The sequence below is a fragment of the Globicephala melas genome, chromosome 4, assembly GCF_963455315.2.
Source record: "Globicephala melas chromosome 4, mGloMel1.2, whole genome shotgun sequence".
Taxonomy (NCBI): domain Eukaryota; kingdom Metazoa; phylum Chordata; class Mammalia; order Artiodactyla; family Delphinidae; genus Globicephala; species Globicephala melas.
In genome coordinates, this window is record NC_083317.1 from 8,073,718 (window position 1) to 8,291,478 (window position 217,761).

Genomic DNA, 217,761 nt, shown 5'->3' on the forward strand with positions numbered 1-217,761 from the left:
ACATCAGTATATATTAAGAAAACTCAAATTCAAAACCCAGTACAGTAAAAGAGCAGACAAGTTTAAGAATTGAGTATTTACTTCCTAAAATGTTCACCACCATGTTCCTTTATATTTTACAGAAAATACATACTTTTCAATCCATGGAAAAATTGCAAAAATCAATGAAAGAAAAAAACTCAGTAAAATGTTAACATGTAGAAATTGCCCAAGCCACATACTCTATCATAATGCAATAAAATTAGAAATTGATACTAAAAGGAAAATCAAATTCAGTATAACCACTTGTAAATTTTATTACATTCTTCAAAGAGGAAACTAAAACTTCATTTATGGACCCTTTTAGATTTAATGAAAATGAGCATACTGTTTAGTAAGAGCTTTGCACTATGGCCAGTGCTGCAGTCAGAGGAAAATTCATAGCCTTAAATGTTTTTATTATACCAGAGAGAATGAAGACTAATGAGTTAGGCATTCAAATTAAAACTCTAGATAAGCAAAATAAATAGGAAATAAACATGATAAAAGCAGGAACCAATTAATATTGATATGAAATTTAAAACACTGGAAATTTATAAATAAGTCCACAAATTTATACTTTGAAAAGCCTAATTCAACCGGCTGATCTTTAATAGAACAAAATGAAGTGAAGGGAGAAAAATATGTAACACTAGGAACAATTTCATATTAAAAGGAACCTGATAAGAGTTATAATATTACAGTATGTGCATTTCCTGCTAATAAATTTGCAAATGTCGATAAAATGCAGAGTGACTCCAGAAAAGATGGGGTACCAGAATAAAATGATAGCCTATGGAAGAAATTGAAAAAACTGCCGAAGAAGTATCACTGAAAAGGTGCCAGGCCCCAGATGGTTTTATGGCAGGTTTCTATCAAAGCTTTAAAGATTAGATAGTTCCTCTGTTATTTAACCTTTTGCAGGATATAGAGAAGGATGAAAAGCCTTCTAATTTATTTTATGAAACCAGCATAGCCCTAATATAAAAATACGACATTATCAGTTAGGATTAGGTTTAGCTGTGAGTAAGGGAGACCCAAAGTGAAGAGTGGCTTAAACAGGACTCGTATAAATGTCCACAGGTAGGTAGTCCAGAGCTGGCGTAGCAGCTCAGAGCCAAGATGTTCTTAGAGATCCAGGCTACTTCCAGCGCACTGTGATGCCTTTTCTAGGGTGTGACCCTTGTCTTCATGTTCTAAGATAGTAGCAGCGAGCTCCAGCCATCACATCCGCATTCCAGGCATCAGAATGGGAGAAAGGATGAAGGTGGAAAAAGGTCAAAGGTCAAGTATCAACTCTATTGAGGATCATCTTGATGGATGCCATAAGGTATATATTATTTTAACCTTTTATTTTGGAAATTTCAAACGTATAGAAAAGCACAGAGTCATAGATTATGTCATACCCAAAAGATGTCTTTGTTAACATCTTTATTGAAATATAATTCATGGACCATAAAATTTACCCATGTAAAGTATGCAATTTGATAGTTTTAGTACACTCACAGAGATGTGGAACCATCACCAAAATCTAAGTTTAGATTATTTTCTTCACTAAAAAGAAAGCCTGAAGCCATTAGCAGTCAGTCCCTTCCTCTTCAGCCCCAAGCAACCACTAATTTACTTTCTGTCTCCATAGGTTTGTGTATTCTGGGTATTTCATGTGAATGGAATCATATATTGTGTGGTCTTTTGTGACTGGCTTCTCTCACTTAGCATAATGTATTTAAGGTTCATTTGCATTGTAACGTTTGTCACTACCTCATAACTAACTGCTTTATTGGGGGGGGGAGGGGTAGCATATTTTAAGATTTATTCAGTCCCATAGTTACTTTCCAAAGCTGTCCAAGAAAACTAAAAAGAAGCAGTTGGGAAGGGAAATGATGAGATGTTTGAAGTGTGAGTCAGTCTAATCTCAGTATATCCATCCCAGCTTAGTTCTAACTCATTTGAAGATAACTAGTTTTTCCCTGGATTAAAATGGCAATTCACAAAGTAAGAATCAATCAAACTGTTTCCCAGTGAATGACACTGAGCTTCACCAAAAAACTACCCTCAAGGAGCAAAATGGCTACAAAGTAAGGAATCATTAAACTGACATTCCTGAAATGGGGAATTCCTTTTTAGGGTGAGCCATCCATCACTCATTGCATTTGAGGCAGCTACTGACAAATCCTCAACAAACCTAGAAATGAATTACTTAGTTCCCACAACCAAGCAAAGGACAGGTGCACACTTTCTGCCTGTCTGTGCACCACCTACAAATGCACTACCACGTGACAATGTGGGGTTTTACAGTTTTTTTCCACAGCAGGACAGTAAGTCTTTCCACAAAGTCTAGAGCAGGGCTTTGGTTTTGGTTCTTTCTGGTACCTTAACATTGATACCTGTTGGGACATTCTGAATAAGAGGTTAGTATCAGTGCTTTGCCATGTCACCATGAACCCGGGTTCAGCCATAGTCGTTCTGGTTCTGAACTGCATAGAGCTGTCAGTCCAGGGGTCTCTTAGAGTCCAGTCTCTTGCCCTCTTTGGCTCTCTGTCTCTCTGAGTCTCTCTCTCCCATCTACTTCTGCCTCTTCTGACATCTTGGCATGCTGGTTGTCAAGTGCAGCGCCGCCTCTTAGTCTCCTCCTATCAGCCGCGTCGTGCTCCTTCTGTCTTGGCCTTTCCCTCCCCCTCCCTCATAAGTATTTTGGTTTTGTTTTTTTTTACATTTTTAGATGTATTTTTTAAATTAATTTATTCTAACAGTCATTAATTCCACAATTATTTATTAAATAGTTTAATATGTGGGGCATTGTACTAAGAACTAGGGCACTGGGATACTTATTTCTTGTGTAACCCTAAGCAAGATAACTGAATTCCATAAGCCACAGTTTTCTCATTTGTAAAATGGGACCAATGATACTTATTCATAAGAACATCATGAGAATTAAATGCAGTAATATATGTATATATGTATATTACTGCATTTTATTTATATAGTGTTTGAATATATACATAGGAATACATAAAGTACTTGAATTAAAAAAACTGTAGAGTCTTAAGTTGTCACTCAATAGGTTATTAGTTCACAAAAATTTTATTGAAGTATAGTTGATGTACCACATTATATAAGTTACAGGTGTATAATATAGTGATTCACAATTTTTAAAGGTTATATTCCATTTATAATTATTATAAAATATTGGCTATATTCCCTGTGTTGTACAATATATCCTTGTAGCTTATTTTATACCTAATAGTTTAGATGTATTTTTAATTAGTGGGTAACGACCACCTTTTACGAGAGGATTCCAAATGGTTAGTTCACACATGCATTTTCTTTATAGAGTAAAAAGCTGGAGATAAGGGTTTGTGATCTACAAATAGAACACTCTTAACTTAAAAAAAACTTCATGCAGTTTCTTTCAGATACCAGAGCCAGATGTTTTTGTTTGGACTATCAAATGGAAATGAACTGCCTGCATTCCTGGGCATGCAGACCTAAATCCATTCTAGAATATGGATATAAATATATTCCGTGGCAGCTTTTATTTATATTTGAATAGACTACATGGAAGTTAGAAAAATCTTCTACCACAATAAGTAAAATAACTTTATTGAGTACTTATTATGTGCCAGGTGTCTTATGCTATAAACTTTACATAGCTTATTTCATGTTCTCATTATCAGAAGCTTGTAAAGTAGATATTATTTTTTCAATAGTCATTTTATTTTTGTTTTATAAGTTGGCTGATTTTATTGATGTATAGTTGATTTACAATATTATATAGGTTTAAGGTATACAGACAACATATTGATTCACAATTTTTAAAGGTTATACTCCATTTATAGGTATTATAAAATATTGGCTATGTTCCCTGTGCCATATAATATATCAAGCTTTATATTCTAGCTTATTTATTTTATGCATAGTAGTTTGTACCTCTTAATCCCCTGCCCCTCTTTTGCCACTCTCCATTTCCCTCTCCCCACTGGTAACTACTAGTTTGTTCTCTATATCTGTGAGTCTTTTTTCTTTTTTGTTATATTCACTAGTTTTGCTTTTTAGATTGTACATATAAGTGATTAACATATAGTATTTGTGTTTCTGAACTTATTTCACTAAGCATAATACCCTCTAAGTCCATCCATGTTGTTGCAGATGGTAACAATCCATTCTTTTTTATGGCTGAATAATATTCCATTGTTCATATATATGTGTGTGTGTGTGTATATACACACACCACATCTTCTTTATCCATTCATGTATAGATGGGTACTTATTTGCTTCCATATCTTGGCTTTTGTAAATGCTGCAGTGAATATAGGGGCGTATATATCTTTTTGAATTCGTGTTTTTTTTTACTTCGGATAAACACCCAGGAGGGAAATTGCTGGATTGTATGGCAGTTCTATTTTTAAGTTTTTGAGGAACCTCCATTCTGTTTTCCACAGTGGCTGCACCAATTTACATTCCCATCAACAGTGTACGAGGGTTCCCTTTTCTCCACATCCTCTACAACTTTTGTTATTTGTAGACTTTTTGATGATAGCCATTCTGATAGATGTGAGGTGATACCTCGTTGTTTTCTCCACACCCTCACAATACTTGTTATTTATTGTCTTTTTGATAACAACCATTCTGACAGGTGTGAGGTAATATCTCATTGTAGTTTTGATTTGCATTTTCTCTGATGATTAATGACATTGAGCATCTTTTCATGTTCCTGTTGGCTGTCTGTATGTCTTATTTGGAAAAAATGTCTATTCAGGTCTTATGTCCATTTTTTAAATCAGGTTTTTTGTTTTTTTCATGTTGAGTTGTGTGAGCCGTTTATGTATGTTGGATATTATCCCTTTATTAGTCATATCATTTGCAAATATATTCTCCCATTCAGTACATTGTATTTTCATTTTATTGGTTTCCTTGGCTGTGCAAAAGCTTTTAAGTTTAATTAGGCCCCATTTGTTTATTTTTGCTGTTTTTTCTTTGCCTTAGGGGACAGATCCAAAAAAATATTGCTATGACTTATGTCAAAGAGTGTTTGCATATGTTTTCTAGGAGTTTTATGGTTTCAGATCTTACATTTAGGTCTTTAATCCATTTTGAGTTTTTTTTTTTTGTATGTAGTATTAGAAAATGTCCTCATTTTATTTTTTCACATGTAACTGTCCAGTTTTCCCAGCACCACTTATTGAAGGATTGTCTTTTCTCCATTGTATATTCTTGCCTCCTTTGTTGTAGATTAATTGACCATAAGTGGGTAGGTTTATTTCTGGGCTTTCTATTCCGTTCCATTGAGCTATGTGTCTGTTTTTGTGTCAGTACCATACTGTTTTTGAATACTGTAGCTTTGTAGTATAGTCTTAAGTCAGGAAGCATGATTCTTCTGTTCTTCTTTCTCAAGATTGTTTTGGCTATTCAGGATCTTGTGTTTCCATAAAATTTTTAAATTTATTTGTTCTAGTTCTGTGAAACATGCCATTGGTATTTTGATAGAGATTACATTGAATCTGTAGATTGCCTGTAGATTGTATTATCTGTAGATTGTATTATCATTATCTGTAGATTGTATTATCATGATGTATTATCATTTTAACAATATTAATTCTTTGAATCCATGAGCATGGTGTATCTTTTTATCTGTGTCATCGTCAGTTTCTTTCATCAATGTCTTATAGTTTTCTAAGTACAGGTCTTTTACTTCCTTAGGTAGCCTCATTCCTAGGTATTTTATTCTTTTTAATGTGATTGCAAATGGGATTGTTTCTTTAATTTCTCTTTCAGATAGTTTGTTGTTAGTGTATAGAAATGCAACAGATTTCTTTATGTTAATTTTATATCCTGCAACTTTACTGAATTCATTGTGAGCTCTAGTAGTTTTTTGGAGGCATCTTTAGGATTTTCTAGGTATAATATCATGTTACCAGCAAACAGTGACAGTTTTACTTCTTCCTTTCCAGTTTGGATTCCTTTTATTTCTTTTTCTTTTCTGACCACTGCTGTGGCCTGTGTTGGGTGTGTGTGTGTGTTTGTGTGTATTTATTAACAATTGTTAATAAACAATTGTTATATCTTCTTCTTGGATTGATCCCTTGATCATTATGTAATGTCCGTCTTTGTCTCTATCCGTCTGTTTTGACTGATATAATTATTGGGACTTCCCTGGTGGCACAGTGGTTAAGAATCCACCTGCCAATGCAGGGGACGTGGGTTTGATCCCTGGTCCAGGAAGATCCCACATGCCATGGAGCAACTAAGTCCATGCACCACAACTACTGAGCCTGTGTTCTAGAGCCCACGAGGCACAACTACTGAGCCCGTGTGCCTAGAGCCCGTGCTCCACAACAAGAGAAGCCAAAAATTAAATAAATAAATAAATGTATTTTTTAAAAAGAAGTATTGCTACCCCATCTTTCTTTTGATTTCCATTTGCATGGAATACCTTTTTCTATCCCCTTACTTTCAGTCTGTGTGTGTCTTTAGATCTGAAATGAGTCTCTTGTAGGCAGCATATATCTGGGTGTTACTTTTGTATCCATTCAGCCACTATATGTCTTTTGATTGGAGAATTTAGTCCGTTTACATTTAATTATTGATATGTACGTTCTTACTGCAGTTTTTTAAAATTGTCTTGGAGTTGTTTTGTAGGCCTTTTTCCTTCTTTTGTTTTCTTCTCTTGTGATTTGATGACTCTCTCTAGTGTTATGTTTGGATTCTTTTCTCTTTTTTGGGTGCATATCTATTATTTTTGGTTTGTGGTTACCATGATGTTTATATATAGCAATCTATATATGTATGTGATTGTTTTAAGTTGATCTCTGAATTGCAATGCATTTTAACAACCCTGCATTTGTACTCTCCTCCCCTCACAATTACTGTTTTTGACATCATATTTTACATACAATTATTTTGTGTATCCCTTAACTGCCTATTGTGGATATAGATGATTTTATTACATTTGTCTTTAACCTTCTCTACTAGCTTTGTGCATGGATGATTTACTACCTTTACTGCATATTTGCCTTTACCAATGAGATTTTTCCTGTTGTAATGTTCACATTTCTAGTTGTGACCTTTTCTTTTTTGCTTAGAGAAGTCGCTCTAACATTTTTGTAAAGCTGGTTTGGTGGTGGTGAACTCTTTTAGCTTTTGCTTGTCTGTAAAATTTTGACATCTCCATCAAATCTGAATGAAAGCCTTGCTGGGTAGAGTATTCTTGGTTGTAGGTTTTTTCCTTTTATCATTTTAAATATATCATGCCACTCCACTCTGGTCTGCAGAGTTTCCTTTGAAAAGTCTGCTGATTGATAGCCTTATGGGAGTTCCCTTCTATGTAACTTGTTGCTTTTCCCTTGCTGCTTTTAATATTCTCTCTTTATCTTTAATTTTTGCCATTTTAATTACAGTATGTTACAGTGTGTTCCTCTTTGGATTAATCTTTTTGGGGCTGCTCTGCACTTCCTTGATTGGATGACTATTTCCTTTTCCAGATTAGGGAAGTTTTCAGCTATTGTGTCTTTAAATATGTACTCAGTCCCTGTCTCTGTCTCTTCTTCTGGGAACCCTATAATGCAAGTAGTAGTATGTTGATGTTGTCCCAACGGTCTCTTAAACTGTCCTCATTTCTTTTCATTCTTTTATTGTTTTTCTGTTCAGCAGCATTGATTTGCACTACTTTGTGTTCCAGTTCACTGATCTGTTCCTTTATAATTTAGTCTACTGTTGATGCCTTCTACTATATTATTGATTTCCGTTATTGTATTCATCTCTGTTTTTTATATTTTCCAACTCTGTTAAAAACTTCTAACTTCTCACCTTGTGTATCCATTCTTCTCCAAAGTTCTTTAATCATCTTTCTGACCATTACCCTGACCTCTTTCTTGGGTAGATTACCTGTCTCCGCTTCACTTAGTTCTTCTGGGATTTTATCTTGCTTCTTTGCTTGGAATATGTTCCTCTGTCTCCTAATTTTGCCTAACTTGCTGTCTTTATTTTTATGTATCTGGTGAGTTGGTTATGTTTCCCAACCTTATAGAAGTGGCCTTTTGTAGGTGACATCCTGTGTGTCCCAGCAGGGCACTCCCCTCTGGTCACCCGAGCTGTATGCTCTAGGGGTGCCCCCTCTGTGGGCTGTGTGGGGCCTGTTGTGGCAGATTGATGACTGTGGGTCATCTGGTAGGCTTGCTTGGCCCTCGGTCTGGTTGGCTGCAGGCCCTGTCTTGTGCAGAGGCTGCTGGCCACTGGCTGGCAGGGCAGTGTAATAAATCAGCTGGATGTGGAACCCCGGGGGGCCTTGGGGCTAGTACTGGCTCACTGGTGGGCAGCGTTGGGGTCCAGGAGACCCCAGGGCTGGTGCTTGCCCACTGGCAAGCAGAGCTGATGTCGGACTGCTGGTACGTGGGGCCAGTCCCTGATACAGCTGGCCGCAGGATCTGGAGTGTCCTGAAGCTCGTGTTAGCCTGCCAGTGGTGGGTCCAGGGCCCAGCCAGCCCCAGGGCTGGTGCCAGCCTGCTGGTGGGCGGGCTGGGTCTGCAGTCTGTGCTTGTCCTGGGCTGTTGTCTGCCTGCTGGTGGGTAAGGCTAGAGCAGCATCGCTGGCAGAGAGCCCAGAGATTCCAGGGCTGGTGCCTTGGTAGGTGGAGCTGTGTCCTGGGGGGTCCCAAGTCTAGTGCCTGCACACTGGTTTATGGGGCCAGGTTCTGCACCCCCTGGTAAGCAGGGCTATATGTCCAGGGGTGGCTGTGGGGTCAGGGGGACTTAGGGCAGCCTGTCTGCTGGTGGGTGGGGCTGTGTCCCCACCCAGTTAGTTGTTTGGCCTGAGGCCTCCCAGTACTGGTGCCTTCAGGCTATTGGGTGGGGCAGGGCTGGGTCCTGAAACTAGAGGGAGGATTCCAAAATGCTGCTTCCCAGCAGCAGTATCCATGTGGCAGAAAGAGCTCCCCAAATGGCTGCTGCCTGTGTCGGTGTCCACAGGGTGAGCTCCAGTTGCCTCCCGCCTCTCTGGGAGACTCTGAGATCAGCAGGTGGGTCTGACCCAGGCTCCTTTCAAATTACTGCTTCTGCCCTGGATCCTGGAGTGTGAGCTTTTGTGTGTGCCCTTTAAGAGAGCAGTCTCCATTTCCCCCAGCCCTCTGGGACTCCTCAAAGTAAGCCCCGCTGGCCTTCAAAGCCAAACGTTCTGGGGGCTCATTTTCCCAGCATAGGCACTGCGGAGCCCACTGTGGGGCTCAGACCCCTCCCTCCCTTAGGAGGACCTCTGCAATTGTAATTATTCTCACATTTGTGGGTCACCCACCCCAGGGTATGGGACCTGACTGTATTGCAACTCTACCCCTCCCACCCATCTTGTTGTGGTTCCTTCTTAATATCTTTAGTTGCAGAAGATCTTTTCTGGTAGGTTCAGGTCTTTTTCATCAATGACTGTTCTGTAAATAGTTGTAATTTTTGTGTGCCCATGAGAGGAGGTGAGCTCAGGGTCTTTCTACTGTACCATCTTGGCTGATCTCCCTAGTACCTCATTACTGTTTATTGCAAAATAATATTCCATTGTATAGACATACCACATTGTGTTTATTCATTCATCAGTTAACAGACATTTGAACTGTTTTCACTTTTTCGCTATTAAGAAAAAATTCTGCTATGAACATTCATGTACAAGGTTTTGTATGGACATATGTTTTTATTTCTCTTAGATATACATCTAGGAATAGAATTGCAGGATCATATGATGGCTCTGTGTTTAACCTTTAGGGGAACTGCAAAATGTTTTCTAAAGCATCTGCACCATTTTACATTCCCACCAGTAATGCACAAGGTTCCAGCTTCTCCACATCCTTGTCACCACCTGTAATTGTCCACCTTTTTTATTATAGTCATCCTAGTGGGTGTGAAGTGGTATCTTGTGATTTTGATTCTAATTTTCCTAATAACTGATGGTATTGAGCATCTTTTTATGTTTATTGGCCATTTGTATTGATATATCATCTTTGGAGAAATATCTATGCTGATCTTTTGCCAATTATTTAATTTGATTATTTGTCTTTTTACTATTGAGCTGTGAGAGTTCTTTGTATATTTGGCATATAAGTCTCTTTTCAGATATATGATTTGCAAGTATTTTCCCCCATTCTGTGTGGGTTGTCTTTTCACCATCTTGATGGTGTAATTTGCAGTAGAAAAAGTTTTAAGTTTTGATGTAGACCAGTTTATCTATTTTTTTCTTCTGTTGCGTGAGTTTTGTTTGTTTTTGGCCACACCATGCAGCATGAGGGATCTTAGTTCCCAAATCAGGGATCGAACCCGTGCCCCCTGCATTGGGAGCATGGAGTCTTAACCACTGGACAGCCAGGGAAGTCCCTGTTGCTTGAGCTTTTGGTGTCCTATCTAAGGAACCACTGCCTAATCCAAAGGTCATGAATATTTTACTCCTATGGTTTTTTTAAAAAGAGTTTTAGCTATTAGATTTATGTCTATAATCAATTTTGAGTTAATTTTTTATATGGTGTGAAGTAGGGAATCTAACTTCATTCTGTTCTATGTAGATATCCAGTCGTCCCAGCACCATTTGTCAAAAAATCTATTTTTTTCCCCACTGAATTGTCTTGGCATCCTTGTCAAAAATTGACCATAGGGACTTCTCTGGTGGTGCAGTGGTTATGAATCCACCTGTCAGTGCAGGGGACTCGGGTTCGATCCCTGGTCCGGGAAGATCCCACATGCTGCAAAGCAGCTAAGCCCGTGCACCACAACTACTGAGCCCACATGCCACAACTACTGAAGCCTGCGCACCTACAGCCCGTGCTCCGCAATGAGAAGCCACTGCAATGAGAAGCCTGCGTGCCTCAATGCAGAGTAGCCCCCGCTCGCCGCAGCTAGAGAAAGCCCATGCACAGCAGCAAAGACCCAACGCAGCCACCTCTTTCCTTTAAAAAAAAAAAAAAATTGACCATAGATATGTGTTGGTTTCTGGACTCTCAAGTCTATTCTTATGTCAGTACCTCACTGTTTTGATTACTGTAGCTTTATAGTAAGTTTTGAAATTGTCAAGTGTGAGTCCTATAACTTTTATCTTCATTTTCAAAATTCTTTTGGCCATTCTAGGTCCTTTGCATTTCCATATGAATTTTAGGACCAGCTTGTCAACTTCTGCCAACAAAGGTAGCTTGTATTTTGATAGGGATTACAAAGAATCAATTTTGGGGGTATTATCGTCTTTATAATATTATGTCTTCCAGTTCATGAACATGAGAAGTCTTTTGATTTATTTACACCCTGTTTAACTTCTTTCAACAATGTTTATTGTTTTCAACGTACAATTCTAATACTTCTTTTGTTAAATTTATAAGTATCTTATTCTTTTTGATGTTGTTGTAAATGCAATTGTTTTCTTAACCTAATTTCAGGTTCTTCATTGCTTGTGTATAGAAATACAATTGATTTTTATGTATTGTTTTGTATCTAGCAGTCTTGCTGACATTTATTACCTCTAAAAGGTTTTGGTGGTTTGGGGGGTTTTTTGTTTTGATAGATTCCTCAGGATTTTCTATATACAAGATCATGTTATCTGCAAATATAGTTTTATGTTTCCCTTTCCAATCTGAATGTCCCATTTCTTTTTTTACCCAAATGCCCAGATTAGATCCTCTGGTTTTGAGTAGAAGTGCCAAGGTCAGACATCCTTTTCTTTTCCTGATCGTGGAGGAAACCTTTCAGTCCTTCACCGTTAAGTATGATGTTTGTAAGACATTGGTTTTTCATAAATGCTCTTATCAGGTGGAGGAAGTTCCCTGCTATCCCCAGTTTGCTGAGTGTCTTTACCAGGAAAGGGTGTTGTATTTTGTCAGTTGCTTTCTCTGTATCTACTGAGATAATCATGTGGTTGTTTTGACCTTTATTCTGTTAATATGGTATATTACATTGATTTTCAGATATTAACATGTGGTATATATATACAATGGAATATTACTCAGCCATAAAAAGGAACGAAATTGGGTCATTTGTAGAGACCTGGATGAATCTAGAGAGAGACTGTCATAGTGAAGTAAGTCAGAAAGAGAAAAACAAATATCGTATATTAACACATATATGTGGAACCTAGAAAAATGGTACAGATGAACCAGTTTGCAGGACAGAAACTGAGACACAGATGTAGAGAACAAACGTATGGACACCAAGGGGGGAAAGCAGCGGCCGGGGGGGGGGGGTAGTGTGATGAATTGGGAGATTGGGATTGACATGTATACACTAATATGTATAAAGTGGATAACTAATAAAAACCTGCTGTATAAAAAAATAAAATTCAAAAATTAAAAAAAAAAACCCTTCTAATCTGGATTTAACTGATTGATTAGATCAGGTACTTCAGCTATGATAACCCAAGAGGGTAGTTCCATCTGACATAGTGATAATCCAATCCAGGACCCCTTCCATGGGTTCATGCTAAGGGAAAAGGATACAGATCCGTTTGCACAGCATGCAGAGATCATGGGGACTGTGAGAGTAGGTGAGGAAAATAAAAATCCCTAGACTTCCCTTGCATCTTGTCTAGATGCATCCTAACAAGTTTTCCACTGAAACTAATCTGAGTTTCTGTTCCCTATATTAGGTATAAACACTGCAAAAGGAGACATAAAATTATCATTATTAGCAGATAATATGATTGAAAACCTTGAAACCCAAGAAAATCAACTGAATAAAAAAACTATTATAACTATAAAGGCACTTCAATAAAATAGCCTGTTATATATATAGATCTGTAAAAATAGCTTTCTAAACAATAGATTTAATTTTATCAATGTTTCCATTCACAATAGAAATAAAACTATAAAATACAATGAATAATTTTAATAAAACTTGTTAATAAAACATCTGCAAGACATTTAAGGAAATCTATAAAACATTTAGAAATACTTTTTAAAGTTGAGGAAAATGCCATGTTATTATATATAGACTCAAGCGTAAAGATATCAGTTCTCATTAATTTTTAAATTTTAACATTTAACTTTGTTCCATGCACAGCTTAATGTAATATTTTCTTTAGATCTAAGGTTCACATGGAAGAATAAATATGTTACGATATTCAATAACATCTTGAAAAAGTAATACAAACCAGATGTGAGATAGTATTATATGAAAATTAAAAGTGTGGTAGTAGTGCCAAAAGAGACAGGTCAATTAAATAAATATAAAATCCATAATTGGACCCATGTGTATATGTAAGAATTCAGCAAGGAAGAATCCACCTGCCAATTCAGGGGACACGGGTTCGAGCCCTGGTCCAGGAAGATCCTGCATGCTGCGGAGCAACTAAGCCCGTGCACCACAACTACTGAAGCCCATGTGCCTAGAGCCCGTGCTCTGCAAAAAGAGAAGCCACTGCAATAAGAAGCCCACGCACCGCAACGAAGAGTAGCCCCTGCTCACCACAGCTAGAGGAATCCTGCGTGCAACAACGAAGACCCAACACAGCCAAAGATAATTAATTTTAAAAAATTATATTACCAATAAGCACCTCAAAAGGAAGTAAATACCAAAGGTATAAAGATATGAAAGTAAATAATGACATCATAATACCACAAGAAGATATAGATAATATGTAACTGTTGGATGGTGAAACTTTTAAAACATGACACTGACAAAAATCATGAAGAAAATATTGATGGAAAAAGTAAAAACCTTCAATACATTACATTTTTCTATAAGTTAAAAGAGAAAAAAGACCAGTTAGGAAAAATTCACATAATGACATGAAGTGTACATATAAGAGCACTCACACAGGTCAGTAAGAAAAATAACATTTCAGAAGAAAAATAGGTCAAAATATGAATAGACAATTCAGAAAAGAAAGAAAAAATCAGGGACTTCCCTGGCCTGCCAATGCAGAGGACACGGGTTCAATCCCTGGTCCAGGAAAATCCCACATGCCGCGAAGCAACTAAGCCTGTGCACCACAACTACTGAGCCTGCGCTCTAGAGCCCACAAGCCACAGCTACTGAGCCCGTGTGCCACAATTACTGAAGCCCACATAGCTAGAGGCCGTGCTCCACAACAAGAGAAGCCACCACAATGAGAAGCCCACGCACCGCAACCAAGAGTAGCTGCCGCTCACCGCAACTAGAGAAAGCCAGCGTGCAGCAACGAAGATCCAATGCGGCCAGAGATAAATAAATGAATAAATTTATTAAAAGAAAGAAAAAATCATGTGGCCAATAAACTCATGAAAAAAAGGTCAGCCTCATTAACTTCTTCATGTATGCAAACATTTAAGCAATACTACTTATCAGCCACTGTTCTGGAATACCTAGTGATAGGGGTAAAAAGCATGATTTCTGTGGGAATAAAATTATGTAAGTTCTTTCCTTGATTCAGAAATGTATGAAATCAGAAATGTGGGAATAATTTTTAAAAAAAGAATAACTAATGCCAGTCACATGACCTATAATCCTTTTCCCATTCAAGCTCTGTGTTACACATTTCTGTTCTTTCCTCCCAGTAGAAACTAAGAATACAAAGTATTTATAACTCAGGGAAGTAAACAAAGAACCTATTGCCAATGAATCAGATTGAAACAAGCTGGAACACTAAGTAAAACTTAAAACATGGTTCTGCTCCATGAAAATCAAATTCTCTGTGGTGTTACTCTTTGCTAATAACTATTACACATCAGTCAATTAATTTATAAATTAATTAGACAAAAGATAAGTACTGTCTTCCTGCCAAACTTAATCTGAACAATCTTTAAACACCTTCCAACGTATTCTTTAACTTCTAGGTTTAAACAAATTGCTTGATAAAGTGAGATATGCTGTCTTTTTCAAATTTTAAATTAAAAAAAGTTAAATAAAATAGTGTTCATTATCTGTGCTTTTTATTTTTACCTGAATTATAAATAAAACCACATCTTTTCTCTTGCTTTCTTTCTTGTTAAAATGGCAATACTACCCAAAGCAATCTACAGATTAAATACTATCCCTGTGAAAATACTCATGATATTTTTCACAGAACCAGAAGAAATAATCCAAAAATTTATATGGAACCATCAAAGACCCAGAATTGCCAAAGCAATCCTGAGGAAAAAAAAGCAGGAGGCATAACTCTCCCAGACTTCAGACAATACTGCAAAGCTACAGTAATCAAAACAGTGTGGTATTGGTTTAAAAAATTAAAAAAGACATATGGGTCAATGGAACAGAATAGAGAGCCCAGAAATTAACCCACATGCCTATGGTCAATTAATCTTCAACAAAGGAGGCAAGAATATAAAATGGGAAAAAGTCTCTTTAGCAAGTGGTGCTGGGAAAGTTGGACAGCTGCATGTAAATCAATGAAATTAGAACACACCTTCATACCATGCACAAAAATAAACTCAAAATGGCTTAAAGACAAACAAGACATGACACCATAAAACTCCTAGAAGAGAGCATAGGCAAAACATTCTCTGGCATAAATCATGCCAATTTTTTTTTTTTTTTTTTGCAGTACGCAGGCCTCTCACTGTTGTGGCCTCTCCCGCTGTGGAGCACAGGCTCCAGACGCGCAGGCCCAGTGGCCACGGCTCACAGGCCCAGCCGCTCCACTGCACGTGGGATCTTCCTGGACCGGGGCACGAACCTGCATCCCCTGCGTCGGCAGGCAGACTCTCAACCACTGCGTCACCAGGGAAGCCTGCTGATGTTTTCTTAGGTCAATCTCCCAAAGCAATAGAAATAAAAACAAAAATAAATTTACAAGCTTTTGCACAGCAAAGGAAACCATTAAAAAAAATGAAATGACAACCTACAGAATGGGAGAAAATATTTACAAATGATTCTGCAGACAAGGGCTTAATCTCCAAAATATACAAACAGCTTATACAACTCAACAACAAAAAACCAAAGAACCTAATTGAAAAATGGACAGAAGACCTTAATAGACATTTCTCCAAAGAAGACATACAGATGGCCAGTAGGTACATGAAAAGATGCTCAACATCACTAATTATTAGAGAAATGAAAATCAAACTACAATGAGATACCAACTCACACCAGTCAGAATGGCCATTATTAAAAAGTTTACAAACAAGTGCTAGAGAGGGTGTGGAGAAAAGGGAACCCTCCTACCCTGCTGGTGGGGATGTAAGTTGGTGCAGCCACTATGGAAAACAGTGTGGATGTTCCTCAGAAAACTAAAAATAGAGCTACCATATGATCCAGCAATCCCACTCCTGGATATATACCCAGACAAAACTATAATTCAAAAAGGTACATGCACCCCTATGTTCATAGCAACAATATTCACAATAGCCAAAACATGGAAACAACCTAAATGTCCATTGACAGATAAATGGATAAAGAAGATGTGGTACATATATACAATGGAATACTACTCAGCTGTAAAAAAAAGAACAAAATAATGCCATTTGCAGGAACACGGATGCAACTAGAGATTATCATACTAAGTGAAGCAAGTCAGAAAGAAAAAGACAAATACCATATGGTATCACTTACATGGCACAAATGAACCTATCTACAAAACAGAAACAGACTCAGACATAGAGAACAGACTTGTGGTTGCCAAGGGGGAGGGGGTCAGGGAAGGAAGGACTGGGAGTTTGGGATCAGCAGATGTAAACTATTATATATAGGATGGATAAACAACAAGGTCCTACTGTATAGCACAGGGAACTATAGTCAATATCCTGTGATAAACCATAATGGAAAAGAATATTTAAAAAAAGAATATATGTGTATAACTGAGTCACTTTGCCATACAGCAGGTTGGCATAACATTTTAAATCAATTATACTTCGATTAAAAAATTAAAATAAAAAGAAATGAAAGGGGAGAAAATAACAGTCGATACCACAGAGATACAAAAATATCCTAAGAGAATACTATGAACAGTTATATGCCAACTAATTTGACAACCTAGAAGAAATGGACACATTTCCAGAAACATACAGCCTGGCAAGATTGAGTCAAGAAGAAACAGACAATTTGTACAGATCGATAACTAGAAGTGAAATGTAATTTAAAAATTCCCGGCAAACAAAAATCCAGGACTGGATGGCTTCATGGGGGAATTCTACCAAACATATAAAGAAGGTGGTATACTTCTCAAACTATTTTTAAAAATTGAAGAGGAGGGAATACTCCCATATTCATTCTACAAGCCACCATTACCTTGATACCAAAACCAAAGACACTACCAAAAAAAAAAAAATTACAGGTCAATATGTTTAATGAATATAGATGCAAAAATCAACAAAATATTAGCAAGCTGAATCCAACAATACATAAAAAGGATCATACACCATGATCAAGTTGGATGTATTCCAGGATCACAAGGATGGTTCAACATAAGTCAATCAGTGTGACACACCACATTAACAAAAGACAAAAGCCACATGATCATCTCAATAGATGTGGAAAAAACATTTGACTAAATTCAATACCCATTCATTATAAAAACTCACATCAAAGTGAGTATAGAGGGAACATGTCTCAATATAATAAAGAACATTTATGACAAACCCATTGAGCCAATGTAATACACAATGGTGAAAAGCTGTAAGACTTCCTGCTAAATTCAGGAATAAGACAAGGATGCCCACTCTCACCACTTCTATTTAAGATAGTATTGGAAGTCCTAGCCACAGCAATCAGACAAGAAAAAGAAATAAAAGGTATCCAAATTGGAAGGGAAGAGGTAAAAACTATCACTACTTGCAGATGACATGACACTTTACACAGAGAACCCTAAAGTCTCCACCCCAAAACTATTAGTACTAATAAATTAATTCAGCAAGTTTGCAGGATACAAGATTAATTAATATACAGAGATCTATTTCATTTCTTTAATACTGAAATATCAGAAAGAAAAAACTAAAAACAAAAATCCCATTTAAAATCACATTAAAAAAAAAACCTAGGAATAAACTTAACCAAGGAGGTGAAATACCTATACTCTGAAAACTATAAAATACTGATGAAGAAAACTGAAGATGATTCAAAGAAATGGAAAGATATCCCAGGCTCTTGGATTGGAAGAATTAATATTATTAAAATGGCCACACTACCCAAAGCAATCTACAGATTTCATGCAATCCCTATCAAAATACCCAGGACATTTTTCACAGAACTAGAACAAATAATCCTAAAATTTATATGGAACCACAAAAGACCCCAAATTACCAAAGCAATCCTGAGGAAAAAGAACAAAGCTGGAGGTATAACCCTCCCAGACTTCAGACGACACTACAAAGGTATACCAATGAAAACAGCATGGTATTGACACAAAAACAGACACATGGATCAACAGAACAGAATAGAGAGCCCAGAAATAAACCCATTCACCTATGGTCAATTAATCTATGATAAAGGAGGCAAGAATATATGATGGAGAAAAGACAGTCTCTTTAACAAGGGGTGCTGGGAAAACTGCAGAGTTACATGTAAAACAGTGAGGTTAGAACATTCCCTCACACCATATACAAAAATAAATTCAAAATGGTTTAAAGATCTGAATGTAAGACATGAAACCATAAAATTCCTAGAAGAGAACATAGGTAAAACACTCTTTGACATAAACTGTAGTAATATTTTCTTGGCTCAGTCTCCCAAGGCAAAAGAAATAGAAGCAAAAGTAAATGGGAACTAATTAAACTTAAAAGCTTTTGCAAAGCAAAGGAAACCATCAAGAAAACAAAAAGACAGCCTACGGAATGGGAGAAAATATTTGCAAATGGTGCTACTAACGAGGAGTTAATATCCAAAATATACAAAGAGCTCATACAATCCAATATCAAAACTAAACAATCCAATCAAAAAATGGGCAGCACCAACAAGGATCTACTGTATAGCACAGGGAGCACGGCTCAGTACTCTGTAATAACCTAAATGGGAAAAGAATTTGAAAAAGAATAGATACATGTTAAAAAAAAAGAAAAAAGAAAAGAAAAAAAGGACAAGGACTTCCCTGGTGGCACAGTGGTTAAGAATCCACCTGCCAATGCAGGAGACACGGGTTTGAGCCCTGGTCTGGAAAGATCTCACGTGCCATGGAGCAACTAAGCCTGTGTGCCACAACTACTGAGCCTGCGTGCCACAACTACGGAAGCCCGCACACCTAGAGCCTGTGCTCCGCAACAAGAAGCCACCGCAATAAGAAGCCCACGTACCACAACAAAGAGTACCCCCCCCCCCTCGGCCACAACTAGAGAAAGCCTGCATGCAGCAACGAAGACCCAATGCAGCCAAAAATTAATTAATTAATTAATATTTAAAGAATGGGCAGAAGACCTGGACTGACATTTTCCCAAAGAAGACATACAGGTGGTTAACAGGCACATAAATGGTGCTTAACATTGTGAGTTATTAGAGAAATGCAAATGAAAAGCACAATGAGGTATCACCTCACACCTATCAGAATGGCCATCATCATAAGGTCTACAAATAACAAATGCTGGAGAGGGTGTGGAGCAAAGGGGCTCCTTACGCACTGTTGCTGGGAATGTAAATGGGTACAGCCACTATGGAGAACAGTATGGAGGTTCCTTAAAAAACTAAAACTAGAGCAATGACCCAGCTCTATTTGACCATATGACCCAGCAATCCCACTCCTGGATATATACCTGGAAAAAATGAAACCATTAATTCAAAAAGATACATGCACCCCAGAGTTCATAGGAGCACTATGTACAATAGCCAGATGCCCAGCAACAGATGATTGGATTAAGAAGATGTGCAATACACACACACACACACACACACACACACACTCATACACACACAGTGGAATATTACTCAGCCATAAAAAATGAATGAAATACTGCCATTTGCAACAACATGGATGGGCCTAGAGAATATTATGCTTAGTCAAATAAGTCAGACAGAGAAAGACAAATACTATATGATATCACTTATATGTGGAATCTAAAAAATAATACAAATGAAAGTATGTACAAAACAGAAACAGACTCACAGATACAGAAAATAACCTTGTGTTTACCAAATGGGAGAGAGAAGGGGGAGGGACAAATTAGGGGTATGGGATTAACAGATATAAACTACTATATGCAAAATAGATAAGCTACAAGGATATACCATAGGGCACAGGGAGTTATACTCATTGTATTATAATAACCTATAATGGAAAATAATCTGCAAAAATACTGACTCATGGGAATTCCCTGGCAGTCCAGCAGTTAGGACTTAGTGCTTTCTCTACAGGGGCCTGGGCTTGATCCCTGGTTGGGGAACTAAGATCCCACAAGCTGTGTGGTGTAACCAAAAAAACAAAAAATACTGAATCACTCACTATGCTGTACACTTGAAACTAACACAATATTATAAATCCACTATGTTTCCAAAAAAAAAAAAATTAAAAAATTTTTTTTTTAATTTTGGAAGTTCCCTGGTGGCCTAGTGATTAGGATTCGGAGCTTTCACTGCCGTGGCCTGGGTTCAATCCCTGGTTGGGGAACTGAGATCCTGCAAGCCATGTGGTGTGGCAAAAAAAAAAAAATTATGGGTTCTAATGCATTGCTGATGGGACTGTAAGTTGGCATATATCTGGATGTATGTACACACACATATACAAATATATTTATGGTTCAGGTTAAGGGAAAAATAAAAAATATCTACAAAAATATTTTTTAAAGGTAAAGTATGCTGTGATAATTTTCATATTACATGTGACGTTAAACCTTTGTCAACGTATACAGTTCATCCTGGGATTTATATAAACCTGAAACAAGCCGACAAAATGGAGTAAAGGCTTAGAGAGTGCCTAAAAAACAGCTAGAAAAAAGGCGTGAGACCTGGGAAGAAGAGACTGTGTAACTCAGAGCAGCCTCAGGACTCAAGGATGGTCCTCACCTAGGTGTTGGCCAGCACATCTAAGTCCATGACCAAGGGTCCCACCCCCCCTGGGCAGTCATATCTGTGTACAGACAAAGCCTCCCAGGCGAGAAGAGAGGAGTGAGGAAGGCTGCTGTTTCCTTCTTTGTTTTGCTTGAGTCTCTAAAGGTAGGAGAGGCAGAGTCTCTCCTGACAGCTAACACTTATCTAGTGCTTACCATGCACCGGGCAGTGTTCTAGATGCCTTATGTGTATTAACTGCTAATTCTCACAACAAGGCCGTAAAGAGAGTATTCTTATGTCCCCATCGTACAGATGAGGAAACTGAGGCATTGAGAGGTCAGTGCAACTTGCCCAAGGTCACCTAGCGGTGAGTGCTGGAGCTGGCACTCCCAGTCACTGCTGGTCCCAAATACGCCGCTGACTATGGGGAGGGAGGTGACCAGGCCACTTCTCAAGAAAACCCTTCCAGGCCTGATATGCATGTGATTCACTTGTCCAGGTGGCCAACATCTGCAGGTACCCTGGTCCTCAACCTGGGTTGCATGTTGGAAGTATCTAGGGCAGGGCTTTTAAAAGCCTACAGGCCACAGTTGGACTGATTAAGCACTGAGGAGAGAGCCCAGGCTGGCAGCTCTTGATTCTCATTTGAAGCCAGAGGACCACAGCCTGTGCTGGGGATTCGCTCATTGAAGACAGTGATTTCTGGCAGTTCTAAAACTTCGCCCTCGGATATGGAGCAGTAATTTGGGGGGGACAAGGTTTTCCAACCCCACCCCTGGGCCCAGCTCACATCACACAGCATGAGAGGCTTCGGTAAGTCTCCCGGGCCCTGCATGGGGCAGGTGCTCAACAATAGTTTGTTGAATAAGGGCCTGGAGGAGAGCTGATGAGATCACCAACCTGTGGTTAGTACCGCTGAACTGGCCACTGTTTTGAAGAACAGATGAGCTTAAAACCTAAATTATCTCAACCATATTTAGTTAGTGACTGCATATAATCCCCAGACCTGCCTCTGGAGCACGTAGAAAGATAAATCAGATCTTTCCTCATCTATGAAATATGGACAATAGCTTCCGCCTTGAAGGATTCAAACAGCTGGCACAAGACCTGGCCCCTAAAAAGTGCTGGGTAAACGTGGCCATTATCATTCCCTCAAAGTGTGCAACGGAGAGGCAGGGACAAACAGAGCAACTTAATCAACAAATATCTATTGGCCACTCACCGCGGGGCAGGCATTATGCTGGGGACGGGCCCTGTGGTCAAGCAGATGATCTCTGTTTTCACTGGCCTCTCACTTTAGGGTAAGACAGACTAGAAAACAGTTACAGGGTCTGAGAAATCCTGAATTTATATTCGTAATATCCTAAAAATAAATTTTCATTTTCTTCTATTAGTTACTACATCTATACTAAGGAGTCATGTTTTCTTTTTATTGCCATTGAGAAACATGTAAAAGCATAAAACATATTTTCTTGGGCAGCATAACGAGACTAAGTGATTTCATAGTACGCTCCTCTGGACCTTCGGATGAACCATTAACTCTCCACCCAACTTTAAGAGGGAAAATTCTCAGAGGAGGAAACTCATAAGATGCTGGTGGATGTAATCAGATTAAGACCAGGACATTGATTCCAAGATGAGAGGATGAACGGTGGTCCTGATATTTTAAAGTAAATATTTGGCTTAGTAAGAAAAAATGGCATTTAAAAAGTTATTTTACATGGTAGGAGATATTTTCTGGGAAGGCCTTCACCTTGGAAAACAATCTGAAGGCATCACCGAGTTTTCTACAGTCAGGGAACTTCTGGTGTGGCTTTCAGATAAAAAAGTGAATAAAGCAAATTATCTGTCCCTTTTCTCTGTCCCAACATTCGAGACCAGCTCTGGTTTCTATCCTGCTTCCAGACAGAGAGGGACTTAAAACCTAATTCGGGGCCCTTCCTCTGCTGCACGGCCTCCAGGGCCTTTCCCTGTCTCCAGCACAGGGGAAAGGATATTCCTTTTAATAACTAGTACTTTTTATATTTTTACTTATAACCAATATCTACATGGTTTGCAATAGTTTAATATTAGTTGAATATATTTAAATATCTCCTATAGTAACCTGATAAGAAATGAACACATAGTATAAGCCACCAGGCACATAATTTTTAAAAATCAGTATCATGTTCAACTATAATGCAGAGAAGAAATAAAAGTAATGTGGTATAGGGACTTCCCTGGTGGCGCAGTGGTTAAGAATCCACCTGCCAGGGCTTCCCTGGTGGCGCAGTGGTTAAGAGTCCGCCTGCTGATGCAGGGGACACGGGTTCGTGCCCTGGTCCGGGAAGATCCCACATGCCGTGAAGCAGCTGGGCCCGTGAGCCATGGCCGCTGAGCCTGAGCGTCCGGAGCCTGTGCTCCGCAACGGGAGAGGCCACAACAGTGAGAGGCCCGCGTACTGCAAAAAAAAAAAAAAAAAAAAAAAGAATCCACCTGCCAATGCAGGGGACATGGGTTCGAGCCCTGGTCCGGGAAGATCCCACATGCTGCAGAGCAACTAAGCCCATGCACCACAACTACTGAGCCTGCACTCTAGAGCCCGCATGCCACAACTACTGAGCCTGTGTGCCACAACTACTGAAGCCTGCGCGACTAGAGCCCATGCTCCACAACAAGAGAAGCCACCACAATGAGAAGCTCGCGCACCACAACGAAGAGTAGCCCCCGCTCGCCACAACTAGAGAAAGCCGCACACAGCAAGGAAGACCCAATGCAGCCAAATTAATTAATTAAATAGAAAAAAAGTAATGTTACAAAATATGTATTTCAATAAGTAGATGCTTAGACATAGATAAACTAGAAGACATCAAGACAGAATATTTAAATACTCAGTGCCTATATGCACAGGTAGGATCACCATGAATGCGACAGCTACAAATGTAGCTGATTCAGTGTGTTGTGCTGATGGATGATACCACTTTCCAAAATGGTGAACAACTCTTGGTAACGTTCAGAGAAAAAAGTAGAGTCAAACCTCAAACCTCGGGAGTTCCCTGGTGGCCTAGTGGTTAGGATTCCAGGCTTTCACTGCTGTGGACCCAGTTCAATCGCTGGTCAGGGAACTGAGATGACGTAAGTTGTAAGGTACGGCCACAAAAAACCCAAAAAACCAAAAACCCTCAAACCTCTATTTGCATGGTAACACATTCCTGGAAAATTCAAGTACATTAAAATTCAAAAGGTACTTGATATTTATATACATAAAATGAAGTTTTAGGGTCTCAACTCGTACTGTCCAATTCATAAGCCACTAGCCACATGTGACTGTTGAGCATTTGAAGTGTGGCTACTCTGAATGTTGTAGGCTAGATTTAGAATTTTTTAAAAAAGGACGTAATATATCTCAATAGTAACACATATAATGTTTCTATCGGTTGAAATATTATTTTGGATATACTGGGTTATATAAAATATATTGCCCAAATTAATTTTAATAGTTTCTTTTCACTTTTTTTTTGCAGTACACGGGCCTCTCACTGTTGTGGCCTCTCCCGTTGCGGAGCACAGGCTCCGGACGCGCAGGCTCAGCAGCCATGGCTCACGGGGCCCAGCCGCTCCGCGGCATGTGGGATCTTCCCGGACCGGGGCACGAACCCGTGTCCCCTGCATCAGCAGGCAGACTCTCAACCACTGCGCCACCAGGGAAGCCCTCTTTTTACTTCTTTAATGTAGCTACTAGAAAATTTAAAATGTGATACGTGACTTGCATTACCAGACAGCAACACTGATGTGTAGACTGAGCTTGGTGGGACTTTGGAAAGTTGCTGGGCAATGGGCCAGTCCTCACTCTATGGGATTACCCAACTCCTTGCACAATATCCCACATCCCTGGTCTTCCCCACCTGACTCCCAATCATTGTAACAACCATAAACATCCTCACATATCTCCAAAGCACCCACCCTGGGGCAGGGGCGGGGCACCACCCTGCCCTACAGGACGAAGCTCCCAGGGCCTACCCACCGCCCAGCTCCCTCCCACTCTCAGCTGCACACTCCATGCTTCCATGTCCCTGAACTCCTTGGACACCACTCACACCCCAGTTTTGCCCCTGGATTCATCTTTGATGATGTTTCATATCTCCCTCTGGCAGCACAGACTCAGGTCACTTAGTATATTTACCAACATGGTTCAAAAGCTGGGCCATAAAGCAAATTTCAATACATTTAAAAGGATTCAAATCATACAAAGTATGCTCTCAGATCACAACTGAATTATATTAGATCACAGTAGTTCAATATAATTGAATATCACAATAAGATATTTAGAAAAACTTTAAATATTAGAGACTAAATATACTTCTAAATAACCCATGGATCCAAGAAGGTATCATAAGGGAATTTAGAACATATTTTGAACTGAATAAAAAGGAAAACACAACACATCAAAATTTGTAAGATGCAGCTAGAGCATGATTTAGAGGGAAATTTGCCATTTAAATGCATGTAATAAGAAAGACAATAAGTTTAAAACAAATGATCAAAGAAGCTAGAAAAAGAAGAGCTATAAACAATAGAAAAATTTAACAAAGCCAAAAGTTGGTTCTCTGAAAATATGAGTAAAATTGATAAACTGGCAAAACTAATGAAGAAAAAAAAAAGAAAATACCAATAACCAATAGTAAGAATGAAGAAATATCTACTGGTCCTTTACATATTAAAACGATAGTAAGGAAATATTTAAACAACTTTATCCCAACAAGTTTGACAATTCAGATTAAAGAAAAATCCCTTGAAAGACACAAATTACCATAACTGATTCAAAAAGAAATGGAAAATGGGAATGGCCTTGCATTTTTAAAATATAATCACTATGTAAAACTTTTCCCCAGAGAAAAATCCAAATTATCAAACATTTAACAAAGAATAATACCAACATTATGCAAACTCTTTCAGAAAAGGGAACACTACAGTTCATTTTACGAGGTCAACAAAACCCTAATACCACATCCTGACAAAGACATTCCAACAAAGAAATTTACAGACTGAGCTCCCTCATGAACACAGATGCAAAAGTCTTCATCAGAATTTTATCACATATAATCCAGCTATACATCTTGAACAAATAGGGTTTCTTGGAGGTTCAACACTTGAAAATCAATGTGATTTACCACATCAACAGAATAAAAGAGAAAAATCATATGATCACTAAAAAAAACCTGACAAAATTCAACATTAATGATTAAAAAACAACAACAAAACGCTCTCAACAAACTAGGAATATGAAGGAAACTTCCTTAACTGGATAAAGGGCATCTAATGGAAAACCTACAGCTAACATCATACTAATGGTGAAAGACTAAATTCTCTTCCCCTAAAACTGGGAACGAGGTGAGAACGTCTTGTACCAGAGGTCCTAGCCGGTGTATTAAGAAAAAAGTAAAAGGCATAAGATTAGAAGGGAAAAAGTAAAATTGTCTCTATTTGCAGACATGGTTGTCTACATAGAAGATTCTAAGGAATAAAAAATACTACTAGAATTAATAACATTTATCAAAGTTGCAGGATACAAAGTCAATATACAAAAATTATATTTGTGTGCCAGCAAAAACTTATTTTTTTAGAAAATAAAGTTTAAAAATAGCACTTCCAGTAGTATCAAAATACATAGACTACTTAGGGATACATTTAATGAAAGATATGAAACACCAGACTGAAAACTGGTGTCTCATCAATGAGAAAAATTAAAAATGATATAGAAAGAAAAACTGATGAGAAAAATTAAAAATGATATAAATTAATGGAGAGATATATCGTATTTAGAAATTGGAAGAATCCATATTATTCAGGTGTTTAGTCTTTCAAAGTTGATCCATAGATTCAGTGCAATCCCAAAACCCCCAGCAGGCTTTAGACTGTCTGCTTCTAAATTGTATTTGGCAATGCAAAAAACCTAGAAGAGCCAAAGTTTTTTCCGGACACGCAGGCTCAGCAGCCATGGCTCACGGGCCCAGCCGCTCCGCGGCATGTGGGATCTTCCCGGACCGGGGCACGAACCCGTGTCCCCTGCATCGGCAGGCGGACTCTCAACCACTGGGCCACCAGGGAAGCCCCAAAGTTATTTTGAAAAAGGAAAAATGCTGATGCTGGATTGTGTTCATCTGCAAGGGCTGCCACAGCGAAATATCACAGATGGGCTGAGTTAAACAAGACGTTTATTCTCTCACTCACAGTGCTGGGAGCTGGAAGTTCCAGATCCTGGATCAAGATGGCTGTGGGTTGGTTACTCCTGAGGCCTCTCTCTTTGGCTTGCAAACAGCCTTCTCACTGTGCCCTCACAGGATCCTTTCTCTGGGCACGAGCCTCTCCGGTGTCTCTTCCTTTTCTTACAAGGACACCATCCTGTTGGACTAGGGTTCTGACCTGATGGTCTCTTCTAAGCTTATTTACCTCCTTAAAGGCTCCACTCCCAAATACAGTCACACAGGGGGGTATGGCTTCAGAACTTAGGGGAACACAAAATCAGTCTATAACGTGGCTATCACCCCTAAAGAGTCAGATTTAATTGGTCTGGGAACCCTGGTCATGGGACGCTTCAAGGCTTCCAGGGATTCTAATGAGTAGAACACAGTGGAGAACCACTGGGTGAAGACTGAAGTCTCATCAACCTGCTGATGAGCTGAGTCCGCAGGCTCTCCCGGGCCCTGCAAACTCCAACCGAGTGACGAGAGCAGCTGGACACCCTGAAGGATACTCTGTGAACAAGTCTGTGATGGGAAAGGGTTCTATTTCAGGCACTTCCTCCACCTTGCACGGTCCTGGGATCAGCTGTGTAACATACTCACAGCCCAGAGCGAGGCTCACCAAACAGAAGCCATTAGCCAGGCATTAAACGCCCATCTGCTCCACTCCAAGATTCTGACTCTTTCCACTAAACCCTAGTGATCTCCAGGCTGCGAGGGAAGCACGGCAGCAGAAGAGGAGGAGGGAGCGGCCTGTATTATTTAGCCCCAGTGTTTGGATGTTAGTGGGGTTTATTCATTTTGGGGGGCACCGGCCAAAAGCCGTTCGGTGTCGGCCTCACCACCTCTTGGTTCCTCCTCTCCACAAGCACAGCCCCTGGTCAGGGGCTTTGACCGCCAGCCCATCTAACAGACACGGAAGGGTTAAAAGCCAACCAGCCAATTTCTCCTCTAGCTGCTTCTTCAGGATTAAAGAGACTATTTTTAGGATTGATGTGGTGACAACTGGCAAGACTCGTGGAAGGAGTTTCCAGTGTTCACATCTCCTTTGTCTGAGCTCCGGGCTCATTTCACCCCTTGTACTGTCCCCCATTTTTTTTTTCAACATCTTCATTGGAGTATAATTGCTTTACAATGGTGTGTTAGTTTCTGCTTTATAACAAAGTGAATCAGTTATACATATACATATGTCCCCATATCTCCTCCCTCTTGCGTCTCCCTCCCTCCCACCCTCCCTATCCCACCCCTCCAGGTGGTCACAAAGCACCCAGCTGATCTCCCTGTGCTATGCGGCTGCTTCCCACCAGCCATCTAGTTTACATTCGGTAGTGCACACACATCCAGGCCACTCTTTATATTTCCTCTCGGTGGCAACAGGGGTCTGGTCTGCAGGTTCCCCCCTCCCCTCCCCGCAGTCCCGTCCCAGCAGAAAGCGGCTCTGCCTCCTCAGACTGACAACTAGGGCGGCTCCGCAGGCCCTACTGCTGCCCACAGAACAGCTCCCGGCCTGACGGGCCAGCAAGGGAGGCAGAAGTTGCTGAGAAAGCAGTGGAGGGTCAGCGAGAAGACAGGAAACCAGGACTGCCACAGAGCCCCAAAGCCAGCGCCCCAGGCCCCCGCCTCCCCCTGAGACGGAAAGGCCGTATTAGGGCTCTTTGGGCTCCACAGTCACAGGCTTGGTTCCCAGGCTGGCAGAGCCTCAGGGCTTTGGTCAAAGCAGCAGGCATGTGGAGACAAGCTATAGAGTCCATTCTGCACAATCATTTTCCTTTCTTCTCCTCCCTGTCCCCCGAGGCCCTTTTCCACCAGCTGCCATGTCAAGGGAGCGCAGGCCCTGCCAGGGGCACCGCTCCAGACGCCTAATGACCTGCCTCTGGGGCGGTCAGGCTGCCCTGACATGCAGAAGCTTTTTTTTTTTTTTAAAAGTAGATTTATTTATTTATTTTTGGCTGTGTTGGGTCTTCGTTGCTGCGTGCGGGCTTTTCTCTAGCTGCCGCGAGCAGGGGCTACTCTTGGTTGCAGTGCACCGGCTTCTCATTGCGGTGGTTTCTCCTGTTGTGGGGCACGGGCTCTGGCGCATGGGCTTCAGTAGCTGTGGTGTGAGAGCTCAGTAGTTATGGCTCACGGGCTCTAGAGCACAGGCTCAGTAGTTGTGGCACACGGGCTTAGTTGCTCTGTGGCATGCGGGATCTTCCCAGACCAGGGCTCGAACCCATGTCCCCTGCATTGGCAGGCAGATTCTTAACCACTGTGCCACCAGGGAAGCCCACGCAGAAGCTTCTTGAGACAGAAAAAGCCAACCTCTTTTAAAGTGTGGCACAGGGGAAAAGCGTTAGGATATAAGAGAGTTTGCTATTGGAACTTAAATCTAAAATCCTGTGACCACTCGAGAAAACAAATTACAAAAATATATAGGAAACAATTCTCTTTTGCCTTTCAAGCGAGACCATAAACTCATTCATTTATTTGTTGTGTTTCTATGATAACTTCTTTCCGTTTTCTAACTGGAAGCCCCTGTTAGGTGCTATGGGGAATATAAAGATAACTAAGATGTCAGCAGGATTTCTTGGATTTCTGAGTCAGGCAAGGTTAAGTTGAATCCATTCCTTTTTTTGCCCGGCCTCGTCAAAATCCAAATTTCCCCTCAATATACTGGCAAGTTCCATGGGGGTTTCTGTCCTCAGAGTGGCTGCTGCTCCAGGTTTCTGCTGCTCTGACACCTCAACTGAGTCATGAAACTCTTCCTCCATCTGTTCCTTCCACACAACCTTGCCCTACACAGATATGTAATTGCGATATACCTCATGAAGAAGTGGGAGGGTTGGGAAGTAGGAGTCTGTATTACAGAAACGCGAACAACTTCAAATGGCGAGTTAGACATCCTGTGTTTTAAATGCCCTCCAGGACTTTCAGGTCTCGTCAGAACTGAAGAACGGGTATAGGACCTATTCCCTCACAATAAAAGAATATAAAGCTGGACAAATAGGAAGCACTTGCTTCTGGACTTTGGATAAAAACCATCATAGGACCATGATGACCCTGGAGGAAAGTGAAACCTGAGGTGAGTGCAGACTCACCGTGGCTTTCTGCCTGGGGACACTTCCCAACCCGGGGCACAGGGAAGGGGCCCCACAGCAGCTGGGCTCTCCACTGGGGACAAGTAAGAGAGACTGGAGGTTCAGGCCGCTGAGGTGGCTGGAATCCGCAGGGCAGGGTACAAGAGAGGAGAAAACCTGCACAGAGAAGGGGCTCCAGAAACTGCCATCGAAGCTCCCTTGTACCTCAGCCAAATGCTAAGCTGTGTGTGCGGGACAGGACTCCACAGGCCCGGCAGAGAACAGCTACCGCGGGGCCGTGCGACGAGGGGAGCTTTGGGGAATCACGCAGTGCTGGAGTTCTGACCAGCCAGAGCGGAGACCCCTAGGCTAACAACCCAGTCATTTAGGGCAAGGGCCATCTGTCCCTCGCAAAGCCTACTAACAAGACTGGGAAGGTTAAGCTCTATCAGCAAATGAACTGCCTTCCAGCATAAAACTACACATTATTTAAGGGAAGACAATGAACTAAGACAATGAACTACAGACTCTCAACAGTGGAGCATCCACAGTATCAAGTATCTAATCCAAGGGAGTTAGTGTTTAATGGGGACAGAGTTTCAGTGTGAGAAGATGGAAAGTTCTAGAAATGGATGGTGGTGATGGCTGTACAAAAATATGAACGTACGGTTGACCCCTGAACAAAATGGGTTTGAACTGCATGGGTCCAGTACGATGTGGATTTTTTTCAATAAACACTATAGCACTATACAATCCACGACTGGCTGAATCCACGGATGTGGACCCTCACATACAGCGGGCAAGTGTAAGATCACACATGGATTTTCAGCTGAGGGGGATGATGATAACCAGTCATTCACGGGTCAACCGTACTCAATGCCACTGAACTGTACACTTAAAAACAGTTAAGGGGCTTCCATGGTGGCACAGGGGTTAAGAATCCACCTGCCAACACAGGGGACGTGGGTTTGATCCCACATGCCGCGGATCAACTAAGCCCGTGCACCACAACTATGGAGCCTGTGCTCTAGAGCCCGCGAGCCACAACTACTGAAGCCCACACACTCTACAGCCCGCGTGCTGCAACTATTGAGCCCACGTGCTGCAACTACTGAAGCCCGTGCGCCTAGAGCCCGTGCTCTGCCACTGCAATGAGAAGCCAGCGCACCGCAACGAAGAGTAGCCCCCGCTCGCCACAAGTAGAGAAAGCTGCCTGCAGCAACAAAGATCCAATGCAGCCAAAAAAAAAAAAAAAAAAAAAAAAACAGTTAAAATGGTAAAGTTTATGTTACGTACATTTTACCACCATTTTTAAAAATGCCTTCTAAGACTACTGCTTCCAGGAATAACAAGGATAAGAGGTGCTCTCCTACTCAAACACTGAAACACCAAAAAAAAAAAAAAAAAAGAAAAAGAAAGAAACAATGATACGCAGACACTGGGCATCAGGCAGCACAAGACTAATCCTCCAGAAAGGGGAAAAAATGAGGTGAGCCATATAATGTCCCCAACTCACTGTATGGAGTTTCCAGACTACAGCATAGGGAGGGGAAACCCCAATGGAGGCCCGTGGGCTCCCTGAATTGAGGAAATGGAGCTGAGAGTTGAAAGAGGCCAAAGCAGCCAGAGTCTGAGAAGGCAGAGTACCCAGAGAAAAGGAAATCATACAGAGTCCCAGAGATTTTCAGAGGGTCCCCCTTGAGTCTTCAGCTGAGTACTGACCAACACATGCAAATAAAGAAACTAACAGACTGGAGAAAGAATCACTCAAAAGGACTGGAGGGGATAACCCCTAAGCTTCACTCAGGACCAGGAACTGTTCCAAACAGCTAGAACACAAAGGTTTGTAATTCACAAGGCATCAGATAGAATACTCAGAAGGTATTGCTACAGTAGTAAAGAAAAAATTAGCCCCAGATTAAAATCTAGTCTGAACTAACAAAGTTGAAAGCAAATGATAAATGTATCAAACTACTTCCAAGTAACTTAACTACACTGCAGAGCAAAGCTCAGGAATATTTATAGGTATAGAAGAATATCTGCCATACAATAAGATAAAAGCTATACTGTCAAGCATTCAATAAAAAATTACCAGACATGCAAAGACGCAGGGAAACGTGACCCATAATGATGAGAAAATTAATCAATAGGAACAGACCAAAAAAGAGTAGAGATGATAGAATTAGACAAGGACATTAAAACAGTTATTATAACCACATTCCAGAAGGTAGAGGAAAGGCTAAGCATGTTAAGTAGAGACACAGAAATACTGAAAAGACGTAAAGTGAACTTCTAGACTTGAAAATTACAATGAGATGAAAAATACATTTGGTGGGGTGACAAACAGATCAAACACTGTAGTAAAAAAAATATTAGTAAGCTTAAAGACATACGAATACTACCCAAAATGAAACAGAGAGAAAAAAAAAAGACTGAAAAAAATGAACATAATATCATTGAGCTGTAAGATAACTTCAAGTAGCCTAATATTCCTGTAATTGGACATCACAGGAAAAAAGGGAGAAGAACAAGAAAAAGATTTGACTAAATAATGGCTGAGGGCTTCCCTGGTGGCGCAGTGGTTGAGAGTCCGCCTGCCGATGCAGGAGACACGGGTTCGTGCCCCGGTCCGGGAAGATCCCACATGCCGCGGAGTGGCTAGGCCCGTGAGCCATGGCCGCTGAGACTGCGCGTCCGGAGCCTGTGCTCCGCAACGGGAGAGGCCGCAGCAGTGAGAGGCCCGCGTACCACAAAAAAATTAAATAAAAAAATAAATAAATATCCTTCTTAAAAAATAATAATAATAATGGCTTAGAGGGACTTCCCTTGTGGTCCAGGGGATAAGACTCCACACTCCCAATAAAGGGGGCCCGGGTTTGATTCCTGGTTGGGGAACTAGATCCCACATGCATGCCACAACTAAGAAGTCTGCATGCCGCAACAAAGACCAGCGCAGCCAAAATAAATAAATATTTCTAAATTAAAAAAATAATGGCTGAGAATTTTCTAAATTTGTTGAAAATCATAAACCCACAAATCCAAGAAATTCAATGAACCATAAACATAAGAATCATGAAGAAAACTAAATCAAAGGCACATCATAATCAAAATGCTTAACACCACTGATAAAGAGAAAATCTTAGAAAAAAGGTACGTTACATACGGAGAAGCAAAGGTAAGAATGACATGAGACATCACACTGGGAACAAAGTGAGCCCAAAGACAGTGAAGCAAATATATTTAGAGAACTGAAAACAAAAAGCTATCAACACAGACCTGTATATTCACCAAAGATATATTTCACAAAAACGTGAAATAAAGAGTTTTTCAGATATTTAAAAGCTGAATGGATTCACCACTACAGGACCTGATTCACAAAAAAATGTTAAAGGAAGTCCTCCAGGCAGAAGTAGTATCAGGATGAAACCTGTATCTACATAAAGGAAGAAAGAATACTAGAAATACTACATACATAAATATAAAAGAGAGTTTTCCCCCTATTTAAAAAATCTCCTTAAGAGACCGCTGCTAGAACTTTGAAGTTCTTACCCCCTCCCAACACACACATGTAACTATGTGAGGTGATGGCTGTACTGACTAACCTTATTATGGTAATCACTTTGCAATATAAAGCTGGGAGGGGGGAAGAAGTCATTGAGATGCATAGCCTTAGCTATTAAAAAAATACAAATCGAAACTACATGAGATGGCATTTCAAACCCGTTAGGATGGCTATAATCAAAAAGATGAGAAAAAGCAAGTACCAATGAGAATGTGAAGAAGTTGGAACACTCATATATTGCTGGTGGGGACGTAAAATGGTGCAGCCAGCCACTCTGGAAAACAGGCTGGTGGTCTCTCAAAGAGTTAACTGTAGAGTTCCCGTGTGACCCAGCGTTTCCACTGCTAGGTACATACCCAAGAGAAATGAAAACATATGTCCATATAAAACCTTGAATGTGAATGTTCATTCCAGCATTATTCATAAAAGTCAAAAAGTGGAAGCAGACAAAATGTCCATCAACTGAAGAATGGATAAATAAAATGTGGTGTATTCATACAATGGAATAGTATTCAGCAATGAAAAAGAAACAAAGTACTGATACATGCTATAAAACAGATGAACTCTGAAAACATTATGCTAAGTGAAAGAAGGCAATCACAAAAGGCCATATATTCTATGATTCCATTTATATCAAATGTCCAGAACAGACAAATCTATAGAGACGACAGTAAATTAGCAGTCATCTAGAATTTAGGAGGATGGAGGAAATGGGAGCGACTGTTAAAAGATACAAAGTTTCACTTTGGGGTGATGAAGATATTCTAAAACTGATTGTGGCGATTGTTACACAACTCTGCGTATACTGAAAACGATGTCATTATACACTTTAAATGCGTGAATTGTATAGTATGTAAATTGTACCTTAATAAAGTTGTTAGAAAAGAGGCAGTTGACTGTTTATAACAAAAACAATTGCAATTGTTTATAGAGTTTATAGAGAGTTTATAATTTAACTTAAAGGGTTTAAAATGTACAGCAACAATAACACAAAGGCCAGGAGGGGGAAATGGAAGAATACTGTAGTAAGCTTCTCATAAGAAAACTGGCACAATATTATCGATATTTGAAGGAAGCTAAAAATGCATATTATAAATCATAAATCAACAACTAAAATCAAATAGATAATAAACCAAAAAGTTTAATACACAATTACTCAAAAATATGGCAAAAAGAGGAAAGTGGGAATGAAAAGATACTACAAATAGGAAAATAGCAAGATGGTGGATTTAAACCCAACAATACCAACAATTACACCAAATGTAAATGTCCAGACACCCTAATTAAAAGGCATAAATTGTCAGGTTGGCTAAAAATGTAATACCTAACTAAATGCTGCTTACAAAATACCTAGTTTACATATAAAGACGATTAGGTTAAAAGTAAAGGAATGGGAAAAGATATACTGTTCCAACACTAACCAAAAGAAAACTGGAGTAACTATGTTAATATCAGACAAAGTAGATCTCAGACCAAAGAATATTACTGGAAATAAAAAAACGGCCATTTCATAATGATAAGGAGTCAATTCATCAAGAGGACATGTACTAAATATTTACGTACCTAATAACACAGCTTCAAAACACACAAAGTAAAATCTGTTAGAACTCCAAGAAGAGAGAAATCCACAATTACAGTCAGAAGTTTCACACTCTAATTGGGAGAACAAATTGACAGAAAATCAGACAGTATATAGAAGGCTTGAACAACACTATCCACTAATTTCACTGGTTGACTGACATTTATAGAACACTTGACCTACCAACAGCAGAATACACATTCTTTTTAAGTGCACATGGAATGTTCTGACCCTATATCGTGGGCCATAAACCAACTCAATAATTTTAAAAGGATTCAAATCATACGAAGTATGCTCCCTGACTCATGGAAATAACAAAATTAATAAATTAGAAATAACAAAAAGATACATGAAAAACCCAAAACATTTGGAAACGAAATAACATACTTTTAAAACAACCCAATGGGTCAAAAAGAAAATTTAAAAGTATTTTGAACTGAATCAAAATGAAAACACAACAATCCAGGTCCAGATAGGTTTAATGACAAATTCTACCCAACATTTATGAAAGACACTACCAATTCTACACAAACTCTCATAGAAAATCAGAAAGGAGGAATACTTCTAAACTCACCGTATGAGGCCAAAAATAACCCTGTTATCAAAGCCAGAGGAAAGATATTACAAGAAAAGGTAATATAGACTAATATTCCTCATGCACATAGACGCAAAAGTTCTAAAACAAATTAGAAAATCAAATTCAACAATACGAAAAAGAATGGTTAAATGGGATTTATCCCAGGAAAGTACGATTGCCTTAACATTTTAAAGTCAATCAGTATAATTTACCATATTAACAGACTGAAAAAGGAAAACTGTATGACCATCCAAATGTACACAGAAGAGGCATCTGACAAATCCAACATTAGTTTCTGACTTAAACTCTCAGCCAATTAGGAATATAAAAGAACTTGCTCAATCTGATCAAGGGCATCTATGGAAAACCTACATGCTTAGCGGTAAAATATTGAGGGCTTTCAGAATATGTGGTTGGAGAAGTTCTGCTGCGGCCTAGGAACCTGAGCTCTTTTGGCTGCAGGGAAAGAAGTGGCCAGCAGATAAATAGCTAGAGATGCAAGTCAGCCCAGCAGGGGCAAATCCTGACTCGACACTTTCCAGCTACGTGACCTTGGGGAAGTTATGTAACCTTTTGGCTTTGTTTCCTCACCTGTAAGACAGGGGTAAGAGTTAGCTCTGCTCTGCAGGGTACTTGCGAGAAATTAAGTGCTGCGATGTGTGTAATCACTCCGTGCAGTAGCCAGAACATTCTACTACACTTCAGAAAACAGTCATTCATGAAAAGCATGTTGGGAGACAGTGAGGGTAAGAGGCTGTGTCTCGGGGACGTGAGGAAGGTTGGACGGGGGCTGGAGGTATCAGATTCGGAGGCCGCCAAGGCCAGTTTGCAGTCGTGGCTCTGACCCTGAACTGGGGTGTTTTTCTAAGTGTTTATTGAGCAGCTAGCTCTGTACGAGTACACTCGTTAATCCTCATTATATGCATGTGGAAACTGAAGCTCCAAGAGGTGAAATAATTTGCCAGCCACACCACTGAAGGGATGCAGGCAGTGTGGCAGGAAGAGAGGGGAGGTTCCGGTGCCAGCCCGCGGTGGGAGCACTGGAAGGGGGCCGGCTGCTGCAGGCCAGGGGCTACGTTAGGTCCCGGTGTGGGAGGTGAAGCGGGGAAGAGGCTGATGAACGGGCGGTGGAGGGTGGCAGTGAACGAAGGGGCTCAGGCCTGGATACGTGGACCCACCGGTGTCCCCAGAGCCCTGTAAGGCAGATCCGCTGAAGGCAGCTCCTAGGGGCCTGATTGGGGCCAGAATTTCCAGGGACTGGAGAGGGATGGGAAAGGGGCTGGGACGCCCAGGTTGGAAGCAAAGGTTCAGTTAGGAGGCTGACGGAATGCAGTTGAAAAGGTTATCAGAAATGCCCCCTGCCTGGCCTGGAGCCAGTCCTCTGTGACTCTACGTCCACATGCAGAACTAAAGAAGGGGTCACCTGCAGGCCGCACTGCCCGCCAGATGCTGAAATGCCTCCACGTCGGCTGGTCTAAGGCCCAAGACCCAACCCCTGCCCCGGGTGCCCTGTCCCTGCCCCGGGAACCTCCTACCTCTGCACAGTCCACCAAAGCAAGGGGAAACACTGGCCTACTGCTCTCCTTACACACCAGCAGGTCCCTCCCTGCAGGCTGTTCCTGCCTTCTGTCTGCCTGGACACCCTCCCTTCCCTGTCCTCCGAGCTCCTCGCCAACACCTTCAGGGCTGATGTTATCCCCGGCCGTTGTTTAGAAGCGTGACCCTTCCCTCCCATACACACTGCTTTCTGGCTGCATTTTTCTCCAGATTACCAGAGACATACCAAATACCTACCTACCATCACAGTTGACGCCGGCCTCCCCTACTGGAACGTCAAGGGCCTGAGGCTGGGCCTCTCATCGCTTCTGCTCCCTGTCGCATCTCCAGCACCTAGAACGGTGCCTGCATGAGCTAGATAGAGATTTGATGCATGAATGAATGGACAGCCCATTGAAATGTCAGGGCCACGTGACTCACCCCCAGAGAGCACAGCAGGGATGAACGGAGGCTCCCCGGGAGAAGGGAAGGGGTGACAAGGCCCCTGTCCCCTAGGAGAGGTCCACAGTGGGGACAAGGAGACGCAGGCTCAGTCGTCTCATACGGGCCCAGGAAACATGTTTGATGGCCACGTCCCTCACAGGGAAGGGGTGTAGCAAGTGCTAGGCCTCAGCTGTCAAAGGTCTGGCCAATTTAGAGGCTGTGGTTGTTTTGAAACTGGAAGCAAAAGCAATGTGGCCTCCAATGAGGCCCCAGTAAAAGCCTGAGCCCTGCTGGCACTGGGACAGCAGAGCGCGTCAGGAAGCGTAATGTCGATCTGCTCAATTGCTTTCTTTTTTGGGAGGCGGTTGGCTCACCCCGCTAGGACGGGGCGGCACTTCAGGACACGAAGCTCGGAGCTGGTGGCAGGTTTCTTGGAACTGGCAGCAGGGAGATCTAAAGTAAGACCTTTCTATCACACCAAATAAATAACAGCTGAAACAGAGCGCTCAAGGAATTAGGCAAAATGCCTTTATACATAACTTCTGAAAAGCGGAGAGAGAAAAGTTACAAAAACAGAATGGTATTTATTCACTCGAATCCCAAGGTATTTGCTGAAAACAACGACACCTCTGTTTGACACGAAAATACATGTTAGAAAGAGCAAGGCTTTCTCTTTGAAGTGTCCTGCCACAGAGGCCCGGGTACTAAATACTAACTGCTCTGTTGTGAAGGCTCTTGTGGCATGCCGAGGGCTGGCCCAATTTCAAGGGAGGGCAGATGAGTCAGCTGCCTCTGGCTTGGAGTTGTCCTCGTGGTTGTTTCTTGTTTGACCCTCCTGAAGCACACCTGCTCTGGATTTACCTGCAAGCTCTCGAGGCAGGGCGTCGCCAGAGGCAAGAAGGGGGCCTTCCGTGGTTTTCAGCAGAGGAGGACCTGCAGAAGGGCCAGGTGAGATGGGGGAGCAAAGCTGCTGTGGGAGAGGCTGACTCGGCGACGGACTTTGGGCCTCTGACTCTGGTCCAGCACGTCCCGGGCACTGCGGTGAGGCAGCGTCTTCTTCCCAGGATGACAGATCCAGGATGGGGCCACGGCGGGGGGAAGCAGGAAGCAGCCATGGCAGTGAGCGTGAAGACCCCCACCAAATGGAGCCGTGGGGAGGGACTCATTTAGCCTGAATCACCTCAGAAGGCTTACGTGTTAAAGTCCCCTAATCACCAGGTCAAGTGTGAAATGAGAAAGACACTAAGGGCAACTTCAGTGCCATCAGACAGGCTTTTTCTCGTACAGACAAGACTCCTGCTTTCACAAATTCTTTGAGGTGGGCGGGGGCCTTATATGTAGCATTTGCCAATTTCTGTGGTGTAAATACAACCATAGCCAATTTCAAGCTGTCTATGTGACACCTATGTAATTTCTAAGGTATCTATGTGACACCATTGAACAGAGTTGGGAAGAGATGCACAGAATCCCATTACGTAGTATTTCCACCTTACAGACACTATATACGTCAGTAACCAGCAAAAGCATGAAGAATAAACTGTAGTAATTAGGAATTGCTTTTGTTTACTACATAATTTTTTTCTTTTTTTTTTTTGGCGGTACGCGGGCCTCTCACTGTTGCAGCCTCTCCCATTGTGCAGCACAGGCTCTGGACGCGCAGGCTCAGCGGCCACGGGCACGTGGGATCTTCCCGGACCGGGGCACGAAGCCGCGTCCCCTGCATCGGCAGGCGGACTCTCAACCACTGCGCCACCGGGGAAGCCCTCTATATAATTAATTGTAAATTTATGTAATTCAACTCTTAAGAGTAGTTTAACAGCCAGATCACAAAAGTCCTGAAAACCTAACAACTGGCTCTTGTTACTGGGGCCAGTTAGAGCAGACTCCAGCACCCCAGACCTCACCCACGCCAAGGATGCCAGCACCGGATCTTGCAAAGGGGACGGTCCTCCACGCTAGCACCAGGCAACTGCAAGATGACTGGCACCACCTGCCCAGCAAGGTGTGGTCTGGCTTTTTTCCTCTCAACTCAGCAGCAATAACGAATCTGGCATCAGGCTCACTTCCTCACCACCCTACGGAGCAACTTCCCGAAGGCCCGCTGGCGGGCTGAGGTCCCTAAGGGAGGCTGCAGGAGCCGGCAACCCAAGGAGGGGGCACCTCTTCCACGGTGGGGCGTTCAGGTCACTCCGGGCCTCTGGTGGGAATGTAATCTAACAGCCGTGAGGGCCGTGCACACAGGCGCGGGACCAGCTTCCCACGCGCTTCGCCAGGGACCACACACTCACTATGCCTCTGGGGCCCAGGTGTATCAGCGTTGTCTTGTTTTTTACACTTGCTGTTCAGTTTTACTGAAAACCACAGAAAAGTGCACGCATTTTTGATGTACAGCTCCATGAATTTTCTGAACGACTCCGGTCAGCACTGCTCACCTGAAGACTGCAGACCATTTCCAATGCCCTTTCCCTGTTAGCAGCATCACCTCACAGGTAAGGATGCTGACCTCTCCGACCAGTTTCCAGTTCTCAAAACTCACGTAAAGGGAATTCTGTTTTGTTTCACCACTCTGGCTCAGTACTGTTTGTGAGAATCATCTGTGCAGTTTTGTGTAGGAGTAGTTCCTTCATTTCATTGCCGAGTATTCCATCACGTGAATAGGCCATGACTTGTCCATTCTATGTTGAGGGACATCTGGATGGCTTCTAGTTTGAGGCTATTATGAATGAAGCGAGTATTAAAATACTTGTACTACGGCATGCCTTTCTGCTGAGTGCATGCCTTGGGGTGGGACTCTGTCATAGGGTACTACAGTATTAGCTGTCAGTCTTTTTTTTATGTTAGTCATCCTGGTGGGCATCTAGGTCACTGGTTTTAATTTGCATTTTTCTGATGATGGATACTGAACAAATCTGGCTATCAAAATGCCTATTAACCATCTGGATATTTGTGAAGAGCCTATTCAAATCTCTAGCTCATTTCTAAATATATCACCTTTTTCTTAACATCATTTTCTTTTCTTCTTCTTAACATTTTTAAATATATTCCGAAGCCTTTGTTGGAAATATTAAAAATTTCCTCCACTTCACAGCTTGACTTGATAGAGTTCTTAATTGTAATGATACAAGTTATCAGATTTTTATCTTCATGGTTAGTGCTTTTCATGTCCTAATAAATCTTTGCCAAGGCCAAGAAGACTGTGTTTTCTGCAGAAGCCTTATTATTTTACTTTTCATATTTAGGACCACTGGAATCCATTGGAATCCATCCATTTGGAATTGATGTTTATATATGGTTTGAGGTCAAGCTTCATTTTTTTCCCATATGTATGCCCAAAATTAGTGTTCTTAATACAGCTGAAAACGTTTTTCTGATTATTGATGGTTGTCTCATTAGGATTTTCTTGTTTACTAATGCTGTTTAATTTCTGGATTTTGGCTGAATATTTTATCTTTTTTTCTTTCACCTTTAAAGGGTAAATAGGAAGAGACAATATAAACTGGAGGTGGTGGTAATAGCAGTTCTCCCCGCAAACCGGGGAGCTGGGATTACATGTCTCCTCTACTGGGATGAGCCTGCCCAGGCCTCTCCCATGCTCCAGTACAAACCCCCAGCCGAGCCAGGCATAGAACTCTGGTCCTAAAACCAAACTGAACAGAAAGCTACCTCAAAACTGCTCATCCAGGTGATTTGGAAAAGTCACAGGTGAAATTATCCTTTGCTACAGAATCACGATGTCATCAAAGTCAACAGGGAGATTTCAGGAACAAAGCTGTTATTTTTCAAAACGACTTCGAGGTGCTCTGATCTCTTCTCGCTCTGTTCTCTACCTGACTACGTTCCACAGTCTAGGCTACACTGAGGAGATCTCCTAATCTAACAAAGCTTTTCTTACACTAGACCACCAAGCTCTCTCCCTGTGCAATTTCCAGGCCCTGACCTTAGTAACAATCACTGGCTCCCCTTTATCACAGGTTTATGTGCGAGGCACTATGCTAAGCACTTTACAGGAATTTTATTAGTAATCTATACACCTTCCTTGATACTTTTTTAAAGCCCTTCTCAGCACCTGAAATTACATTCTAAATTTGTTTACTGTCTGTAACCGGAAGACAAATTTCACAGTCCTCGTCTCTCCTTCACTGCCGTATCAGGATGTCGAGCCCAGGGCCTAGCGCACAGTAGATCCTCAGTACACATTTGTTTTCACTGTTGTCCAGGGTTGCCCACCCTTCTCAGCAAAGCACTGAAGGTATATGGCTACTTGAAGGTGGACGTGTCCTCTAAGTAGATCATATCAGGGTGAAGAGGAGAAAAAGGGATTAGATACAACCGATGATCCATTCTTCTTACAATTATTTTTTAATAAAGTTTGATGATTAACGTTTATTAATCAAGTTCGATTAAAGTTAAAACACCTGAAATGTATTTCCTATTCCTTTCACGAAGAGTCATACTGGAGATGGTTTTGGTCCTCATTCAGACAAGCCTTCCCATCTACTTCACTGTCTTCCCTTTTTATCAGCCTCATCAGCAAGTACCTCGTATGTTGATGAAAGAAACTGCCACCTTGCTATTATCTCTTTTACCTGTTTCCTTTAATCCATTTTTCCAGAGAGTGACATCTGATTGAAAAACTACCTAAAATAATTTCGTTGCTTCAGTTTTGTGGTGTGATCACTTTTCCCACCTGTTTCCACTCTACGGTCTTTGAAATTACCTTAAAAGTGTAGTAACGTTTTGCAATGCTGGGGTACCATTTCAATTTTATATTGGATTATGCATTATTTATAGCATAGATTAAACTTTTCAGCAGGGAAAATAATCCAAACTCTTAGGAACAGTCATTGTTTTAAGTTATACACTATTTTCAATTAAATGCTACCGGATTGAAGACACAGACTGATAATATTGGCTTTTTTCAATCATCTCTTAGCGCTCAGCATACCAGAAGGTCCTCTAAAAGGGAAACCCTTCTCATGAATCCACAAGGACCAAAAGGTCCTTGAAATCTGGCCCAATCTAAAACATCCATAAGCATATTTGGTCCCTGCCAAATGCTTTTGGACAGGACCAAATATCAAGGACATTTTGGTGTGGACCAAACGTCTGCTAACCATCCACAAGTACCTCAAAAAAGTCAATACTGAGACATGCAATTGGATTAACTCTAACATTTTCACGTGTATTCACATGAAAAACCTCTTATTCTATCCTAAACAGTAAACTCTACCATCTCTGTATAAACTTTCCATTCACAAATTTCAACAGCCAATCTTGTGAACTTGAGTTTAGCAACCTCTATTTAGGCACAGAGGATATCTTTGATCCAGGCTCTAAAATGTCCTAAGACCTCTTGGTTAGACTCCTCAGACGTACCATGGCTCTTCTTTCCAAATGAAGTCACCTTTTAAAATGTCAGCGTAATATATGTCTTGAATTTTCAAGTAGAATACTTTAAATTACTTGACAAAGAACAGATAACACGACAGTAAACTGATGTTATTTTAGAATGCTTTTTATTTCGACACTTACAGGACACGTGTAAGGCAGGTTCACAAGTATTTGTTTGAAGTTATGTACAAAACACGTTCTCTTTCTCTCCAGCTGCTCTTCTTTCCCTTTGTACCTGCTGCTACAAACTGGGCCCTGTGTATCTTCATATCTACAAGTCCTCAGTTATTCTGAACATGCAGACAATGTTTTAGGGACCTGCTTCGAAATATGGAGGAAGCTTCTATGCACTAAGTCACTAAGACATCAGAACTCACAGGGAACCAAGGCAGAGGGAAGCGACCAAATCAGCTCATGAACTTGCGACTGTGAGCTTCTAGCGGGTAACAAAGAACACACGGAAAAAACATTTTTTGACCCTTCCTGTTTGAGAGAAATGGAATGTGTCCAGAATTCATGTTTCTGTATTTACTACTACTGCCTATGAAGTCACTACAGAGAACTAATTTTTTAAGTTTCTAATGCAGTTACAGTTTTGTTCTCAGGCCACAGTACAAGAGAGCATGCATTACTTTACACAAATGTCAAACACTGAACAATTGTAACAGGGACTCCTCGGGACTGTCTAATTACACAAGTGTCTCTTTTTGGTGGTAGGATAAGGAAAGTGCCCACTGTGTGCTAGACAGAGACCCCCAAACACTTGTTGTCTAACTCATAAAGAGGGACGACATCACTGATGAGAACAGAGAAGTATTCAGAGTAAGTTCCCAATGTGGGGCTGGGGTAATGGATACGGAGCCTCCATTTTAGGGGTTAAAAAAAGTCTTGACTGATGTTAATAAGTTTATTGTGTGATTTTCAAAAATCATTATGTCTTTAAAATATGAAAAACAAGCACTTATAAATCTACTGGGGAGAAATAAAATAATGAAATGAAAAATCAAAATCACATGAAGAGGAGATCTGAATGAACCTTTTGGTCTGAATCAGCCAATATTTTAACATCAACTACAACCTAGTCAAATGTGGTTTGCTTAAGCCCGTTTTTTAAAATGCAGAATCTTTAAGGAAAAACGTAGGCATTTGTTTAGGAATACTGATCTCAAAAAACTTTAACGTGGGGCACTTTAAAAGATCAAGGATACTTATAATTTAAGTCCTGCTTTGAGGCACTCACCATGTTTTCCTTCCATCTCAGAGAGCACCTCTGCAAGCAGCCCCAGCAATGTAAGGATGTGGTCACACATAACTTTATCAGACACCATTTGGCGATTATTAAGTGGCTAGTCAGAGTTGGGAACTTACTTACTGTCAGCTGTATTAAAGATTTCCATTTATGAGCACTGTGAAGCACAGTGCAAAGAATCTTCACATGTTGCTTTTTATATCAAAGGTAGTATATTGTTATTCTTCCAACTCAACAAACAGTATATACTCTTTAGTGAATTGTAACTACCTAGAACAGTGGGGTGGGCCTCTTCCAGAAGGGCAGGTTACTCTTCTGACAGGAGATCACGAGCCAGGCAGGCTGGGCAAGTGCTCTGCTCCTTAAGCCATTGCTTGATGCACTGAAATGAGAAAAGACAATTAGCCAGTGCCTTTAGGAGCACATGGAACCTCAGCCCTCCTGTACCACTCGCCTCAGCAGACACGGCTAACTTCACTGTGACATTTGGTAGGGCCTGGAGCCACCCAACACCCAGGGACACCAGAGCCTGCTCCGGGTAGGAGTCTGGACCAAGCTCCAGGAACAAAGAAACCCACCTCAGAATGTGACCTTGAACACTCAGGGCCTGACCTTGGGGCATGGCCTTGCCCTCCCATCCCCCCACACCCTGCTCCAGTCTCGTGCTTCAGCCGCCCTGACTTCTAGAGGCTGGCCCTTGGACTCACCCTGTCTGCCTGGTCTTGTTCCTTGCCCATCCCACCAGCCTGCACGCCACACAGCCTCTCTGGAGCCTGTCTACCCAGCGTGCTCCCGGCTGGCCTGCCGCCGCTATAGAGCCGAGTGTGTGTGTAAGTTCGAGAGCCCAGACAGGATGCCCCTACCCGGGAAGGAGGGAGAAGGCAGGCCGTGCGGGAGACTGCACGCTGTCTGGACTCTTTCTAGTGAGTGTACTGTGTGTACCCCTTTTCTCAGGGATTCCTACACTGACAGGGCAGAGACCTGATCTGCTCTAAACCAGCAGCAGGGGTGCAGGACAAATGCTCACAGCACCCAAATCACCAAAACAGTCACCACAAATCCTGGAAGGGCAGAGGCCAGAATCTCCCAGGATCAGGCACAGTGGACCCGGTTTAGTTTAGTTTTTCTCCTCCAAAATGTTAAACTTACTTCACCTGCTGCAGTAAATTGACAAACTGCTGCACTGTGTACCTGTCTGACCACGCATATAAGAAACGGGTGCGTATAAAAAACTGGCTTCTAAGGAACCAGTACTGCTCTGACTTTCAGCAACTGATGGGGCCAACTGTTCCTTTGCACTCATGACACAGAGGACAGTGTGCACAGTGCACGCTGCAGGGCCCAGGAATCTGCTCCCCTTCCTGCAGCATCAATCTTTGGGAGGGAGACAATCATCACAGACAGGAGGAGGTTTAGAAAGTGCTTTGAAAATGCAAGTACTGAAGCCTAGAAAACAAAGTCCCTTTTTATTTTCAAAATACTCCATAGTCGAAATGCATGACATGAGGGTGGCCAAGGAGAGTCCTTACCCCTTTGTGAAACTCGTGCCCACATTTCAGCACACGTACGTTTTTGGATTTGAATACTTCTAGGCATATTTCACAGGAATTCGCACCGGACACCTGTGGAAACAAATGCATCTCAATAGTAAAGAATAACTAACTTTCTCCTTACTACAGGAGCTCTTCTTACAAGTGGCCTTCCAGAACTTTCACAGCTAAGGTGGAAAATTATTCTCAATTATAGTTAAGGAGACTGAGGGAACAACTTATTTTCTAATAACATTTCTTAGGAAAAAATAAAGTTTTAATTTTCTCAGAGAAAAAAAAATGTTTTATGTGGTTAACTCATTCCCAGCTAAAATACTACAAATACCTACTTACCCCAACCCATACCTAAATAAAGTATGGTACTAGCTGAATATTACAAAGTAATTGTTCATCTAATTATCTAACAGTTGGAGACAGTAATAAATTATGACATCTCTACACTACGGATTATCATGGGGCTGATTAAAATCATGACAAATTCCATAATCCGTGACGTGGCAAGTTAGTCACAAAAACTCTCTGAATAAAAGTAGGCTACAGAACAGTATGTATCATATGATTATATAATTCAATGTTTTAAAAATAGGGAGAATGTGTATATACAGAGATGCCTAGAAAAGAGTCTGGAAAGATATAAAATGTTAACAGTGGTTACTGGCTACTTTTGGTTGAGAGATTTAACTTTTTTCTTTGCTATTTTTCTGAAGTTTCCATGAATGTGGATTACTTGTATAAATCAAAACAAAACGAACTGACGCCTCATTCAGCAAACATCCATGGTCAGGGACTGTGCGGGGCACAGCGACACGGAGATGAATGGGAGGGCTTCCGGCCCTAGCCGCTCCCAGTCTGGTGAGCACAGACAGCGTGCTCTGTGTGAAAGCAGAGTGCCAGCCTAGAACACCAGGCGTGAAGCTCTCCCTATGGCTCACAGCACTCACCCCACATGCATCATTAACTTCGACCCTCACTCCCCACCTTAACTCTGAGCACCCTGAAGGCAGGAAATGGCCTTGCTTATCTGTGTTCTTAGCAGCTGGCAAGGAACCTGGCCCCAAACTGAGACTCCATAAACTGTCAAGAAAGTGAATGAATGCAGCCCGGGCAGTGGGTTAAGGTCAGGGAGTACAGCTGGGGGCAGTGCCTGAAGGCTATGACACCTTGAACTGCTGCACGGGGTTTTCTGTCTTTCCCATGGCACTGTTGCCGCTGCAGCAATGGGTCAGATGTGCTCTCACTCCTCTGTGCGGGCCCCCAGGGAAGGGTCTGGGAGGAAAGGTGGAGGTGTCAGCCCTGGGGAAAGGGCAGGTTAAGGTCTCTGCGAAGTTCAGAAAAACCCACGGTTAACTTGACTATTTCCTAGTATGGAAAAGTGGGCACAATATATTTCTAATTGAAAAACACACACACACACACACAAATATATGCACAGTTGACTAAATTCAGTATACACACAGATACAAAAGCGTTTAGAAAAATAGATACTGATATGATAGTACTGGTTACCCTTGGAGGGTGGGTTTTGGGGTTCTTCATATGCTCTTTTTATTTTGATTTTCTATTATGAACCACAAAACTTTTATAATTTAAAAATACAAAGCAGGGACTTCCCTGGTGGCGCAGTGGTTAAGTATCTGCCTGCCAATGCAGGAGGCATGGGTTCGAGCCCTGGTCCAGGAAGATCCCACATGACGTGGAGCAACTAAGCCTGTGCATCACAACTACTGAGCCTGTGCTCTAGAGCCCGCGAGCAACAACTACTGAAGCCCACACACTCTAGGGCCCGTGAGCCGCAACTACTGAGCCCACGTGCCACAACTACTGAAGCCCACACGTCTAGAGCCCATGCTACGCAACAAGAGAAACCACCGCAATGAGAAGCCCGCGCACCACAAGAAAGAGTAGCCCCTGCTCACCGCAACTTAGAGAAAGCCCGCGCACAGCAACGAAGACCCAACACAGCCAAAAGTAAAATTTTACATTAATTTAAAAAAAAAACCAAAGCAAATTACTTTTAATCTTTAAAAAACTACCTATGATTAGCAAATTAAGTCCCGGTTCCAATACATATTATCCTTATAAGTCAGCTTTTACACCTTTATTACTATCAACATCAACCACGAAGTAGAAAGCAATCTCTTCCCAAAAGGTGATTATGGTCTATCTTGGGATGGCCAACAAGCACACAGATGCACGCGTGCACACACACACACACGCACACAAAGGAGTTCACACACACACATCAATGAGAATGCCAAGAAGTTGACCTGGTTGTTCGACCACAGAGCACATGACCAGCAGGAACACCCCTGAGAGAGGGAGGGGACTCCAGCCAGGCCTTGCAGGAATGCTCTGCATGATCATAAGCTTTCCCTTTGGGGTGAGACCCTCTGGGACCTGAGTGTATGTGATGCAGAAAGTCTCCAAAGGGTAGCAGAAAGTGAAAATGTATGGGAGGCATAAAAACGAGTTCACAAAAAAGATTCACTGCTTAGCTCAAGTCAGCAAACCAGCGCTCTTTGTGCAGTCTTGCACTGCTGACTGCGCTATGGGGCCTGCAACTCTTCTAATTTCAATTTCACCTGAACAGTGATACTGTAGCTGGACAAAAAAGGGAAATGTGGGGGCTTCCCTGGTGGCGCAGAGGTTAAGAATCCGCCTGCCAATGCAGGGGACACGGGTTCAAGCCCTGGTCTGGGAAGATCCCACATGCCGCGGAGCAACTAGGCCCGTGAGCCACAACTACTGAGCCTGCGTGTCTGGAGCCTGTGCCCCGCAACAAGAGAGGCCGCGACAGTGAGAGGCCCGCGAACCGCGATGAACAGTGGCCCCCGCTCGCCGCAACTGGAGACAGCCCTCGCACAGAAACGAAGACCCAACACAGCCAAAAATAAATAAATAAATAAATAAATCCATAAAACAGGGAAAAGTGCTCCGCACCAGAATTCAATCTGAAGCCCACGGCTGTGAGCCGCCAGACGGCCATCTCTCTTCCAGCCACACGTTCAGCCGGTCCCTAACGCACAGTCCCCAGCACGAGCTGGTCAGTGCGCTGAGGACGCTGCGGTCAAATCGAAGGAAGGAACGCTGGCAAGATGCGCGAGCCACCTGTGCCTCGGATTCCTCATTCATACAGACAGTTATAATGCCCTGTCGACTGACATCACAGATGTAACAGTATTTTATAAAAAGTTCTGTGTCACTGTAACATTCTCATTGTCTGAAAGGACAACGAACAATCTAAATCAGTATATCAAATTAAAGGCAAGTTAATTTAATGGGCTCATTCCTGTGTGCCCCCCGCGCCCCTTGAGGGGAGAGAGGAGGGAAGCAACCAGCCCTTCCCGAGCACAGCACTTGACTCTGCCTATTCTACTTCAGCACTTCATCCCCACGACGACCCGAACAAGCAGATATGATTCGAGCTCACAGTGTTATTAAGTGATGGAACCAAGTCTGTGTTATTCCAAAGCCCATGGTCACACGTAGAAGAAAATTATCCAAAAATCAAGTTTTCCAACTATTCACACTTGATACAAAAAGTGAATTTACCTGACCATCCACAGGCCCAGTTCCCACAATGTGGTCACAGCTCTTCTTGTCACTACATGCAGGGGCCCCGAGCTACCCGTGGAAGTGGAGAGACAACCTCGCCATTCACTGGCTCTCCTAATGAAACACTCAAGTACATCTAAACTTGGTTTCCAATTTCAAGATCAAATAAATTCAATCTAGAAAAATGGGGCTAAATCATGGATTGATAGTTCTGTTTCCTTCTTGTTCTTCATCAGAAGAAGAGAACTGACTCTATGGTCATACATGCAACACTCACAGGGACGTCGTCTGTCTTCTGCCCCTGGCTTTCGGGTGATGATCCAACAAGCACGGAGGGCGGGCCCTGGGTGGCCCTGGTCACAGAAGCAGCAGAGCTGGGCTCGGACGGCCTCCTGTCCTTTCCTGGATTTGGCTGCAGCAAGATCATGGGGCAGGGAAGCAAGTTCAGTGACCCAAAAACTTGACCCTCTTCTATCTACTGAATTGCTCTCCATTTTGGGGTTGGAAGCATTTTCCCCCACAATTCTCTTATTTTATAAATAAATAAGAATAAAGTGGAACATTTTATTGAATCTAAATGAAAAACTGACCTTTTTCTTTTTCTCTTCATCTAGAATGTGTTCTGTCACTCTTTGGACAATTTCGTCAATACTCAATCCAGAGAGCGAGTTCTTGTTTTTGTTTCTTACTTTTTTAATAAAACCAGCAAGCTCGGTGCTGAAAGAGAAAGTGGGAATAATGTCAAGAGAAAGTTAAAGTTTTCTGCTGCAAAGAAATATTACGGGCCAATATTAACCCAACAGCAAAAAGAAACAAAATCAAATACACACAAATAATTCATTTGTAAACAACAACAGTAACTGTATACAGAGAGCAGCAAAATCAATCTTTCAAAGCACTATGAAAATTCCAATATTATTTCTAAATATTTGTTTTAATAGACTTTCAAAGTAACAGTGTATCTGATAGATCCATTTGAGATCTCCATCTCTACTTAGAAACCTGACTTCTTATAGCCTGGATATACTGTAGCTTTAAGCAAAATCAATGAATGATCAGACGCCATTGGATCTGACTTGAAATCAATAAAATCTCATTCTATCTAAGAACAAACTAGTTTTGTTGACTTCTTCCCTTTAAAAATCTAACCAGGGCTTCCCTGGTGGCGCAGTGGTTGAGGGTCTGCCTGCCGATGCAGGGGACGTGGGTTCGTGCCCTGGTTCGGGGGGATCCCACATGCCACGGAGCGGCTGGGCCCGTGAACCATGGCCGCTGAGCCTGCACATCCGGAGCCTATGCTCCGCAACGGGAGAGGCCACAACAGTGAGAGGCCCGCATACTGAAAAAAAAAAAAAATCTAACCAACAACAAAGTTTTCAAAGCCTGAATTTTTCATAGGTAGCAGTGGATGTGATTTATATCGTTAACCAATAGGAACTTGGTATCTGTAGCACTAATACCTCATATGCTTTAACACGCAGAAAATCAGGATGCATATCTATTTGGTGGTTTATATTCTGCCAGATTTAGTCAGGATTACAAACAATTTTATTTGTAACGTACTTTTGGTAATTACAACTTGACTATTTTTACTAATTTGCATGGTAATTGCTATTGAGAGAACTTACAATGTTTATCAAACTTAGGCAGGGCTAAACATGCCCATGTGCAGACAAGATATACTTATTTCCAAATGGGCAGGGCTCCACTGACAAATGCAGAACATCAAATTTGGCCAATCATAATTAACTACTGTGTTTCAAAAGTATAATCTCAAAGACTGTGACTAATATCATGTCAAAGACAGAAATAACAAGGGAGGTGCGGAGGGTCAATTCTGGATGTGGATTCCTCTCTTCTGAGCTGTATCCCAGAGACATTCCCTCCACTTCACCTTCTCTCCAGGCTGAGACCAGGAGTACCTCTGTCCCCTCGCACCAATCTGGAGTGAGGTCAGAGGTTGATGCAGAAGCACTGCTGAAGTGCCTGAATGACAACTCTGGCTGACTTAGTTAAAAGCAGCTCTGCCCATTTGCAGCAACATGGATGGACCTAGAGACTGTCACACTGAGTGAAGTAAGTCAGACAGAGAAAGACAAATATATGATATTGCTTATACGTGGAATCTAAAAAAATGGTACAAATGAACTTATTTACCAAACAGAAATAGTCACAGACATAAAAAACAAATCTATGGTTTCTGGGGGGGTGGGAGGGGATGAATGGGGAGACTGGGAGTGACACATACACACTACTATATACAAAATAGATAACTAATAAGGACCTACTGTATAGCACAGGGAACTCTACTCAATACTCTGTAATGACCTACATGGGAAAAGAATCTAAAAATGAGTGGATATACGTAAAGGTACAACTGATTCACTTTGCTGTACACCTGAAACTAATACAACACTGTAAATCAACTATACCCCCCCCCCACCGCCCGCCAAAAAGGCAGCTCTCCTCACCCTCGTAAGGACCCCTTTGTAACATGCGCACACACCTGACTCACTAGCAGATTACAACTAGCCTTGTCAGCCTCACACTTAAAACGAATCGGAGGTGCTGTCCAGTAAGGTGTAAGTTGCTGTTGCCTTCTTTGCTATATGTGGGATTTTTTTCCCTGAAATAATGTAAAACTAATGTTTTGCAGTTCATTTAGTGATTCCATAACTAGTGTTGGAGAGTTACTGAGTTCATCTAAATCTTAGCAAACTGCCAAGGGTTCTGATGAGTACTGATTAACCAGTGTTCAATGTTTTCAATCTATTGGTTTGAAACTGCTCACTTCTATGTTTACAAAAGGAAAAAGTGCAGCGCTTGACTTTCTGAGTAAAACAATTATGCAGTTCTTTCCACTTCAGCCCCCAATTGGCTGTAATGTTATCTAATCAGGAAACCTCAGTTCAATAAAGCACTTAACAGAGTTGCAGACATTTTGGATTCGTACCTGCTGTAACAGGGGAACACCACTGACAGGTGCTCAATAATACTATTGAACGGTTTCTTTGGAGACTGGCTTGAGCGGGTGGCACGTCCTGGAGCACCAGGTAACTTCTGATCAGCCACCGGGCTTGGCTCTGACCGAGCTGCCTGGCCGGCGCTCTCACACTCTGGCAGCCGGCCGGCTTCTGGCTCACAGGAGGGCGACTCCACTGGGCCATCAGTAGCAGAGACCAGACTTGATTCCTCGGGAACTGCTGTTCGGTCTCCAGTCCTGTGACTTGTGGAAGTGGAGGGGCCTTGATCATCATGGTCTGAAGACTCAGGAAGTAACTTAGGATGAATCTACAAGGAACACACCACAGTGGCTGGATCACTAAGAGTGATATCCGTGAACAAAGACTAACAATTAAGCACAACTATAATAAAACCTGGCTGCTCAAGTGCACAGTATTTGAATTACAACGAATTAAATGTTTTGTTCTTAAAAACTGCTGGCCACCTTCTCTTTCTCAAAATGAGCTCTTCATGGCCCCACACTGCTGGCTTCTGTCCCATCCGCTGGGCCCCTGGCTCAGCTCTCCCCGCAGCCCTGCCGCCGTGCACACCTGAAGTGCTGCTGCCCCTCATGTTGTCAGAGGTGCAGCCTCCACCCCACCTGTGCTACGCCCTCTTGTCCCTCGGTGACTGTGTGCTCACTGAGGATAATGCCCACTTTTTTTTTTTGGCCGCGCAGTGCAGCATGTAGTATCTCAGTTCCCCGACCAGGGATCGAACCCACGCCCCCTGCAGTGGAAGCGCAGAGTCCTAACCACTGGACCGCCAGGGAAATCCATAATGCCCACTTTTAAAAAGATTCGAGTCTAGAATATCTTCCTGAGATCCAAATCCGCACATCCAAACTTCCTAATGGGCAGATCCACGTGGGTGACTGATTCCAAGGCCACTCAAGCCCTACGTCTTCAACGCCAGCCTCAGGGCGGTCTCCTCATCCTGCTCTTCCTCCGATGCCACTTCACTGACAGAAACCCAGAGTCATCCTCAAGACTGTTGGCCTTACAATCTCACAAGCAGCACCATTTTTTTTTTTTTGCGGTACGCGGGCCTCTCACTGTTGTGGCCTCTCCCGTTGCGGAGCACAGGCTCCGGACGTGCAGGCTCAGCGGCCATGGCTCACGGGCCCAGCCGCTCCGCGGCACGTGGGATCCTCCCGGACCGGGGCACGAACCCGTGTCTCCTGCATCGGCAGGTGGACTCTCAACCACTGCGCCACCAGGGAAGCCCCAGCACCACTCTTTCATCTGACCTCCTGCACACCCCTCAAATCTGTTCTCTTCCCTGCAGCCCCGCTGCCTCTCTGACCTGGGACACGGCTGGGGGCAGTGAGCTGTAGCTGGTTGACTGGAAATCGCTCACTCAGCTCCCTCTCCCACCACATCTCCACACTGCAGTCAAGCTGATCGTCAAGTACAATGTTGATGTCGTTCCCTAACTGGAAATTTATACTGGCTTCTTAGTGACCTGAGGAGAAGTCCACACTGCTGAACACACCTTACACCTTAATAAGGCTCCCTTTGTTCCGGCCCGTGGGCACGAGATTATAATCTTTCTCCCTATAGCCCCCTTTGTCATCGTGGACTCCTTTTACTGCTATGAAAGGAGTGTATTCTTTTTTTTTTTTTGAGTGTATTCTCTTTTTGACCCTGCAAACATCACACCACACACCCCTCCTCAAACACACACCCCCTTTTACTCCTTTTGCCTGGTTAATTCCTATTCCAGATCTCTGACTCACTGAGACTTCCAACAGCGGAGCTTCTGCCGAGGCCCAGGCCTCTGGGTTAGATTAGTTCCTCCTAATTTATGCTGCCATGGCATTCTATGTTCCTGTGAAAAATCTTGGCACACTTTGCTTATAATTATAGGCTTAAAGTCTCTCTTTCCCAAACCCATATGCACTTTGAGGGCACAGACCACATCTAATCTTGACCACTAAATACCCAATGAATGAACAGCAGAGAAATGACACACAAAGTAAATCGTTTTTAGGGGTACTTATTACTCAAGCTCCTGGCACACTGAGAGTTCTCAAGGAATCTTAAATTTTAAAATTACATAAGCTCGAGTTAAAAATTAATGGTAAAATATTCTGTTGATATCTAATGCTTTTCCCCCTTCCGTATCTGCTATAAGAACTTGGAAACGCTATAAATAAGTGATCTTTAATTCTAAATAAAACTCTTTCTTACTCAGTTCAATGGAGAGAAAAAACTTTTTCTATGGAGAGAAAAAAAACCGGTGCTCAATAGAAAATTTAATCAGTCCAAGGTGGCTAAGCTTTTTAACGTTTTACACCATTTTTTTTTTTTTTGCAGATGAATCCACGATAAGTATGAACGCTTAGTGTTCAAGGTATTGGGGAAAAAAGGACGCTCAAGATGAGGCTTCTGACTGCAGCTCCAGAGCCTACAACCTAAGACGCTGAATGCATTGACAGGAAGGGTCACAGGGTGAGGGGCAAATAAGGGCAACCCTCACAGGGCTTAACCTAGTACTTAATGAAAACATTAAGGCAATTGTTAAGCCATCTCATGCCCACTCCCAAAACAATAACAACAAACTGCTTTTGGCCAGTTAAGAAAGAAATTGTGCTTCACTCCTTTTCTGTTCTCTTTCCTTCAAAAAAAAAAAAAAGATGTAATAGACTTACTGTGTTACAGGGAGGAAACGAAAGCTCAGAAATCTGCACTTTGGAAAGTTCACTGAGCCGAGAACCATTTTTAATTGCTTGAATTTGTTCTTCAAACTGAGACTGTAGGTAGAAGGAAAAATGTTAAGTTTTTCTAACGAATTCCAAGAGAAAACCACAGCTGTCAATTAATACTTTTTTTCCCCTTACTATATATACATAACAAATGCTCAACCGTTTTCCAAGAAATATAACTGAATTGCAAGGAAAGAAGTTCAAAATAAGTCCTTATTAATCAGAATGCTCTACAGCCTTATCAAACATAACTTTTCTATCTTAACAATCAAGGGCTGAGTTTAAAGAGAGTTAAGAAGATAGCATTTCGTTCATGAAAAATTCTTAATTACAACAAAAAATAAATATTGTCTTTAACAGCTCAAAAAAGAAAGTTTCAATATGACATGACCTCCTTAGAATTTTAACCATCACATAGATTTTGACAGAATTATAAAATACCTTATAACTTACCTTTGCTTTCTCAATTTCTTCTCTAACATTAGAAAGAAATGATTCCCATGAATATATGTCAGATTCCATGACAGGATATGCTGCAGAATCACTGAGAAAGTAGAAAAATTTATAAAACTGCTAATGTCCACTTAAAAATTTTTTTAAATTGAAAGCACTAAAGTACAAATGAAAATAAACATTTAAACACAAGAGAAACATGATCACACACAATAAAACAACTATTTTTAAAGAACTGTATATCTTACAGTCACTACACTTTAGGAAACTTTAACCGTTGATCTAATCCAAATCCCAAAACTGGTAGGCAGAGAGCAAATATTCTCCTGAATTTTGTGGGACTCGAGGGACATTGTTCCAGCTAATGATTAAGAACTCTCCAGACAATAGGGGCTTCTTAGACAATGGGTGAATTTCCAGGATGTCCGGCCCCCTTCCGAGAAGGAGGGAGATAAACAAAATGTAAAAAAGGTGTCTGTCAAAGACCAATCGGGAAGCTGGGGACAAGTTCCCTCTCTGGTCCGAGCCTAAGCCGGGACCAATCAGCAGGAAAACACAACCAAATCTATAATTTACAAACGGGGAAGTGGGAACCTATAAAACTGACATATTCGTGCCCAAAAGGGGTTCCTTCTTCGACCTCCTGCGTGAGGACCAAGGAACCCCGGTGCACCGGCCTTCAATAAACCTCTTGCGTTTTGCATCGGCTTCCGACTCTTGTTGTTTCCTGGGCGAGTCGAAACTCCTAGGAGACCGCGAAGGTCTAACAATTTGAAGATCAGACACTCTGCAGTTGGCATCTTCATATTTAACATCAAAGGCTATCTTTGTATTGAAAAACAAACCAAAAAAAAGGCAGCCTGGAAACATCCCAATAAAACCCTCATCCCCATCTTTTTGTAAAATAAAGGGTGGGTGTCTAACAGGCTATGTTAAACTTCTCAGCACCTCATGAATCTGCTCCACTGAAAGTGACAGATAAGCTTTCTACTCCCAATTGAGAAGATCAGGAACACTACCAATCTGCGATGGTGTCAGTTCTCAGTATACGTCTTAAAGAAAAACCACAACATTGCTTTTATGGCTTTCCTCTTCTGCTATCCTTGGTGGAATGAGCAGAATTAGCACAGAAGCCCTAAGAAAAAACGCCGTGTACTGTGAGGCTTAATAAGGAGTCAATACCATTAGATAAAATGAGGCCTGAGATATCTTTGTTTCCCAGATGCACCACAACGCATAGCCCACAGCTGTGCTGCATACTGGCAACTGAACACCACGTGGTCTCAACCTCAGCTGTACTAGTCCTGTAATCTGAATCAGCGTATCAATTTACCTTTTCTTTTTTTTTTTTTTGCGGTAAGTGGGCCTCTCCCTGTTGTGGCCTCTCCCATTGCGGAGCACAGGCTCCGGACGCGCAGGCTCAGCGGCCATGGCTCACGGGGCCCAGCCACTCTGCGGCATGTGGGATGTTCCCGGACCGGGGCACGAACCCGTGTCCCCTGCATCGGCAGGCGGACTCTCAACCACTGCGCCACCAGGAAGCCTCCTCAATTTACCTTTAATCAGAAAGGTTTTCTCACCTTTCTGAAAAAAACTTAATCTTGAAACATGAAGGAATAAAGAACTATACAATAAAACTGTTTTTCCATAACCCACAGAATCTCTGGTTTAACACTGGGGGTTTGAAATTTAAATCAAAAAGCACTAGGAATTAAGAATTCAAAACCTGTGTGTTTTGAATTTGTTTATTTTTGTCTTTATTTCCATTTCTCTAGGAGGTGTGTCTAAAAGGATCTTGCTGTGATTTATGTTACACAGTGCTCTGCCTATGTTTTCCTCTAAGAGTTTTATAGTGTCTGGCCTTACATTTAGGTCTTTAATCCATTTTGAACTTATTTTCATGTATGGTGTTAGGAAGTGTTTTGCACAGCAAAGGAAACCATAAACAAGATGAAAAGACAACCCTGAGAATGGGAGAAAATATTTGCAAAGGAAGCAATGACAAAGGATTAATCTGCAAAATGTACAAGCAGCTCATGCAGCTCAATATCAGAAAAACAAACGACCCGGGCTTTCCCTGGTGCTGCAGTGGTTAAGAATCTGCCGGCCAATGCAGGGGACACAGGTTCAATCCCTGGTCCAGAAGATCCCACATGCCACAGAGCAACAAAGCCCGTGCGCCACAACTCCTGAGCCTGCACTCTAGAGCCCACGAGCCACAAATACTGAGCCCATATGCCACAATGCCCACGTGCTTTAGAGCCCGTGCTCCGCAACAAGAGAAGCCACGACAATGAGAAGCCCGCGCACCACAACCAAGAGTAGCCCCCGCTCACCGCAACTAGAGAAAGCCCGCGCATAGCAACGAAGACCTGACACAGCCAAAAAATAAAAACTAATAAATTTATAAAAACAAAACAAAAACCAAACCCAATCCAAAAGTGGGCGGAAGACCTAAATAGACATTTCTCCAAAGAAGACATACAGACTGCCAACAGACACAACGAAGGATGCTCAGCAGCACTGATCATTAGAGAAATGCACATCAAAACTACGATGAGGTATCACCTCACACCAGTCAGAATGGCCATCATCAAATAATCTACAAACAGTAAATGCTGGAGAGGGTGTGGAGAAAAGGGAACCCTCTTGCACTGTTGGTGGGAATGTAAATTGATACAGCCACTACGGAGAACAGTATGGATGTGCCTTAAAAAACTAAAAATAGAACTACCATATGACCCAGCAATCCTACTACTGGGCATATACCCTGAGAAAACCATAATTCAAAAAGAGACATGTACCACAATGTTCATCGCAGCACTATTTACAATAGCCAGGACATGGAAGCAACCTAAGTGTCCATCGACAGATGAATGGGTAAAGAAGATGTGGTACATATATACAATGGAATATTAGCCATAAAAAGAAACAAAATTGAGTTATTTGTACTGAGGTGGATGGACCCAGAGTCTGTCATACAGAGTGAAGTGAGTCAGAAAAAGAAAGACAAATACCGTATGCTAACACATATATATGGAATCTAAAAAAAATGGTTCTATTGAACCTAGGGGCAGGACAGGAATAAAGATGCAGACGTAGAGAATGGACTTGAGGGCATGGGGAGGGGGAGGGTAAGCTGGGACAAAGTGAGAGAATGGCATGGACATATATATACTACCAAATGTAAAACAGACAGCTAGGGGGAAGCAGCTGCACAGCACAGGGAGATCAGCTTGGTGCTTTGTGACCACCTAGAGGGGTGGAAAAGGGAGGGTGGGAGGGAGATGCAAGAGGGAGGGGATATGGGGATATATGTATTTGTATAGCTGATTCACTCTGTTATACAGCAGAAACTAACACAACACTATAAAACAATTATACTCCAATAAAGATGTTTAAAAAAACAAAAACAAAAACCTGTGTGTGGAATATGATAAAAGGACCAGATGAAAAGTAATCCCATGTGCAAAAATCTATACTGAAAAGTGCTAAATGCTAGACTGAAGGAGACCCTCTAGGATTCCCAGGTAAACCTTATTCCAAAAACAAAGCAAAAGAAAGAAAAGCAGGTAAAGATTACAGAGGGTTGAAAAAAAATGACCAGATATAAATATCTTTTGAAGTGACATGGCCATACTCTCCCATTAAGACTGTTAAGTGACTATTCTTATGGAAGGCAATTGTTTAAAAAGCCTTAAAAATGTGATCTTCATTCCAGAAATTTATTTATTGCATGGAAATGATTAATAATTTAGCTATAAGGATAAAACTTTAGCTATAAGGATACTTGCTACAGTGCAGCTTTTATTAACAAAATGTGCAAACAACCCAACTCTCCCACTATAGTGGTGTTTAATAAATCATGACATGTTTGTACACTGGATTACTATTTAACCTTTTAAAATTAGGTTGGAGGGGGCTTCCCTGGTGGCGCAGTGGTTTAGAGTCCACATGCCGATGCAGGGGACACGGGTTCCTGCCCCGGTCCGGGAAGATCCCACATGCCGCGGAGCGGCTGGGCCCGTGAGCCATGGCCGCTGAGCCTGCGCATCCGGAGCCTGTGCTCCGCAACGGGAGAGGCCACAACAGTGAGAGGCCCGCGTACCACAAAAAAAATAAAAAAATAAAAATAAATAAATAAAATTAGGTTGGAGAAGCATAATTATTGATATGAAAGGAGGACTCCTGTATACTACTTAGTGAAAACTATATATAATTTTTTTTCAAATACTTAATGGATTTGCTGCAAAATATTAACTAGTTATAGCTCAATTAAGAATTAGGATAATTTTTATCCTTTTTGTTTACATGTTTTGATTCTTCTATAATTGAATATCTATTAACTATATTAACTATTAAAAATAAACTAGTCCTAATGTAATTTTTTTCTTAAATCAGCCCTAACCTTTTTTTACCCAATGACACTTCTGGAAAGACACCTGCGACATCACAATACCTGCTCATTAGCTTCAGGTTCTTAAGAAATCCTTCGGCTTGTGACTCCATGTTCTGTAACTTATATACTTCCGTCTCCTTCCAGTTTTCGAGCACAGATACCTACCATTAGATTAAAGAATGTAAGTATTTTAAAACTAAAACTATTTTAAGGTTGGTAAAACAAACATTCTAAACCACTTTCAGGTTTCTCCTTAAATGACATATGATCAGAATCACCAGAACTTAATTATGTTATAATTTCTCTAAGGTGAACATGAATTAAAACTTTTGGATTTGAAAATAGAATAACAAGATGACAGTAAAATTATATACCTAAAATTATACTTTTCTCAGATATGAAACTTTCCACATGGCTTACTGCTTAAGCCATATACAAGCACAGAGCTAGGTTACCTACATGTGTATACCTGGTGTGCATAATCTATGGTCCTGTTCATGGTGAGCAGAGGGCCAGGACCCTGCAGAACCACCCCAAGGCTGAACCCTACCGAATTTAAAGGCCTCGGAAACAGACTTGTGGTTGCCAAGGGAGAGGGAAGTGGGTGTGTGTGTGTGGTGGGAGTTTGGGGTTAGCAGATGCAAACTACTATATATAGAATGGATAAACAACAAGGTCTTACTGTATAGCACAGGGAACTATATTCAATATCCTGTGATAAACCATAATGGAAAAGAATATACAGAAGAATGTGTGTGTGTGTGTGTGTATATATATATATATATATATACACACACATATGTATAACTGAATCACTTTGTTGTACAGCAGAAATTAACACATGTGGTAAATCAACTATACTTCAGTAATAAATAAATACAGAAGAGCTGCATTAAAATAAAATAAAAGCCTCAGAGAAGCTGTTATCAGCAAGGGCATTAAAAGGTTCTAGGGCATGTTTTTAAAACTTTAGACTCTCTGCTGTGGCTCCCCGCACAAGCCAACTGGCCATTTTTGTAAAAGTCACTGCAGGAAATGTAGACCTGCCTTGTTTTAATCCAGGTGTCAGTAACCTTGACAGGGCCCACCAGGCAAACCTGCTTGCCAAATGGTGATAAATGGGAACTGAATGACTTGGGAACAGAGATGCAGGCATAGTATCGGTAAAGTAGAAGTACTTGGACTATTTTTCCTTCCTTTCTTTATAAAAGCAGCTGCATAGCTGATATTTCACTGGAAGACTCATGTTTACAGACTGCATAAGCTAAGCTTTTCCTTACCTTCCTAGAATAATCATAGACACATAACCAAATAAATAACATTTACTTCTCAATGAGAAAAACAAAGACAACCATATTTCAGGAACTAAATAAAATACAGCCAGAAGTCATTATTATTATTATTGTCTCAGTAGTTTCTCAAATAGTATACTGACATTGGTATATATTCTTCTGTGGGGAGGAGAGCATATTCTTAATAAATGGATTATTTTCAAGTTCCCTTTCTAGCACTGGCAAATAGATTTTATGGTTGGCTACTTCATGGTGCATCACTTGACTAAATATGATGAAGGCATTAACAGTGTAGAGCATGGAAAATGATTGAATTATGTTAAATAAGCAGGTTATAAAATGTGGTGTACACTACGAGTACAGCTAGCATGAAGGTAAAAAATTTTAAAGCTACAGGCAAGAAGAGAGTGGTTGTTCCAGGGAGGTAGGATTATGGGTGAAAGGATATCCCTCAGCCTCCACACTTCCCAGCAATGCTGTCGTGCCTCATGTGTAATTAAACACAAAGTAAACAAATGATATCCTGCCATATCTGTCAGTCACCAAGTGTCCTGGACTCACCTCTGCATCCACAGCCCTTTGAAGACTCTCTTCATAATGCTCTTTCTCTTTCTTTATACACTCTTCTATTTTCATTTTCTCATTCATAAATGTATTACTGCAAATATTAAAGAAAAAAAAACTTATTGAAAAAAACTTAATCAGTGAGATCACAAAGCCTGAAGCCAGGTTAACTTTTAAGTCATGCCACAAAAAGACTTACACATCTTCTAGAGAAACTTCTTGCCTAATATTTGACTACATAATGCAAGACTCACATGTGCTCTTTGCACTTTACAAATGATCGAAGGAAGATGTGAAATTAAAAGTGAGTATTGGTGGGACTGCTGAGAAACTGGTTCACCATTTTTATGCGGTTAGGTTAAGTCTAATCTGGCTACTGAGTCAGAAATTCTATTTTGACCCATATTACAAGGTAATAACCCAAAGGAAAAAAGTGATATGCACAAAGCTGTTCATGGCATTACGATTATAACAGCTTAAAAAAAAAACAAACAAAAACCCGGCATGGACTATGACGTAAATGGAAATATGTGTATGAAACAATATTAAATAAGAAAAGCAGAATACAACTGCTTACTACTGAATACACTGGTTACCAGTATGTACAAACATTTCTATTAATAAAGGTTAAAAGGAAACTTTTTATAGGTTCATAACAAAAATTCTTTAATAAATCTTTAAAATTGTAGAGCAAGAAACTACCATAATATAGTTGAGACTGTTATTTCAAGTAACACAAAAGTTTTTCAAACACATTTTTAGTTTCAGGTTAATTCAAGGGAAAAGAAGAGTAATCAACAATGATAAATTCAGCACATTTTTTACACCGACAATGTGAAACAAAAGGAGAAACATCATAAAATAAAAATATTTAAAGAATAAATTTATTTAAATATTAATCTAAATAATAAAATAGAAAGAGAAATTTTAAAAAAGAGAAACATAATCATTTAAAAGAAACAGACAAGTAAAAATATATTTGGATGTCTCAATAAGTGCAGACTGTGCCTCTGGTATTAAAAGTATAATAAGATGTTAAAATAAATTTAAGCTTAATTTGCCTGATTTCAAAGGACTGGTCCAGAAGTAATTCACGTTCCTTTTCCTTTCCAGCGCTTTCCTGGGTATACCTACAAGTAAGTATAATCACCAAATTTTAATTAATTTTCAAAGGTTTTTAAAAACACGATCTCACACAGTAAATTCCTATATCCATGCAAACATTTCTTGAATTCTTTACATTTATTTTTGTTTCATTTCTAATATCTTCTAAATAGGCAAAGAATTTGGACCATTTTCCTTTTGGGAAAATTTCCTTCTACACCTGCAGGGCAGATCACCTTTTTTCTTCACTCTAAGTCGCACGTCTGCAGCAAAGATCCCCTGTCTCAGTCCTCTGTCAGGAGCACCTCCAGGGGCTTCAACACGAGACAGAGGAGTAAGGTGTTGGATCATCATCAGTTTAACAGTGGTTCTCTCTCAAAATGAAAACAGCCTTCTATTCTTTAAAACAGAACCTCGGGGCTTCCCTGGTGGCGCAGTGGTTGAGAGTCCGCCTGCCGATGCAGGAGACACAGGTTCGTGCCCCGGTCCGGGAAGATCCCACATGCTGTGGAGCGGCTAGGCCCGTGAGCCACGGTCACTGAGCCTGCGCGTCCGGAGTCTGTGCTCCGCAATGGGAGAGGCCACAACAGTGAGAGACCCACATACCACAAAAAAAAAAAAAAAAAGAAGTGATGCTCTGACAGTTCTGGGTCTGAACCTTCAGAAGGGTGGGCAGCTTCCACTTCTGCACTCTTGGAAGCTCTTAGCCACCACATAAGCGGTCTGGCTACCATGATGGAGACCACATGGAGAGATCAAATAGATAGAAGAAGCCACATGGAGAGAGAGAAGGCCTGAAACTGCATAGGAAGAAAGAGGCCAAGTCACCCCAGCATCCCAGCTGAGCCAGCCCCAAGAGGAACCACTGACAAGACCAGCAGAAGAATGGTCCGGCCAAACAGCCCAGACTGCAAGAGCAGGATCAAATAAAAATTAATTTAAGCCGCTGAGTTTCTGGTGTTTCGTTCAACAGTAGATAACAATTAAGGTGAGGAATCATATGACATATCACTGTTTAGGGAAAGAGGGGTTAGGAATGGATCACAGAGAATCTTAAAACAAACCTGGTCCATCTGACAACTGCCTGAATGTATTACCAAATCCTTCATATTACAGAACCAAATTTTAATAATTTAAAGATTCAGGATGGAAGTAATAAATAAAATGATCATCACAGAATCTTAGTGCTGGAAAGAACCTTAGATCTAGACAAGCCCCCTCATTTTACAATAAGGAAGAGGGGTTAAAGGTAATGTTCACAGTAAGAGGTGGTGCTCAGACTGGAAGTTGGTTCTTTGTTGATTTGCAGTCTTACCTTTATGTAATTTATCTGCAAACATGGTAGGTTTATAAAAAGTTTTAGGTGCAATAATTCCCCAACGGATGTTCTTTAAAATGAAATGAAAATACCTAAAATTTTCACTTTACTTGATATAGCTTGAAATTGAATATCAAAAACGAAAAACAACCCAAATATACCCCAATAATAAATAAATAAGTAAAAATCACTGACTTTCAAGTGTTACTTACATTTCACTGGCATTTAAAACCTTTTTCATCTTCTTCTTCAGTGCCTTTAGTCTCTCTTGGATTTCTTTTTTCTCCTGCTCCCATTTTTTAATTTCCTTTTCCAAATCTTCGAGGAACCAATCTAATTCTGTCTTTGAGATCTAAAAACATTTTAGAAAGTACCTAAATAAATGGGAAGATATACTTAAAAAAAAAGAACTTGAAAGACTATAATTGTGGTGGTGTGCTAGCTTAACCAATGACTCCAGTTCCACAGAACACACACTCAGGAGCTGGCTGTATGTGCTCCCCTGGCCGAGGCTGGACATAAAGTCGCACAATACACAGCCTCAGCCCTTAAACAAGGATGGAGAGAGACATGACAGACTATCTGGTACTTGGGAAGGGCTTCTCAAAATCAGTGATATCTGATCTCTGTCTTAAAAAATGGGTCTGTCACATGGAGAATGGATTCCAAGTAGTGGCAACTGGTGAAGCAGAAGGTTAAAAGAGTAAGGCCTGTCTGTGCAAAAAAGCAAGAGGTGCTACATGGCTGGAGGACGAGGTGGGTGTTCAGAAGTCAGGGCACGGAGAATGGCAACTGAGGCACCTTGGGTTAAAATGATCAAGGGCCTTGTAAGCCATGCTAGGGAGTCTGGACTTTATCCTGCTGAAAACGGGAAGCCAGTGAAGGCTCTTAAGCAGGGTTGTGAGATGATGAGATTCCTATTTTAGAAAAATAACTGAAAGACAAAGAGGTAGACCAGAGATAAGAGGGTGCATGAAGGACGAGAACAGTGACTTCCACATTTTCTTGACTTTCTCTGACACTTTCTTATTGTGACCCACAATAGCAAATACATTTTAATAATTATCTACAGCATATGTATATACATGTATATGTATGCATGTGTATACACATAAAACTGAAAAAAAAATTGCCCTCACTTTCTGAGATGCCCCGGAGCAACTAAACCCGCGTGCCACAACTGCTGAAGCCCACGTGCCTAGAGCCCACGCTCCGCAACAAGAGAAGCCACCGCGATGAGAAGCCCGCGCATCGCAACGAAGAGTAGCCCCCCTTCGCCACAACTAGAGAAAGCCTGCACACAGCAACAAAGACCCAACACAGCCAAAAAATAAAAATTAAATTAAAAAAATCTCACTGCAACAGCCCAGGTGAGAGACAATGAGGATGACAGTGGTAGCTGTAGGGATGATAAAAAAAAATAAAGGAAACTTTAGAAGACTAGAATGGATAAGACCATGTGTCTGACTGGATATATGGTAAAGCAGAAGGTGACAGAGTTAAAGATAAGTTTCTACCTTGGATGAATAACTAAACAAAATTCCATTAACAAAAAAGGAGAATACGGAAGGTGTACAGGAAAGAGGGAAATTAACCTAGATATGTATGTTTAAATAAATTTATGAGTAAACAATAAAATATATAGAAGAACTTAATAATTTTGACCCTGCATCATTTTGATGGAACAGAGTAGAAATTTATAAGTGTTTGACAAAGGCTACAAATCAAAGGAATAAAATTCTGAATTCAAACAGTCTTCCAACATAGCCACACAGAAAGGAATAACGTATTTCCAAGTTTTGCTGATTTACACATCTTCTAACAGGCTATTCTAGAGTGGGTTAGCACACCATCAAGACAGGTGTGTTCTGCTCCCCAAAGAACCTTTCCCAACAGGGCAAACTCCAACCCCATTAATATACTACCAACCAAAAGTCCATTCACCAATTAATTAGCTGTAACTTGGAATGCATTTCCCCATAAAAAGCCATGTTAGAAACATCAGTTAAATAGCCAACACTTCTCTTCCAAGAAGCTCACAGTTACAGTGATTAGCTGAAGAAAACGAGGTCTACAGTGTTAAAGAAGGCAAGTTTCCAGACCATGAAGAGTCTATTTGACTGTAGAAGAAATAGTCTCAACCGGGGTTCTGGGAGCAGGGACATGCGGTGCTAGAAAGACGAGGAGGAAAGCTAAGACTCCCCTCTGAGACGGTTTTGAAAAAGACTCTCGTCTGTCTTCAGCAGCCTCCCGTCTTCCTTTTGGCAGCGGGTTCCGCCCTCTGGGGGCCCTTCCTCCCTCAACACCCTCAAGTTTCTCTGGACCCCTGACTTAAGCCCACCCCCAGCCGAGGGCCTGCCAACTCCCAGGCATACTTCCAGAACGTCCTTCCTCCCCTTCCCTTGCCATCCCTCACCCCGAGGGCGCCTGACTGCAGCACGGCGCTCAGACAAACCACTTCAACCGGCCTGGAAGTATCCACGCTTCACTCTTCAGCCTAAATGATCCTCTAAGCTACAGGGAGTCTGCACACATGTTTTATTTGGCAAGCCCAGTACTTTTCGTTTGCTTTTCAAAATATAAATGTGTTATCTCTGCCTGGTCACAGAGGCTTTTGGTTTGCAACACCTGCCAGAATTTCAGGCAATATGACAAGGAGAAATGAAAAGCTGTTATCTTGATGCTCTGGACGGCTAGGTACAACACCAGTTGAGACAGCCTGCTTGGTCCGCTTTCTTACACAGGTGTTGCCTTTTGAAACTTCTTCTGAACCTACAAATTCTCTAAAAGTTTTATGTCATTTTTCGAGGTGTCATCTCTTCAGTGCCAGCAGATATACAGGCGGTGCATATGCTTGTAAGATGCCAGCCACTTATAAATGAACACGCTCTAGACTAATATTTCTAACATTACTATGTGAATCAGAATGGAGCAATATTTACAAGAGACTAAAAGAAGCACGTTTCAACTTTACTCTTTTCCAGTTTGAAATTCTACTAGTAACGACGACTGCTTAATGAAGTCCCAACTTCATTTCTGCTTAGGGAGCCTTTCATTTTCCACCTCTGACCAGGTTCCCTGTAGCCTGAATTTCCTGCTTAGGCTGAGAATGTGACCAGGTCACTGAGACATGGGTTCAGCTACAGAAACTTGGAGCCTCCTCCTTCAGAAAAGACAGTGTACCCTGAAGCCAAGTTACACAGACTCCCCGTGAAATACGGCTGTCTAGTCAAAAGAGGCATCAACTTACAAGGACATTTCTCCCTCATCAGCTTTCGACACCAAGGTTTCGGATGTTCCTGGGAAGCAGGTTTGCTAACCAGTCCGGGTCCTTAATGACTTTAAAGTCCCGCTGCAGGAGTAGGGTTGACCTCAGTGGCCTTGAGATGTGCAGGCCAACTGTTCTAAGGCAGCAGAGGTTCAACAGCTTAGTGACATTCCCTCCGTCACGGGGACGGTTCAACTCATTTTCCTTGCTGCAATCTTGCTGATCCTGAATGTGCTGAGTCATTACTGTGACAGAGGTGACCACCATGCCTACTAGGCTTACCAGATCCTGTATTCTACTACCATGACCAATGTCCATATGCACGCCTTGCTGCTGATGGCCAAGCCAAACTTGTTTCTTGCCCCTATTCTAAGCCAATGATTTCACCTAGGATTCAGCCCTTTGGCTGGGAGATGATGTACAACCTCAAGGTTATACTGGGACATAAGAACCTACTTGGCAACAAGTACCTCAAGCAGTTCAGGTATCAAAAGGCACAAAGTATTATAAACACACACACACACCCCCCTACAGCTCAGCCATGAAAAATGCTACATGAGTTCATCTGCCATTTGTACTCACCACCCTTTAATGACATAGCTGGCCTAGGGCAGCTATCACGAGCTTGTCTCCGACTACATGAAAAAGAATAATCTGAATGCCTTTCTTTGAAACATTAGAATAGGAGAAACAACAGGCTGTATACAACTGCATCCTGTATTTACACAGTTCACTGACATAATTATAAACACCTCTGAAAGTCTTTTTCTCAATTAGAGAACATTTGGTTTTTATACCTCTTTTTTTAAACCTCAACTATGTTTTAAAATAAATATTTGAAGTGCCTTCAGTAATATATATAATTTTAAAAATACAAAATAAAAAAGAAGGCTAAGTAAAGAAAACAGAATAAAAAGATAAGAATGATAATATAAAAACAGAGCCAGAGTAATATAAAAACACATGGCATGAGGTCCTAACCATTCTTCAGAAACAGTATTAAAACTTTCTGGCAGTCGAAGTCCAATAAAAACAAGCCCACTGCACGAAGACACGCAGATAGTAAAAGTGGAGAGAAATTACTTCTCAGGGCCTCATAAAGAGGACGCTACATAAAAGTCCTGGAAGATCAGCACAGCACCTGGCACTTAAGAAGCATCCAATAAATATTTGTCAAATGAAAGAATGGGTGATATCCTCCACTACGTACTAGCAGTAAATAAAGCAACGATCTTCACACAAAGTCCAGGCCTGATGGCCTTTCATGTAGGCTGACAGAATATGAAGACACAATTCACTAAACCCAGTTCTTCAGGGGCCCAGGTACAACTGTTTGATAACATCGGCGGAGCTCCTAGTCTGTACACTGAGATCCAAAGATGGCTAAGAAACAGTCGTCACTTTCAGGGAGATCACAGTTTGGTGGGGGAAATGTGCATAAAAGATAATTACTACACCATACACAAAAATTAACTCAAAATGGATCATAGGCCTAAGTGGAGAGAGCTAAAACTATAAAACTCTAGAATACAGGAGTAAATCCTGGTGCTTGGTGATCTTGGATTTGACAGTGGTTTCTCAGCTGTGACATCAAAAGCATAAGCAACAAAAGAAAAAATAGAGAAAGCGGACTACACTGCAATTTAAAACTTGTGTGCTGCAAATGATACCATCAAGAAAGTGAAAAGACAACCCATGGAACAGGAGATAGAAGAAATAAAGTTGCAAATATGGAAGATGGGAGAAAATATTTCTAAATCATATATTTGATAAGCAACTTGTACCTAGAATACATATATATGAAAACTCTTAATTCAATAATTTAAAAACAAATAATGAAATTAATAAATGGGCAAAGGATTAAAACAGACATTTCTCCAAATTTTCCAAAGATATAAAAATGGACATTAAGCACATATAAGATGCTCAACATCATTAACCTTTTAGGGAAATGCAAATCAAAACCACAATGAGAAACCACTTTACACCCATCAGAACAGCTAAAATCAAAAAGACAGATGATAATAAGCATTAGTGAGACCATGGAGAGATTGGATCCCTCATACACTGCTGGTGGGAATGTAAGATGGTGCAGCTGTTTTGGAACAGTATGGAACTTTCTCGAATTCTTAAATATGGGGTTAGCACACGACCCAGCAATTCCACTCCTAGGTATATACCCAAAAGAAATGAAAACATATGTCCACAGAAAAACTTGTACTCAGATGTTCATAGCAATATTATTCATAACAGCCCCAAACTGGAAAGAATCCAAATGTCCATCAACTGATGAATGGGTAAATAAAATGTGATACAGCATACAAAGGAATATTATTCAGCAGTAAAAAGGAATGAAGTGCTGATACATGTTACTCGGATGAATGTACATGCATGGACCCTGAAAACATTAAGCTAGGTGAAAGAAGGCACTCACAGAAGACCACATATAATATGACTCCATTTATATAAAATGCCCAGAACAGGCAAAACCATAGAGTAAATTAGTGCTTGCCTACAGCTGGGGGAGGGAGGGAGGAGAACAGGGAGTGACTGGTAGTGGTTATGAGATTTCGTTTTGGGGCGATAAAAATGTTCTAAACTTAAGATTGTGGTGATGGCTACAACAGCGTGCATATAGTAAAAACACTGACTATATACTTTAAATGGGTGAATTTTATGGTATGTGAATTCTATCTCAATGATATTAACAAAATGATAATTACTGTATAATATAGTGTGAGGCACTCATTATCACCACTGCATTAATAAGGGCGTTTAACCAAGCCTGAGCTGTCGTCAGTGACTGCTTCCTCAACAACATGATGCCCGAGTTGGACCCAAACAGTGAGGAGGAGTGAGCCAGGCTTCGGGAGGAAGAAGGCCACTTGAAGCAGAAGGAACAGTGCTGGGAAAAGGTCCAGAAGTGAGCAAATCACATGACAAGCACTATCCATTACGTAAGGAAGAAGGCAGAAGATGGAGTTAGGTACCAATCACAGATGGTCTCTTAAGCTCTTGGTAATTACTGAGCATTAGTGAATTACTGGTGCTAACCTACTGTGGCAGAGGGATGGCATTCACAGCCCCATCCTTCACCCCTCCCCATATCTACACCCTTTCTCATGGGACCTTGGCGTTCCCTTCACTAAAGAGGCAGTCTCTTCCCCACCCCTGGCATCTGGGCTGGCTATGTGACTTGCTTTGCCTGATGTGATATTAGCAGTGACTGTCCTCACCTGCCCTTGTACTTACTGGAAGATGAAAGACACATGGAGCAGATCTAGTTGCCCCTGTTGTCCCCGCTGAGGCCATTCTAGCACAGCCAAGAACAGCACAGCCCTAGCTGACCCAAAGGTGAAACAGTCTAGCCAAGCCCCATGGGGATCAGCTAACCCACAGACTCACACATTTAATATTCATTGTTATACATCACTGAGGTTTTTGTGGGTGGTTGTTACTCGGCATTATTATGGCGTCGATTAACTGACAGGCTGCTCATGAAATGCTGAGAAACGTTTTTCAACTGGTTGTGGAACGGACATTCTCTTAAGGGAGGACAAAAGCAAGGTATTTGGAGCCCGACACTCACCACCTGTTCTCCTGCTTAGTACTGGTGGGACTTGGAGCAAGATGCATTAGCAAGTCCGGCCCCCTTTTTCCTTATCAGTAAAATGGAGAGAATATTATATACTATACTGTAACACTAGTACGCTAGGATTGTTTTGAGATTAAATAAAATAATACATGTAAAATATTTACAACTCAGTATGGCACATAACATGAGCTCCATAAATGTTAGATTAAAAAAAATGCTGGTGCAACTAAGGAGCCCGCCTGCCACAACTAAGACCCAGCACAACCAAATAAACAAATAACTAACTAAATAAATGTTAAAAAAAAAAAAAAAAAAAAAGGCTGGGGACCTCCCTGGCGGTCCAGTGGTTAAGACTTCACCTTCCAATGCAGGGGTTGCAGGTTTGATCCCTGGTTGGGGAGCTAAGATCCCACATGCCTCGTGGCCAAAAAACCCAAAAAAACATAAAACAGAAGAGATATTGTAACAAATTCAAAAAAGACTTTAAAAATGGCCCACATAAAAAAAAATCTTAAAAAAAAGAATTTAAAAAGGCTGAACTTGGCAAGGGCAACAACTGAACAGGAGAACCCCACCTCTATGAAGACGTGAGCTGAGGAAGTTCTGGCAAGCAGGGGCCCAAGATTCTGTTGAAACAGGACGAAGTTCCAAATTCTACTCCATAAATTATTCTGGGCCAAAATTATTTTGACTGTGTTTTAAGAGTCAATGTCAACTAAATCCCCATCTTAGCTATAAGCAAACCCCATTAAAGCACCTGAAGAACATGTGACCTAGGAGAGATGGGGAGTGACTGCTTAATGGGTACAGGGCTTCTTTTTGGAGTGTTGCAAACGGTTCTGGATTGGATGGTGGTAATGATTACACAACATGATGAATATACTGAAAACCACTGAACTGTATACTTTATAGTGGTTAAAGGTGAATTTTACCTTAATAAAACAAGAAAGAACATATGCCCTTGAGCAATATGGCAACCAGTTATAACCTGCTGGTTGCAGGTGAGACGTACATTAAAAGCAATAGGAGACTCTGGCTTTAGAATTGCTATTTTCCTCTGGCAGGGAATAGAGAATAGGCCCATCCCTAGCTCATGATAATCAAACTCCATCAGCTATATGCAATAGCTGGCCCAGATGCTTACTGATGCTTTGTAAACGCTCAGCGCTTTTCAAGTACTTTGTAAATAAGTGATTGTTCTCAAAGAGGGCATGACAGCATTCTGGGTGGGACAATTCTTCCTCCTTCTATACTTATCTCTGGCCATTCCCCACCCCTTTCCAACCACCTCTGTGAGTCCTCACAAAACTATGAAGTAGAGATTACATTATTAATGAGGAAACTGAGGGTCGAAGAGATTGAGTAAATTATTTTAGGTCACAAAGCTATTAAGTGGTGGTGCTGGGGTCACTAGCCAGGCAGTCTGACTCTTATTGCCCAAGTTTTTTTTTGTTTTTTTATTTTTGGCTGCGTTGGGTCTTCGTTGTTGTGCATGGGCTTTCTCTAATTGCAGCGAGCAGGGGCTACTCTTAGCTGCCGTGTACGGGCTTCTCATTGCGGGGCTTCTCTTGTTGCAGAGCACGGGCTCTAGGCACGCAGGCTTCAGTAGTTGTGGCACGTGGGCTCAGTAGTTGTGGCTTGTGGGCTCTAGAGCACAGGCTCAGTAGTTGTGGCTCGTGGGCTCTAGAGCACAGGCTCAGTAGTTGCGGCTTGTGGGCTCTAGAGCACAGGCTCAGTAGTTGTGGCTCGTGGGCTCTAGAGCACAGGCTCAGTAGTTGTGGCTCGTGGGCTCTAGAGCACAGGCTCAGTAGTTGCGGCACACGGGCTTAGTTGCTCTGCTTGCCTGAGTTCTTAAACGTGATTTGCTACTGCTTGCCTCTCTCTTCTCTATAAGGGGGAAGGGCTGTTGTATTTAATATATCCAAATGTGGGATCAAGAAACTTTTAAGTATTAGCTCATAACCTCAGTGATCTAAGAGAGTCAAAGGCCAAGGGAAAGATCAACAAAAGTGGAAACTCCTTTTTACGTTTATAAAAGATTTGCCACAAGTGAATTCTGAGTATAGTCATGATTAATAAAGAAGTGGCCACAACTAAACCTCATCTGCTCTTGTGCAGACAACAACCTAAGGATCTCAGACAAGCAATTTATCCTGCTAGGAAACAGGTATACATTTTACATGGAAAGTCTAATAACCTAACTGGCCTGTAATTTGAGGGACTAAATAATGGCTCTTTTTAAAAAATGGACTGACTACTCTTAAATACAACCACGTGGAACCTGACCCAGAGCCTTAGCCAAGTTAAAAAGCAGGTCAGAAGCCCAAGCCCACCAGCCAAAGCTGCTGCTCTCACAGCCCTCCTCCCTGCGTGCTCATTTACTGTACATTTCTTGGTCAAGTGTACAAAGAAGCCTTGATGAGCTGCACAAATACAGGACCCAGTCAGACCAGCAGTTTATAAAGCTGGACAAGCCTCTGCCAGAAAGAAAGAAACCTCACTCACCAGATGCCCACCTAAAATTAAGTGGCTGAGTCTGCAAATCTGCCCTCAGCACTTAATCGGGTGAACACAGGCATTCCCGCACGGATCTATTAAAACTGAAAACTGAATTTTCCTGAGGCAATACAAAGTTTACAGAAATATGTTATTTTGTTAAGCCCCCCAAGTAGCTTATCCAAATTAGTGTTCTGTGAGCCACTGTGCAGGGCTTTACTTTTGCTCATTTTTCCCTCTTCGCAATCAAGAAGACTTCATTCATCTGGGCAACTGAGCAGAAAGGCTGCTTCCTTCCAATTCTTCTCATTCTTCAAATCTCCCCAGTCTCATCCCAAGTAAAAACATGTCCTAAGGAATGTTATAACAGTAACCTTTACATACCAACCCTTTTCTTCTGGGCATACTTAAATCTCAATAAATGAGTTTATTGATTAAGGTCCCACAGCTCATTTTCCTCTACTTAATATGTGACATCAGCTATTGACTCAGACATCTGGAACAAATTCTTCCTTTCTTAAATGGACTAACAGCCCTTTGTTACCTCTGTACAAAAGACCTCAGTTTTTACAAGCTGATTATAAAATGGGCAGAAGACCTGAAAAGATATTTTTCCGAAGAAAACATTAAGATGGCCAACAGGTACTGAAAAGATGCTCAACATCACTCATCATGAGAGAAATACAACTCAAAACTACAATGAGACATCACCTCACACCTGTCAGAATGGCTGTCATCAAAAAGAACACAACAGGACTTCCCTGGTGGCACAGTGGTTAAGAATCCACCTGCCAATGCAAGGGACACAGGTTTGATCCCTGGTCCGGGAAGATCTCACATGCCGTGGAGCAACTAAGCCTGTGCACCACAACTACTGAAGCCCGCGCATCCTAGAGCCTGTGCGCTGCAACTACTGAAGCCCGCACTCTCTAGGGCCTGCGTGCCACAACTACTGAAGCCCGCACGCCTAGAGCCTGTGCTCTGCAACAAGAGAAGCCACCTCAATGAGAAGCCCACGCACCGCAACGAAGAGTAGCCCCCGCTCGGCACAACTAGAGAAAGCCCACTTGCAGCCACCAAGACCCAATGCAGCCAAAAAAAAATTTAAAAAGAGCACAATAAATGCTGGCAAAGATGTGGAGAAAAGGGAACCCTTGTACACTGTTGGTGGGAATGTAAATTGGTGCAGCCACTATGGAAAACAGAATGGAGGTTCTTCAGAAAACTAAAAAGAGAGCTACCACATGATCCAGCAATTCCACTCCTGGGTATATATCCAAAGAACATAAAAACACTAATTCAAAAAGATATATGCACCCCAATGTTCACAGCAGCACTATTTACAATAGCTAAGATATGGAAGCAACCTAAGTGTCCATCAACAGATGAATGGATAAAGAGATGTGGTATATACACACAATGGAATATTACTCAGCCATAAAAAAAGAATGAAGTTCTGTCATTTGGAAGAGCATGGATGGACATGGAGGGTATTCTGCTAAGTGAAATAGGTCAGACAGAGAAAGACAAGTCTCTATTTTATTGCTTATTTGTAGAATCTAAAGTATAAAACAAACGAATGAATGTAACAAACCAGACTCACAGATAGAACAAATTAGTGGCTACCAGTGGGGAGAGGGAAGGGCGGAAGGGCATGATAGGGGTAGGGGGTTAAGAGACACAAAGTACTATGTATAAAATAAATAAGCAGCAAGCATATATTGTACAGCACAGGGAAATATAGGCATTATTGTGTAATAACTTTAAGTGGCGTATAATCTAATAAAAATATCAAGTCACCATGTTGTACACCTGAAACTAATATTGTAAATCAGCTATATTTCAATTTTTAAAAAAAGACCTTAGCTTAAAAAACAAATGTACCATGATTTCCTCACATCTATAATTCCATTCTCCCACTAATTCAACTGGGCCTTGCCATGAATCAGTATTACTCCAAGAACCAGTCACATGTAACTGAAAGTCAATCTTAACTAATGGAATTCAAGATCAGGAGACTCAACCAAGATACTCTGGGTGACTTTACAGTTCTAGTATGCCAACGCTCCATGTCTTATTTTTATATTTCCTGAGTAGTAGGATTAAGATGATGATGATAGTAGTAGTAATAATAGTGGCAGGCAACACTTAGAGAGCTCTTACTATGCACCAGGCAACGTTAAGCACCATTGGCCTTCTGTATCCTCAGATGTGGAACTCTCGGATACAGAGGGCTAACCATATTGCAGCACTGTATACAAGGGACTTGAGAATCTGTGGATTTGGGTATGTCTGAATGGGTCCTGGAACCAATCCCCTGCAGATACTGAGGGATAACTGTACTTTACAAGTATTAATCTAACCGGGCAAATGGGAGCTATTGTTACCCAAACTTTCCAGATAAGAAACTAAAGCACAGAGATGCTAAATATCTTGACCAAGATCAGAACTAGTATAGAACTAAGCCTGGATCTGAATCCAGTCAGTCTGACTCCAGGCCTCACACTCTGAACCACTATTGCTACACAACTTGTCTCACTATAAACAAGAATTTAGGGACTTGCCTGGTGGCAATGGTTAAGAATCCGCCTCCCAATGCTGGGGACGCAGGTTCGATCCCTGGTCTGGGAAGATCCCACATGCTGCAGAGCAACTAAGCCTGTACGCCACGACTAGTGAGCCTGCACTCTAGAGACTGCAAGCCGCAGCTACTGAAGCCTGCACGCCTAGAGCCCATTCTCCACTGCAAGAGAAGCCACCACAATGAGAAGCCTGCGCACCTGAACGAAGAGTAGCCTCCACTCGCCGCAACTAGAGAAAGCCCAAGTGCAGCAACGAAGACCCAACGCAGCCAAAAAAAAAAAATGCCATGAATTCAGAACACAATGATAAAAAAATTTAAACAATAATAATTTAACTTGGAGCTTAGTCACCAGAAAATACTTTTGGGTTTTTTTTGGTATTTATTTATTTATTTTAACATCTTTATTGGAGTGTAATTGCTTTACAATGGTATGTTAGTTTCTGCTTTATAACAAAGTGAATCAGCTATACATATATATACCCATACCTCCTCCCTCTTGAGTCTCCGTCCCATCCTCCCTATCTCACCCCTCTAGGTGGCCACAAAGCACCGAGCTGATCTCCCTGTGCTATGCGGCTGCTTCCCACTAGCTATCTATTTTACATTTGGTAGTGTATACGTAAGTCCATGCCACGCTCTTACTTCATCCCAGCTTACCCTTCCCCCTCCCCATGTCCTCAAGTCCATTCTCTATGTCTGTGTCTTTATTCCTGTCCTGCCCCTACGTTCTTCAGAACCATTTTTTTTTATTCCATATATGTGTGTTAGCATACGGTATTTGTTTTTCTCTTTCTGACTTACTTCACTCTGTATGACAGACTGTCCATCCACCTCACTACAAATAACTCAATTTCATTTCTTTTTATGGCTGAGTAATATTCCATTGTATATATGTGACACATCTTCTTTGTCCATTCATCTGTCGATGGACACTTAGGTTGCTTCCATGTCCTGCCTATTGTAAATAGAGCTGCAATGAACATTGTGGTGCATGTCTCTTTTTGAATTATGGTTTTCTCAGGGTATATGCCCAATAGTGGGATTGCTGGGTCATATGGCAGTTCTATTTTTAGTTTTTTAAGGCACCTCCATACTGTTCTCCATAGTGGCTGTATCAATTTACATTCCCACCAGCAGGACAAGAGGGTTCCTTCAGAAAATAGTTTTCGTTAAGCAAACAAACTGAATTATGATATATGAAAATTCAGATTCACAGCCCTTTTCTTAGACTGCAACTTGTAGAGCTTCTAAAACACTGCAAAAAAAATACTGTTACTTTAATATGTCATAAAGAAATCTGAAATAGGCAACGAGAAAGATTCCTTTTGTTTAGCCAACAATGCAGTAGCCCAGCTAACTGAGGCTACACGAGCACAATTCTCCTAATGATACCGCATGCTATTAAAGAGGGTTTCAGATAGGATTACCTTGTTTTCTTCTAGGTGCCTTTTCAACTTTTCTTCCAAATCCTTGGTTTCTTCTGAGCCCTTGATATTTCTCTGCTCATAATTTTCACATGCTTCCTTAAGCTGCTCTTGTAAAACTTGGTACTCCTTTTCAATCTGTGAAATACTCCCCTAAAAGTATAATACAAAATTATCTATTAAAAGTAGTTTTAAAAGCCTATTTCTGATCTTATTCTGAACTGTCTCTTAAAATAAACAAAGGAGAATATATGGCAGATGAAAATTTACAAGGGAAATGTCACAATAATTCAAGAATTAAAAACCCATTACACTGTTTATCAAAGCCAGCTCTTTATTTATTTATTTCTTTGGCTACATTGGGTCTTAGTTGTGACATGTGGGATCTTTGTTGCGGCATGTGGTGTCTTTTTTTGTTGCAGCGCACGGGCTCAGTAGTTGCAGTGTGTGGGCCTAGCTGCCCCGCGGCATGTGGGACCCCAGTTCCCCAACCAGGGGTCAAACCCGTGTCCCCCACAATGGAAGACAGACTCCCAACCACTGGACCATCAGAGAAGTGCCAAGCCAGCTCTTTTTTTAAAAAAAAAATTATTCATATTACTGGAACTCACAAGGAAACTTGTCAATATGTACCATAATTAGCTCTGAATATTTGTTTTAGAAGAGTCCAATATTAAATTAACAGTTTGATGTGAATGTCATCCTCCACAATTAACATCAAGAACTACTTACCAGCTTTAAAAACTGCAAATTTATGCATATTTTAGATATGAACAGGACATATTAATTTTGGCCCTACTTTTATAGTGTTTCAAATGGATAGTTGCTGCTATTTTTAAAAGACGAGTTAAAATAGTATCAATAAATTATTTACATTTATGTAACTGTCTCCCAGACAGCTTAAAAAAAAAGCAAACAGGGCTTCCCTGGTGGCGCAGTGGTTGAGAGTCCACCTGCCGATGCAGGGGACACGGGTTCGTGCCCCGGTCCAGGAAGATCCCACATGCCGTGGAGCGGCTGGGCCCGTAAGCCATGGCCGCTGAGCCTGTGCATCCGGAGCCTGTGCTCCGCAACGGGAGAGGCCACACAGTGAGAGGCCCGCGTACCGCAAAAACAAAACAAAACAAAAACAAAAACAAAAAAAAGCAAACAGAAGTCATACTGCAATGTGAAATGTTGGCAAACAATGAGTAGCATTTATGTAGTTTTTTAAAGCCTTTCATACTGCTAAGACTGGCAACAATCACACATTTGTGTCTGAAAGAAGCACCTGTTTGATGCTGGCAACTCCTCCCAGCTGCAGGTAACTGCTCTACCAAGATACGAGGGGCCTTGGCAGCCAGGCTTTGGAAATCTAACCCAGTGGCACAAACTTGGTCCATCTTCCCCATCTCCTGCACCTCTCCCAGCATCTTAGCATCTTCCAAGTGTAAAAAAGCACGGAATCAAGGTTTTGAAATTCTGTAAATTATCAGAGAACCATGCACTGTGGCCAAGGTGACCATACGTGCCAATTTGCTGTGAAGAGTCTCAGTTTTTGTCATCCAGACTGAAAGTTCAGCTCTACGAATACAGCCCGTATTTAAATAATCAACTAAATGGTGAACCTTACTATGACCCACAAGCAAGCCTTTACAGTTTTAGATCTTAGTTATTTCTGTTTTCAGTCTCAATTCAGCAAAAGGATCACAATGCAACTCAGTATTATGAATTAATTCATATGCCCCAAATTGCTAACAGAGACAGGCAGCAAGTTATATGCCATCTCTATGTTATGATACTTAAATTTCACCACAACTGTGTAAGAGGTATGTTATTTTCAGTTTTTAAAGATCAGGAAACCAAGGTTTAGAGAAGACAGGCAACTTCTCAAATTCCCAGAAGAAAGCAGCCGTGCTGGGGATAATTTTAAGTCTCACTGGTTGAGAAACCAGCAATCAACTATGCTAATGTCAAGGTCTTGAAACTAAGAGCTAATTTAAGAAAGCATTCGTGAATTATCCCAATACTGATGAGAATATTTATATGAGGGTAAAAACACTGGCTCAAACAACACAGCATACCTGGTTAAAGCTAAGTAGTGTAAGAACTCAATACCACTCATTCTACTTGGTATACACTCATATTCAGACAACAATGTTCACCACAGCACTGTAAGCATGAAAAGCTAACATAATCTAAATGTTCGACAAAAGAAATCTAGTCAAATAATCTATGAATTCATATAATGGAATACCAAGTATGCATTAAAAATGTTGGTGAAAAATTGGTATTTACTGACATGGAAAAAAGTCCACAATATATTAAGACTGAAAATTTCAAATGTAACATATATGGTATGATACCATCTTTTAAAAAGCATTGCTAAAATAAATAAATAAAATAAAATAAAATAAAAAGCACTGCTAACTTAAATGCCAATGTTAAAATAAAACCTGGAAGGCTGCACATCAAATTCTAACACGGGTGATGGGAATGTAGATAATTTTCAATTTCTCTTTCATAATTTTCAGTATTGTTCATTAAAAAATTTAAGGGCTCTATATTATATTTTATAATTGGCTAAAACTGTAAAGCTATTTGTAAAAATAGTAGCAGGCAAGATGAAGTTCTAACCTTACTTATTCCTAATTAATTACACACCTGATATTATAAATCACTCCTAACCAGTGATCATAGAATTGCTTCATTTTTAAATGACAGAGTAATATTCATTATATGGATGTACCATAATTCACTTAACTAGTGAATATCGATGGATATTCACGTTGTATTCAATTTTTTGTTGACATAAATACAGATAAAACAAATATACAAATATCCTGTTCACTGGTCTCTGTACACATATATGAACACAGATAAATTCCAAATTGCCTTCCCCCAAAATTTACATTTTTATATTCTTTCGATAATGTATAAATGATTGTTTTTCTTACTTCCATTGGGGTTGGGCACCATTTTATATGTTTAAAAATTATCCTTATTTCTTTTATTGCAGATTGTCTATTCCCATCCATTCCCATTTTTGTGTCAGAATATTAATTTTTTCCTTATTGATTTACAGCAACTTCATATGCTAAGCAAGGAAATTAGTTCTCTGTCCTATGCTGCAAATAATTTTCCTAGTTGGTCATTTGTGTTTTGATGCTGTTTATATTTGTTCATACATATATATATGTTATGTGCAGGTACATGTGTGTGTAAACACATATACACAAATACTTTTCTGTCCTGCTGTTCATTAATCTTATTTTAAAAATTTTCCTTTTCTTCTAGGTACTCTTCTAGGTCCAGTTTTTAATATTTAAATATTTTATCTGCCTGGAATTTATTCTGGTATATGGAATGAGGTAGGGATCCAAGTTAATTTTTTCTAGATGGCAACGCACGTCTCCTAACACCACATATTTAATAATCTACTTTTTGCTCACCAACAGCTAGCATTTTTATTAGACCTTAAATTTCTATATTTTGTTCTACTGGATTCTTAGTCTAATGGTCTATTTATGTGCTAGTATAGATTTATATTATGTTTTGATACCTACCTGCACAACTCCCCTTCTTATAGTTTCTTTTCCATGGGCATTCTTGATGTTTGTTTTTCCATATGAAGTTTAGAATCAATCTGTCCAGTTTCAAATAAATTCTATGCAGTAGCCAGCCACCAAGGTGGCCCCCAAGATCCTTGCCTTTTGGTATTCATGCCATTGTATAATCCTCGCCTACAACGTATCAGGGTTGGTGGGTTGGTCTATGTGACCAAGACAAATACAGGAGAAGCGATACACTGTGACTTCCTAAAGTAGGTCATGAAAGCCACTGTTACTTCTGCCTTGGATCACTCACTCTGGGGAAAGCCAGGCCTCAGGAGGACACTCAAGCAGCCCTAGGTGGAGGTCCACAGGCAAGGAACTCATGCCTCCTGCCAACAGCCAGCACCAACTTGCTAGGCGTGTGAATGAGCCATCCTGGAGGTAGCACCTCCAGTCCCAGTTACTCCTGCAGATGCTTGAGCCAAGGTCAACACCTTGACTGCAGCTCATAAGAAATATCTGGAATGACCCAGCTAAACTGCTCCTCCATTCCTGACTCATAGAAATTGTGAGGTAGCTTGTTATGCAGCAATAGATAACTAATACACTCTGTTCATGTTTGTTTTGAGACTGTGTTAAAGTAAAATCTTTAGAGAGAACCAATCTCTTTAATAATAGGTCATCCTATTCAAGTACACTGAACATTTTCTCATTAAGTCTTCTGTGTGTCTCAGTAGCATTTTAAAGTCTTTTTTCACAGGTTTACATATTTTATCTTTTTGATGCTATTGAAAATGTAATCTTTTCTTTTAATATAATTTGCAATGGGTTGCTTATATATGGAAAGGAATTTTATCCAATCAACCTTCTGAATTATCTTACATTTTGGTATTGGGTTTTCGGTTGATCACTTTGGATGTTCCAGGGACACAGTCTTAGCCTCTGTAAATAATGATACTTATACCTCCACCTTTAAAATCTTATTTTTTTCTCTTATCTGATTTTTTCAGCTAATATATCTCCAGGATAATAATAAATATTAATGATGATATATAACCTTTAAGCAAGATGACGCATTTGGCTTAAGAAAGATACAAGCATGTTGAAAAGTATTCATCTATTCCCATTTGATTATGAGTTTTAGTCAAGAAAAAAACTTGAATTTTTTCCAATACCCTATCAGCAACTATGGAGTCAATCAAATGACTTTTCTCTTAAGATATGTTAACACAGTAATTATATTAATAGATTTTCTAATTGAATCATTCTTCAAGTGGTGAAAGTTTTTATAATAATTTCTGTATTATTCATGTGAATAAGTTTTTATTTATAAATTAATACAGGCTCATTATACCAGTTAAAACAATAAAGCTGTTATACTTCACAATCAGTAAGCTAGAAAAAACTTACCTTTTCCTCTGCCTCCCCTTCCCAAATTCAAACAATAAAAACAAAACAATAATTTTTTGGTATGTTCTAAAGCTTATTCTATGTTTTGTATGGAATAACTGGCTTCAAAATAGTTCTAAGTTCGTCATTCCCATCTAGTTAAAAGTAAAGAAAATTAAACCTTTAAACAGTTTAATATGATTTTGACTCACCTGTTGTGCCTCAAAAGGATCATACGGCTCAGTATTGACTTCTTGATGCATTATATTCCGAGACACCTTTGGGGCAAAACAAATACATTCAGTCTATCTCAACTGCACTAGTAAAATAAATCCATCACGTAATAACATTTTGAAACGTGCCCATAACTTTTTCAAGGTTTTTTTGGCCACTTTAGATAATGTTCTATGCTTTCTACAAATATTTGTAACAGGAAAAAGTGATCATTTATAATTAGTAAAAGTGAAAATGATTTGGGTTCATTACTGTTAACATAATTCTTCAAAGTTTTCTAGAAAGCAAAAAACTTAATGAGTAGGAGGATAACCAATAAGGATTTAATGAATTCATGCCTGATGAAGTTAACTACAGAGAAACCTTAGCTTATTCTCATGCTTGTCAGGAAGGAACTTTTATTCACATCTCTCTTGTTTCTCTCCATCTGGTTGTGTCTTTTAACTCCCTCACTCCTCCCCTGGTTTGGTAGGAGAACTGGGCACGTGTAGCCCAGACTCTTCCTTTTTTCTTTTTCTTGGGAGCTGCCCATGCAGAAAGCATGTTCTCCCCTTCCTTCTCCATGCACTATGTCTTAGGGGCAGGCACCCAAGTTAGGAGGCCTTCTAGTCCAGCACTGCTGTAACTAGGTGGGGAAGCTGGTATGTCATGGGCTTCACTCTTAGGACATGCACTCTCTACAGAAACAGCCACATCTTCCTGCCATACTTTTATTAATTATCAAGGTGATGTTTTGGCTCCATCTGCTGGTTCCACTATCTTATTTCTCAACTGGTGCAAAACTTGGATAGGAAGGATGTTATTTACCAAACCCAAAAATTCCTTCTGGCATTACCTGTCACGCCCTACAAAAGGGTTCATAAAGTCCATCATTTTAAAGAATTTTAGTAAATATAATGGCAATGAAAAATGAGGAAAATTTAACTTTAGTATTAAGAAGGCTTTCTATTTTCAGTCTTACCTGTACAGCAACCATTTGTGTATGTGGAATATCTGTTACTTCATCGGTGCTTTCTGGATTTACTTCCTGCTTGGCAGAATTTCCACAGTGGTCATCATTTCTGTTAGACTCACTTTGGGCTGTATCAGCACCATCCGTGATGCACTGTGACTTTACTGGTATTTCCAAAGATTCCTGAAGGATTTGTGTTTCAGAGGCAATCTGGTTACCAGGGGCATTCTCAGCACTGAAATGATGGCCCTCAAAACGCACTTCTGTTATGTCACTGGCTACAAAAGACGGCACCACTGGTATTGATCTTTGCAGCTGATATTCAGAAGAAACTCTGGCCAGAGGTGCATAAATGCTATACTGGGGCAAAGTCGGTAACACATTTATAAACGCTGGTGGTGTCTGGGTCATGTCAAATCCCCGAAAGGGAAGATACGTACAGTATCCTGTGACCAACTGGGGTTGAGTCCAATAGGTTGGTTTCACATCCTCTGTAACTGGTTTGGGAGAATTAGAGGAGACATGTTTGTGACTTGTCTCCTCGGAGACTGGTTTGGGAGAATCAGAAGACACCCCTTTGGGCTTCTCATCCTCAGAAACTGATTTGGAAGAATTATCGGAAATTAGTTTCGGCTTCACAGCTTCACAAGGTGACTGGGGAGAATTAGCAGATGTAAGGTGGGGCTTCACATCCTCAGAAGCTGGTGCTGAAGATAAGTCAGACACTGGTTTGGATTTCACATCTGGTTTAAATTCCCTAGCAGTTGGATTCAGCGGTAGTTTAACTCGTAAATACTCTCCTGTTTTCGAAATTTCTTCTACTTTTGTCTTAATGTTTTTCTTCTTTCTCTTTTTCTTAAGCCGTAACGCAACTTTCTTCAATGCAATACAGTTGTCAATCACAACAAAACGAGGACATCCCAGGAGAAAAGATTTCAAACCACCTGCTTTTTCTAGTATCTGTCGAGTTTCTTCTGGGAAAAACTCATATTCTTCAGAAAACATCTTGTTACTCATGTCCAAGGGACCATGTTCCTCTAACAACTGAGAGAAATAACTTGGAAAAAATTTACATAAGTTATTATAAGGAAGTACTTGTACATGTTTATCTGAAAAAAATATTTCCCAAAATTTCTCCCAAAGCAAAATACTACTTCACTTCTAACTGATCTTGACATCTCCCCAACAAATATGTTACACTCATATTAAATCTGAGAAAGGCTAACTGTAATCAATGATACTATAAATAAAATTTTGTTTACCCCTCAGAAAATAATCCTTTAAAAAATTTTGGGGAAAAAAGCTAAAGGAGATTAAAAAGTTATTTTTATAAGTTTCAGTTACATAATTATTCACTATATTTTAAAAAACAATGAAAATCAAAGAAACTTATTCAAGAAAAATAACAAGGCTATCAATAACAAGAACATCAAATGAAAAAAGGAAATCAAATTTCAAAAAAATCCTATTGGAATTTACATATAGTAAATCTATTAACATTTCTCTGTTTAGGAATATACAATGATTCAGAATTACTGAAATCAATCAGGTCTGATCAATAAACCACCACAGTGCAGGATCAGATCCACAGTAATGGGGCCAATCCCTTAACCTGCCTCCATCTGTGGACTGGGTTTGTTCACTCCAGTTCTGGGGCCATGTTCTTTTGCCATTCTTGTGCCAGGCTCAAAGAGGCTTCCTCTCCCATTTGAATTTGGTATTCAGTCTGTAACAGTGGCACAACTAGCAAGAAAGACACATACCAAGTACGCTAAGAAGGCTTTGTCAAGAGCAAAAACCTCCAAAGGAACATTCTTAGCAAATTAAAGCTAACCAGGAAGATAACTTATTCAGGAGGAAGGTAAAAACAGTACTTCTTTGAAGCAAAAGAAAACCACTTTATGTGCAGATGCTGCTGCACATAAATGCACAGGACAATTACAAGTGATTAACCCCTATTCAAAGCAACTGCTACACTGAAACATAAAGACCAAAAGCCACTTCTCTTTGTCTGCACTGCTGATCTAAATACTTAAAAGCCGTCAGTCTCTTTTAAAGTGTTTTTTGATAAACATTTTCCCCTTAGAATAAGCTCTGCAATAGAAACTCCCCTACATACATGTTGTTTTGCAAGGTAACAACAGGTTAAATATGCGTTTGCCTTAAGATTCTAATCAAACTTCATTTTTAATGAGAAATCTCTAAAAGCAGAAACTGTTGAGGGAGGGTAATAAGGTAAAAAGAAGCAAATCACTGTAGCCTCAGGAACAATAACCCTTGCTGAGGGTTCTGGCCAATTGGTATAAATAACACTGACCCCACAATCTGTCCCAAGAGAGACCTTTCCAGTTGGTGTTTAGCTGCCACGAGCAACAGCAGATAATTCATCAGTGGTGTTATGTGTATTTACTTTTTGCTCTCCGTGATGAATACTAAAGAGAATCATTAAAAAATAAAGCTTTTCTACCTGCATTAAAATACTTAAATCCAAAATGGGATCACTAAAGAACAGAGACCAAAGGAAAGAAAACCATTACCAGTAATTTAGCAGAGAGCTTTTCAAGAGTTCGCAACATGAATGATGATATAGATATGGTGATGATTATTGAGTAACTAATAGAAGTCAGATTCCTGAAGAATACTTAAGGATACAAAAAAATGCTCACCATGCATTTTTAGGTGAAAAGGGCAAATGACAAAGCTGAGTGTAGAGTTAAATAACAGCTTATAAAGTCCAAAGCATATATTTCATACATATAAACATTTTAAAAGTCTGGGGACTTCCCTGGTCCAGTGGTTGAGACTCCACACTTCCACTGCAAGGGGCATGGGTTTGAGCCCTGGTCGGGGAACTAAGATCCTGCATGCCGCACGGTGCGGCCAAAAAAATAAAATAAAAAGTCTGAAAGGATACACACCTTTTTTTTTTGAAGAAATAGAGCCTCCATGTTTTTTCCACTGGCTAAATAGCAATGAATTTTTCATACATTCAAACAGAACAAAATTTAATTCAACAAAGAAAAATAGCATTATAACCACATTGTGAATAAAATTTTTATAGTGATTGTTATTTGAAATGCAACACAAAATGAACTTTAACTCTATTTATATGCTTTTCTAGCCTTGAAAAATAGTTTCTGTAGATAAACATGGGGCCCAAGATAGCACAAATATGATTTCTTCATAATCCAGGCTCTAATAGGGATAGTGTTCTTGCACTTCAGAACCTGAGGCAGACTGGCCATGCTGTGCTTGACGGAAGTGATAAAAATAATAATAAAGTTAATTTTACCACAGATAACAATAGTTGCTATATTACATACATGTACATGTTTTCATATTTTAAGGAACCTCCATACTGTTTTCCATAGTGACTATACCAATTTACCTTCCCATCAACAGTGAACAAGGGTTCCCTTTTCTCCACATCCTTGCCAACACTTATTTCTAGTCTTTTTGATAAAAGCTATTCTAACAGGTATGAGATGGAGATGATAGCTTATTGTGTGTTTATTTTTAAACTGAAGTACAGTTGACTTAAAATATTGTGTTAGTTTCAGGTTTTACAGCAAAGTGATTCATTTATATTTTTTTTTTCAGGTTACTTTCCATTGTAGGTTATTACATTATTGTGTTTTTGATTTGCATTTCCCTAATGATTAATGATGCAGAACATCTTTTCATGTACCTGTTGGCCATCTGTATGTCTTCTTTGGGAAAATGGCTATTCAGGTCTTCTGCCCATTTTTTAATTGGACTGTTTGGTTCTTTTGCTATCGAGTTGTATCAGTACTTCATACATTTTGGATATTAGCCCCTTATCAAATATATGATTTTCAAATTATTTTCCCATTTGCAAATATGTGTATGTATATTTTCATAATTCAGTGATGATCGTTAGTGTCTTAAATGGTCCTTAATGGACTGTCACGTGCTAGTGCATGTCACTGTCAGAACAGGGGCAAGGGATAGGAATGGGAAAAATATTTCCAAAGGCATTCCCATCCTACTATTCTGGTTGTGCCCCTTTGAAAAATCACTGTTTTCTACATGCTCATGATTCCTTTTTTTTTAAAGAAATAGATTAAAAGATGAGGACCCAGTTCCCTCTTTCCTGGAAGAGAGCATGACAAGTAAGCAAGAACCACATTTTCTTTTTGGTAGGCAAAGACTGATAGGGAGAAAAAACCCGATTCTTATTGCACAAAGTCATTTTTATTTGCAATACACTGTGATTCAACCAATGATCAATTTTGCGCTCCCGCTACTTGTAAGCTGCGTGATAGAACTACATTTTCTACTTTTTCTGAAATCTTCCCCAGTGCTTAACCTTAAGTGGTTAATAAATCTTGACTAATTAACACTACTAAAGAGGTGTTAGGAAAAACTGAATGTAGAATGCCACCTACTGAAATTTATTATGCTTCAACTATGTGTATCATAAAATGTTAGAATAAGGTGGAGGTCACTGAAAAAAAAATCAGTCCAACCCCCTACTTTAAACTGAAATACTTACATCAAGAAAAAGTTAACAGCAGTTATCATAGTATTCTTGACTTCTTATCTAATATGTTTCTACTCTACACTCTTTTCATATACAATAATTTTATTTTTCTTTCTCTTACCCATTGGCCACTAAAAAAATCATTCTTAAGCCAATCATTACATGTTTACTTTTGAAAATTCAAGGAAAGAATTATGTTTTGAGGTATGAATTCCTGTAACTTCTTGACTTTCTCCTATTATAAGATATAAATTCTATCTCAAAATACACAAACAGATCAGCCTATTGGGTTCTCATAAAGTTATTAAATTTCTTCCCACTTATAGTGATAATAAATTCTTTAAGAAGCAAGCTCCTGGAAACTACAGTTTAGCTTCAGTTTTGGATGCCTGAAGCAAAGTCCAGCATGTTTTAAGAAATACTGGTGTAGTTTTATAGCTGATTCCAGGTTGTCATCCAGTTCTCTGAGAGTTTGATTTGCTCAGCACTTCAACTCTGAAGAAAAACTACGAAAAGGGATCCAAGAGGATATAACAAGACTGAATAGGAACAATGCAACTGAGAAAAAGAGAAGTAACAATAACCAAATTATAGATGAGTGATGGGTTTTCCAGGAGTTCATTTTTTTAAATTAATTTTTATTGGGGTATAGTTGCTTTACAATGTTGTGTTAGTTTCTACTGTACAACAAAGTGAATCAGCTATATGTATACATATATCCCCTCTTTTCTGAGACAGGAGTTTGCTTTCAAATTAATTTTCTGTTGCAGATCTTTGCCCCTCAACTTCTTTTCCTAAGGAAGGCATCATGCACAACTTATTAATGCCAAGCTAAAAAAAAAAAGGCAAACGTTTCCTAGATTTTTCTGAACTCTTTTCTCCACTACTGTATCCACCCCACAAAGACTTGACTTTAGTGTTAATTTCTCTTTTCTTTTTTTTTGGCCATGTCCTGTGGCATACAGGATCTTAGTTCCCCGACCAGGGATCGAACCCATGCCCCCTGCAGCAGATGTGCTGAATCATGGACCGCCAGGGAAGTCCCCTAGTGTTAATTTCACATTCATATTTTCAATCCAAAAGTAATTGAGCCCAAAGTTTCTTTAAAGGAAAAGTCTGTTTCTCTTTACTTAGATAAATGTCTGGAAGTCAAGTTTTCAATTCAATAAAGAGATACAGGGTTCTATATGTGTTCTATACCATCACAACTGGACAACTATCTCAGCAGAAGTAATAACCAGATCCTGGTATCCCTTCCCCATTAAAGGGCAGTACTTCACCAAGCTACATTAATTGTCACTAAACTTAGGAGATGCCAAACAACTGCATCATCAACATAAGGACAATGAGATCAAATAATTACACTATTCCTTGTCAAATGTATATACTTTGGAATTCATGATAAAAGATTATGGCTGGAAACTGTTTATCATTCCTATCAGGACATACCAGGACAGTTTTGGAAACAGACAGAATCTACATTAGCAGCTCAAACTGACAAAACTAATAATCATTAGGATTCTAAATGTAATAGTTAAAAATCTTCAATTAACTCTGTGTAATACATGACAGAAGCCATAAAAACACTCTTCTTCCCCAGAGTTTGTGAGCCAATCAGTGATTCCTTTAATAAACATAAAGGGACACAAAGTAAACAACTTAAGATCTTTAACTGGCAGCCTCAGTATAATAGTTGTAGGAATGTTAAACTACTTACTCATATAGAGTTGAACATTTTTGTTTTGGGTTAATGTCCCACAGCTTCTTATTACGGACAACATATTCATTACTGTGCTGTCCATACAGAGCTTCAAATTCTTCTACATCGTGACGAAGATGGTCAGGCACTACAAATGGGCCCGCAGAATTTGAATTGCGTTTGCTGATTAAAAAAAAAAAACCACAATTTTGTGAGTAATTAACTTTCAGGTGGCCCAGAGTAACATTTAAATTGAAATAAAGATAGCAACATATTACTCAACTTCAGGATGCAAAAAAACACTACCAGAGAATTTAATGCAGAACAGTTACCTTTCCACAATTACAGTCAAGAGATACCTGACTACTGAGTAACGTACGAGATACGTGACTACTGAACAAGGTACAAGATATCTGACTACTAGGTAAGGTACAAGATACCTAAGTACTTTTAATTACTTACTCTTGCTACCAAGAGGAAATATTTTTTAAATTCTGGTTTTAAAAAAAATCAATGTTGCACTAATTGTAACCTGTTAAAGAGAAAAATGACAGAGTTTATTATAACTGCTATCAATTTAAGTTAAGGTGAGATTGAGACTGGTAAAAGGTACTTAAATAAAAAGATTTTTTAAAAAAACAGTATAAGATTCTAACACTCTAAAAAGATATCATAGTTTGAGTGTGGGCTCTACACGAGACTGCTGATTTACATTCTGGCTCTGCTATGTACAAGCTTTGTGTCCTTGGACACTCAACTACACTGTGCCTGAGCTTCCTTATCTGTAAACTGAATATAATACTACTACTTATCTCCTAGAAAAAAGAGCGGATTAAATGAGTTATACATAAAAAGCTCTTAAAATAGTGCCTGGTACATAAGTGCTATCAAAATATAGGCTACTATTATTTTAACTTAAAACAATCCCTCCATTCAAAGAATCCATGGAAATGTACAAAGCCAACTGTTACTACAACTCAGTTAAGAAACGTGGGGGGGCCTCCCTGGTGGCACAGTGGTAGAGAGTCCACCTGCCGATGCAGGAGACACGGGTTTGTGCCCCGGTTCGGGAAGATCCTGCATGCTGCGGAGCGGCTGGGCCCGTGAGCCATGGCCGCCGAGCCTGCGCGTCCGGAGCCTGTGCTCCGCAACGGGAGAGGCCACAACAGTGAGAGGCCCGAGTACCGCAAAAAGAAAAAAAAAAAAAAAAAAGAAAAGAAACGTGGGGGAAGAGAGAGATTGGTTCAAGATGGCGGAGTAGAGGAACGTGCGCTCACTCCCTCTTGCAAGAGCACCAGAATCACAACTAACTGCTGAACAATAATCGAGAGTAAGACACTGGAACTCACCAAAAAAGATACCCCACATCCAAAGACAAAGGAGAAGCCACAAGGAGACAGTAGGAGGGGCGCAATCACAATATAATCAAATCCCATAACTGCTGGGTGGGTGACTCACAAACTGGAGAACACTTATACCACAGAAGTCCACCCACTGGACTGAAGGTTCTGAGCCTCACGTCAGGCTTCCCATCCTGGGGGTTTGGCAATGGGAGGAGGAATTCCTAGAGAATCAGACTTTGAGGCTGGCAGGATTTGATTATAGGACTTCGACAGGACTCAGGGAAACAGAAACTCCACTCTTGGAGGGCACACACAAAGTACTGTGCGCATCGGGACCCAGGGGAAGGAGAACTGACCCATAGGAGACTGAACCAGACCTACCTGCTGGTGTTGGAGGGTCTCCTGCAGAAGCCGGGGGTGGCTGTGGCTCACCATGGGGACAAGGACACTGGCAGCAGAAGTTCTGGGAAGTACTCCTTGGCATGAGCCCTCCCAGAGTCTGTCATTAGCCCCACCAAAGAGCCCGGGTAGGCTCCAGTGTTGCATCGCCTCAGGCCAAAAAACTAACAGGAAGGGAAGCCAGCTCCACCCATCACCAGACAGGCAGATTAAAGTTTTGCCGAGCTCTGCCCACCAGAGCAACACCCGGCTCTACCCATCACCAGTCCCTCCCATCAGGAAGCTAGCACAAGCCCCTTAGATAGCCTCATCCACCAGAGGGCAGACAGCAGAAGCAAGAACTACAACCCTGCAGCCTGTGGAACAAAAACCACATTCACAGAAAGATAGACAAGATGAAAAGGCAGAGGGCTATGTGCCAGATGAAGGAACAAGATAAAACCCCAGAAAACAGCTAAATGAAGTGGAGACAGGCGACCTTCCAGAAAAGGAATTCAGAATAACGACAGTGAAGATGATCCACGACCTCAGAAAAAGAATGGAGGCAAGATTGAGAAGATGCAAGAAATGTTTAACAAAGACCCAGAAGAATTAAAGAACAAACACCTAGAGGAATTAAAGGACAAACAAACAGAAATGAACAATACAATAACTGAAATGAAAAATACACTAGAAGGAATCAACAGCGGAATAACTGAGGCAGAACAATGGATAAGTGACCTGGAAGACAGAATGGTGGAATTAACTGCCACGGAACAGAATAAAGAAGAATGAATGAAAAGAAATGAAGACAGCCTAAGAGACCTCTGGGACAACATTAAATGCAACAACATTCACATTATAGGGGTTCCAGAAGGAGAAGAGAGAGAAAGCACCTGAGAAAATATCTGAAGAGATTACAGTTGAAAACATCCCTAACATGGGAAAGGAAATAGCCACCCAAGTCCAGGAAGACAGAGAGTCCCAGGCAGGATAAACCCAAGAAGAAACACGCCGAGACACATAGTAATCAAATTGACAAAAATTAAAGACAAAGAAAAATTCTTGAGAGCACCAAGGGAAAAACGACAAATAACATACAAGGGAACTCCCAGTAAGGTTAACAGCTGATTTCTCAGCCAAAACTCTACAAGCCAGAAGGGAGTGGCATGGTATATTAAAAATGATGAAAGGGAAGAACCTACAACCAAGACTATTCTACCCAGCAAGGATCTCATTCAGATTCCATGGAGAAATCAAAAGCTTTACAGACAAGCAAAAGCTAAGAGAATCCACCAAACCAGCTCTACAACAAATGCTAAAGGAACTTCTCTAAGTGGGAAACACAAGAGAAGAAAAGGACCTACAAAAACAAACCCATACCAATTAAGAAAATGGTAACAGGAACATACATATCGAGAATTACCTTAAACGTGAATGGATTAAATGCTCCAACCAAAAGACACAGGCTTGCTGAATGGATACAAAAACAAGACCCATATTACATGCTGTCTATAAGAGACCCACTTCAGACCTAGGGACACATACAGACTGAAAGTGGGGATGGAAAAAGATATTCCATGCAAATGGAAATCAAAAGAAAGCTGGAGTAACAACACTCATCAGATAAAATAGACTTTAAAATAAAGAATGTTACAAGAGACAAGGAAGGACACTACATAATGATCAAGGGATCAATCCAAGAAGAAGATATAACAATTATAAATATATACGCACCCAACATAGGAGCACCTCAATACATGAGGCAACTGCTAACAACTATAAAAGAGGAAATCGACTGTAACACAATAATAGTGGGGGACTTTAACACCTCACTTACAGCAATGGACAGATCATCCAAACAGAAGATTAATAAGGAAACACAAGCTTTAAATGACACAACAGACCAGAGAGATTTAATTGATAATTGATATTTATAGGACACTTCATCCAAAAACAGATTACATTTTCTTCTCAAGTGCACATGGAACATTCTCCAGGATAGAACACACCTTGGGTCACAAATCAAGCCTCAGTAAATTTAAGAAAACTGAAATCATATCAAGCATCTTTTCTGACCACAATGCTATGAGATTACAAATCAATTACAGGGGAAAAAAATGTAAAAAACACAAACACATGGAGGCTAAACAATATGTTAATAAGTAACCAAGAGATCACTGGAGAAATGAAAGAGGAAATCAGAAAATACCTAGAGACAAATGACAACGAAAACACGATGATCCAAAACCAATGAGAGGCAGCAAAAGCAGTTCTAAGAGGGAAGTCTACAGCAACACAATCCTAACTCAAGAAACAACAAATATCTCAAATAAACAATCTAACCTTACACCTAAAAGAACTAGAGAAAGAAGAACAAACAAACCCCAAAGTTAGTATAAGAAATCATAAAGATCAGAGCAGAAATAAATGAAATAGAAACAAAGAAAACAATAGCAAAGATCAATAAAACTAAAAGATGGTTCTTTGAGAAGATAAACAAAATTGATAAACCATTAGCCAGACTCATCAAGAAAAAGAGGCAGAGGACTCAAATCATTAAAATTAGAAATGAAAAAGGAGAAGTTACAACGGACACCACAGAAGTACAAAGCATCCAAACAGACTACTACAAGCAACTCCATGCCAATAAAATGGACAACCTGGAAGAAATGGAGCAATTCTAAGAAAGGTATCACCTTCCAAGACTGAACCAGGAAGAAATAGAAAATATGGACAGACCAATCACAAGTAATGAAATTGAAACTGTGATTAAAAATCTTCCAACAAACAAAAGACCAGGACCAGATGGCTTCACAGGTGAATTCTATCAAACATTTAGAGAACAGCTAACACCCACCCTTCTCTAACTCTTCCAAAAAATTGCAGAGGAAGGAACACTCCCAAACTCATTCCATGAGGCCACCATCACCCTGATAAGAAAACCAAAGATACTACAAAAAAAGAAAATTACAGACCAATATCCCTCATGAATACAGATGCAAAAATCCTCAACAGAATACTAGCAAACAGAATCCAACAACATATTAAAAGGATCATACACCATGATCAAGTGGGATTATCCCAGAGATGCAAGGATTCTTCAATATATGCAAATCAATCAATGTGATACACCATATGAACAAACTGAAGAAGAAAAACCATATGATCACCTCAATAGACACATAAAAAACTTCTGACAAAATTTAACACCCATTTATGATAAAAACTCTCCAGAAAGCAGGCATAGAGGGAACCTACCTCAACATCATAAAGGCCATATATGACAAACCCACAGCAAACACCATTCTCAATGGTGAAAAACTGAAAGCATTTCCTCTAAGATCAGGAAAAAGACAAGGATGTCCACTCTCGCCATGATTATTCAACATAGTTTTGGAAGTCCTAGCCAGGGCAATCAGAGAAGAAAAAGAAATAAAAGGAATACAAATTGGAAAAGAAGAAGTAAAACTGTCACTGTTTGCAGATGGCATGATACTATAAATAGAGAATCCTAAAGATGCCACCAGAAAACTACTAGAGCTAATCAATGAATTTGGTAAAGTTGCAGGATACAAAATTAATGCACAGAAATCTCTTGCATTCCAATACACTAATGATGAAAAATCTGAAAGAGAAATTAAGGAAAGACTCCCATTTGCCACTGCAACAAAAAGAATAAAATACCTAGGAATAAACCTACCTAGGGAGACAAAAGACCTGTATGCAGAAAACTATAAGACACTGATGAAAGAAATTAAAGATGATACAAACAGATGGAGAGATATACCATGTTCTTAGACTGGAAGAATCAGTATTGTGAAAATGACTACACTACCCAAAGCAATCTGCAGATTCAATGCAATCCCTATCAAATTACCAATGGCATTTTTTACAGAACTAGAACAAAAAATCTTAAAATTTGTATGGAGACACAAAAGGCCCCGAATAGCCAAAGCAGTCTTGAGGGAAAAAAAAGGAGCTGGAGGAATCAGACTTCCTGACTTCAGACTACAGTACAAAGCTACAGTAATCAAGACAATATGGTACTGGCACAAAAACAGACATATAGATCAATGGAACAGGATAGAAAGCCCAAAGATAAACCCATGCACCTATGGTTAACTAATCCATGACAAAGGAGGCAAGGATATACACTGCAGAAAAGACAGTCTCTTCAATAAGTGGTGCTGGGAAAACTGGACAGCTACATGTAAAAGAATGAAATTAGAACACTCCCTAACACCATACACAAAAATAAACTCAAAATGGGTTCAAGACCTAAATATAAGACTGGACACTATAAAACTCTTAGAGGAAAACATAGGAAGAACACTCTGATGTAAATCACAGCAAGATCCTTTTTGATCCACCTCCTAGAGTAACGGAAAGAAAAACAAAAATAAACAAATGGGACCCAATGAAACTTAAAAGCCTTTGCAAAGCAAAGGAAACTACAAACAAGACGAAAAGACAATCCTCAGAATGGGAGAAAGTACTGGCAAATGAATCAACGGACAAAGGATTAATCTCCAAAGTACATGAACAGCTCATACAGCTCAATATTAAAAAAACAAACAACCCAATCCAAAAATTGGCAGAAGACCTAAATAGACAGGTCTCCGAAGAAGACATACAGACGGCCAAGAAGCAAATGCAAAGCTGCTCAACAACACTAATTATTAGAGAAATGCAAATCAAAAACTACAATGAGGTTATCACCTCACACCAGTCAGAATGGGCATCATCAAAAAATCTACAGACAGCAAATGCTGGAGAGGGTGTGGAGAAAAGGGAACCCTCTTGCACTGTTGGTGGGAATGTAAATTGGTACAGCCACTATGGAGAACAGTATGGAGGTTCCTTAAAAAACTAAAAATAGAACTACCATACGACCCAGCAATCCCACTACTGGGCATATGCCCAGAGAAAACCATAATTCAAAAAGACACATGCACCTCAATGTTCACTGCAGCACTATTTACAATAGCCAGGTCATGGAAGCAACCTAAATGCCCATCAACAGATAAATGGATAACGAAGATGCTGCACGTATATACAATGGAATATTACTCAGCCATAAAAACGAGCAAACTTGGGTCATTTGTAGAGACGTGGATGGATCCAGAGACTGTCATACAGAGTGAAGTAAGTCGGAAAGAGAAAAACAAATATCGTATATTAATGCATATATGTGGAACCTAGAAAAATGGTACAGATGAACCGGTTTGCAGGGCAGAAACTGAGACACAGATGTAGAGAACAAACAAGTATGTACACCAAGGGGGTAAAGTGGCAGGGTGGTGGTGGTGTGATGAATTGGGAGATTGGGATTGACATGTATACACTAATATGTATAAAATGGGTAACTAATAAGAACCTGCTGTATAAAAAAATAAGTAACATAAAATTCAAAAAAAAGTGGATAGTAATAATATAACTTAAAAATAAATTAATTTAATTTAATTTAAAAAAAAAAGAAATGTGAGGGAAAAAAATTTTGTGGGTTTTTGGTCCATATAGGAATATGATATAAAAAGGTCACTGCTTCTCACTAGTTTTATTTCTTTTGTCTATTTGTCTCTTGAAAACTCAGTTTCAACAACCAGCTACCACTGGAAATCACTAACATCTAAGGTTAAACCACAACATCATTTATAGCCTCCAAAACATCTTCCTAGTAATTATCAACAGGACATTCTCTTCACTGAACATTTTAAAGAATATTTTCTAGGATCTTCCCACAGTATCTTGCACAGAGTAGGTTCTCAAACTTATCAAATGAAGGTCATCAGCCCTGTGATTTTAACGCAGTTCATATGAATTCTTAACACTGACAGGCCACACTATAAATTCAACCATGAGGGGTCACATCAGGTTGTCATTAATAGATGCACATCTTTAGAGAAGTCAGGGAAATAAAACACAAGTTTAAAGTACATTAATACCACTTTTAAGTTCAAATAAAGCAAAAATTTTCAGACTGTACTTACTTATGGTCTTCACCTGAAGTGACAGTCTCATTATTTGGTGCGACTGCAGTGGTTCCAGACCCAACTAACATAGGCTGGTTTAAAAGACAGAAAAATGACAAGGATTTTCCACCTTAAAATTACCACTAAAACTGATGAATGCTTACATAAATAAATATGCATACAAACTGCCAATATATATGACTGATCTAAATTTTCTTGTGAACAGGAACATACAGGAATAAAACTTTCAACAGCCAAAAACAGGCCCAAATTAACATTTAGGTAGCTTCTAACGCTCTAAAATTTTTTTAATTATCACTGTTTAAACTCTCATTTTAGATAAACTAAAGACATATAGTCAAAGATAAAAAGTTTTATTGGAACTTATAAGCTGCTCTCATCCTCCCCTAATATTTGTTCACTTTTTCAACCCCTGCCCCCTATTTGATCCCCCAAATACATGAGAGCCACGAAGAACCCACCGTAAGATTTAAAAATAATGCCCTAGTTATCTCATGTGCCTGAAGCAGAGCTTTAGGTGAGAGGAAGGAAGGGAGCCTTTCAATTCTGAGATTCTGTCATGATGATTAGTATTCAGTATCTTTATTTTGAATGTTTTAGATAATAATTCTATTAGTTATTAATAATAGGTATCACGTCTTGTCATACAGATAATGACACTAAGTAAGGCACACGGAAGTCAAATAACTTGCCCAAGGTCGCACAGATAATAAAAATAATAACAATTGGTAGAACCAAGATAAGAACCCAGGTCTGCCTGATGCCAAAGCGGCCTTGGTCACATTGCTCTATGACCAGCCATACAAAGTCCTACATTATGACAATGATTTCACTAGGAAATATCTAGAAAATAAAAAGGACAATAAAGAGTCTCTTTCAAGAATTACTTATATATGACATGAACCTTAAACTTCCTCAATATGTAGAAGACTGCCAAAACATCTTTAGACAAAAGCCTAGAAATTCTTTCTCTACAAAATACTTCAAAATATCCCAAGAATTGGTTAATTCTTATTTGTATTTATTTATATATTCAATTAATTATTTTGGACAAGAATCAATACAGAAAATACTCCATACCTTTGAATCTTTTGGCTTCTTTTTCTTGCCTTTGTTTTTTATCTTGGTAGAATTAAACTAAAACATAAAAATTATTGAACATTCATATAACAGCATTATGAAGCTGCCATATATTATAAAGATACCATACTGATTTTCACAGACTAGTCCTAAGCTGAAGTACATGAAATGTTTAACAAAAATTAACACTATAGTGTGTTAAGCCCTAGTGTTTTGATTTATAATAGAAAATAAGAAGAAGTTAAATGATGCCTAATGCTATAACTAAAATTAAATTGTTCCAACCTAACATGTTGTACCCATTTTAAACAAGGTTTATGTCATTTCAAGGAATTAATCAGACTTATTACATAATTCCAGTTATATGCTGATCATATTTTAATGATTTTCCTTTTACTAAACCAAACTCAACATTCTACAGCTGGCCAGACACCAGGGCACAAACAATGAATTCAGAAGAAGCATTTACTTCCCATGGGCTATGTCAGCTGTGTTTCTACAGTTAGCCAGACAGTGTCTAACAGAGTAGGCTAAGACAAAGTTTCAAGTATAGATGACTTGATCCTAAAAATCAGTAAACAAGTATCTTTCTGACTGAAAACTGCCACAAACTACTAAGGAAGACAACTCTGGAATTATTTTAACTTAAGCTCAATTGTAAGCCACTCAAAGCAAAGTCCATTTGTTTTCCTTACAGAACAAAACATTGCAATTTTAATCATTACAGATAACGTTTCATTTTTATGCCAGCAGATGACTCAAGAACTCCTTTCCTGTATCTATGATTAACATTTATTAGTTGTGAAAACTTATGGACATTGTCTAATTTAAACTTCAGAGTGTGCTGACTGTTGTTCCAATTCCAAGAGGAAGATTGGGATTAACTTTCTAAGGAAATCGTACACGTTATCCAGAAGTCCTCAAGATTTGGTTCTGGAGCGCCTCTTGTGATGTACACAAACACTGGCCTGGATCCTCCTCTCTTCCTTTGGCTGACATGAATTAGAACGTAACATTGAAAGTGATCAAATAACTTACTGGCATATCACCACTGTCCTGTTTCCTTAATACAGTGCAGCGGCTGTCTGTAAGAAGATACAGATGGTTTTGTGAGGAAACAAAATGTTTATATTGCCATAGGATACACTAAAGCCTTAAAGAAAACCACCCCAGATACTACTAACATCCACTATGTTCTACTCCTTATTTGGCTTTGACATAAGTTTAGCTTAGAAACCAAGAGCAAAATGGCTAACTCATCGGAAAACCAACTACAAAGAACCACAAAATTTCAATCCAATTCAGCATAATTTGACTGCTTTCTAGGCACCGAACTCTACGCTAGGTGCAGGGAATACAGAAATGTATAGAGAAGTCCCTGCCATCGATAACCTCATGTTCTGCAAGCTACACAAAGAGGCAAACACCCATAGCTCAGTGTGCTAAATGCCACAGCAAATACAGTGGAAACAAGCTGACAGAGTAATAAAGTCTTCAAGGGGAGTGGCCTGAGTCAGGGGTCAGGGAGGGATGTGGGGAGGAGGGGACTTGAACAAGTTAGACTTGAAATGAACAAGCAGAGGGGTGGGATGTGAGCAAGGAAAGCACAATGCAGGTTTGGACACAGTAGGAAGTGGGGTGTATATTCAGAGGGCAGATGGGGTGAGTGCTAATGAACCCAGACAATGTGAATTCAATTTGTAGGCAAAATGAAGCAAGTGCTTCCCAAACAAAATACTTATAGGATCAGACAGATGTTCTAGAAGAGTCACTAACAGCAACATAAGAGAAAGATTTGGAGTAGGAGGGTCAGAAGCATGGAGACCAGTTTGGAGGCTACTGCAATCATGGAAAGATTATTAAGATCCTGGCCTAGGGAAGCGGAGGTAGACACGGAAGGGCAGATCAAAAATAAAGCTTATTTGAATTGGCAACAAACTAGACATGGGGTAACAGGCAAGAGGAAGGGTGGAGACCAGTTTCAGAGTTTTCCTGCTTAAAAACAATATTAAAACGTTATTATCTGAGATAACCAGGGAAAACAGGTCTCTAGAGATACAAGTGGCTTAAGCCATATTGCTCTTAATGGGTCTCTTGGCCATCTACACAGAAATTCCAACAGGGAAATACGCATGCAGGATCCAGGAGAGTTTGGGTCTCCCAATTATCACGGCATTGGTGATATTATTGAGTACTCTTATTTACAAGATCAGTGGATTTTGAAGTTTTAAGAAATACAGTCATTCCTTTAAATGAAAGGAGACAAAATTGAAAATGTCTGGGATGAGGGTGAGAGGCACAAGTAGTGAACTTGAAAATCTGTTGGCTGGTCATTTGGCTGGTGGCTTCCAACCCTATGACTAAAAGCAGAGAAATAGTCACAACTGGATGGACTGTATATTTTAGGTATAGAACACAAGAATCAGGGAAAACACATGAGAGGGTTGGGTCCTTTTTAGTTATCTTGTGTGATCCAAACATGCACTGAGTTTTGTAAGCTCAGTCCCAGAACAGCGTTTTATTACCAGCAGCAGCAAACTGATGGCAATAAATTCAGGCTATCAAGAAGCATGTCACCTCCAGTCATGAAGCAGTGTCCTAGGAAAATAAAGTCACCTATATTTGAGAACCACAACAAAAGTAAGCTTTTCGGTTCCTTATACTGCATTTGAACTTCATAATGCATAACATTTTTGTACAAGGCCAGACCTTTTCATGTACCCTTTAAAACAAATGGCACAAAATTTGAAAGTCTAACTCCTGACAATATATAAGCAGACTTCTGATGCTAAGGGAAAAGGTGGGGGCAGCGGTGAGGCGTTATCCTAAGAGATACATGCAGTACCAAAGACAAGAAATTTAAATTAATCTAGAATCTAAGAATATTAAAATTCTGAACAAAACAGAATCACACAGATCACTGGCTCCAATTCCTCATTTTAATGATGAAGAAACTAACATTCAAGAGAAGTTAAAGAATTAACTACTAGTTAACCTATTCTGCCAAACTGGACTCCATGCCATTATCCAAGCAGCCCCCTCAAGTCCCCTCCACCCTGTCTCTAATTCTGGATGTCAACCTGTCAAATTCCACCTCCATGTTCAAAGCTGGACTTGGACTCTACCCCTGCACCAAGGCTTTCCTCCTCCCCAAGGAGAACCCCTCAGCACTTTTTCTGGTCCTCTCTTCTCCCATATTAGTTATCTGTATATTTATTTTACTGCCTTTTCTGAAACATAAGGTCCTTGAGGGCAGAGACTAGCGTAAGCATTTCTGAATTCCTTGTTAACACCTAGCACAGGGCCTTGAAGCAGTAGTAAAAGAAAGTTTCTAATTAATTGAGTTAGGAAAGTAGCTGGGCCACAGCCTACTTTTCTTGACCCCCAGCTCTAGGCTCTTCCCACTACAATACATATTCTATCTGTTCTAGATTCTGCAGGCATCACCTACTTCTGCAGGCCAATGTTTTCCTGAATGCTACAAATCAAGCCATTTCCTAAGAAACGCCATCCCTTTGATATACAATCTCTGCCATGACACTGTGAAAATACCTACGATGAGAATAGTATGGTGTACAGTCCGTGTAATGTATCCATCTGAATATCTCTACAACACTTAACTCCACAGAGTAAGAAGGCTTTATGACATTTTTTAAAAAAATCACTATTCTTAACACTAATTTCCCCAAATAAGCCAGTTGTACCATAATAATTTTCATTATTTTCTTTAAGTATTTAAGTAAGCTAGATCCTTTGGAGATTTTTTCTAAGATTAGATATAAACTGCAAGTCCACATACCCATTATATCAAAGAATTCATCCAAAGCATTCTGCAGTGCTGGGAACTTGTCTCTGTGTTCTTCCAGCAGCCATATTAAACATCGCGCTTCCTTCAGTGACGCTGGCTCACAGAAATAATCAAGCTGCTTTCCTTCTATAGAGCCTAGTTTATGACCATATTTCTCATTCCAGAGAAAAGTCATGATGCTAAAATCAAGCTCCTTAAGAGCGGCCCCATAACGAGAAAAAAAAGGTCCTGTGGCATCTAAGCCTATAATAAAAACAAAACCCAAGTCAGAAGAAGGGGAAAATTATTTGCTGTAAAGTCACATTCAGTTTCACATCTCTGAAAGCAGTTCTACTACAGTTTGCTTACATTTTCAGTGAAAACATTCAAATAATGGAGAACGAACTTGTTCAAGCTATTATGCATTTTAGAAACACCATTTCACATTAATATGTTAACTATAATAATTCTTATCTATGAGTTGAACAAGGTAGGCCAAAGGTTTCTATTAATATAGTTTTTATCAGACCTAGAAGATAAAATGAATTAAATGCCTTTAAAAGGCATTTTTAAAGGCATTAAATTCCTTTAAAAATATTACAATACCTTTTTCACTACTTCGCAATGATTTGCATTCCAATTAGTTTAATTCCAAATTGGAATTTGCATTCCAATTATTAAGCTGACAAGGTTTTACAATGCTTTTCTGCATATGCTCCATAAAAACAAAATACCAATAATATACAGAACTTGCCAAGTGCCTATAAAACAGAAAATGGGCGAACTCCTCACCCAACACCCAAGAACTACACCTTATCCCCCAAAATATCACGGCTCCTTACCCTCCTCACAAGATGCGAGGTGTTCACTATTCCCGCTTTTATCCCTCCCTTCTCCAACTCAGAAAAAGGGGTGGCTGCAACCTCACACGCCACTACTGAAAGGTGAACACCTGCTACCTACTAACACAGCCGCCAAAAAGCAAGGATTGGCTCTGCTCTCTCCCCCGACACGCCTCTAACACAGGACGGACCACAGGTTCTCAGTCCGCAAATGAAGCAGAGATTGCCAAGTTAAAATTACCCTGGACAGCTGTTTCTTCCAGATGAAACAGTTAGCTTTGCAGAAGTCATGTTACATGAAAAATTCGTGTATTTAAACACCAGAATCAGGGATCACATAAAATACTCATACAAGGTTCAAGGGAATCAGCAATGAAGAAATACCACATTCACATCTCCATCTATGGCTCACATCAAAGCATGTGCTCGTTAAGGGGAAGGGAGCAGATCACACCTAGTACTGAAACGTTAACCCCCGCTCCCACTGCATTTAAACTAGGCTCTTCGTTAAATATAGCAGGTTAAAGTAAGACATAACTTTATAATTTACTTGTCTGATTGTCAGTAGACACTAATAGCAATCATTACTTAGGTGAAATTGTCCGGGGCCAGAAACCCATGGAGATGCATGCTCAACACAGCACCATTTAGTTATCAACTACACCAAGTTTGCTGCCATCTTACTTCGTCTCTACTGACAGAAACATATCAATATATTCTCTGAAACCCTGGAATTCTATCAGCTCCATGTCTCTAAGGCAGGTCAGGCAGGCTCTCTCTATAGACCGCTGCTGAAAGGGCCTGGCCTGCTGTGGCTCCCACCAGCCTTTTTACCCAGCAGGTGCCAAGTGAATCATCCACAGCACTAGGCAGCAGCCAACCTGGTCATCAGGACAAACAAGGCCCTGGTACCAGAAGAGATCACCACCTAGTTTAGTCAACAGCTCTCTCTGCAGCTGCCTTCTGCAGTCCTTAGGTGGCTTTGGTCAAAGAGCCTGCTTGGGGGGTTCTTCCTCAACCGCATTAGGAAAATCAGGGCAGAGGACCAGAATGTTATGACCCTGTGATTCACAACACTGAAAGTCAACCCCAGGGTATTTCTCTCTTAATCCTTAGATACATACTTGCCCCAGGTGATCCTAAGCAATTAGTTCCATCCACTCTTTCCTGGAAATTCTCCACTAAGGAATGTGACTACTAAACTGCACGATCCCAGAGGGCACTCCCCAGCAGCTGACTCCAGGGGGTGCTATCTACCCATGGCTGTACCCAGTATTCACGTACTTTACACAAGGACAAATAGTTTTGCATAACATAGGACTGGATTTTCTTACTGACTGAACTTTCCTGTGTTTCTACCTTATACAAAAGCATATTGTAACCCCTCCAAAAAGTAACCTAAAAATTGTGAGTTGGGGGAAACAGCATTTTTAACCATACAAACTTGTGGTTCTACATTTTAAAAAATCATAAATGATGATAGGAAAATGAGAAAGGATTCAGAGGCCTACGTTTATCCTTCCTATGAAACTGCATCTCTAGAATTAAGTGACGTACCAAAGCTATTAAGTTTTTGGATCCAGGTGGCTAATTTTGGTTCCACTTCTTTAAGTTCACTCAAAACATGCAGAAACACCCTTGTCTTTACTCTATTCTTTTCTTGAACCAAATGACAAATGACATAGTCCACTGCTTCATTCAGAAAATTTCTGCTAGAAAAACAGGTTGTGTAGTCTTCTGTGGTTAAAACCTTCCAAGAAAGCAACTCTTTGAGAAGCTTGGAAGTATTCAGTATCCCGGACTTAATCTTGTCAGCATACTGCTTTATGCACTGCAGAATTCTGTCATCAAGGAACTGGCAACTCTGAACACTGTCTACAGTTTCTACGGATAAATAACAGTGGTCAGTAAAAAGGAGAAAGAGAAACAATTTGCAAAAATATAAACTCAGAAAAAATTAACATAACATTACACAGCAATATAAAACATGACTCATATATTCTTTATGTTGTTTTAAATAGCCTAAGAAATTTTAAATTAGGAATATAAATAAAATATTTAACACCTTTAAAAGGTATGAAAGTTGACATTAAATCGAACATATCAAATACCTTATTTCCTTCACTTGTACCACTCATCTAAAAATCCTAACTGAGCCTCATCAACTACCCAAACTTTATATTCAGTAAATATGCTTCATGCATGAATGCAAAGGGTTTTTTCCTGGAGTTGAAGGGATCATTTCTTCAGGTATAAATACAATTAACATTTGGTAGTTACTGTATGTTATTCATCTTATTGTTGAATCCTAAATCACAGACCTGTGGAATCATTGATTCCAAGCTGGGAAATATCTCAGAAGTTCATCTTCCCACCCAGGCATTTCCCCCTAAAAATGGCCATTTAGCCTCTTGAAGCTAAGACAATAAATTAAATACAAAAAATATATATATATAAAATAATAATGTTCACTAAAAATTTTTTCGGTAGGAAAGATAACTGTGATTGATTTGTGAAACATTAATGGAATACTAGATGAAAAATAAAGACAACAAGAGGAAATATTTCATTTTGGGAAGAGCCATCACAGTAGAAAATGAGAACAATGTACTTCAACTCAAAACTGAAAGCATGCCTGGGGTTATAACGTACAGTATGGTGACTATAGTTAATAATACTGTTTTCCGTATTTGCATGTAGATCTTGAAAGTTCTCGTGAAAAAAAAATTCTGTATGTATGGTGATAGATGTTAACTGAACTTACCTGTGGTAATCATTTTGCAATATATACAAATTTCAAATCATTATGTTGTACACCTGAAACTATACCTCAATTAAAAAGAAAAAAAAAAAAACTCAACCCCCGCCCCAAACCTGAAAGTAAATATGTCCACAGAAACAGTAAATTACTGAGACCGCTCCCATGTTGATCAGGGAATGCTGACAAGACAGGTGTAAAACAGAAGGCTGGATTAGGTAATCTCTCTGGCACCTAGTATGAACTGCTTCTTTATTTGAACTCAGCATATTTCAGATAATCAGTGGCTAATTTACAGTTCAACGTTTCAGAACTTAAATCTGTGTAGCAGGGTTTACAAACCACTGTCAAACATACAATAGGAATTTCAGATATTATTCTCACAAGCACTTTGGAGATAAGGAAATGGACAGAGTGTCAGTTTGCCCTGAGTTAGTGGCAGGGTAGCGTTTTCATTCCCTGTATATTGCTTCTAAATTCAATGTTCCTTACACTAACCCCCTCCCCACCTCAGTGTAAATCAGAAGATGGTGATAAAATCAAAATGCCAACGGAAATCTAAATTTCAATTCAATAACAATTAACATAAGGCCCAGCAAGATGAATATTTATATTTATACTTTTAAGCAAAAATACATTATTATTATCATGACTTGGACTCCCAGCATACCTTTCTGCTCTTCAATTTTAGGTGGATTACTTTCCCTTAAGTCCTCTTCCAATCTTTCTTGTGCTAATTTTTTTGCTTCCTTTTTTTGGATCTTCCGCTTCAATTTTTTGTCTTCTTTCAGCCTTAACTTCTCTAGGCTGATAAGTATTTACAATTAGTCATAACTCACCTTTGTTATAAACTCAATTAACTATTTTCCTTTGCCTAGTGTAAGTTACAAGTTTCCTTTTTTAGTTAAAACTTGGCCTATATCTTCTGTTCAATATCAAAAACTTTTGAGACGTGGTCAGTTCAGTCAAAACAAGTGTACTTGTTTCCTGAAAACAAGAACCTCAATGACTGAGTGACTTCTAATTAAGGATGGCATGTACAGATCATGCAGATGTTATTTCCATGTATTTGAGTTACTGCTTAGGGTAAACAAGAGTAGTAAAAATGACTCTGCAAGGTAATACATGTAAATACTCATTTCCACAGTAAAATATTATTTTCACAACCCAATAATGGCCCACAACACCAGAATTTGGTCAATATGGTTACAACAAGTTCTCCTCAACAAATAATTCTGTTCATCCTTTCTTCTGCTCTTTCCTGGTCACCAATGATGAAAAAAATCACTTCTTAAAATGGAAAGCAAGAAGCAGGACCAAAAAGAAAAGAAAAAAGGATTGGAATTATTTGATCTGAACAAGAAGATATAGAAATGAATAATTTTGACAGTTCACTGAATATTTCAGGGTGAGAAACAGTCACTGGTTCAAAATGTTTGCTGAAGAGAGTAAAAGGAAAGATGCTTTCGGAATTAAAGTTTCAACAACAGAGAACTAAGTATATAATTTTTATCCAAATGCCAAATCTATTGAACATGTCATTTCATAGCTCAATTTCATAATTTTACTTATAAATTCAACTATTAAATAATGCTTTTTATTCAAGTTTTTAGCATTTAACCATTCTAGGCTAGTTCCCTTGAAAGTTATGAATACCCATAAAATTCACTTAAGAACCACTTATCTGGATATGTGTGCAGAGCCAATTTTAAAAACAGCATAATTTAGAAATCTGCATTTAACAGAATTATATTCTAATAGACATTATTAAGCTACTGATTATTAAAAATCTTACCTAGAACATTTCTGTTTCAGAATAGGTCTTGGAGGAACCTTTTCTTTAATGACTTTGTGTTCAAACTTTAAATAAAACAGACACATCCAAAATTTGTCTCATGCTCCCATGACATAAAGCACAAAACCACAAGTAACAAGCATTTCAGAAGCACACACAATGTTCAATTCGATAGGGAACAGTGATGATGTTCTGACCCAAACAAAAGCCCAGAAAACTTTAGCAAAACAATTTACTGAAAAGAGGAACAAGAGAGTAGACACAATTTAGGAAGCTTAAAAAAAAAATTAAGAGTAAGCAGAAGATCAAGTAAACTACAGATGTCATTACCACAACCCACTCCTGCCAACTCCCATACAGTGAGGCTAGAGGTAATCCCTCCAGACACTCTCCTCCCTCCCTAAGATCCCCCACCTCGCCAACACCCAAACGTTTACTGGGAATTAACAAAATAAGGTTATTAAAAAGAGTAAAAACAGTAAAACTAAAATGTAAAAGACCTCCTCCTCCTTTTAGGAGATAAAAGAATATGAGAATCCTTCAACGCACAGAAGCATTCTCACATCCTATTACTTCCTATAATTTCTTATATTAAGTAACCGCTTCTTTCCTGGAAAACACAAGATCCAAATAGTACAACTTCCATAAATTTAAATCATATTTTAAAAGGTATCAGGATTTTGTTTATTAATTTAAGGAGACTTCCCCTTTATTAAATACTTACTTCACATTTAACTTGACCACCACTGCTGAAGATGATAATCTTTGAAATGATTCCTTCACAGTCAGGAGTAAGACAAATTCCTTGCAGAAAATCCTATTTGATTAGAAAAAAAAAAGTGCTCCATCTCAGCATAAATCTATACACGTATTCCCTTTTAACCATCAGGCACAGTCAAAACGTGATCTAAAACCTCCTTCAGGGACGTGCCGTAAAGTCCCTGCTCGTTGCCATCTGACTTCCAGAGCCCCCAGCTGTAGGGGTTACCACGGGACTTGCTTTGTTTGCGTAAGGTGAGCTGACATGATGTACGCTACGTCCATGCAAAAGCTTTAAGAAACACTGAATGGACTGGCCATTGCTCTTTTCCCTCGGCCATAAGAACGTGTTCCAGTCACTCCTCAGCCTCAATTCAGAAACAAAGAACACAGTCACACAGACTGGAGCTGCCACAGCCCAACCCTGGACAACGAATGCAAAACTTCAGGACAAGTGACGCAAGCAAGGAACGAGCCTTTCTTACTGTAAGTCATAAGATATTTGAGTTACTTCAACACATCCTAGTGAAAGCGAATTTACAGAGGGTATTTCAACCCATGGGAATGGTAAGACCACTGAGGGCGAGGGCACAGCTAGAGGAGCTCAATTAAGGACAAAGACATAGCAGAAGTGACTCAATGACGGCAGCTATTTGGTCACATCATTACACCTCTAGTTAACGACATGAAAATGTGTAAAATGTGAGAATTTATTTCTACTAAACTTCAATAATTCCATTGCTAACGTTCACCTAGCACAACCACCTTAGTTTTTTTCCTCAGTAAGGATAGGGGTTTACCTGAGGCTTAGCAGCGTAGAAAAAGGTTTTCTTTCTTTAAGTCCATAGCTTATATGGATCAGAAACAAATTCTATCAATGCAAACAAGATTAGTAAACTGTGACTGCTCTCAAAGTATATCTGGCTAACGGAATTAACATCATTATCTTGTTAATTAAGAGAAAACCCCAATTAGATGTGGCAGTACAAAATTTAAGTTGATTCCTCAGTACAAATTATCTCATCAAATTTTTTTAGAAATTATAAAATTTGAAGCCCCAATTCTACATCATAACATTAAAATCAGACATTTAAACTTTTTTTTTTTTTTTTTTAATTTTTTGCGGTACGCGGGCCTCTCACTGTTGTGGCCTCTCCCGTTGCGGAGCACAGGCTCCGGACGCGCAGGCTCAGCGGCCATGGCTCACGGGCCCAGCCGCTCCGCGGCATGTGGGATCTTCCCGGACCGGGGCACGAACCCGTGTCCCCTGCATTGGCAGGCGGACTCTCAACCACTGCGCCACCAGGGAAGCCCTACACTTTTATTTTTGATCATAATATTTCCAATGTAAAAGAGGTTCAACAATTTATTAAAAGCCTCTATGGTTACTGCCCTCTACACTTGCATAAAATAAAAACAAAAACTGGGCTTCCCTGGTGGCACAGTGGTTACGAATCCGCCTGCCAATGCAGGGAACATGGGTTTGAGCCCTGGTCTGGGAAGATCCCATATGCTGCAGAGCAACTAAGCCCGTGCGCCACAACTACTAAGCCTGCGCTCTAGAGCCCAAGAGCCACAACTACTGAAGCCCGCACGCCTAGAGCCTGTGCTCCGCAACGAGAGAAGCCACTGCAGTGAGAAGCCCATGCACCACAACGAAGAGTAGCCTCCACTCGCCGCAACTAGAGAAAAGCCCACGTGCAGCAACGAAGACCCGATGCAGCCAAAAATAAAATAAATACGTTATAAAACAAAAACTGATTTTCTAACTTTATCATTAAATTTTTAATTTAATATTTTCTAATTATGTCTCATGCACAGGGAGGAATTCATATCCTCTTAAGACTTTTCCTAAAGATTTTTAGGGGAAAAAAATCAACATACAATAAGCATACTGAAAAATCCAGATAATCTTGTTAGCCTTACCTTGTCAATTTTATCATTAAATGTTGTTGTTTTTAACTTCTTCCAACAGTTCATGTGGAATTCTATTTTACAGTACTGGCAACAGCTGATTCGTATAAAACCCTACGGTTTAAAACAATTTTTAACTCACTTTTGAAAGATGTCTACACACACATTCTCTCTCTCTCTCACTCACTCACAACACATATTAAGATGGAGAGCTGTCTGCACTTACCTGGCAGACATAGCTAGATGCCACATTTCCTCCTGGGGGAGTGTAAGACTTCCGTACCCCAGACTGCCTAGTGCTGGAAACACTGAGCTTAACTGACATATTCATTTCCACAATTTACAGCTGCGTTATCCTTTACAATACCAAATATTTTATAAACTTTATCTCATCTGATCTACTAACCAGGGACAGCGAGCAGCTTCTATCTTCTTGAATAAGCTAAAGCCCAGGGTCTTACTCACTCAGTTCATTGCCAGACTTGGTCTCAGACTTAGGTCTCTAGGAGTTAATTCAATGATCAGAATGGCCTTCAGATTCTTGGACTCAAATTTTACAAGAAATTGGAATTGCAACAAATCAGGGGTACTAGCCTCCCTTTGTTCCCTGGGCTCCTAAAAATAGGCTAGAAAGGGGAAATGGAATCAGCTAACCTGCCTTCTCAGGTCACCGTCCCTGCCCTCGGTGTTTATTTCAGTGGCTCTGGGCCCCCATGTGAGATGATGTAGACTTAAGTCCAGGGGATGGGGAGGACAAGAGGACATAAAACTGCTGACAAGTCACAGTACTCAAGTGTCTCCAGTTACAGAATTTGTTCTGAATCCATTTTAAGGCACAATTCAGCAAGTTAAGGACCTAGTACACACTCATTAGTACCTTAAAGTCTGGATCAGTTATGTATATCTGGATTTTGGAATATCCACGGCACTTCTGATAGCAACAAATGGCATCCGGCACTGGAGGGAACCTGCATTCTTCAATAAATTTCTCTAACAGCATCTAAAACAAAAATAAACAAAAATGATACGACTACAACACTAATTCAACAATAAAATGTTTGTGATTTCAATAACCTCTTGCCATCAAAATATTTTCAGCACAGAAAGGACCAAATGCCTTTTAGCCAAGAACTACATACAACTTTTAAAGTTTTTCCTTCTAGCTTCCCTGGTGGCGCAGTGGTTGAGAGTCTGCCTGCCGATGCAGGGGACACGGGTTTGTGCCCCGGTCCGGGAAGAGGCACAACAGTGAGAGGCCCGCATAACGCAAAAAAAAAAAAAAAAAAAAAAAAAAAAAGTTGTTCCTTCTAGAGAGAGGCTGATACAGAGACATGCCAAGAGACAAAGATGGGAAAAAAAGGGCTAATCAACAAATTTTCAAAATTTCAGACTCTGAATCAAAATCTTATCCTGTGTTATAATCATCAGGCCTCATTTTACACTACATACCTTTTAGAAATCTCCTTCAAGCATTCACAGGGAGTCAAATGAGGTAGAATAACCCTTAGGGCTCTACTGTTCTCCTTCCCGATGTCATTTCACCTAGGACCCCACCACTGTCATCCATCTACCTCCCTGAACCCCTGCCCCCGTGCCTGTTCATCACCTGGAGAATTACACCACTGCCCCCGAAGCCCCCGAGACTCATGCCACGCTTCCAGTGCTGGCTGTCCGTTATCAGTAGTTCCTGTGCCTCCACTCCAATCCAGTAGAAAGAGAGGAAAATCCAACAATCCCTACGTTTAGTTTTATTTTTTATACCAGCTTTGTTGAGATATAATTCATATACCATACAATTTACACATTTAAAGTGTACAGTTCCGTGGTTTTTTTAGTATATTCGGAGTTGTATAACTATCACGATAACCTAAAATTAGAACATTTCACCATGCAGCAAGAAACCCCATACCCATTAGCAATCCCTCCCCAACCTTCCTCAACCCCCTAGCCCACTAATCTACTACCTGTCTTCACATATAGATTTTCCTATTCTGGAGATTTCAGATGAACAGAATCATACAGTATGTGGCCTTTCATGTCTGGTTTCTGTCACTGATATTCAATTATATGGATATACCACATTTTATTTAACCATTCAGCAGGTGACGGACACTTTGAGCTGTTTCTACTTTTTGACTATTGTGAATAATACTGCTATGAACATTCATGTACAAGTTTTTGCGAGAACATGTTTTCCTGTCTCTGTACATACCTAGGAGTGAAACTGCTAGGTCATATGGTAACTCTGTCTTTAACCTATGAGGAACTGCCAGACTGTTTTCCAAAGCAGCTTCATCATTTTACACTTTACAGCAATGTATGGATGTTCTGATTTCTCCAGATCCTTGCTAACACTTGTTATTGTCTGCCTTCTTGATTACAGCCACCCTAGTGAGTATGAAGTAGTATCTCATTTTAATTTGCATTTCTCTGATGGCTAACTGTTGAACACATTTTACATGCTTATTGTCTATTTATACAACTTGCTAGCAGAAACACCTATCCAGATCTTTTGGCTACTTCTAATTAGAGTGTCTTTTTATTACTGAGTTGTAAGAGTTGATTCCTGTGCTTTTAAAAGCTTCAGCCAAAAGCAAGTTCTGAGTAAATACCAGGGTTCATCACAAGTAAAGGCCTATCCTAGTCAATTCACACACTTTAGTCTTTCTAGAACTGGCAAAGAATCCTACGCTTCTGGATATGAGACTAAATTTATATTTTCAGAGTCTTCAAGTACCATTAATAACCATGATGAAAAAACAACGCTATACCTTTCTCTAAGTACAACCAGTACGCCATGCTGCTTATCAGTGCACATTCTGGTCAGGATGCCTGGATTCAAGTCCCAGCTCCACCATTTCCTAGCTGTTTAACCTTGAGCTCAACACTTAACCTCTCTAAATGTAATCTTCCTCATCTGTAAAATGCAAATAATCATAGTGCTCATCACATAGGGTTGCTGTACGGGTTAAAGGTAATGATAAATGGAAGGTGTATGACTGGCACACAGGAAACATTCAATAAACGTTGGTGATTCTCACCAGTCTTTCAAGGGGAAACGCACATGGAGGAGCGGAGGACAGAGTACTCCTACCTGTCTTCTGCTACCTGAGTCAGAGCGCAGAAGCACAGATGAGCTTTTATGGTTAGTAAGATGCTCTCTAGAGAAATAAACGGTTACCTTTATTTTCCCTGGCTGAGTCTCTTCAATAACCACATTACTTGTGGGCCAAGTTAACACTCCAGGAAGACGACAGATCAAGGTTCTTGCTTTCTCGAAATGATTAAGAGCTTCTAGAAATCTAAAGTCATAATTATGAAGAAGGTATTAAAGATGTGACATGAATTTTCATTCCCCACAACAAGGCACAGAGATTTCAAGCTTACTAGGTAAGAGTACATTTGACAAATCACTACACAGAAATATTCAATGTAACCCATATGTTCTTTAAAAAACCAAGATATTATCACTGTTTGCTACAAAGATAATATAAATTAAACACTAATCTACCTGGACACTGGCTTTATTATGGTAGGTGCACACTAGTCCTTTTAAAGTTGTAATTTTTTTTTTAAGTTTTCAACAAGTAAAACAGAAAACTGAATAAATTATGGTTGTTCCATTTTTATTTCATTTACTAATCTAATTAGATTCTTGTAGAGCAACAGCAAAGCTCCACTTCAACTAATTAATCATAAATAGGGAAATTTTTTTCACTTGACTCATTTAGAACATCTATAGTAAAACCGATTTGCTGAAAAATTTTTAAAGAAATCGTATATTCTGGACATCTTCAACTATAAAGCAGTGAATTATTTTAACAGAACAAATGTGTATGTAAACTATTTTAACTATAAATATGAAATCTTTCATTTCCAATTTATGGTTTAAATATTAATCTCAATAGAGTCCCACAGTCCGTTCAACAAAAGAATACTAGAATACTGGATCATAAGGTTATCCCAGTCTTTATTCTTCTCTTCAGACTAGAAAATAGAGGGTTCTCTGCTTTCTCCAATCTTGAAATGATTTCCCAATTAAAGAAGTCATTTTTGCCTTTGGGTACAGAAAACTTCACCTGCAGAAAAGCTAGACCAGCATCCACCATAAGACAGTTATTAAACAGCAGGACTTTCAACCAGACACTGCACACTGCAACAGCAAAAAACCAGCGTACTGGACACTGAACCACAAACCATATTATTGTGAAATTAAAAGTTAAATGGGTTTCCACAACATTGTAAATCAACTATACTTGAATAAAATAAATTTTAAAAAAATTTAAGTGACTTTCAAAATGGCAAACACGTCTTCATTTACTACAACCTCCTACACATTTATGTTACGTTCCCAGATCTTGTGATATCCGCATGCGGCCACTGCATTAAACAGGTGTGTCCCAAACAACTTATGCTAAGCTAGAATTAATTTCATTTATTACCCTAGAGGTGACTGCTAAATCCTCACTACCCCTGATCCTTAAAAGAGGTGACCTGGTCAGACAGTAGCTTCAGGAAGTAAAAGAACTTTCTTTAATCTTTAAAGATCTTTAAAGAAGGTTCTAGGCACCCCCTGAGATTGGGTTCCCAAGAATGCCAATGGTCTGATAAAACTTCCTCTAAACAGTTAGATGCAAATTTAAGGATAATTAAAAGTTATGAATGATATTCAATCAGTCAACAATTATTTCTTTATAAAAGTAATCTAACATACCTACCACTATATTGGCTGTAATTCAACTATAGGTTCAGAGGAGAGATTTTTGTTTCTAACTCATAATGTCCTTGAACATATATAAATTTCGTATTAGCGACTTCCCTGGTGGCGCAGTAGTTAAGAACCCGCCTGCCAATGCAGGGGACACAGGTTTGAGCCCTGGTCCCGGAGGATCCCACATGCCGCGGAGCAACTAAGCCCATGCACCACAACTACTGAGCCTGCGCTCTGAAAAGCCCACACAGCACAACGAAGAGTAGCACCTGCTCCCCACAACTAGAGAAAGCCCACACGCAGCAATGAAGGCCCAACACAGCCAATAAATAATAATTAAAAAAAAAAATCCTCATACAAGTTTTTTGGGGGAAATGGGTATTTAACCAAAATATTATATAATCACACTTGTAAAGCATTAATTTATACCAATTCAGTCGCCACTTATAAATGACATATACTAAAAGATAAAACATAAAATCCTTTGTGTCAAATTACTCTATTATTTTTTTAATTTATTTTTTATTTATTTTTGGGTCAACGTTACTGCACATGGGCTTTCTCTAGTTGCGGCGAGTGGGGGCTACTCTTCGTTGCAGCGCACGGGCTTCTCACTGCGGTGGCTTCTCTTGTTGCAGAGCATGGGCTCTAGGTGCACAGGCTTCAGTAGTTGTTGCACACGGGCTTAGTTGCTCCACGGCATGTGGGATCTTCCTGGACCAGGGATCCCCTGCATTGGCAGGCCGATTCTTAACCACTGTGCCACCAGGGAAGTCCAAGTTACTCTATTATTGATTTTCCTATTACATTCAAAATTAGAAAGCACTGGGAACTGAAGTGATTGACCTTACTTTAATAATTAATATCCAAATGCCAGTCCTTAAAGTAAACACAATTATCATAGTGTGCCACAGAGAAGATACCAAAGTAACTCCAGAAAAAGGATCATCATCACATTAGATTTGAAATGAGTAACCAGCCTAGGGCATAAAGTAGTGTGGCTTCTACTAACCTGTTTTTTTTCAAGTACACTTTTCCAATTCCACAGTAAGCCAAGCAATCAAGTCCCTCATTGGGGTAGTGTTCAATCATCCTCTTAAACTGGTTTTCAGCTTCAGATAATTCCTTCAATAGCAATGAGAACAGTGATCACTTACACAAAAAGAGAAATACTGGAACCGATTTTACCTGAAAGTTGATTCCTTTTGTGTAATATTAAAAACAACCGTATATCCTAAAATTTCTATGGCAAAATTATACATTCTGTACTTCATTTTCTTAATAATTACATAAATTTTGACCATATGGATACTCAAGAGACACAACCAAAATGATCCAGCTCCAGAATGAAAAGCTGGCACTGAAATCAGACAACCAACCAGATGAGCATTTCCTAACACACAGAGGTCACAGCGTGTGCTGGCTAACCCTAAAAGGTGTGCATTCAGGGTAAAAGAGACTGATTTGGATGCAAACACGCCATAACATACATCCTAGTAAGTGCTGCCCCCTTGGGATCACAGGAATTCCAATGATGTTGCCACGATGTTTTGTGACAGAAGACGAATGCTCTGCCTTAAAAGCAGCTCTTTAGTAAACTTTACAGAGCTTAGAGTACATTCTTTTGAATATTCTCAACAGTGGAAGCCTCTGGGCTTTGAATGAATATTGTTTTGGAAAAAATCCAAAAGACACTTAGCTCCAAGCAATACTGGCCACTCCACTGTGGGTGAAAAAGGAAATGTCACTACAAAATGGAGTTAAGAAGAAGCTTTGAGGCCAGCTCCGAAAGAGGCATGCCAAAAATGTTTCAGCAAGGACTGTTCTGGAGTGAATATAACTTCCTTCTGGGGACACTCTGAATGATGAAATTCTCTTAAATGTCCAAGTTCTATCGTACCTATTTAGTTTTTTTTTTTTAATCAAAAGTAAATCAAAGTAAATAAAAAATGTAATAAACTATTTCGTCAGTTCCGGTAAGGCAAACATGGTAAGAAGCTTACTCTGCCAAGAATAGAAGAATGGAGATCATACAGTCCTGTCTCCAACAATCTACTAGAAAATAGAGTTAGAGATTCCCTAATGAAAGACATTTATCTGTCACATCAAGAACAAGAAAGGGGGGCTTCCCCGGTGGCGCAGTGGTTGAGAGTCCGCCTGCCGATGCAGGGGACACGGGTTTGTGCCACGGTCCGGGAAGATCCCACATGTCGCGGAGCGGCTGGGCCCATGAGCCATGGCCGCTGAACCTGCACGTCCGGAGCCTGTGCTCCGCAACAGGAGAGGCCACAACAGTGAGAGGCCCGCATACCGCCAAAAAAAAAAAAGTTAAAAAAAAAAAGAACAAGAAAGGGGCTTCCCTGGTGGTCAGTGGTTAAGAATCCGCCTGCCAACACAGGGGACACGGGTTTGAACCCTGGTCCGGGAAGATCCCACATGCCACAGAGCAACTAAGCCCATACACCACAACTACTGAGCCTGTGCTCTAGAGACAGCGAGCCACAACTACTGAGCCCACGTGCCACAACTACTGAAGCCCGTGCGCCTAGAGCCCGTGCTCCGCAACAAGAGAAGCCACGACAATGAGAATCCCGCGCACTGCAACGAAGAGTAGCCCCTGCTCACCACAACTAGAGAAAGCCCGCGCACAGCAACGAAGACCCAATACAGCCAAAAATAAAAACAAATAAATTTTAAAAAATGACCAACAGCATGTCACAAGGAAAATGAACCTCACGCTCTGTGGACCACTCAGACAGTGGAACATAAAACAACCTGATCCTTATTAGGGAGCAATTAGGGTTAAGCCTCATCTAGCCTAGGAAGCTTGGGGCCCAAGTTGGTAGAAAGGATATATTATTCCTGAGGTAATTCTAGAGCCATTTCAACCTTTATCAAAAACTCGAAGCCATGGAAAGCAAAGTATAATGCTGAGCAGTGCAGGTGAGTAAGCTTTCCAGGAGAGCACTGAAAGACCATGAGTAATGGAAACCATGTGTGCTGACACCCATACACTGACTGCATGTGGTTATGGGAAGCCTGAACTCTAGAAGATAAAACACCCAGGTACTTACTATACAGAACTAAGAGCTATTAACATTAGCATTCTTTTTATGATTTAAAAAATAAAAAGGCATGACACAAAGTTGAACTCTCCTTTTTTAACCTTCCAAGTCCCATTCCTTTCTTCTATCACTAAATGAAACCATTATATTAAATTTGATGTAGGGCTAGTCCATGTTTTTTTTTTACTTTTTCAAGATTCACAGATAGCCATGAACAATATATACTATTGTCCTGTAAGTTTTCCAATTTGCACATAAGTGGTATCACGATGTTACTACATTCTCCAACTTGCCTTTTTACCTCAACATGTTTCCAAAATTTATCATGATATACCAGGTCCTTTACTTTTTATACAAATAAAAGGTAGATTCCCACTGGTAGTCTGGCATAACTTTTTTCTAACGGAAACACAAACTAAATTTTCTTTTCAAAAAGAATCACAAACTAAATTAAATTTAGTTATTTCAGAAAAAATTATCAAGAAAGTACACAGGCAGTGCTCATTAAACTACTGTGATAATCATTTAATGATATACATAAGTCAAATCATTATGCTGTACACCTTAAACTTATACTGTCCATTGTATCTCAATAAAACTGGAAAAGCAAAAAAAAGTACCCAGAAGGAAATACGCCGAAGTGGAAAAACTATTTTAACATACCTTCTAAAATTAATGACATATTTTAATTGTTTATTATCTCTGTTACAAATCTTACCTCAGGTTGTCCTATTCCAAGGAGTGAAATGGCAAGTCCATAGACTACTAAGACGTAGTTAATCATGGCCAGGTTCAGTTGCTGTCAATAAAAATGTTCCAGTTAAACATCTGAACATAATTCTGCCCAATTTGCATCATGCTAACTTGTTAGCCGCAACAGTAAGAGTATAAAAATATCTTACTAATCACTGTGGGACAAAGACCAAACAAAATTAGAAAATACATTTTGCAAAGATATGCAGTTATCTTGCTATCAAGTATCTAAAACACAGAATCACTGTCTCAGAGTTCCTTGAAGGCATGGTTCATAACAGAATAACTGATGTCATATTCTTTTGCATATTAATGGAATGAGTAACAGACTAAGGTATTTGCTCTCTTACAACCTTGCATATTTACCCAGCTAATACTTTCTTTGTGGATGAAAAGATGTGACTAAAGTGAGTCCAAATTCTCGACTTAGTGCTCTAATGAGATAAAAAGCCAAGAGTTCTAATGAACACCAGCTATAGTGCAAGGAGAGAGTCTAAACCTGGCTTCTATACCGACTGCAACCATAAAGGCTGAATCAGAGCATTATCTGCTTCTCACAACCTGGAGTAAATTCACCTGATCTCAGCAAGACGATACATTAGTACAATGAAGTCAAAGTGTTGGTTCCCTTCTACATTCATCTGAAACGCATTAGCACTGGTAAACAAGTTACCAGGAGGCAAGTTCACCTTTATTTTTTGAGGATCTAAACCATTGAGCAACTCTGTGAAGGCCTGGGCAGCACTGCGGCAGCGCTGCTCCAACAAAGCCGTGTAACCATCCTGGATTAAGCTTCTCAGCATTTTCATTATATTAGCAAAATCCTGCAAAAAAGAAATTCTTTTTCAGTAAACCAGAGCTACACATGCTTAGTCTAAAACTTAAGATGCCAACGGTCATCATTGGGCAGTTATACTTTATAACTGATCATAAAATATGTAAATACCCAAAGCTACCCCGTATGGATTATACTCCTTTCTCAGCACAGCACGATTAAAGTGGAAATTAAAAGGTACTGCTTCCCCATCTTGATCCCAACACTTCTAGTGCTGCCCATGACAAAGAAGGGGGGTTCACTTTACACTACACGGTGCTAAGCTGTACTCACTTTTCCAGGCTAACCAGACAGTATTTGGACGTCTTAACAGCTCAAATGGAGAACATCAGCCATCATTTAAATAAGTAAATTGTTTGGCTGAGACTTGAACAATTAGACAAATAAGAACAAGCAATCAATTTCCTGGTCACTACCAGATTTTAACAACTGCCCTCATGCCCTGGAACAAACCTAAATTCTCAGCAAGAAATGGTTATTTCAATCTGTAGCTCTACTCCTGCCTAACATGTACCTGAATATAACTAGATAATATTATCGGGAGAGATATTACTAGGTTACATGCAAAGAGAAGAGAATAAGGAAAACAGCTGCTATAATGTACCCTGAAATAAAGCGAGAAAAGAACTTTACAATTTGAATATACGTGAGCACATACATTATAATTTGCATTCAGATTTTAGTTACATGGCAATAGCTATAGGCCACAAAAGTTCCATAAAGACTGGAGAGACAAGCCTGGAGGCTAAGCCAGATCTCCCCACACCTTGCCATACATGTGTACACCGTTCAAGGGAGCAGAAAATGCAAATATTTGCGTGACATTCCTCACTGTTCCTCATGATAAGGATCCAAAAGGAGACCCCACTGCACAAAACGCAGAGGGAAAAGCAGTCTGGTCACACATAAAAGCTGCCTAGTGCTTTTCATCCAATGAATCAAAGTTTAGGAGAACTTTCCCCCCAGAAAACACATGGAAAAGAGCAGCTCTCAGGTAAACTTGGTATTTGCTATACAGTATTTAAAAAGTTCAACGATCGCCATATTAATGTTAAGATAAGAATTTTAACAGTTATAGAAGACGATGTGCTATCCCCACACACACTAGTTTATTATTTATTATTCAGCCTTGGATGTACTGATTCCATTCTAATCTCTTTCATTCTAGAAAACAAATCCATTTGCCTCATGTTTCCATTGGAAATTATTTCTCTCAAAACAGTACAAACAAATGGTCTGTACTGAAAGCTGCATGAGAGCGGGCTGAATGGCAATGCCAGTCTTCAGCGTATGCAGGGGCCTAAAGTAAAGTGTGTTAAATGAACAAATCAAGGCTCAAAAATAACCATCATTTTTATTTAAATACTCTTGTCTTTACAGGCTGTCGTTACAATGTAAGCCCATCACAGTTTTTAGAATCAGTAAAATCAATATAAGATGACAATTTTAAAATCACCAACTGTTAGAAATACTAAAAATGCTTTTATGCAACTAATTAGAAAGCTGTTGAAACCGATTAGGAAACTGATTAAAAATGCTTAACATGCTTCATTCCAAGAGTCCTTAATAAGCTATCTGTCATATATACCTAACATAGTTAACAGAAGCTTAAAATGACCCAGATATTAAAATGAGTGTTGTGTTTCATGTTAATATACATTGGGGGGGGGTAAAATTTAAATCCAACATTTTATTTTAGAAGAAATAGAACTGTGTTTACATAAAGCACTGAAGTGTCAGAGCAGACTCACATGAACCACATTTAACCAAAAGAAACAATCTTTCACTGACAATACACAGTCTACAGGTATTCAATGACTGGAAGAGTGATTAGCCATGGTTCTATAAATTCTGGATTCTGTACAGGTTTCTATTTCTTCTTGAGTCAGTTTTTATAAGCTGGATTGTTCTAGGAATTTGTTCATTTCATCTACATACGTTTTCAAATTTCGTGGTATAATGTTGGTCATAATAGTATTTTGATATAGTATTTGTAATACTGAAGCGTCTGTAGTAATGTATCCTTTTTCATTCTTTTTTTAAAAATATTTATTTATTTGGCGGCGCTGGGTCTTAGTTGCGGCATGTGGGATCTAGTTCCCTGACCAGGGACTGAACCCGGGCCCCCTGCATTGGGAGCCCAGAGTCTTAGTGACTGGCCCACCAGGGAAGTTTCCTTTTTCATTCTTGAAATTGTTTTATTGTGTCTTCTTTTCTTCCTTTCTTAATCAGTTTCCATACTGATATGTAAATTTTATTTATATTGTTAAAGAATCAACTTTTAGCTTTGTGGATTCTTCTTTACAAGTTGTTCCATTTTCATTATTTTCTTTTTTTCCGGAATTTTATTATATTTTTTTATATAGCAGGTTCTAATTAGTTATCCATTTTATACATATTAGCGTATATATGTCAATCCCAATCTCCCAATTCATCACACCACCCCCATCCCCGCCACTTTCCCCGCTTGGTGTACATACGTTTGTTCTCTACATCTGTGTCTCAATTTCTGCCCTGCAAACTGGTTCATCTGTATCATTTTTCTAGGTTCCACAAATATGCATTAATATACGATATTTGTTTTTCTCTTTCTGACTTACTTCACTCTGTATGACAATCTCTAGATCCATCCACGTTTCTACAAATGACCCAATTTCCTTCCTTTTCATGGCTGAGTAATATTGCATTGTATATATGTACGACATCTTCTTTATCCACCCAACTGACGACGGGCATTTAGGTTGCTTCCATGTCCTGGCTATTGTAAATAGTGCTGCAATGAACATTGGGGTGCATGTGTCTTTTTGAATTATGGTTTTCTCAGGGTATATATATGCCCAGTAGTAGGATGGCTGGGTCATATGGTAATTCTATTTTTAGTTTTTTAAGGAACCTCCATACTGTTTCTCCATAGTGGCTGTACCAATTTACATTCCCACCAATGGTGCAAGAGGGTTCCCTTTTCTCCACACCCTCTCCAGCATTTGCTGTTTGTAGATTTTCTGATGATGCCCATTCTAACTGGTGTGAGGTGATACCTCATTGTAGTTTTGACGTGCATTTCTCTAAAAATTAGTGATGTTGAGCAGCTTTTCATGTGCTTCTTGGCCATCTATATACGTCTTCTCTGGAGAAATGTCGATTCAGGTCTTCTGCTCATTTTTGGATTGGGCTGTTTGTTTTTTTAAAATGGAGCTGCATGAGCCATTTATATATTTTGGAGATTACTCCTTTGTCCACTGATTTGTTTGTAAATGTTTTCTCCCATTCTGAGGGTTGTCTTTTCGTCTTGTTTGTACTTTGCTTTGCTGTGCAAAAACTTTTAAGTTTCATTAAGTCCCATTTGTTTATTTTTTTTTCTTTCCAATACTCTAGGAGGTGGATCAAAAAAGATCTTGCTGTGGTTTATGTCATAGAGTGTTCTTCCTATGTTTTCCTCTAAGAGTTTTATAGTATCCGGTCTTACATGTATGTCTCTAATCCATTTTGAGTTTATTTTTGTGTATGGTGTAAGGGAGTGTTCTAATTTCATTCTTTTACAGGTAGCTGACCAGTTCTCCCAGAACCACTTATTGAAGAGACTGTCTTTTCTGCACTGTATATCCTTGCCTCTTTTGTCATACATTAGTTAACCATAGGTGCATGGGTTTATCTCTGGGCTTTCCATCGTGTTCCATTGATCTACATTTCTGTTTTTGTGCCAGTACGATATTGTCTTGATTACTGTAACTTTGTAGTTTGGTCTAAAGTCAGGGAGACTGGTTCCTCCAGCTCCGATTTTTTCGCTCAAGACTGCTTTGGCTATTCGGGGCCTTTTGTGTCTCCATACAAATTTTAAGATTTTTTGTTCTAGTTCTGTAAAATAATGCCATTGGTAATTTGATAGGGATTGCATTGAATCTGCGGATTGCTTTGGGTAGTGTAGTCATTTTCACAATACTGATTCTTCCAGTCCAAGAACATGGTATATCTCTCCATCTGTTTGTATCATATTTATTTCATCAGCGTCTTACAGTTTTCTGCATACAGGTCTTCTGTCTCCCCAGGTAGGTTTATTCCTAGGTATTTTATTCTTTTTGTTGCACTGGTAAATGGGAGTATTTCCTTAATTTCTCTTTCAGATTGTTCATCATTAGTGTATAGGAATGCAAGAGATTTCTGTGCATTAATTTTGTATCCTGCAACTTTACCAAATTCATTGATTAGCTCTAATAGTTTTCTGGTGGCATCTTTAGGATTCTCTATTTATAGTATCATGCCATCTGCAAACAGTGAGCTTTACTTCTCCTTTTCCAATTTGTATTCCTTTTATTTTTTTTCTTCTCTGATTGCCGTGGCTAGGACTTCCAAAACTATGTTGAATAACAGTGGCGAGAGTGGACATCCTTGTCTTGTTCCTATCTTAGAGGAAATGCTTTCAGTTTTTCACCATTGTGAGTGGTGTTTGCTGTGGGTTTGTCATATATGGCCTTTATTATGTTGAGGTAGGTTCTCTCTATGCCCACTTTCGGGAGAGTTTTTATCATAAATGGGTGTTGAATTTTGTCAAAAGCTTTCTCTGCATCTATTGAGATGATCATATGGTTTTTATCCTTCAGTTTGTTAATATGGTGTATCACCTTGATTGATTTGCATATACTGAAAAATCCTTCCATCTCTGGGATAAATCCTACTTGATCATGGTGTATGATCCTTTTAATGTGTTGTTGGATTCTGTTTGCTAGTATTTTGTTGAGGATTTTTGCATCTATATTCATCAGTGCTCTTGGTCTGTAATTCTCTTTTTTTGTAGTATCTTTGTCTGGTTTTCATATCAGGGAGATGGTGGCCTCATAGAATGAGTATGGGAGTGTTCCTTCCTCTGCAATTTTTTGGAAGAGTTTGAGAAGGGTGGGTGTTAGCTGTTCTCTAAATGTTTGATAGAATTCACCTGTGAAGCCATCTGCTCCTGGTCTTTTGTTTGTTGAAAGATTTTTAATCACAGTTTCAATTTCATTACTTGTGATTGGTCTGTCCATATTTTCTATTTCTTCCTGGTTCAGTGTTGGAAGGTGATGCTTTTCTAAATATTGGTCCATTTCTTCCAGGTTGTCCGTTTTATTGGCATGAAGTTGGTTGTAGTAGTCTCTTAGAACGCTTTGCATTTCTGCGGTGTCTGTTGTAACTTCTCCTTTTTCATTTCTAATTTTAATGATTTGAGTCCTCTCCCTCTTTTTCTTGATGAGTCTGGCTAACGGTTTATCAATTTTGTTTATCTTCTCAAAGAACCATCTTTTAGTTTTATTGATCTTTGCTACTGTTTTCGTTGTTTCCATTTATTTCTGCTCTGATCTTTTTTTTTTAACATCTTTATTGGAGTATAATTACTTTACAATGGTGTGTTAGTTTCTGCTAACAAAGTGAATCAGTTATACATACACGTATGTTCCCATAGCTCTTCCCTCTTGAGTCTCCCACCCTCCCACCCTCCCTATCCCACCCCTCTAGGTGGTCAAAAACCACCAAGCTTCTCTCCCTGTGCTATGTGGCTCCTTCCCACTAGCTATCTATTTTACGTTTGGTAGTGTATATATGTTCATGCCACTCTCTCACTTTGTCACAGCTTACCCTTCCCCATCCCCATATCCTCAAGTCCATTCTCTAGTAGGTCTGTGTCTTTATTCCCGTCTTACCCCTAGGTTCTTCATGACCTTTTTTTTTTTCTTAGATTCCATATATATGTGTTAGCATATGGTATTTGTTTTTCTCTTTCTGACTTACTTCACTCTGTATGACAGACTCTGGGTCCATCCACCTCACTAAAAGTAACTCAACTTCCTTTCTTTTTATGGCTGAGTAAGATCCGATTGTATATATGTGCCACATCTTCTTTATCCATTCATCAGTTAATGGACACTTTGGCTGCTTCCATGTCCTGGCTATTGTAAATAGGGCTGCAATGAACATTGGGGTGCATATGTCTTTTTGAATTATGGTTTTCTCAGGGTATATGCCCAGTAGTGGGATTGCTGGGTCATATGGTAATTCTATTTTTAGTTTTTTAAGGAACCTCCATACTGTTCTCCATAGTGGCTGTATCAATTTGCATTCCCACCAACAGTGCAAGAGGGTTCCCTTTTCTCCACACCCTCTCCAGCATTTATTGTTTCTAGAATTTTTGATGATGGTCATTCTGACCGGTATGAGACGATATCTCACTGCAGTTCTGATTTGCATTTCTCTAATGATTAATGATGTTGAGCATTCTTTCATGTGTTTGCTAGCAATCTGTATATCTTCTTTGGAGAAATGTCTATTTAGCTCTTCTGCCCATTTTTGGATTGGGTTGTTTGTTTTTTGTTATTGAGCTGCATGAGTTGGTGGTAAATTTTGGAGATTAATCCTTTGTCAGTTACTTCATTTGCAAATATTTTCTCCCATTATGAGGCTTGTCTTTTGGTCTTGTTTATGGTTTCCTTTGCTGTGCAAAAGCTTTTAACTTTCATTAGGTCCCATTTGTTTATTTTTGTTTTTATTGATTTATGTCATAGAGTGTTCTGCCTATGTTTTCCTCTAAGAGTTTGATAGTGTCTGGCCTTACATTTAGGTCTTTAATCCATTTTGAGTTTATTTTTGTGTATGGTGTTAGGGAGTGTTCTAATTTCATACTTTTAAATGTACCTGTCCAGTTCTCCCAGCACCACTTATTAAAGATGCTGTCTTTTCTATATTCTTGCCTCCTTTATCAAAGATAAGGTGACCATATGTGCATAGGTTTATCTCTGGGTTTTCTATCCTGTTCCATTGATCTATATTTCTGTCTTTGTGCCAGTACCATATTGTCTTGATTGCTGTAGTTTTGTAGTATAGTCTGAAGTCAGGGAGCCTGATTCCTCCAGCTCCATTATTCATTCTCAAGATTGCTTTGGCTATTCAGGGTCTTTTGTGTTTCCATACAAATTGTGAAATTTTTTGTTCTAGTTCTGTGAAAAATGCCAGTGGTAGTTTGACAGGGATTACATTGAATCTATAGATTGCTTTGGATAGTAGAGTCACTTTCACAATGTCGATTCTTCCAATCCAAGAACATGGTATATCTCTCCATCTATTTGTATCATCTTTAATTTCTTTCATCAGTGTCTTATAATTTTCTGCATACAGGTTTTTTGTCTCCTTAGGTAGGTTTATTCCTAGATATTTTATTCTTTTTGTTGCAATGGTAAATGAGAGTGTTTTCTTAATTTCACTTTCAGATTTTTCATTATTAGTGTATAGGAATGTCAGAGTTTTCTGTGCATTAATTTTGTATCCTGCTACTTCACCAAATTCATTGATTAGCTCTAGTAGTTTTCTGGTACCATCTTTAGGATTCTCTATGTATAGTATCATGCCATCTGCAAACAGTGACAGCTTTACTTCTTCTTTTCCAATTTAGATTCCTTTTATTTCTTTTTCTTCTCTGATTACTGTGGCTAAAACTTCCAAAACTATGTTGAATAAGAGTGGTGAGAGTGGGCAACCTTGTCTTGTTCCTGATCTTAGTGGAAACGGTTTCAGTTTTTCACCATTGAGGACTATGTTGGCTGTGGGTTTGTCATATGTGGCCTTTATTATGTTGAGGAAAGTTCCCTCTATGCCTACTTTCTGTAGGGTTTTTATCATAAATGGGTGTTGAATTTTGTCAAAAGCTTTCTCTGCATCTATTGAGATGATCATATGGTTTTTCTCCTTCAATTTGTTAATATGGTGTATCACCTTGATTGATTTGCATATATTGAAGAATCCTTGCATTCCTGGAATAAACCAAACTTGATCACAGTGTATGATCCTTTTAATGTGCTGTTGGATTCTGTTTCCTAGTATTTTGTTGAGCATTTTTGCATCTATGTTCATCAGTGATATTGGCCTGTAGTTTTCTTTCTTTGTGACATCTTTGTCTGGTTTTGGTATCAGGGTGATGGTGGCCTTGTAGAATGAGTTTGGGAGTGTTCCTCCTTCTGTTATATTTTAGAAGAGTTTGAGAAGGATAGGTATTGGCTCTTCTCTAAATGTTTGATAGAATTCACCTGTGAAGCCATCTGGTCCTGGGCTTTTGTTTGTTGGAAGATTTTTAATCACAGTCTCAATTTCAGTGCTTGTGATTGGTCTGTTTATATTTTCTATTTCTTCCTGGTTCAGTCTCGGCAAGTTGTGCATTTCTAAGAATTTGTCCATTTCTTCCAGGTTGTCCATTTTATTGGCATAGAGTTGCTTGTAGTAATCTCTCATGATCCTTTGTATTTCTGCAGTGTCAGTTGTTACTTCTTTTTCATTTCTAATTCTATTGATTTGAGTCTTCTCCCTTTTTTTCTTGATGAGTCTGGCTAATGGTTTATCAATTTGGTTTATCTTCTCAAAGAACCAGCTTTTAGTTTTACTGATCATTGCTATTGTTTCGTTCATTTCTTTGTTATTTATTTCTGATCTGATCTTTATGATTTCAATCCTTCTGCTAACTTTGGGGTTTTTTTGTTCTTCTTTTTCTAATTGCTTTAGGTGCAAGGTTAGGTTGTTTATTTGAGATGTTTCCTGTTTCTTAAGGTAGGATTGTATTGCTATAAACTTGCCTCTTAGAACTGCTTTTGCTGCATCCCATAGGTTTTGGATCATCGTGTTTTCACTGTCATTTATCTCTAAGTATTTTTTGATTTCGTCTTTGATTTCTTCAGTGATCTCTTGGTTATTTAGTAACATAGTGTTTAGCCTCCATGTGTTTGTGCTTTTTACTTTTATTTTCCCTGTAACTGATTTCTAATCTCAGAGTGTTGTGGTCAGAAAAGATGCTTGATATGATTTCAGTTTCCTTAAATTTAATGAGGCTTGATTTGTGACCCAAGATCTATCCTGGAGAATGTTCCATGCGCACTTGAGAAGAAAGTGTAATCTGCTGTTTTTGGATGGAATGTGTTATAAATATCAATTAAGTCTCTCTGGTCTACTGTGTAATTTAAAGCTTGTGTTTCCTTACTAATCTTTTGTTTGGATGATCTGTCCATTGGTGTAAGTGAGGTGTTAAAGTCCCCCACTATTATTGTGTTACTGTCGATTTCCTCTTTTATAGCTGTTGGCAGTTGCCTCATGTATTGTGGTGTACCTATGTTGGGTGCATATATATTTATAATTGTTATATCTTCTTCCTGGATTGATCCCTTGATCATTATGTAGTGTCCTTCCTTGTCTCTTGTAACATTCTTTATTTTGAAGTCTATTTTATCTGATATGAGTATTGCTACTCCAGCTTTGTTTTATTCCCATTTGCATGGAATATCTTTTTCCATCCCCTCACTTTCAGGCTGTATGTGTCCCTAGGTCTGAAGTAGGTCTCCTGTAGACAGCATATATATGGGTCTTCTTTTTGAGTCCATTCAGCAAGCCTGTGTCTTTTGGTTGGAGCATTTAATCCATTCATGTTTAAGGTAATTCTCGATATGTATGTTCCTATTACCATTTTCTTAATTGTTTTGGGTTTGTTTTTGTAGGTCCTTTTCTTCTCTTGTGTTTCCCACTTAGAGAAGTTCCTTTAGCATTTGTTGTAGAGCTTGTGTGGTGGTGCTGAATTCTCTCAGCTTTTGCTTGTCTGGAAAGCTTTTGATTTCTCCATTGAATCAGAATGAGATCCTTGCCAGGTAGAGTAATCTTGGTTGTAGGTTCTTCCCTTTCATCACTTTAAATGTGTCATGCCACTCCCTTGTGGCTTGTAGAATTTCTGCTGAGAAATCAGCTGTTAACCTTATGAGAGTTCCCTTGTATGATATTTGTCATTTTTCCCTTGCTGCTTTCAATAATTTTTCTTTGTCTTTAATTTTTGCCAGTTTGATTACTATGTATCTTGGTGTGTTTCTCCTTGGCTTTAACCTGTATGGGACTCTCTGCACTTCCTGGACTTGGGTGGCTATTTCCTTTCCCATGTTCGGAAAGTTTTCAACTATAATCTCTTCAAATATTTTCTTGGGTCCTTTCTCTCTCTCTTCTTCTTCTGGAACCCCTATAATGCGAATGTTGTTGCGCTTAATGTTGTCCCAGAGGTCTCTTAGGATGTCTTCATTTCTTCTCATTCTTTTTTCTTTATTCTGTTCCACAGCAGTGAATTACACCATTCTGTCTTCCAGGTCACTTATCTGTTCTTCTGCCTCAGTTATTCTGCTACTGATTCCTTCTAGTGTAGTTTTCATTTCAGTTATCGTATTGTTCATCTCTGTTTGTTTGTTCTTTAATTCTTCTTCTAAGTCTTTGTTAAACATTTCTTGCATCTTCTCAATCTTTGCCTCCATTCTTTTTCCGAGATTCTGGATCATCTTCACTATCATTATTCTGAATTCTTTTTCTGGAAGGTTGCCTGTCTCCACTTCATTTATTTATTTTCCTGGGGTTTTATCTTGTTTCTTCATCTGGTACGTAGCCCTCTGCCTTTTCATCTTGTCTGTCTTTCTGTGAATGTGGTTGTTCTTCCACAGGCTGCAGGATTGTAGTTCTTGCTTCTGCTGTCTGCCCTTTCTTGGATAAGGCTATCTAAGAGGCTTGTGCAAGTTTCCTGATGGGAGGGACTGGTGGTGGGTAGAGCTGAGTGTTGCTCTGGTGGGCAGAGCTCAGTAAAACTTTAATCCTCTTGTCTGCTGATGGGTGGGGCTGGGTTTCCTCCCTGTTGGTTGTTTGGCCTGAGGTGACACAACACTGGAGCCTACCCAGGCTCTTTGGTGGGGCTAATGGAGGACTCTGGGAGGGCTCACGCCAAGGAGTACTTCCCAGAACTTCTGCTGCCAGTGTCCTTGTCCCCACGGTGAGCCACAGCCACCCCCCGCCTCTGCAGGAGACCCTCCAACACCAGCGGGTAGGTCTGGTTCAGTCTCCTATGGGGTCACTGCTCCTTCCCCCGGGTCCCGATGCGCACACTACTTTGTGTGTGCCCTCCAAGAGTGGATCTCTGTTTCCCCCAGTCCTGTCGAAGTCCTGTAATCAAATCCCACTAGGCTTCAAAGTCTGATTCTCTAGGAATTCCTCCTCCCGTCGCCGGACCCCCAGGTTGGGAAGCTTGATGTGGGGCTCCAGGTGGTGGACTTCTGTGGTATTAGTGTTCTCCAGTCTGTGAGTCACCCACCCAGCAGTTGTGGGATTTGATTTTATTGTGATGGCACCCTTCCTACCATCTCACTGTCGCTTCTCCTTTGTCTTTGGATGTGGGATATCTTTTTTGGTGAGTTTCAGTGTCTTCCCATCAATGATTGTTCAGCAGTTAGTTGTGATTCCGGTGTTCTCGCAAGAGGGAGTGAGAGCACGTCCTTCTACTCCACTACCTTGAACCAATCTCCTTCACTATTTTCTACTTTGTAATTTCCTTCTACTTTCTTTGGGTTTTTTTTCCCTGCTCTTGGAATGAATGCATCACTAATCTAAAAGTCTTTATTCCTTTAATACATACATTTAGCTTGATAAATTTCCTTCAAAGTAATATCAAAGTTGTACCCCTTGCATTTTTTTATTGAGAGGGAAGTACAGAGATTTCCATATACTCCTTTGCCCCTTACATGAATAGCTTCCCCCATCATCAAAATCACTCCTCAGGATGGTATATTGGGTTGGCAAAAAAGTTCCTTCAGGGGGCTTCCCTGGTGGCGCAGTGGTTGAGAGTCCGCCTGCCGAGGCAGGGGACACGGGTTTGTGCCCCGGTCTGGGAAGATTCCGCATGCTGCGGAGTGGCTGGGCCCGTGAGCCATGGCCGCTGAGCCTGCGCGTCCAGAGCCTGTGCGCCACAGCGGGAGACACAACAGTGAGAGGCCCACGTACGGCAAAAAAAAAAAAAAAGTTCCTTCAGTTTTTAAGTAAAAATAAAAGACATTTTTCATTTTCACCACAAATTTTATTGAACAACACATTCACCATTTTATTCCACTACCTTCTGCCATTTTTCAGGCAACTTCATAATTCCATCTTCCCAAAACTTTTTATCTTTTTGAGCAAAGAACTGTTCCAGGTGCCTTTTACAGTCTTCCAGGGATTTGAAATTTTTTCCATTAAGAGAAATTTGTAAAGACCAAAGTAAATGGAAATCCAAAAGTGCAATGTCTGGTGTATATGGCAGATGAATCAGAACTTCCCAGCCAAGCTAACAGTTTTTGCCTGGTCATCAAAGAAACATGCGGTCTTGCGTTATCTTGATGGAAGATTACGCACTTCCTGTTGACTAATTCTGGACACTTTTCATGGAGTGCTGCTTTCAGTTGGTCTAACTGGGAGCAGTACTTGTTGGAATTAATCGTTTGGTTTTCCAGAAGGAGCTCATAATAGAGGACTACCTTCCAATTCTACCATATGCACATCACCACCTTCTTGGGAGGAAGACCAGCCTTTGGTGTGGTTGGTGGTGGTTCATTTCGCTTGCCCCATGATCTCTTCCATTCCACATTACTGTATAGCATCCACTTTTCATTGCCAATCACAATTTGTTTTAAAAACAGAATGTTTTCATTACGTTTTAGTAGAAAATCATATGCGGAAATATGGTCAAGAGGTGTTTTTTGCTTAACTTATGTGGAATCCAAACATCAAAGAGATGAAAATAACCAAGCCGGTGCAAATGATTTTCAACGCTTGATCTGGATATTTTCAGTATATCGACTATCTCCCATGTGGTATAACGCTGACTGTTCTCAATTAATGTCTTAATTTGATGGCTATCAACTTCAACTGGTCTACCCAACCATGGAGCATCATCCAACGAGAAACCTCCAGCATGAAACTTCGTAAACCACTTTTGACATGTTCAATCAGTCACAGCACCTTCGCCATACACTACACAAATCTTTTTTGCGTTTTAGTTGCGTTTTTACCTTTCTTGAAATAATAAAGTGTAATATGTTGAAAATATTGTTCTCTTCCATCTTCAATATTAAAATGATTACACAAAAATTCACCAATTTTGAAAAGTTTTTTTTTAAATGCACACTGATATGACAGCTGTCACATACAATCAAAACTGTTTCGAATGGAGTTAAAGACAACTAAGTGTTACTAGAGCCATCTTACATAAAAAACCAAATGAGGGACTTCCCTGGTGGTGTAGTGGTTAAGAAGCCGCCTGCCAATGCAGGGGACCTGGGTTCGAGCCCTGGTCCAGGAAAATCCCACATGCCGCGAAACTAAGTCAATGCGCCACAACTACTGAGCCTGCGCTCTAGAGCCCGTGAGCCACAACTACTGAGCTCATGAGCCTCAACTACTGAAGCCTGCAAGCCTAGAGCCCATGCTCCCCAGCAACAGAAGCCACTGCAATGAGAAGCCTGAGCACCACAACGAAGAGCAGCCCCCGCTGGCCGCAAATAGAGAAAGCCCACACGCAGCAACGAAGACCCAACGCAGCCAAAAAAATAAATTAATTAAAAAAAAACGAAACTTTTGGCCAACCCAATATACATACGTGGGGTGGGGTGCTTTTTTTTTTTATTTAACCAAGGATTAACCTACACTGACACATCATAATCACCCAAAGTCCATAGTTTACCTATGAACCCTATGGTTCACTCTTTGTGTTGTACATTCCATAGGTTTGGACAAATGTATAATGACTGTATCTATCTATCATTTATACTATCATACAGAGGATTTTCACAGCCCTAAAAATCCTCTGTGCTGTGCCTATTCATCTCTTCCCCCTTAATGTACATTTTTCATTACTTACCAAATACTACAGAGTTTTATATAGAAAGTTATATGATAAATCATTCAAAGAATAAAAAGTCTGCTCTTTAATGGTTCTATAGTAGATGTAATAAAACCGCAGGTGCTTAAACCTTTTAAAATGATTTAAACCTTCTTAAAATATTTAACTTAAAAGTTAACACTTTGGGAAGACTTGCTTCTTCCATTTAAATCTATGGGAAACAAACAATTTTGTATTCAGTATTAACCATTAGTTAAATCTCTGGTTCACACACTTACCAAGTTAAAACCTAAATTAGTGACGGTTTGGTTTCTTAGCAATCATCTATTAAATTTTATGTTCATAACAAAAATTATTAAAAAAAAACTTTAGAGATGTACACAATTAGACTTAATTCATGTGAAAAATGTTATGTTCAAAGAGTTTGCTTTTCCATTAGAAAAGCCTTTGCCTTTACCTGGTGTGCAGCTCTGGAGGATTTAGAAAACTGTTTCTCCAAGATGTTTTTCAAATCTACTGGTAAACTCCCTTGTGAACCAGAACTAAAAGAGAAAAGCACTGTTTTGAATTATTTTAAAATAAAACAATCCTGCTTATTATATAAATAAAAAAATATTTACTGAAGGTCATTTTAAACTTAGTAAATAGGGAGTCACAAGTTCCTAAATAGAAACATTACCAAGATGCCAATTCTCTCCAAATTAATTTCTAAATCCAATAAAAATCCCTATAAATTTACTGGGGAAAGGGGACCAGATGAACTGATTATTCAGATGTTATAAAAGAACAGCTTTAAAAAAAAACGAAAGAAAGAAATTGGTGGACTTACACTGATTACCTAAAGTTATTACAAATCTAAAGTCATGAGTAACAACAAAGTCATAAAACAAGAAATGTGTCCCAAAACACTGCAAAGATGATCCATCTCATATGAAAATTTGTTAATAAGATATAACCTTTTCAGAAAGTCTGACCCCTAATGCTGGTGAGGGTAAGGAAGATTCAGGTACTCCAGGTGGTGTTTTCTGACACCATATGTGAGGGTTTCTGACACCACATACCTGTCATTTTTCCACACCGATTCTCCAACACCAACTGAGTGTCCAACAATTCAATTCTGACACCAACTCTGGAGTTAAGAACTCAGGCCCCACAGGTTAAAGGCTCAGTCCCACAAGACTGCCCTCACTTCAGCCACAATGGGGTACCCAGGCTACCCCTACTTCTGCCCTGCCGACTACAAATTCAGGGCTTCCCGTGACTACCCCTTGGGTTCAACTATTCCCTAGGACAACTCACAGAACTCAGGAAAGCGCTTTACTTACCATTACCAGTTTACTGTAAAGGATGTAAGTCAGGAGCAGCTCAGTGGAAAAGATGCATGGGAAGGTGTAGGGGAAGGGGGTGCCTCAGAGCTTTCACACAGTCCCAGAGTGCACCATCTCCCCAGCATCTCGATGTAGCCACCAACCAGAAGCTCCCTGGGCCCCTATGTTTAGAGGTTCTTACTGGCGTTTCATTACACAGGCATCAATGATTTAATTACTGGACACTGGTGACTAAACTCCATTTCTTGTTCCCTTCTTCTCCCCAAAGATCAGGGGTGGGGCTGTAAAGTTCCAACCAACCACACACTTTATTTTTCTGGTGACCAGCCTCAATCCTGAAGGTAGGGACCCAACCTTGGGTCACTTTATTAGTATAAACTCAAGTAGAGAGGAAGGGGCTCATTATAAATAACGAAAGACTCTCTCATCATTCAGGAAATTCCAAGGGTCCTAGGAGCCCTGTGCCAGGAACTGGGGACATAGACCGAATATATAAATATCTTTACTATACCACACCCTCTCACAGCTTAGTAGGAGTGTGAACACTGCTCATTTTTTGAAAGGAGAATTTGGCAGTATCTATCAAAGTTAAAATTACACATCCCCTTTGACAGCAGTTCCACTCTAGAAATTTCTCCTTCACACACATCTATACTAGGAAATATCCTGCAGCCATGAAAATGAAGGATGTAGATCTCCATGGTCTGATATGGAAAGGTAGTCAAGGCATTTTGAAAGAGATAAAAGCAAGCTGTAGGCCAGAATAGTTCCAACAACAATGAAAACTATAGTGTTAACAATAATGATAGTTCAGGGCTTCCCTGGTGGCGCAGTGGTTGAGAGTCCGCCTGCCGATGCAGGGGACACGGGTTCGTGCCCCGGTCCGGGAAGATCCCACATGCCACAGAGCGGCTGGGCCCGTGAGCCATGGTTGCTGAGGCTGCGCGTCCGGAGCCTGTGCTCCGCAACGGGAGAAGCCACAACAGTGAGAGGCCCGCGTACCGCAAAAAAAAAAAAAAAATAATAATAATAATAATAATGATAGTTCAAGTGTATTGAGCATTTACCATGTTCTGTTGCTCTAAGTATTTTATGTGGTTGTCCCATTTAACTGTTAAATAACCTCATGAAGTAGACATAATCAAGAAGAGCATTCAGTTTGAAAACAGAAACAAAATATCAGGAAAATAAATTTATCTTTAACACAACAAGTTAAAGTTATAACTGTGCATTCAAAGAATGAGCATGTATTGGGTTTTGGCTTCCTGTTATGATGAGGGAAGGGGGGCAAGGAGGAAGACTCAGGACTTTTCTAACAAATAACAGAACAACAAAAGGCACTATGGCCTTGCTTTGTATTTAACTTTTGAGGCACCATCAAAAAACGGTCATTTTTTAAAAATAGGGCTTTACTAATTTATCTTAGTGCTTTGATATTCAAATCATTCTCCTTTAAGCACCTATCAAGGAATCAGCCTTAAGAAATGAAGAGAAAACTGAAAACTAGTGGAACTGTGGCAAAAATGGCTTTGCAGTTTCTCCAGCACCACTTTCATTGATTTCATGAATTTCTGTATCTGTTATAAGATTTACAATTTCACTTTGCAATCAATTTATATCTTTGTAGCTAATGGGGGTTAACTCTAAAGATTGGTGGCAAGAGTTCCTACTGCTAATTTGGGGGGGATGTTTGGTAGAACGAATTTTGTAAGTGGTCGGTTCATTAGTAAATCCTTGCCTATGAATATACAGATAGCCACACCAGTGTATGCAAAGTTAAGTTCCCAGACGGCCAAGAAATTGCTAACAGCAAGTTTCTAAAGCAAGGCACTAGAGAAGGGAGTCAGAGAGAGGGGAAATAAAGCAAACAGGGAAGGAGACTAAGTTTTCACTTTATACTTATCTGAATCTTTTTTCCTCTTATGAGCCTGTATTTTGGAATTTTAAGAAATTAATACTGATATATCTTGTATTATATGACTTTCAGAAATCAGTATTAACATCCAGGATTAATACTCCTTTAGTCAAAAATGACCCTCTCCTAATAAAGACATGCTGTGCTATTTGAAAGGGATTTTTTTACTACTTATCATAGTAGACATGTGTAAAGGCAGCTACTACTAGAAAGAGATTTAATTTTCTTTTTTCTTTTTTCTTGGGAGGAGGGCATTACAGAAACGAAACAAAACAAACAAACAAAAAACCCTTACATTAATAAACATACCTGAACTTCTCCAATTCATTGTTTCGGGATTTTTGTTTTCCTTTATATTTTGGAGGCTGACCTGTGAATACAAAAGTATTTGTTCCTGAAATCTGTACATAAAAATCTACAAGCTTGAAAGTAAAACATTTTTTAAAAATGTAAATTGGAATAAGAAAGCAAAGGAGGCAACACTGTATGTGAGTCTAACTATAAACAGGTAAGCCAAAAAAAAGAAGCTACTGATGATGTTTCTCTATGTATGCTATAAAATTATTATAAAGATAAATTATAATGATGATTATCATTTAGTCCTATAGTAGATATAGAAGAGATACAGGTGTAGTTCCTGTTCTCAGGTAGTTTACAATCAGATGGGAAGAAAAGACAGTCACTTCACCAATTAAATAACAATCCCCATTAAGAAGAAAAGAAGATGCATTGTTACTGAAATGTTAATTCCATAGTAACTGCTCTTGTAACTCCTAGAAGGGAAAAATCACTTAAGCTGGAGTGGCTGGGAAACACCTTAGTGGGGATGCAGCATTTGTATTTAGTTTTAAGGAACAAGTAGGATTTGCAAAGAATGGGTCAAATGAAGTTTTATTTTAAGAAACACTACGTAAACCTGTGTGACTGGGCGAGTTAAGTAAGGATAGGCTGAAAGGGGCTGCAAGCCAGGCAGGTTGGTATGAGTGTTTACAGGCCCAGGGCTTCTGACTCCCCAGCTCTGCGAGCTCAGCCTTTATCCCACTGAAAGGAGGAGAGAGCCACTGTACACTTTGGGGCAGGGGAGTCACACGTGCAAAGTTGTGTAGAAGAGAGCACAGCAATAGGGACTGGGTGTCTCTGATGGAAGCTTTGGGAGAGATAGCAGAGGCAAGTCAGAGCCTATGTATTAGGGAGGGGATGAGAGCCTGAGCTCTGATGGCCTCAGAAAACAAAAGAGGCTTCTAGAAAGAAAGAAGAGTTCTAATTTGATTTCTACTGTGTGACCTAGGGCAAAATTATTTAATCTAACCCTGGGACCTCAATTTCTTTGACTGAATATAGATGCGGAAGTATGGATGGTATTTAAATTATTTAAATGTGCTATCTGATAATAATGGTCTAAGAAATACAAATAAATTAAAAGCTGTTTTCAAAAAAACAGTTTTATTCTCAAAGACTTTTCACATGCTATAAAGTCACATCAGGTAAGACAATCAGGTAAGACAAACACCTGCGTTTCCCCCCTTTGTAACTGTGCTGAAGTGCTAACCAGTAGTTAAGTGGTTGGATACGCAGCACTGGAGCCTAAGAGAAGATAGAGCTGCAGGAAGTAAAAGACAGAAATGGCTGCCAGAAGTAAAAACACTGAAAAAAATAAACAAATGAACCAAAAAACAGGTGGAAGGAAAAGAGAGCAACAGGATCACTAACTAGAAGGCCAACAATCTCACCACAATAACTCTGAAAGGAGCACATGAAAGCTTGAGATAAGTAACCTGTGTGTAACAACAACTTTGAGTTGCTGAATTCTCTCAAACTCTGTTTTACAAGGCAGAGAAGAATAACCCACTTAGAACGATTTCTCTCAAAAGCTGGGAGTATAAACGGAGACTGAGAAATAAACGAGGCATGCGTGTCCACTTCTCTGGAACCCTTCATTTCCCAAAGATGCCAAGTGGACAAGGTCTGGCTGTGTGTCTGCGTATTTTCTAGATGCATAAACATGTGCACTAAGCACATACAATTTAAATAAACTAGTATTAGGCTAAAGCATCCATTCTCAACAGGGGTGACATCACCCACAAGAAAGTCAGAACTGGTTATTGGAAGATGAAAAAAATCCGTTTTTATATATAAAGCACACATGTACATACAGTACATAAACAGATAAACAGTATCTGTGATATTAAAGTTTCACAAGGGGAGGGTAATTAGGGGAAAAAAGTGTCTAAAAAGGCTCTGGGAACAGGGGGTAGATGATGAAATAAAAGTTGAGAAACACTGGCCTAGTGGAAATTAGGTAGCAGACCACGAAGAGCGCCATTTTTCTTCTCCATTCCTTTATTTGGTTTTCCAAAATTAAATTTATTAAACAATATGAAAAGACTGAGCATTGATTACAAATAAACATTCAATATTTTCTCGACACAGAAGCACTGTAAAGTAAAAGGAGAATAATAGCAAATATAAGGCTTGTGAGAATTTTAGGGCATGGAAGTTGAGGCAACACTACGCTAATTCAGCAACAATTTACATATGGGAAAAAGACTCACTTGATGGTGGCAGAAATTCAGGATGACAGTCACAATCATCTACCTTCAAAGCTTCATCTGCCACCTACCAAGAAAATAAAATTAGTGACACTTTCAAAAAAATACAGCCATGAAAAATTCAATAGCTAAATAATAAAACTGAGTAGCAAAGAATTTATCCAAGTGCCTAAAATACTCAGCTTTACCAAATGAATAAACAAACTGATAGGGGCTTCCCCGGTGGCGCAGTGGTTGGGAGTCCGCCTGCCGATGCAGGGGACACGGCTTCGTGCCCCGGTCTGAGAAGATCCCACATGCCGCGGAGCGCGTCCGGAGCCTGTGCTCCGCAACGGGAGAGGCCACAACAGTGAGAGGCTCGCGTACCGCAAAAAAAAAACACACAAAAAAAACACACACAAAAAAAACAAACTGATAACTACTGAACAATAAATACTGAATTAATACTATCACATCTTTCCTTATTCTCCTCTCCCTAACTGAATACAGCTTCTTTGAGACTTTCATTATTAACAACAGAAGGACTTTACAGCGGGTTGGGAAAGTTCCCTTCAATGCGTACTACATATCTAACCCGAAAACACCAATTCCCTTTTTTCCCCTCAAACCCTGGAAAGAAATATAAACGTGAACTTGGTGATACCTGCTGAGCTTTGAGTACACTACAATTCAGGAAAACTCAGACACAGGTCATCTGGGACACTGATCACAGAGCCAGGCTATAGGCTCAGAGGTGCATACTGGTTTCCATTACCACAAAAATATTTGTAAAAATATAAGACTACCTATACTTGAAATAATTCTAATTTTAGTTTTTAACTGAGCTTACCTTTGGATTCTGATTACCACCGTTTGCCATTTCGTGGTTAGGTTTTCTGGAATTTTTTTCAGTCTCCACAAAGTTAAGTGAAGTACTAAATGCAGGTGCTGATAAACTAGGTATGTAGGCCCTGAGTGGTAATAAAAGAAATAATCATTTTAAAAAAATTATTTTTAAAAAGTTATCCTTCAAACAAAGAGGTTTCAGCAAGTATAGCCTTTTTACCTTGAAAGCAAGGTAATATTGTTTCAAAAAGAATCTCTACCTGTGAGACTGGGTTTCATACATAAATATGACTTTAAATTTGGTATTAAAAACTCCAAATAGATTACGAACAGTTCAAGAAATGTATTCTGGTTTCTAATTTAACAGCTGTTATAAATTTAACAGCTTCAACATCTTAGGCATTTAAGCATGTGGGGAAAGCTTACTCTATTTTAACTGCCAAGTGAAAAACGTAGACTCCTGGCTGCTATTTGCTTCCTTATGAGCACACTCAAGTCTACCTGCTGCCTATTTCTAACAGAAGTGTCTTAGCCTTGGAAAGGTATCAGGAGGCTGGAAGCAGATGTTTCCAGGACAGAGGTGAGGGGTAAAAGGCACAGACTGAGCCCCGCTCTCTGCTGCCAGGGACCTCGTGGCTAAACTGGTGCCGTTCAAGCGCAGTAACATCCAATTAACATTTCACGCCTCTTCTCCCATAGGCTTAGGCCATGGATCTCCGATACATATATATGCAAAGAGTTCAGCCAAACAGTAAGCAAAACCAATCAGGCAAATCACAGGTCGCCTGATCTTACAAACACTTTAAAAACCTCTTCTCATCCTTCCCTCTCCAACTTTATTGTGGTTGCTATTATCTACTAAAGCATCGAACAGCAATTCTGAAACTCACAGAGCAAAACCATTCCGAGTAACAGCTACTGATCTGATATTAACTCACCTGCTTTCATAGAAGGCTTTAATTGGATTCCTAGTTGGTGTTCGACCTACAAAAATGAATCACACACACATAGTAATCAGGGGACTGGCAACACATACTTTAAAAGATTTTCACATCTCTTTTAAGCTGACAGTAAGAATATCAAATTTAGGGAACTGAAAAATAAACCTAAACAATTTTACACTTCTAGATGTTTTTAGTTTTAGAATGATGTCAACAAAATGTTACACAAACCTTATCTGACATCTCATTATCATGGGATCATTGACTAGATGCAGCAATATATAAATCTCAATCAGAGACAGTACCTGTCTTCAAGGAGCTCACAATCTTATAATCATGTTCTGTTGGATGACAACATCTGTTAGTGAAATAGGACAGCTCAGCTCAGCTTCATAAGACACTAACTACCCAAAGAAGAAATAACAGGAAAGATCTATATGCTGAAAGCATAGAGTGAAAGCATTCAGGTACTGGGAAAGCAAAACGACTTAGGAGAGAAAACAAGGGTAAAATGAAAATCTGGAATTCCTAGCCTGCACACTAATTTATGATGTACCTATGTATATACATACCTTCAGCATGCTACAGAATTAGCCACAAACTTGGTGCAAAAACATCAAACAACTCTATTGAAGGGCCTTTTCTTTAGGAAATAAGTACAATAATGGAGAAAAAAATCTTAAACTTTGTTTCAAAAGGCTTTACTTCATTCAAAATTTCAAGAAAGTATATTTTTCTACAGAAGAATAAATAATAATTTGTTGCTGTTCCAAATAAAAAGTACAAATCATTTATTATTACCTATTGGAATACAATACTAACAAAATTCTACATGAATAGAAATGAAAAACGTAACTGAGTTAACCGAAATAACATAAAGGAAGTACAAATCATCTGAGAATTGATTTATGGTCCTCTATTAATCCAAGAAACCCACCTTCAAAAGTTTTAAAGGGAATTTGACTGTAACCAAAAGAATCTTAGGTGAAATACCTTGCAGGTCTTCTATTTGTTTTTGTAACTTTACATGCTGCTGAATTAGATCCTTGATTCCCTCAGGGTCATTTTTACAGAGTTTTTGAGCTTTTATGTTTGCTTGCAGGGCCCAGTCATATTCCCCCAGCATAGAAAGAGCAGCACAATAACGATAATGACCCTGTTCCAAAAAGATAAATTCAAATTTTTCTCAAAAATATGCTTAAGTTCAAGAAAATAGATAAGGAAAAAATATTTTGCTTGAAAACTGATTAGTTACTTAAAATGTTACATTAGGATCCTATCAATAAAATAAATAAAAATGTTAATACCTCTCAGGAAATAAAGTCACCTAAATGAGTTAAATGAGAAGCTACAAATAGTATTCATAATAATTTTTAACAACTGACTAGAGATCAGTGTCTCTGCTTAAGAGATTTTTGTACACCCCCCCAAAGAAAATAATTCAACCTTTACGTAAGAAAGAAATACATTATTCTTATGCCAAATTAAGTATAAAAATGATGCATTATAAATAACTTAATTTTTTTCAAAATACTTTTAGGCAGTAATAGTCTCTAAGTCATTACACTCCCTACACTTCTGAAATCAAAAGCGTTTTAGAGCTGGGAGGAACAATCAGCCTGTGCAGTAGTTTTGCAGCCCTGCTGAAGAGCATGGGCACAGATAAGGGGTGCAGCTATTAATTCCATCTTTCTTAATCAGCTTTTAATTATTTTACCTCTAAGTATAGAGTTCTTGGCTTTAAGAAAAGATCCGAAAACCACTGATTTACTCTTAATTCCAATGATCAGGTTGCTTGCTTTACTGCTACAGAACCATAGTTCTGGCTGGTCCCATTTATGCATTTTGGGAAATCTTCTATATCAAGCATGAACATTTTAATCTAGAAAGCTAATATTACCAAACCTGGGGCTAACTCAGCCAACCTCTCCTGTAGCTACTCCCAAACCAAACTCCCATTTTAGGCACAGTATCTCCATTTAAGAAGTGATTTACAAGTGAGAGAGGCTAGAAACTGGCCTAATGCCACATTTATTTAGAGACAAACCAAAGAACTTGTATCTTGACTCCAGGTCCAGAGCTCTTTCCTACACATTTTACAAAGAACATTCTGATTCTACGAGAAAATATGAAATCAGAAATAAGTGATCCGTTTAAGAAAGATGCGACTTTCACTAAAAGAAGCCAGAAACAACCAAAGGACCTCTGTTTATGCAGGTTCAGAGCATATATAATCCTACTGTGGTGCACCAACCCAACCTGTTCCAGAGCATTTCTTAGCCAGGCTCCTTAGGCTCAGATCAATGATCCCAATTCAGACTGCATTTGGTTAAACTCTGCTTTTCCTCCAAAGGCATAAGATAAAGAGTTCTCACAGATACGCTACAGGACCAAAGTTCTATCCACTAAGCATATATCAACTTCAAAGTTTAAATAACTGCATTAAAAAATAATCACAGCATAGGAAATTATGAGAGATTATAAACCTTACCCGCTAAATTTGTAAAAAACGCTTCATTTCTTTCTCTTTTCCACTCACCTTTCTCATCTTTTACTGGGTCCTTTTCCCTAAACTCTGTAAAACCCAGTGTAACTTCTATCAGTTGAGAAAGGAGTTTATTCAGATCTCTCTGCTGAAGTTGTCTGAATGAAGCTTAAATTAAAGGTATCTCAGAAAGTTTCTTGAACCCAATTACATAGAAAGTTTTGCTCTTCTCTGACATTATCTCATTCTCTATCACATATACAGTTCATCTGACTAGCATCCCCTCCTCTTGTGTGCCACCATGTCCTACTCCACACAGTAATGACCCCACTAGTGCCCCCGGCTCAACAATGGCTGGCAGGGTAGAAGCATAGCTGTGACCCAGGAGACTGGTCAATCCAAATGCACCACTCCCCAGGTCACAGTAATTGATCCACAGGTGGGTACATGGCTCAACCAGGATCGGTCTGAGGCATTCCACAGTCATACTACATAAATGCTAACAGAGGCTCTCTCTCCACTAGAATAAACAGTTACTAGGATATCAGTTATTAGGACATCACTTTTACAAAATGAAGCCAAGAGAGCCTATGCTCTAATTACCACTTGTGGTCAAGACAGAGTAACAGGGATTGGATATACCCTCTTGCTTAAAACAAACGAGGACAAAATACATGAAACGAAGGTTTGCAAGACACTGGACATCGGGCAACAAAAGAGTGATCCCTGAGAGATGAGAAACACAGAAAGCCCTATGATTGCTCCAGCTTACTTAAGGAGAGATTCTAAGCCATAGCACACGGAGAAGGAACCCAGGGAGAGACCACAGTCTCAGTGAAGACAGAGCCAGGAGTCCAGGAAAGCCAAGGCAGCTCAAGTTCACAAGGCAGAGGACCAGAGAGGAGACAGCTGGACAGAGAACTCCAGAGATCTTCAGAGGGTCTCCCTTGAGTCTTCAGCTGAGTATCAATCAGTACATGCATGCGGGGCAATTACCAGAGCCAGGGAAAGAACGACTTGAAAGACTAAAAGGGAACAGTAGTCAGCACTGACACAGGGCAAGGAATAATTCCTGTTCCCACTGACCAATGCGGAAAACATCGTAATTCATGGAGTATTAAGTACTCAAAAGAGTTGCCTCAGCTGTGCAGAAAAAATTAGCCCTAGACCAAATACCACTATGATATCACCCAACAAAGCTTAAAACAACACTCCAAAGAATCTGTTTCCAAGTAACTTTAATGCATCCCAAAACAAAACTCAAAAGTATTTACAGAAATACAAAAATATTAGTACCAAACAAGGTAAAATTCACAATCTCTGGCAACCAATCAAAAACTACTAGGTATGCAAAGACGGAAAATGTGATCTATAATGAAGAGAAAAAAAATCAATCAGTTGAAAACAATCCAGAAATGACACAGATGATAGAATTAGTAGACAAGGACATTAAAACAGTTATAAATATATTTCATATGTTCCAGAAGCTAAGGGAAAAACTGAACATATTAAGAAAAGACATGAAATATATAAGAAATACTCAATCTGCAATTCTAGAGGTGACTGCTATAGCATTTAGATGAAAAAAAAATTAGATGGAAATAAAGGCAGATTAGACATAGCAGAAGAAAAAGACCAGTCAATGTGAGGACAGAGCAATAGAATCTAGGTAAAATGAAACAGACAGAGCAAAAAGAGAAAAAAGATTAAAAACGATTCTAACAGGGAAGCACCACTGAGAAACAGAAAGAAAAATGTGTACAGATCTGGATCTGACCATGCCTGAAGCTGACCCCCTGGACTTTTCAATTACATGAACCAATAAATTCCCTCTTCTACTCATGAGTTAGGTTTTGTCACTCCCAAACAAAAGAATTCTAATATACTCCTCAATATTAAAAAGTTCTTGAGGACATTTGTGAGGTTTGTATCCTGTATAACATCAAAAGATAATGCACTTGGAAATGTCAACAAATATCTGTTGACTATACTGTAAAAATTCTCACTCTTTGGGATACAATGACTCACCCTCTCTTAAGCCTAAAAGTACGTGTAGGACTTATATAACATTGTAAATCAGTATACCTCAATAAAAAAAATAATGAAAATAAAAAATAAATCATTTAAAAAATTAAAGTATGTCTATGATAGCTGACATTGTACCAGTCTTCTCTACCTGGAAAGAAGGAAGAAAAAATGGTCTACCCTCACACAGAAATCTACAGAGTATCTTCCTATACAGGCTTATATCCTAGAGGAATGACTCAATAGACTCAGATTCATGAAAGAACTCATAAAAGAATGGGGACTTCCCTGGTGGTCCAGTGGTTAAGACTCTGCACTCCCAATGCAGGGGGCCCAGGTTAGATCCCTGGTCAGGGAACTAGATCCCACAAGCCAGAACTAAAGATCCCATGTGCCACAACTAAGACCCAATGCAGGCAAATTAATTAATTAATTAATTTTAAAATGTCTATTTAAAAATTAAAAAATAAATAAAAGTAAAGAATGCATCTTGCACAGTCTACTTTTGTTTTTGAAGTTTAAAATATCCTTCAATGAGCATTCCTTTCTGGTAAAATAAAATGATAAATGAGCTCAATATATAGTTACCAAATTTTCTGAATACTTACTAAGAGTTGTGTTTTTCATCTACACAAATACTTTTGCAACCATCAAAAAAATCTCAATTTAAAAAAATGAGTGAACCCACATAAATATAGTCAACTGATCTTTGACAAAGGACAAAGGCCATACAATGGAGCAAACACAGTCTTTTCAACAAATGATACTGGAACTGGACATCTACATGCAAAAAAACGAATCCAGGGACTTCCTTGGTGGTCCAGTGGTAAGGAATCCGCCTTCCAATGCAGCGGACGGGTTTGATCCCTGGTTGAGGAACTAAGACCCCACATGCCGCAGGGCAACTAAGCCTGCATGCCGCAACTGCTGAGCTTGTGCGCCTCAACTAGAGAGAGAAAACCCACACACCACAACTAGAGAGAAGCCCACACGCCGCAACGAAGAGCCCGCATGCCACAACGAAGACCCAACACAGCCAAAAATGAAAATTAATTAATTAACTAATTTAAAAAATGAATCCAGACCTAAAGCCCTCGACAAAAATTAACTCAAAATAGATCACAGACCTAAAACTCCTAGAGGATAGCATAGAGGAAAACCTAGATGATCTTGAGTATGGTGATGACTTTTTAAATACACCAAAGGCATGATCCATGAAAGAAATCATTGATAAGCTGTACTTAATTAAAATTAAAACTTATGCTCTGTGAAAGAAATGTCAAGAAAATGAGAAGGTAAGCCCCAGTCCAGGAGAAAATATTTGCAAAAGATACACCTGATAAAGGACTGTTATCCAAAATATACAAAGAACTCTTAAAACTCAACACTAAGAAAACAACCAATTAAAAAATGAACCAAAGACCTTAACAGACACCTCATCAAAGAAGATACACAGAACTTCCCTGGTGGCGCAGTAGATAAGAATCCACCTGCCAATGCAGGGTACACGGGTTTGATCCCTGGTCCAGGAAGATCCCACATGCCTCGCGTGCCACAACTACTGAGCCTGCATGCCAGGCTCCGCAACAAGAGAAGCCACCGCAAGGAGAAGCCCATGCACCACAACGAAGTGCAGCCCCCACTTGTCACAACTAGAGAAAGCCCACACGCAGCAACGAAGACCCAATGCGGGCAAAAAAATTTTTTTTAATTTAAAAAGAAAGAAAAAAAAAGATACACAGTGGCAAATAAGCACATGAAAAGATGCTCCACATCATATGTTATCTGGGAAAAAGAAAGAAAAAAAAAGATACACAGTGGCAAATAAGCACATGAAAAGATGCTCCACATCATATGTTATCTGGGAAAAAGAAAGAAAAAAAAAGATACACAGTGGCAAATAAGCACATGAAAAGATGCTCCACATCATATGTTATCTGGGAAATGCAAATTAAAACAATAAGATACCACTACACATCTATTAGAACAGCCAAGGGCTTCCCTGGTGGCGCAGTGGTTAAGAATCCGCCTGCCAATGCAGGGGACACGGGTTCGAGTCCTGGTCCTGAAGATCCCACATGCCGCGGAGCAACTAAGCCCGTGCACCACAACTACTGAGCCTGTGCTCTAGACCCGTGAGCCACAACTACTGAGCCCGTGTGCCACAACTACTGAAGCCCATGCGCCTAGGGCCTGTGCTCTGCAACGAGAAGCCACCACAATGAGAAGCCCATGCACTGCAACGAAGAGTAGCCCCCGCTCGCCGCAACTAGAGAAAAGCCCTCACGCAGCAATGAAGACCCAACACAGCCAAAAATAAATAAATAAATAAATTTTTAAAAAAAAGAAAGCCAAAATTCAGGACACTGACCATGCCAAATGTTGGCAGGATGTGGAGCAACATGAACTCTCATTCATTGCTGGTGGAAGTGCAAATGGTGTAGCCACTTTGGAAGGTTTGGCGGTTTCCTAAAAAACTAAACATATTCTGATCATATGATCCAGCAACCGCACTCCTTGGTATTTACCCAAAGGAGTTGAAAATGTATGTCCACACAAAAACCTGCACATAGCTGTTTATAGCAGCTTTATTCGTAATTGCCAAACTCTGGAAACAATCAAGATGTCCTTCAGTAGGTGAATGTATAAATAAACTGTAGTATATCCAGACAATGTAATATTTTTCAGAGCTAAAAAGAAACAGCTATCAAGCCATGAAAAGACATGCAGGAACCTTAACTGCATATTACTAAGTGAAAGAAGCCAATCTGAGAAGGCTATACATCGTATGATTCCAACTATAGGACATTCTGGAAAAGGTAAAACTACGGAGACAGTAAAAAGATCAACGGTTGCCAGGAGTTTGGGGGGAAGGATGGATCAGAGGATGTCAGGGCAGTGAAAATACTCTATATGAACCATAATGGTGGAATACATGTCATTATACATTTATCCAAACCCATAAAACACGGAACACTTAGGGAGTGAACCCTAAGACAAACTATGGACTTTGGGTGATTATGATGCGTCCACGTAGGTTCATCAGTTTTCACAAATGTATAGCCCTGTTGGGGGATGCTGATAATGGGGGAGACTATGCAAGCATGGGGGCAGGGAATTTACAGGAAATCTCTGGACCTTCCTCTTAATTTTGCTGTGAACCTAAAACTGCTCTAAAGAAAATAAAGTCTTAAAAAAAAAAAGAGTGAATATTTTATGTTTGATAAGTTAAGCCAGGAATAAACATTTTACATAAAGTCCTCAATGTAATTAAGAAAGTTTTGAATTTAAGATATATGAAAGATAGCATATGTACTGTGCATATCTAATGGACGTTTCGAAAGAATAAACTGGGAAGGAGGCAATATTCAAATGATTAAGGGTGAAAATTTTCCAGAAATGCTGAAAGACATGAATCCTCGGATTTTAGAAGCCAAGCTATCCCAATTACAATGAATTTAGAGAAAATTCCTCAGACACATTGTGATGAAATGGCCAAACGTTAAAGCCAGTGAGAAGATCTTTAAAACACCCAGGAAAAGAAAAGATTACTTACAAAGGAAAAATAGCAGACTTGTCAACAGTGGCAAAAAAAGTCAAAAGAATGTAGACTCAAACATCTGCAAAGAATATTATACCCTGCTGAATTATTATTTAATAACTGGGATAAAACAAAGCCATTTAAAAAAACAAAAAAAGAAAGTTTTAGTATACTTTTTCTAAGTTGATAATAGATTGAAATAGCAAAAGTTATCCCTGGAAAACCAGTATCATGGTCTAGGTTTCAGTATTATGAACTCTATCATCCATTCGTTCCATAAATTAATTTATACGGCACCTGCCCAATGATCAGCAGAGATTATGTTTCAAGTACAAGAGCAACTCACAATGAAAATGGCAACAAGCTCACCACCTTCAAACAGAAGCATATCCAGTGCTGGATTCTCAATTCTATTTTGTCTTTCACTTGCAATGACACCTTGTAAAAGTCACTTTACCCCTTCTGGGACTCAATTTCTTCATCTATAACTGAGGCATTTAAAAGTGACTCCAATATTTGGAGGCAGAAGTCCACCTGGAGAATTTTATAATCCCCAGACTCTAATACACTCCTAGGCCATCTGAATCACAATTTGGGGGCTCTGAAATCCTATGATTCTATTCACTCTGGCTTATAAACAAATATGTAAACACTTTTTAAAATCTATAAATATTGGTAAGCCAGTTAACTCATTTCAACCCATTCATTCAACTCATTTATTAAATCAACAAATACTGACTATGAGTGCCTGCTATGTGCCAGGCAGCCCGTCAGGCAGTCCAGATTCAGAAGTGAACCAACCCACCAAAAAACCTGTCCTCAGGGAGCTCACAATGTACTGGAGCACATACAAAAAGCAACACAACTTAAATAACATATATCATATGTTCAATAATGATAAACGCTAAGAGGAAAAAAAAGTAAAGCAAAGAAAAATAGCAAATGTCTAGGAAGGGGCGGGGTTTGCATTTTAGTGATGTGCTCAGGGAAGGTTTCACTGAGAAGAGAACCTTCAGTGAACAATGAAAGGAAATAAGAGAGCTAGCTCAGGCTCTGGGGAAAGGCACTCTAATTCTAGGCAGAGGGAAGAGCAAGTACAGACTGGGAGCGGACCTGGCATGTGTAAGAACAGTGAGGAGGCCAACGGGCCAACAGAGTGAGCGAGGGAGAGAGCAGCAGGAGTGAGGTGGGAGAAATAACGGGTGTTAAAGACAGGAGGCTGGTCAGATAGAGCCCAGGCATAACTTCGATCAAGCGAAAGAACCATCCTCATCCACTGCTTTGTTAACGTATACTTAGGTTATCTGCAGTTCTGTGCCATTAAAACAATACCACAGTGACCAATCTCGTCCATCTCACCAGGTGCACATATGCAAGAACGCTTGTGGGCTACACACCCTTGGAATCAATCACGGCATACGCACATCGTAGTGCTCTCCAAGTGGGCTGTGACAAATTCACACCCCACTGGTTTATCGAGAGTTCCTGTTAATAAACACACTACTGATACTCAGGACTATCGAGCTCTAACTTTTGCTCATCTGAAGGACTCAACATCACATTGTTTTTCACTTGTGGGTGTACATGTGGGTCTGCTTGGAGGCTATTAGGCTCTCTCTATTAGGTTTCTATCTCTTTACAGTTTTAATTACTAGGAAACAGAATATACCTTTTTCTATCGCCCATTCAGGTTTCCTCATCTCTGAAATGCTTGTTTATTTCATTGGCCTGTTTTCTACTGGGTTTCTTATTTATCTTTGTTCTTTGCATATTCTGAATATAAATCCTATCAGTTATATATGTTCTATATATGACAAACTATCTCCTCCCAAATTATTTCCTTCATGGTGTCCTGACATACAAAAATTTTTAAGTTTGAGATAGTCGAATTCATCAGAGTTTTTTCCTTCACTGACCTGTGCATGTACATTATTTAAGAAATCCTTTCCCAGCTCAAGGCTATAAAGCTAGTCTCCTACAGCTCCTTCTGGGTTTTAAGTCTCATTTTCCACAGCCAGGTCCTTAATCCATCCAGAACTTGTGGATGCTGTTACCTCAACCATAAGGGATGCTCACAGCCCCTAGGGACTGCTGTCCTCCTCAGACACATGTGGCCCTTACTGCTGGGCTGCATCTCCTCTCTGATCATGGAAATGAAGATTCCCCTGCCACATTCCTGAGCTCTGCCTAATTTTATCCAGCATTTTTACATACAGATTTACATTCTGTAAACAGATTTTTCAAAGTTGTACGGCACTATTTGTCCAATGTAAATAAGAAAGAAACCTACCTTCGTCCAATTGTTCTTCAGAATAATAGCTCTCTTTCCATCACCAAGTGCATTTCTAAAAAAAAAAAAAAAAAGGAAGAAATATTCAAACTAAAGGCATTATATATTGTATATCTATTTAGACTATAATTTTCCATATATAATCTAGTTTTTAATTTTTTTAATCCACATAATATATGTCCATTATAGGAAATTTGGAAAATACAGAAAAGTAAAACAAAGGGAAAAAGTCACCCAGAGTCACAACCACAATTACCCAGGAACAGCTACTTTTAATATTCCAGAGTACTTCCTGCACACAACTATTTACATCTTACCTATGCCTAACTTCTTGTTATTCTTTGTACGGTTTTTTTTGGTACTATTTTTGCAAGTCAGCAAGACTTCTGATCTCGGAAAATAAAACTTCCAGATCTTTTTACACAACACATCGGCTAAGCTATAGTGGACAAAGCATCAAAGTTGGGATGTGAGATGGGGATTAAGTCCAACTCCATCACTAATTCTCACTGGGGCTGTTAAGAAGTTATTAACCTCTCTGGGGCCACTTTCTCCTCTGTAAAATGAGGCTAATAACTGTGTTCTTCCTGTTTTCAGATACTATGCTAAAGCACAGTGCTTTGTAAACCATCAAGTACTAAGGTCTAACACCTAGCCTCAGTTTCCTGGCTTCCTTACATTCAATGACCTCCTCCTCTACCCCAGCTCAGCCACCCACCACCGCCCTCCCAGGGAACTTTATCACCACTCAAAACTGTTCAAAGCCCAAAATCACTAATTCAGGCATCCCACTCTTTCCCCCATAACCTAGCTCCTTCTATCTTACTTGTCCAACTATTCCTAATATCTCCTCAGGGTGCCCAGCGCATTGACTTACCCACTTTCTCTTTTTTTTTTTAACTTCCTTATTTATCTAGCTTAAGATTCATTGGTTCATCATTGCATATTCCCATGCATACAACTTCTTTATACTTCTTTGTCCCTATGTTTACATCTTGCTCTATGGCAAAACCCAACACTGGATCAACCCTGCTTCCTGCTTTCTCCATGACTACATCTAGGGAGCCAAGTACTGCTGGAGAAAATTACACAGCAGAGCACACAGGTAGCACTACTACTCAGGATTCCAACAACCCAAAGGGGCCTTCAACATTGTTAACCAATTATTTCAGACCAAATCATTCTCTAACTTTGTAAAATGATCCTTTCAAATCTTACGTCCTTTCCTCAAACTTCCAACTCCCCTTTCTCTCAGCAGATGAGCTCTGCTTCTATTTCAATGAGTAAACTGGAGACATCAAAGAGAACTCTCTCAACTTTCTACAACCAAACTTAAAGACAAACCCACATCTGGCCCTGCCTTTTCTCTTTCACAATAAGTGTCTTCTTCTGGGCTTCCTTGGTGGTGCAGTGGTTGAGAGTCCGCCTGCCGATGCAGGGGACACGGGTTCGTGCCCCGGTCCGGGAAGATCCCACATGCCGCGGAGCGGCTGGGCCTGTGAGCCATGGCCGCTGAGCCTGCGCGTCCGGAGCCTGTGCTCCACAACGGCAGAGGCCACAGCAGTGAGAGGCCCGCGTACCGCAAAAAAAAAACAAAAAGTCTTCTTCTTCCTTATATGGGCAATTTCTCCACTTGTGCCATGTAACTACCCATCCTTACCATATCAATTATCCCTTCTCTCACCTGTAAAATTACCCATTCCTTCTCAAGAATCTACCCCATCGATTTTTTTTATTGTGGTGAAATGTACATAACATACAATTTACCATTTGAACCATTTCAAATGTAAAGTTCAGTGGCATTAAGTACATTCACGTTGTCGTGCAACTTCCTATCAACTTTTAATATGCTCAGATCTCTCTCATCTTTAAAAAGCAAATAAAAAATAAATCTTAAACCCTAAGCAAACACTGTTGGTAATCTACCCAGCAGCTATCCCCTCCTCTACCTGATTACTAGACTTCCATCGTGAGGCTCTACCTCACTACTACAAGATTTAGAGATAATAATTCCTTATTAGTTTAAACCAATCATGGCAATCCTACTCTCCTTTCCATTGACAGGTTTAGGGGTAGTCAAGTGACCCAGACCTGAAGGGACTTATCACTCTTAAAAAGAGATTACAAAAAAATAAATAAATAAAAAGATTACAAAGAAGAACAAAACTAGGTAACTTACCCTACCAGATAGCCATACCTACTAAAAGGCCAAATATACTTTTCTTTTAATAAAAAATAAAAAGCTATCTAAAGATAGATGATCTAACTAACAGAATAGGATATAGAAATCAGAAACAGATCCTTACACACAGTCACCTGATTTATAAGACACAGGTGACACTGTAGTGCATGGGGAAAACATAGTCTTAAACAATGGGGCTGGGTCGGCTGAAGGGGGTGTCTTCGGTACCCCTACAACTAGTGCAGAGCCTGCTATGTAGAGATGCTCACTGGTTATACGTTCAAAGAATGAGTGAATGGATGAATGAATAAATGTGTCCTCCACATCTACATGCCTGAGGCAGAGCAGAGGCAGCAGCATGAAGAGGGTGGGGGGCTGCGAGCAAGTGGAGAAGCTAAAAAGGCTTCCTCCTCCCCCTCCCCCTCCTCCATCCATCCACCCATTTCTTGTGCATCTACTACATGCCGGGCACTGTGTTATGGACACAATGTGGACAAGCTGGACACGGCCCTGCTCTCTTGGGACTGACATTCTAATGGGGAGACAAGACAATATGGGAATAACTAAGTGATTTCTAAGCCACGTGAAGACTACTGAGGTGGAGAGAGTGAATTTTCAGGAAGAAGGGTCAGGGCAGGCTTCTAGAAGGAGGTGGTATTTGTGCTGACACTCAAATGAAGGGAGGGAGGGAGCCCTGTGATGCCAGGGAAGAGCGTCCCAGGTAGAGGGGACAGACAGTGCACAGGGTCTGGGGCCGAAAGCGGGGCAAGCAAGCAGAGGGGAGGGGTGAAAGCGGAGGCCACAGAGGTAAAGAGAGGAGGGCGTAGGGATGGGAAGGGTTCCTGGGTTGGGGGCCTGAGGACCGGCGAGGGCTGGAGGCGAGGGCAGAGGCCTGTCGGTCTCCAAGGGCAATGCTGACGGATTCGGGGCAGCAAAGAGAAACAAGTCTGTCTCATCAGAGCTGGCTTTGGAAGCCTCAGGGCCAGAGGCAGTACTGGGGGAGAGGACCAGACCCAGGGGAGGGGGCTCCAGAAAAGCAGCTCAAGAAGCAACGGACGGGCAGGTTTAAGGAGGTGGGTTCACTGTGGTGGGAGCTCATAGTAGGGGATTCTGGGAAGCAGAATCAGCTGCAGGCAACGCCAGGATTGCAGAGAGGTGAGAAGTGGACTGATCCCCACTCACAGGCTCTACGAGGAGCCTGGTGTGGGAGTCGGGGTGTGGGGAGGGCCCTATTCTGGCCTGGTCCCTCAGAGGCAGGGCTGCAGTGGGAGCCCTGCTCGCTTGCCCTGGGATAGCAGCCCCACCAAGGCTGGCCCTGGCGTGGGGGGCGGTCTTGGGCCCAAGAAAAAAGAAAAAGAAGGAAAAAAAATGGGGCTGGGTCAACTGGACATTCATATGAACCTTGAACCCTACCTCATACAAAATACAAAAACCAACTCCAAATGAACAATAGATTTAAATACCAAAGTTAAAAAATCAAGCTTTTAGAAGAACAAAGAACATTTTGTAGAGTAGGCAAATATTATAATCAGAACACAGAAAGTGCTTACCACAAAGGAAAAAATTGATAAATTGTACTATGTTAAAATTACTACTTCCACTTGCGAAAAGAAAACATAAAGAGCAAAAAGGCAAGCCACAGAGTGTCGGAAGGCGTTTGTAGTACGTATATTTGACCAATGACTCATATCCAGAATTTTTTTGAAAAAACCTCCTACTGATGAATAAGACATTCAACTCAAAAGAAAAAAAAAATAGCCAAAGACTGAAGATTCAAACAGGCACTTCACAAAAGAGAATATCTGAACGGTCAATAAGCATGTGAAAAATGTTCAACTTAAATCTCCTAAATCAACTTAAGGAAATGCAAATTAAAATCACAGCACTGTATCACTACACACCCAGCAGAATGTCAAAATGAAATGACACAAAATAAGAAGTGTTAGTGAGGATGTGGAACTAAAACTCTCATATGCTGCTGGCAGGAGTGTAAAACGATACAACCACGGGTGTGCTTATGTTCAGTGTGCTACAGCTGAACATAAGCACACCCTCCTGTCCCAGCAGTGCCACTCCTTCATTATATACTTAACAGAAATGAAGACATGTGTTCACAATGACGCTATCTAAGTCAAGTACTAGAAACTACCCAAATGCCCATCAACAAGAGAATGGATAAAATGTGGTATATTCATGCAATAGATGAACACTCTACAACTACATGCAACAATATGGATCTCAAACACAATGCTGAAAACCAGACATAAAAGAGCACATACCACATGATTCTGTTTATATTGCACAAAAGCAGGCAAAACTAACCTATGGTGTCAGAAGTCAGGACAGGAGTTATCCTGGGGGGAGGAAGTGGGTAGTGACAGAAGGAGGAACAAGGGTGACTTCTGGGTTACTGGGGTTGTGATCTGGGTGCTAGTTATGGTCGTTTGGTTTCTGAAAATTCAACCTATACACTTATGAACTATACATTTCTCAGTGTATGTACTAAGGTTTTAGTTTTGAAGATTACAACAGTCATCCTTCTGCTGGAGGCTGTAACGTCCAGTGTGGTATCTGAATTACAGTAGCCATCCCGCCATCCTGAGGGGGCAGCTTGAGGTCCAAGTCATACAGTGGGGCTGGAAAAAAAAAAACCTAGGTCTTTGATGACATAAACACACCACCTTAGAATCACCTTCTTCTGGAACTCTTGAATAAGGTAAGTTTTCTTCACCATTTAAACCAGCTGAATAAGAGACTTCTGCTATTTGCAGCCAAAAAACATCTTAATGCAATGGCAAACCTCTTCTGTTCCTCACTGCCTCTCTCCCAGAACACCTTTAACGGCTGCCTATGCTAGCTGGCTCCATTTCCTCACCCTCATTTCTCAACCCACTCCAGCCCAGCGTCTGTTCCAAGCTTCCCACTGACTGCTCTCCCTATGGTAAAAGAGATCCATAGAACTAAATCCAAATTCCAAATGGCTTCTCAGCAACAGGCAGCGCTAGCTACTCTTTCACTTGCTTCCATGATCCCACACTTACTTTCCTCCTACCTCTCTGGCCACCTCGTAAAAGTCTCCCGTGCAGGTTCATCCTTCTCTAATTGGCCACTGTTTGTGTCCTTCAAAGCTCGGTCCTACTTCCTCTTCTAATCTCGACCCTGCCCTCTCTAGACTAGCGGGTCTCAAACCTGGCTGCACATTAGTACTACCTGGGGGGCTTCTAAAGCCCAGTGCCCAATTAATTCAATCAGAACTTGGACTGTAGCCTACAAAACCCTCCTTGGTCTAGCCCCTGACAACCTCTCCCCCTCCTTCTCTGTATTCAGACACACTAGTAATTCCATGAACGCAACATGCTGTGCTCGCTTCGGCAGAACATAAACCAAACTTGGAATGCAACGTGCTCCTTCCCACACTGCTGGTCCACTGTCTAGAACGCAGGGACTATGTCTGTTTTTGCTCATTTCTAACATACCAGTGTTTAATGTTATTTATTATAATAAACAATACTATAATACCTATAATACATAATATATTGCTATTATAATTATAATCACATTTTAAGTATATTTATTAATATATAAATGTATATTAACATTTTCGTATTTACTAGCATTTGACCACATTCGTCTATGAAAGCAAAGTGGGCGGAGTAAATTACATCGTGTTACTGCTCATCCAAGTCACTGCAGCCCAGGGTCCAAACACTCTGGAGGGCAGGCCTGACTTTAGCAGCAGCAATACCCTGCACAATACATCTATGAAAACAGGAAAACCCCAGAGATGCAACCCAGTAGTAAGTGTACTGGACAGAGGGTAAGAAACAGAGCTCTAGCATAGATGCTCCAATTTATTACATGTTACATGGGAAAGTGTATTTCTCCAGTCCCTACCCCTATCTAGTTCCTCACATACAATATGTTACATTTTGCCCTAAATTATGTTATAAAAAAACACTTATTTCCCCCTCCTCTAGCTTCCACGTGGATTTGCTAGATTAATCACTAGTGAGCTCTCTCCTCTCCCTAAACCTAACTTTTCCCCGAGGGAATAATAACTTATCTAATGGTGGGGGAGAGGCATCAATCATATGGGGCTTAGCCTCTTCTTTTTCTTTCTTTGGGACCTTATCTTCAACAGCAACATAACACCAGATTCCCTTCTCCTCCAAGCTTAAAGTTCACAAGGGCCCCTGTTACCTGGTTCTGTCTGTGACATGGGTGAACAACATGGGTCACTTGGCTATCAGACTTAAGACCCGGTTCTCCAACAACTGTGTTAGTAATGGAGGCGAGACTGCATCACCAATTGTCTTCTGCTTCCATCTCTTAGCTAATTCTGGACTTGGGAGGGGAAGGAGATGCCATTAACTGACTCTCTCAAACCACAACATATAAGTATGTAAGAACTTTGAATACCACAAAAGAATTACTTCTCCCCCTATTGTAAATCATCACTTTCAGGGCCTGAGCAGACCACAAAGAAGTAACAATATTACTCCCCAAGGTTCTCCATCTTACAATGAAACAACAAAAGCAGGATTCAGATATAATGTCAGTTACTGTCAAATATGCAGTGACTATTAACCACTGACTGAATAAACACATACATTTTAAATCAAAAGTTAGTGTCTGGAATTAAAATTACATATGCTCTTTCATCCAAGTAAAATAAATTTTTATCAGGAATTTATCCTACATATATATATATATACTTGCATCTGAGTGTAGAATGTAAGTAAAAGGATATTCCTGTATATAATTTTTAAAACTGAAAATAAGCTATATTCTAATACAAACTATTTCACTGAGGAAAATACTATGCAGTCATGAATAAAAACTAGGGTAGATCTCTATATTCACCGATATGCAACAACTCCAAGATTTAAACATTAAAAGCATCAAGACGTACAACAGGGTGTATAATATGCTCTTACCCATGTTAAAAAAAAAAAAGGACATATACCTTAGACTGAACCAAACAAAATGCCTTATTCTGATTTATAAAAGCAACTTCATTTGGTTCAATGTAATAAGTGCTAGTATAGTCATGAAATATCAGTATCATGGATATACAAGGATCTAAAAGAAAGGAATTAGGGCAGGGGTCTCAGCTGGGCAAGAGTTTTCAGCTTATCTTTTAGTACTCAACTTTTTATGATGTGCATTTGTTACTGCTTTTTAAAAAGGGGATGAACCCCAAAGAAGACTGAAAAAATAACTCTTTCCTTCAAAAGGAAATTCAGCGGGCTTCCCTGGTGGCGCAGTGGTTGAGAGCCTGCCTGCCGATGCAGGGGACATGGGTTGGTGCCCTGGTCTGGGAAGATCCCACATGCCGCGGAGCGGCTGGGCCCATGAGCCATGGCCACCGAGCCTGCGCGTCCGGAGCCTGTGCTCCGCAACGGGAGAGGCCACAACAGTGAGAGGCCCGCGTACCGCAAAAAAAAAAAAGCAAATTCAGCAGCTTTTAAGCAAAATAAAGAGACAGCACAAGTAAGAGAAAAGAGTGAGGAATAATTCACCAACCAACACGTACACTAAGGCTCCCCACATACACTAAGATTTCTGACATTCTCACAGAAACATACAATTGACTTGATTTACACCTCGGGCCTCAGAGAAATTCAGAAACACACACACACACACACATCATTTAAAGTCTATCCACCTGCTATTAATCACAAGTTGGGAGCTAATAGGTAATATCATATAGATATAGACTTTATATAGAGATAGATATTTAACTATCTATATAGATATCTATATAGATATAGATAGATATATATAGATAGATAGATAGATATATCTAGATAGATATATATCTAGATAGATAGATATATAGATAGATATATATAGATAGATATTTAACTATCTATATAGATATAGCTAGTTAAATATCAAGTTTTAAAATTCCATCGTTTGGGGCTTCCCTGGTGGCACAGTGGTTGAGAGTCTGCCTGCTGAATCAGGGGACACAGGTTCCAGCCCTGGTCCGGGAGGATCCCACATGCCGCGGAGCAACTAAGCCCGTGCACCATAGCTCCTGAGCCTGAGTGCCACAACTGCTGGGGCCTGCATGCCTGGAGGCCATGTTCCGCGGCGGGAGAGGCCACCGCAATGGGAGGCCCGCGCACCGCAACGAGGAGTGCCCCCGCTCATTGCAACAAGGGAGGGCCCGCGTGCAGCAATGAAGACCCAATGCAGCCAAAAATAAATAAATAAATTTTAAAATTCCATCATTTTCCAAAGTAAATTTTTTTAAAAAATCCAAGGCTCTCCCCTTTTCCAATTACATTTCCCATTACACAATTTATCCCATCCCACCAAACAATTCAAACTTTCACGTATGAGTCCCACAAGAATGAATTAAACAGTAAGTCTAATCATATACCTTGCGAAATCATTGTAACTATAGACGCTATAGATGCCTGATTGCTTTTTCTAGATTCCCCTCTAATCTGAAAATTTCTAATTACTTCAATTAAAACCATCACTCTAAAATGCAGAAGATCAGAATAAAAAGGACATGTCACCCCAGCCAGGCATTCTGGGATACACTGCACGCATTCCTCAGCTTGAAGGATTCAGTAGGGAGAAGCCGTGGCAGGAGGTAGCATATTTCCACCACCACCCCCAAGCCCAACCCCATTCCATGTGCTTCCCCAGGGCAACATCTGCTGACCTGGAGGTGCACACCTCTGGAGAGTGGTAAGGGTTCTTTCTGACTCCGGGCCTCCCCTATACCCACCCAAGGGTGGCCAGACTTACAAGTATAGGCTATTACAAGTGGGGCTATTCGGCATTAAAACCTCCACCACTCTCTGACCATTTCTAAGTGAAGCATTTTCCCCACACATACTTCACCTCAGGTTCCCAACCATTGGTCTTAAAATACTTCTATTTCTCTCCTTTCAAGATTACTTTCCACTTATTTTATCCTTAATGTTTGGTGTTTTTTCCTTTTTTCATCTTATGTGCATTTTAAATTACACTTTGTGTTACTTTTTTATCAAATATACATAAAAGTACAGAGAATAACATTAAGATAATCAACACCCATGTACCAGCTTAGCAAGACCTTAACATTTTGCCATATTTACTTCAGATCTTTTTGCAGAGGTCTGTTACAGCTGACACCCACTGTGAACCATCTTTCCCAGCTGCAATCCTCTTCCCTCCCTCCCTCCCTCCCTCCCCAGAGACAGCCACTCCCCGGGTGTTTAACATGCCCATGCACTTTAAAAACATTGTAAATACATACTATGTATTAATTATGGATATGCATATCATTTTGCACATTTTAAAACATCATATAAATGGCATCATACCGTACAAATCATTCTGCAACTTGCTTTTTCACTCAACATTGCATTCATTTTAACTGCTGCACAGAATTCCATTGTATGAATATACCATAATTCATTTTATCCATTCCCCTACTGATGGACTTTTAGGTTGTTTCCATTTCTTTACTCTTAAAAACAACGCTCTAACGAAGGCTCGTACACATCTTCTTGGGTAGCCCAGAAGCGGGCGGCAGAGTACGCACATCTTCACCTTGCCAAAGGGCTCTCCACAGTGATTGCACCAATTTACACTTTTCTCCAGCCGAGTATGAAAGTTTCCTTTGTTCCACATCCTCTCAAACACTTGGTGTTATGAGGTTTTTAAATTTTTGCCAATCTGATGGGTACGAAAGAGAGACTCACAGTTTTTAATCTGCACATCCTGTAAGGACAATCATGTTTATTGACTATTTAGACCATTATTTTAATTTTTTTAAACTTTCACATTGCCGTTTGATTCTATCATCACCTTATGGTGATTAATAGTAGAGACTCTGCATCCAGGCTGCCTGGGTTCAAATTCTGGCTCCATCACACCCACCTAGTGTCTGAGGACACTGCTTGACCTCCCCAGGTCTCAGGTTCCTCGTCTATAACGACAGAGCAGCACCTACCTCACGGGGTTGTGAGGGTTTTATGAGTTAATACATGCAGAATGCTCAGAACAGTGCCAGGGAGGTCGGATGCTTCACCCTCAGCTGTTCCTGCAGCTGCTCAGCCTGATTCCCATAACGGACCTACCAACCCTCAGATGTGAGAGCTTCAAAACATCTCAATCTTGGTAACCCAGCTAAATGGCATGGGTCCTCCTGAGTCAATGGCACGTCTGAATCACTGGCAACGTGTTCTTTTCTGAAGTCATATCAACTACTCACTTGGTCAGGAGTTATGTGTATTGCAGGTTCAGAAAACATTATCCCTACATTACTGAGCAAGTCATATAAACAATGAATGAGGTGGGAACAACAGTAAAACCAATGTGGCATAATGCTTCTGACATTAAATAAGCATCCAGCACATATTGGTGACTGCCTAATAAGGAAATGCTGCTGACCTGCCTCTAAAGAAAACTTCATTGGTGTTGAATCACAAACCTAGACCGGCAGGAAAGAGGTACAAGGATGGATGCACAACCCTGCTCTTGACCTTGACCTCACCAGGCTACCTGGCTTCTATACTTCTACTTTGATGCACCTCCTTCACAGCAGAGTTTTAGCAGGATCCTGCTTGAGTGTCTAGCATTCAACACTCACGAAAGAGAGCAGAAACCCCTGGTTTGCCTCTCAGCTCCCAGCGATCCCCTATGCAGAGGGGATGACCTTCCACCCAATCAAGGTTTCAGATAGGCGCCTCGATTTTCACAAGAGGCTAGCCAAGTTGCCCAACCTATTCATCTTGAAAGTATACAGATTGACCTTTAAACAGCGCAGGATATCTGCAATTCTGGACCTAGCCAGAGGCAATAATCTAAAGACATTTGCAGCTCATTTCTTGTTAGAACCAGTTGAGGACAGTGGTATAGACGGAAGACTGTGTCAAGCCCATCCATTCCTCTAGACTAGATAGCCTCGGTTTATCCACGGCTTAAGCCACCTAAAAGCTGCATAACGTTAATACAGCGGTATTCTCCGAGGTGGTGATTTTATTTTCTTCTTTTTAAACTCTTGTATTTTCCAAATTTTCTACCATGAGAAAGTGTTCTGTTTATAATAAAAGAAAAACATACAGGTTATTTTTAAAGGTTCATACTTGGAATATACTATAGTCCCCACTCCCACCTCCCAACGTAAGTGCTTTCCCTGAGCAACAACTGATATCATATTCTCTGCATTCGTGAGAAAACTTAATGAAAAAAATTATTTATGAAACCCCAAACTGCACTCTCAGGGAGTTTTTTCCTTTGAACAGGAATGTTGCGAGGTTCTTCTCTACTCCACCACTCAGTTCATATTAGCCATATAAGAAACTTCTTCCAGAACTAAACACCAGCAAAACAGTTTCACCTGAGCAACTGGTGTCCTCTTTCTTCATGGTCAGTGAGAATTATGTAACTTGTCGGGTATTCTCTTTTTATTTTGGGCAACAGAGAGGTCAGATGCAAATATGAATTATAACCAATCACTAAGCAGGACCTTATGCCTATGCAGCTTTATTCCAAGGATCCCAGGCTCTAACTTGGTTTTTTAGTTTGTTTTGTTTGTTTTTAATATTTTTCTACTGAGTGGATGTATTCCTGAAGCAACCCGAAACCCTTCCTGCAATAAGGTAGGACACAGTTAAATGTAACTGTCATCTACACTGCTCAACATTAATGCTTAATATTTAAGTCCTAAAAATTTTAAACTGAGACAATAAAATCATGGTACAGTATCAACAATCTTTCTCAACTAATAAATAAAAGCTTAGTTGAACATGAGGAACTAAGAATTAATTATGATTTCACTCCCAGAGTTAAACCATTAAATTTCTTTTCCTTCACTTATGAAGGATATTTACTTAATTTTTTCATAACAAGACAGAGGAAACAAATACAGCAAAAATTCTTCCAGAACTATACAGATTAGTTAATAGAGCAGAAGAAGGTAATATATTACAGGCGTTATAAACAAAGACTTTGACATCATCAGATAAGATCTGTGTTCAAATCTTGGCATCACTGCATCATAGCTTGAAAAAAAATGGGGCAGGGTAGAACCAAATTCACAATTACTAATTACTAATGGTATGAGTTTGCCCAAATGTAAAATGTGGAGAATAATTATCTATTAAATGTGTTGTGAGAATTAAATAACCTATACAAAGTGCTTAAAATAATGCATAGCATGTTATCCACTCAATCAGAATAGCTGTTTCTGTCGTTGTTTTTATATATGAAGCCTAAAAGAGCTCTCTTCTAAGCATTTAACTATTTCTGCCGAAGAACTACTGAAGAATTTTCTTGCGAAACTGCAAAACAGAAATACTTCTCAAAGATCGGTATTTAGCCTAACAATTCAGTGATTAGGCACTCTAACCAACTTACCTAAATTGTCCAGTGCGAAGAAAACAAAGAGCTCGGTTACCATAAAGAAGGTGATTTTCAGGTCTTTAAAAGAAATAATGTTTCGTCAGTAAAGAACATTACATACAAAACAAACATAACACAGAAATCATAAGGCATGAAATAATTTTCAAAAACTTTACATCTGTGTGGCAGAGCACAAAGAATATAGTTCTCGTTCCTTCACTTCCTGAGTAACTTGTTCAAACCAACTTAAACTTCCCTGTATTCAAAATGAAGATTAAAAAGTTCTACTTTTTCTGCCTAGCTCATAGGGCTGCTGCAAGGATCAAATGAGACATATTAAAAAACTAGCAAACTACAAGTATGCTATAACTGTACAGAACAGAATACTTATGTAAGTCAGAACTGTACCACCTTCACAAAGAACTCAAATAAAGGAAGGCTGTAAATTACAACAGTAATTTAAATAGCTTCATTTCGAGTTTTGTCCTTTTTGGTTTTATCTTACTGTTCCTCTACCTCTTCCTAGAAGAACAGAGCAGCAGGCTTTCAGATGTGGTGTGCTACCTGGATTCACTCATTCCCTGTGGAGATGGGTAAGACAGGAAAGAGAGTAGCTGTCTACAGCGCACCCTCCTAAGGCTGCTACAGTATTAGGTGGGCCAGCTAAGATGTCAGTAAGAGCCAGGTGACGCGCACTTGCAGGAATGCTACAAAATTCTAGCAGCTGAGCAAACAGAAGATGAGGTAGAGAGAACACATGCATTCTCTCAACAATTCCAACTATTACCCTTTAAAAATTCCCTCATAGAAAGCACAAATCCCTGAATGCGTGACATCTTAAGTACTAGTAACTAACCCTTTGTTATCAGTTAATAATTTGGAAGGAATTAGTGGAAGGGAAAACAAGAGCAAGAAAGAACAGATGACTCTGTACTGGAAAGCTTGGGAACAAAGTGGGGCAGGGTAGAAGCAAATTCCCAATTTCGTCTGATTCACTTGAGTTATACAACTTGATTAGTAAGTTCATCTACTCAGGTCATCTCATGCTTCTAATACCTACGGGTGAGAAAATATATTCTGCATAGCAAACTGATGATATTCTCCAATTCCTCATCTTGTGTTTCTTTCTAATGACTAGCATTCTAACTTGATCTGCCACATAAAAAGGGTCTCATTGTTCTATTTTGCTCTTACCTACATTCAATGGCTCTGGTGTAATAGATAATAGCTATATCAAATCTTTCTTTGGAAAACTCTTCATTTCCTTTCATTTTCATTAGTTCTCCTTGCTGAGAAATCAAGGTAAAAGAAGACCCATCAATTAAATGCAAAGAGAATCAGTAACCCCAATATTTAAGAAAAATGGTTCTGGGTTTCTATCTCAGATATCAGAAATAACCTGGGGGATTACTTAGGTAGAAAATGAGAATTCAATACCCAACATTTTAGAATATACATTTAAAGAAACGTGTCTGTCTCTAATGACTCAACGCTAACTTTGATAAAGGGATATTAAAAAGTAAACAAAGCCATGACATTATGAATAACACTAACAATTTACCCCTTGTGTACCGTATTTGGCAGGCCCACTTTTAAACAGACCTTGACATGCCTGCATATGCAGAAAAGAAATAAGATCCAAGAAGAATTTTAATTTTAGGTTAGAAAATGTGATGTTATTCAACAAACCTGAGTGCTTAAAAAATAATATATAAATCAATAACATATAGGCACTGTTGATTAGACTAACTGCCCCCCCCAAAAAAATGATGTGACCTACAGCAAGGATGAAATAAAAACAAAAAAAAACAACCAACAACAACAAAAAATGAAATCAAAGATGCTACAGATATAACTAAAACTTTTCAACTCAAACCTTCAAATTTTCAAAATAAACAAATTATTATTTACTGGATTATATCAATGGCTTTAGCTAGAGAATTAAGTAGAATATTAAATATTTTCCTAAATCCCTTTTTAAAAATTAAGTTAAAATCATATTTCCTATGAGTGAATTGCATGGCATGTGAATTACATGTCAATAAAGCTGGTGGCAAAGAAAAATCATATTCCCTCAACTAATTAAAAGCCTTTTAATTTAAAAAAAATCAAATTTCGATTTTCAATTAACTCTTAAAATCTATAACATTAGAAAATTCTGATCAAGATGGCTTCCTTTTCCAAAAAAAATATTCCAATCAAAATTTATTAAAAATTTCCCTCAAACGTGTTATCAAATTTTATAGTAGTTCCTTGTGTATTGACAGCAGTTTTACTGAACTTTCCTCTGAGTGTTAATAAAAGTTCTAACAAGCAAATCTTAAAATATACTTACAAGTAAATATTTATTCTCACCTCTAGACACTCCGCACAACTTTGAGTTTTAAATTCTTCAAGCAAATTGCAGTTTTCTGTTACAACTTTAGTAATGTGATACTTGTCTAAATTTTATTTTTAGGAGAGAGTGAGAGAACATTTGTTTAAAAAAAACAAATTGCTATTGTTAATGTTCTAATTCTTAGGCTACGTAGGTTGAGTCTGTAAAGTTCAAGATATACTTTCTAAATAATGTTTCTTATAATCTTTTACATGTATCAACAATATATTTTTAATAAACAGCTGATAAAATGTTTCAGAAAACATTAGATTCATTGCGTGCTAAGAATCTAATCTGTTTTATTTCTAGCATTTAAAAATCTTGTTTATTACTACTCTAGTTCTAATTGTAGTTAACAGTGCTCTGACATAACACATTCCAAATAGGCCTCATAATTACTCAAGTCAATTCAACAAATGTTATTGAGCTATGGTGTACCTGGCACGAAGTTTAACTAAAATTTCTGAAAACAAAAACCTGAGAAACTACTTTCTAAAATGTGTTTAATATAAAAAAAAATGAAGAATTTAAAATGTCTTAATTCAACATTTTGACTCTCATGAATGTTAAAATTTGACATTTTTTGAAACATTATTCTCATAAAAATTTAATAAACTAATTAAAATGCAGTAGGTAATAACCAAAATTTATGTTAAAAATTTACCAGACATCATTTTCTGTATTTTAAGCTGTTCTATAAAAAAGATTTTAAGTGGTAAATAATAATTTTATTGCAACAAAACTATAGTTACACTTCTAGCCAAACATATTCACTTCCAAGGCAAAAGCAGTACCTAAAATTTAAGACTGAAGAAAGAATTTTGGAAGGTGACCAAATAAAGTAAACTAATACTAAAGGGACAGATTAAGATTATAGAACAAAAACCCGAACTTTGAGATCAGAGAGACCTGACTTCTCATCTAGGTTCTACTACTTAATAGACTAAAGAAATATCACTTAACCTTTCAAAGTTTGCTCATTTCTAAAATAGGATCACAGCATCAACCTGGCAAAACTATTATAAAAAGAGAGAACAGAGAAAGAGTTAGAAACGAGCCCAAATGGGTGTCCAGTACATGATACTGGTCCTTTACTTCCACCATAAAATCTAGGCTATAATTAAAGGCTTCCAAAACAACGAAGAGAACAACCTCTATCAACGTAACACAGCCCACCGTCCAATAAACATCAGGAAAACCTGTCTTGGGGCTTTCCTGGTGGCACAGTGCTTAAGAATCCACCTGCCAATGCACGGGACACAGGTTCGAGCCCTGGTCCAAGAAGATCCCACATGCTACGGAGCAACTAAGCCCATGCGCCACAACTACTGAGCCCATGTGCCACAACTACGGAAGCCCGCATGCCGAGAGCCCATGCTCTGCAACGAGAAGCCACCATAATGAGAAGCCTGCACACCACAACAAAGAGTAGCCCCTCTCCCCACAACTAACCCAACGCAGCCAAAAATAAGTAAATAAATTTATTTAAAAAAAAAAAAAGAAAAACCTGTCTTCATATTTAAGATTAATTTCTCTCTAACACTCAGGTCAAGAGTATAAAATGTGCCCTCTACTCAAAATGGCAAATGGAAATGGCAAATTATCAGTCATTATCAACTAAAGAGCCAAATACTTCCTGTTTCAAGATCCCTATAAAAACACTACTAACACTCAAATATTTTAGAGAAAAATATTTCACAAGGTAAAAAATATATAAGGCAGCTTCATCATATATAAGAATAACAAATTCATCAGAGAAATGAAAATTATAATCTTAGCTCAGTTACTTCTCTTATGAATGAGAATACATAAGCCCCAATGTGGTCTCTTTGGGTTTTATATATTAATAATTTATGGCATACATTTGCTAGGATGTTTAAAAGGTATTAACATCACAGATATCATCAAGACAGGAAATACAGAATAAAATTAACTACAGGGTTAAAGTTCTCTTATTCAGGCTTTTACTCATAAGAGAAAAGCGTTTTTTAAAATCCTAAGATAAGAAATCACAGCTACACATTCTATTTTCCAAAATAATACCTTTATAAAACTGAGTCAAGTAACAATTTAAAGCATTTATACTTACATTCAGTAAAGAAAATACTTAACATAGGCCAACAATTGTCAACTGCTCCTAACCTAGGTAAAATTGTTACATCGCCTGTGTATTTCACCCAATTCAAAGCTTCTTCCATTGCCAAGATTTTCTGTTTCAAAAAGAGGGATGAAAAATGTGATCTGTGTATTAATTATAAGTTTACATGTGGCATTATAAATTTATCTTATATAGTATTTCAGACTCTTATTACAAAACTTGTACAACCTCATGTTTTCATTACTATAGCATGAAGCCTAGAATAGCTAGACCCCAACACACAAGTTAACAGAGACCACAGACTCACATATGTTATATCTTCAGGTAACCTCAGGCCACCCTCAGAGCCCAGGATGCTGCTGCAATGATTAAAGACCTGGAAGTTGAGGTCTACAACCTGGCCAGAGGCTGCCCTAGGTAGCAGGAGAGCACAGTAACACAAGGTGAATAGGGGTCTCAGATTTCATCTAAACTGGGACTTCCATCCTTACCTTAAGATTAACGGTATCTATTAAGGTTCACGAAAGGGACTATGTACTTTAAATGGTCTGTGGCAAAGAGAAGAATAAGCATATAGGCAACAAGAGGAGGGCATGGTTGGGCAAACGAGCACTCAGTGCAATGACCTTCATGAAGGGTCGAGAGTTCACAGAAGTATAATTCATACTTCTCGTGTCAGAAAAGATTTCAGAAATTAAATAATGAAGTCATCAACGCTGGTGTCAGGTTTAAGGGAAACATGTACATGTTTATGTCACCAGTAGCATTAAAAATTGGTTTATTGGGAATTTCCTGGCAGTCCAGTGGTTAGGACTCTGCGCTCTTACTGCTGAGGGCCCGGGTTCAATCCCTGGTCGGGGAGCTAAGATCCTACAATGTATCTGGAGATCATCTAGTAATTGTGTATCAAAATATGTTCATACCAGGGGCCTAATAACTTCATTTGTGAGAGAACATATGCCAGGTAAATAATCTAAAAGAGAAAAAGCAATCAACTTGTAAAAGAGGCTCAAAATTACACTACATATATGGGAGAAAATGATAATAATGCAAACCCCCCAAACAAGGAGATTGCTTAGGCAAAATATAGAAATCAGTACTACTAAATGCTACCTATAAAATGTTGACTCGGTGGGCCTAGTATTGATACAGGCGGCAATGAGAAGTGAGAAAACTGCCACTTATTCAAAGTGGTTGTATCGTATTCCCATGTTAACACTTACATTTTCTATTTTATAACCAATTCTCAATAAGCCTCCAATAAAGAATGAATCATTCTGCAAAACAGAAAAGACAAAACATTTTCTTCCTTATTCGGCCAATCATACTTTAATTTTCTAGGGGGAAAAAAAATTCTACATTTTAGGAATACTACTCTATGTACATAGCAGTCCACTTTCTACGGCACTTTCATGCCCAATTTACCTCTTAAGGACCCTAAAACAAGTCAGAAATCGTCTTACACAGGGTTCTAATAATAAAATGATTTAGTTTAACTTTTATATGTACGGATTTTAAACTTTCAGATGTATGGTTCATTACACCTAAACTTTTTTATAAAATTACATTGGCTGGGCTTCCCTGGTGGCGCAGTGGTTGGGAGTCCACCTGCCAATGCAGGGGACACAGGTTCAAACCCTGGTCAGGGAGGATGCCGCGGAGCTGCTGAGTCTGTGCACCACAACTGCTGAGCCTGCGCTCTGGAGCCCGCGAGCCATAACTGCTGAAGCCTGTGCGCCACAACCACTGAGCCCGTGCTCCGCAACAAGAGAAACCACTGCAATGAGAAGCCCCACGCACCGCAACGAAGAGTAGCCCCCGCTCTCCACAACCAGAGAAAGCCCGCGCACAGCAACGAAGACCCAAAGCAGCCAAAAATAAATAAATAAAATTTTTTAAAAATTACACTGGCTGATATAAGTTGCTGCAAAGGATTAATCTGCAGGAAATAAATATCAGAATGCCCTTTATAAATTTAAGTTTGCAATCAGAATTACCAAGAAAAACACTTGGCTCCATAACCAACTGAAATGAGAAAAATTATTAAACAGCTTTCAAGGGGAAAAAAACCCTCAGTGTAGTATAGGGATACCTCCTCAAACCTGACATGATAAAGTTTACCCCAAAGAAAAAATATTTGTGGTGGTGCTAACAGTGGCATGATTTTACGTTACAAGATAGGACCCATCACTTTCAGAATCTGCGGCAAAGGTTTCTGTGAACTAGGTGCACACTTCCATCTGTGACAAATTCTAATGTCTATTTGTTAACAGCAAGGAGCACGCCTGGTTCTCATCATGTCATGTCAGAACCACGAAAAAAGCCATCTACCTGATCTCTCAAACACACAGCACAAACTCATGGATAGCAGAATAAGCTCAGGTTAACCATTACCCATTAGTCACCATAAATTAGTAACATGGGCCTAATACCATATAAATATCTATATCCTTGAAATGCGGGAGGGGAACACATTCTATCACTTACCGCAGCTTTCTTTGCCAAATCCACAATATCTTCCATCAACTCAAGATGTTGTAATTTCTTCAAACTTATCTCAGAAGCATGAGAACTGCTTAAAGACAAATTTATTTTTTAAAAGATTAGGGTCTCATATATAAAATTCATTGAATCTTACACTTAACTATATGTTATACCTCAATTTAAACTATTTGAATAAAATTAAGTTATCTTACTTCACTCTAGGTAATAATAAGTTGTTTATTAGGTAGACAAAATACTACACTTTTTTCTTTCTTCTGTACTATAATACTGGTATTTATAAACAAGCATATTAATTTTTCCTTATTCAGCTTCAAATCTACCATCTAACGCTCTTCAGAGTTTCATTCATTATAATGTTACCACGATTATTCTTTTATATCCAAATCCCAAGTATTAACTTTTCCACTCTATTAAACAAAAGTAGAGTTGAACAGTATACAAGAATGAGACATAAGCCTCCCGTTGCACTTGGCATTCCTCAGTACTGGGCAACACACTCACCACTGTTCATACAAAATGGGTTAACAAGCAGTAACTTACTTCGCCTCCACACAGGGATGCAACCGTGATATTACAGAACTGTGTGGACGTTGAAACAGAAGTGGCCAGAAGACGTGTATTTTAATGGCATCACAGTAATCTTGCAGGATAGAAATAGGTTTACTACACCACATAGTGCAGATATCAAACTCTTAATTAAAAAGAAAAAGTTTTAAATTAATATTTTGTGCCTCATTTTGGAATGAATCAACACTGTCAAGGGAAAAGACAAAAATGGATATGGAAAGGTAAGAAATGAATGGATGAAATATTTTAACCTGTCAGATGTTAAGAATATCTAAGTGTTAGCTAAAACTCCATTTTAACAAGGAAAGGTTTTTTAATTTCTAGTTAAAAAGGATAATAAAGAATAAACTTTGTAAAGATGTGTAAGTCTGTTATGTTGATGTGAATGCATGAACCTCCCTTGATAGCTGTTTCAACAAATTAAAATTAAAATACCAAAGTACTCACCTAAGTTTCCCTCACTTTGGGTATAATCTTTATACTGTCTACCCTGAAAAAGAAAAAAATTCTTTTGACTTGTATCTGGTAAATGCAAAAGTAACAGTTCTTGATTTTTAATGTAAGGGTTATCAATACTAAACTAAAAACTTAAAGTACGTTTACTTTTACACTTTGAATACAACATCTTCAACCAATGAGTCTTTTGGCCTTTTTCAGTGTTTCCCCAAGTCTGTTTCTATGGCTTTCCCTGAGAGCCTTTAGTCTCATCTCCCGTCAGAAAACAAGCTTTCACCAGCACTGCACATTCTCCTTGTTGAGGCACTGTTTACTTCTCCGTCTGAAATGACCTCTTCAAAAGCCATACATATCTCCCTATCAAATCTCTTTGTGTGTAGCACAAAAATATCTTTACTCAGACAGCTCTATACCACAAAACCTTCAAGAAGTAAATCGTAAAGGTTCTCATAAGAAGGAAAAAAAAATGTATAACTATGTATGGTGATGGACGTTAACTAAACTTATTGTGCTCATCTCATGATATATACATATATTGAATCCTTATGTCGTACATTTGAAACTAATGTCATATGTCAATTATACCTCAATTTTTTAAAAAAATAAACCTTTAAGAATACACAATGTTAAAAACAAAAAGTTAAGGGGACTTCCCTGGCAGTCCAGTAGTTAAGACTGCACTTCCACTGCAGAGGGCATGGGTGTGATCCCCTGGTCAGAAAACTAAGATCCCGCATGCCACGCGGTGTTAAAAAAAAAAAAAAGTTAAGAAATCTACTTACCACCCCGTCACAGTAAAGTTGAGTCACACGAACATAATCATTGGACATAAATTCGGAGGCAAAGACACAATCATCCACATAAGGGCACTCTTCTAACAAGGCATAATCTGCTACAGTGACATTTCCCAGGGCAAAATCGTCCATGGTGCACCCTCCTAAGGACACAACAAAACCCAAATCCATAATCAAATCATTTGAGATGATATGACAAGCAGTTTTCCTAGCTTCTATAGTATATCTGAAAAATACCTGGAACTTATGCCCCAAGGAAATAACTCCAATGAGAACACTGAGCTCTGGAAGATTCTCAACCTCATTTGCTAGTCTTTCCCCTTGACTTTCCTTGAGTATCAGTTTAATCTATTTCTTCCTTTTGTCAGGTTCAAAGAATCACCATCTCTACCCTGAATTTAACTGTTTACATGTCTCCTTTAGATGGAAGATAAGTAAGGGCATCTTATTCATCTTTGTATGTGCCTAGATGAATGAACAAAAGACATCCTTCCACTGCTGCCCTTTTACCCCAACTGCTTTTACTGCCTCTGTGAAATATGCTGTTTCATCATACAGAAACTCTGCCACATTCTCAACCTCCTGGCTGGAACTAAACCCTGACTGCACTGAGAAAACGGTTTCCTCTCAGCTGTTCATATTCTCCTATCCATGCCTCAGTGTGTGTGTCTGTCTCGGGCAAAGGGGCAGAGCTGAAGTGGTACAGGGAGAGTACGTAGCCTCCTAACCCCTCACAGCCGCATCCAGACCTGCCATCCTCCCAGCAATCGCTGCTCCTAACGCTCTCACAACAGCTACAGCAGCACGGCAACGCCCCTTACATTATCAGCGACCATGCTCTTAAAACAAGTACTTCAGTGGGGGGACGGGGAATTAGGGCTAGAGTTTCAGACTAAAGTGTAAGTCCCCTGAAGAAAGTTCAATAACAAAAATGTATAGCTATCAGTGAATAGCTACAAAACCTAAATATCACTGGAAAATGCAGCATTTTATTACTTGTAACTCTTGCCCAAGTAGTGGCTTTCTTTTCCTATCATCACCAGCACCACCATTAACACCGTTTTTTATACCTGTTCACTTCATCACTATTATCCCACTACTGTTATGATAAACCAAGTTTCTTTTTTCCCAAGCAAGACCACCATGAGTCCTTGGAAAACACATCTGTTTCCTTAAGTAATCCTTCCTCTTATGCCCAATTTGCTGTACAACAACCTCACAATATCAGAAGTGAAGACCAATGACCACCTTCCTAGCAAACTGCCGGTACCATTTGTCCTATGTTGTACCAGGCGTTTTACACGTACCATCTCACTGATCCTCACAGCAATTCTTTGCAGGCCCAATTATTATCACAGTCACTGTACAGATGGAAAACATGCATAGCAAAACTAAGTAATCTGCTCAAGGTCACCAAGCTAGGCAGGATTCAAACCTAGGTCTTCTGATTCCACAGTTTCCTCTCAAACACTGTATTTCACTGGATCTACGTTTCGTTGTCACTGCCGTCTAGCTGCCTCCTGGCTGTTGTCATGTTTAAGAACACAGGCACCTAGTTCACAGTGTTCGCCTCTTTCCTCCAATCATCATTCCAGCCACACCAACGTCCACGTGGACAACCCTTCAGGACTCTAGCCTTACAGTGCAACCACCTTCTCAACTAAAATGAAATCTGCGGCCCACTCACCTAGGCTCTTCCTTCACAAGGCCACACCTTGGACCACTGCCCAGGTCTAAACCAGTTTTTAAATCTTTAACTCTGATTAGCTCCTCTCCAACCACACCCAGGAATCATTACGACTTACGTCTCCCCTATCTCCTACCACATTCTTCAACCTCATCAAGAATTCTTCCTTTTCTGCCATTCAAATCCTCCATTCTCGTTTATTTTCACTTTCCTAATATAGGGTTTCCACTTCCACCATTTAAGGGAAGCTGCTTCAATAAAGCCGTTGGCAACCTTTTCCAGTAGACTGGATATCTACAATGTCCGGAACCTGACCTGTCCTGGATGAACAATACTTCCAGAGTTTAGAGAATTTAACTCCAAAAGTAAACGATGACTGGAAAAAATATGAAGACATTTTAGCACCCAAAGTATGGCACATAATATGGGACATATGCTATTCTGGGAAATATATACACTTTTAAACTCATTTGTCTTGCAAATGTTTTTTGTATATACATACAGAAAGAGCCAAGAACGGTCTGTCACAGCCCACACATCACCATCATGGCATCAGTTACAATACAATTAACATGCTCATACCTGGCAGACTGAGCCACTGTGACACCATGCTGGTCAGTCACAGCCTGGCATATCTCACTGATACCATGCCCTACACCAACTGCACCGTAATTACGACATTGGTGTTATTTTTATTTTCTGTTTTGTTTTAACCAGAGAGGCGATGCGGCATAGTGGTTAAGAGCATAGACTCTGGAACCAGACTGCCTGGGCTTGAATCCTGGCTCTATTTCCTGAGTGTGTGATCTTGGACAAGTTACTTAACCTCTGTAGGCTTCAGTTTCCTCACTTAATCAAATGAGGACAGCAATCCTACCTATCTGATTAATCCATTAACACATTTAAAGTGCTTTTAATAGCACACAGTGTATAGGAAACGTTACAAATATCAGCTATCATTAACATATTAGATGAATGTTTTTTTAATCCGCTATTTGGATGCCTCTAACTAAATGGTCTCCCTTAATTGCTAATTCCAAAGAGCACTTTTCAGCTTAAGACTTACTTGACGCTGTTGACCACTTCCTCCTTCTCAGAACTCTTCATTTGGGCTCCAAAGACCATCTTCTCCTGGTTCTCCTCCTATTCTTCTGGCTGCTCTTCCTCAGTCTCCATGGCTCTTCTTTTCCATTCCCCGCCACCCAAATGTCAACTCTCTTTTCTTCTCACGCTTACTCTCTCCTTGGGTGACCTTATCCACCATACCCATGCCTTAAAACAGCACTTTCTGAACTTCCATCATTTGCATAGCTTCACCATAATTTTTGCCATTTCCACAGATCCCATGTGTTTTATTTACTTAATATTCTCTTCTTTTGGGGCTCACTTGGTCTAAGTGATAATATCCATGATATTATAGGTTTGAAATACAGCTTACGTTTTTCAGACACGTTAAATTCCTATTTTTTTATCTGTGTACTACTTTAAATTACTTCATACTCACTGTAGCAAACCACAGCTGACATGTCCAAATGCTGAAGACTCTCAAATCTCTCCAGGCTGGGTTGCATCTCATGACTTCTAGATCCTCCCTATCGACTGCTACTGGGTCTTAACCAAGATGTCCCGCAAGCCTCTCAGATTCAGTAAGTTCAAAAACAAACTTATCTTTTTCCTCAAGAACAAATGAAACCAAGTTCTTTCCTCTTTCTGTATGTTACCAGTTAATTGCTCTACATGCCACCTGGTTACCCAAACCAGAAATCTGGAGGTCAGTCTACACTCCCCCAGTCTCCTTCAACATTCCTAACCAACCTGACCATGAAGTCCTGTCCTTTCGACTCCTCTAAGGAGTCCAAAATTAGCACACATACACCTCTTCGTGCCCACTGCCAATGCCTTGGTTGCAGCTCCACCTTTTCTCCTCTGAACTACTTAAACAAGCAGTCTCCTAACTGGTGACTTGCCTTCAATCTTGGCATCCCCTAAAACTCCGATCATAACACTTCACTGCTTAAAATAATTGAGAAGCTTCTCATCATCTTCAGGATAAAGTCCAAACTCCTTACTATAGCACAGAAGGCCTTTTGTGATCCTGTTCCTGCATTTCTCTAGTCACTCCATGACATGCAACATAGAAGCCAGTCATACTCAGCTGCCTGGCACTTCTAAACAAACCTTATTCTGCAACCACAATGCCTACCAATCCTTAACACTCGATTCCAGGAAGCATTTCCTGAACTTCTCACTACCACCAAGTTTATTTTTGCACCGCTTCTCTGTAAGCCCCGAGCACCCTGCTCATATCTTTTTGACAGCAATTTTTATACTGTTTGGTCATTACAGGTTTCTCTCTGTAGGTTCACTATGTCCAGAGGACACACTGTGCCCTACTCATCTTGATTCCGTATCTCAGTGCTTCCCAAATTTTTAATTTGCATACCCCAAAGTAGAAAACTTTGCCAAACCCACTTGTCAACTGTACTGTTACCTATTTAATATTTTTATTTAGACTAACTCAAATTTTAACTTAGACGTAAACTTGTTTTAATGGAAAGTTTGTTACCACCAAGAAATCTTAAGTTTGGTAGGACAGAATTTTTTTTCCTAACACATACTAAAATGAATATACTACAAAAATTAAATACTAATGTAAAGGACTTCTGAGCCCATCAATGATGATGAACTAATGGGGCACTCCATGACTGCAAAACAAAGTGGATGCTAGATTTTTAAAATTTTGCTGAGCTCATAGAAATAGCCAACATTTAAAACCACCCTTTCCCCCCCAAAGCAACAAACCTCTAGCTAGAAACTAAACCTGACAGTCAACAATGATAAATCATAATGCCAAGAGCAATAGTGGGATCATGGGCCAGAAGCAAAGTGAGAAAACTGAAAGGCTGGTCCCACGTAAAGCTCCCAGCCAAAGCTAACACAAATCCTATCAGAAGGAAAGTACCCCCAAATCAGACTCTCAAAATCCCCACAGAGAAAGATCAATCAATCAAGAGTTCATCACTGAAAATCTCTAAGCACAGGAGGTAACAATCCACCATAAGAAAGGCAACAGAAAAAACAAGCAATAAATTTAGACCCCTGAGGACATCAAACATTGGGACTGCCAGTCTACAGAATACAGATTCAAAAAAATGAGCAAGCAACATGAGACTAAAAAAAATGACTGGGTACAGCTAAAAAAGAACCGAGTGATACTTTAAGAAACTAGAAATATAATTGTTGAAAGTAAAGGAAAATAAAACACATGGGTCAAACAGATGATCAGGCACAGGTGAAGAGAAAACTGACGAACAAGAACATATGCCTGATGAAATTACCCAGCAATTTAAGTGCTGGCAAAGATACAAGGAAATGAAAAATGTGAAAGATGAAAAGTGATCTGGAAACAGTCTAATACATATATATCCAGTTAAATTTCCGGAAGGAGAAAATAGATAAAATCAGAGAGAAAGTATTTAAAGGACACAAGGCTCAGAATCTGCTAGACCTCATGAAGACAAAATTCCGAATCAGGAAACACATGTATCCAAAATAGGATAAATAAAAAGTAATAATCATCTAGACTTAGAAGTGAAGATGTAAACCAAAGACAGAAAATCCAATGCAGCCAGAAGAAAAATAATATTTTCTTCAAATTATCATAAATAAAACTGGCAGCAGACAACTTTGCATGTAGAATAATATATTTACCATATAAGCAGAAAATAAAGCATCAACCTAGAACTGTATACCCATCAAAATTATCCTCAAGAACAAGGGTAAAATAAAAATAATTTTAGATAAAAAAATGAGTTGACCACCAAGAGACCTGAACTAACTTCTAAAAGTACCAATTAAAAATCATAAATTACCTAACTGGATTAAAAGAAAAATCTAGTAATATATTCTTCATAAGAGATACCTAAAAATCTAAGGACATAAGAAAAGTGACATGAAAATGAAGAAAAAGGTTATTCCAGGTAAATTACCACCAAAAGAAAGGTGGGATAGACCAAACAGACCCTAAGACAAAAATCAAAATTAAGCATGGAGAGAACCACAACATAACAGAAAAGGTTCAACCCACTAGGAAAACAATGTTTAGCTTGCATGTATCTAATCAAATAGTCTCAAAATACATAAAAAGAAAAACTGTTAGAACTACAGGAAGTCTGTTAGAAGGTAACAGTGGAAGACTACATCTCTCTCATGATAGGTCAAACAACTGAAAATTAATATAGACAGTCTGAACAACACAATTTACAAGCCTGATCTAACACATACATAACAACTAGAGAATACATACTCTTCACAAGTACACACAGAATAGTTATCACAATTCCCTATGTACAAGGCCATAAAGCAAGGGCAAACAAATGTTTTTAGAAAGATAAAATATACAATACATTCTCTGACAACACAATTAAGAAATGAACGAAAAGGAAAAATGTTAATGAAGAAACATTTGGAAATTTTAAAGCATATTTTAAAGAAAACATTAAAACACGTAAGTCAGAGAAGAAATCAAAATAAGAATTTTAATAATACTTAAATTTAAAAGTTAATGAAAATACCATAAATTAAACCATGTTACATAAAGCAAAAATGAACTGTGAGGAAGCGTATAGCTTTACATGCTTGTAGTAGGAAACAGGAATGACTGAAAATTAGTAAGTTAATCATGCAATTTAAGTTAGAAAAATAATAAACAATAAACTCAAAGAAGGAAAAGGAAGGAAATCATAAAGGAGACACAAATCAATGAACTAAAAAACAAAAATATAATAGAACAAATGAGGCCAAAAATTCATCCCATGGCAAGATTAATAAAATAGACAAACTTCTGGCAAAATTTAAAAAATAAAAGTCGCACACAAATAATATTCAAAATGAGAAAAAGGAACATAACTACAACTAAAAGAGATTAAAGAGAATTAAGACAATACCATGAACCTGATGCCAATAAATTTTTAAAAGTAAATAAATAGGGCTTCCCTGGTGGCACAGTGGTTGAGAGTCCGCCTGCCGATGCAGGGGACGCGGGTTCATGCCCCAGTCCGGGAAGATTCCACATGCCGCGGAGCGGCTGGGCCCGTGAGCCATGGCCACTGAGCCTGCGCGTCCGGAGCCTGTGCTCCGCAACGGGAGAGGCCACAGCAGTGAGAGGCCCGCGTACCGCAAAAAATAAATAAATAAATAAAATTTACCAAAACTGACTAAAAGAAATGGAAAACCTGAAGTCCTATTACTATTCAATTGCTAATTATCAACAATTTACAGTCCTCTACACACAAAAAATTAGATCCAAATGATCTCACAGATAAATGCTACCAAACTTTTTGTTGTTGTTCAGCAGATCACTAGTGAACAGAGGGCCAATTCAATACACGGAGTGAGGTCAATTGTAGCCACATGGGGGGAAAAAATGAATGTGGATCATTACCTCACACCATATACAAAAATCAGTACCAGATGGATTATGAACTTAAATGTGAAAGGCGTCATTTAAAAACTTCTAAAGAGAAACACAAGAGAATGACTTTATAATCCCAGGGCAAGGAAAGTTTCCAATTAGATTACATTAAAATTAAGAACTTCTGTTCAGCAAAATACACCATGAAGTGCAAAAAGACAGACCATGAACTAGAAGAAATTTACAACATGTATACTCAATAAAGGATCGGTGTTACCAGTTTGTTTTAAAAGACACCCCAACAGAAAAATGGGTAAAAGATATGACGAGGTATTTTTTTGTGAACAAAAAGGACAGATGGTTCACAGACAAATGAAAAGATGCTCAAACTCATTAACAATCAAGAAATACAAATTAAAACCACAATGCACATCATTTCATACCCATCTGATTGATAAATATTAAGAAGTCTAAAAGTAATAAGTGTTGCAGAGAATATAGATCAACTATAACTCTTACACACTGCTAATCAAAGTATATAAATTGACAAAACTGCTTGCCAAAGTATAAGCTGGTACAACCACTTCAGAAAACAATTTGGTATCATTTTGTAAAGTTGAACATTCACACCCCATAACCCAGCAATTCCACTTCTAGCAAATAGCTTACCATAGTGGTATTCCGATATTTTTTTACTCACAAACCACAACGCTTTAAAAATTACATATTCTTCACACTTTAAAATGACATCTAAAAAATTTCAGCCCCAAGTTTAAAAATTGCAAAGGATGAATTTCTGGAGTATCACAGTGACATTTTAAAACTGACATATCATTGGTTTAAAATGTCATAATTATTACAGCATAAAGTTGATCAAAAAATAACTAGTATATATAATGATAATTAAACATAAAAGTTACATTTTATTGGAAATGCAGCTCTTGAGGAGATGGGAAGTGTCTGGATTAAAAGAGGTGTTTCCTAACACTATAGCTGCATGTATTTTAGATTAGCCTTTTGTTTTCCATGGAGAGTTTTTCAACTGGGACACTACCCTGGTAAGATTCCATATGGGTGAGCGCTATGCATTCCTAATTTAAGGCAGAAGTGCTACTGTGAGAGGGAAGGTGGGAAAGTAGAACCAGGAGGAAGTTTCTGTCACAGGCTTCGGCATTACCAGTTTTACGAAAGGGTACACATGGAATTTAATGATCACAAATTGATTCATTAATATTACCTGTGCCCAAGTACTCCTCAGAAAATCTTACTTCCCCAGAGGTCATATACCCCAGTGTGAAAAGTAGAGAAATTCTTGCAACTATGTACCAGAAGATATGTACAAGAATCTTCAAAATAGCAAAACCTAGAAACAAGCAAAATGTTCATCAACAGAAGAACACATACACTGTGTTATATTCACCCACAGAATATTACACAGCTGTGAAAATTAATGGCATATCTATACTGAATATCAGTGACTCTTAGAAACATAACATTGAGTGAAATAAGCAAGACCCAGAAAGCTGTATCCAGTATTCCTTTTTTTAAATTCAAAAACAATAGAAACCACACAATACATTGTTGAGGGATGTATACATATCTGATAAAATTATTTTTAAAAAAACAAGGAATGACACACACAATTTAGGATAGTAGTCACTCTGGAGGTGAGCACATTCAATATTGGTCATTTTGATTCCTGGATTGATCATTTTGATTCTTGGATTGAGTGGTGGGTTGATAGGTGTTCATTTTATTGTTTTGCTTCACAACTTGCGTATATGTTACATATTTTGAAGGTATCAAATAATACATTAGAGGAAAGAAGATTTTTAAAAAACCGTTCATCATATGCAAAAAAGTATTTAATTAAATCACCTCACCTGCTATTAGAGAGGTACATCTAACATACCATGGAATTATCTTACATCAACCATTGGAACTGATACATTAGGTACAAAATAAATGTTTACTGGAATTAATCTTATGAGAACCAAATGAAATAAAGACTGAGCCAGTTAACTGTGAGAGATGAACCCATAGGCTGACACAGGGCTAGAGCAGAAGCCAAGGTGGGTGCAAGCAAATTTAGCTGCAAGCTAAAGTTATAAGAAAGCTGGTCAGTAAAGAGAAGGCAAAAATGTAAAAGTCAGGTAACATACAGTGTTAGCAAGGGTGTGACAAATGGGTGTCCTCACTCAATACCAGTGAGAGTGAAAATTAGTGCAACCACTTTGAGAGCTTCTGTGATATTTAGTTACGTTGAAGATGCATATTTCCTAGTATAGAGCAAATCCACTACTAGGTGTATTTTCTCGAGAAACTTCCAAACGTGTGCACAAAGCAGACAAGTACAAAGATGTTTATTGCAGGATTGTTTTTTTAGAGTCAAAAACCAGAAACAAAGCCCATCAACAGGTAAAAGGATAAGTAAATTATGGTATATTCATACAATGGAATTCTATACCAGCAATTAAAATGAATGAACCAAACACAATTATCCAATTTATTCATATGTAAGTCTAAAATGTGATGCTGATCGAAAAACGCAAGTTGCAAAAAGACACATTGTTTAATACCATTAAAGTTTAAAACACACAACACTATATATTGTTTATGGATCCACCGTGATCAAAGTATAAAATATGCAAGGGAATGATATACACAAACCTAAACCCGGTGACAACCTCTACGGAAGGAGGGGCAGGAACTGAGAGCACCTCCATATTTTGCAATTTTAGTTCTTTTAAATTAAAAAGAGGATCTGAAGTAAATTCGGCAAAATAATTACATCTGTAAATCTTAATCATGGATTGGTTAGATACCCCTCTGTATTTTATGTGTGAAATCTTCCAGAAAGTAAAAAAAAAAAGAAAAAACCGGAAAATTAGGCTAGAGTAAGAAAATTGAGCAAATGAACAACGAGAAACAGACACCGAAACGCAGCCCTTGAGCGCAGAGCACGAACCTTTGAGCAAGAGGAGTAGCTGGGTCTCTAATGGGTAATGGGTCTCTAACAGGATAAATAGCAAATTTCCTGCAATACAGAATGTCCTAGCTAGAGCTGTAATTATGAGGAAACTGCTCCCAAGGCGGGAGTAAAACCTGTAAGATGTCTACCTTGTTTCCCTCGCCATGACGCCAGGTAGAATCAAGAGAGTTAATTGACGTGAACGCCATAAACCACTATATGAACCGTTAAGTATTATCAAGAACGCCCAGGATCGGCTAAAAGGTATTTGCCCAGGTGTCGTGTACATATTATTTTGGAAGGAGTCTGCAATCGAAGGTCTTTGGGCGTGTAGGGCGCCTCTGAAAATAGTACGCCACACTGGTATCAACCAACATTCACCTATGCCTTGACTCCATTTTTGGCCCTTGGCCCCCTTATTCCGTCCCCAAAACAGGCTGGCTCGACCGGCCACACCTGACATCGTAAATATTACGGCGCAGCTGGCCAGACCCGCTGCTGTCCCCCCTTCCCATTAGCGCTGGGGGAGGAAGGATGCTCCGAAGAGGCGCAGGGGACGGGGGAGCACTGAACTGATTTCTCCCTCCCCGTCCCCTCCCCGCGCTCGGCAGCCATTCTCACGAAAACAGGTGGCGCAGGTGTAGGGAACACAAGACAGAGGAGGGGCGCGCAAGAACGTTCACGAACACTCGCGAACGACGACCTGATCACGCACTCGACAGGACCCAGGCGCAACGCGCGCGCGGGGACACGCGAGAACGCACCGCCGGGCGGACGATGCTGCAGGCGGGGGTCTCGACTACAGGAGGCGCGGCCACGCGCGCGGAGGACGCGCACTCCCGGAGAGAGGCAGTGACACAAACGGGGGCTCCCACACCGCCGGGGTGCCCACGCCGTCGCCGGTTAGAACCAGCGCGGACACAAAGGAGCCGGGAGGGGACACACGGGGCCGTGCCCACCCGCGCTCAGGCCGGCGGACCCTCCGCCTAGCGAAGGTGTCACCCGCGCACCGACTGGGGCGAGAGTGCGCGTGCGGCCGGGGGATGCGCACACAAAGGGGCTTCTCCCACCTTCGCACAGAAGCCCGGAGGGGGCCCCACTTAAAGAAGGAGGACACCAGACAAAGGAAACACACCCACTGAGGCCGACAAAAGCGACCACACACTCCCGCTCTGCACCGGCACCCAACCCGCGCACACACACCGCGGGCGCCACGGCCAACGACGCGGGGCGACGCGCACACACCCACACTCACCACACACCCACGGAGGGGGTGTGGAGGGCCCCTCTCCCCGGGCATCTCGGCTGCAGCGCGACAAGGTGACACATCCGGAAGCCCTGCCGCGCGCCAGGTGTGCACTCACCGGGGCCCGCAGCCCGCGAGCCTTGGACGCGGGCCGCCGCCGCCGCCGCCGCCGCCTCAGGCCCTCCACGTCAGCCAGCGGGCGGGCAGGAGCGGCCGGCGGCGCAGGCGGCAGACGCGTCACGTGGGCCGCAATGCACTTGCGCCGTCGTGCAGCCCCGCCCCCAGCGGCGGAGAGCTGACCGATCCCTCCCGCCCCCGCCCTCGCGCGTTCCTGTCGGACGAGGGTCGCAGTGCGCCTGCGCCCGGGCAGGGGTTGCCTTGGCGACTCGGCCTTTCTCTGTTTTCCTTCTCTCGCCCCCCTGCGGGTCCCTGATCCGCGCCTGCGCAGAGGACTCGGCACGGAGGTGGCCGAACTGTGGGGAGCGGCCGGAGTGGGCGCATGGAAGACCCAAGGTCGAGGGCCAACCCCAGTCCCCGGGCTCGAATGAGAAACAGACTCCACGAGGGGGCAGGTCCGGGTCCCGGGCGCCGAGGCCCAGGCCTGAGGAGGCCGCACGGGCCTTCTGTCCCTGCTTGCCCTTCCCTTTTCGCACGGAGGCGAAACCTGCAGAGCTGGAGTGGCGTCAGTCCCTCCCCTGCTCCCTCCTTGCCTCCCCCCACCTTACACTGCGGGAGGTGCGCGCTGTGGCGCGTGTGCTTGTGTGCGTGTGCATGTGAGGTTTGGGGGCTGGTTGCGCCTACAGGCGAGGTATGGGTGCTTGTGTGCACGTGTGCAAGCAGGTGTGCGTTAGAGGTCTGTGTGCAGGTTGCCCGTTGGCAGTGGTTTAGGCTGGGAAAAAAACTGCGGAGAGGCTGTGCCCATAGCAAAGCGATGAGGTTATAATAGACCAGTGGTGTGAGTCACTGACAGATGATTGTGTTTCTTTCCCACAGATTATCTAAAGACACAGGGAAAATGGTGGAAAATTCACCGTCGCCATTGCCAGAAAGAGCGATTTATGGCTTTGTCCTTTTCTTAAGCTCCCAATTTGGCTTCAGTAAGTACTTTCCTGATGGATGGCCAGGGCCTTTCTCTGGTGTTCAAGGACAGGAAATTACTGCATTTGTTTGTAGAATGTGTACACAGGAACTGTGATTCTTTCTACCTTTGTCTCTTTTCGAGAAAACCTGGAGGGAACTCTTGTCTGTTAAGAGTGTTCTACATGCCAGACATGAGCCTGAAAGATTTAATCTCAACAGATCTTTAAAATGCAGCACCAGTCAAGATTGCAAAGTGAATGCAACTTGGTCCCTGCCTTTAAGGAGGTCATGGTTTTGTGGACAAGACAGAGGAGTAAATCTACAATTCTCTATCAGTGTGATAAGGACCATGGGCAGCCAGTGTCGAGACAAGAAATCAAATTGGAAAGTCAGGGAATTCCCTGGGGGTCCAGTGGTTCGGACTCTGTGCTCTCACTGCCAGAGCTCCATTCCTGGTCAGGGAACTGAGATCCTGTGAGCCACACAGCAGCGTGGCCGAAAAAAAACAAAAAACCCTGAGAGTCAGAGTGAGCTTTCTCCCAGGAACTTGGTCTTCACCAATAAGAAGGAAGAAGTGGGAAGGCATTGTGGGGTTTGGAAATGAGTAATCTGGTGTGGCCCCAGTGCAGCCTGTGGGAGGGACAGCAATCAGGTTATAGAAGTCAGCTGCACTTTACATCCTGGGTCTCAATCAGTCCCCATAAGGTCCCATTTTACAGATAAGGAAACTGATGTTTACTGAGACACGATATTCCCAGAGTCACACAGTGGGCCCCATGTCTCTCCCCAAAAGGATTTGAGAATTAGGGGGAAAAGTGGGTGCCCACAGCTTTTTAGAATTTTGTGGAAACCAGAAAGATGGAGTGGTAATGCTTCTGAACCCTAACTACATCAGTATAGCCAACCAAGCTGTTGGCCAGGGGAGTCTATGGAGCGAAGAAGTTACGACTTGAGTTCAAATCCTGACTCCTCCACAGATTAGCTTTGTGGAGGACTGTTTAGTTAATTTCTTTGGTTCTTCAGATTCTTCATCTGTGAAAGGGTGGTGATGTTTATCAAATGCTTATGAAGCATAAGACAGTCCTGTGAGATAGATATTGTCATTACTGTCCTCATTTTGCAGATGAGAATACAGAGGCACACGGGGCTTAAGTAATGTGCTCAAGGTCACACAGCCAGTAAATGATAAAGCTGGAATTGGAACCCAGGCACGCTGGGTTGACTTCACTATGCTACCTCTTATGTCTGTTGTGAAGATTACTTGCCGTAATGTATGCAGAGCACTTAAAAGAATGCATAGGAGCAATAAGTACAGGTTTCTCCCACAATCCAAAAGTAGAGACCATTCCTATGAAACCTTTCGTAAGCAGAAATGGCGTAAAGCAAAGAAACGATTACCTTAGGGCACATCTTGCTAAGCAATGCACAAGATAAATTGAGATAATGCACTCAATTTGATAAAGATACTCGGTTGAGATCAAGATGTTCACCGACACAGTTCAGAGCTATGGCGGTTTGATGCTGAGATGCTGAGTGTAGCTCTGGGGAAGGAGCCCAGACATGCCACACTCTCCCTGCTCTGGGTGGGCACTGCCTGTATCACGGCTCCCTGCAAAACAAACACTGAATGCTTTTTAAGTAAAAGCAAAAATGCTCTTCAGATTTCCTTTGGTTACCGAAGACAGTTAGCTAACGTAGGTCTTTCATAAAAGCGCAATGGCTTAAAGCGAGCTTTCGGAAAGTGGGGATACCTGTATTTATTCAGTGTTAGCTGCTGCTGTTATCGTTATCATCAACATCATCATTTTTGTAAATCCCTGTTCTATAGAGTTATTTGAAGGGTTAGAAACTATGTATTTAAATAAAAGCAATGACTTTAAAACTTAAATCCAATAGTACCCACAACCAGAAATTAATTCTGCAAATTTTTCTTGCGTACTTACCATGTGCCAGCCACTATTACAGGCAAGGGAAGAGCAAAACAGCCCCCAACTTCCTGCTTTCACAGCTTTCATTCTGCTAGGGGGGGATTGCCAATGGACAAATTAAATAATTAAACATGCAGAATGTCAGATGATAATGTGTGCCATGGGGAGAAATTAAGCCAGAAAGGAGGAATAGAAGTGGGAGGAGGTTGCCATCGTTAAATACAGCGGTCAGGTGGTGCCTCACTGAGGGATGAGTTGTAAGCACAGACACGAAAAGTGAGAGTTAGCCATGTGGCAATCCAGGGAAAGAGCCTCCCAGAGAAGAGCCAGTGCAAAAGCCCGAGGAGGCCAGTGGTTTCAAGGAACAGATGGAGGTCAGTAAGGTTGAAACCTGAGACAGTGAGGCAGAAAGTAATAGGATAGAGGAGGTCAGAGGCCAGTAGCCAACAGTCATAATGAAACTAGGTGGTGGGTACTCAGGGGTTACATGAGTCTCTCTGTACATTGAAATATTTACTGATTTAAAAAGCTAACTGTCTTAATCTGTTCAGGCTGCTATAACAAAGTACTGTGGACTGGGTAGCTTAACCAGTCGACATTTATTTCTCACAGCTCTGGAGACGGGGAAGTGCAAGATCAGGATGCCAGCATGGCTGGGTTCTTGGTGAGGGCCCTCCTGCGGTTTGCAGACAACCACCTCCTTACCGTATCCTCGTATCCTCATGTAGTAGAGAAAGAAAGGACACTAATCCCATGATGGAGACCCCTCCTTCATGACCTCATCTATACCTAACTGCCTTCCAAAGGCCCCACCTCCAAATCCATCACATTGCGGATTAGGGTTTCAACATATTAATTTGGTGGGGGGGGGGACACAAATATTCCGTCCATCACAGTAGTTATAGATTGTGGTAATAGCTTTGAGGGAAATAAAGGGAAATGACAGGGAGTAATGAAGGTGTGGTAGGTGGGACACAGCTGGGAGAGCAAGTGATTGGGGAAAGCCTCTCTTAAGGTGACATTTGAGCTAAGACATAAAGCAGGCTAAGGAACCATCTGCATTGGAAGAGCCAAAGGAAGATCGTTCCAGGCAGACAGCACTCACTGTAACTGCAGTGACCCTGCGTCCGCAAGATTGTTTGAAGCACAGAAATGAGACACTGTCCAGAGCTGGAGCATAGTGCGTGAGGGCTGGACATTGGAGAGGCGGGCCGAGCCAGGTCGTTCAAGTTCTTGCAAGCCCTAGGAAGGATTTTCGATTTTATTCTAAGGGCATCGAAGGATTTGAACTGGCAAGTGATAGGGTCAGATTTGTCTTTTTGGAAAATCTTTCGACGCTGTGTGGAGAATGACTGCTCCAGTATCTCTTTCTTCAGGGTTGGAATGACTAGATCCCACTCTGAAAACCTGGGAGTCGTCTTCACTTGTACTTTTCCTTCTCCGCCAACTCATTCATCTGCTGCTGCCACTGAGCCTGCCGGGGGTCTCACTTCTTCCACAGGTTCATCCTACATGCAGCCGTCACAGTGACGCACTTGAGATCCAGACGTGGACTTCCCTGATGAAAACCTCTCGTCTAAGCCTGGATGGTTATTCCTCTTGGTAGTCTGCTGTAACTGTAAAGTTACCAACAAAATATCCAGTTGTTCCCCTTGCCCAGAGCGTAAAGTCCATGTTCCTCACCCAAGGTCTTCCATGATCTGGGACCAGTTCAGTTTTCCGGCTGGTTTCTCCCTGCCTCGTACTTGATGCCCGAGCCACTCCACACTGCCTGGGGTTCCCCCAAATATGTCGCCTCCGCTTCATGTCGTTTCCAGTGCTCTGGCCGCTGCCTGTAAGCCCAGGTTCTCATTCCCGCTCAGTAACGTTTAGCTGTGAGACCTTGGGCAAGTTATTTACATTCCCTGAGCCTCAGTTTTTTTCACCTGTGAGTAAGGATTACTAGCACACACCTCAGGGGTCTGGGGAGGGTCCAGTAAGGTAGTGCCTGGGAAGTTCCTGCCACTACATTTGACTCGTTTCTCTCTCCCACATGACTTTGTGAGAATAGAGACCATGTCTCATTTATCTTTATAGCCTCGACCTTCTCATATTGCCTGGCATATGGCAGATGTACAGTACATATTCATTCACTTAATTAAACTAAGCAAATCATTTCCATTTATGAATTCACATTTGTTTCCCCACTGTTTGTATTTCTTTTTTTTTTAATATATTTATTTATTTATTTTTGGCTGCATTGGGTCTTTGTTGCTACACGTGGGCTTTCTCTAGTTGCGGCGAGCGGGGGCTACTCTTCCGTGCGCGGGCTTCTCACTGCGGTGGCTTCTCTCGTTGCAGAGCATGGGCTCTAGGCACGTGGGCTCCAGTAGTTGTGACACGCAGGCTCAGTAGTTGTGGCTCCCGGGCTCTAGAGCGCAGGCTTGTGGCGCAGGGGCTTAGTTGCTCCGCAGTATGTGAGATCTTCCTGGACCAGGGCTCGAACCCATGTCCCCTGCATTGGCAGGCGGATTCTTAACCACTGCACCACCAGGGAAGTGCTGTTTGTATTTCATTAATCTTGAAAACTCAAGCTCCACGCCAGTTCCTTGCCAGCTTTTCCCTCTGCCATCTACCACACCAGCTCTCTCTTCAGATCCCCAGCGCTCTCTCTGTGGTGGTTGCTGGGAACACTGTTTTCTCATATTTCCTTCCTTCCTATCGTCTGCAAGCCCAGCATTTTCATCTGGCTAACCCCCTATTCATCCTTTAGGCCCCAGTTTAATGACTTCTCCAGGAAATCTTTCCTAACCATTCACATCACTGCCACTGTGGGCTGAGGGCCTTCTTATGTGTTCCGATATCCTCTTTTGTTACTCGCTCGTTAGCACTTATCAGAGTGTATTGAAAACACCAATTTATTCTTCTCTATTCCTTGCTCAATTTTAAGCTCGGAGAGGGCAGAGGCCATCTCTTTCGGGTTCACCATTGTATCGCACACTCCTGACATAGAGAATTCCGTAATACATACTTGTTGAGAAAAATGTTAATCCTTCATCATCACTGAGACAGGCTTGAAATTTCTCTCTGCCACTTACCTTGGACAGAGGATGTAACATGTCTGAGACTCCAGTTCCTCCTCTGTAAAAGTGGCTTAATACCTACTAGGATTGTTTTGAGGATTAAATGAAATGATGCATGTAAAGTGCTCAGAAGTGTGCTTAGCCGCAGTGAGTGCTCAGAGGTTGGCTGTTATAATAGAGGGACAACAGTAAAGGGTGCCACAGAGACCCGAATTGAGGGAAATAAGATTGTGCTCTAGGGGATAAGGCATGTTGTGGATCAGAACAAGGGTAGATAAATTCACCTTTATGCCCCTAAATGTCTGCACTTTCAACCCTGTGGGGATGAAGTGTTGAACACCGACTACGTATAAAGCAAATTGCTAGGTGCTATAAGGATTACAACAATTACTAAGGCATGATTTCTGCCCTTAAATTGCTTAAAGTACAGTGTGAGTAGTGGAAGTTAAGACATGTTTTTTAAAATAACTAAGAAGAGTTGTTTAATGGGTATAGAGTTTCAGACTCACAGGATGAAATAGTTCTAGAAACCTGTTTCACAGCAATACAAATATACCTGACACTACTGAACATTACACTTAAAATCGTTAAGATCATAAATTTTATGGTTTGGTTTTGTTATTTTTTAATTTATTTTTGGCTGCGTCGGGTCTTAGTTGTGGCACGTGGGCTCTTTCGTTGCAGCGCGCCAGCTTCTCTCTAGTTGTTTTATCTGAACCTTGATAGATTGGATGCGTGCCTTACTGACCTTTTTCCCTTTTTTTTCCCCTCTTCTGCAGTACTGTATCTTGTGTGGGCTTTTATTCCTGAGTCTTGGCTAAACTCCTTAGGCTTAACCTATTGGCCTCAAAAGTAAGTTCAATGTATTTCTTAAATAAAGTAAGAGTATATCAATGCTGTTTTGAAGGATCAGGTTTTTTCTTAAGACTTATACAAATCTTATATTTATTCTTTTAAGATCCATAAATAGCCATATAGAAATTTAAAGCTTTTTAAAGACGATTATTGATACGCTTCTATTTAAAGATGGTGGACTAAATGCACATCTTTATCCCTACTTCCTCCCAAAATCTTGTTAAAATAAGCCCATAGAAAAAAATAATTGTTAAGCTATAAACCCACAGGAGCAAATAACGGGATAGTGGAGGTGTATCAGTAAAATCTTGGGAAGTGGATTGCAGATAGGTGAGAGGTGACTAACTGAATTTCCACTTTCCCACATTGCTAAAGCAGGGAAGCCAGCCAGAGCCTCTGTGCCCACAACACAGAGAGGCCCAGACATTGGAGGTACGGGTACCTCTTTAACATGGTATTTCTGGGTTGGGCTGAAAACAGTGTTTAAAGAGCATTCAACCCTCAAATCCCCCTCCTCAGCCCTTAAAGCTGGAGACCAACCCTCCCCTGCAGAAGACAGGAGGTTTATGCTCTGGAAAGGCTGAGTGAGAGTCTCTAGTCTGGGGGGACACTAGGTCTAACTAGGCACGTTACTGAAAACAGGGATCAGTGAAAATCTGCGTTGCTGAATAGTGAGATTCCTCCCAAGCACCTTTCCTCACTAGGCTCTCAGGCTTGTGGTTGGCAGGCTTATACCACCCGCCTCCTCCCAGCAAGATAGGAGGGTCCTCCCTGAAGAAGTTGACCAGCTCAAGAGAAAGGGTCTTTAATTTCTGATAATTAGAGATCCTCCAATGGAATGGCCAGGTTTCCCATAGTGTGGGTCTCCAGTTGGCCATCCCAGCCCACATATGCACAGTGCTTCCAATTAGCTTGTTAGTAGTTCATCTTTATTTTTACTTTTATATGTCTCTCCAGCCGCCTCCCTGCCTTCCCAGTACTTCATCTTTAAATATGAATGGGCAACTTATCAGACATTAAAAGAAAGCCTCTAAAATGAAATACAAGAGAAAAAAGCAAAAAAAGAAAAGAGAAAAGAAACTTGAAGAAAATGGAGACAATGCAAAGAGCAGAAGAAAACTTTAAAATAAAATCCTCAGAGATAAAAAAAGATTATAACTATGAAACAACAGGATGCTATAAAATAGGGAATGTTCAGAGAATGACTGCATTTGGAAATTATAAATATGGTAGCCAAAATTAACATTTTAATTGAAGGTTTAGAAGAAACACCAAAAGTAATCTCCAGAAAGTAGGACAGAGTATAACAAAATAGAAAATAAAGAAAAGATGAGGAAAGTATAACAGCAAAAAAGCTCTTAGAAGTTCCAGAAAGAGAAAACAGTAGGGAAGAAATTATTAAATAAGGCACCCAATAAAACATGTGAGGTAGAGCATTTGATGTGTTTAACTGTATTAAGAGGCATACTAGATTCTATCAGAGAATTTGAGGACTGAGTATTGATAGGTACATGGGAAACCAAGCAAACAGACAAAAAGTAGTAATTAATTTCCAGGAAAAAAAAAATTGTACAAGAAGACATAATAATAATACGTTACAGTGCTCAGTTTCAAACATTATTTATATATACATCTTTATCTCCATATTAGGATGTTCAGAGAAAATGTCTGAAGTTTAAAAAGTCAAGAAATAGTAATAGGAGTATGTTGTGTAGGAAGGTGGAGGTAAACACCAGAAGAAACAGCTTAGGTGCTGAAAGTGTTCCCTGCTGGGAAGAAAGACACCAGGGCTCAAACAGGCGTACAGGATAGCAGCTTCACTGTAGGCCAGTAGAACTATTGGACTGCCTTTTAGGTACATGTATTATTTCGGTCAAAGCTAAAATTAAGTTTAAAAGTGTATTAACTTGGTGATGAACTGTAGAGAACTGCAACTTTTTAGGAAGTCTGTTACCTACTTTAATATTCTTTTCTGCAGATACTGGGCAGTTGCACTGCCTGTGTACCTCCTCATTACTGCAGTGATTGGTTATGTGCTCTTATTCGGGATAAACATGATGAGTACCTCTCCACTCAACTCCATTCATACAATCACAGGTAAATTTATATCAAAGGAAAGTGCCGGGGGTTGGAGGAGTCGGGTATTGACACTTTTGTCAAGAAAAGCAGGGACTTCCCTGGTGGTCCCGTAGTTAAGACTCTGCGCTCCCGGGACTTCCCCAGTGGCGCAGTGGTTAAGAATCCTTCTGCCAATGCAGGGGACACGGGTTCGATCCCTGGTCCGGGAAGATCCCACATGCTGTGGAGCAACTAAGCCTGTGCACCACAGCTACTGAGCCTGCACTCTAGAGCCCAAGGGCCACGACTACTGACCCCACGTGCAGCAACTACTGAAGCCCACGTGCTCTGGGGCCCATGTGCCGCAACTACTGAGCCCACATGCTGTGACTACTGAAGCCCATGCACCTAGAGCCCGTGCTCCACAACAAGAGAAGCCACTGCAATGAGAAGCCTGTGCACCGCAACAAAGAGTAGCCCCTGCTCACCACAATTAGAGAAAGCCCGCATGCAGCAATGAAGACCCAACACAGCCCAAAAAATAATAATAAAAAAAAATAAACCTAGATCATTAAAAAAAAAAAAAGGCTCCGCACTCCCAGTGCAGGGGGCCCAGGTTCAATCCCTGGTCAGGGAACTAGATCCCGCATGCCACAATTAAGAACCTGCATGCTGCCACTAAAGGAACCCACATGCCATAACTGAAAAGATCCCACATGCTGCAACTAAGACCCAGAACAGCGAAATAAATAAATAAATAAATATTTTTAAAAAAGAAAAAGCAACAAAGAACAGGCTGTAGTAATTGACGCACATCAGCATAGTAAAAAAAACTGGGAGAAATAAATACGATCATACCAGAGGAAGTGTTCACATGGCACAAATAAGCTGTCATGAATATGCTGTTTATTACACTAGTTAACAGGTATATTTTCCCATAAAAACCACAAGTATGTAATATGTTCCTTGGCAACTTTGCCTGAGAGAAACTTCTTTTATCCTAAACAAGCTGTGTTGATCAAGGGATGACAAAGAGGTCCATACAGACCTTGTCTGGGAGGAGGAATTGGGGGGTGTGTATCCTCAGGATCACTGTGTACACCTGACCGCAATTAAGTGGATAGAAGAGCCACGGCATGTTTTCTGTAGTTGTTGTTAAGTTCTTTTATTTCAAGTCTAAAGATTAAAGTAGATTCCTGGGAGTTCCCTGATGGCCTGATGGTTAGGATTCCCGGCTTTCACTGCTATGGCCTGGGTTCAGTCTCCTGGTTGGGGAACTGAGATCCCACAAGCCGTGTGGCATAACCAAAATTAAAAAAAAAAAAAAAAATTAGATTCCTGAACTTGCTTGGATTCTAGGAAGCAAAGTATTTTTTAAGTTCTGGTATGATTTTTTAACTTTTAGATATTGCTTTTCTGATAACCTACTGTTTTCCCTGCATACTTGGCTGGAATTACAGCAAATAGACAATTTGTACCAAGAGGGGAAATTGTTAAGTTTGCATGAATGATTGTACCAAATGATTGGGGTGTTGATATAATTCTGTTCCTATGAGAAATGTACAAATGGGGCTTGAATCATCATTGTACAGTTGAATGAAATATTATTTCTTTTAAATTTATTTTTGGCTGCATTGGGTCTTTGTTGCTGCACGTGGGCTTTCTCTAGTTGTGGCGAGCGGGGGCTACTCTTTGTTGCAGTGCAGGGGCTTCTCATTGCAGTGGCTTCTCTTGTTGCGGAACACGGGCTCTAGGCTTGCGGGCTTCAGTAGTTGCAGCACACGGGCTCAGTAGTTGCGGCACGCAGGCCCTAGAGCATATGGGCTCAGTAGTTGTGGCGCGTGGGCTTAGTTGCTCTGCGGCATGTGGGATCTTCCTGGACCAGGGATCGAACCCGTGTCCCCTGCTTTGACAGGCGGATTCTTACCACAGCGCCACTAGGGAGGTCCCTGAAATATTAATTTCTTACCCAAGTTAGAGGATGCAAAAAGTAACTTGGCTGATTTTTATTGTAATTGGGACATTTCTTCTAAAGAGAGAATTTAAGGGGCCTTTTAATTATGTTAAACATGGTATTTGTCATTATCCAAACATTAGGCTAGTAAACTATGTGGTGGGTCTCCACAAACCACAGAGATTGTTGAAGAAATTGCTTGGGTAAACAGAGCCTTTTGTCCTCTTCTTACAGATAACTATGCCAAAAACCAACAGCCGAAGAAATACCAAGAAGAGGCCATCCCAGCATTAAGAGATATTCCTATTAGTGAAGTAAACCAAATGTTTTTTCTTAAAGCCAAAGAACTTTACACCAAAAACTGAATTGTACATAGACTAATACCAAACATTTATTACAAATTTTTGATGGAAGAATCTCGACCGTAGTAATTTTGACTGTCTTTCTGATTAATATCCAGTATTGAAATGTTAAAAAAAAAGAAAGAAAAATGTAAGTTGAACTTCTCTTAGATTAAGTTCTATTAATATTATAAATGTTATCAAATAGTAGTTACTAATAGAGTAAATAAAATACTACATTACCATGTGGCAGGTGTCCCTCCAGAGAGGCATTCATGTTGTAATTTTCAAAGGGCAATTGTGTCCTTCCCACTGTTTGTTCTTAGAAGCCCAGAATTCAAACTCCTAGGTTTAGGAGAAGGGCACATTTAATGTGTGTCTCTGCCATCAGATTTGTGTCTCAGGGACGACTGCTTTAGATGGGGCAGTCGACGAAAGCTGCTGTGAGGAGGCAGTCGGGGTTGAGGTTTGATTAGCAAAAACAGGAGCCGTCACATAAAGATTAGAGGGTCAGCAGGGAGCTTCCAGTACCGAGCAGGCAGGACAGAGACCTTGGGTGGGAAGGAGGGAAGGAGCGTGGTGTGTCCTAAGGCCAGGAGGCCAGCAGGGGGCCCAGCGCTTGCTGCGGGAGGGTGTGAGGGCTGTGAGGACCAGTGTAAGAAGTCTGAGTTCATCTGTCAGTGTGATGGGTTTGAGTCCCTTCACATACTGAGCCATTAGGAGGCTTTGAGGAAAAGTGTGTCACGGCCTGATCTGTGTTTTTTAAAAGCCACTGGGGGGAGTTCCCTGGCAGTCCAGTGGTTAGGACTCTGCGCTTTCACTGCAGGTTCACTCCCTGGTTGGGGAATTAAGATCCCACAAGCCGCTGGGTGCGGCCAAAAAAAATAAAATAAAAGCCACTGGGTGGTGGGTGGAGGGTAGGTTCAGGTGGGGGAATTGGGGACAGGGAAGAGTGTGGAAGTAGGGAGACCGGTCAGGAGACGATTGCATTAGTCCAGGGAGAAAATGCTGGCCGCGTAGAGCAGAGTGGTAGCTGTGGAGCTGCGGAGGAGCGCGTAGCTTTGCAGCATTTGTTGGAGACAGCTGACTGGGTAGATGGATCTGATTGTACAGGGTAGGCAGGCTACTGAGAGGAGTTGTGATCAAGAGTCCTTCCTAGGTTTATTTAAATTACTGAACTGAGTAGATGATTGCACCTTCTACTGAATCAGACAGATTTGGGGAAGTGCAGTTGAGGGGGTTGGAGGATTTGGTAACTAACTATGGATTAGTTTGAGCAACGCTGCCGTATTAATATCTGGGTATGTCTCGTGTAAGATTAAGAAGCTTAGATAGAAATGTTTAAAAGAAACAAGCCACCCATAACTTAGCAGGCGTATACTCACAGTTGGCCAGGGGGACCAAATCTAAATTCATCTAGCACTCAGTGCCGCCTATCCTTTGATAACTTAAATCTCTGCCCAGGTTTGGAGCCACACATTTTAATTTATGCAAATTTAACTATATTTTCTGTATTTAAAAATAAAAAAGGAAAGAGAAAAGAAAAACTAATAATTTTAAAGAGTTGGGAAAACGAGGACTTCCATTTCAATAACCATATCCCTGCCCAGTAAGCATGAGATGGATAATGTGAATCTGCTGTTTCTGTTCCCTAATGAGTCCCAGTTCCTGTATTAATTTAGGGTAAGGGCACGTCACCACACTGAAGAGCAGTTTGAGGGGACCAGCCAACTCTGTCAAGGGTAGAATGATAAATAAATTGTGTCCTGTTTATACAATGGAAAACGACACTGCCATGCAGACAAGAATGAAATTACTGCTCTACCTAGCAACGTGAGTGAATTTCACAATGTCGAGCATAAAAAGCCAGATATAAAGGAATATATATATATATATATGTACACACACACACATATATATATATACTGTATGATGCCATTTATATGAAGTTCAAAATCAGGAAAATAATTTTTAAACCTATGGTGATATATATTAGAATAGTGGTATTAACTAGGAGGCAGCATGAGAGAATCTGCTGGTGATTTGAAAATGCCCTACATCTTGATTTGGGTGGTGGTTACCTGGGAATCACGTATGTTTAGAAAAATAGTTATTATCATTAAGATTTGTGCTCCTCATGTAAGTTATACATCAATAATGAGGTAAAGAACAGTACTATGCCCCATCCCCAGAAATTTTGATTCATTGTTCTGGAGCAGGGCCCAGGCCAGGGTAATTTTTAATGTCACCCAGACACATATGACAGGCAGCCAGGGTCAGAACTTCTGCCTTCGTTGATTGGACTTAACTGACCCTGTGGTCAACCAGGGCAATGGCCATTCACTTTGGAAGAGAAAGTGGCAGTTAACAGAGCTGTCCTCTTCCCACCAAACTGGGGGCTGCAATTCCGTTGAAGGTCATGATCAATTTAGTGCACCTGCCGCTTTATACTCATAAAGAGTAAGAGACCCAAAGAGTTTCTGTGTATGTGGATTATATAGAGAAATTAAAGTAGAAATTTTAAAAATATTTGTTTATAAATAATAAACCTGTCACATTTTGTTGTATTTAAGTAACATTTTATGAAAAATAACTGTATTTTCCAGAACAAATTTAGTGAGACAAGTAGAATTGTTTAACATTTTTGCGGATCTGTTTAACATCTGGCTTAAAGGAAGACAGCTGGGTTCTCATATCTGCATCTGCATTCTGTTCTGGTACCACATGCCACAAAGCCTCTGGAAAACCCCGCTGCATACTCACAAGAGAGTGAGTGTGAAGAAGACAAATAGCATCTTACTATTATTATGAAGATGGTTTTGACCTCAGAGACCCCCTGAAAAGACTACCCTTTGAGAACCACTGGTTAGTGGGCCTCAACTAGAGTGTGTGTGTGTACTAGAGTCGAATACATTATAGCGGAGCACACTGCACTTGGTAAATATCTTGATTGAACACCTTTTGTGGTCACTTCAGAGCCTCTCTGTCCCACGTCTTATTCCAGCCACTGATGCTGCTTTGACCAGATCCACACAGGTGCCACCTGCCAGTGCACCCTGGAAGCAGGGGGAGTTGACACCATAGGACACCACGGGCAGGCATTAAGCTCCCAAAGGACTGGTTCTGAGCTGCCTTTCCTGAGCTCCAGGCAGGTCTTAGGAGCTTGAGCTGTGGTTACCATGGCAGTGGTGAGCTCAGTATTGGCTCCTTGTCTTTGTTTTGCTTCCTTGCTTCCCACTCCTCCCTAGTGTCACTTTTCAAATAAACTGCCTACACAAGCCTTTGTCACAGGCTCTGCTTTGAGGGGAGCCCCGGCTGACAGGTTTGTATTTTGTAAAAATGTTGCTTCGGTTATAGAGCCATGATGTCTGATGCACTTCCCTGCTGCATCTCATCATTTAAGAAAAACACTTGAAAGACACTGTGTTTTGCAGTGAGCCCAACTAATAGCATAAAGTACTCCGAATAAAAAATGTCAGTGATAGGGCTTCCCTGGTGGCACAGTGGTTGAGAGTCCACCTGCCGATGCAGGGGACACGGGTTCGTGCCCCGGTCCGGGAAGATCCCACATGCCGCAAAGCGGCTAGGCCTGTGAGCCATGGCTGCTGAGCCTGCGCGTCCGGAGCCTGTGCTCCGCAACAAGGGAGGCCACAACAGTGAGAGGCCCGCGTACTGCAAAAAAAAAAAAAAAAAAAAGTCAGTGATAGAAAACTTGCAATTAGATTCTCCAGTAATTAGATTCTCAGTGAGAATTAAAAGTCCAAATATGAAACTATCTATGAAAAGCCAACAGAATTCAAATCCAAAATTCTGCCCTCCCTCATTTCTTGTTTTCTAGTTGTTTTTTTTTCTTTTCTGCTCACTTCTTTTTTTAATTTATTTATTTATATTTTATTTCTGGCTGCGTTGGGTCTTCGTTGCTGCACATGGCCTTTCTCCAGTTGGGGTGAGCGGGGGCTACTCTTCCTTGCGGTGCACGGGATTCTCATTGCGGTGGCTTCTCTTGTGGAGCACGGGCTCTAGGAGCACGGGCTTCAGTAGTTGTGGCTCGTGGGCTCTAGAGCGCAGGCTCAGTAGCTGTGGCGCACGGGCTTAGTTGCTCCGCGGCATGTGGGATCTTCCAGGACCAGGGCTCGAACCCATGCCCCCCTGCATTGGCAGGCAGATTCTTAACCACTGCGCCACCAGGGGAGTCTGCTCCCTCATTTCTTTTTCTTTTTTTTTTTTTTAACATCTTTATTGGAGTATAATTTCCTCATTTCTTGACCTGCCCTCTTTTAGCCAGAAGGTTCTCAATCAAGTGCCTGGATTTTCTCAAGAAGCTGCTCCCTAGGCGTCCATCAGAACAGGTGTCACTCCTTAAGCAAATGGATTCAATCAAAAATGTCTCGTATATCGCACTTTTTCAAAGAGTCGGTAGGACACACAATATCATACTATCAGCCCTGTGCCTTAGAAAACCCAACCAAATCAACTGCTACAGCAGTTATCCCAGAACCTGATACATTGAACAGTACAGGCCCCTACTAGTCAGTAACTGCAGTGCAGCTGCGTGGAACGTGGGGAAAGGGCAGCGGAAAAGGAGTGGTTCTTGATTTGTCTTCCCAGCTTACAGGTCAGGCTGGGCAGTTGTCAAGATGCTCAATCACTCAGTGTAAAACCTAGTTGGGTTAACTGTGGCCCCATTAATCAATACTACCTGGGAATGGGCAGAAATTTACTTATCCCACCTCTTCTCATCAGGATCGTCTAAGTCAAAAGGCAACAAAATTTCATTTTTCAAAGAACAGAACTTGGAGATAGCCACCAAATGGGACCATGGAGAAAGGGACAGCCGGTGTCTCGGGTCACCTGTATGGACTCCTGACCAGGACTAAATGTTCTCTCCCCCGCCATGCCTCATAACCACAAAAGTCTCAGTGTGCCAGAGATGTGATGGAAACCTCAGGGACCAAAGGAGCCATGGAGTCAGAGATGATGGCATTATAGAAAATGCAGTTGTAATTCCTGAACAAGGGCATTTGTGGGCCAACATTTATTATCTCTGTTTCCCATGAAACAGAGGAAAAACCCTTTCCAATAATTCAGTACCTGTCTCCAGCTACTTCTGCAAATCCGGAGTACCCAGGCTCTGCTTGTGTAGGTCACAGTCACAGAGGGTCACGTGGCCAGGGCTGGATGACGCCAGCCTCACGGTGACTCACACATCGCCACTCGAGTTAGTAAGGCTGTTCACGCAGCCTCGCACGTCAGAGGCAGCTGTGAGTCAGCCCGCATCAGCTGCTGCTTGGCTTCAAGGGGCCCCTCCTACCCTCTGACATTTCGGCTTCCAGCACCGCCTGTTCTCACTGTTCTCAAGTGATGCTCCTAGGGTGGCATGCGGGAGGCACAATCATCCCTCACCACCCTTCTGTGAAGGAGAAGCACCCGACAGGAATTAAAATACAGTATATATTCACGTGATAAACCTGAAGTTCAAAGCAGGCTTTCTTCCCGAAAACTGATATGAGGGGGTCTGGGCCTGCCGATCTGGAGGCTCACCAGCTGCATGCACGAGGGAGTGTGCTGGGCTGCAAACTGGGAGGTCCGGGCAGAGGGCAGACAGCTCGAGAGCAGTCACCTTTGCCCGTTTCCACCCATGGGCTAAATTGCACCTGTCCCATGAGGGTAAGGAGTAAGGGGTAGAGAGAATGGCAGAAACCTCTTCCCCAGGACTTCCCCAGGAAGGACACTCAGTGTTCTATCTCAGTGTTTCAGCCACTGAGATAGAAATGAGGAGAAAGACCATGGTTCCCCAGCACTGGCCACTTAGGTTGTCTCCTGTTTTGCCCTATTTTAAATAATCAGTACAGCAAACATCTTTGTAGAATTGTGTCCCTGGGCTAGGTTCCTTACATTGGAATTATTACAGGGTCAAAGGGCTTGAACTTTTTAAAAAAAATTTTATTGGAGTATAGTTGCTTTACAATATTGTGTTAGTTTCTACTGTACAGCAAAGTGAACCAACTATACTTATATCCCCTCTTTTTTGGATTTCCTTCCCATTTAGGTCAGCACACTGCATTGAGTAGAGTTTCCTGCACCATACAGTAGGTTCTCATTAGTTATCTATTTTATACATAGTATCATTAGTGTATATATGTCAGGATTTCCCTGGTGGCGCAGTGGTTAAGACTCTGAGCTCCCAAAGCAGGGGGCCCGGGGTTCAATCCCTGGTCGGGGAACTAGATCCCACATGCATGCCGCAACTAAGGAGCCCACGAGCCACAACTAAGGAGCCCACCTGCCACAACTAAGACCCAGAAAACCAAATAAATAAATAATAAATACATAAATAAAACAAGAAAAACTGGTTTCAAAAAATAGTGCATATATGTCAATCCCAATCTCACAATTCATCCCACCCCACCCTTTCCCCCTTGGTACGTCTGAACATTTTTAAGACACTTCATATGATTCCAGACTGATCTCCAAAAAGATTCTATCAATGTACACATTCCCTGTACCCCACTAACATTGGGTACTACCCTTATACTGGTGTGATGGTTAATTTTTTGTGTCAACTTGACCAGGCTAAAGGATGCCCAGACAAACGGTGAAACATTATTTCTCGGTGTGTCTATGAGGGTGTTCCTGGAAAAGATTAGCATTTGATCAGAAGACTGAGAAGATCTGCCCTCCCCAGTGTAAGCAGGCATCATCCAATCCATTGAGGGCCCATATAGAACAAAAGGGCAGAGGAAGGGCGAATTCTCTCTCTCTCTCCTTGAACTGGAACGTCCATCTTCTCCTGCCCTTGGACGTCAGAGCTCCTGGCTCTCAAGCCTTTGGACTCAGACTAAATCATATCACCTGCTTTCCTGGTTCTCCAGCTTACGGACGGTGGATTATGGCACGTCTCAGCCTCTGTAATCATTGGAGCCAATTCCCATAATAAATCACCTCTGATGTTTCTCTGTGCTGCAGGACAACTCACCTCGCCCCCTCTCAACACGCCCAGGCATCACCGCTGGGGTTGGGCACCCACCCTGTGGCAGGAGTTTCTACAACCCCCAGCTCCCTTTGAAATGGTTTCCACGTGGTAACCTAGAATAAAGCTCCTTCTCCCTCACAGCAAGGCGGTGCGGCCTCAGTTTTTTCTGGGCAGTGCCCTGGATGGAAGGCGAAGGAAGGTGTGTAACTTCCGTAAACTGCCTTCCAAAGGAGGAGCATCTCTTCTTCATCCCTCCTCATTCCCGCTGCCCAGCGTGTGGAATTAAAGACTGGAAATTGAGGTGTCCACTTGGACTGTGAAGTGACCCAAGGAATAGAAGCCACACAGCAGCAGAACAAAAGGGCAGAAAGAGCTCAAACCCTGACACCGCACTAGCCCTGGATGGCCTACCTCTGGACTTGGATGTACGGAGATTTCCCTCCGTCTTGTTTTAGCCACTGTTATTTTGGGTTGTCCAATCAGAGCCACACCTGAACCGGCCCATGCATTTCCCTTCAGGGTCTAGACACAGAGACGTCATCTTTACCTACTGGGGTAGTCTGGTAATTGCCAGAATGGGCGTGGATGTCTATTCTCCCCTTTGAAGGGGCCAAGAAAACTTAAGGGGCTGCTAAAATGCCGGTTCCCGGCTCTAGAGAGTCTGGAAGTCCTTGGAATCTGCACATTTAACAGGCATCCTTGGAGAGTCTGATGGGACTAAACCATGGACCACATGTGGAGAGATGCTGGGCCTTTGAAACGAAAAGCCTGGTTAGGGATGGTCTCCAGGCTATAAAATCTCTTCTATCTGCACAAAAACCTCCGTCTTCCCTCCACACTACCCTCCCCAGACACACACGGGCGTGCCACCCGCACCAAAGGAATCCTCCACCTGTGATGGTCTGCAAAAATTAGCAAGATGCCCAAACATGGCTCAGAGATCACTGCTTGTCCCACTTTTGTTAATACAGAAAATAAAGGAATGATATGTAGTTTTAATTTGTAAATTCGAATACTAATAAAGTTCAACATTATATACAAACAGGGACTAAATATACATTCAAATGGCCAACTTCCAAGAAGCAAAGTAAAAAACTATGTGCTTTGGCACCAATCAGCCCTGAGTTCAAGTCCCAGCTCTACTATTTCCAGCCAGAGTGACCTTGGGTGTGTTACTTGACCTCTCTGAGCCTCAGTTTCTGCGACTATAAAACAACACCAATTTCATAGGCTCTAGGGAAACACAAAGTATATAACATACTTAAAGCCATGCTTGGCACACAGTAGGCCCTTTTATAATAATATTCGTGATTCTATCTCTTGCTTTTCCTCATGTTGATCACTGCCCTGACTTGGGCTTCATCTCCACCAATTCTTATCATTATTGTGTAGTGGCTGCCATAAGAAATCACCTCAAGCTTAGTGTCATAAATCAACAGAAATGTATTTTCTCACAGTTCTGAAGGTCTGAACTCAGTTCTCTTGGGCTAAAATCAAGGTGTCAGCAGGGCGGAGCTCCCTCCTGAAGCTCTACAGGAGAATCTGAATCTTGCCTTGTCCAGTTCTGCTGGCTGCCAGTATTCCTGGGCTTGTGACTCCAATCTATGAATCAATGATCACATGGTGTTATGGAATGAATATTTGTTTCCCCCAAAATTCATATGTTGAAATAACCCTCAATGTGACAGTATTAGGAGATGGGGCCTTGGGGAGATGATGAGGTCATGGGGGTGGAGCCCTCATGCATGGGATTAGTGCCCTTATAAAAGAGACCCCAGAGAGCTTTCTCACCCTTCTACCATGTGAGGAAAGCAGCAAGACGGCTGTCTATAAATCAGGAAGAGAAATCTCAACAGACACCAAATGTGCCATTGCTTTGATCTTGGACTTGCCAGCCTCCAGATCCATGAGAAATAAATGTTTGTTGTTTAAGCCACCCAGTGTATGGTACCCTGTCATAGCAGCCTGAACAGACTAAGACACTTGACCTTCTCTTCTCTATCGATCACATCTCCCTCAGCCTGCCTCTTGTAAGGACACTTGTGATTGGATTTAGGGCCCACCTGGATAACCAAGGATCATCTCCCCATGTCATGATCCTTAACTTAATCACATCTTCAAAGACTCTTTTTCCTTATAGGGTGACATTTAAAGATTCTAGGGATTAGGACCTGATATCTTTGGGGGCCGCTGTTCACCCTGTTCCAATCATTACATATTAAAGTATGACTTAAATGTATCTCAAAAAACCAATAAAAAAGGAGTATTTCCTCAAGCCTGAGGATGAAAGCCAACAGGCTAAGGATGACACAGCACAAGGAAGGAAACCCTGTGTCCTCCACGGCAAGGTTGTGCCGCTGAATACCCCAATCCTGGGGGCACCCAATGCCATAGTCAGGCTGTGTTTGATAATAAATCCCTATTGTGAAACAGAGAGAGACCAACATGCTCACACATAAGTAATCACTCTGCTGTCTCCTGGCCTGCTCCCTCTCCCCTGGCCCTCACCTGCTCCTATGTTGCCTCTGCTTGGCTGGACTACCTCACTCATCGGGGGGCCTTTCTGACCTTGCTCCTCTCCTTGGGAACAGAGCCTGCGTGGTTAAGAATTTGAGATTTGTTTTTGTTTTCTTAATTTTTTTTTAATTAATTCATTTATTTATTTATTTTTGGTGCATTAAGTCCTCGTTGCTACATGCGGGCTTTCTCTCTTTGTGGTGAGCCGGGGCTACCCTTCACTGCCGTGCAGGCGGCTTCCCATTGCGGTGGCTTCTCCTTGCGGAGCATGGGTTCTAGGCATGGACTTCAGTAGTTGTGGCTCGCAGGCTCTAGAGCACAGGCTCAGTAGTTGTGGCGCATGGGCTTAGTTGCTCCGCGGCATGTGGGATCTTCACAGACCAGGGCTCAAACCCGTGTCCCCTGCATTGGCAGGCGGATTCTTAACCGCTATGCCACCAGGGAAGTCCCAGAATTTGAGCTTTGGATCAGAGCCCATCTGGACACCAGTTCTCAAGTCCTGGCTTCACCTCCTACTTGGTGTGGGGGGCCTTGGAGAGTTCACTTCCTAAACCTCAGTTTTCTCACCTGTTAGATGGACAGAACTGCCTCAGAATAATCTTGAGGGTTGAATCATGTGGAGTGGGGGAAAGCCCTAGAATTCACAGAGCCTGGTCCACATTTCTCACTGCTGCTCCCAGCCACATCCAGATCTGCTTCCATCTCTCTCTGGATGTCTGTCCCCTGTGCTAGACACACTGTTCCATACACGTACTTGTTGTGTTAATTTTTCTTCTCGGAGACTTGTCTGATTCACCTTGGGTCCCCAGTTCCTACCACAGAGGAGTATAGAGTCGTTAAATGAAAAGGAAAGAGCTCAAAGGCTCCTATCTGGAATCATCAGAAGTGTTATATATTAAATTGTTTTGAAGGTGCAATGAGAGAGATGCAAACTTCTTTTCATATTTTAAGGAGTCAAGTCATTTAAGACCTAAATATTTAGAATGATCAATGTGGAGATCTTGTAACAACCGTAAATTATTAGAAAGCCATTGTTTCAAACTTTGATGAGCTTTTTAAGATTTTTTTTTTTCTGAAGTTACTAAAGTTTATGAACCTGGTCTGGTAGCTACTTCAGACCAAATTCCCAGTTATCCTTGAATGTGAAGATTAAATTTAATGTGTGGGAAAGATAGATGAAAGGATGAAAAGGCAATTAGAAATAATGGCCTCTGACCATGCAGGTACACAAATTAAAGAATTGTCAGCCCAGGACAGAGATTCTATCAGTGATGAATCTGTCGTTTCACTTGACTACTGATCTAGTACAATTATGGGAAAACTAACAGAAATGACCTGAGTGAACAGACTGGGGCCATTTGTTTCTTAAGTGAAATTTCCAGGCACCCAACTCCAGCCTTTGCTTTTCCATCACCACTGAGTGGCAGTTGGCAGAGAGCGGTGACCTTTACTTAACCTTGAGAATAACTCTACCCCTTCCTGGCCAAAATGAGGAATGTATGTCAATGCTTATTGACAATCCATTTGCAGAAGTTATTGAATGTTTGGTCTAAGTCGATGATATCTTTGCCTTTTTGAACTTTATTTTACAAAATAAATATCTTTCATAGGTCATCTTAGAAGTCAGAGAGGGCCACATACCAGGTACAGATGCGTGGCCAGTTTAAAAGGTAACTTTTATGTCTTGTTTTGCTTTGAGGGTTTTTTTTTTTGCTCAAACATTCATCTCAATGAATATAGAGAAATAGCCAAGTTTCGCCTACCACCTTCTTACTGGAAGACAATCCACTTTCATTCCTCTAGGTATTTAGAAACTGTTTATTGTTGTCAACAGTCCAGTAGTTAAGTGATTCCAAAACAAATCCTAAATCAAGCACTGCTTCCAGACTTAACTCCTTCCCTTCCCCAACATCCCCGTGTAATGATTTGTTCAAAGATCTGAAGTAAACGAAATCAGATCAGATATCCAATCCCTCAAAGAAAATGGCCCCAGTGAAGTTAAATCCCCAAACTTGCCCTCATTTTCACCTCTCTGACCCGTCCTTATCAGGAGTTTCTTGTCACCAATAAGATTAGTGGTAGTGAGTGCATTGGGCTGAATCAGATTTTTCATGTTGGATTAATCATGAAAATGCTATGAGCCAAATAACTTACATGATAGAAAGGTACAGAAGAGCCCATCAACCACACATTCTATGGATCAACAGACTATGTCAGAAATACCCTTGATTAAAAGTCTTCAAGATTTTGGCTAAGGTTATCTCATGATTATAGAATTTTTAATCTATGTAAGTAATGAATATGGAGTGGCGTCTAATGACTGATGTCAAATATTTTCATTGTTGTTTTTAATAAGTATCACTTATTTTCAAAGCAACACATATGCATTGGAGAGAATTTTAAAACTACAGAAAAAAACAAACAAAAAATCACCCATAATCCATCACCCCAAAATAATTACTCTTAACAGTCTGTATAAGCCCTTCTAAGGATATGTGTATGTGTGTGTTTAACAAAAAAAAGATCATGCTGTAAATATAATTTTGCTTCATTTTTCAAATAACACTGTGAGCATTTAACAACTGCATAATATTGTGTCGTGTGAGGCACCATAATTTATTTTACAAATTCCCTATTATTGACTTTTAGGATGATTCTAAGTTTTCATTTTTATAAATATTATTATAACCAATATCTGTGTATAAACATATTTGCCCTTATCTCTGATTCTATCCTCCGGAAATATTTATGAAAAGGTAAGGGATATAAAGTTTCTTAAAAGCTCTTGTTCCCCATGTATTGCCAAATAGCTGGGGAGGTAGCCTCAATTTAAACTCCCACCAGCAAAGTGTGACTGTCCACTGGTCAACATCATGTATTGATAGCCTATTCATTTATTTATTGTGCATTTTAAGCTTTATTTAAGAAAGTGATAATGGGTCTCCCATGATCATTTTCAGAATAATGAAATAAATTCAAAGAAATTACAAAGTGTGGCTTGGATAGCTGACAGGAATTTACTTAGACTTATTTAATAAGCAAACTTCAAAAAAAAAATAAGCAGGGCTTCCCTGGTGGCGCAGTGGTTGAGAGTCTGCCTGCCGATGCAGGGGACACGGGTTCGTGCCCCGTTCCGGGAAGATCCCACATGCCGCGGAGCGGCTGGGCCCGTGAGCCATGGCCGCTGAGCTTGCACGTCCGGAGCCTGTGTTCTGCAACGGGAGAGGCCACAACAGTGAGAGGCCCGCGTACCACAAAAAAAAAAGAAGCAAACTTCTATGAAGAGAGAACAGACCTGTGGTTGCCAAGGGGGAGGGGGGGCGGGGAGGGATGGAGTGGGAATTTGGGGTTAGCGGATGCAAACTATTATATATAGAATGGATAAACAACAAGGTCCTACTGTTTCAAACCTCCTGATTCTTGCTCACCTCAGGGCCTTTGCACAGACTGTTCCCTTGCCCGGAAAGGTCCTTCCCAGCTCTGTGCCTGGATGGTTCCTCCTCACCCTTCAGGTCCCATCAAACACTACCCTCCTTAGACAAGTTTTCCCCATTATTCTCCTTCATGTTCTTCATGGCATGAATTGCAATTTATAGTTTAGAGCAATGCCTCTCCAAGTTTCTGGAATGTAGGATGAATTTTTCTAAAAAAACAAAATGGAAAAAAAGATAAACAAGGGGCCTCCTTTTGTTTTGTTTTGTTTGTAAACTAGACTCAGCAAACATAAAATTACTCAGTCAAAGCGCTAGAGAAATTTCTAAAAACTTCTGTCAACTTCAGTGCTACCTTGTCTGAGCCTAGTAACACACAGGCTGTGGCCCGGCCTTATGTCCACAGACCCCACTGAGAGAATCACTGGTTTGTCCCCACTAAACTGTGAGCTCGAAGTGGGGAAAGGACCTCATCTGTCTTTTCACCACATGTCTCTAAGGTGTAGAAGGGTACCTGGTACATAATAGGTGTTCAATCCTTTTTTATTGAATGACTAGAGTGGTTGAACCAACGACCAGTCACTAATAATAAAGGAGGGTGTGGGACTTCCCTGGTGGTCCAGTGGTTAAGAATCTGCCTTCCAATGCAGGGGACACAGGTTTGATCCCTGGTCGGGGAACTAGGATCCCACGTGCCACGGGGCAACTATTGAGCCCGCGCGCCACAATTAGAGAGAAGCCCGCGCGCTGCAACAAAGAGCCCAAGCGCTGCAGCGAAAGATCCTGCATGCCACAACTAAGACCCAACACAGGCAAATAAATAAATATTTTTTAAAAAAGATGAAAACTCAAAAAAATAAATAAAGGAGGATGTGTAGCAAAGAGGTGTCCACTGGGTGGTTTGGCAGGCTGGTCGCTGTTGGCCGAGGGGCTGGGTGCAGGTGGTGAAGTCTGCATGCATCGTGGTGGACCAGCACGGGCCCAGGGGTGACCCGGGAGTACTCTCACTGCCCAGGCCCATGGAGGTCAAGAGAGGCCCCGGCAGCGGCCTTTGCCCATGCGGCAGCCATGGTCTATCCCAAAACAACTCCGCTTAGCCTGCCCTCACCGCTCTGCCTGGTGGCCCCTCTGATCTCTGACGAGATCCCTTTTGAGGATCCAGCGTGGAAATTCTGTTCAAGGTCCACTGACCTGGGTAGGAGTGGGGAGCTCCCCGAGGGGAGACTCAGACAGACTCTGGGGGCCCAACTTAGGTGGGATGGGCCGGCAGTCGTCAGCCCTCTGCTAGTGAGTGGTACTTCAGCGACATGCAGCCTAGACACAGGGTCCCAGGGAGAGGCCAGCAGAGACTCAGGCCTGAAACAGAGAAAGAATCTGAAGGGCTGGGGGCAGGAAGGGGCCTGGGGCAGCAAAGTCCAACTTAGGTGGGCTTCCAAAGGTTGGCCTCTGCTGTTCAGGGATGTGTGACCAAGAGAGAGCAGGCTCAGATATAAACCCACGGTGCAGATAAGGCAACGGAACTTTTTCTGGACTTATCAGCCAGGAGAAATGTTGTGGGCAAAACACACAGGACAGAGAAGAATGGGCTAAGGGGAGGGGACCGGACCCAGGGGCCTCAGGACAGCAGGAGGAGGTGATGGCAAGGTCAGGCAGGAAGCACTCTTTCTCCTGGTGCAGCGGGAGGGGCTGAGGCAGGACCACGAGGTAGCCGCAGGATGAAAGCACAGCAGGCAGGAGAGAGAAGGGGGGGAAGCAGAGCCGTGAGGACGCAGGCTGGGAAGGCACTGGGAATTCTCCGAGGCTGGGCCTGGCCCCGGCTACCATCTGAGCAGAGCTGTCTGGTCCAACATCCAATCAGAGTGGGTGGAAACCTTGGGAGACATCCTTAAAGCTCATTATAACGAAGGGCCCTGGGAAAGGCAGACCCGGCCAGGAAGACTCTCCTGTACAATCACTAGGGAGTCTGTTATGTGTCCAATACTTTCATGGATGTCTCTTTCTGCTTGTTTTCCGATCGCGATTAACAGTAAGATGTTTCACAGAAAAAAGGCCTATTTAGGTGGGCCTATGTGACAGTGCCGTTTCTGTAAGTCAAAAACGGTCAAATATCGGCCATTTCACGAGGTTCCACCAAGTGTAATTGGGTCCAGGACAGAAAGCAGTGAGATGCTAAGGAGACAGACTTCTTTCTCAACCGGTTCTGGGTGTGGAGCTGATCCAACGCCTCAGAGACCAGAAAGGGGATGGACCTACGAAGAGAGAAAATGGCTGCGTCCTCAGGAGCAGAGGGAAAGTGGACCGTGACCAGGAGAGCTGGTGCGGAAGAGCAAAGGATGGGGCGGGGGAGGGGGTGTTCTTCTCTGGCAGAAGGGGTCCCCGGGGTGGGCTGTCCATGGTCTACAGCTGGACTGTAAACACAGCAGTGTAATGTAGGGAGTGTAAGTCCGTGTTGGTTTTAAGCAGGTTACTGAGTTGTTTTTCTCCCCCTGATGTCCCTGGCAGCCCAACACTCAACATCCAACCACCCCCGCCCGGTGTGATGAGCTGCCCACTCGGGAAGAATCAACCACACTCAGAGCCCAGAGAGGAGAGAATGCCCAGTGTCACCACCCAGAGCCGCCTGGGGCAACGGGACAGCTGCCCGAGCCTCAGCTGTGGCTCCTTCTGAGGCCTGCCCCCAGGAATGCCAGGGGAAGGGACCCCATTCCCCCTGCCAGTAGCCCTCGCCCGGGTCTGACGTGGGAGCAGCTGTAACCCGGATCTTCCCTTTCCTCCCCACTGATGTCAGGATGGCGGGTGGCAGTGGGAGGAACAGTGATGCTACAGCCCTACCTGGGGAGACACTAGTTCACCTGGAGGTGAGAGGACACGCTCTGTTCCACCTGAGGGACCTCCCTCAGGCTAATTCACGGCTGCGGGGTCCTGCTTCTCCCTCAGCATCCTCTGGCAGGGCCACCTCTCCTGCACGCTGCCAGCAGAGCCCTAGACTCGGATGCTGGCCCCCAAGTGTCCCCTGTGAGAGTTGGACAAGTTAATTGCTTACATCTCGGCTTACGGAGCTGTCAAAAGGGGATAGTAATGATCGCTACATCACAGGGCCCTTGTGAGAATGAAATGAGTGAAAACACTTGGAACATCGCCTGGCACATGGTAAGGGTCCAACAAGCGTTACATAATTATAGTTATATATTATCGTCGTTACTGAAGACACAAGAGTTTCTCATGCCGCTCGGGACAGGAATGCAGCTGGGTATCAGGAAGGCAATGGAAGCAAGAACTAGCCATGCAACAGGACTCAGCCGCTCACCTTTTCCTTCCAAGCACATCTGGTTCATTCTGTGTCTCTCTGCAGAGCCTCCTTCCCTAACCCCCAGACTCCGTCACCAGACGTGTCCACCCGCAGCCCTAAATGCTTGTGTTCTAGGCTCAGCCATGTTCCTAGGTGGCTTCTCTTGTGAACTGGGGGATGGTCCCCAAAGTAGAGGGAAGTAAGTGTGAGCTTGACTATCCCCCCCCGAAGTGTCTGTTATAGGAAGAAAGAAAGCATTAAAAGGAGTTCTACACACATTGATGTCAAAATGGCAGTTAAACTTCGGTCCTTTCTGGAGAAGTTGCAAAAGCAAAAAACTATTGTATTCTATTGGTATAATTCTACCAATAGAATTAAGGCAAGGTACTTCTTTGACGAATCAGAACAACGTTTTCTTTCCTTCGGACCTGGATTATGAAGGGATTGCGCTCCAAATAACAAGCGGGGCAGATTGTGATAAAGAGAACACACAGCCCTGATTCCTGGGGCCTTGACTATTTAGAAGTCATTTTGAAACTTTTCATGTTACTTTTACTGTAGTTCACGTTAACTTCTTGTCACATTTTAAATATTGTGCTGAATGTGTGAAATAAAGACAAAAAAGACCATTGTGACAGCTTTACTGAGGTGCTTGGCGAAGGTCAGACCATACTCAAAAGTACTTTGCGGGGGCTTCCCTGGTGGCGCAGTGGTTGAGAGTCCGCCTGCCGATGCAGGGGACACGGGTTCGTGCCCCGGTCCGGGAGGATCCCACATGCCGCGGAGCGGCTGGGCCCGTGAGCCATGGCCGCTGAGCCTGCGCGTCCGGAGCCTGTGCTCCGCAACGGGAGAGGCCACGGCAGTGAGAGGCCCGCGTACTGCAAAAAAAAAAAAAAAAAAAGAGCTAGCGAAGAGCAAGTAGAAGAGAGAAAAAGGGTAGTGGTTTTAGCAATTCATTTGAATATGGGAACAAATGCCATCTGCTTCTATCTGGATTCAGTAATTAGAAAAGCGATACACATGGAGCATCCAGTGTGGGACTAGAATGCTTTTCTCTGGCAAAAACCAAATAAGCATCCAATCGTAGACCCTGTTTACAGTTCTCTCATAGAATCTATGCCACTTTTGGAAAGGACTGTCTCATGTTTATGGAAAACAAGATTATAAGGCTAGGATGAACTTTAAGAAGCTATCTAGATTCATGGCAGTACTATTTACAGTAGCCAAGACATGGAAGCAACCTAAATGTCCATCGACAGATGAATGAATAAAGAAGATGTGTCCATATATACAATGGAATATTACTCGGCCATAAAAAAGAATGAAGTACTGCCATTTGCAGCAGCATGGATGGACCTAGAGATGATCATACTGAGTGAAATAAGCCAGAGAAAGACAAATATCATGTGATATCACTTATATGCGGAATGTAAAAAAAAAGGAAAAAAATTGAACTTATTTACAAAACAGAAATAGACCCACAGACATAGAAAACAAACTTATGGTTACCAAAGAGAAAAAGGGGAGGGGAAGGAATAAATTAGGGGTTTGGAATTAACAACATACACTTTGCTATATATAAAATTGATAACCATCAAGGACCTACTGTGTAGCACAGAGAACTATACTCAATATTTTGTAATAACCTATAATGGAAAGAATCTGAAAGGGAATATATATATATATATATATATATACACACACACACACACACATATATATGTATGTATAACTGAATCATTTTGCTGTACATCTGAAACTAACACAACATTTATAAGTCAATTAAAAAAAAAACAGCTATCTAGAGAAACAACCCAAATGTCCATGGACAAACAAATGGATAAACAAAATGTGCTCTATCCATACAATGGAATATTATTCAGCCATAAAAAGGGATGAAGTAGTGATGTATTTTACAGCTTGGATGAATCTTTAAAACATTATGCTGAGTGAAAGAAGCCAGTCACAGAAGTCCAAATGTTACACAATTCCATTCATATGCAAGTATAGAATAGGGAAATCTATAGAGACCAAAAGTAGATTTGTGGTTGCTTAGGGCTGGGGTAGGGGAATAAGGGGTTGACAGCTAAAGAGTACGGGGTTTCTTTTTGAGATGATGAAATGTTCTAAAATTGACTGTGGTGGGACTTCCCTCGAGGTCCAGTGGTTAAGACTCTGTGCTTCCACTGCACGGCGCGCAGGTTCGATGGGGGAACTAAGATCCCACATGCTGTGCAGCAGCAGCCTACATATATATATATATATATATATATATATATATATATATATATATATATATATATATAAAAGAGAGCGAGAGAGGGACTTCCCTGGTGGTGCAGTGGTTAAGAATCCACCTGCCAATGTAGGGGATACGGGTTCGAGTCCTGGTCTGGGAAGATCCCACATGCTGCGGAGCAACTAAGCCCGGCGCCACAGCTATTGAGCCTGCGCTCTAGAGCCCGCGAGTCACAGCTACTGAACCCCGCACGCTTAGAGCCTGTGCTCCACAACAAGAGAAGCCACCGCAATGAGAAGCCAGTGTGCTGCATTGAAGAGTAGCCCCCGCTCGCTGCAACTAGAGAAAGTGCGTGCAGCAACGAAGACCCAACGCAGCCAAAAATAAATTAATTAATTATTTTTTAAAAAGAGAGAAAAAAATTGTGGTGCTGGTTGCACTTATCTGTGAATATACTAAAAACCACTGAATTATACATTTTAAATCAGTGGATTTAGGGTATGTGAATTCTATCTCAGTAAAGCTGCTTTAAAAAAAAATGAATGGATTGATGAAAATTCGTTTTAAAAAAAAAGCTGTCTGAGTCATCCACATTTAGGTCATTCCAAACAAAACTGAGAAGTGCTGGTTGCTTGGGTTGATAAAACCCTTTCTTTGTGTGTTGCTGAACTAGCCTTCTAATGTTGAGTGAATCTGTATTCAGTGCATTGCCTCTTATGCAATAAATAATACTTTTCAAATGTTAAGTTATCCCAAAATATGGGATCCAAAATAATTTTTTCCATTTCATAAACCTAAGCAAGTAGGTGATTAGTTGTCCTATATCACTGTGTATTGAAAATTTGCCATTTGACAAGTCAGTTCTTCACAAAACATGTCCTAGTAGAATTTTAGAACACGGCCACAGTTTATCAAAACATGAGAAGTGTGACCGAGGGACTTCCCTGGTGGTCCAGTGGGTAAGACTCCGCACTCCCAATGCGGGGGGCCCAGGTTCAATCCCTGGTCGGAGAACTAGATCCCACATGCATGCTGCAACTAAGAAGCCCGCATGCCACAACTAAAGATCCCGCATGACACAACGAAGATCCTGCGTGCCACAACTAAAGACTCGGCACAAGCCCAAAGTAAACAATAAATAAATAAATATTTTAAAAGAAAAGTGTGACCGAATTCAGGAAGCCCATCTGAGCTTGGAGAATACAATTTCTGGCAAATGAGAAGGTCAAAAATTGTGGTAATTTTTAAAGCCAAAAAAAAGCAGATAGTTAAGAGCATAGGGTCACTTCCCTTAATGCTGAAAGCTAGGGCCACAGCCACTCTCTTTGGGACATTAAGGTCTGGTAGAAAAGAAACAAAAAACATAGTCACCACTCACCATCTGAACACAAAGACGTAATGGACACTATTCAAGAGGCCACTCCTCTGTGTACTAACAAAGTACCTCAGAGACTCAGAAAGATGAAGCAACAACAGACAGAATGCAAATAAAAAGAGAGGCTGAAAGAAAACAAAACTGAGACATTCCTACATCCCAATCCATTAGGGTGTAGAAAACCTCAAGGTGCGGGAATTCTGGTGAACCCGTCAAGGGCAGGCGGCAAGCCAGAGGGTCCTTTGTTTTCATAGAAAGTTTTCTCCAAACCCAGTGGACACCCAGTCCAGAGAACAGGAAGTGAAACTGATGTGGATATTCGCTGGGAAGTTCTGTTCACTGCGGGCAGATCCTCTGGGTTTCTAAGACTTACCTGGGCCGTGGAAACAGCCCAGTGACAGCGCCATGGGCTGAATCAGGTGCTGGCTTGACTTCAGGTATCAAGGTGGGAGGTCAGGGGTGGGCTATGATGGGGGCCAGTTCCTATGAACTTACAGCCGCCCCAGAAGAACTGGTAATGAGCAAGAGCCTAGAGAGCCCCCCTGGGAGACAGAGCCACGGAGCTCCAGAAAATAGCAGAGTGCCCACTAAAAACTGAAAGACTCAGCCCAGCATCGTGTGCTAATAATTACCTTGGACATTTTATTTATTTTTATTATTTTAATTTTTATTTATTTGGCCTCCAAGTGCAGTATGTGGGATCTTAGTTCCCTGACTAGGGATCGAACCCGTGCCCCCTGCAGTGGAAGCGTGGAGCCCTAACCACTGGACTGCCAGGGAGTTCCCACCCTGGGCTTTTTAAAACCATGAAAAATAAATTGATTTTCAGACCACAGGAGGAAATTGAACAAACTTAATGCTTTTCTTCCAGATCAAAGCTAAGACAAGATACAAACCATGCTCATCCGGATCTCACCCGGGAGCCTGCAGGAATGCCAGGAAGTTCACACTGGCCTCATTTCCCAAGGGCCGAAACCCACAGGAGACGGTGTCTTCAGAAGTTATGTTTGTGAGAGATCACACTCCAGTAACTTCGTGACTGATATTCAATTGTCCTGCCTATGAGAGTGTTTGCTCAGGTCAATTCTGAAGAAGAATGAATGTGTGTTTATATTTAGGAAATTTCTGCGTTTAGGAATGTTTACTCTTAAATCACTTCAAGTGGCTTTCAAGATTTTAGCAAAATAAAATGATTTATACTCAAACTAACTCTACACATACCCTATGACCCAGGGACCATTCCTAAATATCTACGCATCAGAAATGTACACACTCATATACAAAAGGCATACACAGAAAGGTACCTAGCTGCCTTGTTCATAATAGCCGCAAACTGGAAGCAATACAAAAGTCTATCGACAATAGAATGGCTAAATAAGTAGTGATATATTCCTGCAATAGAATACCGTAGAACAATTGGTGACTCTTAGGTGGAGTAAAAGAAACCAGACACAAATGAGCACATACTGTATGATTCCATTTGTATAAAGTTCAAAAGTAGGCAAAACGAATCCATGGTATTTGAAATCCGACTAGTGGTTACCTTTGGGGTAGAGAGTGAGCGTGGTAGCTGGAAGGGGGCATAACAGGGACCGCTGGGGTGGTGGTAATCTTCTAGTGCTTAACTTGGCTGGAGTTTTAAGGGTGTGCTGTCTTTTAAAATTCATCAAGCACTTATTATTTGCTCACTTTTCTGTATACAGTATATGTTGATTAGAAATGTATTATTTATTTATTTATTTTTGGCTGCGTTGGGTCTTCGTTGTCGTTTACGGGCTTCTCATTGCAGTCCCTTCTCTTGTTGCCGAGCACGGGCTCTAGGCACACAGGCTTCAGTAGCTGTGGCTCGCGGGCTCTAGAGCGCAGGCTCAGTAGTTGTGGCACATGGGCTTAGTTGCTCTGCGGCATGTGGGATCTTCCCGGACCAGGGTTTGAACCCGTGTCCCCTGCATTGGCAGGCGGATTCTTAACCACTGCACCACCAGGGAAGCCCAGAAATGTTTTGTTTTGGGGGGGTTTTTTTGCAGTACGCGGGCCTCTCACTTGTGGCCTCTCCCGTTGCGGAGCACAGGCTCCGGATGCGCAGGCTCAGCGGCCATGGCTCACGGGCCCAGCCGCTCTGCGGCATGTGGGATCTTCCCGGACCGGGGCACGAAACGGCGTCCCCTGCATCGGCAGGTGGACTCTCAACCACTGCGCCACCAGGGAAGCCCCAGAAATGTATTTTTAAATAAACATTTAAAAATATCTTTAATGATCCACATGGTAGCTGCAACTATTGCTAGGGACCAGCATAGTGTTGTAGAAAACTACGTAAAACTTCTGAATTCGCAGGT

The 217,761-nt window shown here is 40.6% G+C and overlaps 2 protein-coding genes and 1 non-coding gene across 12 annotated transcripts; 2 read left to right on the forward strand and 1 right to left on the reverse strand.

Annotated features, from left to right (window-relative positions):
- Positions 1–43,323: 43,323 nt before the first annotated feature.
- Positions 43,324–184,547, reverse strand: TTC3 (tetratricopeptide repeat domain 3). Of its 9 annotated transcripts, XM_060297804.1 has the most exons (46): positions 184,323–184,377; positions 172,995–173,149; positions 172,204–172,246; positions 171,730–171,880; positions 171,172–171,259; positions 169,908–169,961; positions 168,676–168,796; positions 166,565–166,650; positions 165,404–165,498; positions 164,225–164,287; positions 151,675–151,729; positions 142,327–142,489; positions 141,331–141,376; positions 140,397–140,517; positions 139,571–139,634; positions 137,328–137,388; positions 134,233–134,317; positions 119,958–120,092; positions 119,234–119,314; positions 116,463–116,575; positions 113,921–114,041; positions 111,617–111,739; positions 110,752–110,853; positions 108,791–108,883; positions 108,067–108,131; positions 106,942–107,078; positions 105,071–105,397; positions 102,684–102,935; positions 99,923–99,969; positions 98,885–98,941; positions 97,802–97,875; positions 90,106–90,270; positions 83,894–84,941; positions 82,911–82,976; positions 77,780–77,929; positions 64,622–64,761; positions 63,049–63,117; positions 61,985–62,081; positions 60,192–60,292; positions 55,733–55,823; positions 55,226–55,327; positions 52,523–52,860; positions 50,160–50,286; positions 49,847–49,981; positions 45,994–46,086; positions 43,324–44,846 (listed from the first exon to the last, which is right to left on the reverse strand). In XM_060297804.1, exons 1-46 carry the CDS (start codon positions 184,375–184,377, stop codon positions 44,772–44,774), a joined length of 6,030 nt encoding a protein of 2,009 aa, XP_060153787.1. In that variant the 3' UTR covers positions 43,324–44,771. The 9 variants fall into 9 exon arrangements, with proteins under 9 accessions (XP_060153787.1, XP_030736732.2, XP_030736733.2 ...); XM_030880872.2 differs by lacking the exon at positions 184,323–184,377 and having other exon boundaries at positions 171,172–171,256; XM_030880873.2 differs by lacking the exon at positions 184,323–184,377 and having other exon boundaries at positions 46,033–46,086.
- TRNAG-CCC (transfer RNA glycine (anticodon CCC)) lies at positions 146,129–146,201 on the forward strand. The gene has a single exon. It is a non-coding gene; the product is annotated as a tRNA-Gly (tRNA).
- A 107-nt stretch (positions 184,548–184,654) lies between the features above and the next one.
- Positions 184,655–195,853, forward strand: PIGP (phosphatidylinositol glycan anchor biosynthesis class P). Of its 2 annotated transcripts, none has more exons than XM_030880887.3 (5): positions 184,655–184,836; positions 185,317–185,420; positions 191,173–191,245; positions 193,227–193,345; positions 195,495–195,853. In XM_030880887.3, exons 1-5 carry the CDS (start codon positions 184,823–184,825, stop codon positions 195,623–195,625), a joined length of 441 nt encoding a protein of 146 aa, XP_030736747.1. In that variant the 5' UTR covers positions 184,655–184,822; the 3' UTR covers positions 195,626–195,853. The 2 variants fall into 2 exon arrangements, with proteins under 2 accessions (XP_030736747.1, XP_060153788.1); XM_060297805.2 differs by lacking the exon at positions 184,655–184,836 and adding an exon at positions 184,919–185,058.
- Positions 195,854–217,761: the final 21,908 nt, after the last annotated feature.

Excerpts from the sequence above, each read along its gene's own strand:
- TTC3 (XM_060297804.1), bottom strand. The coding sequence starts at position 184,377 with ATGCCCGGGGAGAGGGGCCCTCCACACCCCCTCCGTGGGTGTGTGGTG. Across the intron at positions 90,271-97,801 it reads ACTTCAGGTGAAGACCATAA|CAAACGCAATTCAAATTCTG; the intron begins GTAAGTACAGTC and ends TTTTTTAATCAG. Across the intron at positions 82,977-83,893 it reads CACAAATGGTTGCTGTACAG|GTGTCTCGGAATATAATGCA; the intron begins GTAAGACTGAAA and ends TTTGCCCCAAAG.
- PIGP (XM_030880887.3), top strand. Across the intron at positions 185,421-191,172 it reads AAGCTCCCAATTTGGCTTCA|TACTGTATCTTGTGTGGGCT; the intron begins GTAAGTACTTTC and ends CCTCTTCTGCAG. Across the intron at positions 191,246-193,226 it reads TTAACCTATTGGCCTCAAAA|ATACTGGGCAGTTGCACTGC; the intron begins GTAAGTTCAATG and ends TCTTTTCTGCAG.